We start from the raw sequence: 288,358 nt of genomic DNA, 5'->3' as shown, positions 1-288,358 counted from the left end.
GTGTATGGCAGTGATTGGGCGGGATTAGAGGCGTGGCGTAAAAGAAAAAAAAAATGCTGCATTGGTTGTCCCTCTTTGTGATACTTGAAAGTTGGGAGGTATGGCACTACGTGTGAACTTACCCTTACTTGTTTAGTATTGAAATGATTTATTGGAAAATTATAAACTAGAGTTGATAAAACATTGCATCAAATAGGAACCACAAATATGTCTTATTTGAAAAGAGATTGATAAATGTATTAGGTATCAAACGGGGTGTACTCATTTATGTAATGTACTGCACGTTTCTACTGGAAATGTCTGTAAGATATTATGTCCATGTTTTAAGCCCTTCACTGTCCCAAAATCAATATGAGGGTGAGCACTTCTTTGTTTAGTTTTAACAGTTTCCCCACTCCAATATAATCTAGAAAATCACAGTGTAGTGAATAGCATAACTTTCCAATGAAATAATAAATAATTTATATTAAAATGAGTGCACGCTATATATCCATTACCTGTCTTGTCTCTCCCTCTCAGAGACATGCTTGAGGCAGTTGAATGATTTTTCTGGTGGTTTCAGCCATAACAGTCCACTACGGCATCCTGTGCATCAAATACATGACCTTGTCTCAGCTTAGGGAATGCTCGGTGATATCACAATTATAACTAGTGTATTCCCCGTGAATACTTGTCTGAAATGTTCTATAACTCCTATGGGTTAAAAAACGATTACCCATCTGCAGAGGTCGCCTTGCTGTGGCAGGTGGGCTCACACAATTTTATCAAAATGTGCGTTAAGAACCTCACATTTAAAAGTATAGTAAATATAGTAATGCATTTTTAAATAATCCATATATATTCAATCTTTGCAAATATTTTAGCGCCCACAGTGTGGCTACATCTTTGTGTTTGTTTGCTTTTGCATGGCATTCACAGCAGATTTGCACCTGCCCATTTATTTTACGGTGTTCGGAGAAGCAGTTTTTTGCATCATATAAAGATATATATCCACAAACGATACATCCGTATATGCGTATTTTCAAAAAGTCACCACAAAATGATTTATTTATTATACTTTCCCACCTTCCAAGGCAGCTGAGAAGCAATACACAATTATAAGTGTAGCATTATCAGATTCTATAATATGCGCTATTTAACATGTGAGATAATATTCACTACATAGTCTACATTTTTTCCATAATTTAAATTACAAAATAATAAAATCTCTAGCATGTTAGAAGTAATGTGATAAACAGGGAGTGGGAAAGAAGGAAATGGGTAGTTATAACTGAATTTATCAGAAGTTTACAGAGTATGTGTGCTGTGAGCTTCAATTCCTTAAGGACGTGGCTCTTTTGGGCATAAGGACGCAGCAATTCTTTTTTTTTTTTTTTTTATTGTCGCAATCCGAAAGCCATCACTTTTTTTTTCTATTGATGTAGCTGTATCTGTATGATGGCTTGTTTTTTGTAGGAGGAGTTGTATTTTTCAACGGCACCATTTTGGAGTACTTATAACTTATTGATTAACTTTTATTCTGGGGATAAGTACAATTACAGCGATACTAAATGTATATAGTTTAAGTTTTGCTAATTTTGCACAATTAGTTTTGCTAGTTTGGTTTGGTGTAACCATATTTTGAGAACCATAACTTTTAATTTTTTTTGTCTGTCGAGCTGTGTGAGGGCTTTTTTATTTGCGGGGCAAACTTTAGTTTTCAGTGGTACCATTTTGGGGTACATATCACCTTTTTGATCACTTTTTTAATCAATTTTGTTGGGGTTTTATAGTACGGGTCATTACACATGCGGCGATACCAATTATGTATACTCTTTTACATAAAAAAAAACATTTATTAATGGGGAAAAAAGGGGTTCTTGTATTCTTTTCTTTCTAAATTTAATTTTATATGTTTAAACATCTTTTAACATATTTTATAAATTTTTTTAGTCCTAACCGGGGACTAGACTTATGAATTAAAGAGTATTATGTCTGTCTGCTTAACACTATCTGGATACCTAATAGGCCCGGCCTCTGACAGAGCCTAATAGGTGTACCAATATGGCAGACCTAGGTGCCTTCATTATGCCACAGGCTGCCATGACAACCCATAGGCTTTTCAGGGGTGCCGATGGGGTTAACAGTACCTTTGTCAAACCCCTTAGATGGCACGGTTGCTATTGACTGTGGCATCTAAGGGGTATCCGGGAACGGAGTACTCTCCGATTCCAGGCGTCATTGCAGCAGCGTATCAGCTGTATGTGTCATGAAGGGTCTGTGGACCCACTGGGCCATACCGCCTTGGCGGTAAGGCATCTGGCCAACAGGGAGCAGCTGATTGTCTATAGGTACCTATGGCAGCTCAGACAGCAGCAGGGCAGGCTCGGCTGGGAATTAGGTAGCAGGCGGACGTCAGGCGAGGTGAAGCAGGTCAGACGTGGATGTAGCACAGCACGACTTTGGCACAGTTCCGTGCTAGACCAGGAAGGTATGGATTGCTAGGAACAGGAACTGGAAACAAGTATATGTACAGGGACTGGGACAGGGACTGGAACAGGAAACACACTAGGAGGCCATCACATAGATAAACTATAGGGAACACATATAGCTCAGGCATAGAACTAGGGGGCTGGACCCATCTTATAGTCCAGGGTACTCACGGGTCAAAGTTCGTTCATGAGGTCCGGTGCGCGCGCTGCCCCTTTAAGAGCGGGCACGAGTGTGCGTGCGCAGCCTACGGGATCCGGCAGAGGTGAGTGGACGCGAGCGCTGGCGTCTCCTGAGGAGGAAGCTGGGGCCAGCACATGCCGACTCGTGGCTGCGGCTGTCAGGGGGAGGTTGGAGCGGACAGCCCGCAGCCACGGACATTACAGTATGTTACAACTGACCCCCACTGCTGATGCCGTGGGCTTTGCTCTTGAGCTTGCGCCATCACTATATCGTAAATGTACAGCAATCCCCGTTCAGGCCCAGCCGCCCATGACATAAATATACATCATGGGGTTGGAAAGGATTAAAGATAAAAGTTTGCAAAAATCCCTATTCTCTTTTCCTAATATGATAGCATTATTTTTGACCCACAGATGTGACAGGGATACACGGTCAGAATGGAATTCTCTTAAAAAGAAAAGATCGCTTTTATCACCTTCCTGCACTTTGGAATAGAAGATAAGGCAGTGGAACAACTCGAGGATCTTGGACTCCAAAGCATAATCCGTAACAGGCATCCCCACTGCCATGTGCCATTCAGAATTCTGGCGTCTACTTATGTGGCAGAGGGGCCTTTGGGCCCCCTCAGTCACCAGGGTGCCAGGTGCATCTGCTACCTTTGTACCCCCAATAGCTATGCCCCTAGACCTGCCTTTTCAGTCTGTGAAGCAGTGATTTGACAACCTTATTACTTGCCTCCATGCAAAGCATCTTTATTAGGCTAAAATTATTTTGTCATCACACTATTAAAGTAACAGCTCTTGTTGCTGCTATTTTCTGGGGAAGCCAGGTTGGGAAACAGTGGTCTAGAGGCTATAGCAATGTGTGAGAAACAACTTTGATCGCGTTGTTACTCACCCCTCCACGCTACAGTATTCTGGTCTTGCCACCATGCAGCAGTCGCGCCGTGGCGGTAGGCTGTGCGCTGCTGGTGTCACTGAAAGAACATAATTTAAAGGGGTTGTGCCATGAAACACATGTATCCCCTATACACAGGATCGCTGGGAGCCCAAGCGATAAGTAGACACCCAGCAAAAAGGAGAATGGGTGACCAAAAGTCACCAAGAGCGCTACATGTGAAGCTTGAACTTCCGGGTTCTATGTCCGGCTTATGTTTTCGGCAGCTCCATTAAAATGGGATTCTTCTGTGACCGGCTCTCCATTCATTTCTATGGAGCTGCTGGACACAGAACCCGGGAGTCCACGCTTCTCAAGTAGCGCTCTGGGTGACTTTTGGACCCCCGATCTCCTTATTGCTAGGGGATAGGGGATACATGTGTTTATGGCACAACTCCTTTAAACCTGCAGATATCCTTCTCTATTTTCCTTGGACATCTGACACCCACCCTGTTGCTAGTGTTGTATTAATTAACTCTTTATGGAGGCTCACAGGTGTTTAACCGCTGAGCCAGGGACTGTTGAATGTAAGGGGTTAAGGTATAGGTAGTCTCCCTCCCCCTCCCTTGTTGGGTGAGTCAGAGTTAGTTAGGGGTGTTAGGGCAGGGAATGGGTGTGGTTAGGGTAATGGGGTAGGGGTATATAGGGCCACTCAGCTTGGTGTGCGGCCTCTTTCCCGTTTTTTTTCCATGGATAGACAGGAGCTGCTTCAGGCGCTGCGTGCCACAATCACTGCTGAAGGGAGTGACTGGCTGCAGTCCTTACTGCAGGAGTCGGCTGTCCTGGCTCCCTCCCCTGTTGATGGTCGTCGGCGGCCTGCGAGGACTTCTCGTCCACCGTTCGGCTCTCTCCTACGACTTCCGGTAGGTTGCGGCCGCCGGTGATGGCTGCCAGCGCCGCACGCATTGCTGCCCCTCCCCCGCTGTCAGTGCTTTCTACTCCGGTGCTTCCGTTAGTGGGGGTGCCGGGGCCGTTGTGGGGGACATGGTTCCCCCGAAGCAGGGGACTAGGGGATCCACGGGTGTGGTGGGCCTTAGGCCCTGCCCACTCGATGGTCAGGGCTCCGTGGGGCAGGCCTTAGCCTCGGCCTCAGTTTTAGCAGTGGCGGCCGCTTCTCCAGCAGGGAGCGTTCCACTGCTCCTTGCATCAGAGGGCAGAGCAGTGGAGCTAGGAGGGGAGTCTGGGGGGGCTGGCGATGAGTGGCAGGACTATTCACACCATGAGGAGAAGGGCTCCCAAGACGGCTCGGAGCTGTTTTTCTCTGGCCGTTCGCCTAGGCGGGTGGCCCGTCATGCGGCGGCCCCTCTCGCTGATGTGGTGTCCGTCCTGCCCGGGCCTTCGGCGGTGGCCGCGGGCTCTTCTGTGCGGCCCTATTCACCTCGCATGCAGTGCTCCCATAGCAGGCATGGGGCTAGTAGGACTGGATCAGGTCGGCGCCAGGGGTCTGGTCGCAGTTGACCGCATCGGTGTCATCACTCTAGGAGATATAGGCGGTCTCCATCTGACTCGCGGTCGTCGGACATCTCCCGGGGTAGTTGGCGGGCGCACGGAGCAGTAGCAGGAGTTTTCGCGCTGCGTCCGACCAGGTGTACTCTGAGTCGCCGTTCCTCGGTCGAGGGGAGGACGCCAGTGCGCGTGCCCGCGATGCTCCCATGGTTAAACCGGTATTCCAAGATGGCGGTAGCCGCCCTACTTAGAGTTGTTTTTTGTTTTGATTTCTTTGTTCCATTTACGGAACAGGCGGATCCGGTTATGTCACGTAATTTGAGTTTCCAGATGCCATTACGGAGAAGTTGGAAAAGGAAGTGGAGCTAGGCCGGATGGCCAGCCCATTTCTGTTTTGCCCTTTCCTAATCTTAGCGTGTCGCCCCTGGGAGTGGTTCCCAAGAAGGAGGCTGGAAAGTTCTGTCTGATTCATCATCTATCCCATCCTAAGGGGCGATCGGTGAATGGCGGGATTGACAGCGAGCTGGCGACAGTCTCTTATGTGTCGTTTGATTGGGCAGTCGACTTGGTGTGTCGGGCGGGGGCGGGTGCCCTTATGGCCCAGTCCGATATTGCATCCGCTTTCCGTTTGTTGCCTGTTCATGCGGATTGTTTCATTTTTTGGGTTGTGCTTTGGAGGGGTTTTTCTATTATGATATGTGTTTGCCTATGGGCTGTTCGATTTCTTGTTATTATTTTGAGGTGTTTAGCTCATTTTTGGAATGGGCGGTGCTGGATCTTACTGGTTCTGGGTCTGTGACTCATTACCTGGAAGATTTTTTTTTTGTGCGGCCCGTTTCCTCTGGGCATTGTCAGTTTTTGTTGAGGTCCTTTCAATTTCTTGCTCAGCGTTTCGGGGTCCCCCTTTCTGAAGAGAATACTGTGGGATTTGGGGCGTTGCTGGGTTCGGCGTGGTGCGCTGAAGCTTGGCCTGCTTCTTGGCGGGACAAGGGTTGGTGTGCAAATATAACATTGTTGGAGCTCTTTCCCATAGTGGTCACCATTGAATTGTGGGGCGCACCACTCCGACAGGTCTGTGGTGTTTTGGTCTGATAATATGAGTGCTGTTTTTGCTGTTAACCAACTTACTTCTTCCTCAGGTCCGGTTTTGGCCGTGCTTCGTCATTTGGTGTTGCTGTAAAGGATCTGCCAGACACAGCTTCTGTGTCGACGCCCGTGGGTAATCAATCTGCACCTGCTCCTAAGTCTGAGAGAGTGACACGATCTTCTACCAGTCAGGCTGGGAGGCTGAGGAGTGGGAGAGCCTATCACAGCCTGGCCAGACGGAGCTAGCTCCCGCCCTCTGTCTATTTATACCTGCATTTCCTGCTCCTCCTTTGCCTGTGATTCTTTTCTGTTTCCTGGCTCTGCTGCTCCTGCTATGATTATTGACCTTGCTTCATTTTTGACCCTGGCTTTACTGACTATGCTCCTGCTCTGCGATTTGTACCTCGTTTACTCCTGCTTTGACTCGGCTCGTTCACTACTCTTGTTGCTCACTGTGTTGCCGTGGGCAACTGCCCCATTTCCCTTAGCTTCTGTGTACTCTTGTCTGTTTGTCTGTCGTGCACTTATTGAGCGTAGGGACCATCGCCCAGTTGTACGCCGTCACCTAGGACGGGCCATTGCAAGTAGGCAGGGATTGAGTGGCGGATAGATTAGGGCTCACCTGTCTGTCTCCCTACCCCGTCATTACATAATCACAGGCCCATATACCTTTTCTACCCTGGTCCCCGACACAACTATGGACCCCCTTGAGACCCTGGCTCAGCAAATGCAGGGCCTCTCCCTACAGGTCCAAGCCCTGGCTCAGAAGGGCAACCAGCATGATGCTACCCTGGTAGTGCCCCCACCTCACCTCTTGAACCCCACCTCAAGTTGCTTGACCGGTTCTCAGGGGACCGGAAGACTTTTTTCTCCTTTCGGGAGAGTTGTAGGCTCTATTTCCGTTTAAAGCCCCACTCCTCAGGTTCTGAGAGCCAGCGAGTGGGTATAATTATGTCCCGGCTCCAGGACGGGCCCCAAGAATGGGCCTCCTCTTTGGCTCCTGACGCCCCTGAACTTTCCTCTGTTGATCTTTTTTTTTCCGCTCTCGGGCTCATATATGACGAGACTGACAAGACTGCCTTTGCCGAGAGTCAGCTGATGACCTTACGTCAGGGTAAGAGACCCGTTGAGGAGTACTGTTCTGACTTTAGGAAGTGGTGTGTAGCTTCTCGGTGGAATGACCCTGCCTTGATGTGCCAGTTTAGATTGGGTCTGTCGAACGCCCTGAAAGACCTGCTAGTTAGCTATCCCTCTTCTGACTCCCTAGATCAGGTTATTGCTTTAGCGGTACGTCTTGACAGACGTCTCAGGGAACGACGACTGGAACGTTTTTGTTTGATCAAGTGAACAACTGTCCTAGGCGTAAGAATAAGCAACCGGAAAACTTCCGCGCCTAAGTGATCATCGGGGAGGTCACTTGGGCGCACAGGTATTTCCCGTAAATATGAAACCTAATAAAATCTTGCTTCCCTTTCAGGTCTCTTTTGGTGGTAGGTCTGCTACCGGCAGTGCCTTCGTGGATTCAGGGTCTTCTGCTAATATTATGTCTGTGGAATTTGCTATGTCTCTAGCTATTCCATTGATTGATTTGCATAAACCTGTCCCGGTAGTGGGTATCGACTCCACTCCTCTTGCTAATGGTTATTTTACACAGCATACCCCTGTTTTTGAACTCCTTGTTTGCTCCATGCATTTGGAGCAGTGCTCTGTACTGGTGATGCAGGGATTATCGTCCGATTTGGTTTTTAGGCCTTCCCTGGTTGCAGTTGCATAATCCCACGTTTAACTGGAATACTGGGGATCTTAGCAAATGGGGTATTGAATGCATGACATCATGTTTTTCTGTTAATTCTATTTCTCTCCCTGAGGAGGTGAACACACTACCTGAGTTTGTTCAGGACTTCGCTGATGTTTTCTCTAAAGAGGCCTCCGAAGTGTTACCTCCTCATAGAGAATATGATTGCGCAATCGATTTGGTACCAGGAGCTAAGCTCCCTAAGGGTAGGATATTTAAACTCTCTTGTCCCGAACGTGAAGCCATGAGAGAGTATATCCAGGAATGCCTGGCCAAGGGTTACATTCGTCCCTCTACTTCTCCGGTAAGTGCTGGCTTCTTCTTGGTAGGGAAGAAGGATGGTGTTCTTAGGCCATGCATTGACTACGGGAACTTGAATAAAGTCACTGTAAGGAACAGTACCCCCTTCCTTTGATTCCTGATCTCTTCAATCAGGTTCATGGGGGCCAATGGTTCTCCAAGTTTGATCTACGAGGGGCTTATAACCTTATCCGCATCAAAGAGGGGGATGAGTGGAAGACTGCATTTAACACGCCCGAAGGTCATTTCAAATACCTCGTCATGCCCTTTGGGTTGTGTAATGCTCCCGCGGTCTTCCAGAATTTCATAAATGAGATTTTGAGAGACTACCTTGGGGTATTTCTTGTAGTGTACCTTGATGACATACTTGTGTTTTCCAAGGACTGGTCCTCCCACATTGAGCATGTCAGGAAGGTGCTCCAGGCCCTTCGGGAAAACAAACTGTTTGCTAAGACCGAAAAATGTGTGTTTGGGGTGCAGGAAATACCATTTTTGGGTCAAATCCTGAATCCATGAATTCCGCATGGACCCCGCCAAGGTCCAGGCTGTGGCGGAATGGGTCCAACCTGCCTCCCTGAAGGCATTACAGTGCTTCCTGGGGTTCGCTAATTATTACAGGAGATTTATTGCTAACTTCTCGGTCATCGCTAAGCCTCTTACGGATCTCACTCGCAAAGGTGCTGATCTCCTCCACTGGCCTCCAGAGGCGGTCCAGGCTTTTGAGGTCCTTAAGAAGTGCTTTATCTCAGCCCCAGTGCTGGTTCAGCCCAACCAAATGGAGCCATTCATCGTGGAGATTGACGCCTCCGAGGTGGGAGTGGGTGCTGTCTTGTCCCAGGGTACCAGGTCCCTCATCCATCTCCGTCCCTGTGCCTACTTCTCCAGGAAGTTTTCGCCCACTGAGAGTAACTATGATATTGGCAACCGCGAACTCTTAGCCATTAAATGGGCATTTGAAGAGTGGCGCCACTTCCTGGAGGGGGCTAGGCACCAGGTAACGGTCCTTACCGACCACAAGAATCTGGTTTTCCTAGAATCTGCCCGGAGGCTAAACCCGAGACAAGCTCGATGGGCGTTATTTTTTACCAGATTCAACTTTTTGGTCACCTATAGGGCTGGGTCTAAAAATATTAAGGCTGATGCACTGTCGCGTAGCTTCATGGCCAGCCCTCCTTCGGAGGAGGATCCTGTTTGTGTTTTGCCTCCAGGTATAATAATTTCCTCTATTGATTCTGATTTAGTCTCCGAAATTGCGGCTGATCAAGGTTCAGCTCCCGGGAACCTTCCTGAGAACAAGCTGTTTGTTCCCCTGCAATTCCGGCTAAGGGTACTTAGGGAAAATCATGACTCTGCACTATCTGGCCATCCAGGCATCCTGGGTACCAAGCACCTCATTGCCATTAACTACTGGTGGCCTGGGTTGCTTAAAGACGTTAAGGCCTATGTCGCCGCTTGTGATGTTTCTGCTAGGTCTAAGAGTCCCAGGTCCCGACCAGCGGGCTTACTATGTTCGTTGCCCAATCCCCAGAGACCTTGGACCCATATCTCCATGGATTTTATCACCAATTTGCCTCCAAGTCAAGGCAAGTCGTTGGTGTGGGTTGTAGTAGACCGCTTCAGTAAGATGTGCCACTTTGTGCCCCTCAAGAAACTACCCAATGCTAAGACGTTAGCTACCTTGTTTGTCAAACACATCCTGCGTCTCCATGGGGTTCCTGTCAATATTGTTTCTGACAGAGGGGTACAATTTGTTTCTTTGTTTTGGAGAGCCTTCTGTAAAAAGTTGGAGATTGATCTGTCCTTCTCCTCGGCCTTCCATCCTGAAACTAATGGCCAAACTGAGAGGACTAATCAGTCTCTAGAACAATATTTAAGGTGTTTTATCCCTGACTGTCAATATGCTTTGGTCTATTTCATTCCCCTCGCTGAATTTTCCCTTAATAACCGGAGATTTTGTGGAGGCTGCTGGATCGGAGTTAGTGCCGTTGGTGAGGTCGTCCCTTGCGCCCTCTACCTTGGCTACTTACGGTAATGCGTGGAAGGAATGGTCGAGCGCTGCGGGGGATAGACTCGTTGGGGAGGATCCAGGGCTGCGCACGACTGTGATGCTTGAATATTTGTCAGCATTGCGCGAGCGTGGTGTCTCAGGGGTGGTGGCTCAGCGGTGTCTGGCCGGGGTTGCTTTCTTTTCGAAGTTACGGGGGTGGTCGGATGTTACTAAATCCTTTTTTATTTTGTAAGCCTTGAAGGGTTGGAAGAAGTTGGCCTCCAGGAGGGAGTCGCGTCGTCCTGTGTCCTTTTCTTTATTGCAGGAACTTATAGCGGCGCTGCCATCGGTTTGTTCTTCCCCTTATGAATCTCTTTTATTTTCGGTGGCGTTTTCGTTGTGTTTTTTCGGGGCGTTGCGTATTTCGGTGCTAGTTCCGATGGGGGCGGCTCAGCCGGGGGGCCTTCTTTTTAAGGATGTCGTGATTTTTTCGGTTAGGGTTCGTTTGCATATACGTCGCTCTAAAACGGATGTGTTTGGACGGGATTGTTGGGTTTCGCTTCGGCCAGTCCCGGGTGGGGCTTGTCCGGTGGCGGCTGTGTCGGCTTTCCTGGGGGTGCGTAGATCAGGGGTTAAATTTATGCGCATTTGGATGGGAGGCCGGTTGCGAGGTTTCAGTTTTCTTCTGTTTTCCGTAAGGCTTTGGTCCAGGTCGGTAAGCCTCCAGGGGAGTATGAGACTCATTCTTTCTGTATTGGGGCAGCCACTATGGCCAGTGAATTGGGGTTATCTGATGCGGCAGTGAGGCGCATCGGTAAGTGGAAGTTGGATTGTTTTGCTGGTTATGTTCGCCCTGATCGTCTTTTGCATTAATTATTTTTCGTTTTACGCTCAAGACCCTCGGTGTGGATTGCCGGGCACTCATATGTGTTCTGGGTGGAGCGTCGGGCTGGTGGAAGATCGTTGGGCTTTGGAAAGTCTACTGGAGTGGCCTCCGGGGCCTGCGCTGCTCGAAGTAGTCGACATCAGCCGGCATCGGCTGGTACCAACTGTTTTGGTTGTGCATTTGGGTGGAAATGATCTGTGTTTGGTTAGGTTGGGTGAGTTGATCTCGCTGATCCTGTCGGATATGGAACGGTTCGCTTCTTTTTTCCCCCGGTTGGTGTTGGTGTGGCATGGGGCTCGGAATGTGAATGCCATTGAGCGGGCAAGGCGCCTCTTAAATACCAGGGTGTGGTGGTTCGTCATCGGGAGTTGGAAGGTGACAACAGGGGATTGTTGCTGCCAGACAGGGTGCACCTGTCGGACATTGGCTTGGATATTTTCTTGTCGGGGTTGCAGGATGGGGTTGAGCAGGCTCTGTTTTTGTTGGGGTCGGTGAGCCGTGTAGTAAAGGAGTACACGGTCACCTTATGGCGGTAGTGGAAGGGGATTTACCTACATGTCCTTGGTATAGGCAGGCATATGGGTTGTTCATTGACCTTTGTTAAGGTCAGTTAGAGTTATATTTTTGTCAAATGTTGTTATTTAAATTTATATTGTGTTAATAAAGCTGTGGCCGACCCCCGGGTCAACGCCACATTCAAAGAAGTGTAAGTGTCGGTGTTTAATTTATTTGAAGTTAATTGGGGGAGACTAAAGGGGGGATATATGTTGCTATATGCATACAGTCATGGAGGCTCACAGGTGTTTAACCGCTGAGCTAGGGACTGTTGCGTGTAAGGGGTTAAGGTATGGGTAGTCTCCCTCCCCCTCCCTTTCCCTTGTTGGGTGACTTAGAGTTAGTTAGGGGCGTTAGGGCAGGGAAGGGGTGTGGTTAGGGTAATGGGGTAGAGGTATATAGGGCCACTCACCTCGGTGTGTGGCCTCTTTCCCGGTTTTTTCCCTCCCTCCCTCCCTTATATGATGTTGGTTATTTGTGTATCGTTTTGTTGGTTGTTTGTGCTCTGTACATTTTATAAAAAACAAAAATAAAAAAACAAATAAATTTTAAAAAAAAGGAAAATGTATGCTTTATCGACGGTTTTAAAAAAGAAATTAAAATCAAGTGAAGGAGAAGCTGTAATGGATAATGGAAAGGAACGTTTTTTTTTTTGTTTTTTTTTTTTTGTTTTTTTAAAAAAAGGAGAAAAAGAGAAACAAAAGACGGCGGAATGTATACTGTGTGGTTTTATGACACAATGCTGTATTGTTGATGTATTTTGTATTATGGTGTTTTATGTCACAGCGGGCGGTAGTGGAAGGGGATTTACCTACACGTCCTTGGTATAGGCAGGCATACGGGTTGTTCATTGACCTTTGTTAAGGTCATTTAGAGTTATATTTTTGTCAAATGTTATTTAAATTTATATTGTGTTAATAAAGCTGTGGCCAACCCCTGGGTCAACCCCACATTCAAAGAAGTGTAAGTGTCGGAGGTTAATTTATTTGAAGTTAATTGGGGGGATATATGTTGCTATATGCATACAGTCCTATGCTGTATTGCCTTTTAGCTGTTCCTTCCATCATGTGGCGATTCAGGTGTGCAACTTAAACCAGTATGAGCATTCACTCATTACCTGAGTGTAAGTGTCCAATCGCACACTGCACATGTGGAGTGGTTAGAACCACACAGCAAAAAAAACGAATGCGGTCTTCCTCTGATTTGGTGCATTTTTTTCATACGGTTATAACTGCACTTCAACGTGTGAATGTAGCCTAAGTTTTGTTTCTACAGCTTCTACGTCAGTTCCTGACTACTCCCTCGAGTCTTCTGATACCTCTGGTTCTTCTAGCCTGAGCCTGTATCCAGCAGCCATCTCATTTGTCGCTGCTGCGTCCGGGTGCCGCCACAAGGATCCACATCTCCAGCCTTGTGTTACTTTACACAATGACACCCATAAAACCTATTACTCGTTGAGTATTATATGCAGACATTTGAGTATTATGTGCAGACATTTGCATTACTTTGAGATTTTTCTTGAGCTATAGGAAAAATAAAAATCTTCAGGGATTGGCATTCATTTTTGTTTTCATTGAAGTACTGTTTTGAATGCCTTTTAGATCAAATAGCTATCTACGTACTTGTTGTTATACATCAGTTGTAACCAAGGCTTTTGGCACTTGAACTGTGGAAACGGTACACAACTGAAGTCAAGGAAGTCAACCTCTCCGGAGTCCACCTCACAGAGAATCTCATGACGCCTCTACAGTATACCACACCTACAGGAACAATTATACATGTTATAGTATTAACTGGACACTCTCAATAGAAACCAGTTCCAGACAAATAATGGGCTGTGTAAAAATGACAGTGTTTGCAGTCCTAGCATGGTATTTGTGACAGACGTATATAACAAACATGAAGAACTTGTGCCAATGAGAGATTCATGAATAGAGCGCACAGGCTACAGCAGGACAATTCTGTTACGCAGCCGCTGCACAACCTGCCTCTATGTCTTCTTGTCAAGGACTCAGGGGTTTAGGGATTCCCACACACTACAGAGATGCAGAAATCAATGGTGTTGCCAGGGAAAGGACGGTTTCTCTCAGAGATTCCTCCCTCAATATGCCACCAGAAGCTATTAAAAATGGCGACTCACCAACAGCCAGAGGCTCCTCAAACCTCCTCCCTGTATCTCTTCGCCTCCAGCACACCACTAATATTAAACACACACAGACGGGACAGATACACATTGAAAGACTGGGGAAATAGAAGGGTGGCACAAAAAACACACCACCACAGACAGCAGTCACGCAAGGGGACTTTTAGCATTAATATATGGCCTATCCCCCTTACACAGTTATACAAAATATATATATATACACACACACATATATATATATATATATATATACATACATATACACACACATATATATATACACATATACACAAACGCACACACAATATAGATACGTATATATACATATAGAAAAAATTTATTTCGCTATTATTCATAAAATTAAGAGATGTAAGAAATTAAAAGATGGTTTCTTCTGTGCAAAATTTGGCAAAAGGAAGAAATTTATTTCCACAGCACCAGATTGTTAAAGGTAATCCTTGTCTTTATTCCTTCAAAAGTTGCAGATACATTGAAGGCGAAGTTTTCGGCGATTAATTGGCCTTTCTCAAGCCCAGATAACCCCACCAAAAAGTATAGATACCCATGTGTAAGAAGGGAGTTGGCGCCCTGACAAGCCACCGTTAACCATTGTGCTATACACCATATCAACACTTAATACCAACAATACTTTTTATGTTTCAATAGGTTTTTATTGAACATTTTAAGAGTAACAGTAATTAGGCCTGAAAGGGCTAGTTCACACGGCGGATTTTGCATAGTGGGTCCCGCCGCAAAACCCATCGTGGAACTATTACTGCTGATGGCAGGAAGATTCATCCCTCCCATTTACATCAATGGGAGGTTCTGGCGGAATCCTCCTGAAGATCGAGCAGGATACTTCTTTTACCCGCTAGCTCAAATAATCAGCTTGCGGGAAAAATAAGCGTCCGACTCCCATTCAAATGAATGGGAGGTGTCATTTTGCTGCGGAATCCACCGCAAAATTCCTCCATGTGAACATACCCTAAGGCCACATATACAACAGAACAGAAAGGCCAACATGGCCCAGTATCTAGGATTATACCGCAAAGGGCATATGATGTCAATTATTGTGCATAGTAAGTAGAGACGTAAATAGGAGTCGATATCATATATAGGTAACTCAGGGAGACATCATATAAGGTGGTACTTAAAGTACCAAGAAAAGCTAAATAGAGCATATGAGAAAAAAAAGAGAACAAAAGTAGAAAAGAAGGCTTGAGAAGAAGAAGGAAAGACGGGGAGGGTAGGGGATCTCCATCCAGTCAGGTGAGTGTGCGATTCTTCCAAAGGCTCCAAATCTTCTCGAACTTATCTAGAGTATCAGACAAGATATGAGAGAGGTGGTCATTGACCATTATCCATGAAACCTTGGCTATCAGTCGTTCTATAGATAAAGTGGGAGCGCGTCAAGCCCTGGCTTTGGTGATTTTAGCGGCTAGAAATATGTACTAAATGAGTTTATGGGTGTGCTTTCTAAGGAATGGAATAGGACCACGTGTGGTAACATCCCTAGGAGGTGCGACCTGAGCAACAGTTCGTATGAGTTGGTATACCTGTCCCCAGAAATGGTTGGCTATTGGGCATTCCCACAAGGCATGTAGTAGTGTGCCTTTTGCTTCGCACTGCCGAAAGCAATGGGGATCTGCTGAAGGATAAATGTGAGAAATACGGGTTGGGACCATATACCAACGCAGTAGAACTTTGTATCCTGCATCCACTAGGCAAGCATTAATAGATAGTTTCGAGGTCAGATAGACCATTTCTCTCCACTGCGCTAAGTCAATGATATCACTTCCTATGAAGAAACCTTTAATCCTATAAAATCCCTTGTTAGTCCACCTTTGGGAGTAAGATCTGTCTAAACCTGGAGGAAAGGCAGGGTTGCAGGTACTAGTTATAAGGGAGGAGATTTAACACTAAATCTTCGTGCAAGAAAAACCCACAACTGTAGCATCTGAGAACGCACAAGGGAGAGGATAGTACCAACAAAACTTTTTAAAAACAGATTGATTATAGGACATTAAATATACATAATTTAAGACATAAAAATCATGTAACAGATGTAATCAACTATAATTTACTTGAAAACGGCACATTAATGGAATAATTAAACGGATTATGACTTACATTTGGCTGCACCAATCAGCAGCCCCCTAAGGGCAGGATAAAATTATGAGCGTAAAATCATTCCTTTCAAGCTCATTTATGTTTCCTATTTTATAACCAAAGGGAATAAAGTGTAAAGATACCTTTCCCCATCTAAATTCTATTATCGCCACTAGGTGGCAGCAAAAATGTTCATGTACTGTAGCTTTTACATGAACTTATTTCCAAATTTTTTCATTTATTTTATGAAAAACATTAAATAAATTTCTAAAAAACAACTAAGTAGTCACGATAAGAATATAAATAGTACTTACAACCATATTGTCTAGAATTCTTTGAACGGTCATCATTTACACATCTGCCAAACGTATATAGAACATACATTTTCTGTATCACAGTACTTACCCTGTAAGTTTTAGAAGAAACCTACACTAGACATGTTTCCTCACCAAGGCATGGATAAGTTAGGGCCTTTTGAGGTTATATCTACCCAAACCGTTCTGAAAGGGTTAACTGACCTCTAAACGGAAGTTAATTAACATATATTATTGTACATTATTAGCTCCTAATTGAATCTCTCCTATTACAAATGACTGAGGCAGTGGCAGTGTTATCACAAGGGAAAATACGCAATTATGTATAAAAAGAATAAATTGATTTCAGCGCTGGATTTGTACGGTTCTGCGGCGTAGGTCTCACCTGCTCATTAACACCCATACAGCAGTAGGATTATTTATAATACCTTACACTCAGGGCTTAGCAAGTATTATACAGAGCCACTGGCTGTTTAATAGTGTTTCTCCTTTCCTAAGTTACATAGATCGCACTAGATACCGTCAAAAAGTGCCAAACGGACTTTCAAAGCGGAATATTTATTCCCTTTACCTACAGACAAGAAATGCCTCTTACCTTCAACACATCTGATTTTAGACAAATTTCTAAAACTATTGCAGTTGTGACCAAAGACTAATAATCGATTTGAGTGTGTACAATAATCGCTAAAAATATAAATAGGTGAAGTGACTGAACGACTAACGATAATTCATTCATTGTGTGAAAAATCATTTATGCAGACGTAACAATTATTGCCGGTCGTAGGACACAGAGGTATGTAAACATGAATCGTTTGATCAATAGCCAATATGTAATATTATTAAAGAGAGATACACGAATACTAATTAAATTCTACACGAGTGAATGCCGTGAACGATGTTCCATTAAGCGATCAAACAATGAATGTAGACCATGTAAATGTGTGCATGTTTTGTTGCATTTTTAATGTGCGGTTTTTTGTTTTGTTTTTATGTTTTTCCCATGTGAACGACCTGGGAAAAAATAGGACATGTCCTATTTTTGCCAATTTTCCCAGATCCCTCAATAGCCTCAAGTCTATGAGGGATCCGTGAAAATGGGTCCGGCACGAGTGCAAATCGGCCGCGAAAAACATCAGTTTTTCACTGCCGATTTGACACTTGGTCATGAGAATAAACCCTTAGAGAAAAAACAAAAACGCACATTGTGAACCCGGTCTTATAGCTTTTCTTGTTTATAGCTATCCTATGATGGACACACAGATGCTGGGATCGTTGAAAGATACAGCTCTGATACCTGTGTGCCCATCACATGACCTTGGACAGACTGATTCACTGGAAGTAAACAATGAAGAATCCTATTGAAGAACAACAAGCAGAGATCTTAAAAACCGAGAGGAATTAATACAGAAAGTATATTAGAAAATTGTATAATTTTTTATTATACAAAAAATTATATTAATTTGCTGAAAGTGGGCAACCCTAATCATGAGCATGGGCGAAACTATAGCAATAGCAGCTGCTATGGGGAGTAGAGTTTGCGGGAGTTCACTCAGGTGAAAGAAAAGTCGACTCCGATATTGATTCAGTCGGAAAACCGGAAACCTGCCGGAATAGTGACGAACGGAAACCATTAGCGATGTTTCCGTCACCATTGATATCAATGGTGACTGAAACGGAAGCTGTGGTTTCATTTTCACTTTCCGTTGCGGGGTTCACCAGACGGAAACCTCCAACGGAACACTGGAACGGAAAGCGAACGGTGATGTGAACCCAGCCAGTTGTTTGATGCCGGAGTCGGACACATCTGACACATCTGACGTCAAAGTTGTGCACTTTATGCACTGGTTCGACATCCATGCTTTTCTGTTTGGCCGAGGGAGACATCCGTAGTGACAATTGATGCCACCGGACACAAACCTGGTCCCATAGGAAACTCTGGGATCAGTTTTGTCATCAGTTTCTCTTTGGCGTTTTTGCACTATGCTGGAGAGAATTATGACAAGAGGATGGGATATTTGTGGAGGCGGCCTTAGTAACATGGGGTTACCCAAGTGGTTCCCCTTTAAGAAAATCACACACTCACAAACCAAATGAAAGTTTAACAGGTTGGGGCAGATTTACTAATACTGTCTAGGTTTTATACAGCGTGAACCTAGGCAAAGCAGCCATAAAAATATATCAGTGATGCATGCTGTATGATAAATTTGGCACAACTTGCTAGACACTTTTCTCTTCCTTATACCACCTATTGGTTAGCTTAATTCACACCACTTTTTTGTAGCAAAATTTTGGCGCATGACGATACATGTTAAGCCACGCTTCCATTCAACTAAACCACACCCCTTTCCCACGCACCTTGTCGAGTGAGGCACAAAAAGTGTCTAAAACCTTTAATAAATGTGGCGCATAGCATTTATGTGAAAAATTTGGCTCCATTTACGCCAAATTTCTGACACAGTATGAATAGTAAATCTGCCCCTTTTGTTTTTACTGAACACAACGGATACTACAGTGCCACACAAAGAGTATGGTTACAGTAAGCTAAATGGCTAGAACACATAGAGTGGCTCAGTCTCTTAAACATTACGACATGCCTAACCAGTTGAACCCTTAACCAACCAGGAATATCTCCTTGTACAGGTCTCTGCTTGTCTCCCAGAGAACACACTTAGTCTTTGTGACTTCACACAATTTCACGCCTTTGTCACAGATTACCACCTTTTAGTCAGACGTCTGTCTCCCTTCACGATCCTGTTCTTAAGGCACTCTCGCTCTACTTCCCGTCCTGTCTCTCCCTTAGGCTTTGTCCCTGCGTCTTAAGAGTTTCAGTCTACAAGAGATAGTTTCCAAGTGATGGTCACCTGAATCATGAGGGCTTCCCCTTTTGCCACTATGAAGTGTGCCCAGTAGCACTGCTCCTTCACTCTCAACGGTTAGGTATTTTAAGGACACTGTATTCCACCGCCCCTCCACCAGTCACGCCAAACAGGCACTTCTACTAGTAGACCCCCAGATCCTGTCTCATATCTACTCCTATACTCTTATTCAACACAGGATCAAGTTAGACTTCTTTTTAGGACCCGGACTCTCAAGGGTTACCAAACGCTACCTGTCCCACTGACTACTCCAGCAGTCCAGACGTTCCCAGGTCTACAATCACTAGGCCACGTCTCAGCCCTATAGGGCAACCAGTCCTCACTGTAGCCTCCTCGAAGGCCCATCAATACAGGGATACCTCTATTTCCCACTACAGCCTCCCCCAGGTTTGGGCACAGTACCACCTATGCATGGTAATCCAACCAACTGCAAGCCGTAGCTAAATGAAATAACAGTTCTGCATAAAGTTGGGCAACATAATGAAAAAACTTAATTTGAGCTCTGGTGGCATCAACTAGCATTCAGACAAATACAGATACTTTTCACATTTTTTTTTCATAGGCTCGGAAAACCCGTCTTATTCTCATATCACCGTATAAAATCAAGCAAGGGATTTATATTATTTATATCCACTCTTAGTTGCTGTAGAACACTTCTTCTTTGCCTTTTTTCTTTTTTAGGGGTGGGTCCCGTTTTGAATTTTGCTATGGGACTCTATAACTATGATTTCTGCCTGGAAAGTCCAATCCGTTTCATGGTTGATTTCACGGTCTCATTTGAAAAATTCACAATTTAGAGGAAAGAAGAATGGTGTGTTCATCAGAATACTGGTCTTGTATGCAGAAAGATATAGCAGTATAGTATGTATCTTGTAATCTTGCTTAGCATAAATGACAAAAATAATATTGCCCCTTAAGCAATCAGAGCCCCAGATACCCACCTACCTAAATGCGTCACACAGTATAGCCTAACTTCCCTCTTTACAAAAGAATATGAGAACATCTGTCAGCCTCTTATTCACTGCAATCGTGCTAGCCAGGGGCGATATATTATCTTGTTACAGGTGCTCAGCTGCGGAAAGATGCTTCGAAACTGGAGAGTGCTCCACGGCATTCTGCTCTTCATTCTCTGTATTATAGTAATATCCCAGGTGTTTCCTGCTCTGGGTAAACAGACGTTTGAAGAGCCCTTCATTGTAATATCCTTGTTTATTTTTCTCTTTTAGGAATGATTAGCTGGATTTAGACCTAAATGTTTGAACTTTGTCACACTGCAACTGAGAGCTACGTACTTGGAAACGGACATCTGTCCACAGTGGAGAATAATCCTTACATGCATTTGGGACCTTCATTTCCAACAATAGCTCAGAGGGAAGAAGAACATCTCTTAATATAGTTGACACTATTATTTAGGGCAAATATAATGGTGGTTTCTCTTGGCTCAAATACCCACAAAATCTCTCTCAGACCGGAGCAGGCAAAACTAAATTGGGTATGATCCAACAAATACCCTAAATGGCATATATAAAGTACAGTGAAGTTTACCGCTCAGACGGCACTGGTAACAGTCCAATATCATTCAGTATGGGCTCTCTCCCAGAAAAATGCAGTGGACAGTCCGCAATCCAAAGGATTGTAATCATGATTACAGCACGGGACAGTAGTTCCACGCAGAGGCAGGGACTCCTAGCGTCGTACATCACTATGATGCTAGGAGCCCGGCCCCCTGCAGTGTGTTCGGTCCGGGTCTTCCGGCCGAAATACGTTCCGTACATTACGGAGGTAACATGGTCGTGTGAACCCAGCCTATAGAACCTATGTAATACCAGTTATGGACCCTATATAATGTCATACATACTGCCCAAATAATAATATCTAATGCCTAACATTTAATGAACACACATCCATTCCATCTGCAGCAAACTGATAGAATTTAATTGTAGTGCACTTGCTGGCTAAAGGACTGTGGGCACCTCTACTGCAATGGGTCATCAGGCCGGGGAAAAAAAGAACAAGGGAAAAGAAAAAAAATGTCATGGGAGAATCATGTATTATTAGTCAGTTTCAGATGTGTCAAGACCAGAAAACTATATAACTATATCAATATAAGGGCTCATTGAAATTTTGAGTACTGACAACCAAAGAAGATCATTTGTGTCACTTGCCTGGCAGGGAACAAGTAGATTTCCTCCTACCACCTAGAATTAGGGGCTGGCCTAAACTGAGGAGTAGAGTCTAACAGGTCCTCGTGTTTTCTCTAGTGACCATTCAAAAGGAAATGTTTTTTTCTGTGGCAGACTTGCAGCACTACTAGGCTCCTAGGGTAGTAAGTTGGCACTGGTTGGTACAGGAGATGGCCTCAAAATAAAAGTTCGGAAACAAGAGTTAGATGACTAAGTACGAGGAAAAAGAGTATGAGTAAAGAGTATATTCAGATGGTCTGGTTGAGAAAATCCGATGGTAATTGGTCAGTACACCAAAGACAGAATCAAGGTAGTACAAGGCAGCATCTTTTCTTAGATGTTGTACTCTGTTATTCCTACTAGACATTTATGAATAAATTGACAACTGGGTGTTACCAGGGTGTGTGTCCCTCAACAGACTGACAATGTCCAATCAGTGCTGACAGGGTGAGACTGTGTAGTGACACACCCTCTGACAAGTGAAATGGTAACATCCAGTTGTCAATTTAATTATAAGTTTCTAGGAGGAATAACAGAGGAATGGCACAACGTAGAGTTCTAAGAACAGGTGACAGGTCCTCTTTAAAGATTCCACTAAAATCCAAAATTCAAACTGCAGTGTCGGTCATCCCAGGTAAATGTCTACAACTGCAGTAACAACTGCTCTGGGTGCCAATTTTGGTGACTAATTTTCTAAAACAACAGAATACTGAAGGAATATAGAGACCTTCTGCAATTGATCAATAAAGTTTGTCTGTTTCAGAATCAACATCAGTTCTCTTATATAGAGGGATCTTTGGGTACCCTTCAGGCACTAGCGCCCTGGTGTAACTGCAACCTCTGCACCCCCAATAGTTTTGTCACTGGTTCACTAATTCCGCTTCTAGAGTAACCCTCTGAGCAAATTTTACGAGTTGACTCTACACCAGCAAATCCAGCAACTTACTCCACAGGTCACATTTTCTCTGTACTGGGACCAGAGGAAACTATTTTTCACTCCGCAGTCAACACTTCCTCTTAAAGCACCGGAGTTTGTATAAAAATGACAGTTTTCCATTTGTAATCTAGGTCATGCAAGCTGAGAAGTCTCCTGCTGGAAATCTTCACTACTCACACACTGCTGGAATACTGTATATTGTATTCAGTTACCTCACTATATTTATGACCTACTTGAGCTTCTGTCGCATGATATCTAACATTTGCCATAATGATGATTAGATTTCTTCTACACAAATGCATGCAAAGAAACTACATTCTAGGTTTCAAAATGAATATATTCACTACATTACAGAATGTCACATGCTGTGAAATAAAATGGTGGTATGAATTTCCATTCTCTTGACATTTTCCTATTGTATTCCTCATTGGCTTAAACAAGGAGTTTGAAAAACGTAAGGCTGGGTTCACACACTGCAGTAGTTTTACAGCGTATGGCCAAAGTTTTGCAATACGTTGGCCTTGTTATTTTTATTTCGGTGAAGCACGTTAAAAACACGGGCAAATACACAACACAGTCGGTAAATCTCCGCTAAGAGGTGGGGGGTGCACTCCCCTCATAAATACACTTGACTCATAACAAGAAGTCCAGAATATTCTTTGATGTCGACTATTAGCCAATCAACACAATGGGGGAAATTTAACAACATTTCAAAGCCAGTTTTCGGGCGTAGAAATGTTGCAAACAGCTCAAAAGTTGCAAAAATTTTTAAAGCACTTTTCTAAATAGCGGGCAGACTTTAGCGGCAGGGGCAACTCATTCACTACAATTTAACTATTGACCAGCAAATCGACACAACGCAAAAAGAGGCAAATTAACTTGCTCCCCCTGAATTCTGACCTAATGTGAGTGCAAGTTTCTACTTTACAATTCAGGTGCTCGATAGATCTCAGCCCCCACCCCTAACGCACAGATGGTATCTCCCAAGGAAGAGGAGAATCTCGTGAGATTTTGAATTAACTCTGCTGAAATAAAAACGAAAACCCTGTGTAATAGTGATGGAAATCTGATGTTCTGCTAGGAAATAATTATTATAATGTAATCTACTGTAAGTCCTCTTTAAAATAAAATATTACTGTTAATAAATGTTGTCTGAACAATATCAGGTTTGTAGACCTTGTTGCCCACATCTACCAATGTGCAGTCTTTGCCATTCCAGCTGGTTGACTCAGAGGCCATCAGAGAACGTATGATGATCCATGAGCCTAGATAGAAGATCCCAAAACGATAGTTTTTTTTTAGTGAAGCTCCACCTGTCTCACCAGTGGTGCTCTACATAGCCCAATATAGTAACACGCTCCAAAGCAATATGCAGGATTGAAGTGAAAATGTATCCCAGCCGGTCCTATGATGGTATATGGAAAGATGATACATAAATGTCAGTGGTTTCACCCAATAGGTCCAAATATTGAAAAAAATTATCCAAGTGTATTTGGGACAATTGCATTTAGAAAGTATCCTCAAACATAATCGTATTATTTGTTAGAGATTAGAATAGAATAACATTCAAAATAAATAAATAATTTTTCTAGGGAGTGTATGAGAGATATACACAAAATATAGCGAGACAGAATTGTTTTAAATGTAAAAAAAATAAAATAGTACCCATAAATAAAAAAAATTTAATTGATTTTCACATAATAGGCTATGGGTCTTCCGAGCTCAGTTCCTCATCCTATTATTTTAGAACAATGTTAACCCAGTAATACTCATTTAGTGAAACTTTTTGTTACCACCCCCTTTCTAAGAACATATCCTCCCGATTGCTAAGCAATTCCATACCTACTGAATTTACTTCAATGGAGCTAAGCTGCAATACCAGACACAACCTATGGATAGGTGTGGCGCTGTTTTTGTTGTTTGCGGTTTTCAGGATTTGTTGATGTTTCTCTATTTCTGGACAATCTCTTTAAGATTCCAATATTACAAGTAACTAACAAAAAGAGAAGATGCTCTACATCGTTGAAGTCAGAATGTTCTTCACATGTTCTTCAATAAAATGAAAGGCATGTAGTCTACTATAAACCGAAAATATGAAAGCTGATCTGAAAGCTGCAGCAAATTTGCATTTAGCAATTTCTATAATAACATGGAATTTCTAGTAATGCTATTCACTAAATTAATTCTTTAAAGTACCTCCAAGGTGGTGCTTCATTTTAACTTACATTTTAACTTACATCCCACAAGGCAATACAAGATTCAGGAAAAATGCATTTAACAATCAGTTTCCAGATTTTTCAATGATAATGATAATTAAATCTATTCGTAAAGTTGCTGGACACTTTTGTTACTCTCAACAAAGAATAGTTATTTTTCCAATTAGCTGGTTCTTGTCTTAAAATGTCCAAAATAAGACTATTTCAGCCCGGTCATAGTGTTTTGAGTGGAATCTGGTCAAGTATTTCTGTTTCCATCCACAGTATTCTCAAAGTATTCGCCAACATCTAAAGACAAATTGTTATTGTATGTTTACACGTGGTAGAAATTTTTTCCATCATCGGGCCCTGCATGGGCCCTGCATGGGCTCTGCAGAAACCCAAGCACATGCTGCAGAAACCACCCCATTCAGATGCATTGAATGGAGTGTTCAAATTTCTGAAACTAATATGTCCTGTGTAAACCCTTAGGGTATGTTCACACAGAGATTTTTTGCGCTGTTTTGACGCAATGGGAGGCGGAGGTGTTTTTTTGCCCATGGCGCTCAATGGCTGCGGGTGAAAAACACAGCAAAAATCGCGGCAAAGAGAGCGTAGGCAGGTCAAAATCTGCCTCATAATTAGGAATTTTGAGGCAGATTTTTCCGCCTGCAAAAAACTCCATGTGAACTAGGCCTTAGGGTAAAATTACACCAGAGTCAAAAACTGCATCAAAACTCTGTGTGTGGTCCTGGCCTTATACTTGAAAATCGTTTATAGTGCTTTCAACCTGCTTTATTAAGTGTAAGTCTACGTTTTATTTCTTGACTACTAGATACTTTGTTGGTAATAATTAATCCAACTAGGCAAAAGTTTTCTACTCTCATACGTCTTTATAATCGTTTGCAAAGTAAACTAACTTCTCTGATGACGTTACCGTTATTTTCTTCAAGAAGTGCTATCTTTATTAAGGTTCTTTATTCTAGGATAGGAGTATGGTGTCTTCAGCGTGTTATTGTGGCTGATGTTTCTTCCACCAATACAAGTTAAATAAGAACATCAAAATATGGAGATGAAAAAAAATCAACTATAAATCGGCCTTGGAATACGTTTTAAAGATTTCTAAGAACTGACAAACCTCTATAATAAACCGAGTACATAACAGGAGCACAGTCTTTTTATGATGGAACCTGTTTGAACAATCCTACAGAATGATTTAGTGGGTGCTTTTTACAATATCCTTGGCCTCCTGTTTAATTATTCACCATGTTCCTCTGTTACATGTGAGATTTATTGGGACATTTTTCTTAAAGGTCACCTTTTTCATGTAAAGTGCCAAGGGAGGTGTCTAGTTCTTTAGTAAAGGTATGTTAAAAGGAATTTTCTCCTAAATGACTCCTTCGGGATACAAAAGGGCATTAAGCTAGCATATTGATTATTAAATTACTATTTTGACTATGCTAATTATACAGACCATATCAATAATTACATTAATATAAAGTTACATATTCTATTTGACGTTTAACATTATTGGGGTATATGGTATTTAATAATTTAGTAGCAACATAGAGAATGTATGCAAAAATAAAAAAAAAAAACCTTATGTGAAAGGAACAGCAATTTCAGTGCCCCATACAAAATAGTGAAGCGTGCGATTCCCGAGCATGAAGAAGAAAACAGCGTAGCTTGCTGTGCTACGCTGTTTCCGTAACTCCCATAGTAGTGAATGCAGTTACAGAAGCGGTTTTCTTCTTCATGGTCGGGAATCACACGCAACAGACGGAACAGAGAGCGGTAGAACAGGGTTTAGGGGGCCCCGTTCCAGAGATAGGTGCAGGTCCCAGAGGCGGGACTCGAATCTGACATATGTCAGACATATGTCTATGTCTTGATGGTAAAGGGCTGCACACAATGGTTTCGCGGGCCGCAGTTTGTGCACCCCTGCCCCAGTGGTTGCTGTAGGCAGCTAGAATTGGGATTTAAATCAGTGTTTATTCAAGGTAGTTAAGTGTTCCATGGGCCCTGGGCTGGTGACACAATTTGGGCCCCCTCCTTCCCCCTCATACGCAATTCAACCCCCCCAACCCGCTGGCACTGTACCAGTCAGTGCCACTAACCTGACGGATACAGGTTTTAGCACTAGATACAGCTGCTTTATATCCTGTATCCTCAAAAAGTAAAAATAATTTTTAATAAAAAGTATTTAGAAAATTGCACCAAACACACTGATACAACTTTTAATTATTATTATTTTTTCTTTAATAAAATGGTGTAACACCTCTCTTTAAAGTGTAACTAAACTTTTAAAAAACTTCTGACATGTCATAGTGAAAGGTCAGAACTTTTAATCGGTGGGGGGTTTGAGTACTGATACCCCCACCAATCTCTAAAGTGAAGCTTCTGATCGGCATTCCTCGGAGACGGAGTAGTGTACGTCTGTACACCGCTTGCTCGGCTTTCAAAGCAGATCAGAAACGAAGCAGCGCAGCGGTCACCTAAGCGCTTCTGCCACTTTGTTTTAGCGATCCATGGGGGATCTCAGTGCTCGGACTGTCAGAAGTTTTTTAGAAGTTTAGTTACACTTTAAAGGGGTTTTCCCATGAGGAACATTTATGACATATACTGTGGATCCTGTCAGATAGATGCCAGTCCCACCTCTGGGACCAACACCTATCTCTGTGACTGGGCCACCTAAACCTCGTTCTAAACCTGGCCACCCGGCCACTTCCTGACTTCATGAACTTTCCGTAACTCTCCATAACTCTCATAGTAGTGAATGGCAGTTACGGAAGCAGCGTAGCATGCAAGCTACAATGTTTCCGTAACTACCATTCAGTTCTGTGGGACTTATGGAAACAGTGTAGCTCAGCGAGCTACGCTGTTTTGGTAACTCCCGACCATGAAATCAGGAAGTGGCTGAGAGGCAGCGAGAGCAGAAGGAGGTAGAACGGAGTTTAGGGGGCCCCGTTCTAGGGATAGGTGCGGGTCCCAGTGGTGGGACCCGCATCTATCTGACATTTATGACATATCCTGTGGATGTCATAAATGTCCCTAGTGGGAAAACCCTTTTAAGTAGTCAGACACCCCTCCCCTTGGAGCAGGGGCGTAACTACGAAAGACTGGGTCCCATAGCAAACTTTTGACTGGGGCACCTCTACCCTGGGTGTCACACAACCCCCCCCTTGTAGATAACGCCACACAGCCCCCCCCTGTAGATTACGCCATACAGCCCCCCTCTAGATAACGCCATACAGCCCCCCCTGTAGATAACGTCATACAGCCCCCCTGTAGATAACGCCATACAGCCCCGCTGTAGAGAACGCCATACAGAGTCCCGCTGTAGGTAACGCCATACAGCCCCCCCTGTAGATAACGCCATACAGAGTCTCCCCTGTAGATAACGCCATACAGAACCCCCCTGTAGATAACGCCATACAGCTCCCTGTAGGTAACGCCATACAGCCCCCCTGTAGGTAACGCCATACAGCCCCCCCTGTAGGTAATGCCATACAGCCGCCCCTGTAGGTAACGCCATACAGCCCCCCTGTAGGTTATGCCATACAGCCAGAACCCCCCAAAAAAATCTGACCTACAGTGTGTCCTACAAAAGACATGTATCCCCTATACATGTGTGACCGAAAATCCCCCGAAGTTCTCCATGACTAACCTCTGACTTCCGGAGTCTGCGCAGCTCAATAAAAATGAAAGGAGTGCTGGTCACGCATGCGCACAAGCACGATCGGCGATCCATTCATTTCTACGGAGCTGCCGGCACAGACCCCGGAAGTCCGAGGTTTGTGATGGAGAACTTCAGGGGACTTTCGGTCCCCCGTTCTCCCTATCGCTGCCAGCGATCACACATGTATCCCCTATCCTGTGGATAGGGGATACATGTCTTTTGTTTAATGGCAGAGTGGGGAGATACCTCCCTGCTCTGCCGTAGCGTTCAGTGGCGTCGCGCTGTAGCAGCCATAGCGGCTGCTAGCGTAGCCTCCGGCCATGGTGGAGGCCCGTGCCGGCGGGCGACACGGGCCCCCTCATGCCGCGGGCCCCGTAGCAGCCGCTACGGCGGTAGTTACGCCACTGCCTTGGAGTAAAATAACTACTGAGGGCTGCATGGGGGGATTATATTGCAAGGGGAGGTCAGATTGTCTGACTGACTGCTTAGGGCTCTATATGGGGTTTGAGTGTCTGACTCTGACGTCTGTGTGGCGAGGGGAGATCCCTCCCATAGAGACCTCAGCATTTAGTCGCTCAAACCCCCTATAGAGCCCTCAGCAGTCAGTCAGACAATCTGACCTCCCCTTGCAATATACTAGTAACTACTGAGGGCTCTATGGGAAGGGGGCAGGGATTATACTGAAAGGGGGGTCTAACCATATAAGTAACTGCAGAAGACTATGAAGGGGGAAATAATCCCCCCCAACTCCCATAGAGCCCTCGGTATTTATTATACAGCAGGGGGGGGTTGAGTGTCTGACTGCTAAGTGCTCTATGGGGGGATATTATTCCTCTGCAGTGAGTTAGATGGACCCCCCTTGCTATATAATTAATCCCTCCCTAGTGTCCGCCTATCAGTTTAAAGTTGGCTGGGGCAGGAGGCGAGTACCACACTAACCTCACAGCATGACCACCGCCCTGCATTTCTGTTCCTCTCCGGTGGTGCGTGCATCGTCAGAGAAGCGTGTTCTAACTTCTACCACTAGCAGACATGCCCATTGTGACGCACGTCTGCTAGCCCATTCCTGCCTCCTGCAAATGCTGTCCCTCCCCCAGGGACGATTCTAGCTTTTCTGCTGCCTGAGGCAAAAATTTAAATGGCGCCCCCCAGATTTTGATTGACATCCCCCTGGCTGTTCTACATCACTAGCAGCCTCCTCCAACTTTTGCAGATGTGCCATTGCCTTGTACTGGCATGCGCGGTGTGGCCAGGCAGAGTACATCTCGCTGCACAGTTCGTGCCCAAGTAGTACAAGGCAATGGCGCATCTGAGATGGGGACCAGCGCTCACGGATCCATGGCTCCCGACGCCCGCAGCCATGGATCCGTGAGCGCTGGTCCCCATCTCATTCCTAAGAGACGCCAGCACTCACTTCCACTCTGTTCTGCTGTGTCCCATAGGGTGCGTGCGAACGCTCGTGCCTGGCCTTAAAAGGCTAGCGTGCGCACATCAGGAAATCATCATCATCAACGGCTCATGATTTCCTGGTCCATAAGAAGGCCCCAGCCCTTCTGATTCTTGCCTGAGCGTTGTTAATTAACCCAAGTCTGTCTTGCAAATGGTCCCTTAGTGTTTCCCGTTCCAGTTGTTACCCGTGCCTTGTTACCTGTTCCTGTATGCCATGCTGTTCTTGTTCCTGTGCCTATTAGTGTCGGAGTCGTGTCACGTCCTGTGTCATGTGCCACGTCCAGAGGAATTCGCCACGTCTGGTGCACCCTGAGGCACCTGTGTCGTCTGCCACGTTTGGCGTTACCTGCTGCACCCATCTCCATCTGTACCAGAGCTGCGGCCACTGACTGGACTATCCAGGTACCCTTGTGCGGGACATTGTATTGCGGTGGTTCCCTGTATGGCCAGCTGCCTCCCCGCTACGGCGGTACGGCCTAGTGGGTCCACAAACCCGCTACGTGACAGCCCCTCTGCAGATAGCGCTCTACATATAGCCCCCTGTAGATAGCGCTCTACATATAGCGCCCCCTGTATATAGTTGCCTACATATAGTCCCCCTGTAGATTGTGCCCCACATATAGCTCCCCCTTCTTGTAGATAATGACACTCACACTTTTAAGTGAAAAAACCCAAACTTTACATACTCACCATGATCCCGTTCCCTCGCCGTCCTGTGTCAATTCAGGCCTGCTTTCTTCTGAGAAGGTCTGCTGGGGCAGACAACATCGCGCCGCTTGCGTCGTTGAAAGGCACTGATTGGCAGAGCAGAATGACTTGCCCCGTCAATCAGCGCCCTTCAACAATGGAAGCGGCTCGAAGACGTCATAACGCCGCTAGAATCATTGATTGGCAGGGCACAATGACTTGCACCGCCAATCAGGCCTTTCAACAAAGGAAGGCGTTGTTGAAAGGCGCTGATTGGCGGGATAACTCATTCTGCCCTGCTAATCAGCATCATTGTAAGGTGCTGAATGGTCAAGCATGGAACGTACACGGCCATTCAGCGCTTATGCATGTAATTGTACTTGTGTTCTATAGACGCAGGTACAATTAGCGCAGGAGGGGGTGGCGTCGGCTGGCTTCAGTTGCACTGCCAGCCCCTCAGAGAGGCAGCAGGCCGGACGGTGCGGCCCTGCCCTCCTTATTAGCAGCGGCCCTATTCGCTCCCCATTAGTAGTGCCCCTATTCCCTCCCAGCCCACCCCTCCTCCCCATTAGCGGTGCTAGCGTGCTGCAACGCTGTTTTTTTTTTTTAATTATGCGACGCCCAAATCGCCCATAGGATGATCCGCCACTGGTGGTTAGATCTCTGTATCTGAAAAACTGAGGATCCAGTACAGATCCAGTATAGAAATTAATTAGCACAGAATTTGTAAACTACAAAGGCAGACAACCAAACTTTAAGAAGATCCCCCCCATCATCACCGAATTTTTCTGCAATGGATTTTCCCCCACATTATAGTCTTTGGAAGCTGCCCCTATATTAACCGACCACCTCCTATTCCGACCAACCAACACTCTTTTCAGCACATTTTTCAATGAGATCCCCTTTGAAAAGGTCACAAATTGGACTTACATGAGCTGTGAAACATCTGGACACGGGTCTGCTCCACATCACAGACCGAAGTAAAAAGGAGGAGGATACTTGCATTACAAATCAGGGATGTGCTAAAAACCATGAATGAGAGGGGAGCCATGCTGGGGACAAAGAGGGGAACCATGCTAGGGAGCAAGACTTAGAGTGCCATGGTGGGGAGTGGGGACCAAGAATTAAAGGGATGCAATGCTGGGGACTAGGAATGAGAGGAGGAGCCATGAAGACAGGATTTTGGGCTCTTTCATCATTATTTGTGTGCTGTCCATGTTTGCTGATAGCATCCGAAATGTAAAAAATCAAATGTGTTCAAGGGTGAATATTCACCTTAAGAATCAGTTATAAAAGTAGAGGACATCTCAAGGGCATGCTTTCTTTGTCTTAACTGGGAACTACTGTGCAAACCTCATATGGTAAATGTTTACCTCAGTGCATAAAACAGTGATAGTAATATATTGGGTCCGTCTGAGCTACCTCTCCACACTAGTGCTTTAAATGAACTATGCTAGTATGTATTGTATTACTTCTATGTCCTGTTTTATGTTTATTTAATACAATAGCTTTTAGCTTGTTCCACTCCATATTCTGCACTATTAAATGTGATTTAACCAGAAGTGTATTGTAACGACGGGGGTAGGGAAACGAACAAGTGAGCCCTAATCTACCCGCCACTCTGTCCCTGCCTACTTGCAACGACCCGCCCTAGGCGACGGGGTACAACTGGGCGGCGGTCCCTACGCTCAGTAAGTGCACGAGACAAACATACAAGGGAATACAAAGCAAAGGGAAAGGGGCAGTTGCCCACGGCAACATCGTGAGCAACCAGAGTGGGGAACGAGCCAAGTCAAACCAGGAGAGCACGAGGTACCAAACGCAGAGCAGGAGAGTAGTCAGTAAGCCAGGGTCAGTATGGAGCAGGATCAAGATAGTAGGAGCTGTAGCTGGGCCAGGAAACCACACGGAAAGAATCACAAGCAAGGAGGAACAGGAAAGGCAGGTATAAATAGACAGAGGGCAGGAGCTAGCTGAGTCTGGCCAGGCTGCGATAGGTTCTCCCACTCCTAAGCCTGCCAGCCTGAGTGGTGGAAGCTGGAGTCAGTCTCAGAGACATAGACTCAGGTGAAGACTGATTATCTATGGGCGTTAACCCCGAAGCTGTGCCTGGCAGATCCTTTACATGTATAGCAAACTTCAATGTAAAGTATAATATTCCAAATCTAGGAGTATGTTTGAAGTGAAGCACTCCAAGAAATGCTTAGGCTTCGTTCACATCTGCGTCAGGGTCCCGTTCTGGCGTTCCATCGGAGCTTCCTGTCAGAACGGAACCCTGACTGAGACAAACGGAAACCATAGGTTTCCATTTGCATCACCATTGATTACCGTCGACTACGGTATTGATTCCATCAAAGCGACGGAACCCTTGCACAACTGAGACAAATGGAAACCATTTGCACCGGATCCGTCACCATTGAAATCAATGGTGATGCATAGGTTTCCGTTTGTCTCAGTCAGGGTTCCGTTATGACGGGAAGCTCCGACGGAACGCCAGATCGGGACCCTGACGCAGATGTCTACGAAGCCTTACTTGATTTTTATGTTTTAATCTTTAAACTGAAAACTATTTGTAATCTTGTAGTAAGAACCTTATCTGACGGCAGAATATTAATACCCATTCTGAGTATTAGTTCATCTCTTCCAGGGAAACCAATACAGCAATGTTTCTCAGTAACGAATGCTAGACCTAATATAAAGACAGAAACTCACATGAAGCTGACCAAAAAAGCATAAGGCTATGAGACATTATTTCCTGTGTCATACAACAGGCTGCCCTCAGCGACCTAACTCTAGGAATTATGGCACATTGGTGCTTACCACAAGCAGCAGAAGATTGTAATCATAACAACCCTTCATTTCCTTTCCTATGACAATACACAGAAACAATATTTACCATGACATACTCTTGTACCAGCTACTAATTTACATTATTTTGCAACAGGATGAAATTAAAAATGTTTAAACTCAGAGATTATCAGTAGACTGAAGCACCATATAAACAAAGATTTTAGGCTTGGGTCCAGTGGATTTCAGTAGGATCCTCCAGCAATCTAAGGTCTTAAAAGGCTGCCAAGCAAAATGTATACTTACCATAGGATGAGCCCATGGGGCCAATGAGTTTCATTTATTAGGAATTACATACTTCACAATAATAAAAACTGCAAAAAGTGGCATACGGCCAAAGTGTAATTCTACCCTTTTCTCCTAAAAGTGAAAGTAAGGGATGGGAGAGAGTAAGGGCTCATTCGGATGAGCGTGTAGCTCATCCGTGTGATGGCTGTTAAAACAACGGCCGCCACACGGACTCATTTGTTTCAATGGGGTCGTTCACACGAGCATTGTTTGAATGGAGCGCCTGAAGTGTCTGTGAAAGAATAGGACATGTCCTATTCTCCTGCGTGCCACGCATCCCTACATAGACTCTAGTCTATGGGGGATCCGTGACAATGCCTCCCACACGGGTGAACCTCGGGCGTGAAAAACTAGTTTTTCATGTCCGAATTTAGCTACGCTCGTCTGAATGTAGCCTAACAATTACATCCTGGCTTTTGATGGTGGGATGTGTTTGCAGGAAATACATTTATAAAGTGGATTTATAGGTCCCACCTAATTCTTGGAAATAAACGTGGTTTGGCCGCTGCATTGTTGAACAAGCATCTTGAATTGTATACTGAAAATCTTTCAGCTGACAGTTATAAAATGAGGAAAGATAAAAAAAAAAATGACCAGCCCAGCCACCTATTGTGTCGGAATGAAACTTCGATGACCGGAAGCTCTTGTGTCCAATAACAGGCTTCTTTATTGAAATACAGATTTTAAATCAGACTTTGCTTTTAATGCGTATATTCTAAGTATTGAATCATTTTGATCTGTATTAAAGTGGTATAGATAGGATTATTCAGGGGCTTAGCTAGGGGGGCTGGTGGGGCCCCAGATGCTAGTTGCCAAGGGGACCACCAACAAGCCCCTTTGCCTTGACTACTAGGTCATTTAAATACAGGGCAAGTACATCAAACTGAATCTTTTCCTCCGGGTGAAGGAAAGTTTAGCTATGACTATAACAATTGCTTGCTGAACAATGTTTCTTCTATTAAATAATTCATATTAAGTCCTATAAAGATTTAGGGTTGTTATGGAACGGATTAAGAATGGATCAAACAAGTCCAGTTTGGCATCAATTTGAGCCCAGTAAAAAGGACTAGAATCCATCAAAAGATCCATAATGACCAATTCCTTTAAAGCAGATCTGTCATATTTATGCTGCCCTGTCTGAGGGCTTTCCCTGCCCTCCAGTCGTTGATTGACACATTTCCCCTTATTACTGTGCATAGGGAGAAATGTGTCAGTCAGCGGCTGAAGGGCGGGGGAAGCATGCATATCATTGGACTCAAGTCCTGCATTGCCTGCCGCGCACCGCTACTATAAAGTGTAAGTTCTCCCAAACTACGGAACATTACTAAGTGACAGACCGCTGAGATCAGAGTGACTGTCGCTACTTAATGCTGCTCTCAAACACAGATCCGCTATAACAATTACCATACTGTCAAAGCAAAACGCAACCTACAAATACCAACCATATAACTAAGTACCTTAGATTTTTTCTGTCTTTTAAAAATTAGAATTTAGTGGTGTTTTGGTACCAGCAATAAATGCCCAACACCACCAAATAATAATAATAATAATAACTATAAAGGTGAAGATATGTAGTAACATATTCATCAAGCTATTATACTACAGTGGTGATCGAGGAAAACAAACATTAGGGTAAGTTCACACACAGCAGATTTATCGCGTTCATCTCAATGGGGATTGCAGACATCCATGCTGATGCTGCAGGAACAACCCCTTTCAGATGTATGTAATAGATTTTCCAGTTGTAGAAAAATCTGCTGTGTGTGAATATATTCACTTGGGAGGCAGTTTCTGAATAGTAGGAAAAAATTGCCTTATCTTCTCCTTTCTCCTATGACTCTTATTACTCAACATTATCTTGTTCCTTCTTTTAGTTTAGTTTTAATAGGTTAATCATGTTTATTATTAGAACAGTGAATAATCACAATATAAATGTATTTGCTATATCATTATCTAAGTGTTCCATTCCGTTACCAGAACCACCTACTACTCGATAGTAGAAGTGAAAACAATCTTCCTCAAGGTAAGTAAAGATTTAGGAAACAGTGCCAGGAACTGAAAGAGATAGTAAGAACATTTACACCTGCTAATCTTAGATCACAGATTTAAGTTCATCAAGATGCCATTATTGCTAATTTTGCTCAATTTCTGGAGCTTTCAATGTTTAAAGCAATTGTCCGACGAAAAGAAAAACTATTTATTATTACTTTGCTTTTGTAAAACAAAGAAACTTTGTAATATACTTTATTTTCCAAATCTGCACAAATTGCAGGTTTTCAGTCCGAGTCATATAGCCTTGGAAGTTCGGAGCGGCCTTTCTTGCGGTGATGCATCGACACAGGCTCTGGGGTAAGGAACTCAGTCTCCTCTCTGTGTGTTGATAATGGTGATGAAGGGGCTGGCTGCCTGGCTCATTTAATCAGCTAAGCCAGCCTCTCCACCATCATGGCTGATTCAGATACTGAGCTTAGCTGATGATTTGAGCCAGGCAGCCAGTCCCATCATCCGCGTCATCGACACACAGAGTGGAGGGGGGGAGCTCCTTCCCCTGGAGCCTGTATCGACGCGTCAACGCGAGAACAGCGGCTCCGAACTTCTGGGTCCACGCGACTTGGACTGAAAACCTGCAATTTGTGCAGGTTTGAAAATTAAAGTATATAACAAAGTTTCTTTATTTCAAAAAAGCAAAGTAATAAATAGTTGTTTTTTTTTGTCGGACAACTGCTTTAAGTTTATAAGATCCAAAGAAATGTAGTGAGTGAAAGGAAGAGGATAGGTGATTTTTACAGTCTACAAGCTTTAGCGCTTGGCGACCCTTCTCTGTGAGTTTGCAAATTCTACCGCTTCAATGTTGAGCTGTCGCTATTACTAGATGCTTCCCTTTCACAATTATCATACTTGCAGTTCACCGGGGAAGTAGCAGATCAGAAATTTCAAGAAATGCCTAATGGCAAAGGTGGCATTTTATAACAGTGCCATGCTTAATGTTTAGTGAGACTCATACTTCTATCAATGTTTATCTATGGAGATTGTATGGCTGTGTGTCTGATTTTATGTACCTGTTTGCAATGGTGTAGCTGAAACACCTGAACTCAATAATTAGAAGGGGTGTCTACAAATTTTTGGCCATATAGTGTAGCTTCATGAAAGACATCTAAACTTGTTCCCACTCAGGTCTTTAGATCTATTAGATATTTTAAAGAAGGATATTACGGGTCATGTTTCTATGGCTCGGTTAACACTAGTGTTAATGGGGTCCTTCGGGCTTTCTAGTACCTTTGGTGGCAAGAATAGTCTGCAGTCTCGCCAACAAATATATCAGAACCAAGACAGATCCCATTATCAATAGGGTCCATCAGGATTTACTCTTATCTGTTTAAAAATGGATCCAGTACAGCTCTGGTAAAAATGTAAGCCAAGACACTATTGTGAACAGAGTCTTACACAAATATATTTCTCTAGTCTTTATAAACAAAAGGATGGAGGCACAATTAGGCTGCGTTCCGACGTAGCATAAATGCTGCAGAGTTTCCGCAATGGAATTCTGTTCAGAAATTCCACAGCATTTACATTAGGAGCAAAGTGAATAAGATTTGGAAAATCTCATGCACCCAACGCGGGAAAAAAATGCAGAAAAGTAGTGCGTAAAGTGTTCTGCGGTGCGACTTTCAATATCGTATTTGGCCCATAGACTTCAATAGGGAGCATAAATTCCACAACAGATTTATTTTGTTGTGGGTTTACAGCGTTTACACAGCGGAAACTCAGTAAAAAAATCGATGGAAATCCGCAGGAGCCCGTATACTTTGCTATAGTCATGTTTAACACTAAATCCGCAGGTAAAACTGCTGTGGAAAAACCACAGCGTTTCCGCAGCAATATGCTCAGCAAAAACACATTCTTTTCTGTGGATTAATCTGCTGGGTTTTTTAGATTCTGTTGCAGATAATTCGCAGCGTATCCTGTGTGGGAACATACCCTTAGGCCTCCTGCACAGTGGACAGAAATGCTACAGAATTTCCATCTTGAATTTTGATTTGCAAATTGTGCAATGTATTTCAGTAGTAGCAAGGTCCATGACATTTCAACATATCTCATCCACATGCTGCAGAAAAAAATCTGTAGCAAACAAGTTAGTAAATTTACCTGTGGTGCAGATTCAAAATCTGCAGCACGTCAATTTATCTTGTGTAAGCGCTGCAGTATTTCTACACGGAAATTATGGACGGACATTCAGCATTTCCGACCTATGTGCAGGAGGCCTAAAAGTGAAATAATAATTACTTATATTATACTAATACAGGTTCTGCATTTAAATGAGAATAATAGTAAGTTTTTCTTAGTTTCTCAAAAACACAATAAATACAAATAAATATCTATTCCCCCTTCTGCCTACCATTATCTTCAGCCTGAGCTCTGGTAAGGTAGGGTGAATCCTTATATTGACTGGAGAAGTCTCAGAATAAGGCCAAATTCAGACGACCGTAGTATATGTCCGCGTGACGGCCGTTAAAACAACGGACGCATGTATTTCAATGGGGTCATTTCAAGTTGTTTTAACAGACCATGTGAAGATGGTAGGTATAGGTTCAGAGTGCACTAGACTAAAGGAGGTGCGCGAATAGGGTCCCACCCCAATCGTATATAAAGAAGTATTCGGCACACAAGCCGCCATTCTGACGACAGCGCTCAACGACAGGATATACCAACGCCAAGTGGGATCTAGTGCCTGACGAAGGTCTCTTGACCGAAACGTTGCACGCACTTTGCCCATGGCATCGAACACAATAAAACGAAAGAATTTATGAACCACAAATCTTGTGTGCCGAATACTTCTTTATAGACCATGTGAAGAGTCCGTTGAAAAATAGAACATGTCCTATTTTCGTCCGTTTTCACAAATCCCTCGATAGACTCACGTCTATGGGGATATGTGATAACAGGTCCCGCACGGGTGCAACTCAGACGTGAAAAACTGCTGTTTTTCACGTCCGAGTTTGCACTCGTTCATACCAATCTCGCCTAAAGGATAGACAATTATCTGTGTGCATAACTTTCCAAGTTACTCATCATGGGTCAAGGTGCTTTAGAAAATTTACGTATGAGTTAAGATACTTTTATTATTAAAATAAGTTTTCACCTTGAAATGTGAAATGCAGTTCTGAAATCCTCAGTTGACTAATATTCTTGACATTTCAACATTACATAAATTTCGTAATCAAAATTGTCATCAGTTTCTACAAATGGCAGCAAAAATGTCTCAAGAGCTTTTGAAGTGACTAAAATAATTTTTGTTTCCCCACCACATTTCCCTTCTACAAAGTGTGAAATAAAAACTTACATCTGAGTTTTTCTTATACTGTAGATTCATCAACCAAGCCCTTGATTCTATCTAACCATATGACATGTACGGTGTGTGGAAATACTTCAGATTTCCCCTTTTCTCCTGACTACTTCCCCTTTTATTTCATCTAGTGAGCTGGCTGAAGGCTGCGGGTTTGGCACAAGTTTGTATTACTGAAACGTGACAAATTGAGACAAGTTCAAACATATGAACATGACCTGTTTTTCTTGTCTGGCCCAGTAATTCCCATTAGAGATATAGCCTATCTGAATCACCCCAGGCAATAAAACCGACTGTTTGGCAATGGGTCCATTACATTCGTTCTGCATTTGCTCCACCAAATCTGCTTTAAATGGGAGTCTGTCACCAGGAATATGCCTATAAAAGCAGCAACACAGTAATATAGTGTAGCCTCATCTGAATATAACACTATTTTTCAGATGCGTGGCTCCGTTGCAGATATATGTTTATTCTTTATATGCAAATGAGCTGTTTGGAGCAACGAGGGTGCCACCGTTTCCAAACAGCTCTACCTTCTCTCCCTAGTATGTCCGTCCCTCCCTTTTCTGATTGACAGGGCCAGAACGCGCCTCGGCTTCTGAATCGGTGCATGCGCAGCATTGTACTGAAGTTTCACAGGTCGAATCGGCTCTACTGCCCATGCACCATTTACGTCACACTAATCCTGGTATGTGGTTTAGACATTTTATATACTTCACTCGACAGCTTTGAAAATGTTTGAAAATTGGGGATGTGGCTAAGAGGAATCTTAAACTAGCATGCAACATTCTTTTGGCACAAAATATTGGTGTAAACTACTTCAAAAATGTCTAACATGTCTAGGAAGATGCGCTAAATTTATCATACAGCGTGCGCTACTATGATTCAATTCTGCTGTAAAGGATCTGCCAGGCACTACGTCTGGGTATACTCCCAGGATTAATCAGTCGACACCTGAGGCCAGACCTCTGAGACTGACACCTGCTCCCACCAATCAGGGTGGCAGGCTCAGGAGTGGGAGAGCCTATCGCGGCCTGGTCAGTCAGAGTTAGCTCCGCCCCCTGTCCATTTATACCTGCCGTTTTCTCTTCCTCCTTGCTTGTTATTCTTCTTGGATTCCTGGCCCCACTGCTGCCTTGCTCCAGCCTGCTTCTGCCGTGCTTCTGCCTTGCTGCAGTTCCGTTTATCCTGCGTTGCTCTGCCCCTGGCTTGCTTCTGCTCCGTGCTCCCGTTTGTATACTCCACTACTTCCTGATCCTGACTGGCTCATTCACCGCTCCGTTTCCTCGCGGCGTTCCGTGGGCTACTGTATTCCCTTGCGTGTTCCCTGTTTGTACTCCCTTGCACTTAGACAGCGTAGGGACCGCCGCCAAGTTGTACCCCGTCGCCTAGGGCGGGTCGTTGCAAGTAGGCAGGGACAGGGCGGTTGGTAGATTAGGGCTCACTTGTTCCCTTCACCTCCTTCCTGCCATTACATCTGCAGTCTCTACCGGTCTTGCCTATTTTTATCCTGTCTAACTCTAAGGCCACATTCACACGAACGTGTTTTTGCGGCCGCAATTCCCCCGAAAATCCATGGGAGAATTGCGGCCCCATTCATTTCTATGGGGCTATGCACACGACCGTAGTTTTTGCGGTCTTTGCACGGCCCGGGAACTAGCACCGCAGAAAGAACGGGCATGTCCTATTACGGCCGTCTTCTGCGGTCCGGGCTCATTGAAAACAATGACGGCGGCCATGTGCATGTTCTACGATTTGCGGGCGGCCCGAGGCTGACAGTCCGCAGCCGGCCGACCCGAAAATCACGGCCGGGCACATGGCTACGGTCGTGTGCATGAGGCCTAAGACTGTATTAATAAATTTCCCCCATTTTATTCAACTATACAAGACCAAGTTGCATATGTAAGTATGAAATTCTATTGATTTCTGCTTTATGAGTAAAAGTTAGGGCTGGGCAATTAAAAAAATAAAAAAACGCAACCAAAGTTCAGCGCAATTAAATCGACGTCATCTTGCACATTTCAGTTTCTTAAAAAAAAAATCACGTTTCAACTGTATCAGCGTTCTCAGGATGCAGATTCAGTTGCAGTTGATTGCATTGGTAGAGCAGGGAGCCGTAAGGTCCCTGCTCTACCATTCACTATGTATTGACAGAAGCTCAAAGCTCGGCGCAGACAGGCGCAAAGCAGTGATGTCACCGTGCCTGTCTGCGCTGAGCAATACATACCGGAGGATCAGAGGGATCTTCTCCACACATCGTTGGACTGGGGTTAGGGGAGTATGTATTTTATTAGGCACTATTGGGGGGGTGTGGGGCATTCTACAGCGTGGGGGCAGCTGTGGGACCTTATACAGCGTGGGAGCAGCTATATGAACTTTATACTGTGTGGAGGGCAGTTATGGGGGCAATATACTGTGGGCTGGGCAGCTATAGAGGCATTATACTGAGTGGAGGGCAGTTATGGGCCATTATACTGTGTGGTGGGCAGCTATAGGGGCATTATACTGAGTGGAGGGAATTTGTAGGGGCATTATACTGTGTGGGGAGCACTATGGGGGCAATATACTCCGTGGGGGCAGTGTCAGGGGGTATATTATATACAGTAGTATACAGAAGGCTCAGGCGATATATATTCAATGGCGTAGCATGAAAATAGGGGTATGGTATGCAAAAAGGGGCATGGTCTAAATAATCGTTCACTAATCGTAATCGAGGTTGCATGTTCAATTAATCGCAATTAAGTTTTGATTTAGATCATAATCGCCCAGCTTTAGTAAAAGTGCAAAAATATTTTAAATAAAGCTTGGACAGAGGAGTATAATCTGTATATTTTTGATTACTATGATCTTTTTTATGGGTTAGGAGATATAGTTATCTAAAAAAAACACGTGCAAGAAAGCTCAACTGTAAAGGAAATATCCGAGGTTTATTATCATTTCTGAGAATTACATAATCTTATTAAAGAGGCTCTGTCACCAGATTATAAATTCCCTATCTCCTCCATAATCTGATCGGCGCTGTAATGTATATAACAACCGTGGTTTTTATTTTGAAAAACGATAATTTTTTAGCAAGTTATGAGCAATTTTAGATTTATGCTAATTAGTTTCTTAATAGACAACTGGTCGTTTTTTACCTTTTGACCAAGTGGGCATTGTAAAGAGAAGTGTATGACGCTGACCAATCAGTTATGGTTGTGTTCAGATAGCACCGGTTTCCTTGGGTGCTCGAGGTAGGGTCCCAACCCGGATGTAGGTTAAGAATTGTAGTCCGCACACCTTGCTTGTGTTTCAAAATTATATTTATTGGATTCTCAGGATGGATGCCAGAGGCACATGTAGCCTCTGGCATCCATCCTGAGAATCCAATAAATATAATTTTGAAACACAAGCAAGGTGTGCCGACTACAATTCTTAAGCTGACCAATCAGCGTCATACACTTCTCTCCATTCATGTTCATTTGTACTCAGTACAGCGTGATCAAGACAGATCATGCTATGCTGTCACTTACTCACACATTGACTTTACTGAAGTGTCTTGAGAGTTAATAGACATCACCTCCAGCCAGGACCCGATGTCTATTCACACTCCCGACACTTCAGTAAAGTTTGTGTGGGACTTAATCACAGCACAGCGTGATCTCGCGAGATCATGCTGTGAATGCCAGCACAACGTGATCTCGCGAGATCACGCTGTGCTGTGTAAGTCCCACAAAAACTTTACTTGTCGGGAGTGTGAATAGACATCGCATCCTGGCTGGAGGCAATGTCTAGTCACTCTCAAGACATGTGGGTGTATGTGACAGCAAAGCGTGCAGTGAATACAAATGGACATGAATAGAGAGAAGTGTATGACGCTGATTGGTCAGCATCATACACTCCTCTGTACAACACCCAGTTGGTCAAAAGGTAAAAAACGCCCAGTTGTCTATTATGAAACTAATTCGCATAAATCTATAATTGCTCATAACTTGCTCAAAAAGTATTGTTTTTAGAAATAAAAAACACTTATCTACATTACAGCGCCGATCAGGCAATTATAATCTGGTGACAGAGCCTCTTTAATTTTACATTTTCTAGAAAACTATTTTGCTTAAATGGGCTCTGATTAGTGTCCTAAAATCATGAGGGTATACCCAAGGTTAGACTGGTCTACCACTGACTATGGTATAATAATAAGGCTCAGCCCCAATACGGTCCATGACGTCCATAATGTGTTCCTTACTGCTGGGGATGATCACTTTTTTTGAGGGAGAATTTCACAAATAATCTATTATTCTTAATGATCTGGTCCGCATCGGCCTTATGTTGAACCTTCTGTTGCTGCCCCCTTATATGTTGCACGGTCATACACTGTACAAATAAACATACCATACAGTGTCTAAGTAAGGCTTCATTCACAACTGCATCTGAGGCTCCATTAGAGGCCTCCGTCGCAGATCCAGCAGGGTTTACCAGAGATTACCGGAGACAATAGAGCAGCATGCTGCGCTATTGTGTCCAGTAAAATTACAGACACACCGATGGAATTTTTTTAATTCAATGGGTTCCGTTGGCAACCGGCCTGTGTCCGTTGGTTAAGTAATTCCCTTGTTCTGCTCCTCTGACGGAGCAGAACAACGGAACAGCACAACTCAGTTGTGAAAATAGCCTAACAGTAACATATATACGTATAGTTGTACAAAAAACACTTCCATACAGTTGCCTAAATAACAATGCCATGTAAATACTTTCCTTATCAGCAACCACTATTCATGTATTAAATAAACTGTACCAAAACACACATCAAGCTACATGCACTATTGAGAATGAAATTACAGTAGATATGCAACTTAGCTTGAAAGGTTTGTCCCATGTAGAATATTGTTTTAATTGACATCAAGCACCACAATATGAACATATTTTGCATTTACGTTACTACATATTCAAACACTAAGCTCTGTATAGCGCCACTTGCTATTTCTGTTGAACTCTCTTTATTGTCTCCACCTTAGGAAGAGTACTGGGGTGGACACGCATGTGCCGTACTGATGCTCGCTCTGCTCAGCCGGGTCTTTGTTGAGGACAGCAGGCTGCCTCTGAAGCTACAGCTTCTTCTCCGATTTTCGGAGGATTTTCTGAGAAAGCACAATGGCATACTCCTCCCCTGACAGGCATAGAACAAACTGCATCAGCGCTGGATTTGGAACAGCTTAGTAATTTTTTTTTTAGAAGCTTGAAGGAGAGATGCAAGTATCAGTACAGGACAGGACTGGTGCTGCTAAGAGAGGCAGTACCATATAGTGCGGCGTTGCGACCCGCCCGCACTCCAGCAACAGGGCCTACAAACTGCTTGGCTCATAAGGCATGAAAAAGATAAGAAATACATCAATGTAAACCTTTCTTTATTGGTTACTACCATTAAGTCTATGTGTATGCCCGTGCTGTGCTTTGCAGACTAACACACTTCGTGGTATAACCCCTTTGAAAAAAATAAAAATAAATAATCACTCTAAGGAGCCCAAGGAGAAGATCCAAGGAAAACTAGACTTGTTATTTCTGGATTTAATCAGCAAGACCATGATTGAAAATGACACACAATTTTGACGTAAAATCTTTTGATTATCTGCATTGAGTTGCTTCTCCTGTTTTAATCTTGCCTTTATCTATGTGGTAGGGTAATTGGAAGAAATTTTAATAAAATGCAGTTTATGTCAACAATGCGTGACATATCCTTGGAAGACTATTTAGCTTATAATCTGTCTCCTGAATTAGTTTCTCCTGAATTGTAAAACTGGTGCTTAAAGAAATACTAAATATAGTAAATACAAACTTTTTACTTATGCAGCGGTCAAAACAATGAAAATTATGTTCCTATGTTCTATGCTCCTCATCACAATGTGTCTGGCTGTATAGGTGGATTTAAACTGGCTGGTTTTCAACTGGCAATGACCACCTATCGACTATAACAGCTTGTGGATCAGCACTTGTTTGCTCCATTTAAATCAGAGAAATGATCAGAATGTATGTGGACGTACGATCGTTAATACAATAATTCGCCCCCATACATTTTGCATCTTGTCGGCAGCGCATGCCGTTGTTTGTCGACTGATCACTGACATATTTACGCAGGGTAATGATCGGGGACGAGCATTCATATGAGCACTCATTTTCCCGATCATTGGCCTGTGTAGAAATGGCCTTTAGGCAACTGACTGCAGAAGGAGCCTATCCCCACTCCTAACACTAGGCCCCAGCACTTAGCTCAGGCCTGACCCCCTCAGCGGTGTGTCTTAAGAAAAAAATAAGTGATCTAGAGAAAATTTGACACCCCGCTTGCCATTATCATCAGAACCCTTACAACCTCCTCTCCCTCCCCCACCCTGGCTTACAGGAACATACAACCAATAGTGGCATAAGGAACATCATACACATTCCATAATGTACTCTCTAGTACCTTAGGTATAGTCACAATATATACATTGCCCATTGCACCCATAGGAGATATCCTCTTCTTTAGGCCTTGGTCTCAAGGAAGGGGGTAGCACTCTATCCTGCAGAAGCGCCCATGAGGATGATCCTTTCATCCAGTCTAGGTGTCCATATTTGAGCAAATGTAATACCAATTCTTCTCTAGGGGTATATTTCTCATACATAAGAAGAACATTGACCTTCTAGTTTCCGTGCAATGTATAACAATCGGGTCACAGCCAGTTAACCATAGATTCCTCTTGCCATGTTTAGGTAGTTTATCTCATAGTTTCAGCCCACATACTGTAATACCACTATGCTGCTGTCACGCCTGTGGGGTAGGTGGACCCACTAGGCCGCTCCGCCGTAGCATAGTAGCAGCTGGCCAAACAACAGTCAATAACAGTCACTGGGGTAAGAGTACCTGGGAGGATGATCTGGAAGATACTCGGAGTAGCAGACACTTGGCACAGATGATACTTGGCGTGGCAGATGATACTGGACGTGGCAGATGGAACAACACGACCAGGAGCAAACAGGAGCAAACACAGTTACCGGATACAGGGAGTAGGATACGGGAACACTGGGAGCAGGATACATCTAAGGGACCATTTGCTTAGACTAACATGATAATACAACAACAACGCTCAGGCAAGGGGTGGAATGGAAGGGCAGAGCCCTTTTTATAGTCCAGGGTGACCTTGGGATTAGTTAGGGAGAGCCTAGGAGGGGTAAGGCCATGTATTCTAGCATCTCCGGGGAGGGAGATGCCGGCATTAGCTCAGAGGTCTGCGGTCCCCGGGAGGTGAGAGAAGGTGGCGGTCCGCGACCGATACAACTGCTAAATAGTGGCAAGATACTGCTGCCATATACAGCCCACATATAATACAGACCACAATATGATATGCAATATCCAAATAATACTTCCTTAAAGATGACACATTATACTGCCATATGTTTCTCACATAATGTTACAATTAAACTCCCAGATTATACCACCAAACACCGCTAAATAATACTGGGTTGCTGGTTTGCTTCTGGGGAGTGTCCTGTATTCGGGGCAGGGCTATGAAATGGGTTCACTGGCAAATTGTAACATTTTCCACTCCTTAAATGCCTAATGCACACGACCGTGGTTATTTTTGCGGTCTGCAAAACCCTGGATTCAATGTCAACATTTGCGGTCTATTTGTCCGCATAAACGTAGTGCATCCGTGTGTCATCAGTACTCACGGATCCGCAAAAAAAGGAAGGCTGGAATTGATGTCACCCGTTTGTCTCAACCCCCAGAGTAGGTCACATTATCCGCAAATACGGACAGTAAAATGGCATGTACTGAGAAAAGCAGATTTAATTTTGAACATTTCATGTACTTTCTTGAGTCTTTTCTTTCCTTTGTTTGCAAATCTATTTATGATACTTAAAACATGAAAAAATGAATAGCCAATGTTTTCCCTTCAGTCACTTCGGTAATCCTTATTAGCATAATCCTCTCTGTTACTGTAATAATACTTCAAGATGAGCAACCAAGCAGCAGTCTGATTTGACATCCTCAGTATCCTGGAGTTTAACAAGTGATCGAACTAAGCAGATAAGTAAATCTCCTGCATCTGAAAATAATTTGGATAAAGCTTTATATTGGGAGTGTATTAGACAACTTTTTGGCTTATTTTAGGGTTAATCTGTTGCCTTGTTCCAAACATCTTTCTCTGTCGGATGTTGTTAGAATGGTGGTACCACCAATTGAATGAGGTTGAATGAACAGGTATAGTTTTCAAGTTAGGAATGTGAGGAAGAGAGGTGGGGATTCAGAAAGAAAGTAGACAGCCACACGGAACAACTTTTTGCAATATGACATATTCACACCTAAAGCAATAAGAAATATGCCCTCAGAGTAAGCCCTGTATGAATAGCTAGTGATGTTTCACCCACAGTTCGATCTTTAAGAAATCCTGCAACAGACCCAAGTTGTATGGTAGTAAACTATGTATAATGCCAGCAAAGTTTTTTGAAGAATTTTTGGATGGAAGGATGAGATGTGAAGGACTGTGACTTTATGGATATGTTGTGTTTGATTACTTGTTTCAGCTATTACAGCTTTTTCTTAAGATTTCCTGATTTAAGGTTGTACACCATCTCCCAACAGATCATCAAAACTATTTAGCCAAAAAACATGAGCAAACTTTTTATAGACAAATGAGAAAGGCAAAAACAATACAATAAATTATGCATAATATATCTATATATATCTAGTGTAGCAGTGCAGCTACTGGACAGTGCAGGTTTATGGCAGAAACGGTGAGGTTTTAAGCAACCAGGGAGCATGTACAGCAGAGAGGGTTTTCTCTGCTGTTGCTTGGGTGTAAAACCCGGAATAGGGCCTGGTTTGCTGGAGTGTGAAGAAGAAGGGCGGCTTCCACTCCATACAGACATTCAGTGTCCCTCACTAAGAGACCCTGAGCCTTGTGCCCAGTACCTCACCATATACACCTTTGGTGTGTATGGTGTCTGATGATCCTAGTTAGGCTTCACCTGAGGTGGCTCTGTAAATGAGGTGTGTGTTATTCACACAGGGCTCTCAGCCTGTGAGAGTCACCACCACGTATGGTAAAGCTGTGTATGGTGAGGTACTGGGCATAAGGCTCAGGGTCTCTTAGTGAGGGGCACTGAATGTGTTAGTTGGAGGCTGAACGGCCTAGGGTTTATTTTGCTGTGTTGAAGACAATAAAGCTGGCTGTGGCTGGTTTAACCCCTTATTTAACGTATTGTAGTGGACTTTCTATGTGTGCCAACCATCTCACCCTGGAGATGGCGATCCTGTGAGCTAAGTTGTTCCCTAAGTATATATATATATATATATATATATATATATATATATGTGTGTATTTTTATTTTTATTTTTTTTTATTTTATTTTTTTATTTTTTTATATATATACACAGTGAAGGAAATAAGTATTTGATCCCTTGCTGATTTTGTAAGTTTGCCCACTGTCAAAGACATGAACAGTCTAGAATTTTTAGGATAGGTTAATTTTACCAGTGAGAGATAGATTATATAAAAAAAAAAAAAAGCAAATCACATTGTCAAAATTATATATAATTTATTTGCATTGTGCACAGAGAAATAAGTATTTGATCCCCTACCAACCATTAAGAGTTCAGCCTCCTCCAGACCAGTTACACGCTCCATATCAACTTGGTGCCTGCATTAAAGACAGCTGTCTTAAATGGTCACCTGTATAAAAGACTCCTGTCCACAGACTCAATTAATCAGTCTGACTCTAACCTCTACAACATGGGCAAGACCAAAGAGCTTTCTAAGGATGTCAGGGACAAGATCATAGACCTGCACAAGGCTGGAATAGGCTACAAAACCATAAGTAAGACACTGGGTGAGAAGGAGACAACTGTTGGTGCAATAGTAAGAAAATGGAAGACATACAAAATGACTGTCAATCGACATCGGTCTGGGGCTCCATGCAAAATCTCACCTCGTGGGGGTATCCTTGATCCTGAGGAAGGTGAGAGCTCAGCCGAAAACTACACGGGGGAACTTGTTAATGATCTCAAGGCAGCTGGGACCACAGTCACCAAGAAAACCATTGGTAACACATTACGCCGTAATGGATTAAAATACTGCAGTGCCCGCAAGGTCCCCCTGCTCAAGAACGCACATGTACAGGCCCGTCTGAAGTTTGCAAATGAACATCTGGATGATTCTGAGAGTGATTGGGAGAAAGTGCTGTGGTCAGATGAGACTAAAATTGAGCTCTTTGGCATTAACTCAACTCGCCGTGTTTGGAGGAAGAGAAATGCTACCTATGACCCAAAGAACACCATCCCCACTGTCAAGCATGGAGGTGGAAACATTATGTTTTGGGGGTGTTTCTATGCTAAGGGCACAGGACTACTTCACCGCATCAATGGGAGAATGGATGGAGCCATGTACCGTCAAATCCTGAGTGACAACCTCCTTCCCTCCACCAGGACATTAAAAATGGCTCGTGGCTGGGTCTTCCAGCACGACAATGACCCGAAACATAAAAGCCAAGGCAACAAAGGAGTGGCTCAAAAAGAAGCACATTAAGGTCATGGAGTTGCCTAGCCAGTCTCCAGACCTTAATCCCATCGAAAACTTATGGAGGGAGCTGAAGATCCGAGTTGCCAAGCGACAGCCTCAAAATCTTAATGATTTACAGATGATCTGCAAAGAGGAGTGGGCCAAAATTCCATTTAACATGTGTGCAAACCTCATCATCAACTACAAAAAACATTGACTGCTGTGCTTGCCAAGGGTTTTGCCACCAAGTATTAAGTCTTGTTTGCCAAAGGGATCAAATACTTATTTCTCTGTGCACAATGCAAATAAATATATATAATTTTGACAATGTGACTTTCTTTTTTTTTTTATATATATAATCTATCTCTCACTGGTAAAATTAACCTATCCTAAAAATTCTAGACTGTTCATGTCTTTGACAGTGGGCAAACTTACAAAATCAGCAAGGGATCAAATACTTATTTCCTTCACTGTATATATATATATATATATATATATATATATATATATATATATATACATACACACACACACACACACACACATTAATCTAAACACATTAGCAGCAAGTACTGTGAATTTTCCAAAATTATAATTAAAAAAATCCTCGGCTTAAATAAAAATCACAGATGCATCCACTTTGTTTTGTGCAAACAACTATAAGGGCCTGTTCACACGGAGTATTTTGACGAGCTTTTTGGAGCGGAAACTGCTCCGCAAAACTCGTCAAAAACCGGCCGAAAATGCCTCCCAACGTTCGAATGTGTCTGGCGGCCTCCTGACCAACATGCCCGATCTTATTTTCCTGCAAAAGACAAACCACTGCCAGGGGGATCTGGCAGCAGATTATTTCCCCCTCCCTATTGAAATATACATGCATGCACAGTCAGATCGGGAGTTGGGAGAAACAGCTCTTTGGCAGACACCTATCTCATGTGTCTGGCTGGCTTTAGGCTGCGGCTACACAAAAACTTTTGTTGCGCAACAGTTTCAATTCTTACTGTCAATAGATGAAAGTCCTGAATGGGGGAACCCCCCCCCCCCCCCCATTCAACTTAGAATTTCCTGATACAGTATTTCAAAATGAGTTTTCTAAACCAGATAACCCTTTGAGTATGAAGAGATTGCTTCTACGGAAGAAGATCTCCATATGTACGAAGTCCGATGGAGCACGATATCTTTGTCAGATGCGTACGGGATTCGTATGAAATCGGAGGTATACCGAGTTACAGTAGAGCCCCCTATGCCCCTTTATAGGAGCCCCACAGTGTGAACACACAACAGCTCTGTCACATCTGCATACAGAAATATTATTTCATGTCTGGATATTGAATTGCCAATGTGAACTAAAATATATAATATACTGTATTAAATAACTATACTTCAGTGTTTCAGCCTCCTGTATAAATGAAAGTTTTTGTAGACAAAACATAAGAAAAAAAGTTTTCCATTTCATATGAAATAGATGTAGGCTTACATTGATAGACTTGTGTGTTCGAGCACATCTATGTCACAACTCCATAATCTTATCAGTTATCACTACCATTACCAGTAGGGTGGCTGTGCAGTCACATAACTATTTTTTACCAGCAGCAGAAATGTGCTGTACTGGAATTTATCAGTTATCGCAATCTTACATATCCTTTGTAATTTGACATCTGTACTGCTTTCTATTGATTTTGAAATACCTTTGAAATATTCAGTGTTTTATAATTGAATTGAATTAAGTGTAGCAATAAATGGTAATACATTAACACTGAAGTGATTCAATAATCAGTCATAGCTCTAAATTTTTCCAGGAAAATACATTGCTTAAATGTCCTTGAAGTTTGGCAATGTCAGGGACAGTTCCAATAACCAGGCATTAGTAGAAATACTGACTAACTACATGCGTGGCCGATTATCCACCAGTTTGCAAAATATTGCTTGTCAGACTTTAGTGGCTGAAAACAAGGTTGGCTCCTTGCTGATTTCCACTATTTTATGATGGTCAGAACAACACAAGCATCGACTCAACAAAAAGTTTTATCAGGTCTTTACAAACCCAAAAAGTCATCAGCTCCTACTCTAATGGTTGCCATACACATTCTTCTAACGTTAACCCCTTCCCGCCGCAGCCCTTTTTCAGATTTTCATTTTAGTTTTTTCCTCCCCACCTTCCAAAAGCCATAATGTCTTTATTTTTCCGTCTATATAGTACTATGAGGGCTTGATTTTTGCGGGACGAGTTGTAGTTTTTCGTAGCACCATTTATTTTGCAGTATAATGTACTAGGAAATGGGGAAAAAAATTATTTGTGGGGTAGAAAATGAAAAAAACAGCGATTCCTCCATGGTTTTTTGCACGCCGTTTTTTACGGAATTCATTGTGCAATTAAAACAACATGTTAATTTTATTCTCTGGGTCAATACGACTACGGCTATACCAAATACATATAGTTTTTTCTATATTTTACTACTTTTACAAGTAAAAACCTAAGTGTAAAAAAGAAAATTTATTTTGTGTCGCCAAATTCCGAGAGCCATAACTTTTTTATTTTTCCATCGAGTAAGTGGTATGTTTATATGTGTATATTTTTTGCGGGATAAGCTGTAGTTTTTAATAATTCCATTATGGTGTAAATGCAACGGTTTGATCACTTTTTTTATTTCATTTTTTGTGGGAGATGCGGTGACCCAAAAATAGACATTCTGGCGTTTACAAATTTTTTTATGGCGTTTATCGTGCGGGTTAAATAATGATATTTTGTAATAGTTCAGACTTTTATGGACGCGGCGATACCAATTATGTTTATTTATTTATTTATTTATTTTACTATGCTCTAGGGGGAAAATGGGAAAAGGGGGGTTTTTTGAACATTTAATATTTTTTCTTTTTTTTACACAAAAAAAACAAAACTTTATTTAACTCCTTTTTACTTTTTTTATTAGTCCCCCTAGGGGACTTCAAACAGCAATCGTTTGCACGATATACTGCAATACTGATGTATTGCTGTATATCGTGATTCTGACAGGCAACTATTAAGCCCTGCCAAGGCAGGGTTTAATAGGTGTACAAAGATGGAGGACCTGGGGGACTTCATTAGGCCCCCAGGCAGCCGTAGCAACCAAATCCATTATTTACTACTTAAAACATATCTAGATTGAATGTGACATTGTACAAAAAATATCTATAAGATAAATCTATGGATAAACAAATGATGATTAACCCCTTATGGACTGGCCTATTTTGGCCCATAAAGGACCAGGCAATTTCTTTTATTTTTTCATTGTCTCATTCCAGGAGCCATAACTTTATTTTTCTGTCGATGTAGCTATGTTTGGTTTTTTTCAATGCCCCATGTTTGAGTACACATAATTTCTTAATTAGCTACTTTTAATTTTTTGGGATGCAAAAGAAAAAAACAAACTGCATTTGGCTATTGTATTTGCATTTTTCTGTCGCCGTTTACCATGCAGTAAAAATAACAAGTTCACAGGGCATATTTTACACTCTGAAAACAGGAGACTGATTTCAAGGGAAAATCAGCCTCTGAAATGCAGGTGTTTACTAGCGTATTTTCAAAGCGTTTTTCTATTTTGCAAGCCTATTTGAAGATTTATTTTGATGTGTATTTTTGGAGTGTTTTTGGAAGCGTCAATGAGAAAGACTTCAATGGAAAAAATCTGCTCGTAAAACGTTTCAAGAAGTGTCATGATTTTTAATTCTACGTCGTAAAAATATGCCTGGGTTTTTCCCATCAATGGGAAGCTGATGGTAATCGTATTTCAAGTGTATTTCGACACTTAATGCGAGTGTTTTACCTAACTAAATACGCCTGGAAAAATGCTGTATGAACATAGCCTAATCGTTATTATGAATGCGGCTAGACTAGACTGTTTCCTTCAGCCTCTTAGACAGTGAATTGAACTGCAGGGTGCATGCGTGACTTCATCTTCATTCAAACTCCTCCTCAGTGTGGTCTTGGGAGCCTTCGTGATTATGGGGGTCCCATCGATCAGACATTTATCATCTATACTTATTAAAGGATAACGCCTTAAATAAAAATTCATATTGAATCCAAGGAAATCGGAACATTATGCAGACCTATGTGTTGCCATGGTAAAAGACTACAAAGAAACCCAATCTAGTCTGCTCTTGTAGTTATATTTCCTTCAATCTGTCCTCTACTTACTGATATCCTAATGAATGTAGGTAAGTAAGAAGCAGGAGCTAAATGTCAGGAGGTATCTATATCAAAATTGTAAGGATGCACTCCAATTCGTTGGTGCTGTTTAGATTCGGGTTAGAGTACCCACAATATATATTTACAAAATAAACCTAAAGCCAAAGCACTCCAGGAATACTTGAATTATTTGATTTTCAAGAAGAAATACTTTATTTTTCATTCCAAAATTGTATCATAGAATGATTTTTCAAAGTAAGCGATAACAAAATGTTTTGGCCCAACCAAGGCCTTTCTCACAATCGCTGCATATGGTTTTGGAGAAGGGGTGGTATGCAGGCGTCTTCCAGACGCTCCGGGTAAGTCAGTGTCACTGACTGGAATGAAAAATAAAGTATTTCTTCTTGAAAATCAAATAATTCAAGTATTCCTGGAGTGCTTTGGCTTTAGGTTTATTTTGTAAATATGAATGTCAGGAGGTATTACTGCAGTATCAGAATACATATGGTTTGTCTCTAGTCTATTAATGTACAATGTATACACAAAGGCCGCCATAGGAGCTGTAAACACAAAACAGCAGGATATTTTTTTATCAAAACTATTTGTAAAGTAGCATCATTTTTCATTTTAAAGAGTGCCTAACTTTTCAGGTGACTAGAATAAATAGTAATTTGTGTGTTCATAAGAAATAACACTTTCTGGCCATTACATGACTTGTATATGGCATTTTTTTAGCAGGTTTCCACTCTGCAGGTTCTATCCCTATTTCTCAGTTTTCTCTGAGCTAGTGGGCGGAGTCTAACTGCTATTATGTCTTCTATACACTGCACACATAGAAGAAGAGAATCCTGCTCTTCTACCTCTATCTCTCACACACACTATATATATATATATATATATATATATATATATATATATATATATATATATATATATATATATAAAAGCAGCATGGAGGAGATCATAGAGCAGTAATGAGCAGTGTAGCTGACAATCCAGCACTGGGTTGACATATAACACTTACCAGGAAGCTGCAGCAACCTCTGTGTGTATCGTTCTCATTTTTGTTCCTGCTCCCCTCCCATCTCCATAGACTTTTATGGGCAGCATGTCTGTCTCTGACTCACTTTGCTCCTGCTCCCCATCCCCTCTAAATAGACTTGTATGGGAAGCGTATCTATCTTTTTCTCTCTCTCTCTCTCTCTGCTTACTCCTCCAGCTCCCCCTCCCCTCTACATAGACTTGCATTGGCAGGCAGTGAAGAGACACACCCCAATCTTCTGCAGTCTGTCTGTAACTAGGGATGGATTTTGGCTGACAGCAGGGGGTGGATAGTAGATTACAGAAAGGGAGACACCTAGTGGCAGCATTTTCACACAGAATTTGCAAGGATAAAACAGAATTGTAGGTAAATTACAAAGTTGATCTATATTAGATATACTATTAGATTAGCATAAATTGTTTGAAAAGTTATTGTCTATTTAAATAAATTGAAGCAATAAATAAAATGGTTGCAAAGCTGGACCTAGGCAATAAAAGTTTTCTAAGGTTGTTCAATTAATAACAATACCAAAAAAGGAACATTCTCCTGAATACAGCAATACAATAATAGGTTTAACGTGAAATATACCTAGTCTTAATATTGCTGTTACTGTAACAGTTTTATGATTTCTCAGTATTTGGCAGGACCATACTCATGTGATACTCTCCACTGTGGTTTTTCTACAAATTACAAATTATTTTTATAGAGAATTAAAAAAGATGAGCTGAGAATAAGGGTTGTCCGACGAAAATAAAAATGATTGACTACTTTCGCTTTCTGAAGTGAATAGACTTTGTAATACACGTTCTCTTCCACTCCTGCACGGATCACAGATTTTCAGTCGGCATCGCGCAGACCCATAAGTTTGGAGAGACCGTTCTTGTGGTGACGTGCCGACACAGGTTTCGGAAGGATGGAGCTCCTTCTTCCTTTCTGTGTGTCGGTCACGTGTATGAACGGGCTGGCTGCCTGGCTTAATTCATCAACTAAGCCAACCCCTTTCTCTGTCTGAAGCAGCCGTGACGGAGGAGGGGTCTGGCTTAGCCAATGAATTGAGCGAAGCAGCCAGCCCCTTTATCCGCGTCATCGACACACAAAGAGGTGGGGGGAGCTTCTTCCTCCCAGACGCTGTGTCAGCGTGTCTGAGTATTTCAATCAGAGATGTAGCTTTAGGGGGTGCAGTGGTAGCCCTGGGGCCTGAGGGATCCCAAAAGCCCCTCTGCCACATAAAAAGAAACCAGTCAAATTGCATGTGGTGGGCACACAAAATGGCACCAATTTAAGTTCCGCGATAAGTTCCCAAGGTAGTCATGTAATTAAGATTTGCAAAGCAGGCCACTTCATTGGATCTGTACTATTTGTGGTGTAGACTGCACAGTGATTGTAGAGAGTTTCTGGTTGGAATGCCCCTTTAATTATTGTACAACTTCTGGAACATAGATAGAGTTTATTCTAATGCAATGTGCAGATTATTACTTAAATAAAAACGGGTTGATATTTTCAGCAGCTAGTGTATTTATTCATACATTCCAGACTGAATAGTCATCACAGGGTACATTTGTAGAGAGAGCCTGTATTTTTCATTTAACAAGGTACAAAAATATACAAGGAAGCAGAAGACTGTATCCTTCTGAAGCCAAAGTATGTAAAGTTTTCAACAAGTTGTTTAAACTTGTTTATAGAGAAGAAAACACAGGGGCGATATTCAATCCCCTGTGATAAATGGCTTTTTCAAGTTGTATGGGAATCCCAGTATGTGGATGTCATGCTGTGAGAGGCATTCCGCCACATCTGGTGCTCTGATGATATCTGCAAACAGCTGTGCTGGTCACATGATATCATGTATCCAAACTCTGCTTGCTTTATACCAGCTATGTACGACATTTATCACTGGCTCTTAAATTAATTTGGGGAAGCCTGGGACTTGGGCAGAGAAGAGTAAAATTAAGTTTAATTTTGAGAAATGTAAGTTTATGAATGAGAAAATAAATGTTACAATTGTGTATGAGATAGTAAAACACTGGTTAAAACTGCCACTGAAAGGAATTTCGGGATATTGATGGACGGTGAACTTAAAGGAGGGATATCCGATTTCTGAAAAAAAATTCTAAGGGGTGAAAATGAGATGAAGTAACAAAAGAACCAGTGCTCACTTATCCTTTCCCACGGCGATCCATCGATGATGTTTCAGCTGCACTCCCAGTAATTGTTTACATGTACATAGCTTGTGACCGCTGCAGCCAATCAGAGGGCTCAGCGGTCTCGTGTTGTATTTCTGATTTTACGCTACTTGCATGTAAACAATCACTGGGTGTACCGGTGGAGCATCAGTGTTGCGTTGCTGGGGAAAATATATTGCCTCTTTTGTTAATTTATCTAATTTTCACCCATTAGGAAATAAATTTCCATACTCATATAAGACCGTATGATGCAGTATAAAGTGTCCTGAAAATCAGAATTAGCTGTGGTTACCTACAGCAACTAGTATATGTTAACTTCTATTTGCTGAACCATAACCCCTTTAACCCATAACCCCTTTAACCCATAACCCCTTTAACTTTAGCAACCAGTGCCAGGCAGCTGTTGCCAAGGCAAATTAAATTATGGGAGGACTCAAAAGAGGCATAGATGCTCATGACAAGCACATAATTTCACCTCTATACAAATCACTTGTCAGACCACACATGGAATATTGTGTACAATTTTGGGCACTTGTGTATAAAAAGGACATAAGTGAACTGGAGCGGGTACAAAGTAGGGCAACCAACTCAATTAAGGGAATGGGTGGATTTCAGTACCAAGAAAGGTTATCAAACTTGGGGTTATTCCGTTTATAATAAAGAAGACTTAGGGGCGATGTAATTACATGGTACAAATATATGAATGGACAGGACAGAGATCTTTCTAATGATATTTTTTACCCAGGCCTGTAACTACGACAAGAGGGTATCCTTTATGTCTAGACGAAAAAAATATATCTATAGGACATCATCATAGACAGGGTTTCTTCACTGTAAGGGGGGATTCACACAAGCGTGATTTGCGTGCAGGCCGCGTTTTCTTCGCGCGCCACGCACAGCCCTATAGAAGTCAATGGGGCAGTTTAAACAGTGCGTGATTTTTGCGCAGCGTTTGTTCGCTGCATACAAAAAGCGACAGGTTCAATATTTCAGGTTCATTGAAGTCAATGGGTGCGTGAAAATCACACATGTCATACGGTGGCAGCAGCGCCTAACGCGCGTTTTTCACGCAGGACACGTTGTCTCTATGCTAAGGAGTTTGAACTAACGAGTTGAAACCAGCAGAAAAGCAGGAAGTAGCTTAGACAGCAGGTTTTCAGAAAGAGGCCAAACCGTTTACTACAGCACCACAAGCAGCTTGCAGCCATGCCTCGCCAGATGGATGTGGCTAAGCTCATCGCATTAGTTCAGGAGCGTCCGGAGGTCTGGAACACCCATGCCGAGTCATACCATGACCGCACAGTCAAGGAGGCAGCAAGGGAGCATATTGCCGAGGCGTTGTTCGAGCAGGAGTGGGCCGACAGCCGCACCCGTGACCGCCAACGCATTGGTGAGTGTATATATGTGTGTCGACATCTATGTGTATAATGACATCCATATTGCCTATTGCGTCCCTGGTGAATCAATGCCTGTCATTGGCAACGTTTCCGTTCAGTGGCATCTTTATAGTATCATCAAGTTAGGTGTGTTCTTGTGTGGACGTGTGGTACAGTAGTTTATATGCACTGTCTGTGTGCGCAGTAACATCTGGTGTGTTTGTTGAATGAAGTGTTCTTTATTAATCATACAGTGGACGATGTAAAGAGATGGTGGCGAAGCTCAAGGGACCAGTTCCGGAGAGAATATGGTTCCGGCGGGCGCAGCGGAGAAGGTGGCACCAGGAAACGCCGCTATATTTATTATGAGCAGCTGTTGTTCCTGCGGGAAATAATGGACATGCGACCGTAAGTACTCGTTGTTGTCCCTTTTTGCAAACGTGACCTACCAAAAATGTCAGATACGCCAAAGCAGCTTTGAGTTTGCACAGTAAATTGGGTTCCTCAACTGACGTCTCCCCTATATTCTAGAACTAGCGACACTCTTGATGCGTCTGAAGAGGAGGCACGGCCCGAGTGTAGCCAGGCGTCCGAATCCACCGCTCCCCTGGTCACCCTAACCCCGGAGCCCACCAGAGAGGATCCTGTCCCAGTCGCCTCAGCGCCTGAAGCTGGGCAACCGGACCAAGTGGCACCTAGCCATGCAGCACCCCACCGCAGACGCCCTGTCAACCCACCCGCAGGTGCACTTGTGGACGCGCGTGTTCTGGAATACCTGCGCCGTGCAGCTGATGAGGACAACCACGACTTTTTTTGTCGCAGCATGGCACCTTTAATGCGCCGGGTACCAGTGCATAGGCTGGTGCGGCTGCAATCGAATATGCTGTCGCTAATCGACAGTGCTACACCCCCGCTTAGTCCAGGGCGGTGCTTCACATCTATCGAGCAGTGGCGTAGTGTCTTTATGCCCTCTGCGGGGGTCCATTTGCCAGGGCCCTCCCAACCTGCCCCTGGGATATCGCAGATGCCGCAATATCCTCCAGGCCCAAGATACCTCTCCCCTGGCCCAATGGCTGTCCCTGTTCGTCACTTCCCTCCATACTCCCTACCTGCCCCAAGTTTACAGGCTCCCATGCAGCCTCACGGCTACCAGACGCAGTATCACCCCCACTATGCTGTGCAGGAACATCCTCATCAGGGCCGGGGACAGCATAGTGGTGCGGATATGTCTGCTTACACCTCGCCGCCCCATGCCTATCACAATCTGTAGGGGCGCGTGTGTTCTAAGGCTAAATGTTAAAAAGCCATGACAGCCTAGGAATCCTTCCATGTTTCTTTATGCTATGCATCATGTTGGTGCCAATTTTTGTTGGGCTATGTTCTCCCGCGTGTGTATTTTTGTGTTATGGAGTGTATGTGCAAAAAACATAAACGCCAAAGTTTTATATATTTCACTCCCGTGTGGACAATCCTTCTGTTACATAGCTCACCGATTTCTACAGCCTCTACCGCTATGAAGTGCCATGGCGTAAGAGGTTTGGACGGTATGACATTTCTCCAGCACATCGTTGAGGTCTTCGTTGGTCGGAAGGGGTTTGGAATACCAGGAACTGAGGTGTTATTAGTATAGTTATTGTTTGCCCATACCTACCTTTACTCACGCAGAAAGGGGCGCTGACATATAGGGCAGGAAATCCTTTGTCTACACAAGAGGATGTTATGTCCAGGAATTATTGGCTTAAAAAAAGGGTATTCCAGACGCCTCCCGAGCTTTGAGCTCGCAACCCACGTCAAGGGGCCTCAAGTTTTGCGAGTCCCTAACCCTCCCACCCCCCAAACCAAAAAAGGACTAGAGGGATAAACAGACGTTCGAGAAAAGAATACTAACTTCACCACACCTCAAATGGCTACGTTCTGGCAGGTTACATCTCAAGGCTGGCTGTCAAAATACTCAGCAAATTGGTGGCGCACTCGCAGGCCAGATGTCGGTGGCCGCACAGGCCGAGCAGCCTGGGCAAGGCTGGTGGTGGGTGCAGATGTTAACATATATTCCCCATCATGAGCGGCATCATGGATGCGGGTAAAGTTGTGCAGCACAACACAGGCTTTGATCACACATGTCACATTTGACGGCGACATTTGCATTGCTGTCATCAGGACCCTCCACTTGCTGGTCATGATGCCAAAGGCGCATTCCACCACTTTCCGTGCTCTGCCTAGGCGGTTATTGAAAATGCGCCTACGGTTATCCATGCCCCTCCACGCATATGGACGCATGACTTGTCTGCTGAGGGCAAAACCTTCATCTGCAACCATAACATAAGGAACGGGTGGACCGCTGGTGCCAGGGAGGATGCTAGGCTCGGGAACAGCAAGTTGGTTAGACATTAGACGCTGGCCCATTCTGGACGAGCGAAAAATGCGGGCATCCGCAGAGCTTCCATAGGACCCGATGTCCACGATGGTAAAGCACAATTTACAGTCCGACAAGGCCAGCAAGACTATGGAAAAAAACTGCTTGTAGTTGAAGTATCGAGACCCAGAGTGGGGGGGTTTCTGGACACGGATGTGCTTCCCATCGAGTGCACCAATACAGTGGGGAAATTGGGTGTCTGTTTCAAACTGCTGCGCTATTCGAAGCCAGTGTTGGGCCGTAGGCTGAGGGATCACGCTGCTCTTCAATCTCAGCCACAGGACCACACAGGTTGCTGAGACAATGCCGGAAATAGTGGACACTCCAAGAAGGAATTCGAAATGAAGGGAATGGTAGCTATTGCCGGTCGCCAAAAATCTACAGGAAATCATGAAAACAAACCACAAAGCCAACATGTTAGGTAGGACATGAAGCACCTAAAACAATGTGTAACCTTGATAACAAAACAGCACATACCGTAAGGTGACAAGGAGACGCTCCTCTGGGGAAATACAGCGCCGCATGTTGGTGTCCTGATAGGTTATTCCAGGCCGAACCAGCTCCAGCAGCATATCAAAGGCAGGCACAGACATGCGGCAAAAGGAGCGAAATTTTTCAGGGTGACGACGGAGGTCAGCAAAGAGGGTATGAAAATGCCCTTTAGAGGTGCGTTGGGCCACTATTGGGTGAACCCACATCCTACCTGATCTCCGCCGGTGTGGCTGTAGAATGCTACCGCGTTGCCCAAACCTCCGGGATAGCATCCATGCTAATAGGACACGGGCCAGAGAGCTAGGTGGCAACAATGCAGTGTGGCATACAAAGTAACCGCAAATACTGGTTGGAACACTGGGTTGCACCAAAAGCACACAAATGAATAAACACAAGTGCACACAACAAGCAGGGGTGTTGCATTCTTGGCCTTTTTAGATGCTGGCGTAAACAGAACAGCTGCGTGCGTTTTTTACACGCGCAGGAAAAACGCATGTCTTACGCGCGTAATACACACACACATGGTTAAAATACGCATGCCACACGCTGCTGACACGCGCGCAAAACGCTGCGTTTTTTGGGCGCGCAAAAAACGCAACGTTCGTCTGAATCTGCCCTAACAGCAGTAAGATGTTGTGATGGTTGATTCATTAAAGAAGTTCAAGAAGGGTCTGGATGTCGTTCTTGAAAGATGTAATATTACATGTTATAGTTATTAGATTTCTGGAGATAGGTAATTGATCTGGAGGAAGTTTTCCCCCTAATATCAGCCAATTACCTCATAGAGGTTTTTGCCTTCCTCTGGAACAACACTGTAGGATTATAGGTTGGACTTGATGGACCTGTGCCTTTTTTTTAACCTTATCAACTATATATAAGTATTCTGTGTATAATGAAACGTTATAGAATATTTGTATAAATTCCTCACAGTTTTTAAGATCTCTCCTTGCAAACATTCAAAACACTGACTATAATCTTCTGTTAAATGTTAAATCTTTGCATATCCCTGAAGAACCCTTTCAAGTTGTAATACATTGTCACGGCGGTGGTGTGGACCACTGGGCCGTAGCGCCGTAGCCGGATAGCAGCTGGCCAAACAGGGTACAAAGTCAATGTAGTTTGGATAAAGGTACCTGTGGCAATTCAGACAGTAGCGATGGTTTAGGCAGTTTGGATGGAACTCTGGCAGCAGGCAGACAACAGGTGTGGTGAAACACAGTGGGTGTAGCAGGCAACACAACACGACCCCAATACTGGACAGCACAGGAACACGGTAGCACGGGAAACAGTATACAGGTAGCAGGAATGGGAACACTGGGAACTGGAAAACACTCAAGGGACCATTTGCAAAGACTAACACGAGTATACAACAACAACAATGCTCAGGCAATGAAGGAAGGGGCAGAGCCCTTCTTATATTCCAGGGTGATTTAGGTTAATTGGAACATTACTCCAGGTCCGCACGCTGGCCCTTTAAGGCTAGGCACGAGCGTGCGCGCGCGCACCCTACGGGATGCTACAGAACGGGACGGAAGTGAGCGCTGGCGTCTTCTGAGGAGGAGATGGGGGAAGCGCTCGCAGATCCATGGCTGCGGCCATCGGGGAGGTGAGTAATCCCGACGGTCCTCGCCCATGGGTGTTACAATCATCATCTAACCTACCTCTGGTGGTATAACTATATTTTTTGAGATCGCTCCATTCCTGTACTGAATTTCCAATAAACTGGTCCTTGATTTTCCCAACCATCCTGTTAATGGGCTTGTGCAAATATAGGTGAAGTAACAAGAAACATTGGGAAAATCTGCAGACCCCAAATTTTTTTTTTTATATTATACTTAAAAAGGCTCTGTCACCAGATTTTGCAACCCCTATCTGCTATTGCAGCAGATCGGCGCTGCAATGTAGATAAGAGTAACGTTTTTATTTTTTAAAAACGAGCATTTTTGGCCAAGTTATGACCATTTTTGTATTTATGCAAATGAGGCTTGCTAAAGTCCAACTGGGCGTGTATTATGTGTGTTACATCTGGGCGTGTTTACTTCTTTTACTAGCTGGGCGTTCTGACGAGAAGTATCATCCACTTCTCTTCAGAACGCCCAGCTTCTGGCAGTGCAGACACACAGCGTGTTCTCGAGAGAACACGCTGTGTCGTCACTCACTTCCTGCCCCAGGTCCTGCATCGTGTCGGACGAGCGAGGACACATCGGCACCAGAGGCTACAGTTGATTCTGCAGCAGCATCGGCGTTTGCAGGTAAGTCGATGTAGCTACTTACCTGCAAACGCTGATGCTGCTGCAGAATCAACTGTAGCCTCTGGTGGCGATGTGGCCGACACGATGCAGGACCTGGGGCAGGAAGTGAGTGACGTCACAGCGTGATCTCTCGAGAACACGCTGTGTCTCTGCACTGCCAGAAGCTGGGTGTTAACGAACAGAAGTGGATGATGCTGATTCGTCAGCATCATACACTCCCATTCCTAATGCCCAGCTAGTAAAAGAAGTAAAAACGCCCCGATGTACACACATAATACACGCCCAGTTGTACTTTTACTGTAAACACGCCCAGTTGTACTTTTGCAAGCCTCATTTGCATAAATACAAAAATGGTCATAACTTGGCCAAAAATGCTCGTTTTTTAAAAATAAAAACGTTACTGTAATCTACATTGCAGCGCCTATCTGCTGCAATAGCAGATAGGGGTTGCAAAATCTGGTGACAGAGCCTCTTTAATAATATACTCTATGGCTGTGTTCACACAGAGTTTTTTGCAGGAGGAAGATTTTGACCTTCCTGCACGCTGTTTGCTGCGATTTCCACAGAGTTTTTCGCTGCGTTTTTCACTTGCGCCCATTGAGTGCTACGGGCAAAAAACTCAGCGAAATACGCTTTCTCAGCCTCCCATTGATGTCAATGGGAGGTCAGAGGCGTAACCACGCGAAGATAGGGCATGTCCCTTCTTTCTCCCGCAAGGCGGTTTTACCGCTCGCGGGAGAAAACCGCTTCCGCCTCCCATTGATATCAATGGGAGGCATTTTCGGCCGGTTTTTGCCGAGTTTTGCGGAGCGGTTTCCGCGCAAAAAAACTCGTCAAAATACATGGTTTTTGAAAACCTTTTAACAATAAATCGCATTTTAAAAATGCTTTCTGTGAAAGTTGCCGTAGTTTCTAGAGATTAAATAGTACTTTAACTGATTAAATGAAATGTGTAATATTCCTAATGTAATTAGATCTACTTAGTTAAGAGAAAGTCCATCAGTTTCATATTACTTTAATTTCTAGCTGCTGAATCAGAGAACAGTGAAACAAAATCCTGAAATGAGACAGCTGCCAATTTAACCTCATTGGATGAGAAAATACATTCTTTTTGACCCCACAAATTGCAATAAGGTTTATTCCCATGATCAGATGCCTAAAACATTATATGGCTTACTTATAGCTGCAAATACCACCGACATGAGAGAAAACAGTAACTCCTTATTAGACAGGTGGTTATGATACTTAATTGTATTTATTTACATAAAAGTAGGGTTCTGGGGTACAGATGGTCTAATACCTGAGGGAAACGTTGTGATGTAACTATTGGTATAATATTTAAAGTATAACTAAACATTCAACAAACTTCCGACATGTCATGTCTGAGCACTGATACCCCCACCAATCACTAAATGAAGCGGCAGAAGCGCTTTTGTGAGCGCTGACCCACTTAGTTTCTGACTGGCTTTTCTCGGAAAACCGATGTAGCGGTGTACTGACTCAATATAAAGTCTATGGGCCCGTACACTGTTACATCGGCTTTCCGAAAAATGCCGAACAGTAAAGAAGCTGCTCAGCTCTCCCACGAGCGATTCTGCCGCTTCGTTTTAGCGATTTGTGGTGGTCTCAGTGCTCGGACCCCCACCGATCAAAACTTCTGACATGTCACTATGACATCTCAGAAGTTTGTTGAACGTTTAGTTACCCTTTAATTTGCATTGTAGTTGAGACGTAACATTGTATGGAGACAGAAACCTTCACTCTATAAAACTGGCCATATAACCGTCTATCATCAGATGTCTATGGTGACTGGCAGAATGGCCATCAACGTCTGCCATACGGGGAAACAAGGTTCAGTCGGGCTGGATTTCAACATGCCAATCCTATTGTTTCCCCCCACAAACCCTCTTAACCTGGATGTGTCTCGACCACTGTTTCCACTCTCACCATAGAGAAATCATGTCAACCTGAATGAGTATGTTTATGGTCGTGATTATACAATATCTATGACCAGCTTTATGTTACCAGACAGGAGAACAATTTGAAATACACTATTGGTACTATATAAAATTACACAACCAGCGCGGATATTGAGGTAGTAAGCCTATTGTATCTGCCTGGTATATCCCTTCTTTATCTAATTATGCATTCACAGTGTATGTCAGAGGTATACGCCAGGATTACGCCAACGTACACCTCAGACAGAGGCCTCCGACAGATGCCAATGTATAGCCATGTTAAAAAAAAGTATAGCAGGCAATATAGGGTTTTTTGCGGGATGCCTTTGTATGGAAAAAAGGTACAGTTGAGAAAAGGTATACCAATGTATACCAGTCTGACTAAGGCCAAAAGAAAACTATTATAGTCTTTGTCGTGTGAATGGGGGCCTATGTATACGATTGACGTTTGCGCCGGGAGCTTTCAGTATGAATTCAGCATTAAAAAAAAGTCGTAAGTTTAGAGTACTGCCGAGTATCGTCCCTTCTCTTTGAGACAAACTGGTTGCTAGGGCTGCTCTGATTGACAAGTGGCAGTGTATCCCTAGCAACCAGACCATCTCTGTTTAGATCAAAGCTGGGTAAGCAATTTATTGATAAGGAAAAGCAGCTTTTCAGTAGTAGAGAACATAGTTACGTCATTTTGAAAGTAAAAATTAAGAAACATAAACACCTATCTGGAGTTTTGCTTTAAAACTTCTTTCAAAATAAGGCAAAATTTCAAGTCAGACGATAGAGTTGGGACTTGGCGTCCTGAGTGTTTATGCAGAGGCGTAGCTAGGTTCTTCAGCACCCGGGACAAAGTTTCAGTTTGGCGCCCCCCCCCCAACCTCTTTCCCGACGTCTCCTTCCCCTTCGCCGTGTTTGTTTTCTCTACCAATCGACGTGTCATTTCTTTTCCACATTTCTTTTTATGTAACTCGAGCATAAAAAAATTTGTACATTTTAGAACCGATAAAAACAAGGGTACATATACAAAACCACCGAAAAAGGCCATACTTACAAATGGACACAGCCAGGTCAGAAACGCTGATGAAGGAGTGAGCAGGTGCTTTAAATAATAATAGCCACTCCCACTGGTCTTGAGGGGAGTGGTGTGTGGTGCATGGAATGTGTAGTAAGAAATATTAAATGAATAGTGTGTGTGCAAGTGTAATACTATAAGTGAAATATAGGGGGCAGTAATGAGTGAAGTGCCTCAATAGAAATAAATGGATAATGGGGTGCAAGTGTGTGAAACATGGAGGGATAGTGTGTACGTCATGAGGCACAAAGTGTATAGACAGGTAGAAGCCTATTTGTGACGCCTTGATAGTTCATAGAGCGGGCTACCCTGCTTGCTATGCCAAACAACAACACACCATGCTCTCCCAGCATCAAAGACCCGGCTGTGTCCATGAGAAGCGAATATACGTAGTACTGAAAAATACCTGGGGTATTAGTAATCATTTTGGCCAAAAGGACGCAAGCTCGCAATCCACGACAAGGATCCCCAGACTTGCGAGTCCTTAACTCCTTAAATGGTCCCACACATACACTGTGCTTCCTTTAGATAGTGCCTGCCATAGAGCCCCCTGTAGATAGTGCCTGCCATAGAGCCCACCCCTGTATATAGTGTCCCACAAATAACTCCCCCTATAGTGCTCTACAGATAGCCCACCCCTGTATATAGCCCCCTATAGATATAGCCCAGCCCTGTATATAGCCCCCTGTAGATATAGCCCACCCCTGTATATAGTGCTCCACAGATAGCCCACCCCTGTATATAGCCCCCATGTAGATATAGCCCATCCCTGTATACAGGGCCGCCATCAGGAATTTCAGGGCCCCCTACAGCTAAATTCTCTGGGCCCCCCTACCGTGGCACCGCCTGTTAACGGTACTCCATCCAGCACTATATTATGGTACCCAGGGCCGCCATCAGGGGGGGTATTAGGGGTACTGATGTGAGAGGCCCGGCCAAACCTAATTGAAAGGGGGGCCCGGCAAACTGCCGCGACTTGCCTTTGGTAGAAAAAAAACAGGCCTCTGCAATGGGGCCCGTTTTTTTCACCAAAAGAATGTCGTGAGCTGCGGGCCCCCCTTTCAATTAGGTTTGGCCGGGCCTCTCACATCAGTACCCATAATACCCCCCCTGATGGCGGCCCTGGGTAGCATGGGGGCCGTCAAACACCGCTGCCCATGCGACCGATCGCGCGCACCCGCAAACTCCCGCGCATGCGCACACGCGACCGCCTGGAACCGCACACCGAATTTTGATGCAGATTTTGACCTGCCCACACTATCTTGCCGCGTTTTTTACACGTGGCGATTGAGGACAGCTGACAAAAAACGCAGGGAAAAATGCATTTTCTGCCTCCCATTGATTTCGATGGGAGGTCAGAGGCAGAACCGCGGCAAGAAAGGACGTGCTGCTTTTTCTTTTTTCCGCGACTGGCTCCCATTGTTTTCAGATTAAATCAATGGGAGGTGGTTTTGGAAGTTTTTTGGTGCTGATTCTGACGCAGCGTCCGAGTCAATATCAAGGCCCAAAAACTCTGTGAACTGGGCCTTATTGTTAGGGCTTATTCAGACGAACGTGTAATACATCCGTGCAACGTGCGTGATTTTCACACGCCTCACACGGACCTATGTTACTCTATGGGGCCGTGCACACTGTCCGTGAGTTTCACGCAGCGTGTGTCCGCTGCGTAAAACTCACGACATGTCCGATATTTGTGCATTGTTCGAGCATCACGCACCCATTGAAGTCAATGGGTGCGTGAAAATCACGCCCAGCACTTCCGCAGCAGTATAAACTATGAATGAAAACAGAAAAGCACCACGTGCTACAAACAGAGTGTCATAATGATGGCGGCTGCGCGAAAATCACTCAGCCGCGCATCATACGCTGCTGACACACGGAGCTGTTATGGACCTTTTGCATGCGCAAAACGCCACATTTTTGCGCGCGCAAAAAGCACACGCTCGTGTGAATCCGGCCTTAGGGTAGGAACACACTAGGCATGAACACTGCGGATTTTATGCAACACATTTTATTGTGGAAAATCCGCAGCGTATTACAGTCGCAGCAGAGTGGATGAGATTTGAACAAATCTCATCCACACGCTGAAAAAAAAATGGACCTGCAGTGTGGCTTTTTAAGCCGCAGCATGTCAATTTATTCTGTGGAATCGCTGCTCCTCTGTTGCGGAAATGCTGCGGTTCTGCCGCAAAAATCACACATGAGAAGAAAAAAAAGGCACTTTTTTAAATTTATAAAAAAGTTTAGACTTGCCCCGGCCGTAGTCCTGATGACGCGATCCTCTACTCTTAGCGCAGCTCGGCCTCCTGTCATGACGTTTCATCCCATGTGACCGCTGCAGCAGTCACATGGTCTACAGCGTCATCCCAGGAGGCGGGGCTACGTTCAGAAGAGAGAGACGCGTCACCTAAACTACGGCCAGGGCAAGTCTAAACTTTTTTTTCCCTGCAGGATTCCCGCAGCGGACATGCGGCACGAAACCTGCGCCACTATTTGGTGCGGTTTTGCTGTTGGAATTCCCTGCGGCTACCGGGGCGGATAAGCTGTGTAGTTTTACTCAGCATATCTGCCTAGTGTGTCCCTTATGATGTCGCTCCTGGAGCTGCTGCCGGTCTCTAAATAGGGAGGTGGTCCAGTAGAATTTGGAATTATTTTTTTTTGTCAACCAGCTTAAAAAAATACAAAACGTTTGTGTTAGGGCCTGTTCACATCACCGTTCACTTCCGCTCCGGGGTTCCGTCTGAGGTTTCCGTCGGGTGAACCCCGCAACGGAAAGTGAAAGTGACAGCACAGCTTCCGTTTCCGTCACCATTAGCGCAGTTGACTGCGCTATTGATTCCGTCCGAAAACCAGCCGGAATGTTGACGAACGGAAACCATTAGCGATGTTTCCGTCACCATTGAGATCAATGGTGACTGAAACGGAAGCTGTGCTGTCACTTTCCGTTGCGGGGTTCACCCGACAGAAACCTCAGACGGAACCCCGGAGCGGGAGCGAACGGTGATGTGAACAGGCCCTAACACAAAAGTTTTGTATTTTTTTAAGCTGGTTCACAAAAAAAAATAATTCCAAATTCTACTGGACCAACTGCCTATTTAGAGACCGGCAGCAGCTCCAGGAGCGACATCATAAGGGACACACTAGGCAGATATGCTGAGTAAAACTCCACAGCTTATCCGCCCCGGTAGCCGCAGGGAATTCCGACAGCAAAACCGCACCAAATAGTGGCGCAGGTTTCGTGAGGCATGTCCGTTGCGGGAATCCTGTAGGGAAAAAACGTTTAGACTTGCCCCGGCCGTAGTTTAGGTGACGCATCTCTCTCTTCTGAACGTAGCCCCGCCTCCTGGGATGACGCTGTAGACCATGTGACCGCTGCAGCAGTCACATGGGATGAAACGTCATGACAGGAGGCCGAGCTGCGCTAAGAATAGAGGATCGCGTCACCGGGACTACGGCCAGGGTAAGTCTAAACTTTTTTATTAATTTAAAAAAGTACCAATTTTTTTCTCATTTGTGATTTTTGCGGCAGAACCGCAGCATTTCCGCAACAGAGGAGCAGCGATTCCACAGCATAAATTGACATGCTGCGGCTTAAAAAGCCACACTGCAGGTCACTATTTTTTGCAGCGTGTGGATGAGATTTGTTAAAATCTCATCCACTCTGCTGCGACTGTAATACGCTGCGGATTTTCCACAATAAAATGTTACATAAAATCCGCAGTGTTCATGCCTAGTGTGTTCCTACCCTAAGGCCGGATTCACACGAGCGTGTGCTTTTTGCGCGCGCAAAAAACGTGGCGTTGTGCATGCAAAAGGTCCATAATAGCTCCGTGTGTCAGCTGCGTATGATGCGTGGCTGTGTGATTTTCGCGCAGCCGCCATCATTATGACACTCTGTTTGTAGCACGTGGTGCTTTTCTGTTTTCATTCATAGTTTATACTGCTGCGGAAGTGCTGGGCGTGATTTTCACGCACCCATTAACTTCAATGGGTGCGTGATGCGCGAAAAATGCACAAATATAGGACATGTCGTGAGTTTTACGCAGCGGACACACGCTGCATGAAACTCACGGACAGTCTGCACGGCCCCGTAGAGTAACATAAGTCCGTACGAGGCGCGTGAAAATCACGCGCGTTGCACGGATGTATTACACGTTCGTCTGAATAAGCCCTAACAATAAGGCCCAGTTCACAGAGTTTTTGGGCCTTGATATTGACTCGGACACTGCGTCAGAATCAGCACCAAACAACTTCCAAAACCGCCTCCCATTGATTTAATCTGAAATCAATGGGAGCCAGTCGTGGAAAAAAGGAAAAGCAGCACGTCCTTTCTTGCCGCGGTTCTGCCTCTGACCTCCCATCGAAATCAATGGGAGGCAGAAAATGCATTTTTCCCTGCGTTTTTTGTCTGCTGTCCTCAATTGCCGCGGGCAAAAAACGCAGCAAAAAAACGCGGCAAGATAGTGTGGGCAGGTCAAAATCTGCCTCAAAATTCTTTACGGAATTTTGAGGCAGATTTTTTTTCTGCCTGCAAAATACTCTGTGTGAACAGGGCCATACATAAACAGCACTTTGAGACATTTTACTCACTGTCAGAAGAACTGCTCCCACTCCAGTCCTCGTCAGGCGAGGTCTTCGGTCCAGATGTCGTCCTTCACCTCCAGGCTCCAGAAAATTGATCGATGAACTCCTGCCGCCGCGCAACAACTGGACTCCTCCCCCTCTCCTTACGTAGCTACGCTCTTGAGGGAGGCGGAGGTGGAGAAGGAGGAGGAGGCGGAGGCGGGCCAGCAGGTAAGTAGTCTGTGCGCCGGGGATATTCGGGGATGTTCTTGTGGTGCGGGCACGAGCAGGTTGCGCGCGGGCGCGCCTGCGGACCTTTGTGCGTGCGCGCTTGTGCGGTCGTGCGCGCGCGCTTGTGCGGTCCAGCGCGTGTGCTTGTGCGGTTCAGCAAGCGGGCGATGTTTACGAGAGGGGGGCGCGCAGCTCACGTCGGTGTTTTACGAGAGGGGGGCCCGCAGCTCACGACATTGTTTTGGTGAAAAGAACAGGCCCCATTGCAGGGGCCTGTTTTTTTCTACCAAAGGCAAGTCGCGGCAGTTGCCGGGCCCCCCTTTCAATTAAGTTTGGCCGGGCCCCCTACAGTAGTACCCCTAATACCCACCTGATGGCGGCCCTGCCTGTAGATATAGCCCACCCCTGTATATAGTGCTCCACATATAGTCCACCCCTGTATATAGTGCTCCACATATAGTCCACCCCTGTATATAGTGTTTCACAGATAGCCCACCCCTGTATATAGCCCCCCTGTACATATAGTCCACCCCTGTATATAGTGCTCCACAGATAGCCCACCCCTGTATATACTATATACAGGGGTGGGCGATCTGTGGAGCACTATAAACAGGGGTGTACTATATGTACAGGGGGCTATATACAGGGGTGGGCTTTCTGTGGAGCACTATAGGGGGAGCTATTTGTGGGCTATAGCTACAGGGGTGGGCTATATCTACAGGGGTGGGCTATATCTACAGGGTTGGGCTATATCTACAGGGGTGGGCTATATCTACAGGGGGGCTATATACTATATAGCCCCCCCTGTAGCTATAGCCCACCCCTGTATATGGTGCTCCATAGAAAGCCCATCCCAGTATATAGCCCCCCCTGTAGATAGACACCCCCCCCGTAGATAAAGCCCCCCCCCCCCGTGTAGACAAAGTCCCCCCTCCGTAGATAAAGCCCCCCCGTGTAGATAAAGACCCCCCGTAGATAAAGTCCCACTTGTAGATAGAGCCCCCCCCTTGTAGATAAAGCCCCCCCCCGTGTAGATGAAGCCCCCCCCGTGTAGATGAAGCCCCCTCCCCCTTGTAGACAAAGTCCCCCCCCCCGTAGATAAAGTCCTCCCTGAAGATACAGCCACACACTTTTATTACAATTTAAAAAAAAAAAACATATTCAAACTCACCTTAATCCCGCTCCCACGGAACGTGCCCGGTCATTCATTGCTTCTAATTGTACCTGTGTCCTTGCGACACAGGTACAATTATAATGCAGGAGGAGGTGGCGCTGGCCCCCCCTCTAAGTTGCGCCCGGGGCACATGCCCCGCCTGCCCCCCCCTAGCTACGCCCCTGTTTTATGTTTTGTAATATGCCTATATATCCCTTTGGTTTTTGTGTATAATAAAATATAAGTTAAAACTTCAGTAGCTGTTTTTTTTGCACAGAGCAGAGTTAATAAATTTTTTATATAAGACCGTATGATGCACTATGAAGTCAGCATTAGTTATTGTTACCCATAACAACAAGTATATTCAAGCTGCTATTTCCAGTTACTGGAATATTTTAACCCCCGCAACCTGGAGATCGAACTAGTAAAGTTCATACCTCCATAAGGTAGATAGTGGAGAACAATTAAAATTTTATATTAACCCCTTCCCGCTCCTTGACGTACTATTACGTCATGGCAGCTGTATCGTTCGCGCTCCATGACGTAATAGTACGTCACGGGAGTAACGGCCGTTTCGGCCGTCCTCCCGACACATACAGGAGCTGTGACGCTGCTGTCTTGTTCAGCAGCTGTCATAGCTCCTACAGCGGGGACCGATCGCTGTGTCCCCGCCGATTAACCCCTTAAAAGCCGCGTTCTATAGAGATCGCGGCTTTTTAGGGGTTAAGCTGCCATCGCCGGCCTGCTACGCGATAGCGGCCGGCGATGGTGACTATGGCAACCGGACACCAAACAATGGCGTCCGGCTATGCCATAGACGGAAGCCTAGTGGGACCTGACAACGTCAGGACCCACTATGCTTGCTGTCAGTGAGTAGCTGACAGTTCTAATACACTGCACTACGCATGTAGTGCAGTGTATTAGAATTGCGATCAGGGCCTCCTGCCCTCAAGTCCCCTAGTGGGACAAAGTAATAAAGTTAAAAAAAAGTTAAAAAAAGATGTGTAAAAATAAGAAAATAAAAGATTTAAAAGTAATAAAAGTAAAAATCCCCCCTTTTCCCTTATCAGTCCTTTATTATTAATAAAAATATATAAACAAACAAATAAACTATACATAATTGGTATCGCCGCGTCCGTAACGGCCTGAACTACAAAACTATTTCGTTATTTATCCCGCACGATGAACACCGTAAAATAAAATAATAATAAACCGTACCACAATCACAATTCTTTGGTCACTTCACCTCCCAAAAAATGGAATAAAAAGAGATCAAAAAGTCGCATGTACCTAAAAATGGTGCTGATCGAAACTACAGTTCGTTACGCAAAAAATAAGTCCTCGCACGGCTTTATTGTTTGAAAAATAAAAACGTTCTGGCTCTTAGAATAAGGTAACACAAAAAGTGAATGATTGTTTACAAAACGTATTTTATTGTGCAAACGCCATAAGACATAAAAAAAAACTATAAACATTTGGTATCGCCGTAATCGTATCGCCACGCAGAATAAAGTGAATGTGTCATTTATAGCGCAGGGTGAACGCTGTAAAAAAAATAGAATAAAAAAACAATAGTACAATTGCTGTTTTTTAGTCACCACGCCACCTAAAAATAGAATAAAAACTGATCAAAAAGCCGCATGCACCCCAAGAAAACTACAATGGATTCCTCAAGGGGTCTAGTTTCCAAATTGGGGTCACTTTTGGGGGGTTCCCAATGTTTTGGCACCACAAGACCTCTTCAAATCGGACATGGTGCCTAATAAAAAAGAGGCCTCAAAATCCACTAGGTGCTCCTTTGCTTCGGAGGCCGGTGCTTCAGTCCATTACCGCCCGAGGGCCACATGTGGGATATTTCTCAAAACTGCAGAATCTGGGCAATACGTATTAATTTGCGTTTCACTGATAAATCCTTTTGTGTTATAAAAAAAATGGTATAAAGAGGATTTTCTGACAAAAAAAAAAATGTAAATTTCACCTCTACTTTGCTCTAAATTTTTGTGAAACACCTAAAGGGTTCATAAACTTTCTAAATGCTCTTGTGAATACTTTGAGGGGTCTAGTTTCTAAAATGGGGTATTTCATAGGGGTTGCTAATATATGGGCCCCTCAAAGCAACTTCAGAACTGAACTGGAACCTAAAAAATAAATAAATGAGGCAATACTTCGCTTCTTACATTATACTGATAATGAGCCGTGCCCACCCTGAGATGACCCCAGTTTTGACCGTTTGTATAAACGGAGACCCCTATTAGACCGTTCCAGTGCCCGGTTTTCCCCAGCATACACCCCCGAGAAGTGTATTTCTATTGATGAGTCCCTGGTACATTGTAAAGGGAGGGTTCAATTCCGCCAGTACCTGCCGGGTAAGAGGGCAAGGTATGGCGTGAAGATGTATAAGCTGTGCGAGTGTATCAGGGTATACCTACAGGTTTAGGATATATGAAGGAAAGGCCACCCCCAAACCAGACTGCATCCTGGACTACAATAGGTACATGGGAGGGATGGACTTGTAAGATCAAGCCCTGAAGCCCTACAGCGCCATGCGGTGTGGTATAAGAAGCTGGCCGTGCACATCATACAGATGGCTTTGTACAATGCGTACGTGCTACGTCGATGTGCAGGCCAGACGGGAACTTTCCTGGAATTTCAAGAGGTGATTATCAAGAACCTAATCTTTAGGGACCAAGAAGGGGGGGCACCCAGTACTTCTGGAAGCGGGGCCACACGCATCGTACCAGGGCGGCAACATTTTCCAGGGGAAGTTCCCCAAACTGACAAGAAGGGAAAAAGTCAAAAGAGGTGCAAAGACTGCTATAAGAGGGCGATAAGGGATGACACAATATATCAATGTGACACGTGTCCCGAATAACCAGAGCTCTGTATTAAAGAGTGTTTTAAAATTTATCATACATCCCTTGGTTTATAATTTACCCCAATTTTACTTACCCTGATGCACTCCGCACAGCTTATCCCCCCTCGTCTTTCCCCTCTGAGCCCTGCTGTGTGCCCAGGCAGCTGATAACAGCCACATGTAGGGTATTGGCATACCCGGGAGAACCCACATTACAGTTTATGGGGTGTAGGTCTCCGGTCAAAATGCTCACTACACCTCTAGATGAATGCCTTAAGGGTGTAGTTTTTAAAACGGGGTCACTTCTTGCGGGTTTCAACTGTACTGGTACCTCAGGTGCTTCTGCATACATGACTTCGCACTAGAAAATCCCCAGTAGGCCAAATGGTGGCCCTTTCCTTCTGAGCCCTCCCATGGGCCCAAACGGCAGTTTATCACAACAAATGGGGTATTGCGGCCCTCAGAACAAATTGCGCAACAGAATGGGGTATTTTGTTTCTTGTGAAAATAAGAAATTTTCAGCCAAAACTACATATTATTTGAAAAAAATAATTTTGTTTTCATTCCCAGCCCAATTCAAATTAGTTCTGTGAAAAAACTATGGGGTTAAAATAGTCACAACACCCATAAATGAATTCCTTGAGGGGTGTAGTTTCCAAAATGGGGTCATTTGTGATTGGTTTCTATTGATTTGATACCTCTGGGGCTCTGCAAATGCGACATGACACCTGAAAACCAATCCAGCAAAATCTGGACTCCAAAGAACACACAGCGCTCCTTTCCTTCTGAGCCCTCCCATGGGCCCAAACGGCAGTTTATCACCACAAATGGGGTATTGCCGCACTCAGGACAAATTGGGCAACAAAATGGAGTATTTTATTTCTTGTGAAAATAAGAATTTTTGAGCTAAAATGACATATTATTGGAAAAAATATATATTTTTTTAATTCCCAGCCCAATTCAAATAAGTTCTGTGAAGAAACTATGGGGTCTAAATGGTCACATTACCCATAAATGAATTCCTTGAGGGGTGTAGTTTCCAAAATGGGGTCACTTCTGGTGGGTTTCCATTGCTTTGATACCTCTGGGGCTCTGCAAATGCGACATGGCAGCCGAAAACCAATCCAGCAAAATCTGGACTCCAAAGAACACACAGCGCTCCTTCCCTTCTGAGGCCTCCCATGGGCCCAAACGGCAGTTTATTGCCACAAATGGGGTATTGCTGCACTCAGGAGAAATTGGGCAACAAAATTGAGCATTTTGTTCCCTGTGAAAATAAGAAATTTTGCTAAAAAATTACATCTTATTGGAAAAAATGTCATTTTTTAAATGTCACAGCCCAATTGAAATAGGTGCTGTGAAAAAACTGTGTGCTCAAAATGCTAACAACAACCATAAATGAATTCCTTGAGGGGTGTAGTTTCCAAAATGGGGTCACTTTTGGTGGGTTTCCATTGCTTTGATACCCCTGAGGCTCTGCAAATGCGACATGGCACCCGAAAACCAATCCAGCAAAATCTGGACTCCAACAAACATATAGCGCTCCTTTCCTTCTGAGCCCTCCCATGGGCCCAAACGGCAGTTTATCACCACAAATGGGGTATTGCCACACTAAGGACAAATTGGGCAACCAAATGGGGTATTTTGTTCCCTGTGAAAATAAGAAATTTTGATCACAAATGACATTTTATTGGAAAAAATGAAATTTTTTTCATTTCACAGCCCAATTCAAATAGGTGCTGTGAAAAAACTGTGCGGTCAAAATAGTAACAACAACCATAAATGAATTCCTTGAGGGGTGTAGTTTCCAAAATGGGGTCACTATTGGGGGATTCCTACTGTTTTGGCACCTCAACACCTCTTCAAACCTGGCATGCTGCCTAAAATATATTCTAATAAAAAAGAGGACTCAAAATGCACTAGGTGCTTCTTTGCTTCTAGGGCTTGTGTTTTAGTCCACGAGCACAGTAGGGCCACATGTGGGACATTTATAAAAACTGCAGAATCTGGACAATACATATTTAGTAGTGTTTCTCTGGTAAAACCTTCTGTGTTACAGAAAAAAAAATGAATAAAATTGAAATTCCGCAAGAAAAATGAAATTTGCAAAGTTCACCTCCACTTTGCTTTAATTCCTGTGAAATGCCTGAAGGGTTAAAAAACTTTCTAAATGCTGTTTTGAATACTTTGAGGGGTCTAGTTTTTAAAATGGGGTGTTTTATCAGGGTTTCTAATACATAGGCCCCTCAAAGCCACTTCAGAACTGAACAGGTACCTTAAATAAAAGGCATTTGACATTTTCTTAAAAATATGAGAAATTGCTGTTTATGTTCTAAGCCTTGTAACGTCCAAGAAAAATAAAAGAATGTTCAAAAAACGATGCCAATCTAAAGTAGACATATGGGAAATGTGAACTAGTGACTATTGTGGGTGGTATAACCGTCTGTTTTACAAGCAGATGCATTTAAATTCTGAAAAATGCAATTTTTTCACAATTTTCTCTAAATTTTGCAATTTTTCACCAATAAACACTGAATATATCGACCAAATTTTACCACGAACATGAAGCCCAATGTGTCACGAGAAAACAATCTCAGAATCGCTTGGGTAGGTTTAAGCATTCCCACGTTATTACCACATAAAGTGAAATATGTCAGATTTGAAAAATGGGCTCTGAGCCTTAAGGCCAAAACTAGGCTGCGTCCTTAAGGGGTTAAGGGTTCTTATAATTTTTCAATCCCCTAATATGATCATCTAAGGAAAACCAGAAGAAGGACAAGCACTCAGTAACACATACCATATTCCAAAACACCACCCTATTGAAAACATTACAACTGAAGTATAGTGGACAACTACAACCGACACTTGATAATCAGGGAGTCTAGCGTTTCCCTTTAGGGTTCATTCATGTACCGTGATTTTTGCACCTGCTGTAAATTCTTATTTTTTAATACAAGCTCCCCATTTTCTTCCACCCCCATCCCCTCCACCTATGTGCAAGTCTCGAAACAGGGCCGCTCTACCACAAAGCTGTAGTAGGATATATATATATATAAGAGGTGCGCCCTAAAAGTAATGAGAATTATTTTTTACGTCCCCAACGGGGGCTGCGTGATGAAAGTGGGGATGGAGGTTGCTGCAAGGGTATCTCAAGTATACGGCTGAACCCTCCTCAGTTGAGCCCTGACCCTTTCCGAAGCATTGGTACGTTACAAAAGTGCACCCTTGTTTTTCCTCTGGTCACGGCAGAAAATGCAGAGGAGCATCGAGCAGCGTCACGCAATCAAATTTTGTATGAAACTTGGAAGAAGAGCTTCAGAAACCTTAGAGATGCTTAACACAGGATATGGGGAAGCTGCATTCCATTCAGCCCAAGATTTTAGATGGCAGAAGGCCTTCAAGGATGGAAGGGAAGCAGTTTTAGGATGAACAGCGCCCTTAACGTCAAGAACTGATGAAAATGTGGTTGTTATCAAGGCTGCTCTGGATTGGGGCCGACGTTTAAATGTGAGACTAATCGCACATGAGGCAGGAATGCCAAAAACGGTGGTTCATCGAATCATTACTGTAACTCTCAACATACGGAAAATTTGTGCAAAACTCATCCTAAAAAAACTGATGAGCAGAAGGAGAATCGTCAGGTAATTTTCCCAAGAACTGTTGAACTTTTTTTTCTCCCCAAAATAAAAAAGGACACCACCTGCATATTTTCCCTTTTGTTAGGATGTCCTGACCAACCTTTTTTGTGTTTCATGTTGTATATGTGGGGCTGGTGACTGCCCCCATTTTTGGTCGTGCACGCCTCCCATTTTGCCCAAGGGTGCAAAGCTGGTTCCTACCTACCGTGAGTATATTCTGCGGGCTTAGACCCAGAAGAGAGGTGCATATTCAGTGTAGGGACCCACCTTATAAGTGAGGTCGCCTTGTCGTGGCAGGTGGGCTCACACAATTTGATCAAAACGTGCACTAAGAACCTCACATTTATAAGTAAATGTAGCAGTAACGCAAATGTATTTACATATATTACATATACATATATGTATTAGGTAGTCTTAGCGTTCGCAGAGTGCTGTTGCGATGTTTTTTTCTTTACATACATATATATAATCCCTGTTCTAGGATCGCGAGCAAACAGCAGGCACTTTTCTGAACTTGCAACAAAATATACCATATTCTGTATTTACATGCAGTTTTTATCCGGGTTTTGTGGTGCTGATGTGGTGCAGGATCCAAACAGAAGCTTTGAACAAGACTTCTCCCGAACTCTGTAAGGGATACACCTCCCTGTGTGAATCCCACCCAAAAGTGAACTTGCAAATCTATAAACTTGATTTATACCAGTTGGCAGATCTTCAGTATGTGTCATGGACTGACGATGTAGCAACTTTTTGGCCCTGATGAGAGAATGAACCGTGTAAATATATTCATTTTCCTTCCATCAATATTTTTCCTTACATTGCAAACTATCTGGGGACTGTGCACCCCCTTTTTCTCTTAAAAAGCCATATGGGGAATAAATGATTGCACTACAATCTGCTTCTGTGTTTCACAGCTTGCGTCCCGATGGGAAGATGAGCTTTCAGGAAACACTTTGTTAGCCTTAAAGAGAAAGGGAAATTAAGCCTGTGTACTGTACACATATGGAAAAAAGTTGCATAATTTTTCTAAAAATCAGCATTTACTCAAAATGAGAGGAATGCAAAAATAATGGGCTTAGTTTATTAAGAGTAAGCAGATTTAGAAGATCCTTTCTATCATGCATATTTACAACACATCATTTTTACGTAGTGGAATTATAAAATATTTGAAAAGATATAAAAGTATTAGTAGACCAAATAAAGGAGCATTCTGGGGCAAATTTATCCAAACGGTCAAAGATAACTTGTATCCCCATATAATAACAAGTTCATTTGAATGAGGTCTGCACAATTAGGCTATTATTCACACGACAGTTAAAAAAGGCCACGCGACGGATGTTTATTGGGTTTTTTTTTAAAACGGCAGTCGGCCATTTTCTGAATAATTAATTCCATGGGTGTATTCACACGGCTGTCTTTTTTTTAACGGCCTGTGAATACTGGCTGTAAAAAAATAGATTTTTTTTAATTTTTCTCCGTTTTCACAGCCCCTATAAAAGTCAATGTATCAGTTTTTACAGCTGTTTTTCAGAAAGCCATCCGTGTGACAGTCGTTAAACTGATCCTGGCCCTCTCAAGGGGACTCAATTGTATCCGCATCCTTAGCACATAATTGGAGCAGACCTGGTCAGAAGAGACTGTGTGGAGCTAGCTACAGGTGGGGATGTAGCACTATCTACAGGGGAAACTGTGGGGCTATCTACAGGGGATATTGTGGCGCTATCTACAGGGGATATTGTGGCGCTATCTACAGGGGATATTGTGGCGCTATCTACATGAGCACTATGTGTGGCACTATCTACATGGGCATCGCCGTGCTATGTGAGCAATATCTACAGTGGGCACTATAGCACTATGTGGGTACAATCTACAGTGGGCATTGTGGCACTATGTGGGTACTATCTACAGAGGGAACTGTGGCACCATGTGGGCACTGTAGTGTTTTCAGGGAGCTGGGACAAAAAAGTCCTGACAATTGAAATTCATACGTTTGGTCGTGAAAAACTGTCAGACGGCCAGGAAATAGATGAGAATTTGGAGACACGCGGATACAAAAAGGCCATGAAAACCTGACAGTTGATCCGTTTTTAACGGCCGTTTTAAGTGTATTCCTATTTTTAGGTATCAGGATCACTTGCCAACAGTCTGCGCCCAACGTGAAAAATATAGACTGCTACACACAGCAATTTATATTTTTATGTGGATATTATGGCAACTAGCCTGAATTTTACTTCTAAACGGCAGTTCTTCTTGGTGCTCATATCACTGCGGGTTGACGCATGATCAATTTGAATAATAAAAGCATACTAGGGAACAACATAAAATATAATTCTCTTATATTTTAGCCCAGTTAACTCAAAATTATAGGTACCTGTAAGAAACCTAGCATATGTTTTTACTGTTTTGGAGGATTTTAGTCTATCTGTATAGTGATAAAAAAAACAAAAAAACTCCCATGTCTGGAGGTGATTAACTGTCATTTGATGCAGAGAAATCACAGCTGGAAAACGTAATATGGTGAATAATGGTGACCTGTAATCAGCATGTGAACGTTTCTATGCTTCAAATGTAGAAGGTTATTAAAATAGAATATACAAGTCCCATACACTATTTAGACTATGTAGACTAGGTTGCTTAAAACCTTGCCAGAACACAGCATCAACAAATATTGTCACTTTACAGTAGGGATGGCAAAATACTTTCAGCATGCTTAAAACTGCTTGGCATGGAAGCAGGCAAAGCAGAAACAGACTTGGCCAGAATACAGATTATATAATGCATTCCCCATCCCTATGCCAAGTTTAAGGGGGGAAATGGGAGTAGGGTTTCCCTAGGAGTGGAACATTTTCAAGGATTCTTCTATGATAATAAGGTTGGGAATCACTGGCCATGAAAGCACAAAGGAGCAAATGTTGTTTATTACAGAATATAGAGTCACGCATCGATATTATGATGTTTATATGACCATGCCCCTAATGCCACACGGCTGTATGACACGGATCCTGAATATGGTGCCTATATAATATTATAGGCTCATAGTGTACCACTGAATGCTATATTATGGAGCTAGTCACCCCTCAGAAGCAATAAGAATACAGAGTCTCATAGAAGCACCACAAGGCAGTGTCGGTATTGTGAACTCATAGTGCTGTCCATTTACCTACATATGGGTCCATGCAAATAGCATTATCATGAGCCGCTTAATTTGCCAATTATTTATGAAAATATCCCATTAATGCCTCAAAAGTCAAAGACAAGTAAAGGACTTTCATGGGAACTGCTGGATGCCCAAAGTTCACTTGCTGTTGAGTTTAAAATAAATGCTTGTACATGATAAATAAAACATGAACATTTGTGTACTGCTATGGTTGTTGGGGGGGGGGGGTTGACCCCTTTACAAAACATTCCCCGCATATGTGACGCACCCATCCCTGAGATATAGCATAGATGAGTTGGAGTAAATTTTCGATATAATTTACACCAGCTCCTGGCGTAAATTATAGTGAATACGTAGGTCCGGAGGTGGCCATGGACTCTCCCGTTGAGCCCTGCCCACTTTTTCGAAAGTGCAGGAGGCAACGAAAAAATGCAAAGATTATTGCACACAAATAAATTGTGATTTTTCTACGCCAGAAAATTGGCATAGAGTGCTTAATAAATCCCCCCCCCAAGTCTCCTCCCGAATGGACTACAGCATTGTGCTAGATTTAGATCTACCAGAATTGGACTTGCAGCCATTACAGCTTGTACAAAATGCTGCTGCTGGACTGCTAAGAAATGTTCCCTGCCATCCTCACATCATAGCCGTTCTTCAAAATCTTTATTGGCTTCCAATAATCTGGAGAATTCTACTGAAGTTTGGCCTCATACTTTTAAAATATTCAATAACCTATGCCCCTTATATCGCAAGGATCTACTGGTGCCACATTCCTGTCTTGTCCCCTCCACTCCTCTTACAAAAGAAACCTTGTTGTTTCCAGAATCCATGTGAAATCTTATGGTGCTCAAGTCTTCTCACTTTCCAACACTGTGAAACCCACTCCTCACCTCAGACCGTTCGGCTTCATCTGTGGATATATTTAAAAATGAACTGAAGACATATTTGTGTATGCAGGAACATGGAAATCATTAGGAACTGACTTCTAGCTACACTTTCTTTACTAGTTCCATGTTATAAACAATGCTTCAATTCCTAGTGGAGAAAAGGGCTCTAGACATATTGTATTGTGTTGTATTGTAAACCACTCCACACTCAAGGTGGAGCAAAATGTGTTTTGGGACATTTGCCCAATTTTATCCCATTAATTTTTTCCATATAAAATGTCCAGATTATGTACTGTATTATCCTCACATCTTTTTTTTTTAGTTTTGTTATTTTTATACTACATGAAATATATGTGGAACCCCCTTTTAGTTAATGGGTTACAGGAACATTCCAAAACAAATACACTGCATGAAGCCTAGTGCTTGACTGAGGGAGATAAAAAGGACTCAAAGAACACCTAAGATAGAAATTCCTGTGTGTACCACCCCCTGAGGCATAACACAGTATCAGTTGTGTCTGGAGTGTTCCTTTAAGCCTCACCCAATGCCTACTGTATGAAACAAACTTAGGCCATGTACACATTACGTTTTGGCTCGACATACAAGTAAGTGTGTCCGTTGCCAGACGAAGGCCGAAAGAGTGACCTTTTGGCCTCTGTCTGCCCGGTATACGTCAGTATAACGCCAAAAATGTGTATGGAATAGCGTCGTAGACTACTCTATTGCATCCCGCAAAGTCCAGTCACAAAAAAGTAGACGTAAAGCTTCGTTCACATTTGCGTCGGGACTCCATTCATGGGTTCCCTCAGAGCTTTCCGTCAGGGGAACTCATGAACGGAATTCAAACTGAAACAAACAAAAACATAGGTTTCTGTTTGCATCACCATTAATTTCAATGATGACGGATCCGGTGCAAATGGTTTCCGTTTGTCACCATTGTTTAAGGGTTCCATCATTAAGACGGAATCAATACCGTAGTCGACTGCGCTATTCATTCTGTCAAAACGACTAAACTCTTAAACAACAGTGACAAATGGAAACAATTTGTACTGGATCCGTCACCATTGAAATCAATGGTGATGCAAACGGAAACCTATGGTTTTCATTTGTTTTAATTTGGATTCCATTCATGGGTTCTCCTGATGTAAAGGTCTGACGGAACCCATGAACAGAGTCCCGACACGGACGTTAACGAAGCCTTAAAAGTATAAAAATAAATTAACATGGCTACCTATGGGTGACAGAAGCCACTGTATGTCATCCATCACAAGCATCCGTTAAATGGATATGTAATGAGCTTCTCATGACAAATCTGTTAAACGGATGCTATTATAGCCTTTGGTTGGCGGATGTGTTAGACAGATGCCTAGCACTGGTATCCGTCACCCATAGGCTATAATGGTATTTTTTTTAACAGACACATCATAATAAGAGTTATGGGGGTTCATGATGTATCCGTTAGATGGATACCATTATAGCTTATGGTGATGTGAACAGAGCCTCACGCTTACAATCTACAAAGATATTACTGAAAACGGTCAGAGATTTTGTGGCACGGTTTTAGATACTTACCTGTCCAATAAATCAGTTTGTCATATTTTTGCCAGCTGGAGATGCCCTAGTTCTCTGTGAGGGCTGTTACTGTGAAGCGGAAATATCTAGGAGCAACAGCAGCTAAAAAGTTGTAGGCCAAACAAGCTCTCCAAACAGAACCACTGCATTCTGAAATGAATAAAAAATTATTTGTCTTCAGTTATAACACTCACTATCAAGAACTGTATTACAATTCACTACATTACCCATTTAAGTTAACAGAACTGAGCTCTAATACCAGTCACAGCGGCCACTAAAAGTGCAGAGCATTGCTGTATGGAGCAGTGTAAACCATGAAGGGGACCTGTGTGGGCATTATATTGTATAGGTCAGCTATGTGGACATTATACTGTATGGGGCAGCTATGGGGACATTATACTATATGGGGCAGCTATGGGGACATTATGCTGTATAGGGCAGCTATAGGGCATTATACTATATGGGGGGAATTTGTGTGGGCATTATATTGTATGGGTCAGCTATGTGGACATTATACTGTATGGGGCAGCTATGGGGACATTATACTATATGGGGCAGCTATGGGGACATTATGCTGTATAGGGCAGCTATAGGGCATTATACTATATGGGGGGAATTTGTGTGGGCATTATACTGTAACGGGGCATCTGTGTGGGCATTAAACTTTATTGGGGCCTCTGTGTGGGCTTTATACTGTATGGGGGTATTATACTGTATGGAGCAGCTATGGAGGCATTATAAGGTGTGCGGGGTTGTATGGCGGCATTATACTGTGGGGAGGCACTATGGAAGCATGATACTGTATGGGCTGAATCGGTTGTGTAGGACGGGGATTGAAACAAAAAAATATTGTTCCTCTTTGCGTTACTTGAAAGTTGGGAGATATGCCTATCCTGTGGATAGGTGACAATTGTTGATTCTCAACCCTTTTAAGGCTATTTTCTTTGCTTTGGGATTTGGGTGGGTGTTGGACCCTACTAGCAAATGTGATTTTATCCGTAATGTACATTCTTAACAAGAATTCTAGATCTCTTACTTTTATAGACCAGTGTCAAAGAAGAGCCAAACAAGTGATCTTCAAGCATAATATATTTTTCAGTTAGGAAGTGGACAGATTATCAGTGCAAACATTCTACCAGCAGTCTAGATAACAGTATCCGGCTATTGGAATCTTCCACCTTCAGGAAACAGTCAGCATGTCTTAAAGAGATTATTTGTGTAAATATAATCTAATTATTTTTGCAACCCAATGCAAATCAGTTTATGTTTGTCATATTCCAGCCACAGCTGCAGTTTGCATGGCAGACTGCATATTCAGTCTAAAATGGTTCTGTGTTATGTTGGGATCCTGTTTTATTTATCGCAGGCAGATAACACGATTTCATTTGAAACCAGGTGGCCCTCTAATTTCCATCTGTTATTCCTGCCTCTGTGCCGGTAGCAGACCTTAGAAGTGAGCAGTAGCGAGCAGCATGTGTGATGCTGAGTAACATCTGTTCCTATCAGCATGTTACACAAACTTTTATTTTTTTTCTCTATATTTTCAATTTATTTTTAAAAGCTTGTATTTCCTTTTTAAGAACTTATGTGTCCAGCACCATTTACTGAACTCCTCCTAGAAGTAAACTCTCCAGACCTTTTTGTCTAGATTTTATTTCAAAATCTCTTCAAAAGGGTCTGTATCTATAACAATTTCTCAGTCTACATAATTCTTGTCTAGTGATGTCAGGAGCATTTTGTTGCACAGAAGGTGGTCTGCCCTACCTAATCTATTACTGGCAGTGTATACTACAATATCTCATATTATATTGAAACATTAAGAATTACTACCAGCCATACGAAAAAATACCTATTTGTATCCCATGGCACAAAAGTTTGTTCGGTTGCAAGTGGGTCTAGTAATTACAGAAACTAGAGAGCTATTCCATGAGATTCCATAGTTTGCTGCATCAGTTTGGGCTCTGTTACTCCCCTATCCACAGTCCCATTGGCGGCCTTCTGCCTCCAGTTGCCATGGCCTGTTGATGTTATTGTCCAGGTGACATTTTTAAAGTGATTGTTAGGAAACGTCCGTCCCTTTAAGATTGCCAGGACTACAAGTCTTTCTTCTGGGCGGCTCTGGTTTTAGTTGCAGTGCCTAGCCCACTCCTCTGTCTTTCTTCAATGACGTCACTGTCCATAAATGTACACAGACAACATGGGCTTCTCCTGGAGTGGAGTCACAGCGTCAGCAACACTGTGGGCGAAGGTTCCGCTTCAGGAGGTGCTCCTGATGTCACTTTCCATATATGGACAAAGACATCAAGCGGATCGCTCCAGGAACGGAATCTCCGGTCACACGGGGATTACGCTCCTTCAGGGAGCTACAGTGGCTCCTATCTACATGAAGGGGGGTGCTATCTACAAGGGGGCTGTGTGGTACTACCTACCAGGGAGCTGTGTGGCACTACCTACCAGGGGGCTGTGTGGTACTACCTAACAGGGGGCTGTGTGGCACTACCTAACAGGGGGCTGTGTGGCACTACCTACCAGGGGGCCGTGTGGCACTACCTACCAGGGGGCCGTGTGGCACTACCTACCTGGGGGCCGTGTGGCACTACCTACAAGGGGGCCGTGTGGCACTACCTACAAGGGGGCCGTGTGGCACTACCTACAAGGAGGCCGTGTGGCACTACCTACAAGGGGGCCGTGTGGCACTACCTACAAGGGGACCGTGTGGCACTACCTACAAGGGGACCGTGTGGCACTACCTACAGGGGGCCGTGTGGCACTACCTACAAGGGGGCCGTGTGGCACTACCTACAAGGGGGCCGTGTGGCACTACCTACAAGGGGGCCGTGTGGCACTACCTACAAGGGGGCCGTGTGGCACTACCTACAAGGGGGCCGTGTGGCACTACCTACAGGGGGCCGTGTGGCACTACCTACAGGGGGCCGTGTGGCACTACCTAAAAGGGGCCGTGTGGCACTACCTACAAGGGGGCCGTGTGGCACTACCTACAAGGGGGCCGTGTGGCACTACCTACAAGGGGGCCGTGTGGCACTACCTACAAGGGGGCCGTGTGGCACTACCTACAAGGGGCAGTGTGGCACTACCTACAAGGGGGCCGTGTGGCACTACCTACAAGGGGGCCGTGTGGCACTACCTACAAGGGGGCCGTGTGGCACTACCTACAAGGGGGCCGTGTGGCACTACCTACAAGGGGGCCGTGTGGCACTATCTACAGGGGAATCTGTGAGTAGTGTACCGATTGTCATTTTAGTGAGAGCGTCGGGCTGATGGTCATTTTACTGTGAGTGGGGGGCTGATGGTCATTTTACTGTGAGTGGTGGGCTGATGGCCTTCAAGTGGTTTCCACCTCTGAGCTCCAATTGAAATTAATAGGAGGCAGAAAATACCTGTGGCGCCTGGTTGGAGTGCTTTTTTGCAATAGTTTCAAAGGTTTAAAAAAAAAAAACGCAAAAAAAGGAAGGCATTTTAAAGGCAAATTTTTTTGCCTTACAAACGCTGTGTGAACATACCCTATGAGTGTAGTGCTTGTTTTTAGCCATTTTCTGTCTCACAACAATTTTTGGTAGGGGTGCCCTGAAGAAAGTTTATTTTTCCAGTGGTGAATCGAGTCTGAACAGGTTGGGAAACTCTGTACTAGGCTACAGGATCATGCCGGCCTACGCAAGGATCCCGTAGTGGAGCAGCTCAGTTAGTCGTGGGAAAGGGGCCTAGGGGAGTACAATTTTTGTTTTGTTTGGGGACACTGTCACTGTACAAGGGGGAGGTGGGGGATTATGGCACTGTATACAGGAAGGCTGTATGGCACAATCTACAGGGGCGCTATCTACAAGGGGGGAGAGATGCGCGTGGAAGCCAAGGGAGGGGGATATTATACTGTGTGGGGGCCACTAAGCGGACATTATGCTGTGTAGGGGTACTACAGGGGGCATAATACTGTGTGGGCACAATTAGAGGACACAATACTGTGTTCTTGAAGGGGTTGTAATATATGATATTATTAAATATTATTATACTGTATGGGATGGCGCTATATAGGGCATTATACTGTGGGGGGCATTATATTTTTTTTATGGGGCATTTATTTTTATGATGGGGTGGGGCGCCAAATGATAATTTTGCATGGGGCGCCATCTATCCTAAGGCTGTCCCTGGGTGGAGTATTTAAACCTGGTTTGGTTCTGCTTTCTTTGCTTGTGATTCCCCTTGTTTGCATGTGTTTGATCAAGCTCCTGACTATACCTGTAACTTTGACTATTTGAACTTTTGGAACTTGACCTCGGCTTGTCTCTGGATTTACCTTTTGCCTACCGATTTGGCCATTCTGCTCCCGACTGGTTTTGACCTCTGCACTTCCTGACATCCTCCAGCTTTGTGATATGGACTTGCTGTGTTCCCTCGGGCTGTCTTATCTGCTCTGGTATTGCCTGATTTGCACCTCTTGTCCAACACCGAATTCTGTTAAAGCAACCTGGGTTTTACGCAGCCAAATCCAACCTGCCTTGCGGTGGGCTCTGGTGAAGAACATGGAGTAGCCTTAGACTCTGCTGATCAAAGTTGTGATAGATTTGAGGTAGCGGATTTACTTGCACGCTTGTTCCAGACAGTCTCCAGCTGCCTTTGGGGATCTCTCACGTAGCAATTCCATTAACTTTCACTCTGGAAATTGCTCAACTAGTGATTCCATAACAGTGATATTGCCCTCAGGCCTTGCCTAGTGATTTCAGTCTGTGTATATTTACCTTTCTGATCCTGATTACGAACTTTGCTATGTCCTGACCTCCCTCCTGCATTGCCATTTTGAATATACGTCTGGTACCTTTGCCGTAGAGCTCCCTGCTTTCAACCGTGACTGTGTCTTCTCACAATATTTCTGCCCGGTATTGACTCTTGGCTATCCTGACCTACGTCTCTGCATTCATCGTCACATCTCTTGTCTACCTGACAACTTCAGCAGTGCAGTTACCACCAATTGGTGACAACTCTAACATGGAATTTCAAATTCCATGTATAGAAATGGAGTAAAATAATAAAACCCTGTCTGCATTACTTAAAGAGTTTGTCTCAAGATTAAAAGTTATCTCCTAACCACAGGATAGGTGATAACATGCTGATCGTTGGGGGTCTGACTGCTGGGACCCCCACCGATCACGAGAACGGAGGTCCCGTTTCTCCAAATGAACTGAGCGGCATGTCGTGCACGGGCACTGCTGCTCTATTCACTGTGTATGAGAATGCCGGAGATAGCCGAGTGCAACAAGTGCGACCTGCGGCTCAATTCATTCGGAGGAACGGGACCCAGGTTTTCGTGATTGGTGGGGGTCCCAGCAGTCGGACCTCCACCGATCAGCATGTAATCAACAATCCTGTGGTTAGGAGAGAACTTTTATTCTTGAGACAACCCCTTTTACGCCCTGATTTCAAATGGTTCTAAAAAACAGCATAGACTGTTGACTTATTTTCTCTCCACTGCAAGGTGGATTATTGCTATAAATTGAAAGTCTTCTTCAATCCTCTTTTTAAAAAACTATCCTAAAATTTTAAGATATCCGGGGCCTGGAACATATTGTATATTAGGCATTAGAAGATAAAGTCTGCAGATATGAGATTATTTCATCACAACTGCATGACTTCTCCTAAAGTGGATTACCCTGAGCGAGATGGTTTCAGCTGACATGGGGATTCTCTGGCTTCCGGCTATTTTCTTTCAGACACTTCTCTGGCTTCCGGCTATTTTCTTTCAGGCACCCATGACCAGTTTAGATTTCTTTTAAGAGGAAACTTGTTATCCTTCCTGCTTTTTGTCATCCCTGCATTTGATGTTAATATGATTGGGTACAGCGCTGCCCGTTTTGTAATATATATATATATATATATATATATAGCCTTTTCTTTGTTCTCTGGTGCTTTGTCATCATCTAAATCGGATACATTAAAAAAATGTCATTAAAATATAGAAGTTTAAAATAAATAATAAAACACTGGCTGGCTGCAGTCGCCTCTAGGGCTGAATGGGCCAGGTCCTCCAGAGTGAGAGTTGCTTTTCATGGATGTTCTATTGCTCTGGCTAATAAATAAGGGTCCTGACAACACCTTTATTAAGGCCGCTTTCAGGCGAGCACAATGGCACGGCCATAAATTTCCGATTTGGCCCACACCTATCTCTAGTACATGGTCCCGTAACACCTTTCCTACCTTTTAGTGCTGTCGCTGGGCTTCGGCAACTGTCTGGCTGTGCTTTTCTGGAAACAGCCGAGCGCATATTGCTACGTTATTTTCGGATCTTCCATATAAACGAATAGGAGTTACAGAAACAGAATAGCATGGCAAGCTATGCTGTTTCTGTAGTTATCGAGTTACGGAAACAGTGTAGCTCGCTGTGCTATGCAGTTTCCTTCCATTCACTTCTATGGGAGTTCCTGGAATAGCGTAGCAAAACACGCTCACTTGTTTTCAGAAAACCCGGCCAGCTTGTTAGAGCAGGGTCCAGAGGTGTGGCCCGCATCTATCTGACATTTTTTACCTATCCTGTGAATATGCCATAAATCTCCGAGAAGGGAATACTGCTGGAGGCCTAGATAAGGAAAGATAGTAACACTATACACACAACTATGGTAAGGCTCCCAGTACATTAGTACAGTGATAAATGCTTATAATCTCTGTATGGTCTATATTTTAAAGGGGTTTTCCCATATTCAGTACGCTATCTCTGTCAGCCCCATTCAAAGTGAATGGTGGAGCGTTGGCCAAGCATTTATATGGGGATGGCCAGGTAAGCCCATTCTAGGTCAGACCCCCACCAATCAGGTATTTATCACCTATCCTATGGATAGGTCATAAATGTCAATTATAGGAATACCCCTTTAGGTGGAAAGGAAAAGTCTTTCCTAGCACAGTCATTGAGGACTTGAGAGCCTATATTAGCTGGAGGCTCTAACTTCATGTTTAATATGGGTGTCCATTCTTCTGAATCGCTACCACCATGTAATACTACATTTAATTCATTGCTGGCCAGTCGGACGCACGACGATCAACTGATCTCTGAAACTGTTCTAATATTAAAGGGGTTGTCTGCGATAAGGTAAACCTCTGTAATGAATACCTCTGGTTTGGTGGTATTTTAGCTAAAACGGTAGATCTCTAGAAATTAATTCTGTTAGCAGTAGAATAAGGTGAAAATAAAGCAGCCTTTCAAAAAAATGGTTGACGACATCTATAACTTTTTGACTAAAGTTTGAAATTCAACCAGTTCCTTCTCCATTTTTGGATGATTCATGCTGCTAATAGGAACAAGTTAGGTGATATAAATATATGGGGAATTATTTCGAGAATTTCTTATATTTTATGCTAAATACACCGAAACCGGAGGCACTTTTAACCCCTACCCGCACAAGGAAGTAACTGTACGTCGTGCGGGAGGTTACTTCCCGCACGACGACGTACAGTTACTGAGTTTTTCCCAGTGCACACTGTCGGCGACAGTGTGCACGGGGAACCGGGAGGTCAGCTGTCGCCGACAGCTGACACTCCACTCTTGCCGACCAGCGGTCCTTTGCCGCTGATTTCGGCAAATTAACCCCCGGTTGCAATCGCCGAATTTTGGGGGTTTCTAACATATCGGAAGACCCCGGTCCGAAATCGTGGGGTTTGCCGATAGTTAGTATGGCAAACGGAAGCCAAACAATGTCTGCCATGGACGGAAGCCTATCAGGACCAACCTTCGGTCACTGTGTCGTTCCCGATGCACACGGTCGGTGACAGTGTGCATCGGGAACTTGGAGATCAGCTGTCCCCGACAGCTGACACTCCAGTGTTGCCGATCAGTGGCTCATCGCCGCTGATTTAGGCAATTAACCCGTTACATGCGGAGCTCGATTGCGATCTCCGCATGTAGGGGGTTTGTAGCACATCAGCAGCCCCCATGCAATTGTGGGGGCTGCTGATGCTTGTGATGGCATCCGGAGGCCAGGCAACGGCCTCCGGGAATGCCATGTATGGAAGCCTATGAGGATCAGCCTCTGCTGATCCTCGTAGACCAACTGTCAGAGTGACTGTAACGTCACACGGACAGTTGGAATACATTACACTACCTAGGTAGTGTAATGTATTCTAGCAGGGATCAGAGCTGCAGGTAAAAAAAATAAAGTGTAAAAACTAAAAAAAAAAAGTTCATAAACAAAAAAATAAAGTGTAAAAAGTTAAAAAGTGTTAATAAAAATGTTTTATATAAGTGTAAAAATAAAAGGTTTTGTTTTCCTATAAGAAGTCATTTATTATAGGGAAAAAATGAAAACGTAAAAAAAAAGTGCACATATTTGGTATTGCCGCGTTCATAACGACCCAAACTATGAAACTATAATGTTAATTTTTCCGCACGGTGAACGCCGCAAGCAAAATAAACGGAAAACTGTGAGCATTGCTATTTTTTGGTCACCACCCCTCCCAAGATATAAAATAAAAAGTGATTAAAAAGTCGTATTTACCCCAAAATGGTACCAGTAAAAACTACAACCCGTCCCGCAAAAAACAAGACCTCCCACAGCTTTTTTGACGAAAAAATAAAAAAGTTACGGCTCAGAATAGCGTGTCTCAGAAAATAAATTATTTTATAGAAACTTAATTTTATTGTGCAAACGCTGCAAAACTTTAAAAAAAACTATACACATATGGTATCGGCGTAATCGTACCGACCGGCAGAATAAAGTAAAACGTTATTTATTGCACACGGTGAACGCTGTAAGAAATAAAGAATTGAAAGCGCCAAAATCGCTGTTTTTTGGTCACCTTAGCTCTAAAAAAGATCCTGTGGGGTCAAAATGCTCACTATACCGCTAGAAAAATTCCTTGAGGGGTATAAATTGCAAAATATGGTCACTATTGGGGGGTTTCCATTGTTTTGGTCCCTTCGGGGTAGTTGCAAACCCGACATGACACTGAAAACCAATCCAGCAAAATCCACGCTCCAAAATCCAAAAGGCGCTCCTTCCCTCCTGAGCCTTGCTGTGGGTCCAAACATCAGTTTATGACCACATATTGGGTATTGCCGTAATCTGGAAAAATTGCTTTACAAATGTTGGGGTGCTTTTTTTCCTTTATTCCTTGTAAAAATGAAAAAATTCTATGTTTCCACAGAAAAATAGGTGATTTTCATCTTCACAGACTAATTCCACTAAATTCTGCCAAAAAACTGTGGGGTCAAAATGCTAACTATACCCCTAGAAAAATGCCTTGAGGGGTGTAGTTTCCAAAATGGGGTCACTTTTTGGGTATTTCGACTGTTTAGGTACCACAAGACCTCTTCAAACCTGACATGGTGCCTAAAATATATTCCTAAGAAAAGGAGGCCCCAAAATCCTCTAGGTGCTCCTTTGCTTCTGAGGCCTGTGTTTCAGTCCATTAGGACACTAGGGCCACATGTTGGATATTTCTAAAATCTGCAGAATCTGGGCAATAAATATTGAGTTGTGTTTCTCTGGTAAAACCTTCTGTGTTACAGATTTTTTTTATTAGAAATGAATTTTGGAAAAAAAAATGAAATTTGTAAATGTCACCTCTACTTTGCCTTAATTCCGGTGAAACGCCTAAAGGGTTAAAATACTTTCTGAATGTGGTTTTGAATACCTTGAGGGGTGCAGTTTTCAAAATGGGGTGATTTATGGGGGCTTTCTAATATAGAAGCCCTCAAAGCCACTTCAGAACTGAACTGGTCCCTGAAAAAATGGCCTATTGAAATTTTCTTGAAAATATGAGAAATTGCTGCTAAAGTTCTAAGCCTTGTAACGTCCTAGAAAAATAAAAGTGAAAAAAAATGATGCAAACATAAAGTAGACATATGGGGAATGTTAACTAGTAACTATTTTGGGTGGTATTACTATCTGTTTTACAAGCAAATACATTTAAATTTAAAAAATTCAAATTTTTGCACATTTTTGCTAAAATTTGAAGTTTTTCACAAATAAATATTGAATATATCGACCACATTTTTTCACTATCATAAAGTACAATATGTCTCGAGAAAGCAATCCCAGAATCGCTTGGATAGGTAAAAGCATTCCGGAGTTATTACCACATAAAGTGACACATGTCAGATTTGAAAAAATCATCTGTGTTCACAAGGCCAAAACAGGCTGCGTCCTAAAGAGGTTAAAGACTGAAGATAAAAATAAAAACATAAGCTATAATAAGCGGCCAAAGATATTCTGTATTCTCCCCTCCCAGCATTCTTTGTAACATCATTAATTGATATACATTTTGTATCTGTGACTACTTTGTCACTACTCACATCACAGTGCTAAGAGGAGTTGGACTGACATGATCGGTTGTTTCCTTCCTGAAACCACACAGGATATGGTAGATTTGTATAAATGTAAAGAGATTATAAATATAAAAAGTACAAAGAAAAGGTACTATTTATAGGTACCTATTAAATATTTTTTTTCCATTTCGGATTGCACCATCTACGATTTGAACAATTGTACTGAACCCTTGTATTGCCTTGGTGCAGTCATCATGGTCAAAAACGGCCAACCTTGGTATCCAAACTACAGTCTCTAATACTTTTCTGTTTCAATATGTCTTTATTAAACAGTTGAGACATCAGAAAATATATGTGTATAACAGTTCTACTCGCAGGTAGAAGTAAATAGTTAGTCTCAAATAATAATTAACCTATAAGTTTTAAGTTTTAACATTTTGAGAAAATGGGATTCAAAATAATATCTAATACTTTTCTTTATGACAGTAGATGCCTTTAAAAATCCTGTGTATGCCATAAATGTCTAAGAACGAAGTACCCCTTTAGGCTACGCTCACACAGGGTGTATAGGCTGCGTAAAGGTACAAAGCATATCCGCCCCTGCGGCCACAGGGAATTCCGGACGAAAAACCGCACCAAATTGTGGTGCAGTTTTTCGGCTAGAATGTCCGCTGCAGACAACTGCTCGTAAAAAAACAAAACACATACTGACGTTTTATCCCATGTGACTGCTGCAGCCTGTGATTGGCACCAGCAGTCACATGGGATGAAAAGTCATCCCAGGAGGCCAGCCTGGACGAAGAAGCACAGAATTCTTGAGTAAGTATAAGATTATTTTTGTTTTCTAAGTTGCATTTTTTCCGCCGCAATTGAATGGGGAATATCCACAACAAAAAGCAGCAATTACGCAAATACCATTGACATCCTGCGAAGTAAAAAAAACGCACCGCAGGTCAATTTTTGAGTGTTCTTTCCGCTTATCATTTATGCAGCGTGTGGATAAGATTTGATCAATTCTCACCCACTCTGCTGCTACTGTATTATGCTGCGGATAATCCGCAGTATTAACGCTACATGTGAACTAACTCTTAAGGTGATTTTAAACGGGCAGATTTTTTTGACTAGTAACGAGCGCCGATCGACAATAACAGCATGTCCACCATGGTTAAGAGGACGAACTATCATTGATACGATGGTTCGTCATCCTACAGTTTGCGTATTGTCGGGAGTACAGCCCTTGTTTACATGGGAAAATGTGCCGCCAACAAACTATCATTTTTAAGGCGGAGTTCACACAGAGGGGATATGCTGCATAAAAGCACGCAGCATATTCGCCCTGTGCGCCGGAGTAAATTCCGGGCGAAAAAAATGCACCAAACTGTGGTGCAGTTTTTCGCCCGGAATGTCCACTGCAGAAAACTAGAGCACTTCGCCGGCCGGCCTCCTGGGATGACGTTTGATCCCATGTGACCGCCGCTACAGCCTGTGATTGGCTGCAGTGGTCACATGGGATGAAATGTCATCCTAGGAGGACGTCCTGGAGGAAGAAACACAGACTCCTGGGTAAGCATAAGATTATTTTTTTACGGAGTTGCATTTTTTTCCGACGGAATCGCTGTGAACCCGCTGCAAAAAAATGCAACAACTGCTATTTGTTGCAGGTTTTACCTCCCCATTGAAATCAATGGGGAAAAAGTGCAACAAATAAGCAGCGTTTAACCCCAAGGCAACATAAAAGATGCGATCAACTGATGATCAAGCATTTGTTTGTTCATCGGCTGATTGATGCCATGTTTCACAGGCCAATGATCGGGAAAGAACATTCGTGTGAGCATTTGTTCGCCCAATCATTGGCCCGTGTAAAAGGGACTTTAGGTTGTGTTCACACATTCAGAATCTGCCTATGGCAAATCCTGATGTGTATTCAATGGAGAATCCGCAACAGAAATCTGTGGCTGACACTTGGATTTCGGCTACAGGTATGCCAGTGGATCTGCACGAAAATGATCCCTAGTCATTCAATGTGGATAATCCGCGAGAATAATGAACTTGCTCATTATTCTCACATATTTGCTTTTTTTCCCGATGGATTCCACACCTAAATCCACATCAAATCTTGGACATCTGAACATAGCCATAGAAATATAAAAATACAAAATTCCTAAGGGATCTACACATTAAAGGTTAACTGAACGTTCAACAAACTTCTGACATGTCATAGCAACACGTGAGAAGCTTTGAATGGTGGGGGTCCGAGCACTGAGACCCCCCACCAATCGTTAAAACGAAGCTGTAGAAGTGCTCGTGTAAGCGCTCTGCTGCTTCATTTCTGGTCGGCTTTTTCCGGAAAGCCGATTTAGAGGAGTATCATAGACTTTCTATTGAGTCTGTACTCCGATACATTGGTTTCTAGAAAAAGCCGAACAGAAACAAAGCGGCTCAGCACTCACACGACCCGCTTCTGCTGCTTTATTTTAGCGATTGGTGGGGGCAGGGGCGTAACTAGGAAAGACTGGGCCCCATAGCAAACTTTTGACTGGGGCCCACCTCCGCTGGGTATCACACAACCCCCCCTTGTAGATAGTGCCTCCCTATAGATTCTACCACACAGCGCCCTCCTATAGATAGCCCCATACACAGCCCCTGGTAGATAACGTCTTACAGCCCCAATCCCCCCTGTAGATAACGCCACACAGCCCCCCTGTAGATAAACGCCTTACAGACCCCCCTGTAGAAAACGCCATACAGCCCCCCCTGTAGATAACACCATACAAACCCCCCCTGTAGATAACGCCATACAGACCCCCTGTAGATAACGCCATACAGACCCCCCTGTAGATAACGCCATACAGAATCCCCCTGTAGATAACACCATACAGAACCCCCCCCCCCCCAAAAAAAAAACGGCCTATAGTTTGTCCTACAAAAGAGATGTATCCCCTATCCACAGGATATTTTCTGTATGATTTTCACGCACCCATTGACTTCAATGGGTGCGTGATGCGCGAAAAACGCAGAAATATAGAACATGTTGCGAGTTTTACGCAGCGGACTCACGCTGCGCAAAACTCACGAACAGTCTGCACTGCCCCATAGACTTGCATAGGTCCGTGCGACCCGCGTGAAAACCATACGGGCTGCACGTACGCAAATCACGTTCGTGTGAATCCGCCCTTATGGGCGCATCTGCAGCTGGCACACTTATGGAGTCATCTGGGGCTGGCATACTGTTATGGGCACATCTGCGGCTGGCACACTGTTATGGGCACATCTGCGGCTGGCACACTTATGGAGTCATCCGGGGTTGGCATACTGTTATGGAGTCATCTGTAGTTGGTAGACTGTTAGTGAACACCTTTAAACTTCCCCCTGAACAGGAGTTTGGAGCTGGTTTATTGGGTGCAGTAGTACTCACTGGTACCATTCAAGTAAAGACTATCCCCTGACAGATCTTGTTCATTGTGTCTGGCACTGATTATTGGGACACTATGCCTATTATTATAGGGGCTACGCCAGTGTTTTAGGGTGTGTATGATGTGCAAAAAATATTCTGCGTAGCATCTAAAATCTCCAAGTTTGGAGAACTATGTGAACTCTGAGCATGCACATGCTGGAAATGGGATGACCCCTGATCCTGCCGTGGTGTGAGCAGTACAACTAACTGGGATGGAGTAATAGTGAGGAGTACCTGGAGAAGAAGTGAGGAGTACCTGGCGTAGGAGTGAGGAGCACCTGGTGTAACAATGAGGAGGAGTAGTGAGGAGCACCTGGAGTAACAGAGAGGAGGAGCAGTGAGGGGCACCTGGAGTAACAGTGAGGAGGAGCAGTGAGGGGCACCTGGAGTAACAGTGAGGAGGAGTAGTGAGGGGCACCTGGAGTAACAGTGAGGAGGAGCAGTGAGGGGCACCTGGAGTAACAGTGAGGAGGAGCAGTGAGGGGCACCTGCAGTAACAGTGAGGAGTAGCAGTGAGGGGCACCTGGAGAAACAGTGAGGATGAGTAGTGAGAGGCACCTGGAGTAACAGTGAGGAGGAACAGTGAGGGGCACCTGGAGTAACAGTGAGGAGGAGTAGTGAGGAGCACCTGGAGTAACAGAGAGGAGGAGCAGTGAGGGGCACCTGGAGTAACAGTGAGGAGGAGCAGTGAGGGGCACCTGGAGTAACAGTGAGGAGTAGTAGTGAGTGGCACCTGGAGTAACAGTGAGGCGGAGTAGTGAGGGGCACCTGGAGTAACAGTGAGGAGGAGTAGTGAGGGGCACCTGGAGTAACAGTGAGGAGGAGTAGTGAGGGGCACCTGCAGTAACAGTGAGGAGGAGCAGTGAGGGGCACCTGGAGAAACAGTGAGGAGTAGTAGTGAGGAGCACCTGGAGAAACAGTGAGTAGTAGTGAGGAGCACCTGGAGTAGCAGTGAGGAGTACTATGAGTAGCAGTGAGGAGCACCTGGAGTAGTAGTGAGGAGTAGCAGGGAGGAGCACTATGAGTAGCAGTGAGGAGCACCTGGAGTAGTAGTGAGGAGTAGCAGGGAGGAGCACCTGGAGTAGTAATGAGGAGTAGCAGGGAGGAGCACCTGGAGTAGTAGTGAGGAGTAGCAGTAAGGCGCACCTGGAGTAATAGTGAGGAGTACCTGGAGTAGCAGTGAGGCGCACCTGGAGTAATAGTGAGTAGTAGTGAGGAGCACCTGGAGTAATAGTGAGGAGTAGTAGTGAAGAGCACCTGGAGTAATAGTGTGGAGTACTTGGAGTAATAGTGTGGAGTAGCAGTGAGGAGTAGTAGTGAGGAGTACCTGGGGTAGAAGTGAGGAGTAATAGTGAGGAGCACCTGGAGTAGCATTGAGGAGTAATAGTGAGGAGTAGTGAGCACCTGGAGTAGCAGTAAGGAGTAATAGTGAGGGCTACCTGTAGTAGCAGTGAGGAGTAATAGTGAGGGCTATGTGTAGTAGCAGTGAGGAGTAATAGTGAGGGCTACCTGGAGTAGCAGTGAAGAGTAAAAGTGAGGGCTAGCTGGAGTAGCAGTGAGGGCTAGCTGGAGTAGCAGTGAGGGCTAGCTGGAGTAGCAGTGAGGGCTAACTGGAGTAGCAGTGAGGAGTAATAGTGAGGGCTAGCTGGAGTAGCAGTGAGGGCTACCTGGAGTAATAGTGAGGGTTACCTGGAGTAGCAGTGAAGAGTAATAGTGAGGGCTAGCTGGAGTAGCAGTGAGGGCTACCTGGAGTAGCAGTGAGGGCTACCTGGAGTAGCAGTGAGGGCTACCTGGAGTAGCAGTGAGGGGTAATAGTGAGGCTACCTGTAGTAGCGGTGAGGGCTACCTGTGGTAGCAGTGAGGAGTAATAGTGAGGGCTACCTGGGGTAGCAGTGAGGAGTAATAGTGAGGGCTACCTGGAGTAGCAGTGAGGGTTACCTGGAGTAGCAGTGAGGAGTAATAGTGAGGCTACCTGTAGTAGCGGTGAGGGCTACCTGTGGTAGCAGTGAGGAGTAATAGTGAGGGCTACCTGGGGTAGCAGTGAGGAGTAATAGTGAAGGCTACCTGGGGTAGCAGTGAGGAGTAATAGTGAGGGCTACCTGTAGTAGCGGTGAGGAGTAATAGTGAGGGCTAGCTGGAGTAGCAGTGAGGGCTACATGGAGTAGCAGTGAGGGCTACCTGGAGTAGCAGTGAGGGCTACCTGGAGTAATAGTGAGGGTTACCTGGAGTAACAGTGAAGAGTAATAGTGAGGGCTACCTGGAGTAGCAGTGAGGGCTACCTGGAGTAAAAGTGAGGGCTACCTGGAGTAACAGTGAAGAGTAATAGTGAGGGCTAGCTGGAGTAGCAGTGAGGGCTACCTGTAGTAGCAGTGAGGGGTAATAGTGAGGGCTACCTGTAGTAGCAGTGAGGAGTAATAGTGAGGGCTACCTGGAGTAGCAGTGAGGAGTAATAGTGAGGGCTACCTATAGTAGCGGTGAGGGCTACCTGTGGTAGCAGTGAGGAGTAATAGTGAGGGCTACCTGGTGTAGCAGTGAGGAGTAATAGTGAAGGCTACCTGTGGTAGCGGTGAGGAGTAATAGTGAGGGCTACCTGTAGTAGCGGTGAGGGCTACCTGTGGTAGCAGTGAGGAGTAATAGTGAGGGCTACCTGGTGTAGCAGTGAGGAGTAATAGTGAAGGCTACCTGTAGTAGCGGTGAGGAGTAATAGTGAGGGCTACCTATAGTAGCGGTGAGGGCTACCAGGGGTAGCAATGAGGAGTAATAGTGAGGGCTACCTGGGGTAGCAGTGAGGAGTAATAGTGAGGGCTACCTGGGGTAGCAGTGAGGAGTAATAGTGAGGGCTACCTGTAGTAGCGGTTAGGAGTAATAGTGAGGGCTACCTGTAGTAGCGGTGAGGGCTACCTGGGGTAGCAGTGAGGAGTAATAGTGAGGGCTACCTGTAGTAGCGGTGAGGGCTACCTGGGGTAGCAGTGAGGAGTAATAGTGAGGGCTACCTGGGGTAGCAGTGAGGAGTAATAGTGAGGGCTACCTGTAGTAGCGGTGAGGGCTACCAAGGGTAGCAGTGAGGAGTAAGAGTGAGGGCTACCTGGGGTAGCAGTGAGGAGTAATAGTGAGGGCTACCTGGGGTAGCAGTGAGGAGTAATAGTGAGGGCTACCTGGGGTAGCAGTGAGGAGTAATAGTGAGGGCTACCTGTAGTAGCGGTGAGGGCTACCAAGGGTAGCAGTGAGGAGTAAGAGTGAGGGCTACCTGGGGTAGCAGTGAGGAGTAATAGTGAGGGCTACCTGGGGTAGCAGTGAGGAGTAATAGTGAGGGCTACCTATAGTAGCGGTGAGGGCTACCTGTGGTAGCAGTGAGGAGTAATAGTGAGGGCTACCTGGTGTAGCAGTGAGGAGTAATAGTGAAGGCTACCTGTGGTAGCGGTGAGGAGTAATAGTGAGGGCTACCTGTAGTAGCGGTGAGGGCTACCTGTGGTAGCAGTGAGGAGTAATAGTGAGGGCTACCTGGTGTAGCAGTGAGGAGTAATAGTGAAGGCTACCTGTAGTAGCGGTGAGGAGTAATAGTGAGGGCTACCTATAGTAGCGGTGAGGGCTACCAGGGGTAGCAATGAGGAGTAATAGTGAGGGCTACCTGGGGTAGCAGTGAGGAGTAATAGTGAGGGCTACCTGGGGTAGCAGTGAGGAGTAATAGTGAGGGCTACCTGTAGTAGCGGTTAGGAGTAATAGTGAGGGCTACCTGTAGTAGCGGTGAGGGCTACCTGGGGTAGCAGTGAGGAGTAATAGTGAGGGCTACCTGTAGTAGCGGTGAGGGCTACCTGGGGTAGCAGTGAGGAGTAATAGTGAGGGCTACCTGGGGTAGCAGTGAGGAGTAATAGTGAGGGCTACCTGTAGTAGCGGTGAGGGCTACCAAGGGTAGCAGTGAGGAGTAAGAGTGAGGGCTACCTGGGGTAGCAGTGAGGAGTAATAGTGAGGGCTACCTGGGGTAGCAGTGAGGAGTAATAGTGAGGGCTACCTGGGGTAGCAGTGAGGAGTAATAGTGAGGGCTACCTGTAGTAGCGGTGAGGGCTACCAAGGGTAGCAGTGAGGAGTAAGAGTGAGGGCTACCTGGGGTAGCAGTGAGGAGTAATAGTGAGGGCTACCTGGGGTAGCAGTGAGGAGTAATAGTGAGGGCTACCTGTAGTAGCGGTGAGGGCTACCTGGGGTAGCAGTGAGGAGTAATAGTGAGGGCTACCTGTAGTAGCGGTGAGGAGTAATGGTGAGGGCTACCTGGGGTAGCAGTGAGGAGTAATAGTGAGGGCTACCTGTAGTAGCGGTGAGGGCTACCTGGGGTAGCAGTGAGGAGTAATAGTGAGGGCTACCTGGGGTAGCAGTGAGGAGTGCGCTCACGTACGGTTCCTCCCCTGCTGCCTGCTCTCCGGAGCGCGTACAGGAAGTCTGGCGGGAACGCGCGTTCTGGATCTGTCTCTTCGTAAACTGTGGAGAAGTGCGGGGAGCGGGCTGAGAAACGGGGAACACTCACAGGAGCTGAGGCGGCGCCGCGGAAGCACGGAGAAAGTAGGATATCATCCACCATGACAGAAAGTTACTATAAATGCTGATGTACTAACTTTTCCCTGTGGCGACACTAACGCGGTGTACACAAGTGAGTGCTGAGCCGGGCTGACTTGTAGCGCTAACGAGTGCACGTCATGGAGTGTGAGAGCAGCTGTGAGTGTGTACGTGGTCAGTGAGGTGAGTGCAGGGCTCGCAGCTCTATGCCCTATACACAAAAGGCGCATATATGTGGAAAGAATATGTCGCACACGTTTGCTATGACATTGCCCATGCTTTTGTGTACCCCAGATATTGCCAAATGTTTTATGTATGTGTCGCACAATGACCAATCCTCCTTTGGTGACCCTTTACTTATATATAAGGTAATTGCACTTCTAGCAATTCCCTAATAAAGACTTATTGTCCAGCCAGTTTCTTTACAAGCAGGGAGCGTGTACTAGTGAGGAGCAGGCACAGGGAAATCTCATTCCCCACAGCTGCTCCTCTTGGCGCTGCCATCACCACTTAAATTTTACCAATTGATGGCATCCGCACCCCGCAATGACCGTCTCTTCTCGCCAGTAAAGCAGGAGCCTTCTGGAAATTTCTAAGAAGAAGCGCAATTTTCTGCCAACCGCGCACCATTGATTTAGCTTTTTATTTAATTTTTTTAAAAACATTTTTTGCAGAATTACATTTTTATTTTATGAAATTTTTTTGTCATATGTGGCAGATTTGTTGCATGAAGTAGAAAAAAAACTTTTTTGTGAACTGTTACAAACTGCAAAAAAAAAAGTTTGAAAAGTTTTACCAATAATAAATGTAGCCATGCTTGTCATTAATGCCAATGAACCGCTGCTTGCATGCCTAATACACACAAAACGCCGTCCCATGTTCCCCTGGCCGGAGACACTTGTGATACCATCCGTGTAATTCTGCTTCGTATGTAAATCATGCCGTGTTTTTATTGCGTTGTATCTCTTATGTATCTCCGCAATCGTTTAGTCTGACCGTTAACGCCTCAAAGGGTCATAGTAGTTTTAAATATTTTCTGACATGTCATTGAGACACGTGAGAAGTTTTGTTCGGTGGGATCCAGGTGCTAAAACCCCCACCGATCACTAGAACGAAGGGACTGGGCTGAATGCTGTACGTTTTTTTTCCCACCTCTCTTGGGATACAAGGGCTTTATTAGGCCACACACAGCGGGTGAAAACTATGCCGATGTAAATCTGCACATCGGTGTTGTTTTGGTCTGTGTTGCTCTACCCTTAAAGAGGACCTGTCACTAGGTCATATAAGTTGAACTGGTTTACTGATCTGAATAGCGATGTCTCCCTGATTCCAGCGCTGTTTTTATTTTTTTTCCTTTTTAGGACCGCCCACTGGACTCCAGCTTATAATAAGCAGAGGCTTAGGTCAATAAATTACAAGTTATACGAAACCTTTCGCTACAAAAATATATATTAATCTGCTCAGCTGCCACTGGTCTATAATATGCTTCTCACGGATCAGGCAGCATACACCACGTGACAGGTTCCCTATAAAGAAACATATTGCATATATATTACTGTGCTAATTACACCGTAATACAGTTGTGTGGCCATTCCTAGACGTGCTCTTTAATTTGCCATTCTGCGCAGACTGCCTGCAACACCCAACTGACTTAAAGGAATATTTTTACCTTGGACATTTATGGATATGGATTCACCTCTGGGACCCACACCTATCTCTAGAACGGGGGTCCTTGACCCCCATTCTACCTTTTCTTACTCGCTGCTGTAACTCCTATTCACTTCAATGTGCGAAGGTTGCAAGGCTGTGAACCGCTGCTACTGCTGTGTTGGTTATTCATAGTACGAGCAGTGACCGGAATGAAGGGGAAGGAGCGCTCGCACGAGAGCTGCGGCCCCTTCAAAACAGCTAATCGGCGGGGGTCCTGGAAGTCGGACCCCGAGCAATCAGCTATTGATGGCCTATCCTGAGGATAGGTCATCAATTTTTAGGGACTGGAAAAACCCTTTAAATATTGGATGTTAGAATGTGGTCTAACTTCTTTAGTATGTTGTTATTTGCAATACTGAGGTATAGTGTTTATTCTGGAAATATAATATATTGCTACATTTTAATATACATTGTTTTTGTTGATGTGTTTACAGGCTATTTGTAAATAGTCTATTGATGATGTGACACTGAAAAAACCCAAAACTATTTCAAAGGTGTACATAGCCTTAATGTGTGGCACATAAACTAATATCAAGTTCCCATGGTGGGTCAACATGAGGAGTAAAACCTTCCGGCAGGAGCTGTACGGTAATAGGGTCATGCAATGTAATAAAGCATGAGGAGTTGCTTACTGGATGTTAGCTTTGTACAGAAGAAGTTTTGAAAGCTAAAAAAGTTTGAGGTGGCAGGAAGTTTGCAGAACAAGGCTCAGCTTGTGGTCTACAATCATTTTATGGTTAAGAGATTCACACATTCTACTGACGTCAGATGGCTCATTTGCCTGTGCCCGGATCTCCCATTCATTTTAAAGTAGAGTGGCCGTACATGCATAGGCACCTCTCCAGGGATTAGAACCTATAATATCTTCTGGGCACCAATAAATAAGTAGGACAAAATTCAAACACAAACCCATATTGTCACAACTTAGGCTTCGTTCACATCTGCGTGGGGACTTCGTTCATGGGTTCCGTCGGACCTCTCTGTCAGAGGAACCCATGAATGGAATCCAAACCGAAACAAACGGAATCCATGGATTTCTGTTTGAATCACCATTGATTTCAATGGTGACAGAACCGGTGCAAATGGTTTCTGTTTGTCATCGTTGTGTAAGGGTTCCGTCGTTTTGACGGAATCGATACCGTAGTCGACTGCGCTATTCCGTCAAAACGACAGAGCCCTTACACAGCGGTGACAAACGGAAACCATTTGTATCGGATCCGTCACCATTGAAATCAATGGTGATGCAAACGGAAACCTATGGATTCCATTTGTTTCAGTTTGGATTGCATTCATGGGTTCCCCTGACGGAAAGGTCAGACTAAACCCATGAATAGAGTCTCGATGCAGACGTAATGTAATATAGTCAGAAAAGCATACTTTATCAGTCCATAGACATGGACACCTATCCCACACAAATATATACAAAAATGAAAACATAGAAAACCTAATTCCTCCAACGAGACCATCACCTACCCAGCTATACAATTGTAGAGTGATTTGTTGCATAATATGATTCACATATGTCCGAGAAAAGTGTCTAGATCACAGTCCCATCAAAAGTGCAAGACCAAAAAGTATGCAAAATTGCATCAGAACAAACCCCCAGGGTATGTTCACACGCTTAATAAAAAACTTCTGAAAATATGGAGCTGTTTTCAAGGGAAAACAGCTCCTGATTTTTAGCCGTTTTTTAATTAAACTCGCGTTTTTCGCTGGGTTTTTTACGGCCAGTTTTGGAGCTGTTTTTCTATAGAGTTAATGAAAAACTGCACCAAAAATGGCTCAAGAAGTGACATGTGCTTCTTTTCCGCAGGCGTTTTTAAAAAAAAAAAAAAAAGCTCCCCGATTTTTTTGGAGCCGTTTACGGCCAGAATAACGGCTAAAAATAAGCCGTGTGAACATACCCTAAGATTGAGGACAATGTAGAATATGATGCAGATATATATCAGGATCTTCTATTCCGCAGCTGGTGACCGTTTATTCTTTTATGGATATTCTTGTTTTATGGTGAATTCTCAGTTTCATCTTGACAGAAAAGTAGTTGCGGTAGTTGTGTTGCTCATTTGTACGCACCTCCTTTATGTGAATTTCTCGATCTTTAACATGCCTGGCACAGTTGTGTGCAGTATTTTGGTATGCCTGCTCCTCATTATTGCCCCACCTTGAATAGTTGGGGGATTCTGCCACTGTAGGCATCAAGCAGTAGGAAGGAGTTTGCATTCTTCATCCTATAACATTGGATGTTTCTGCATCAGTTGCTGCCCCCCTCTCCCTCTGTATTTCAGTTCTAACACTTCAGGTTCACACTTTGGCAGAGGTTTATCTGTTTCATCAGCTGTGTCAACACATCTCATGACTAAAAAAGAAACACACACACGTACGCGCACTCTTTATTTAACACATTGCAACTTTTAGAGTTAAGGGACTATGGCAAATATTTGCTTGTCCGTTTATGTATGGCTTTATTCATATTAGGCCTGTTTTGGAATATTTTTTATATTTTTTTATATTCACCAATATCATCAGGAAAGCTGGCTCAAGTGTAAGACCTCTCTCATTCCCAGACTGCACGGACACCGTTGTAGACCATGTTATAAACTGGAACTTCCTATTGATCTGCTGGACTACATTGCCCAATGGAGTGCCCCTCTTGTCTATGTGGCTGTATCTGGTACTGCAGCTTGGACATATTCACTTAAAGCGTACCTAACTTTTCAGCATAAGCTGTCATACGTGTGTACAATAACACATACATTTAGATTTTTTTTGAGTGATGAGTGGTAGGTTGCGACTGAAATCGATGACCCCTTTAGGTTGGGTACCTATGTAGCTGCAGAATTTCCACAATGGAATTCTGTACGTAAATTCCGCAGCATTTACAGTAGCAGCAAAGTCAATGAGATTTTAATTAAACTCATGCACACGCTGCAGAAAAAATGTGCAACGAAAAAGCTCATAAAGTGACCTGCGGTGCGGTTTTTAAATCCGCAGCATATCAATTTATGCTGTGGATTCCTTGCTCCTTTTGTTGTGGGTTTTTCTCATTGAATTTAATGGGGAGGTAAAATATGGGCTGCAGCGTCACTCCAGGCTTCTTTTTGTACACAGCCATAATTGGGCTCCCATACACACATGGCGCTCTCTACTATACCTCCCTGTGTTTCTGATTTCAGGCGGAGGCTTTTAAAGTTTTTTTCCTTTTCTCTAATATCCATATAACCGTAATCGGGCATATGGAAAGGGATGGGCAAGATGACAAAACCCAATATCTGCCCATAGCCCAGGATTCTGTTGCAGTGCACCGTGTGACATGATTTGCAGAGGGCCCCAGCTCGTACGCCCTCACCAGCAATAATGAAGTTCACACTTAGGCTATGTTCAGATCTGCGTCAGGGCTCTGTTCCAACGTTACGTCGGAGCTTTCCGTCGGAGCGAAGCCCTGACTGACACAAACTAAAACCATAGGTTTCCGTTTCCATCACCATTGATAGTCGACTACGGTATTCATCTCGTCAAAATGACGGAACCCTTGCACAACGGAGCCAAACTGAAACCATTGGCACCGGATCCGTCACCATTGAAATCAATGGTGATGGAAACAGAAACCTATGATTTCAGTTTGTGTCGGTCAGGGCTCCGTTCCGACAGAAAACTCAGTCGGAACGGAGCCCTGACGCAGATCTGAACGAAGCCTTAAACAGCCATAAGCTCCATTGTTTCCAGCAGAAGAAGGGAAACTTTTCTCAATTCCCTCTTGATGGGATACATTCATTATTTGTACAAAAAATGAAGTGTTGTGAAAAACGCTTTCTCTGGTGGAACCGCTGCAAGAAAGAGCATGAGGGGTTTTTTTTCATTGCGAGCGGCTAAAAACTGCTGCAGAAAAAAAAGCCTCCCATTGAAATCAATGGGAGGCGGTTTCGGATGTTTTTTGCCGTTGATTCCGATGCGGTTTCCACGTCAAAATCAGCGTAAAAAAACCTATATATATATATATATATATATATATATATATATATACACACATTTTTCTGATTGCTTTATATGTGGGGTTTTCGTATTTTTCTGGTTTTACCTTTTCGTTCAGCAACTCTTTGGTTAAGGTGGTGACTTTAACAGTCTTAAGAATTTCTGGTGTTTTTCCTTTTTTTGGAGTTGAGAAATGTGGCAACTGTCCACTGGTTTTGGAAATAGTTGAAATTCCCTTGCAACTTTTTTTCTTTCAGTTCTCGGAAATCCTGCCATAGGATGAAAAGAGAGAGCTCTTTTGAGGGTCTAGATAACTTTACTTTTTTATTTCGTGGTTTGGCCAAATAATGTACAGTAAATGGTTTTCACATTAGTTTGAAAATAAAATCTTCCTTTTCCATCCGTCCAGTCCCACTCAGAAACAATTAAAAATACACATTCTTCAAAGTCTAGGCTCCCCTGTGTGTGTGTGTGTGTGTGTGTGTGTGTGTGTGTGTGTGTGTATATGTATATGTGTGTGTGTATATATATATATATATATATATATATACACACACACACACACGTGTGTGTACACGCACACGCGCGCACACACACTATTTGAGCTCGCATGGCAGAATCTGTTGCAGAAATTTTCAGCGACTTAAATTCAGTTCCATTTATCTGAATGGGATTTGTAGAGATCCCGACACCTGCTGCAGAAATAACACTATTCAGATGAATGGAACTGATTTTAAGTCATAGAAAATTTCTGCAACAAAATCTGCCATGTGTGACTGCATCGTAACGGGTACGCTCACCTGTGCCATGCTTGCAATTTATTTTCGTGGCGTAAAAATGTATGCTGCAACACGGACATATTTCTATAGATCTTGCATTGCTGAATATTTTTACCCTTATTTTAGCCTTGTATATGAGGCCCTATGGCCCTTTTTTATAGGAACGCTCGTCCCTCATCATTGGCCCGCATAAACATGGCAGCAATCGGCCAACAAATGAGCAAACGCTTGTTCGTTGGCTGATCGGATCTTTTACGGTTTCAGAAAAATGATAGATTGGCAGCAGCACCCGTGTAAACCGAGAATGTGCTGCTGACAATATGCAAATTATATGGGGACGACCATTGCTCCATGTAAGGGAACAGTTCCACCTAGTGGTGTCTGCATGAGGCCAAGACCCTGCTTATTTGCAGTGGCCACACAATTTTACCGAGTATTACTAGCACAATTATACGGAAATTGTCCACCGCGTGCGGGCGTGGTTTTGGATGCATGTGAGATTTCCAGCAAGGCAAGCATAATCTCGCGAGATTACATTGTAAACTGTCATTTAAAACAAGATTACGCTTGCCTTGCTGGAAATCTCACAGAAAAGATTCAGACGTGTCAGGATTCTGAATACACATCACGTCCTGCCTTCAGGTAATGTATATTCATTGTCAGGACACTGCAGTAACGTTAGTCTTTGTGTATGAGGCTGCACATAGCGATATATCTATATCGCTATGTGCAGTGTAAATCAATGGAGAGAAGTGCATGACGCCGATTGGTCAGCGTCATACACTCCTCTGTACAACACCCACTTGGTCTAAAGTAAAAACACGCCCACTTGGGCATTAAGAAACTAATTAGCTAAAAATCGCTCATAAAGTGGTAAAAATAGATTGTTTTTCTAAATAAAAAGCACTGCTGTCACCTACATTACAGCGCTGATCTCCTTATGTAGGAGACAAGGCACTTATAATGTGGTGACAGAGCCTCTTTAAAGAATGGTACTATGTTTTAGCTAACCTTTGATGCGCAAGATCCTACCTGGTAACTGGATGACGGCTCTGTACTTACCACAGCAGACAGTATCACACATGATAGGCTTAGATACAGGGCCCCAGCAGACATATACTTATTCTTCTCACTCCGTAGTCGGGTCCTTTTCACCTCCGAGCGCAATAATGGGTTCTGATGCCATTCAGCGGAGTTGAAGCTTCCCTGACTGGGAGGGTAAGTAGGGAAGCTTCAACTCCGCTGAATATATATATATATATATATATATATATATATATATATATATAATTTTGTATCATCCCTAAAATCCCTGAGTACGCTGCATCTGTGGCGAAACATGTTTTTCTATACATTTTTGTGATATGTCGCCTTTCCAGATATTAGTATCAATGCCCCTTACCTTCAATTTAGTCGGATCACATGAATGATGAATCTTAAAATGCCGGGCAACAGGTTTTAAATTTTCCAAAATTTCTACCTCTACTGCTCCCACAATGTCTCATGTATGTTCTCTAACCTGCACTTTAAACTCTCTAGAGGTAAGGCACACATATATTTTGGGGCAAGGGCATGTAGCGTAATAAACAACTGCCTTCGTGGAACAAGTAATAAAATGCGTAATGGCAAAGGTTTTCTTACCCGCCGAATCAGCAAAGGAAGTTGCAATTTCAGTTTCAATATGTCTTTATTAAACAGTTGAAACATCAGAAAATATATATACAGGTCATCCTAAAAAAAAAAAAAAAAAAGCATACAATAGACCACGTATGAGCTCCCACTAGAGAGGGAGTGGTACAGCGTATATAGAGTTATTCCAACACATCCAATCTTTACAGAACTGGTCATGTCTCTGTATGCTACAGGCATATATATATTCATATTGATAGTTTGTATTGACTTTTTTAATGATGTCTGTAATGGTCGGGATGCTACATGTTTTGCATCTGAACGCTACAGCTGATGTGGCAGATATTAAAATATGACATATTACAATTTGGAATTGTTTGGGAATGGAAGTTGCAATTTCAATGTTGGGACACGCAACACATCGTCCACAAGGTTTACAGCCCCACTTGGGGCCCTTAGTGCCAAAAGAAAATTTCACACTGTTGCGTTGGTAATAGTTCCTAACAAGATGATCTTTGACGTTTCGCGAACGTCGAGCAGAAATGCTTGGATATTTGGTGATATATTTTTCAATGGGTTGGATCTGTACGTAAAATCGGCCGAAATGTTCTCCTAATTGCTCTCATCTGAAACCAACGTGAATGGTAGTTAATTATAAATCTCACCTGCGTTTCGTTCTTCTTTTTTGGCTTTGGAAAGAGAAGATTTTCTCTCAAAGTATTTTTGTCACGATGATACGCTGTTTTTATAGATCTTTTGCTATATCGGCGGGCTAAGAAACTATTTATGAGGTCGTATGCTTGCTTTTCAAACACCTCAGTTGAAGAACAGATCCTCCTAATCCTCAGAAATTGGCCCGTCCAGTACTTCTCGTATGGTCTGTATAGGGTGTGTGGCGTACATGGCCTTGGGCCGTCAGGTTCACTCACCTCCCGTCGACCCCAGCCATGGATCTGTGAGCGCTGGTCCCCATCTCCTTCATAGGAGACGCCAGCGCTCACTTCCGCTTCGGTCCGCTGTGTCCCGTAGAAAATCATCATAATCAACCCACAAGATTTCCTGGACTATAAGAAGGCCCTAGCCCTTCTGATCCTTGCCTGAGCGTTGTTCATTTATCCAAAGTCTCTTTCAAATGGTCCCTTAGTGTTTCCCGTTCCAGTTGTTACCCGTTACCTGTTCCTGTATCCCGTGCTGTGTCCATGTTCCTGTGCCTACTAGTGTTGGAGTCGTGTCCTACTGCACCTGCTGTCTTTTGCCACGTCCAGTGTCTTTTGCCACGTCCAGTGTCGTTTGCCAAGTCTTGTACTGCCCGCCACATCTGGCGCAACCTGCTGCACCGACCTCATCCGTGCTGAAGCCACAGCTACTGTCTGGACTAGTTCAGGTACCCGAGTGTTATGAACTGCTGTAGACTTTCGTATAGACTGAGACCTGGTCAGCTGCCTCTCCGCTACGGCGGAGTGGCCTAGTGGGTCCACATACCCTGTGACTGTGACAGTACGCTCAAACCATGGAACCCGCTGGCCAGCCCAAGACCGCAGTCCAGAAGATGCAGTCGGAGATGCATAACCTTCGCACACGTCAGGATCAACTCCTTGAGGCTGTAAATTCTATCATGGTCCGTCTGGATCTACTTACTGTTCTTCCGCCTGAGGCTGTTGCTGTACCACTGCCCGTTGCTTCTCCTGTTTGTTCTGGATCCACAGTTCGTCTGCCTCTTCCTCCCCGCTATAATAGTGATCCCTGAGCATGTAGAGGATTTATTAACCAATGCACGGTTCATTTTAGGCTACGGGCTCATCTCTTCCCTTCCGAGGAGGCCAAAAGTAGCATTTATCATCTTCCTTCTTGCTGGCAAGGCCCTCGCATGGGCGAACCCAATCTTGGAGCAACAAGGACCTGTATCCTCGGACCTAGCCTTGTTCCTGTAGTCCTTTCGTGCCGTGTTCGAGGAGCCGGGTCGAACATCCTCTGCCACAGCCGCTCTGTTGACCCTCAAGCAAGAGGGTTCCACAGTAGGAGAGAATGCTATTTCCTTCGATTCCCTAGCAGCCGAGCTGGCATGAAACAATGAGGCACTCGTGGCGACCTTCTGGCAGGGACTGTCTTCTCACATCAAGAACGAACTGGCGCCCTGCGACCTTCCTTCTACCTTGGATGCCTTCATCCTGTTAGCCACTCGGGTTGACATGAGAATCCGGGAGCGCACTCAAGAGGTTCAACAGGAGAGCCGGGTCCACAGACCAGCACCCTAGGTCCAGAGACCACTATTCCCTTCTCCTAGTGTGCTACCTAAAGAACCCATGCAGTTAGAGTCCGGTTGTCTGAACAAGAGAAGCAGCGCAGACGCTCCTCTGGACTATGTATGTATTTTGGCCTTATGGGTAATTTTGTGCGCCAATGCCCACAGAAACCGGGAAACTCCAGTACCTACGGTTGGTTGGAGAGGCAACTCTAGATGGGACGTCTCCAAACGTTAAAACCTCTTTCAAATGATCGATTGCTGTGGCCATCATCTCCTAATTTCATCCAGCAGGATCTAGTGGATCGTTTACATCTACCCACAGTTCTTCTGGAGAGACCCCTGGCTATTGCCTCTCTGAATGGTCTACCATTGCCCGATCCGATTGTGTTCATCACGGAGCCGTTGACACTACGGGTCAGAGCTCTTCACTCGAGCAGATCGCCTTCCTTGTACCACCTAAGGCTATCAATCCTATCCTGCTGGGTCTGCCATGGCTTCGCCTACACGCCCCGATTCTTGACTGAAGTTCCGGAGATGGGGTACCAGATGCCATAGCCATTGCCTGTCACAAGTTCGTCCTGTTATGCCCCCTCTACCTCACTGTCTGGACTAGTTCAGGTACCCGAGTGTTACGAACTGCTGTAGACTTTCGTATAGACTGAGACCTGGTCAGCTGCCTCTCCGCTACGGCGGAGCGGCCTAGTGGGTTCACATACCCTGTGACCGTGACCAGGTGAGAGGAAGAAGCATGGAGAAACTAATTTACTGTGGTAGTTTTCCAGAAAACGTCAGTTTGAAGAAAACCCTGTTCATCCTTGTATAGTTTAACATCCAAGAACTCAGCCTGACATTTATCGTAGTGATACGTCCATTTGATATTGTGGTTGTTCTTATTCAAATTGTTCATAAATGTGTCTGTTGACGTACCTTTCCGGATGTCATCGATGTACATGGCCCAAAAATGACCTGGTCCATCGAGACATCCTGACCAACCTGAAACAGATTCCTCTCCCACAGCCCCAGGAAAAGATTTGCATATGAGGGTGCACATGCATCCCCCATTGCGTTCCCTTTAGCTGTAGGTAGAAGGATCCGTTAAAAACAAAAAAATGATGTGTGAGAACGAACTCCAGTAAGGTGAGTATGAATTTAGAGAATGATGTTTCCGTATTCCCTGTGGCTAGAAAAAAGGCAGCCGCCTTAAGTCCATCCATATGATGGATACTAATGTACAGCGACTAGCAGCATGTCTTCCTCCATGCTATTCCCATATATATATATATATATATATATATATATATATATATTAATAGCATTAGCGAATAAAATAAACTTTGTATTGTATCTTATTAATGAAAAATACCTCTTCCTCCACTTATCAGCCCCCCCTCCTAACTGTTCACTCACTTCGAATGTACTGCTTTCTCCATTTCCTCTTGAGAGATCTGAGAGAGCAGCTTACAGCTGCCCATAGAAGTCTACAGAGAGGGGAGGGGGAGGAGAAGAGCAGTAGCATGGTGTGAGCAAGACAAAGAGATGCAGACAGGTTGCACCTTTCTAGTTAATGTATCTTACCCCAGTGATGGATTCACTGCTTCTTGCTGTTTTGTAATGTCCTCCATGTTGCTGCTGTTTCTATGTACTATATGTTATAGAGATATTAGGGCAGCATTCTCCTCTCCTCTGTGTGCTTTGTATAGAAGACATGATAGCACTTAGGCTTCACCCACTAGCTCAAAGAAAATTGAGAAACGGGGAGAGCCTACAGAGGGGAAAACTGCTAAAAAAAACCATATACAAGTCATCTAATGGCTAGAAAGTGTTATACCTCATGTACACACATATGACAGCTTATTCTAAAAAACGATGTAAAAAAAAAAATAGAAAAAAGATAATTGGTATCGCCACATTCGTAAAAGTCCAAACGATTACAATATGATATATTTTAACCTGCAGGAGGAACACCATAAAAAAAAAAAACAAAAAAAAAACAGGTGTTTATTGGTCACCTTAGCGTACCCCAAAAAATAGAATAACAAGTTGTTTGTACCCCATTGTACCAATAAAAACGACCGGTTTCCCCGCAAAAAAAAAAAAGAGCTTACATTGACGGAAAAATAAATTTTTTTTAGCTCTCAGAATATGGCGATGCAAAACAAATAGTTTTTTCTTTTGTAAAAGCAGTACACCATAAAAAAAACTATATAAATTTGGTATCGCCATAATAGTGTTGAACCACAGAATAAATTCAACATGTAGTTTTTACCACAAAGTTATGCCTTTTGGAAGGTGAAGAGGAAAAAATGTAAATTCAAAACCGAAAAATGGCTGCACCGGGACGAGGTTAATGTTCTCAGTACTGCTGATCAAGTTCTTTTGTGGCTTTGCAACTAATATAGACAGGAGACATCTAGAAGGAAGTCTTTTGCTGCTTTTTTTTATTATTTTACATTTTCATGGGACTGCTGCTTTCACTGTGATTAACGGTTTGTCAACGCCCTGCAGTCACAGTCAGGATCTTCTGGAGTTGATGCAATATTTCAGTATGTTTACACGTTTAGTAGTCACACCCTTGCCCCTACACTTACACAACAAATCACTGAGTTCCAATTTACCTACATTACACTATATTAATTGTTTAAGCATGTTACGAAACAAAGTATAAATGTATTTGTGTGATGGGTTCATGGTTATTTTAGTCAGTGGCTATTTAAAACCGCGCTGAAGCTTATAGAAGTCAAATTTTACTTTGAAAGGTTAGTGCTGCCTAATTTGAGATAAAATGCTATTTGGACGTCATCATAGATATTATGAAATTGAGACCTCAAATTGTCACCTATGAAATCCTGTTCAGAGACCTTTGTTATCTATTTCAGGATAGGCTTGGTGACTGCCATTACAATTTTCTCAAGCGTTGGCTTTCCCGGAAGCCTAAATGTCAAATTTAACTCATTCTGCAGCACTATAGGAGAGGCGGATGTATCCCTGCGTATCTAGGGAGATCAGAACGCAGACCTGCTACAAAGATCTTGATGCTTCTGTGCATTACTTTGGCTGCCCAGTGGTGCTGCAGTGATACTGAACAGTGGTCGCCAGGTTCTTCCAACCAATAATATCTGATCAGCTCGTCAGTAGTGATTTTCCAAACTAAGAACCCTTTAATGACCAGCAATTTCCCCATTGTCTTCTGGGTTTTGTTTCTGCAGGTCAATACGATTATGACAATACCGAATTTATAAAGTTTATATATTTTTACAAAATAGAAACATTTTCTTAAAAAAAAATAGTTTTGTCTCCATATTCTGATTTATATTTTTTGTCGATTCTGAGCGGTGTGAGGGTTGGTTTTTTTTCGGGGCGAGCTGTCGTTTTTATTCAATTTTGGGGTACATATGATCTCCTTTAACCCCTTAATACCGAAGGTATTTTAAACTTTAATGACCGAGCCATTTTTTACGTTTTTCCATCGTCTCATTCAAAGAGCTATAACTTTTTTTTTATTTTTCCATCGACATAGCTTTATAAGGAGTTGTATTTTATAATAGCACCATTTTGGGGTACATATAATTTATTTATTAACTTTTTTTAGTGGGGTACTGGAAAAAAACCTGAAATGTCACAATTTTTTTTGCGTCTTAATTTTACGCCGTTTACCGTGTGGTATAAATAGCATAACTTCTTTGTTCAGCAGGTCATTACGATTGCGGCGATACAATTTTTTTTGTGTTTTCCTACTTTTACACCGTAAAAACAATTTTTTTCAAAATTATTGACCGATGCAGCTGTATGAGGGCTTTTTTTTGGCGGGACGACTTGTAGTTTTTATTGGTACTATTTTGGAGTACATGCGACAGGTTTGATCACTTATCAATTTTTTTTTAAGGAAGGATGAACATAAAACAGCAATTCTGGCGTCATTTTTTAATTTTTTTACGGCGTTCACCGTGCGGGTTAATGATGTAATCGTTTTATAGCTGGGTTAGTTAAAGAGGCTCTGTCACCAGATTCTTAAACCCCTATCTCCTATTGCATGTGATCGGCGCTGCAATCTAGATTACAGTAACGTTTTTTTGTTTTTTTTTAAAAACGTTAATTTTTGGCCAAGTTATGAGCTATTTTATATTTATGCAAATGAGCTTTGAAATGGACAACTGGGCGTTTTTTTTTTCGTTATGTCCAACTGGGCGTGTATTGTGTTTTTAACTGGGCGTGTTTATGTGTATGACGCTGACCAATCCGTGACCAGTCAGCATCATACACTCCTCAACATCTGCACACTCCTTTCCTGAAATATTCTGTGCTGCTGTGAACTCTGCTCTTACCATTACGTAGCTCTCAGTCTGTTACCTCTCCTCCACTCCTGTCCTCAATAACACCTTCACATGATTGGCAAGTCACCACCCCGCACAAGATCCTACTGCACGGCTGACATCCGTCAGCTGTATAGCTAACAGCACGGTTGTGTTGGAAGCGCACCCTGCTTTGTCTCACTTAGCAGCTGGCTGTGTTCCCCTCATCTAGCTGCTACGTTCTATCCTGACCGCCGGTGAATTCTACTTGCGGTCTTCGCAGTGCTGCTACCCCGTTTACCTACAGGAGCACAACGCGGCTCCTGAAATACTCTGTGCTGCCTTAAACTCTGTGGACAGGTCAGGATTCTGTTTTTTTTAAATGCTGCTGGGGAACCCGCTCGATCCACTATATAAGGCTGAGCCTCCATCCTCTTCTGCCCCAGTCACTTATTCCCAAGCACTGTAAACTTTCAGATTGGTTGCGCTGTGAATATTCGGTGAACGTGATTGGTTTATGTGCAGGGTAATGAACATACAGACTAGCAGTAGAAGACTGAATTCAATGAAGTTCTATTTTTGGGTCACCGCATCTCCCACAAAAAATGAAATAAAAAGTGATCAAAACGTCGCATGTACCCCAAAATTGTATCATTAAAAACTACAGCTTATCCCGCAAAAAATAAACCCTCATAGTACTTAATTGACGGAAAAATAAAAAAGTTATGGCTCTCGGAATTTGGCGATACAAAATAAATTTTATTTTTTACACTTAGGTTTTTACTTGTAAAAGTTGTAAAATATAGAAAAAACTTTATATTTGGTATCACCGTAATCGTATTGACCCACAGAATAAAGTTAACGTGTTGTTTTGATTGCACAGTGAATTCCGTAAAAATGTTGCGCAAAAAACAATGGAGGAATCTCTGTTTTGTTCATTTCCTACCCCACAAATCATCATTTTTTTTCCCCCGTTTCCTAGTACATTATATGGCACAATAATTGGTGCTACAAAAAACTATGACTCGTCTCGCAAAAATCAAGCCCTCATAGTACTATATCGACGGAAAAATTAAAAAGTTATGGCTTTTGGAATGTGGGGAGGAAAAAAACAAAATGAAAATCTGAAAAAGAGCTGCGGCGGGAAGGGGTTAAAGAGGAAATTAGTATGGAGTCTGGAGAGAGTGAATGAAGGAAGAGCCTCTGATTTCTGAAAATTTATTTTAAAGTTCGACATATCCATAGATGTGTAACTCTTTAATGAGGTTAGAGGGGGGGGGGGGTAAATATGGGGATTGTTAAGAAAGAAGAGGTTGTCTGCGTACGTTCTTACCTTATGTTGATGTGGTCCGACGGATGGTCCAGAGATATCAGAGTTATTCCGTACAGTGTGAAGGAAAGGTTCCAGAGAAAGGACAAAGAGGAGGGTAGAGAGGGGGCATCCCTGGTGTGTACCATTTTGCATAGGGAAAGGGTCAGAGTAGAAACCATTAAATTTAACCGAAGCAGTGGGGTTAGAATAAAGAGATAAGATTGGCGAGTGTGTAGAGTGACCCGGTCTAACATGTTTCAGGGATTGAGCAAGAAATTCACAATCCACCCTATCAAGCGCCTTCTCGGCTTTAGTAGAGAAAAGTAACGTGGGTATACTTCGTGAGCACGTGTGGAAAATCATGTCCAGTGGTTTCCCTCACCTCCCATGAAGGAAGGAAACCTGCTTGATCCACGTTTATGAGAGAGTGAAGATGGGGTGTACGTCTGGAGGCCAATATCTTCGCAAACAATTTTGCATCTACGTTCAGTAGGATGGTAACCGGCACGAGTCAGGTCTTTGGGAATCACTGTGACATGGGCAAAAATCGTATGTCTTGGCATGTCATAGTCTTAAATCAGGGCATTAAAGGCACCTAGGAAACTATCTGAAAGGATAGAGAGGAAGAGTTTATAATGGGAAAGTGTCAAACTGTTGGGTCCTGGGGCCTTGCCGGTGGCGGTCTCCTTGATGACCCAGGATAATTCCAAAGCAGTCACCCGCAGCATATGGAGCGGGCTCATCCCATAAGCCCGCTTCATACAACCCCCCCTCCGCCTATGACGTACATACCCGATTGGTGGTCGCAATGGGGTTAATAGAAAGCCACATAAGGACTTTTGTTTGAAGAGAAACATGGTATGCTATGCTATTTAGCATATAGTCATTGATTTAAAGTAGGGCGAACAGGATGTTTGTACTAGAATGTCCATTTATTGTAGCTGAATTCTTCAATGAAATATTGAAAGTGAAGTCTTCTATACCAACGTTGTTATTATAACCAATATGAGATTTGATCTGAATAGCACATACCAAGAACACCTTCGCTTGCTATGACTCATCTGTGCGCCATATGTCTTCTGCAATTAACTGCTTCGCATTGTCTTGTGAGGCTTTAGTGGCTGTTTGATGTACATAATCAGAGACATGAGCTAGCCATTCTGCATTATAATAACTATATGAAAATCTGCATGTGTGATTCCAGCCTAAGGGCCCTATTACACCGGCCAATTTTGTCTGGTTTAGCAAGCACCGATCAACGAGGCAACTCGATCAACGAGGCAACTCGTTGATCGGCGCTCGTTTGCTCCTGTCACAAGAAGCTACGGATGGGGACGGGCAGTCGTTAATCCGATCGCTCTTCCCCATACATTATGATCATGTCAGAGCTCTTCTCCCTGTGTACACAGGGAGATGTGCTGCCGACAACGGTTATATTTCAGTTTTTTTAAATGATACGATCAGCAGATGAACGAGTGTTTACTAGTCTATCAGCTGATTGCTGCCCTATTTACACAGGGCAATTATCGGCAACAAGCGTTCTATGAACAATTTCCTGGCCGATAATCACACAGTGTAAAACTGCCATAAAGTGACTCTGTCACCACATTATAAGTGCCCTATCTCCTACATAAGGAGATCGGCGCTATAATGTAGGTGACAGCAGTGCTTTTTATTTAATAAAACGATCTGTTTTCACCACTTTATTAGCGATTTTAGATTTATGCAAATGAGTTGCTTAATACCCAAGTGGGCGTGTTTTTACTTTAGACCAAGTGGGCGTTGTACAGAGGAGTGTATGACGCTGACCAATCAGCGTCATGCACTCCTCTCCATTCATTTAGACAGCGCATAGGGATCCTGCTAGATCCTTATGTGCTGTCTTAGGCCTGATTTACACGAGCGTGTGCGTTTTGCGCGCGCAAAAAACGCTGCGTTTTGCGCGCGCAAAAGGCATTTGACAGCTCCATGTGTCATCCGTGTATGATGCGCAGCTGCGTGATTTTCGCGCAGCCGCCATCATAGAGATGAGGCTAGTCGACGCCCGTCACTGTCCAAGGTGCTGAAAGAGCTAACTGATCGGCAGTAACTCTTTCAGCACCCTCGACAGTGAATGCCGATCACAATATACAGCAACCTGTGAATAAAAAAAGACGTTCAAACTTACAAGGAACTGCCTGCTTCCTCCAGTCCGGTCTCCCGGCCGTTGCCTTGGTGACGCGTCCCTCTCTTGTCATCCGGCCCCACCTCCCAGGATGACGCGGCAGTCCATGAGACCGCTGCAGCCTGTGCTTGGCCTGTGATTGGCTGCAGCCTGTGCTTGGCCTGTGATTGGCTGCAGCTGTCACTTGGCCTGAATTGTCATCCCGGGAGGTCGGACTGGAGGAAGGAGCCGGGACTTATCGGTAAGTCCGAACTTCTGTTTTTTTTTACACGTATATGTATATGGCGATCGAAAGTCACTGTCCATGGTGCTGAAACAGTTTAAGTCTTTCAGCACCGTGGGCAGTGACTGTCTCCTGACGTCGCGTACCCGAACATTTTTTGCCGGGTTCGGTCAAAACGAGTTCGGCCGAACCCGGTGAAGTTCGGTGCGCTCATCTCTAATTTGACACTCCGTTTGGATGTTTGTAAACAGAAAAGCACGTGGTGCTTTTCTGTTTACATTCATCCTTTTGACAGCTCTTGCGTGATTTTCGCGCATGCAACGCAGTATCGTCCGTGTGGCATGCGTTGTTTTCACGCACCCATTACTTCAATGGGTGCGTGTTGCGTGAAAAACGCACGATTATAGAACATGTCGTGAGTTTTACGCAACGCACTCACGCTGCGCAAAATTCACGCATCGTCTAAACTGCCCCATAGAGTAATATAGGTGCGTACGACACGCGTGAAAAGCACGCGCTTCGCACGCGCGTATATTACGCTCGTGTAAATGAGGCCTTATACTAACACAGTAACGATACTGAAGTGCTTAGACAGTGAATAGACATTCCACGGGATGTCTATTCACAATCTCTGCACTTCGTTACTTTTTCTATGGTTGTTACAGCAGAGGAGGCGTAATCTCGTTGTAACCTGTCATTTACTGCGTAATCTCTCGAGATCACGCTTCCTCTGCTGTAACTACAACAGACAGAGTAACGAAGTGCACAGATTGTGAATAGACATCCCATGGAATGTCTATTCACAGTCTAAACACTTCAGTATTGTTAATGTGTTAATTCCTTATACCAATTCTTGGTTGGATGATTATTACGACAGTTTTTTGCAGCAAAATGTGGCGGTCCATGGGACGTTTGAGCCAAACCCCCTTTCTGGTAAGTCACGTCCTCTACTTAAAACACTTTTGAGAAGGCTCTAATGGGGTGCAGACATTATTTTTTTTTTTTTTTGGCGCATTCTTGTAATAAATATGTTTGAAACTAAATGTGACATTGTGCGCCAAATATGTACCACATTCGACAGCATTCGTTTGCAAATAATCTTGTAACACTGGCCCGAGAAATTTTTCTTACAAAACTATAAATTGCATTAATGGAAACCTCTTTCTGGGAAAACAGGTCAGTGTGTTTGACATTCCGTTTTCCAGTTCAGGTGTTGAATAATTTGTGGAAAACATAGTTTTGTATAAATTATTTGACAGAAGTTTACATTTTCCAGTTTCCCCACTTGTAGATGGAGGGCTGGTGTCTGGGTGGAATGTGTTAGCCATTAATAATTGTATTTGTCTCAGAGAATTATATATACGACTGCACTGTGAACTATATTTATAAAGTATCATTTGTCTTCACTGTTCTAGTGAGTTATCCCTGTGTAAGTTAATAAATCGCATTCCATCTATTACATTAATATCTTTGTGCTCTGGTATTTCTATGTGAAAGGATTTTCAATGTGTATATGTTCGTGTCTATTTTTTTCTTAGTATTCCAGGAATTCCAGTGATCCAGCAGGAAGAATTTGTATGGTAGCCATTTCTATAGCCATCCTTTAGACAGCAAGTGTTCATTTACCGCTGCAGTACACCCCACAGGGCAAATTAAAGACTATGTAAATCTTTGTGGTTCCCATGAAATTATGTGTTTTTTAGTTTTTAAACATTTTTCAAATTGACATTTATTAAAATGTGTATTTACCTTTTTGCAATGCAGCTGCTATGTATACATTATACATAGAAGCTGCATAGCGCCGCTGAAAGCTGAATACAACTCGCCCAGAGACAAAGCATCCGAAATTTTAGAGGCTATGTAAACCTTTGTAATAGATTATTTATTTATTTTTTATATCTTACTCTGAATCCTGTACCTGTCAGGTTTGCGGGTTCATAACCTAGATGTGATCGATTACAGGTGGATCCTGTGTGTCAGAGACAAGCAGAACCCGCTGACACTGAACCCGTCAGTGATTGATTTCCTTAGTGACTGATGGCTATAATGATTATTTCCTAGATCTATGAACATTAAAGGGTTGGCTAGTTTCCACTAAATGCCTCCCATATGTAAAAAACTAAAAAGTTATGCCATTAACTAACGCAAAGTCTATTCTTACTTTTGAAGATGTGGCAGCAGTAATGGAGTCGGCGGTTATATTATAAGGTATGATGTGATCGCTGGGTCCATAGGTTTCCCCGCGTGCACATGTGCATCTATTAGGGTATGTTCACACGTACACGTCCGTAACGGCGGAAATCACGAAGCTGTTATTAGGAGAAAACAGCTCCGCAATTTCAGACGTAATGGCAAGTGCAGGTGCTTTTAGCTGCGTTCATTACGGACGTAATTGGAGCTGTTTTTCCATGGAGTCAAGGGAAAACGGCTCCAATTACGTCTCAAGAAGTGACAGGCACTTCTTTGACGCTGGCGCGTAAAAAAAATGACCGGCGGAACAGAACATTGTAAAGCCCATTCAAATGAATGGGCAGATGTTTGCTGCCGCTAAAACGCCCGAATTACGTCCGTAAATAGGGTGTGTGAACCCAGCCTTACTCAACTGCTCTACACAAGTCCTTCTAGATGTTTGTGCATGTGCAAGCAGGGGAGGCAATGAGGCAGAGGTCAGCGATACATCATGTGACCGTCACATCCATTACTTCTGCCAAAACTGCTTGCGTGCAGAGGTTTCCACATCTTAAAAATGAAGAATTAGAGCAGACCGTACATTTTATTTATTGTATGTTGATGTGTGTTTTTAACTCCAGAATTTTGACTATACTTCTATTGGTCGAGGTAAACTTTAACTCTAAGCAATGCACTATTTAGGAATGTGAATGTCACTCCAGGGGTCTGTTCACACAGTATTAAGTTGAGGCTCAAAAATCAGACTATTAATCTCCTTCCAAAATCAGTGCGCTTTCCACACTGATTTTGACAATTTTTTTCAGCTGGTTTTTGAAAAACGTCCCACTGGAGGTTTTGATTTAAAAACAGCGCACTTTTTTGGCGCTTTTCAGCACTCAAAACCGCGCCGAAAGTATTCGGTACTGTTTTTCTTCCTGATTTTCATTGATTTCAATGGTAACTTTTGGGCGGATTGGCTGCCAATTTAGGTCAGGACACTATTTAAAATTTAGTTTTTTATTTCAGTGCTACTGGTTTTGATTCAGCGTTGTATGAACTACAGCGCTGATTCATATTGAAAGCAATGGGAGGCAAAATGAAGTCCTACTCCACACTGATTCCGACCCGTAAAAAGCACCAAAATCTGTGTGCAAAAAACGCATTGTGAACATACCCCAAAACAACTTCCCTATAATACAGTATTAGAATTATATTCAGTGAGATTGGACACTGCATTACACTGCTTCCTAAACTTCCCATCTCACAGCCAAAGCGTGTTCCTGCAGCCACCGTTGGGCTATGTTCACACGGAGTATTTTGGGGGAGGAATATCTGCCTCAAAATTCCGTTTGGAACTTTGAGGCAGATTTTCCTCTCCCTGCACGCCGATTATCGCGGTGATTTTCGTGCCGTTTTTCGCCCGCGGCCATTGAGCGCCGCGGGCATAAAACAGCGCGAAATACACTTTCTCTGCCTCCCATTGAAGTCAATGGGAGGTCAAAGGCGGAAGCGCCCGAAGATAGGGCATGTCGCTTCTTTTTCCCGCGAGGCAGTTTTACTGCTCGCGGGAAAAAGACGCCGACGCCTCCCATTGAAATCAATGGGAGGCGTTCTCGGGCCGTTTTTGCCGAGTTTTGCGACGCGGTTTCCGCGTCAAAAAACTCGGCAAAATACCCCGTGTGAACATAGCCTTAGGCTGGTTTACCTTACATTGTATCGACATGTATTTGGTGGCGTTTTATGCTTCTTTTTTTTTTTTTTTAAATGCTGCGGCCTGATGTTAAAGTCTATAGTAAAATGTGAGAATTGCTACATGACCAGCAATTTGAAGACATCCGCAATTTTTTTTTACATGCATCATGCTCTATGTATGACGCTTTGTTGTTTTACTCCATATGCTTGTCTGTAGAACTTCAAATATGCCAAAAAATGCATGTACAAAATTACAGTAAAAAAAATACCACTCAAAACGCGTGCAACAACCACAAAAAACCTGCATGCTACACTAAAGAGTTTTTATATGCGGTTTTTGTTAATGCCGTTTTAAAAGCCAGACAAAACCCTGTGTGAATAAGGATTTAGGCGGAGCTTACTGTATACACATTTTTACTATATGTATACACCCCTAATGGTGGCTGATTTTTATCATGTAACTTCAATCACTCTCGCAAAAACTTTTGATATGTAATAGAAACATATCAGAAGTTTTGATTTACAGGATAGGCGATGATCATTTTCTGATCTCTGTGGGTCCGACTACTGGGAACTGCGTCACCCGCAGTGAGGAGGAGCTTGAATGGCGTGGCGGTCTCTATAGCAAGGAATGGGGCAGAGCTGCAATACTAGCTACAACCTGTGGACATGGGTAAAATTGATTTTGTAAAAAAAGCAGCCACGTTTTTCTAATCCTTGACGACCCCTTTAATGAGCAGGTCTATGAATGGGTGGTTAGTCTAAGCATTAGGTATGTGCGAAGGTAATAAAACACTAATGGGAAATCTAATTAAGCATCTATAATGCAAAGTGCTGTAAAGTGAAACAATTATTATAAACAAAACTAGTTTGTAGGTAAAGGTATACTTTAAAATTTAGTTTTGTAGGAATGGATATTGGGATGTCTCGGTTCCCATCTAGAACTGTCTACATCTGTCACAAAATTGATGTTATAAATAAAGATTTTTGTTTTGATGACACACTGTATAGATGATTCCCAAATTCTGGATTTTTTCCATCTTTGATTGGCAATTTGACCTGGCTAATTGTGAATATCACTATTTGCTGCAAAGCTGTGGACTAATATAATAGGAGAACATTAATGCTTTGTTGCCATCCTGTGTTCTGCTTTACAGAGGAAATCTACCGAGTTTTGGTGTGCTTTTATCTTTGTCTGAGAGCCCTAAAGGGCTCAATTTTTAGTTTTTCCAACTAGTTTCAAACTATGATAGAGTATGTACTTCCAGGAAGCTGGTCACATGGGTCTAGCTCCTTGGGGAATATTGGTCCTCTGTTTGTGGCAAGGATCAACAATGTTCATGTTGATTTTACCTGTAGAACAAGGCATCCATTGTAATTAATCAGTTTTCATGCTATTCTTTGTTCTTCGGGTAGGCAGCCACCTAGCACCAATTCTAATGGATGCTTGTGGCAGCCTCCCTCTATTGTAGGAAGAGTGCGATCGTGAGACTGCCAAAGGTGGCAGCTATCATGTGGGGGGAGTTTTCACAAGAACGCGAGTGCTCCCCTCAGAATTTTCCAGCAGCAGTGGATGAAGCGGTCTGCTCAACATCCGTGTCTGTTTCGGTGATAATGTCCCCACAAAGTATCAGAAAATGCCCTTTGGAATCCCCATCTTCTTCTAATTACTCCTCAGTTGAGAAGATGATAACCTGAAAAAGTAGAGCGCTGTGGAACGCTGTGCTCTGGACTCCCCTCAGTATGTCTGTAACAATGAGGAGGTATCTTTGCTCAATATGGGCAATAGCGAATGCCTCTGATGTGAGGGAATTTGCTGAGCTTGATTTCCGTGCAACATTAGTGAGGGAGGACTACTTGGTTCTCAGAAGTTTTATTGGAATTCCTGATGTTCATGCCCTTATTGCCCCAGTAATGGACCCGGCTCTACTTTCGCTGGGACAATGCTTCCCAATGACGCTATGGACCAAACACTTAAGCAAGTGCAGTTCAAGATAGCAGATGCATTTGGTCCCCTGCTTTTAATGTTGTCTTTAAACCAAGCAAACTGGCCTTGCTGAAGGCAATGAGCAGGTCGATGTGGATTGTTGGATAGACCTTTAGTTACATATGTAATGTTAGAAAAGCCCGGGGGCTTACCTATTCCGGAATGGCGGAGCTCGCTCCGAAATGTTATGAATTCACAAATTTAGAAATCAGTCATTTGTTTGGCCCAGATTTTATCCATAGAGTGAAGGGCAGACACAGCACGCAAGTCATTTGTTGAGCTAAAAAAACCAAAAAAAAAACTGGGCAGTCCAAGCTGCCCTTTGGCTCTGAAGGCTGCCTTTACAAAACCCAGAGACAGATCCACGAATCTCAGGGACACACTAAGAAGATGTTCTCCATATCGTCCGCTCAAGCAAGAGGGACCTACTTTAGACCTGGCACATCAAATAAACTACAGCCAGATGAGAACACACTCCTATCCCTGGACCAGCCATAGAATTATGGGAATGAATTTCCACAGAACTTTGGGTCACAAATGTAATGAAACATGTCCTTACAACTACCACTACAAACGCACTCCTTCCAGAGGAAGGCTTCAAAATTTGTCACCAAGGAGTCACTCGATGTAGTATTGGAGTCCACCCTTGCGAAGGGAAGATCTCTCCGGTGAATATAGGAGAAAAAGGTTGAATTAGGCTAGATTCACACGAGCGTAAAGAAACTCAGACGTGAAAAACGTGACATTTTTCACGTCCAAGGTGCCTCCGTGCGGGTCCCATTTTCACGGATCCCCATAGACTTGAGCTTATTGAAGGATCCGTGAAAACGGAAGATAATAGGAGTTGTTCTATTTTTCAACGGACCCTTCACACGGTCCATTGAAACTACGGCCATGTGAACAGCCCCATTGAAAAACCTGCATCCTTGTGATGGCTGTTGTTTTAACGGCCACCACATAGACTTATCCAACGCTCGTGTGAGTAAGGCCTTAGCCACATTTTTCCTGTCCTGAAAGCAGATTAATCAGTAAGACCAGTGTTGGATATGAAGCCACTAAACAAGTTTCTAAAGCCCAAGCAATTCCACATGGAAATCATGTCAGACTTAAAGTTCTTGTTCGAGAAAGACCTATATTGGCTGAAGATAGATTTCAAAGACTCTTTCCATACTATATTAATAGCTACAAAACACTCTTACAATTCAGGTTGCGAGGCAGAATTTACCGTTTGATAATTTGCCTCTCCAATGCTCCTTACACCTTCACAGTCATGAAGATGTTAGTCACACACCTATGGTCATCAGGGATTACATGTTTGATATACCTAGACGACCTTCTAGCGTTCTATACAATGCAAAGATACTCGTTACCCAAAGGGACGCTACTGTGTCGTTGCTGACGGAGGCAGGATTCTGTGTCAATGTGGAAAAATCAGCTCTGCTTCCCACACAATGTCTCACGTTTTCTAGTCTTTCAATTAAAAACGACCACATTCACCATCGGGGTCCCAAATGAAAAGTGGGCAAAGATAGTATATCACCACTCAAAACTTCTGTATGAAGAAAGTGCGTCTGTAAGAGGACTAACCAGCCAAATAGTGGAGTTGGTAGCAATGCAGCCAGGATTCTGCACAGCCCCCACATAGTGTCGTCACATGCAGTTTTACCTAGGCACACTACTCAGACAGGGCAAGAAGTGGAACACAGTAGTCTATCTCACTCAGGAGGTCAGAAAAGAAATGTCAATAATCTTAACACTAACATTACCCTAACCCTGCCCGTTTAGACAGGAGACACCAGACTTAACAATAACCGTGGATGCCTCTGGGATGGCAGAGGACATTTTCTCACAATTTGGCAGTCTGGCAGAAATGAAAATGCACATCGACATGTTTGAGCTCCGAGTAGCAAAGCTAAGACTTCAGAAGTTGGTCTCCCTGTCGCCCTCCTCATACCAGTGCAGCTTCCCCTTCATTCCTTACCTGCTCATACTGTGAATGGCCAACACACACGTAGCGGCGGTTCAGTGTTACAGCCTTCTCCCATTCACTTGAATGTGAGAATGCTGTAATACTGTCACCCGCTGCTACAAGTGTGTCGGCGATTCACAGTACGAGCAGATTGAAATAAAGGGGAAGCAGCGCTCATACGAACGCCACAGCCCTTTCAAAACAGCTGATTGGCGAGGGTGTCGGGTGTTGAACACCCACCTATCAGGTATTGATGGCGTATCTCGAGGATAGGTCATCGATCTCTGAGGACTGGTAAACTCCTTTAAACTTGCATGCCTACTTTTTCTTGCGATTGCAGCAAGGACTGCAAAACTGACTAATTTCTACATCAATGAACCTTGGCTTTAAGCAAAGCCAGGCAGTTTTCACCTCATACTTAACGGCAGAACCACAACGGCTCAGCTGAGCGAGACTCTGATAAAGTTGGATTTGATCGGAGACCCAGGTGAACCTGCCCTCTGTTTGGTCCAAACGTTGCAGGAATATAATGTGCTGTCTGTTGCACATAGAGGAGAAATAACAAATCTTTTCTTAACCTCCAGACATCTTTTTCGGAGGGCCTCAGCAAGCACCATTAGGGGCTGGATCCTGTTTGCAATGAGAGTGCTGACATAGATACCATGACCTTCAAGGACCACTCTATTAGAGAATCTGCTTTCACTTGGGAAGCAGCAAAAGGTGTTCCTGTAATGACGGGGTAGGGAGACAGACAGGTGAGCCCTAATCTACCCGCCACTCAGTCCCTGCCTACTTGCACGGCCCATCCTAGGCGACGGAGTACAACTGGGCGACGGTCCCTACGCTCAATATGTGCACGACAGACTAGGGTACACAGATGCTAAGGGAAATGGGGCAGTTGCCCACAGCAAGACCGTGAGCAACAAGAGTAGTGAACGAGCCGAGTCAAACCAGGAGTGTACGAGGTACCAAACGCAGAGCAGGAGCGTAGTCCGTAAAGCCAGGGTCAAAATGAAGCAAGGTCAATAATGATAGCAGGAGCAGCAGAGCCAGGAAACAGGAAAGAATCACAGGCAGAGACAAGCCGGAAATGAAGGTATAAATAGACCGAGGGCGGGAGCTAGAACCGCCTGGCCAGGCTGTGATAGGTTCTCCCACTCCTGAGCCTACAAGCCTGAGTGGTAGCAGATCGAGTCACTCTATCAGACTTAGGAGCAGGTGCAGAATGATTAACCACGGGCGTCGACACAGAAGCTGTGTCTGGCAGATCCTTTACAGTTCCCCTTACAACAATCCTCAGGGTGGGAGACTGGTCATCAAAGAGAACCTTTGTTAAATTGTATTGGCACCCTTCTGAAAAAGAATGCCTAGAGTTTGGTAACTACCACAAGGTGTGTGCTACTCTACCCATCAGCTGGTGCTAGGTGGCTGCCTCCCCAAAGAACAAAGGTTCAGTTTGCAGGAATTTATGATCTGCAAACTGTATTATTTCTAGGGGAAAGGACAGCCATCTAGCAAAAGCAACCCTCTCAATTCACTCCCCAACAATGGTGTTTCCCATTGGTAGCTTGGGCTGCTTATTCTTATCTCAATAGCTTCTTCACCAGCCAAGGAGGCAAAGGCACCAGCCACAGGCAGAATCCAAGAAATAGAGACTTGGTTTAAGTCTAGACCGTAGGAAATTCCAGTTGTTCATGACTAGACTCCAGAATACCAACGAGACTTACAACAGCTGTAAGAAGGCTTAGATCTTTCATCACTTGTTTTCATTCTGCAAGGAAGTTGCGGCAGTTGATCTGTTCATTAGTTCTTAAGCCATTAACGGCACCGATTGATCTTCTTGTGTCATGTGTCACTAACTTCAGGTTGGTTCGACAGGGAGAAGAATTGGCCATCAAGCCTCCTCGAAAAAACCAGAATAGAGTACTCGTTGCTGCCTCTCGCAGTGTCGCATTCGCATTCTTCTGACCGCAAAGGGAGGTTTCCGCCAACACCCATCAGCTGTTGCTAGGTGGCTGTCCTTTCCCTTAGAACACATGCCGTTTTGGAGGTCATAGATTCATGCAAACTGAACTTTGTTTACAGTACGTGGTAATACAGTCCTCCTATGCAAAGATGTATCTTGAAAAACAACTCAATTTTTCCAATATAAAAGGCCTTTAAATAGACCCTGCTAACTCCCCTGACATGTCTGTTTTCAATAAATAGTTAAATTTCCCATAATATAACAATTCTGGAGCATCTTTTCTTCGAACTTTGCCATGTGCAGTTACTCTGTTATTCCTCCTCGAAATATATGAATTAGTTGACAACTGGGTGTTAGCATTTTCTTCGTCAGTAGGGTGTGTACTTCCACACCACAGATTGGACATTGTCAATGTGTGCAGGAACAGGCCCCATCGACAAGGGAAATGGTAACACCCTGTTGCCAAATAATTCATACATTTCCAGGAGGAATAACAGAAGAATGGCATTTGCTAAAACAACCATTTCAGGGTAACTGCCAGGGTCCCCTACCAATTTTTTTAAAAAAAAGTCTGTGTCATATCTGTTCTATCCATTCTCCCTGCTATTTCATAATTACCATTGGGAGCATTTGTCAATGGGAAACTGACCGCTTCTGATTACTGGACTTAAACTTTATTCAGACTAACATATAAATTGGCCGTGTGACAGAGCTTTTTTTTGTTTTTAACGGCCGTCACACAGCTGTGTGTATTTCTATGGGGCTATTCACACGGCCGTTGCTTTAACGAACCGTGGGAAGGGCCCATGAAAAAATAGGACGCCCTTTTTTTCTTTTTTTTTTTTGTCCAGTTTCACGGATCCCTCAATAGACTCAAGTCTATGAGGGATCCATGAAAACGGGTCCCGAACATGTGAAAAATGCCAGTTTTTCACGGCCGATTTCACACTCATTCGTCTGAATAAAGCTTTAGAATTAGAGGGATGAATAGATATTGTCGGCAATGAGGGGAGTTCTACTTTAACAATTTTTTCATATTCTCTGCATACAAGCTATTTAGTCAAACAAATGTGTTGTATGTGCACATTGCTTCCTCTTTTATAAACCGGAATCGACATTACATTAATTATTTCCTCCTTCACAAGCAAATATAACAATGGTCCAGCAAAATGCCCATTTATTTGTGCCTTGTTTTCTTTTTAGCATTACTATGTTTACTGTATAGAGATGAGATTTTGCAGAGCATGTGTTAGTTAAATATAGAAATTACTATTCTGTCATCTTATGTCTTGTATTTCTTTGAAAGTGTTAAATACATTTTGAAAATATCAGCTATTTTATTTTCCATTTGTATATTTTCAACTAAATTTATGAACGTTGACGACTTTGACAGAGATTTTCCTGCCTTCTGGAACTTGATAGCATGTAGTATTGACTATAGAATTGAAAGGGATTAATAATGATTATTTTAGATAAAAGGCTTCTGGATATAATGTGAGCTAAAATATTCATACACGTCAACATTTAAAGCTCTGCTGTTATTAGAGGACATTTGTAAGATGACTATAAAGTTATAACCATTAGAGCACTGTTATGAGGATAGACACTGGTTGACTCATCTCCTGAACCGTGACATGTGCATCCATTACAGAAGGACATACAGGGGTACAAGCCCCATACGTACCTCTATGGATGACCTATACAGCCGTGTTCATGAAGCCTAACTCCCTTTAACCCCTTATCGCACTGTTTAACCCCTATCGTGCTGAACATTTAAGGTGCTGTGATGATTTAGGCAAGGGAGTTGTGCCCATATCACACTTGGGAGGACAGCTGTGATTGATAGCGGCCCTCCTGAAACAACAGCTAGGATCGGAGTGACCTCAGCTGTATGATCCCTTAGGCTACGTTCACATCTGCGTCGAGGTTCCGTTCAAGGGTTCCGTCGGACCTATCCGTCAGTGGAACCCATGAACGAAAACCACAGCTTTCTGTTTGCATTATAATTTCAATGGTAATGCTTCCGTTGCTAATGGTTTCCGTTTGTCGCTGTTCTGTAAGGTTTCCGGTTTTCCGGCAGAATAAATAGCGTAGTCGACTATGGAATTGCTTTTCTTATTATATTACATTAAACAACTTAAACTTGTACAAAATAAGACCTTTTATATAGATGGCTATGTAAAAGTGAAAAACGTAATGGCTGTTGGAATGGGGTGAGGCAAAAATGTAAAAATTAAAAAATTTGCTCTATCTTTAACTTCCTCAAAGTCCCATTAAAAAAATAGAACAAAAAAACTTCCTGAAAATATCACTTTTTTTTTTTTTTTTTATTGTCAATTTTTAATTTGTCTTAAGGTGTTATCCGCTAACTATGTTTGCTTAAGTGCATTTTCACCTTTTAGTGTTGTAACTAATTTTAGCATAAGTGTACATTCAGAAAACTTTTGATATGTCATAGAGATTAGGGCCAGCCTTAGGATAGATGGTGCCACGTGCAAAAAAATTATTTTGGTGCCCCACTCCATCACAAAAAAATGCCCCATAAAAAAGTATAATGCAATTTATAGTGCAGCCACACAGTATAATGTCCCCATAGCTGCCCCATACAGTATAATAATATTTAATATAATATATTCTAACCCCTATTAAGGATACAGTATTTTGTCCCCTTAGTGGCCCCCACACAGTATAATGCCCCTTTAGTGACTCCCACAGTATGTACACCCTCCCCAGGGTGCTACACACAGGCCCCCCTTGTAGATAGTGCCCCTTGTAGATTGTGCTATACAGCCCCCCCACCTCCCCCTTGTAGACAGTGCCAGCGTAACAAAACAAAAACGTTCTACTCACCTGAGCCCCGTTCCCGCGATGTACGGAGCTGCTTTACAACGCCGACAGGATCCTTGCGCAGGCCGGTGTGATCCAGTGACTTCATCACGCCCACCTGTGCAGGGATGCTGGCCCTGCGCTTGATAGGCTGCAGGCCGAACAGCCTGTAGCCTAGTAAATGGCAGAGCAGGGAGATGCCTCCATGCGCTGCCATAATGTTAAATAGTATCCGCGTCCTAAGGCTGCAGATACTATTGAATGTGTCATCGCCACCGCTGCAGCAGCCATTGCTGCTGCTAGCGGCACCACCACCGAGCATGGGGGAGCCCCGTCCCGGCGTGGGTCCCCTCATGCCGTGGGCCCCGTAGCACCCACTATGGCTGCTACAGCGGTAGTAACGCCGAGAGTAGAGAAGGACCGCCCGGGCTGAAAGGCAGCTACAGAGTTGTTGGCACTTCAGAAACGCAAGCAAGGGAAGTGAGCCATTGCAGCGCCCCTTTCCATCTGCTAGAGTGATGCGCCCAGTGCGATGTCTGGTGGGGGGATGCGCCCTGTGCGATGGCACAGGTCGCACACCCCAAAGGCTGGCTCGGATAGCGACATATCAGATGTTTTGATTGGTGGTAGTTCAGGTGCTGAGACCCCCGCTATCGGTGAAACAAAGGGACCGAAGTACTCAGCGCACCTTCGGCTATAATCGGCGCTCCTCATTGGGCTCTTAAAGAGGCTCTGTCACCAGATTTTGCAACCCCTATCTGCTATTGCAGCAGATAGGCGCTGCAATGTAGATTACAGTAACGTTTTTATTTTTAAAAAACGAGCATTTTTGGCCAAGTTATGACCATTTTCGTATTTATGCAAATGAGGCTTGCAAAAGTACAACTGGGCGTGTTGAAAAGTAAAAGTACAACTGGGCGTGTATTATGTGCGTACATCGGGGCGTGTTTACTACTTTTACTAGCTGGGCGTTGTGTATAGAAGTGTCATCCACTTCTCTTCACAACGCCCAGCTTCTGGCAGTGCAGACACAGCCGTGTTCTCCAGAGATCACGCTGTGACGTCACTCACAGGTCCTGCATCGTGTCGGCACCAGAGGCTACAGATGATTCTGCAGCAGCATCGGCGTTTGCAGGTAAGTCGATGTAGCTACTTACCTGCAAATGCTGATGCTGCTGCAGAATCAACTGTAGCCTCTGGTGCCGACACGATGCAGGACCTGTGAGTGACGTCACAGATCTGCACTGCCAGAAGCTGGGCGTTGTGAAGAGAAGTGGATGACACTTCTATACACAACGCCCAGCTAGTAAAAGTAGTAAACACGCCCCGATGTACGCACATAATACACGCCCAGTTGTACTTTTACTTTTCAACACGCCCAGTTGTACTTTTGCAAGCCTCATTTGCATAAATACGAAAATGGTCATAACTTTGCCAAAAATGCTCGTTTTTAAAAAATAAAAACGTTACTGTAATCTACATTGCAGCGCCTATCTGCTGCAATAGCAGATAGGGGTTGCAAAATCTGGTGACAGAGCCTCTTTAAATTACCTATTCATATTAAAGTACAGGTTTGTTACGGATGCGGTAATACCAATTAGGTGTAGTGTTTTATTTTATTTCAATAATAACACACTGTAATGGCAAAAAGTAAATTTTTTGTATTTTTACATTTTTGGTAAAACCACTTAGGTGCCTGTGGTATCTAAGGGGTTAAACAGTTCGGTCTTGGCTGAAATAAAATAGCCTTGCACCTCCTTTAAAAAAACAAAACAAGAAACTCAACTAAGTATGCTCTCTTATTGATTAAAGGGGGGGGGGGGGGGGGGGGGTTAAATCATAAACGAATGTCCATGTTGCCCTTCTGCTGGAGTCACCTGAAACCACAAAGGGACAGGAGAAGGATTACAAATCCTTCTCCGCTACCTGCATGCTGCCAGCAACTCGCAAGTTCCCCTATGCCCCCTCCTCCTGCACACAGGTTGAAGTTAGAGCTGCAATACAGAATATGCAGCTCCCACTTCATCGCCACCCAGTTCTAAAAACTGTAAGGACCTTTTTCTGAAAGCCGAGCACAGCTTGGCATAAATGATTAGTTAGTAAAAGGGGTTTTTCGTGTGTTTTTTTTTTTTTTGTATTTTGCTTTATTTAAAGAATAAGAGGGCATACAATCTCCTTCCTACCTACAGCACCCACAAAACGTAGCCCCACTACCTGTAAAAATTACAGTGGCCAGTCACCCTTACAATACACAGGTTATCCCTGATGCAGCTGTGACTCATACTGACGTAGAAGGACACGGCCCCTCTTAGGGCAAAATTGGCTGCGTACTTTACTGCTTAAGGGTTTCTACAAAACAATCTATGATTATGGAACCAGTTAGTTAATGCTAGAAATTGACTATGCTTATCCAGTGACCTCATTGCATAATATCTATTGTTCAGGAAACGTTAGTGTGGCTTTTGACAGGGTTCCTTCCCATTGCATGAGAACATAGAATTTGACAGATATCTCTTTTCCTGATATTGTCCGATTTTGTGTGTCTTTCATTTAGTATTGTAGATTGAAAAGGAAAACGTAAATGTATCAGAATAAACACAGTTGTTTTTCCATATTAAACTTTCAAGGAGGATTCTGCAGATTCATGAGATTTGTACTTTGGGGAAAAATGATTAAGGAAAGGTTTGCATTATTTTATGGGTAAATGAATTTATAATTTTGGTTCTATTTATTTTAAATAATCCCTAATATAGCAAGACATATTGACATGCAGAAGTTTTGATCGGTGGGGGTCCGAGCAAGAGACCCCCATCGATCGCTGAAACAAAGTGGCAGAAACGCATGGGTGAGCGGCTTAGCCATTTGGTTTCTGACTGGCTTTTCTCGGAAAGCCGAGCAGTTGGTGTATGGACTCAATAGAGTGTCTTTGAGCCCATACACCAACTGCTTGGCTTTCCGAGAAAAGCCGGTCAGAAACTAAGCGGCACAGCGCCCATCTGAGCTCTTCTGCGACTACGTTTTATCAATCAGTGAGCATCTCAGTTCTCAGACCCCCACTGATCAAAACTTCTGACATGTCACTATGGCATGAATTCACTATGTGTGTATGTTAATATCTTTTAAAAAAAATAATATGAAAATACAGTAAAAGTTATATTTTATATATACTCCGATCTTCCCTTTTTTCATGTCACTATGGCATCTCAGAAGTTTTCTGAAAGTTTAGAATTACATACTTCAACAAAATTCATGCGCACATATGATACACAAGGAAGAGACAATCCTGCCCAAATGAATGAGCTTACTGTGTAAGCTACGGTCCTCAGTTGTCCTCCCATGTGATGTCTTTTCTTTATTCCATCATAGTGCAATGTAACCAAAATCGCATTTACGACAACTGTAACTTTGTCAATTTCCATCTAATTCACAAACCGCTGTTCAGAGGGTCTGTTACAAGATTTTACGATACAAATTGCATATGTAATTAAATAGATTTCTTAGACCTGATGAAGCTGGTGTACTTAATCTGTGTCAGAATAGCAGTATAATCCTTTCTCGGTTTTCCCATCTGATATTAAAATGAGCAAAGATCTATTTAATAATAAATGCAGCTTGTACTGTGCAATCTGGGAACAGATCCTCTTTAAAGGGGTTGTTCAGTTTAGAAAACCCATTTTCTTACACCCCATTAGCGATTCTGAGTTCTTCTCTACAACCTCTTAGGCTGGGTTCATACAGAGTTTTTTGCAGGAGGAAAATTTGAGGCAGATTTTCCTCTGCCTGCACGACGATTTTCGCGGCGTTAAGCGCTGCGAGCATAAAACGCCACGAAATACGCTTTCTCTGCCTCCCATTGATGTCAATGGGAGGTCAGAGGCATAAATGCCCGAAGATACGGCTCGCAGGAAAAACCGCCTCCCATTGAAATCAATGGGAGGCATTTTCGACCATTTTTTGTCGCGTTTTGCGGCGCGGTTTCCGCGTCAAACTCGTCCAAATTTTTTTTTTTAGCTCTTTAATATTTAAATCAACCCATGGAGTTAATTTAAGGGAATGGCTCATGTCTGTACTCGGCTGATTATTGCATTGCATCGGGTCAGGACAGTTGACCCATCACATCCTGAATATCACTTCCAGGGACTAGGCAGGAAGTCAGTTGTACAGACAGCCAAGGATCTCGTCCAGATTGGTGTCATGTTAGATGTCAGGAAGTAGCACGGTCACATTGGACCACAACAAGACAAAGTTATCACTCAAGCTTTGGCATCGAGTGTCAGTGTTTCTTGTGTCATTGCAGAATCCGAGACTGAGCCCATCTGTGGATAAACTTATGTTGGCTTCTTTATGAAGGATGTCTGGAGGGGGCTGCGTTTGTATACAGCTTGCCAAAAGATAAGAGACAAGTTCAATTCAGTTACACAAACAGATTGCATATTGTAGTAGTCAGATTCTTAACTAGTCAGTACATTGCTGGTTGTAATGGAGAATACACAGGGCAAGCAGTAATTATTTTATATGGACAAGTTATTATGCATTCTGCTTCTTTGGAAATTTATTTTTGTATTGTATAGATAAAGAATAGCACATACTCTTTATCGTCCAGAAGTCACTCTTTTATATTTGGTACAGTTAAGAAATTAAAGGTGAACCTAAATTTGTATATTAAAGTGGTTGTCTGAGCGTTCAAGAAATTAAACTAACTGCACAAAATTTTTAAAAAAATATAAAAATTTGTCCTGTAAAAAGCTAGTCCTCAAGAAGCTCAGTTGATAGCCATAACATTTCTTTATTTTACTCTTCGGCCCTGTTCACACCTGGGTCGGACTATTCTGTTGTTCTGCTCCGTCAGAGGAGCAGAACAAGGGAATAATGGAAGCAATGGTTAAGTTGCACCACGGACCCCACATGCTGCCGACGGAACCAGTTGACTTTAATAGGTTCCATCGCCTTTTCCGTTGAGTTGTCGATCGTTTTACTGGAGACAATAGCGCAGAATGCTGTGCTATTGTCTTCTTTAAACTCGGCCGGATCTGCGGCGGAGGCCCCTAACGGAGCCTTCAACGTAGATGTGAACAAAGCCTTAGAATGTGGTGATCTAAAAACAAATGTTTAAAATATATGTAAATTTGGTATTTCTGTCATTGTAACGACCCAGAGAATAAAAGTAACATGTCATTTATAGCACATAGGGGTGCTGCCATAACAAATCGCATTGGGTTTTGATTTTACAGCGATTAAAATGACATGTTGAAGGGGTTTTCCAGCTTCTGATGACCTATCCACCGGATAGGTCATAAGTACAATTATCTGTGGGGGTCCGGCACCCGGGCCCCGCACAGATCAGCTAGTCCGGTGCGTCCGTGCACCGGACGTACAAGCCAGAAGCAGTTAGCTCCGGCCACGGAATAGCGGCCCAGCTGCAGTACTGCAGCTCTGCTCCCATTCAAGTGAATATGAGCAGACCTGCAGTTGTTATGCAGCACGGCCGCTGTGCTACGTACAAGCCGACTACTACCGGGCTTCGTACATAGCATTATGTGCCGCAACATCTGTTGCCCGCAGGCCACCGAAGCAGCTTATCGGTGCGGGGTCCGGGTGTCGGACCTGCACCGATGACATACTGATGACCTATCCGGTGGATAGATCATCAGTTGTCAGAAGTTGGACAACCCCTTTAACTTTATTCTGCTGGTCAGTACAATGCCAAATTTATATAGTAGTTTTTTGTTTTGTTTTTTTACTACTTTATACAAAATTAAAAGTTTGTTTAAAAAATAATAATAATCATTGTCTCGCCATAACTTATTTTTCTGTCAATTTAAATCGGTCCAAAGGTTTGTTTTTTGCAGGATGAGCTTTGATTTTTATTGTTGCCATTTTGGGGTACATATGACTTTTTGATCACTTTTTATTCCTTTTTTATTTCCTTTTTTGGGAGAAGACAAGGTGTTCAGGTCGAATAGAAAACCTAAGTGGTAAACATGCTGGAGTAAGATTATACAAATTTGTTTGACTTTTCTACACCACAAATCTTACGTGGAAATGTTGTTAAAATCCCCCTAAGGGTATGTTCACACGCTTAGCAAAATACGTCTGAAAATACGGAGCTGTTTTCAAGCGAAAACAACTCCTGATTTTCAGATGTTTTTGTAGCAACTCGCGTTTTTCACAGCGTATTATGCGGCCGTTTTTGGAGCTGTTTTTCAATGGCGTCAATGAAAAACGTCCCAAGAAATTACCTGCACTTCTTTTGACGCGGCGATATTTTACGTGCCGTATTTTGACAACGATGCGTAAAATTTCGCCTCGTGGGAACAGAACACTGTAAATCCCATTGCAACCAATGGGCAGATGTTTGGAGACGTAATGGTGCCGTTTTTTCAGGCGTAATTCGAGGTGTAAACGGTCCGAATTACGTCTGAAACCACTGCGTGTGAACATACTCTAATACATAAAGACATGTAGAAGCATCAAGGGCTTTGTAAGTTCTGCATGCTGTGGTGCTAACTCTGCCTGTTCAAACACAGAATGAGCCCTTACTAGTAAGGCTATGTTCACACAGAGTATTTTGGGGGAGGAATATCTGCCTCAAAATTCCGTTTGGAACTTTGAGGCAGATATTCCTCTACCTGCACGCCGATTTTCGCGGCAATCATCGCGCCGTTTTTCGCCCGCGGCCATTGAGCGCCGCGGGCATAAAACAGCGAGAAATACGCTTTCTCCTGCCTCCCATTGAAGTCAGTTTTACTGCTCGCGGGAAAAAGACGCCGACGCCTCCCATTGAAATCAATGGGAGGCGTTCTCGGGCCGTTTCTGCCGAGTTTTGCGACGCGGTTTCCGCGTCAAAAAACTCGGCAAAATACCCCGTGTGAACATAGCCTAAGGCTGGGTTTCCACTGGGCGTTTTTCTTGTGGGTTTTTTTCAGAGTTTTAATTGCAGTTTTGTTGTGCTTCTTAATTGATTTGAAAAACGCATCTTATAAAACTGTGTTTTACCGCCATCAAAACTGCAACTCCGGCAGCTAGGACCCACACCGATCAGACCTTTATCACCTGTCCTGTGGATAGGTAATAAATGATCATTATGAAAAAAAAACTTTAGGAATTTTCAACCGTATTTTTAGTACCAGCATAGTGAAATGAGTTTTAAACAAATCTCATCCACCTAGTCGTGGAAAAAATCATCAAAAAAAAAAGTACGGAAATGCTATAGAAAATTGGGTCGGAAATTCTGCAGTGTTTACGCTACGTGTGACCATACTCTATGGGAGTTACAAATTCTATTTTCCTGATAGGTAGGGTAGGGTGGGGTGGAGATCTACTGGATGTATTTACCATAGATATTTATTTTTTGCTTTTTATTCCAACAGGTTCCACACACAAAAAATAATTTATTAAAAATATATTTTAAGTGAATAAAACCCCTAATGCCTCATACACAAGTCCGTGTTCGCCGACCGTGTCCCGTCAGTGATCCGTGGAAAGATAAGACACGTCCTATCTTTTCACGGATCGGAGTATCGGGCCTGTTTTCACGGACCTGATTCACCCGCTCAAATGAATGGGTCTGTGAAAACCGGCCCGAGTGGCACTCGGTCGCGTGCAACTGCTAGTTTCTAATTACTAATTTCACACGGATTCCGTGTCGAAATCCGCATTAAAACGGTCTCCGGGACTTCAATGGAATGTCTGCGTCTCTGTGCAGACGTGGTGAAACTTTTTCTTGCAGATTTAAATTGCTTGTGAATAAGTGATGGCGGGTTTCCATGCTCAGATTAGCCACATTGAATTGCCCATAACAAATCCGACATGTCTAAACATAGGTACGTTTTTTTCTGTCTATCGACTATTATCTCATTTTTTTGTGTAGTTCTTGTCCAGCTACAGTAGAACTTCTTTTGTGTATAGGAATATCAATGCCCTGGATATCGGACTGCGAGTCACAGAATGAGTTAACTCTCTCGCTATGTCAAAGGCCTAGAAAACCTGTGAATGAGGGGAATTCAGAGACCCCTACCAGTAATGCATTCATTTAGTCTTCTATCCTACCTGTGGTTAGACTGGTATTCTCGATTTCCTCTCAACTCAGACAATCTCATATTACATTAGAGGTTGTGAATGTTTTTTTTTATTTTTAACTGTTTTATTAAGTAGGACAGATGTTTTGTGAGTTATATACAAGACATTCAGCCGAGTTTGGTGCTTGCTGTGTCTGGTGTCATCTCAGTGTCGTCCCAGTGCAGCTGCCGGTCACGCTGGGGAGTGATAATTCCTGCAGCCTATGGTTTTCCGAGAGGATTTCACAGCATATAACCAGTAGTAAATTACAACAAGCAGCCAGATGGAAGTTTGTCCATGGGTTTTAAAGTTGTGTGGCATGTGAAAATCTTTTGGATCGTTGTTAGGCCATAGGACTGAGAGCAATAAAACATTGGTATTCCAGTGGAGAAGGGTCCACCTCGGAGCAAGACTAGCTAAATTTCTATTGCCAGTAATCGTTGCTGTTTGATTGCTCCCCTTTCCATTCTTTGCGCAGTGTGAGGCTGGTTGTTATTTTTTTTTGCGGTTTTAATGTGCATTTTTTGTTTTGGTTGATGAATTGCGACAAAATTGCACCGTGTAAACCCAGCCTGACAGGTCACATTGATTTTGTTTTTAATTTTTTTTGCATCCTGAATATTAGTGGAGAGCAGCTGCACTGAGGTCTATAATAACCTAACATTGAGAAGCCTATTTGCTGGGTAAGCACGTCGCAGTCGTCAATAATTATTATATTTTTTATTTTTTTATTTTTTTTTAAAGTGGTTCTCCCCTTTATAAAACACTCCACTTTTTATGAGTGTAGCACATATTATGAAGAGCCTGGTATGGATGGCCACATGATTTCTTGTATATGGTAGTAACCAGGTATGACTAGTCTTGGAATATTTCTTCATTCATTACGGGGGTAATCCAATCAAACTGATCTTGTAATATGTCAATTATGTAATAATACACTCAAAGGGGTTGTCCCGACTGGACAGTACCTTCTCTGAAGGTAGCAGCCCCAGTATACCTCCAGTTATACTGAAGTTAGCTAGAAAAACTGTATAGTCCGTGCTGACCTGCTCTGTCTCCATAGCTCCCACCTCCAGAATGGCCGCCAGCGCTGTAGAATGTAAAATGAATGTAGAATGATCATACAGCGCTGGCGGCTGTTATGGATACAGGAGCCATGGAGGCAAGCAAGACACTCTGTCTACTAATACAGAGTTATGAGCCGCCGTCGGCATGGACTATACACAGTCCGTGCTGAAGTTAGAAGCAGAAACGGCAATACAAGTCATTTAGAAAAACTGTTGGAGTTTGTTCACACGCTAAACAAAAAACTGCTGTAAAATACGGAGCTGGTTTCAAGGGCAAACCGCCTCTGATTTTCAGCCGTTTTTTAAGCATCAAACTATTTTTGATGCGTTTTTTTCAGCTGTTTTTCTATTGAGTCAATGAAAAATGGCTCAAGAAGTGACATGCACTTCTTCTTTTTTTAACGCCCCGTGGGAAAGAAACGCCACTATTCCATTGAATGGGAATGGGCAGATGTTTGGAGGTGTCCAGCCTCCGCATTTTTAGCAGTTTTTTCGGGGCGTTTACAGTTTGAAAATAGGCTGTGTGAACATACCCTAACATTGCACTTCTTATGGGTTTTTGTTTCTTTTACTGTTTTACTTTTACTGTTTTTATAATATGTGTGATTTTTATTAGAACCAGATTGTTATTGTCTTAGTGGTATGGAGTCCAAAGTACAGTATACTTCAGAGCATCGCTAATAGAGTAGACCCCTTTGGAAAGCCCCTATGTTGACTAAACTTTGCTGCAGAATCAACATGGGGAAGAAATCGTAGACAGCACTCATGTTTTGATGCAAATATATTCTAAATTGAATCCAGTTGTGCAACATTTCAGCTCGGCAGACTTTCTCCAGTAATGAGACTGCTGAGCAGAAATGTCGCACAGCCGGATTACATTTATAATCTATTTGCACCAAGACATGCATCCTGCCTACTATTTCTTTCTTTTAATACTGCGATGGGAGCCAGTTTGAAGTAGCCTTTGTGAAGACCTGCACCACGCACACTACTAATTCTTTGCCTTTGGGTACTGTCTATCCCTTACTTGTAATCTTTGCAGCAGGGGAAATGAAAGCTCACCCATTGAGATCAATAGGACTTCCATGCACTTCATATTCTTGCCCTATTAACTCCATATGCTCTTAAAGGGAATCTGTCACCAGGTTCATGCTGTCCTATCTGGCTTTGGACCCTGATTCCAATGCTGTATTACTTGTCAATGATCATTAGTTTTTATAAAGAAACTCATGCATCCCGTATATTTGGGCTGTTGCTAGCCCGGCCCATCGGCCGCTGATTGTCAGGTTTCTCCCCATACTGTGCATAGGGAAAAAGCTGGCAATCAGCAGCAGGTAGACCGGGCTAGCCGCAGCTCATGAATATTGAGAACTCTGTATGTGCACGACTTTATGCTGCCCTCAGGATAGGGCAGCATAAACATGGTGACAGATTCCCTTGAAATGGCATATGGAAAAGGATTGTCCTAAAAAGACATCCTTTTTAAAACCATTAATGGGCATTTAAACTTTTTGATAACACGAGCAGCAGAAATTATTTTCTACAATGGGCATTTTTTTCTTCTGAACCTTTTTTTTTTTCCACTACAGGTAAGATCTATGCTTATATGTCAGGTTGTTAGTGACTGTATTTGTGGTCACCCAGCTTTCTACCCAGGTTATACATCTGCATTGTTATACAGACACATCCCTCCTTGAGATGTCCTCGCTCCTACTGCAACAGTTAGGGTCAGTTCACACGTTGCGTAAATACTGCAGATTTTCCGCGACAGAATTCGTTGCGGAAATTCCACAGCTAATACAGTAGCAGCAAAGTGGATGAGATAAAACAAATCTCATCCACACACTGCGTAAATACTGAGCAGAAAAAACGCCCAGTAATTGACCCGCGGTGCAGAATTTTATTCCGCAGCATGTCAACTGTATTTGCATAAACGCTGCTTATTTGTTGCAGGTTTTCCCCATTGTATTTAACGGGGAGGTAAAACCCACAACAAATAGCAGTTATGGCGTCTTTTCCGGTGGGTAGGCAGCGATTCCGCTGCAAAAACCGCAACTCTGCAAAAAAAATAAAAAATCTATTTATGCAGGAGCTTATGTTTCTTCCTCAAGGCCGGCCTCCTGGGATGACGTTTCATCCCATGTGACCGCTGCAGCCAATCACAGGCTGTAGCGGCGGTCACATGGGATGAAACCGCATCCCAGGAGGCCGGCCGGGATGACGTCAGAGGTCTGGCCTCCTGGGATGACGCTTCATCCCATGTGACCGCCGCTATAGTCTATGATTGGCTGCAGCGGCCACATGGGATGAAACGTCATCCCAGGAGGCTGGCCAGCTAAGTGCTACAGTTTTTTGCAGCGGATGTTCCGGATGAAAAACTGCAGCACCGTTTGGTGCAGTTTCTTCGCACAGAATTCCCTGCGGCGCACAGGGCGGATACGCTGCGTGCTTTTACGCAGCGTATCAGGCACGTGTGAACTCAGCCTTACAGGAGGTTTATATTGGTCTCTCACACACAGCCTTTTTTTGAAAACTACCACTGCAGTTTTTGATGCAGTTTTTTTGAGCCAAAGCCATTGGATTAAAAAATTATTATGAATTAAAAGCACTGACTTAGACTTTTTCCTGCTGGATCTATTTCTGGCTTTGGCTCAAAAGACTGCATCAATAACTGCTATTTTATTTCCCAAAAAACGCTGTTTGTGTGTGTGTGTGTGTGTGTGTGTGTGTGTGTGTATAACCACCCTTAGGGCTTATTCACACAGTGCAGTTTTGCTGCAGAGTTTGCTAGTATTTTTTAATCTAAAACCAGAAAAGGAATCTAAACAGAAGAAATATATAAAGGAAGGCCTTAAAGCGGTTTTCCCATAATCAATATTTATCACCTATCAACAGGATAGGTGATAAATATCTGATCGATGGTGGTTCGCCCGCTGGGACCCCCACCGATCATCGGAACAGGCTTACCTTGCTGTTCCTGGGAGCCCCATGGGAATGGAGCGGTAGTGTGCATGCTCGGCCACCGCTCCATTAATTTCTGTGAGACTGCCGAAGATCGCTTGGCAGTCCTATAGAAATAAATGGAATGGTAGACAAGCGTTCACACTATCGCTCGCAGGAACGGCAATGTAAGCGCATTCTCTCGATCGGTGGATAGGTGATAAATAAAGATTATGGGAAAACCCATTTAAATTGAATCCAGTTGGATCGAATTCTCGTTTTAACTTAAATTCAGGCAAAATCTGCAGCAAATCCGCACTGTTACCGCATTACGCTAATGTGGAAGCAGCCTTACTCTGCGAAATTTTCTTTTTCTGGATTGGCTATTCTTCCATACCAGGTACACGAAAAGTATGTTCAAGGCTAAGTACACATCGACGTTATTCATTTCCATTGTTCTGTTCCGCCACCGGCTGGTTCAATCACATTACTGACACCACTGGCGCGCAACGGAATCCATTGACTTTATGGGTTCTGTTGGGTTTCCGTAGCATTTTCCAGCATTTTTGACGGAATCTTTAACAGAGCCTCCAACATAGATGTGAACTAAAGGGGGTTTTACACTGGGTGATTATCGGGCTGACAAGCTTTCATAGAATGCTCATTGCCAATAATTGCCCGGTGTAAACAGGGCAGCGATCAGCAGATGAACGAGAAAGCCCTCGATCATCTGCTGATCGTATCGTTTTAAATAAGTACAAAATTATCGTTGTCGGCAGCCCACCTCCCTATGTAAACAGGGAGATAGGCTGCCAACATGATCATAACTTATGTAGACGAGCGATCGGAGTAACGACCGCTAGACTCCATGCATAGCTCCTGGTGACAGGAGCAAATGAGCACCGATCAACAATGTCTCCTTCATCTGTGCTCGCTGCATCGGCCGATTTATCGGCCAGTGTAATAGGGCCTTTAGCCATATATGACAACATATATGACAACTTTGTGTGACAAACTGAGGCAACTGAGTAACTTGCTAAACTTTGTCCTAGATAGTTCATGTGTCGTAAAGCTTTTGTCATTGTCATCAGATTAAATCTGTAACTCTCTTCTTTGGTGTAATTGCTAGGGTGATGTGTTATGTATGACAGAACAGAATAATAAAGCAGGGAGGTCTGAACACGTTTCTGTAGCCGCAGGTGTGTTGTATTCAGATCTTGGGCAAGCCTGTATTCATAGTGTGTCACATATATTTTACACTATGACTTGGCAATTCAGCTCAGCGCAAACATGCTGAAATAGACTAGGGAAAAACTTCTTATGTGGGTAGGGAAAGCTGTACGTACAGGAAATGTAATAAAGATCAAGTCCATAAACAGGACAAGCACCTGTAGATAACCCCCCCCCCCCCCCGTTCAGCTCCCCTGTATTATACTGTTAAGTGCCTGATAGAATATTTGTCATCACTTTATATGACTTTTGAGCTTGCTGAAAATGCACCCAGATCTTGCTGTGATATTTTGATATATTTAAAGCAATGGCCTTAAAGGGGTTCTCTCCTAGACAGAGCGGCACTCCATTCTTGCACATATAGGGGGATTCCAAGCGGGCAACTCGCCCCCCCCGTATGTTGTCCTAATACCCTAATAGGGCTTATTGACAGAGGAGGCTGTGGTGAGACCACCTCTTTAAAGAGGCTCTGTCACCACATTATAAGTGCCCTATCTCCTATATAAGGAAATCGGCGCTATAATGTAGGTGACAGCAGTGCTTTTTATTTAAAAAAAAACTATCTGTTTTCACCACTTTATTAGCGATTTTAGATTTCATGCTAATGAGTTGCTTAATGCCCAAGTGGGCGTGTTTTTACTTTAGACCATGTGGGCGTTGTACAGAGGAGTGTATGACGCTGACCAATCAGCGTCATACACTTCTCTCCATTCATTTAATCAGCGCATAGGGATCCTTTTAGATCTCTATGTGCTGTCTTATACTAACACATTAACGATACTAAAGTGTTTAGACAGTGAATAGACATTCCACGGGATGTCTATTCACAATCTCTGCACTTCGTTCTCATTGTAACCTGTCATCTACAGCGTAATCTCGCGAGATTACGCTTGCTCTGCTGTAACTACCACAGAAACCTTAACGAAGTGCAGAGATTGTGAATAGACATCCCGTGGAATGTCTATTCACTGTCTAAACACTTCAGTATCGTTAATGTGTTAGTATAAGACAGCACATAGAGATCTAAAAGGATCCCTATGCGCTGATTAAATGAATGGAGAGAAGTGTATGACGCTGATTGGTCAGCGTCATACACTCCTCTGTACAACGCCCACTTGGTCAATAGTAAAACACGCCCAGTTGTCCATTGAGAATCTCATTAGCATAAATCTAGAATCGCTAATAAAGTGGTGAAAACAATCGTTTTTTTTTAAATAAAAAGCACTGCTGTCACCTACATTATAGCGCCGATCTCCTTATGTAGGAGATAGGGCACTTATAATGTGGTGACAGAGCCTCTTTAAAGTGACCTGTAGATAATAGTTAGTTGGGTTTGTTCTAACTTGGTGACCTGCAGCTATTACCAGATTGGAGTGCTCATAGATTCATAGTATTATAATGTGTGTAAACTGCTACAACCTTCCTGCACTACGCTATATTGACTAATTAGGAAAGGATGTAAAATAAAAGTTGTAGGACAGTCACGTCTTTGATTTTGATACATTGTGTGCAGGGGCCAAAACAAATCATTTCTGATGGCAGCACTATTCCTGTAGGGCCTCATCTTAAATGATTCCCACAAGGACCTGTCTAACCTCATATTTACTGTCTGTTGCATCATTTTAGCTTTTCACTGGTAGGCCTATTGAACTCTGTGTGCCATGTCCACGACTAGATTATTCCCATAGCTCGTATTTGGTCAGGCTCCACACCCTTGTGTCCCAAGCACTGTACTTTTCTCTTCACTGCTCTCTTGTCAGTCATGTTGCATTGACCAATCCTGACCTGACCTATGGGTTTTACATCCAGCTTCTCCCAGACCGAGCTTCGTTCACCCATTAGAGTGGTTATAAATCCTTGTATTAATAATGTAGCACAGTGAGTGATGAGATCCTGTATATGCTTCATTACATGTTATACAGGGTTAGAAATAAGTAGACAAGCAGCTGACCCTCCTGAGACTGAGCAAAGCAGCTGCAGTTTCTATCATGAACAGATTTTTATAACCTAATATAATGAATAAATTCTATTAGGCTATGTTCACACACAGTTCTTGGATGAGGAAACTGGCTCGTGGGAGAAAGAAGCGACATGCCCTGTCTTCGGGCGTTTACGCCTCTGACCTCCCATTGACAACAATGGGAGGCAGAGAAAGCGTATTTCGCGGCGTTTTATGCCCGTGGTGCTCAATTGCCGCGGGCGAAAAACACCGCGAAAATCAGCGTGCAGGGAGAGGAAAATCTGCCTCAAACTTCCTAACGGAATTTTGATGCAGAATTTCTGCCTGAAAAAAACTGCAGTAATTTATATATTATTGGCAATAAGAGGCATAATTGATTTTAAATAATCAAAGTTATTTCTTATGCTCAAAGTGTCTGGCGTTTTTCTAGCCTTTTTAACAATCTCATAGTGTAGTATTGGATTCCATTTTTCATGTCTTGTCTCTTTTTTTTTTTTTTTTTCCTTTCTTTTGTTTTAATATAAAGTGTTCTGTTCTAAACCTTTCTTCACCTCTCTGAACATTCCCTATTTTATCAGTCTGTATGCTTGAATTAACCTGTTTGGAGGGTAATCTGCAGATATTAAATTGTTGTGGCAGCGTCCCAGCCAGTGGTTTTAACATGTGCTGAACGTCAAGTGTGTGTATTATGTGATGAATATTTAGTAGTAAAATAGTAGAATAAATATTAGGTACAATGTATATATTCTGCAATACTTTAATCTTAAAGGTGTTTAAAATTAAGGAAAACTAGAACTTCATGCATTAGTTACTGAAATTGTATCTGTACATTGAATATTCTCTTTTTAAGAAGGAATGATATTTCTCTGCGTTTTCTCAGTGAAATAACTAGCACAAGAAGGGACACTGTCTTGTAATGAGCAATTATATAACCAGTGCCTATTCAGTGGATTCATGGCATTTGCACAATCAAGCCATTTTAGTCAATGGTAAAATGAATTTCTTGTTCTTACCAGCAAACATTCATGACGTACTAAAAATGAGTTGTCATTGTATCTCACTGCAAAGGACTTCCATGAAATCAGTTTCACAACGAAAGTGTTTTTTTTATGAGGTCTCTTGGAATTCTGCCATAATGTAGCCTGATTGATGGGTTAACCGTCTGCATTAGCAGAAGAGACAGAGTTACATTTCAAGTACACAGACGTCATATCCCCTTCCTCACCGAAGCTGTCCAGCTCAGGTTACTACCCAAGCAAAGTCTCAACGAAAACATATCAGCAAGCATATGCTCTTCCATGGGTTGCCTAGACCTAGCAGAGGGCATCTCTAACTAGATATTAAAGTCATGTTGTGAAGTGTAGGAAAGAATTTTAAAATTTGCTTTTTTTTGTCCCCCCTAACCTTTTAGGTGCTATTGAGACTTGTGTAAACAAAATAAATCAAGAAAAACAATCTTGTGTTTGGACTGCCTAGAGGATTGTGCTCCTGAACCCGAAGAGGTTCAACCTGGCCTACAACATCAGCTGAAGAACCTTCACTTAAAAGCATCAAGAGGAAGACAATGTGGCCATTGGGATAAACACACGTGCTGACCTTACCCTGCTGCTCCAGGCATAAGTGGGTAAGTGTCATGTTTCTTTACTACGTAGCAGAACAGTTCATACATGGTGCATATTTATGCATGGTCTTTTATGTTGAATATATCTTCACATTTGATGGCAGTAAGAATTGAGAAATGATCAAGGTATAGCGCTTCATTAGGATAAACATAGTATTTAGAAAAGTAGAATAGAATACTTTTTGCTGTTTACACAGACTTCTCAATGTTTGTATTTTTTTAATTTTGTTTGTATTGCTTGTTTTCATTTGCTTGTGTAATGTCTGCCATGTTTATAAACAATCCCATACATTATATAGAATATGTCTATATGGTATCTCACACCCTCTACACATATAAAAAGGTTGTAAACTGGGAATAGATCACATTCTAAAGCAGCTGACAAGGCCATATTTAGGCCCGGGACAACCTTCGAGTTGCACTGATCTATAATAAATCACCCACAAAAGTGTATGGGGTTCTACTGTATAGCTCAAGAAATTTGCATCTAATTTCTAAGGGATTGCTGTGCTTTATTAATAATTAGGACAAAAGATCTAAGCGTATATAGGGGTTCTCCAAGACTGTAGAAACCCGATGAAGTGCTCCTACTTCAATACCCATGACCATACTCCCTGTAAATAGATACCACAGTTCCTATAGTCCTGAACCTCAAGATAGGAAGTGACTGAATTGGATCACATAAACTATCACAGTTCTAGCATGCCTTATTCTATATAAAATAAGTTTTATTCTCATAATCCTGAAGATCTTTAGATTTGTATTGATCTAATGTTTTTTTTAATGGGCACCAAGAGGGCAGGACTGGAAGTTAAATTACACTTCATTCATAAGAGTAGGCAGTTCTGTTACCTCTGTTATGTCATTGACCATATAAATTCAGTTTGGATGTGCCAAGTTGTTTTTATGCTATATAAAATGTTATTAAAACTTTGGTGAAATGGCAAAAGCCTGAAACACAGCTGCGTTTCCATTTTCTAAGTCCAGAAATTAGCTGGAAGGTACAGCTATTAAGTTTTACTTACTATAGTTTGTCTCCAGGAGTCAAGTTTCCAGAGAAGTACCCTACTCATTAGGAAAGGGAGAAGCATTTTTTTTCCCAGGCATTGACAGCCCAGACTTATGGTACTTCTAGTCACTTCTCCAAGAATAAAAATGTATATAATAAAAATAACAATATTGTATAATATATTTAGGCCATGTACCCAATAAAGTAAAAACTCCATGCATGGGTCATTACTGGACAGAATAATTAAATATACAGTAAAGTTGATTTACATGTATGTGACAAACACTAGATTTCAATATTTTGGAAGCATAAAACGAAGCTCCTTCTATCTACCCTGAATGAAAGGCCTGCGGTATATACTGAATTTGTCTATTGTAGTCACCATCATTTCTTATGCTAAAAGGGTTTTCCCAATATTAGAAGTGAGAGCACATAGTTGGGTTATGCCAGAAATTCCTGATCTGTGGGGGGGGGGGGTCTGACTGCCCCCTCCCCTTCCTTTCTTCAGAGTGAAGGGGTTGTATCTCTAGTTGAGCACTATGGCTCCTGCACAAATTTTCCCTTCACAGCAGCGCTCCTGTCTGCCCTGTTTGCAGGGAAATGTAACATAGTCCCATTCACTTGAATGCAGCTGAACGGTCTTGGCAGCAGTTTATCTCTCTTGGGAACAAGTGATTGGGCATGTTGAAATCAAGTATGCCTGATTCCTCTCTACAGTGACATCTGCCGTCAGGGAAAAGTTGGCAAGCCCCCTCCAGTCTCTTCGATGTTGGCAAGTTCAGGCGACTTCTCCTTAGTGTATGGCCAGCTTTAGGGAAGTCCACTGAAAGTCTTATTCTAAAATGTTTCATAGATCTGTTCGAAGGGGACATTTATTGGGATCAGTGTTGGAGCCTTAGTGCCCTAACTTTTATGGTCAGAGATACTGCATGTCATCTCTTAAAATTTGTATATTACATGTCAGAAGATGACTTTGAATGAGATTTTCCAACAACAATATCATAACCAGTTCTATGAAATTAGCACTTGACCTTTATTTTCATTCTGTAAAGACTAGCGGAGTGTTATATCTGTCAGCAAAACACACCTTAAAATTCTGATAGTGATTATTGATACTTACCTTACCACTTCAAACTCTGGTGTACATTGCAATAATAGGGTTAAATAAGGACATTTTCAGACAAGAAGTAACCAGCATTCTCTAGATTATAGCTTTTTTTTCTATACATGGTATAGAAAGTATTTACCCAACCTGATCCTGTTATATCCTGTTTTCTCTTTGAAGCTAAAGTTTGGAACAACAACTTAAGTGTTTAAAGGCTATGTAAATCGTTGAAGACACGCAAGACCCACCATCACCGAAGTCGTCAGTGCCGCTGACCCGACGGATTCGGGTTTCAGTGCAAGATACAGTTTCTATGTACCCTAGAAGCTGTATCTCAAAAATTGAATAAAAAACAATTACAAAGTTGCATTAAACACTACATACATTTTAAACTATTTTAGTAAGGAAAAAAAAAAAAAGTCTTCAAATTTACATCGCCTTTAAGCAAGTGTTTAATTCCTCTGCAGTGTTACCGCACTGTAATCATTGGGTTGTCTATGTAATGCATGGTCGTGATGGGTCCTCCAGAGAGACAATGTTTGTTGAATCTTTGTGCTCCAGACAAATGAGGGAGATCCTAACCATCCTCCTATTAACTCAGAATGCCGTGTCAGGTTGTTTCAAAATGTGTTTCTCTAAATATGAGAGATGTAAATGTGGTAATTACCTTGGCAGATTTTATTGCCTAGTATGGCATTTTTGTTTTTCTGTTTTGTTTTTTTTTGGCTCAACAGCAGTGTGCCTGTGACATGAACTGTCCATTAAATTAAAAAAACAAAAACATAACAAAATCCTCATAACGTAACATAACATTCCTGGCATTGGTTAGGCATCATTGAATACTTTATGATAGTTACCCTTAGTTTTAATTTGTAATACATTTTATTGAAATGCTATAATACAATAAAGAAGAATGGATTTTTGTATAGAGTGCATGTGCTGACTTCAAGTTTGGCTTGGTTTGCAGTAAGTCCTTACAGCTCTGGTAGGGAAGACTTGATCTTTCTAGCATATAGGGTATATATATCCTGAGTAATGTCTTGAGAAGATACAGAATTGATGAAAATGTTTAAGTGGAAATATAATTAATATCTTATTAGCATCTCCTTTTTGTATGAATTAACGAATGGTCTTTTTTTTAATAACCGTACCTGTCTCTCCTAGACAGCACCTTTCTATATGTCCCATTAGGACACATGGACGTCTTAAAAGGGGTCCCCACACAGGGGCCGCTAACAAAGCATGACCAGCATGTAATATAACATTTCACCTGCAGCTGTTGTTGCCAAGGGTTTGTGAGGCCGGACCTGCAATGGTTAGATAAAGTCTAAAACCGGGTTCTCTTCATTTGAAGTCTTAACTATTATTTTCACCTGCTATTTATTTTTTAGTATTGTTGGCTTTTTTTTTTTTATTATCGGCTCTATTAGATCCGAGCTGTCACGATCCGTGGGTATGTGGACCCACTAGGCCGCACCGCCGTAGCGGAATAGCAGCTGGCCAAACCGTCTACAAAGTCTCTATGCAAAGTCCTAGCACAAGAGTACCTGTAATAGTCCAGACAGTAGCAGAGGCTTAGGCACGGATGGAACTTGAAGGTAAATGACGCCACACGTGGCAGATGACACCAGACCTGGTGTATGACAACAGACGTGACTCCAACACTACAAAAGGCACAGGAACAAGCGGGATACAGGTAGCAGGGCACGGGAACACTGGGAACAGGATACGACTAAGGGACCATTTGTTAAGGCTTACATGGAAATACACAACAACGCTCAGGCAAGGAGTGAAAAGGCATAGCCCTTTTTATAGTCCAGGGTGAACTTGGGATAATTTGTAATTATTTTCATGTGTGCATGCTGGCCCTTTAAGGCCGGGAACATGGAGGGACATGCTGTCCAGAACACAGAGGTCTGCGGTCGCGGCCGTCAAGTGGTGAGTGAGGACAACGGACCGCGACTGGGGAAGTTACAAGAGCTATGATTATTGGCTCTAGCTCCCCTACACTTGTCACTGTATGAGTTGGAGTGGTCAATTCTTATTACAGAGCTGGACAAATCCCATAAGCCAGGTAGCCATTTCTTGTGGAAACTTGTTGCTGACACTTTGGCCTTTTTTCTGTTGGTGTCCTGTGAGTTTCTATTTCCTTGCTTCTTTCATAAACTGACTCTTAAATCTACTGTCATTTTGTCTGTCTTATTGAACACGATGCTCAGGTTGCTGCATATTTCCTGCCCTTCACTTCGTCTCCCCCCATGCTTTACACTGCAGTTATGTTTTTCTGCTTTGTATAAGCGCTAGCTTGCCAGGTAATTGGCACATAGGGAGTTGATTTAGATTACAGCAAGGATAGAATATTTATATACAATAACTGATAAAATAAATCTGGTCAGGCAATAGTCACACACATAAAGATCCAGTTAACCCTCAATAAGGTGGCTGCTGGAAATATTTAAATTACAAGCCCTGTGTTTGCTGAGAATCAAAGTGTAATCCCCACAGTTCTGGGTAACATTTATAGGAGTTTAAAGCATTTTGTAATAATTGTGATATCCGTGTGGATACAGTCAGTCAGTGCAACTATTGAGCTGCTGATCACCAGTATTGAATTGGTTGATCACTACTTGGTCCTTGAACATATACGAGATCACTGAGCGCGTGTGGCGTGCTAGAAGAATTAGTTACATACAGACAACCTTGAACTACAGGTTGTGTCTTGTGACAAAAGCAATTCAAACTGATTTTTCTCCTTGAAGTAGGAGTGGTCACAAAATAGAACCGTACAAGTTTTTAATTTGTTTTCACTACTGCTTAATAAAATAAATATATATATATATATATATATATATATATATATACAACAAAAAAAACGGCACCTGTTTTCCAACCAGAGCCCTTATCCCTCTGCCAATTCTACTCCTAGTAGCCATGGTCAGGATAAGGGCACATAGCCGGTATGGTGCTGTAGTACAGAGCCGTATGCTAGCATATTGTGACTCCCTCCGTATGGCACCATGTTATGTAGATAGAAGCAATGTTAATAAATGAAAGATGTATGATTGCTTCTGTATTATAGTCGAGCTGCACACTTGGGTTTCGTGACTTCTATGTTACGACATGTAACACTTTCATACTTTTTATTGATATATTGGTCATGTAACAGTCACACATACAAAATCTCATAACTGTTGAGACTCTGACACAATTCTATGTTTTCCTATGGCCTGCAGCTGTTGGTATCTCAGCTCTATATCTCCCGCTTAAAGACATTATCCAGAATATTTTCACGTGAATCAATTTGAGTAATAAGATGCTAAAAATATCCAAAATTCATTATATAAAACATGAATTGGTTTTGTCTCCTGAGTTTATTACTAAAATAAGTCTCTACAGCTTTGAATGCTGACCAGAAAAGCAGTTGAAGCCTCCGGACTGTCGGTTTCCATCTGAAAATGGATTGAAGTTTTGTAAGTTGAGTAAGAAGTATCCAGTAGTTCATTACAAAATCCACCCTTCACTTGAATCTACGGAGTGCTGCCTATTTTTTGGCTTTCCACTCTTCTCAGTAGTTTTATACAGTTTTCCTCATGTGCAAATGGCATTAACAAGCAAACAGGGATTTGTTTTTTACATTTACAATTGGCTTTACCATATCATGTAGACAATTTGGCAAATCAAAACATTTGACTCATTCACTTGCCCTTTCCTTTTGGTGATATCAGGCTTTTTTCTCTCCGTTTTATATTTAGAACAGCAGTAAATTTGCCCCTATCGGCTTTGCTCCATTGATGCAAAACCTCCACTGGGATTGCAATCCACTATTCTTCCATTACTTCATAAAGTTGAGAACTTCACAGGGTTGGCTGCTTGTTCTAACACTTGTGGTTCAATGTAAACTTTGTTTTTTCACAGGTACATGTCTATTCTTTTACATTGCAAGCATTGTGCAAGTATTTCACTTTCTTCTGGCAGGCAAACAATGACTTTACTGGCATCTCGAGGCACCACAAAGTCTGAATCAACAAGGAAGGGCATTCCATTGATATGCAGGACAATGAGACTCTGCCAGGTCATATTAATTGTTCGGTGCGGAGCGGACAAGGTCTTGCTGTTTTTTCAAGTGATTTTTTTTCATCTGCTTTGTGAGGCTGTGCATGATATGTGTTTGAAATAGAGATATAAAAAATTATGCTTAAATTTGGGGTTCCATTTTAACCGTTCCTTCCATGCACGGACATGTCAGGTCCTTCTGAGAGAGAGGCCCTTGGAAGCCGCTTTCCACTTTGGCTATTTGATGGAGGTTACAAACAATGTTCCCTCTAATTCTTGGCATCTCCTGAGTGGGGCAGTTAGGGAGCAGGGCAAGTCTCCATCAATGGTGGGCAATCTGATGACCAAAAGTAATACCCCCAGTAAACGCTAACATAACGTACTAATAAATAAGGGCATAAGAAAACTTATTTTAAATTCGTTTTAATTACTTTTTTAAATACTTCAATATTACAAGTCCACCAGTAAAATAGACCGTTCTAAACACCAATTATAGGTATCAATGAAAGAATCCATCTCTTACACCACTGTCCCTGTAGACAGAGCCACACAGCCCCCTGTAGATAGCGCCACACGGCCCCCCTGTAGATAGCGCCACACGGCCCCCCTGTAGATAGCGCCACACGTCCCCCCCTGTAGATAGCGCCACACGTCCCCCCCTGTAGATAGCGCCACACGTCCCCCCCTGTAGATAGCGCCACACGGCCCCCCCTGTAGATAGCGCCACACGGACGCACAGGTACAGTTTGGGCTTGTAGCAGGCCATGAATGCCACATTACAATAGAGTTGAAAGTAGGAAAACCCTAGGAAATTTTTCATTACGTTATATTATAAAAATGTAGTGAAAAAGTGAGTCCATAAGGAGCTAGATGAGATCTCCGTAATGTCACTCCAAAATCAATGGTGGTTCCAGTCTGTTTGTTATGGTTGCGCTATTAGCTTTATATCTTTTTGTGTAAGTATGCAGTATTTTTTATATGTCACAGTGGATAAAGCATAAGATATGTTCCACATGTAAAGCTTGTGTGGGTATATACTCCTACCGATTGTTTTTGTGAACAATCACTCATGGTGCCCACACACTGACCTCAACTTTACATACTGCAGCTGCTCCCCAGACCACTCCATTCGCTTATTTGACCTATATAGCATGAGCATATTGAATCATCTTTTTTTTTTTTATACATCTTTATACAGAAATAATAATTGATATATTGAGAAATAATTGATATATTGTTCATTGTTGAATGGGGGATTCAACCCCTCCCCTTAAAAGGAGACAAAACCCACGCCCAAACAAATATAAAAAAAATAAAAATAAGTCCCATTTAATGTGACCAAGCCCAAAGGCTTAATATGTATTTATTAGAAGAACTTGAGAATTGTAAATTTACATGATAGTTATACTGTTAATTTTGCTTGCACAGCAAGAACAATAATTATTCAAGTTATACGACTGCTCTCAGCTGGAGAATGTCAGAGATCACATAAGGCTAAATATTATACAGCAGGTAGGTTAAGGAGCAGGTTAGTCTGGGGGGGGGGGGGGGGTGTTTGGTCCACAGTTACATCAAGGTAGGGGAAAATGAGCCTACAGGCAGTATAAGGGTTACGGCATTGTGCTGGGAATGCGGTAATATAATACAGTGCAAATGTAGTGTTGCTGCTACATGTTTTCAGTTCTGTTAACTAACTTGGCAAGAAGCCATGAATTAAAAAAAAAAAATGTATATTCTATATGGTGGTTGGATCAGTAATTCTGGCTTGTGAATTTTTGAGGAATTCAGGCAGTCAGCCTAGAAGAGGGGAGAGTTTCCTGGCTCTGCGAAATCCAGCTTTTTATCCCGTGGGAGCAGCTGTAAAGAAAGAGCCTTTGCGCAGAGCATTTGGAGAGATGGCAATATAAAGCATTGTTTTATTACCAGTATGCTGTATTATTTTGACAGACTGCTTTGACACTTATTTTAATTTTTTTTCCATTTTATCAATGTTGCAGCCTTTTTTTTAACTGTATAAACGAGGTGCCAAATATACAGCTAGCATAAGGTTGAAAGTTTTGTTACTATTCTTATAATTTTCATAATTTTTCTACATCAAACTGAATTAATGTTGTTGCTGCAAATTAGGATTTATATATATATATATATATATATATATATATATATATATATTATCCTGAAAAAAATAGTGAGAACAAATGCACCTTTGCATTATAAAATTTGCTAGATCTACAGACAAGAAGCAGAAAAGCAGTTTGCAAAGGAGAATTGAAAAATATTGGGACATTACAAAACGTGAAAACCATTTGGGTCCAAGAAAAGATAAAGAAAGGGCAAAGGTTGGATTCAATGAATCCTCCATCGTCCTGCCTTTCAACCACAAAACTCTCTAAGGCCTAGTTCACACTGCGTTTGTTGTAGGCAGAAAATCTGCCTCAAAATGCCTTCCGGGATTTTGAGGCACATTTTGACCTGCCTGCACTTTTTTGCTGCTGTTTTTCGCTGCGTTTTTTCCCACCACCGGCCATTGAGGACCGCGAGCAAAAATCGCAACGAAAAATGCTTATTTCAATGGGAGGTCAGAGTCGGAACCGCGGCAAGAAAAGACATGCCGTGTGTTTCCCCTGCGAGCGACGAAAAAAAAAACAACCGCCTCTCCCTCCCATTGAATTCGATAGGGGGCTGATTCCGATGTAGATTCAGCGTCAAAAGCAGCGTAAAAAAACTCAGTGTGAATTGGGCCTAAATCCTAATGTGACCATACACATGCTCGCTATTGTCCCACAGGTATCTCTCATTAATGCCCCATTAACATGCACTCTCGGATCCTTTTTTCCACTACAGAAGAAGTCAGGGGATAGTTGGCTGAACCCCTTACACATTAGATCATCAGCTGATCTGCCAACATTTATCCAAGTAGTGGATCCAAGGCAACCACATTTCTGTTTTTCCTTATCCTTTAATACTTGTTAATTTCTCATGCAGGTGTTTTGTGTTTCTAGGTAGAACTATCCTAAACTGTAATTTTAAGGCCAGATTCACACAAGCGTAAAATCGCAGCATTTCATTGGCTGTGGCCATAGAGATTAGATTATCAGAAGATATTGATGAACTTGGTGGGTTTCACTTGCAGAAATCGAATGACTCTGACCAGTTTCCAATCGTGTTCCTGAAAATAACATTGTACTAAGAACTTTTTTTTCCGTTGTAATGACCGCACTATAACCCAAATTAAAATGATTAAAAGGTTCAAGTGGCATGCTAAACATTTACTGTAGACTGCAGGGCCCTGCCTTATGCTCTTGTTTTCCAGAAGTGAGCTGTTTGTGGAGCTGCCAGACACAGGAATTATGTTTCCTCTTTTAGAGTAATAGATTACATTGTGTATCCTTACATTTGTCAGGAACACCTGTGGCAGCTTGGGACTAGGAAATGCAATGTAATAATTCAGATACGTGTGTGTCCGATAGTATAATACCAAGCAGACAAGGCTTTCCTGGGAAGACGAATGACCTTGTGCTTAAAAAGCTGACGCATGCACAATCCAGTCCACCAAGATTACCCGGTTATTGAATGTTTGCTCTAATCGCACCTGAATTAGCTTATCTAGTCAAAATACTCCCATCGTTTCAGAGGAAAAAGGAACGCTTCCATTGTAGGAGAGTCCCTTCATCTTTCAAGTTGCGTATTAACAAACCTCCCAGGGCACCTTTTTTGAGATTTTTAGAATATACGCTAGCCATTCTTGTGTATATTGTTTTTTAGTTGCTGGTTAAAGTGAATGGTGAACATATTCAACAACACATATTGAGTGCGAGAAAATATGAAAATATTGTCAGGCTAGTAGTCAAAGTGTAGGTGGTTCTGCAATTCATCTACTGCAGTAATGTTGTATGATTAATCACACCATCTCCTTTTCTGAGTTTTGTTCATAGGATTTTTTAACAGGACATAAATTAAGCTCAAATAATAGTCCTGTGTATGAAATAACTTAATGGGCACTTAAACAGGTTGTCTGAGATTTGTAACATGTTCTCTTCTTTTACCAAGAAACAGCGCCACTCTTGTTCATGGCCTGGTCTAGTATTGCATCTTTGCCTTATTCTAGCAAATGGGGCAGAGCTTCCAATAGCAGTCACAGGATGGACAAGAGTGGAGCTGTTTGTTAAAAAGAGGAGAAACCTGTTTTCTAATCTTGGAAAACCCTTGAACAGATAGATGCATGGGAGATGTTTTTGATTATTATTTTTTTTTTTCCTATTTTCTCACTAGCGCTCTTTGTAGACATATTCCATCCATATAGACGAGCTTATGTAATAAAACTCCAACCTGCCCTCTGTACCCATGGTCCCTGACATCGGAGCTCGAATACTATGTTGTATTAGAGCAGGGGTGGGGAACCTTTTTTTCTGCCAAGGGCCAATTTGATATTTATAACATCATTCCCGGGCCATACAAAACTATCAACTTAAAAATGAGCCCGCTATTTTTGGTCAAACATTTAAAGAGGCTCTGTCACCAGATTAAAAATGCCCTATCTCCTACATCATTTTTATCAGCGCTGGAATGTAGTTCACAGCAGTGTCTTTTATTTTGAGAAACTATCTTTTTTCAGCAAGTTATGACCTTTATTACATTTATTCAAATTCGTTTCTTAATGTTCAGTGAAACAAGCTTCGGTGTAATGGAGAGAAGTGTATGATGCTGATTGGTGAGCGTCATACACTTCTTTGTAATACGCCCACTTGGTTAAAAGTTAAAAAACACCCACTTGGGCATTAAGAAACTAATTTGCATAAATGTAATAAAGGTTTTTCAAAATAAAAAACACTGCTGTTAACTACATATCAGCGCCGATAAAATGATGTAGGAGATAGGGCATTTTTAATCTGGTGACAGAGCCTCTTTAACTTACCCCTAATAAGAAGGCTAGAACTGCTTCTCTTTGGTGAGGAGTGTGATGTTAGCCAATATTGATGTTGCTACTGTGTCGGTCAATCTGGAGTTGTCGACTCTTTGGTAAGTTTTGCACAGATCTGCTCGCGGCAGTAGGTTGTTCCGACTTACTTAAAGGGGTTTTCCCATCAGGGACATATATGACATATCCACAGGATATGTCATAAATGTCAGATAGATGCGGGTCCCACCTCTGGGACCCGCACCTATTTCTAGAATGGGGCCCCCTAAACCACGTGTGTTCCTGCTGATTTCCGACCATGAAGAAGAAAACAGCGTAGCTCGCTGAGCTGCGCTGTTTCCGAAACACCCATAGTAGTGAATGGCAGTTATGGAACCAGTGTAGCATGCGAGTAACGTTGTTTTCGTAACTACTGTTCAGTTCTATGGGACTTGCGGAAACCGCGTAGCTCAGCAAGCTACGCTGTTTTCTTCTTCATGGTGGGAAATCACAAGCTCCAGCCACAACACAGAGGTAGAACCGGGTTTAGGGGGCCCCGTTCTAGAGATAGATTTGGGACCCACATCTATCTGACATGGATATATCATAAATGCCATTGATGAAGAAAAAAAACCAAAAACCTTTAAGTCACCTGACCTCACTTCAAGTGATTAGGGCGGGTGGACAGAGCCAAGGAGGGAATGACACGGCGGCGGTCAGAGTAATGTCGGGGCGTGCTGTGACAGACGTGAGGTCAGATGACTGGACTGTGCCGGCCCAATAGTGGACCAGTCCAGTCACTGACTCAGGCCAGGTCCACTCTTGGGCCGGCATTCACCGACCACCCTCAGATCACCGCCTCTGCCATACTTGGCTCCGTCCGCCCTTCTCCTGCTCCTAAATGCGAATGAGTAGGGCAGACAGAGACAAGTAGCGAAAAGTGCGGCGGCGGTCAGAGTGAAGTCGGGCCAGACCAAATGATCTTGCGGGCCTTATACGGCCCGCGGGCCGGTCGTTCCCCATCCCTGTATTAGAGACTATATGGGTATGTTTAGACGAGAAAGATGTGTTGTGGATTTTCAGTGCGGATTCGGATTTAAACCCCATTCTTACGCCAGATTCAGACGAACGTGTGCGTTTTGCGCGCGCAAAATACGCTGCGTTTTGCGCGCGCAAAAGGCACTTGACAGCTCCGTGTGCCCTGTTCATATGGATACGCGGCTGCGTGCTTTTCGTCAGCTGCCATCATTATGACACTCCGTTTGGATGTTTGTAAACAGAAAAGCACGTGGTGCTTTTCTGTTTACATTCATTCTTTTACTGCTGTTGCGCGAATAACGCTTGTCCCACGGAAGTGCTTCCGTGGGGCATGCGTATTTTCACCCACCCATTGACTTCAATGGGTGCGTGATGCGTGAAAAACGCAGAAATATAGAACATGTCGCAAGTTTTATGCAGCGGATTCACGCTGCGCAAAACTCACGGACAGTCTCCACTGCCCCATAGACTTGCATAGGACCGTGCGACCCGCGTGAAAACCATGCCAGCTGCACGGACGCAAATCACGTTCGTGTGAATCCGCCCTAAAGCAGCAGAAAAAATTCATAAATTTCCTCAGCATGCCCTATATGTTGCGGTTTGCCACACATTTCTGCTACGAATTACACTCTTTGCAATGGTTATCTGCGCAAAATATGTATGTAACAAAACTGCCTGTCTAATATTCAATACGTCGTCCTCATCCCACCAAAACCGCTCTGATCTCTAAAGGTGTCCTGTGGTATCTGGCACTAAGACGTGTGGTGCGGCCTCCATGGTATCAGACTTGTTTTTCCCAGCACATTCCATAGTTGGTCGATTGGATTGAGATCTGGGGAATTTGGATGTCAAGTCAACACCTTGAACTCTTTCATGTTCCTCCAAACCATTCCTGAATAATTTTTTAACATGGCACCAGTCCCATCCAATTGATTAAAGCAATTTTACTGTATAAAGCTGGGTTCTAGAAATAAGATGTACTATGCTTTTCAATGCTGTTGAAACAAAGGGATACCAGCCAAAGGTATTTTGGCATTTATCTAGCTATTGGCCCATTAGACATACACCGATTAGCCATAACATCATCCTGTCAGGATTTCACGCACCGAAAATCTGCCTCATTGTTTTAAATGAGAAATAAATGTGCATGCACGAACGTCACAAAAATTTTCCGTGTGGATTTAAAAAAATCTGCGTCAATATGTGACATGTCACTTTAATTGTTGCGGAAAAAATGTTGGATTTCCTTATGCGGATCAGCCACACATCAAACTGCAAATCTGCAGCAGAAGTCTGAGAAGCCTCCGAGTTCTGCCTATGGCACGCCTGACCCATGTGAACATAGCCTAAACTAACCTGCCTAATATTATGTAAGTTCACAATGTAGAAATCTTTTTTGCTCTCATCGTTTTTTTGTCGGTCAAGTCAGTAACATATTTATTTTAGCAAGAATTTCCTGGAAAAAACCCCCCCAAAAACAATAAAAGCCTACTTCTGATGTTGTTTTTTTAAAACGTATAGGCTATTCAACGCAATGAATACCAGATAATCCAGCTAGATCTTGACACACAATGGTGCCTGTTTGTTTAGCAGCTCAAGCAGAACATGTTTTTCCCTGTTTCTGTCTTAAACTGATGTTTGAACCTATTACTGAACCATCAAAACCCTAGGAGTGTTTTTGCAGGTTATATTTCTGAGACTGTCAGTTAATATTTTTTGGTAGAACACTGTGGATTTTAGTAAAATGTAAAATCCACATTCCAGAATCGTAAACCACTGACAGATGTTATTCTAAGGGGCTTAAACCTGTAATTTACAATAAAATTCCTCTTGTCCGGTATCGGATAATCTAGAACTTGTTGTGATCACAGAACCCGAACGTGATGTAGAATTTTACAAGATCAGTAGAAGAGGATTGAGCAGTGATGATAAACAGCAAATTTCTCTGATTAAAAATTAAGGGCATATTAGCATATTGTTTGACATTTTATTTTGGGGCTTTCTTCCTGCATCCAGCGCTTGTCCTATCCGACGGATACCGTATTAAAGAAATTTACCTGTAATAAACTGGGTTCTAGAAATTAGATCTGCTACGCATTTCACTACAGTTGAAACAAAGATATACTAGCCAAACAAACGCTCTTCGCATTTGTCCGGGTAATAGAAGTTTATAGGCACGTTCGACATACACCGATCAGCCATAACATTAAGGCCCATGGATTCAATGCCGAAATACACCTCCCATTCTTTTAAATGGGAAATCAACTTGTATGTACAGATGTCGGAAAAAAATTCTGCACGTATTTAAAATTCACGTCAATAAGTGACGTCAATTATTGTTGCGGAAAAGCCATCTGATTTCCAAACGCGGATAATCACTATACATGTGTCAGGTGTCTCCGGCTAGATCGCTTCCAATGCTCTGGCCCAGAATCTGAATTTGCAGCTACTGACATCACTGCCCATAGATAAGCCTCCGATTTCTGCCTATGCCAAATCTGACCCATTTGAACATAGCCACATCACACAAACATACACACAAACTTCAAGAACTGTCTGTTCACTTTCTGCCTAATATATCCCAACCCTTGACAGGTGACTTTGTAACAAGATAATCAATGTTATTTCCTTCACCTGTCGCTGGTTTTACTGTTTTGGCTGATTTGGTGTGTATGATGGGTAGCATACCCTGGTGTATACACCAAATGTTGTGCCCCAATGCAGTAGGTATTTGGCCCTAAAGTGCCCTACACACCACGTTTATGCCCTAAATTTAGCGTGTACGTCCGAAAAGCTTAACAAGTCCAAAGAGCTTCATTATCCCGACGGAGGCCAAAAAAGTGTCCTTTTGGACTCTGTCGGGCCGGTATATGAATTTATACCTTTTTTTTGAAGGATGGAATAGCGAAGTAAACTACAGTATTTGATCCTGAGTAATCTCTCAATAAAAAGTATCCCACATGGTATACGGTTTGTTTTGTAACGTGGGAGCCTATGTGGGAAGGATGCTACTTTATGGCATCTGTCACAGGTATAAGTTAAATGTATACGTCAGGGGACTTTTCCAGGGTCAGAACCCCGGTGAAGAGCATCAGGTAACGCTCTGCCCAGGGATTCCGGCCCTGGGAAAGCTCCTGACGTCACTGTCCATATATAGATCATAATATCAGGAGCTTCCCCAGGGCCGCAGTCACCGGCCAGAGCGCTTCTGGTGCTCTGGCCTGCAAATCTGGCATTGTAAAGCTCCTAGACAGTGACCTCAAAAGCTTCCCCGGGCACAGAGCTTCAGGTAGCAGTGTGCCAGAGGGTTTTGTGCAGCATAACCCAATGTATGCCTATACAGTAGAATAGGTTGCATCATTCCGTGGGAGGTATACGGCAGGAGTCTTCCCGAAGTATACCTTCGACTGAAGGCAGAACGCTGATGTGAAGGGGGCCTTAGCCGAATGATTTGATAATTACAACCTATTGCTGTAAGCCCAATGATAGAATTGACCATGCCAATTATGGGTCTGAAGTTCTAGCACAAGAAATTTCAATTACCCTGAAGGTTATCATCAGAATTTTATCGAGCTCCAGGTAGTGATTCAGAACAATTAAATCACAGAAAAATAACAATTTAAATTAAAAATCACTGAACAGGCCATATTTACTCACAAGGGCAGGTACACACACCACTTCCCAGCAGGACGCAGACAAACCACAATGCTACATAGAGGGAGACTTCCCAGGTGCAATATACTGATGAACAGACACTCTCACGTCTACTATTCATGAGGGGGGGGGGGGGGGGTGGCTGCTTAGTATTATCATTGCACACATAAATAGCTTATATAAGTGTGCCAATTACATGTAGTGCACCATGCTGGCACTATGTAGCATTGTGGTTTGTCTTCGTCCTGCTGGGAAGTGGTGTTTGTGCCTGTTTGGCCTGTTCAGTGATTTTATAGTCATTCAGACCCTAACATTTTCTTTGGGAACTGCTGTTTATGCAATTTGCTAATATTGTTTCATGTGGCTGCAAATTGGAGTTTCATTTATAAATCCAGGCCTTTCATTTGTCTAGAAAGGAGTATAGTAAAAATTAACAATGGTGTGTTTAGTGTGATGAGAGCGCACATTTATCTTCCCACCACATTGATTACACAAGCCATAAATATAAATCATCTTCTGTTCTTGGCGCTTGTCCTAGGTGCACTTAATAAGTCTAGGGCTTATCTGGCATAGTACCATCCCTATGAATGGATTCACACTTTACTCATTAGGGTCAGAGAGGTCGTGAAGCAATACATAGCTGAGGTTGCAGTCTGTTACATTCATTTTTATCACTTTAACTGATATATATGTTTTTATGTGTTCTGTGTGTCATTTGTGTCAAACAAAATGCTGACAAATTTAGACCGATTGTTACTAATATATTTCTAAAAATTGTTTGCTTGCAACGGGACAGAACTAGTCACAGATCATCACAATCTAACAATAACACACATAATGTTGCACTGCTTGTGTTACTCTATTTTCCCATGTGATGCCCAGGCTTTAAAAAATAGATTAAAAAAATTCAAAGCAAAAAAGCATGTCTTCACACCTTCTAAAAATTAAAAGACCAATATGGATCAAAAAATATTCCCCAGTCTGAGAAATAATAATTCTGTTTGGGGAGGTTACAGGTTTGGCAAATGAAACCTAAATCCTTAGATCCACCCTGCCTGTTTTAGTGGTACAGACTGGTTACATCAGGATACATCTTCTCATACATGGATGAAAGTTCAAAAAAACTATTTGCATGGTTTCATGCTGCTAGGGTAGCAAAGAAGAAACTAAATAAGCAAATTACACGTGTCCTGTGCCACACCACTGCATCCAGGCAGAACATTTTTTGGTGAGGTGCCATTTCAATGTGCATGACTCATTCCAATTTAGGTCTATTTGCATTGCAGAAACACAGTGGGGAAAGTAGGTCCCCTAATCCCCCCCTTACCACCAATTTAGATGGTTGGCGCATCCAAACGGAGACTGAATGGAAATGTGCCGGTGTGTGTGGTTTTCACTGTCCAAGTCTATGGGATTTAGATAGAGCCTACAAGCGGCCAGGCTGAGCTCCTTTGGATTTGCCATAAATGTTTGTGATGGGAAAAACCCTTAAATTCAAAACTGTTAAAGAGAATCCATAAGAAGCTAAACCTTACACACATCTGAGTGACTCGTATTTATAATGGAAATGCTCTCCTCTCGGTCACGTTTTTTTGTGATTTACAAGCATGTGCTCCTTACTGGCCGTGACACTTAAAAGTTTATACACTTCTATAGAGATTCCTTAGTTCACATTAGGACTCATGCATAAAAAAACAACTCCTCTGTTTGTCCATGCTACGCCACTCTGGGCTGCATGTTCAAAACAAATGCTGGCAAAATGTGGACCAGTTGCCAATATCAGGCAATCAGATTAGAGGTTAGATTTCACACTGGTAAGGCTTCGTTCGCATCTGCGTAAGGGCTCCGTTCCGTCATAGGTTTCCATTTCCATCACCATTGATTTCAATGGTGACGGATCCAGTGCCAATGGTTTCAGTTTGTCTCCATTGTGCAAGGGTTCCGTCGTTTTGACAGAATCAATACCGTAGTTTACTACATTATTGCTTCCGTCAAAACGATGGAACCCTTGCATAACGAAGACAAACGAAAACCATTGGCACCGGATCCGTCACCATTGAAATCAATGGTGATGGAAATGGAAATGTATGGTTTGTGTCAGTCCGCTCCGTTCCAATGGAACAGAACCCTGACACAGATGTGAACGAAGCCTAAGCTCCTATGTCCTTTTGTAATAAAATGTGAAAATTTAAAACTAGCATGTAGCAAATTTTAAAATCCATGTGGCAAACAATCTCCGAACGCCCGACTCGAGGAGTGCCTAGAACAGCATGCCCTGGAAGAAGCCGGTATAGGCGAAACTCAAGTTGGGCGTTCTGGTGATGGTTTGCCACGTCTATTTTTTTAAAAATTTCGTATCACAGATTTCATTGACTGTCATCTAGCTCTGGAGCCAGTGAGGAGGCGCTCATCTAGAACACTTTTTCCTTTCCTGGGACTGGTAGAGCGCAACTGTTAGGCCCAGTTCAGACTGAGTTTTTTTTACGCAGAAACCGCGTCAGTGATTTCAACGGGAGGCAGAGGCGTTTTTTTTCCCGAGCAGCTTTCAGTTGCTCGCGGGAAAAAAAAACTGCATGTTCTTCCTTGCCATGGTTCTGCCTCTTACCTCCCATTGAAATCAATGGGAGGCAGAAAAAGTGTGTTTTTTTCCCCCCCACGGTGCTCATTGGCCGCCTGTGAAAAATGCAGTGAAGAACATGGCAAGAAAGTGATTCCTGAAGGAATTTTGAGGCAGATTTTTTTCTGCCTGCAAAATACTCTGTGGGAACTAGGCCTTAGGCGCTGTTCACATGGAATTTTTTTGCAGGAAGAAACCTCTGCAGATTTTGACCTGCTTACTCTTTCTTGTTTTTCACCTGCGGCCATTGAGCGCAGAGGCGGAACCGTGGCAAGAAAGTTGCGAGTTGCATAAAAAAAAAAATCCCTCCGCCTCCCATAGAAGTCAATGAGAAGCGGTTTCGGACATTTTTCGCGCGCTGATACCAATGTGGTTTCTGAGTCAAAATTTTATGCACATTGCTGCATTCGGGATCTGTAATACAGATCCCGAATACTGCACCCATTGCCCGCTGTAGGCTCAAATACTGTACCTACTTGCACCTTAAATTTAAATTGAGTTTGAATTACCTTCTTGTGGATTATTTGTCCTTTTTAACAAACTATTATGTTTTTCTATATAATCATCACTGGAGAAAGTAGACCTATAAAACAAAATTTTATTTGAATAGTTAAAATAGCATCCCAAACCACATGCCATTATAGTCCAAAATGTTGTGTCAATCACTAGTATGCCATTTGGATTCAAATTGTGTCTTGCCCTGAGGCCTCCTTCACGCACAGACATTTTCTGGCAATTTAAACTGCATCTAAAATCACTTCTAAAAATGCTAGTTTTATAAAAAAATTTACATGCATTTTTTTTTTTAGGTATTTTAAGTGGCATTTTTCAGTGGCGTCATTTTGTATATGCTTTTTGTCTGGTGTTTTTGAAGTGCTATAGAGAAGACTGGGGAATAAAAACACCTTAAAAAAGCCATATTGTATTTGGGAAAAAAACAAAAAACACCGACCACAAAATTGCCTCAAAAACGCAATATGTTTTAAGTTTAATGTAACAACTGGCCGCACTAAAAAAAGGCAGCAAAAAAGCCATGAAAAACGCACCAAAATTCTGTGTGTGAATCCAGCCTAATAACTGAAATGAACAGTGATGAAACAAGTAACGTTATCAAAGATATGTAAACACTCTTCATGACAGTCCTAGCTAAACTAGCTAAGAACAAATGGAAAAAGTAACTGGTCCTAACTGCAGACAAAATCTGAGCACGTCTCTAAAAATTTACCCGTAGTATCGCCTATGGGCACATCAGGTCACTGGAGTCTGGTGGGTGTAATCAGTCAGCCACGATTATTGGTACGTGGTATTTGATGCTATTTTGAATTTTTATTGTTTTATCAAATGTAGTTTTATACCCTTTGAGTGACATCTATAAAATAGTGGATGTTATATCTAGTTATGGCTGATATAATCTTTGAGAATGACAATTCAGAGGGGATTTTTAGAGACTTATATAAAGGGGGACATGTAAACTCACTTATTTCCTACTACAATTGTAGAATTGTTGCACAATGATCCCTTAATTTCTCTGCCAACCACTAATACTTTTCTTGGTTGTGTTAACGTCCTCTTGACATTTTCCACATCCGCAGTTAGAAAATGAGAAGCAATCACTTTTGTTCCAAGCAAAACAGGCGGTGATACATTGATGGCAAGTCATGTTAACGCAGGGGAGCGTTTTCCTCTTTTCCTCCTGACTAATATCTATTTCCTGCTGAGATTACTTTTTTGTCCCTTCTTCCCCATAGACTTTGCAAAACTGCACCTTGAAAAAGTTTTGATAAGAAAATGTTCATAGGGAATGTACTTTTTTGCAGACACACTTTTCTCCAACTTTCATTATTTAAGTGCACTTTACAGAATGGAAGAAAATGGCAATTGGTTGCTATGGGCAAATGCTCCCAATACTCCCAGTGGGTCCAATTTGTCAAAAGAAAACCTTATAGTGAATCAGTGTTTCTACACTTATTGTCACCATATTAAATCTTCCCGTTCATATTTATCTACCTATGTTATATGTACAAAGCGTTCAAACCATATTGATCTATATCCATCTTACCATCCCCACTTTTTTTTTTTGTATACCAGTAAACTGGCATAGAAAGTTTGATGGATTCCCTCCATGATTTCTAAGGGTGTATTCACGTGGTGCGGTTCTGCCTAAATTTTTGCCACGCTGTTGAAAGCCGCACTGCAAAACCAAAAGTGGTCTTACCACAATTTCTGTGCTAAATGCAAAACTGGAGAAATCGCAGTAAAAATGTATTCGTTATTGCAGTGCAGATTTTGACCGGGCAGCAAATCCGCACTGTGTGAATACACCCCAAAAACCGTTTATGCGAGAATGTTTGAACATGCAATTCATTTCTATGTTCAAGCACTGTATTATGTGACCTGCGTTTAGGAAACATTGTACAGACACTTTAATTTCAAACACTTTTTTTAAACTAACCCATTCAATATTGATGCACTTCACAGTAATCATATTATTCCCCCTTCCCCCATCCATAATCTGTATTTTATTCAGCAACATTTTCTGTACTATAGCTGATGTCTAAGGGCCTGTTCACATCAGCGTTGGGATTCCGTTCATCGGTTCCGTTCGACATTTCCATCGGAGGAACCGATGAACGGAAACCATAGCTTCTGTTTGCATTACATTTTAATTCAATGCTAATGCTTCCATTGCAGTTGGTTTCCTTTTTTTTCCGCTCTGTAATTTTTTTGGTGGAAACAATAGTGTAGTCAATTACGCTATTCCGATGAAGGGAAGCCATCCTTTTTACATGGGCATTAAAAAAATGGATGGGTTTCATTTGTCAGGTTTTTTTTTATCCAAACCCCCTGAAAGCACCGCAGTGCCCATGCCGATAGTGCCGCAATGCCTCTGTAGATAGTGCCCACATAAAGGTCTGACAGCAAACAAAGTCTGCGATCCTACAGGCAGTGAATCGCATGAAGAAATATGCTTATAGGAAAAGGAGGCTTCCTCCTCAATTTCTTCCCGGAGTTAAAGTCTGGTTGTCTTCTAAAAATATTGTCGTCTAAAAATTCCCGCCTACAAATTCGCTCCCAGATTTCTTGTCCCTTTGAAATCCTGCAACAAATCTACCCTGTGTCTAACAAATTGTGTCTGCCCCCTACTCTCAGAATTCCCAGTTCCTTCCATGTGTCCCTCCTGAAGCATGTGGTCCTCAACCGATACAGTAAAACTCCAGGCTCTGCAATTGCTCCCAGTGGTTCTTCTGATGGTAGGAGGGAAGACCATTTACCTGGTGGATTGGAAGGGTTTTGGTCCTGAGAAGAGGTCTTGAGAGCCTGAAGAAAATGTGTATTCTACAGCTCTCATCAAAAAAGTTCCTCCTATGCTTTGTACCTAAGAAGAAATTGTGTAAGGTGGGGGGTACAGCAATGCCCGCAGTCGCGGACCACCAGCCTTTCCCACTTACCGGCAAGCACGACCGCAGGACTCTGAAACCTGGCCGGCGTCTCCTTCCCCTGAGACGCTGGAGGCACACTGCTTTCTCCTCCTGCTGATGCCCGTAGGGTTCGCACTCGTCCCCGGGTTTAAGGGGCTTCCAACTATCCAGCACCAGCCAGCTTCCGATTGTCCAGCACCAGACAGTTATCCAGGTACTCTTGCCCTAGGTACTGTCACTGAAATTTTGTTTGACCAGCTGCTACTCCGTTAGGGCGAAGTGGCCCAGTGGGTCCACATTCCCCACAGCCGTGACAACAGTATAGTCAGGGGCTACTCCTCGAGCAAAATCCCTGGCCAGAGCGTTGCTAGGGACTCCATAGTCAGTGACGTCAGGGGATTCCCCTGGCTCAGTGCTTAAAGTAGCGATGTGCCCTGGGAGTCTTCTTTGCTAGGATCAGTTTTTAACGGCCATCAGAAGGATTTGTTCCTGAAAAACAGCCATTGCAAACGGATCTATTGACTTCTATGGGACAGTCGGGCTGTGAAAACGGCCAAAAATAGGACATGTCCCATTTTTTTACGCCCAGTATTCACGGGCCGTTAAAAAAACAAAAACGACCGTGTGAATACATCCATAGAACTCCATTGTTCTGAAAATGGCCGTGTGACGGGTGTTAAAAAAAACAAAAAACTCCCATCCGACTGACGTTTTTCCACAGTTGTGTGAATGTAGCCAAAGAGGTTTTTAGAACAAAGGGTCTAATTATATGACCCGACAAGGGCCGTGTATACGAGCGCTGATCAACGAGACAGCTCATTGATAGATGCTCGTTTGCTCCTTTCACAAGGATCTTTTATCAGTAATGTATGGGGTCAAGCTCTCATTACTCCGATCGCTCGTCCCCATACATTTCTATCAGGTCGGCAAAGCATCTCCCTCTTTACACAAGGAGATGTGCTGCCGACAACGATAATGTTTTAGACTGCGTAAGGGCCCTTTTACACCGGCCAATTATCTGGCAAATGAGCGTTCATAGAGTTCTCGTTCCCTATAATTGCCATGTGTAAGCAGGGCAATGACCAGCCGATAAACAAGCTATCGTTTTAAGTGCTTTAAATATTATCGTTGTCGGCAGCACATCTCCTTGTGTAAACGAAGACGTGATAGACATGATGGAAATGTATAGGGACGAGCGATCGTAGTAACGAGCGCTCGTCCCCATACATAGCTCCTTGTGAAAGGAGCAAACGAGCGCCGATCAACGAATTGTCTCGTTGATCAGTGCTTGTAAAAGTACCCGAAATAATACATCAACCAATGAACGAGTGTTTGCTCGCTCATCGGCTGATCGTTGCCCTTTTTACACGTTTCCTTTTTTACACGTTGCCCTTTTTATCGGGAACAAGCGTTCTGTAAATGCTCGTTTGCCTGATAATTGGCCAGTGTAAAAGGGCCCTTAGAAATGAATTCTATCAAGGTACTGATGGTTAACTACAACTTTGTTATCTGGAAACTAGAAAAGGATGGTTGGGCCTTATGTGCTGTGACATGCGTGACCACAATAGTATTTGTGCCTGCAGGTGTTCTTATAATCTGAACAGTAAATAGTTTAGTAATGCATTTGTTTCCTTTTCTCCAGTTAATAGGCCGGGAACTAGACATGACGAAAAAACTTGCTGATATGAGTTATCAGAGCTGTGCTCAGATATAAGAGCCAGATCTGTAGTAGTATTGTGTCCTCCTGACATTGTGCATTGATCAGCTTGGCTGAAGTCCTTCTGGGTGGCCTAGCAAAAGTGCATCCCATATTATTGTCGTGTAAATTAACACCTGTAAAAACAAATGTAGGTTTTGGCCAGTTAGTAGGTGAAAATGTGCTGAGCATTGGAGAATCTGACTAACCTACACCTACGATGAAAGAGTCCCACTGCCCAGGGATAGTAAATGTATCCAGAGCGAGCAGGTGGTGTTCGTGGAAAGATTTCTTTTGCAATGTGTAGCTGCTGAACGGAGGACAGATGTGGACAACTACCGGATTCCTTCCCCTAATACATGTACAGTACTAGTATTTCCTGTAAATTAACTGTTACGCCGATCGCTCGTCCCCATACATTTCTATCATGTTGGCAGCACGTCTCCCAGTTTACACAGGAGATGTGCTGCCGATAACGATGATAATTAAGGCATTTAAAACCATACAATCAGCCGATGAATGCGTTTGCTCATTGTAAAACTTGAAAAACGCAAACCTTATACTATTGCTGGGGTATTTATTTCTTGGGTGAATGGGTTTCTGCTTTAGACAGAGCCTTTTCATGTTCCCTATTAGAGCATATTTGAGCATAAATTCAAAGGGCTCCATATGTATAATGTTCTCTTTGATTAACATAACAAATGGGTATTTTCCGTCTACGATAAGGTCTGACTGCTTAGACCTAAGCTAAGTTCACACTCAAGACTTCAGTCTATGGATCCTATTCATCTTTATGGAACTTTATGCCGAGGTGGATCAGTTTGTATAGATCACATCATGATTTTCAATAGGTGTTCAGTAGGCTAATGTAGTCTGATCCCAAATGATCTTAGTATAAAAATACTGTTACATGCAAGACACCAAACTCTTCTAGTGTGGGTAAGGCCCAGAGTCCTGTACATAGCGAATCTGGGCTTTGCCCACAGTGGGTAAAGGAGCTTTTGAGTTATACGCTTCCTTCGTTTTTTGTGGTGTTCTTTAAACTTGAATTCGGAGCAACACAATGATTTTTCCCAGTGCTTTAACTCTACACCAGTATCTTTTTTTTTTTTTTTTTTCTTTTTTCATATCCTTTACATACAGGACATACTTTTGCAGTCCAAAGCATTTTTGAATAGCTGAATATAAGTGTGCTTCCTGAGTGCCCACACAAGCCTGCCAATCTGAAATGCCACACATCTTAAATTGCAGAAGAGAGGAAGACTGGTCTGCTGACTCACAGTGCAGGCATGTGCTCTGGGGCATTCATACATCACTGAAAACCAAACCTCAGCCACAGCTATTTTTTCATCAGTAGAGCAGAAAAAATATTGTCAGAAAAGCTCTTTCAGGTAAACATTTTAAAAATTATATATATATATATAATCTGATTGTGTTGTAAGTCAGCTCTTTAACCAGAAAAGCAACTTCATCTAGAATAGGATTGACACTGAGGTGCAGAAAATTTGCAAGATGGGATGTCCTGCTTATTTTTCTGGGATTTTTTTTCCTTATGAAATAGAAAACATTTCTTTCTTCTATTTATTATATTTAATCATAAGTAAATTGTTATTGGTTTATATGAAATCCTGCAAAGAAATTGTGTGTTAAAGGGGTTGTCCACTACCGGACAACTGATAACCTACCAACCAGATAGGTCATCAGTACATGATCTGTGGGGGTTCGGCACCATTAAGCCGCTCCGGCTGCCTCCGAGCACTGCACGTGCATGCTGGAAGCAGTTGGCTCTGGCCACTGAATAGCGGCCAAGCTGCAGTACCTCCGCTCTGCTCCTATTCAAGTGAATAGGAGCAGAGCTGTAGTTCGGCAGCACGGCCGATATGCAGTGTACGGAGCCAACTGGTTCCTGCTCTGTAGATCGCATAATGGGCCATAACATCCGGTGCCCGGAGGCAGCCGGAGCTGCTTGATGGTGCGGGGTCCGGGTGTCGGACCCACACCGATGATATACTGATGACCTATCCGGTGGACAGGTCATCAGTTGTCCAGTAGTGGGCAACCCCTTTAATTTAGTTTTTTTCTTACTGAAGTTTTAATTAAAAAAAAAAATTTAGCTTACAATTTACATTTCCTTTCTCCCACAAATCTATGTACTGAAGCGGTCACCTATTTTGGAGATTACCTCTATTACCATATTCATGAATATAATTTTATATTATATATCATAAACTTAATCATGAAATGATTAATAATTCACAAATGTAATGCCAGAAACTCAAATTGGAGCAGTAGAAGAGAAAGCAAGGCTCTGTTCACATCTGCACTATGACTTCCGATTATAACCTTCGCAATGACGCTGTGTTGGATTGGTTATATAACATATCCAAACATTGCCCGATAGACCCCAAGAAATACTCAAACCGTATCCTTCCAGCAACCCATAGTCTTGTTGCCAAGTTTTGTGAAGAGTAAAGCTCTGCTCACACCTGCGTTACGAGACTCCGTAGGGGGGTCTGTCGAAGTGCTGCATGCTGGACTATTCTTATTGTCAAAAGTAACAGAAATCTTAACAAAACACCTGGCAGAGGCTCGTAGCACATGTGTGAACCTACCGTTATTCTCCACGATACCATGGGTTGCTGGGAGGATGCAAGTTTATTGCATTCCCCTATATACATAATGGAGGAGATGTACTAAGATCCACCAGTTTTAAAATAAAATATATATAAAAAATGAAACAAGCTGAAGTAGGATGCGACAAATTTATTAAGAGGCGGACACAAAATTGATTCCTTTTTGGCTCTTCGCGTATTTTTCCGCTATACTTTACGCCAGTTTCTAACATAAATTATAGTACATGCGTCGGAACATGCTGTAGAAAACCGCGTAATAATAGCTATAATACTGAGCTTTTGAAAATAATTATGACAATCCTGAACAAATGTCTGCTCTTCTGGAGAATATTTGAATAGTTTACCCCTTTAATTTATTTTTGTTCTTTCTGTTTTTTTTTTGGTCTGGCGTCAATCATTTGTTCATTAGAAGAAATACATATTATAGAAATACAAGGGAAAAAACAAGGAAAGTTCATGCAGTCTTTAGGTGGCGGCACCAGGCAAGTAGGAACAATTGCAATGTATAGAGGTTTATCTTTCTTCGCGTGGACTATGGGTTTAAGGACCGTACTGGTACCTGACTAAGGGACCGGTGCGGTCCTGAAATGCGTAGTCCGCACAAATAAAGAAAGATAAACCTTTATACATTGCAATTGTTCCTACTTGCCTGGTGCCCTCACCTAAAGACTGCATGAATTTTCCTTGATTTTTTCCCCTGTATTCTATCTCATCCCCTCGATAAGGATTAGTTCTTTCAAGGGATCACAGTAGGAGGCTGCCGGCACACACTGCTACCGTACAAATCCACAACCGCTGATTCCTCTAATGTCATGCCCACTACCAGGAAATTAGCCGACTGCTGGGTCTTGTGGTACTAGACAAAAGCGATCAAGGTACAGATTGCACTTTGAACGACATCACCTCTGAGGTGCACCACGGTCTCCTTTTTTTCTTTTATTCTCGTATTCATATTATAGAAATAACACTGACATATTTTTATATAATAGTGCACATGCTATTATTAATATAAAAACAAGGTCCAGTTTAAGACTAGAGCTACACAACGACTTTGGCTGTGACACAGATCGTGCGGCCAAAGATTGATGTGTGCCCTTGAGCGTAATTAAAGTGATGCTGGATTGCAACACGGCCAATGTTGCCTTGTAGCCCTAGGCTAATTCTTTAATTTAGTCTATGTATGCAATTTTTCCCAAAAAAGAGAAGTATTAAGATTCTTTGGGGCAAAAGTATGCAGTCTGCAAGATATGCAAATAAGGTGACACCAGTGATTGATTGATTGATTGATAGCCTCCTGTGTATCCAGGGTCGGAGTGACCTATCCGAGTACCAGAAGATCCTCTCGTGGGTCCAGGCTAAGAAACCGTAATGGGACTCAAAGGTCCAGCAGAAAACAACCCCATTTGGAGTTTATTTTGGAGCCGATCATTTGCCTCTAGTGTCTAGTTTTTATGAGTTAATTCCAAAATAGCTTAGACCTTATTGATAAGTCTAGTAATCTACAATGATTAGAAGTAGACATGCACGTTTTCAATATAGATGTAGGGTGGTCTCTGGGTGTGATTTTCCCTTGGTGGGCCCAAGATTTGTCAGTCTGACTATGGCCACGAACGTGTTTTTGCGGCCGCAATTCCCCCGAAAATCCACTGTAGTTTTTACGGTCCGTGCATGGCCCGGGAACCCGCACCGCAGAAAGAACGGGCATGTCCTATTACGGCCGTCTTCTGCGGTCCGGGCTCATTGAAAACAATGACGGCGGCCATGTGCATGTCCTACGATTTGCGGGCGGCCCGCGGCTGACAGTCCGCAGCCGTCCGACCCGATAATCACGGCCGTGCACATGGCTACGGTAACCATTCTATTCCAGAGTAGTCTGTCAATCACTGCCTAGGACCATGTGAAAGCCGGACACGTAACTCACTACTGGTTAATTAGTATAGGTTATATGAGTATGTAAACTATAATAAAAAACTAATAATAAACTATAATAAAACCGCGTCTATGACTCAACAGGTCCGTTTTCAAATGCCACTCCATGCCAGGGACTTATTTTCTGTAGAATGGGTGAAGTCACATTAATTTTTTTTGTACACTATTCAGTCTGTCGTGTGAATACATTTTGCAGGTGTCAAGAAGAAGTGTTGGTACAACGGGTGAAAAGTTTACACTAGGGAGTTCTAGAAGTGAGGATTTGCATGTGCAGAAAGAGGCAATAGGAAACTACGGAGTATAAAAAAATTTTTTATTTTATTAACAACCCCCTAAAAGTGAATCTAAGAAAATTCGAACGTGATTTCTACTCAATGAAATTGTGATAAAGTGTTGCTGAGGAACATGGCATTTATTTTAACTAGTTAGTAAGCCTAGAATTTATTGACCTATGCTACATGTGTGCGTCAATGTCTTTTCCAGAAAAAACAGGTGGAAAACCATTTATTTTGCCGGTTATATAATCAGACAGTTCATGGGTTTTTGTATACATTTTGTGGTTTGTTACAAGCATGCAAAATGGAGCTAAAACCCCACTGTAATCTCTTAATAGAATACCGCAAGGCCTGTTTTGGTTGAAAATTCCTCCTTGCACAGCTACTCTGCACATTAATTCATGAACATCTGGATCACACACACCCAATGTATGCTAGATGTTTAGATTTCGGAGGACAAGAACTTCTTACACTTATACTATGTTTTGGGTTGAAATCTGGGAATGTTGCATGAAAAAGAGCATATCTGATTTATTTGCTAGCATTACATATACAGTATGACAGCAGATAATATCCATGTGGTCCTCCCATCTCTTCTTTTCCTGCATTAGTCTTTGTGCTATTTAACACTGATGGGCAAATGTGTAAAAAATGTAGTTTGCTGCCAGATTTGTGTCCGGAAAAATGAAGCCGGATTTATCAGACCGTATTCTCTGGAATGAAATGAGGTATAGGACATGTACAATAAAGGGTGGCAGTTATATGGAAAGCTACAAGTACGATGGACATATGTGAAAGTTTTTTTCCATATATACCTTTCATAGCAAAATGCAGCTAATGTACAATATTTTCCCTTTGGAAAATACCTTCAATGTACAACGATTAGTTATGAAAAGTGTCTAGGACAAAGGACATGGCTAAGAGGAGTTGTAAAATGAGCCAAATTTACTAAAGACTTGACACTTTGGTGCAAAATATTGGTGTAAACCTTCACCTCCTGCAAGGTACGAGAAAGGTGTCCAATGTATGCCACGTTCAGCATTTTGATACATTTCACCCAACTTATGCAAATTTCAGCACATCATAAATTAATGTATCCTACAACACTATTAACAAATCCTACCCAATGTTTTCTGCCAGGCAGAATTCCTCTTAATTTCCTTGTGCTTGTAAAGGGAGCTATTATGACTTTTATTTATATATATATATATATATATATATATATATATATATAATTATTAGATCTCAGTTCGGAATTTTCTGTTTACGCAGTTCTCTAAAGTATTAGTGTGGCTAACCTACCTCTACTAGGAATCTACAATATACCATCTACGGCTCTCTTCGTAAGATATAGTTTGACTTCTTCAGTCCACATTGCCTCCTCACATTAGTCGGTTTGTATCCTAGTAACACTTTTCTTGCATGGTACTTTCATATGTTTGATATGTTAAGGCAAATCTCCGGTCCCACCTCAACTTTATTTATGTGCCTTTTATCTTTTATGAGTGTACGCGAATTGTTACTTGCAAGGGGAAACACATTCATAGATAAGTCTGTAGCTGATTCATAGTAATGTGTAGTTATAATAATTGCCCAGATATATTCCAGCTAATGTAATCTAGATATGAGTGTTCGAGTATTTCCATGCAGCATCTATCGTTTCATCATTTAAATTCATCTGTAGGTTTTTTTTTCTCCAACATTTTGAAAAAAGGCAGATTCTAAAGGGCAAGAAAACAAAGCAGAATTTTTCAACAAGCCAAGTTACAATCATTATCAACATGAAGTAAAAATGTGCAGTTCCTGTTATTCTTTAGACCTTGGAAACCAATGTAGTTGGGGGGTGTAAAAGTCCAAAAATTAAACATCATTACCATGCAGTGTGGTATAGTGAAGTAATCTGAACCTTTGTATTCAAGGCATTTATTGGTTATAATCAACAAAGTTATCTGTCTAAAGTGGTTTCTGGGGAAAACGCAAGGATGTCCTGACCTTATGATAGGCCATCACTGTGTGATCGCTGAGGGTCTAAGTCCCCGATCACTTGCTGATCAGCAGAACAAAGGAGACCCCTTTAACATTTATACATAAACAGCTGTACATATGCAGATGTGCCGTTGCCTTTTCATTCTGCTGATTGGTGAGGGTCCTGAGGATGTGACCTCCACTTATTCTAACTCGATGGCCTACCCGAAGGATAGCCAATGCATGTGTTTTCCCAGAAAACCGTTTAATAACCAAGTTCGGTTCAATCACTATTACCATATATGGAACTAAAACGTTAAAAATTATGTGGTTTTCTTTCGGCTTTCTGTTTTTGCATTATAGTGTTGTGGATGGCTCTGGAGCGGAACCCAGGGCACTCGTTGAAATTCATAGATGGGCACCCATTCATTTTAAAACAAAGCATTTGCATTTAACCTCTCCCTGGTTCTTGTGACCAAAATATCGGAGGGAAGCCCAACGAAGCCCAACATAGAAGTAGACCAGACAGCTCTATTAGCAGAAAAGTTTTTACTTCCATTCCTTGTTAAAGAGATTGAATCTCTCCTAGCCCAGTCAGAAGACCATACTGGGAGAAGTTTGAATGTCCTACTTAGTTGCAATGTGTCATGGTCCTGAAATTTGGGACCACGTAGAAAGACTTGTGAAGTGATTTACTTTTAATGCTGTATTTATACATTAGTGCTAATTGCTTCAGTGTGTGTATATACTGTGTGGGTGAAAATGCACTTTTTTATTTAATGATCTCTATTGCAGTCTTGCCATTCATGTCTTGTAGTGTTCTATATGAGGATTAGTGTCAAGGTTAAATGTCAGACTATATGGAGATTTTGACATCACTTCATTAGGAATGACACCACTTCATTTTAGAACAATCTTCTCTTCTAGAGCAGAACTTCTGACGAGTGATTACTGAAGGAGTGGAATCCACTCTCCGATAAGAGAGACATCATTGTATTCTTTGTAGACAAAGGCCATCTCTTTACTGCTCAGACACTCTACAAGGGACAGGCAAAATGCCCTTTATACAAAGCAGTAGTTTTATTCTCTCAAGTGCTTACAATAATCTAGTTGAGGTAATTGGTTTATTGACGATGAGAATATCTAGTGAGTCATCTTCTATAACTATTCCACCTACACAAGTCCATTTCTTGTCCACTCCTCAATCATGTCAAAAATATCAACGTGTTCCATGTAACCTATAGTTATGTATAAATTAATAATTTGTGCTATTGGCGTGTACATATCATATTTTTATTGACCGTCAAGGATTACAGTTCATTGATTCATTATTCACACGAACGGCATAATCGGCCGTGTGACGGTCGTTTTTTTTTACGTTAGTCACACTGCTGCATTAAAATCAATGTACGTCTATGAGGTTATTCACACTGCTGTTCTTTTTTACTGGCCCGTGTGAACAGCCCGTGAAAAAATAGGACATGTCCTATTTTTGCCGGTTTTCCCGGATCGCTCAGTAGACTCAAGTCAATGAGGGATCTGTGAAATTGGCTGCACAAATCCGTGAAGAAATGGCTGTTTTTGAATAAGTCCTTACTTTTGCATGAGGCAACTCATGTACCCATTAGTAACCATCAGCAGGGTTTTTACTGCAGGGCAGCAGTATTACATTGTGAAACACTATGTTCGCCCTCTCCCCTTCTTGTAGGAAGCTGTGGTGAAACGCGCGTCAGGTCTGTGGTGGTGTGTCCTGGACTTAATGCTCTGTGGTTTGGTCATTCCTGTGGTAATTTTGTAAGTATTTATGTACTCCGGGGGGTTGTTTACTACACATAGTTAATATTGCTTCACAGTTATGTGTCTTATTTGTGACTATTTACCATTACTATTAGGTCCTATCCCCCCATTTGCTTTCCCTTTTGGATTTTTTTTAATCTACTTTTTCTCTGTATACCATTTTTGAGGCCTTGACAAAGTCTGTACATCCAGGTTACCCACCATATGTCTTTTTCTCTTTCTTAGAGAAGATTTTGGTTTTATTACAATATTCATTTAAGTTTTTTTTAAAACCTATTATGTATGGACGATTAAATAAACGTAAAAAAAAATTGGAGGGACGCTCATGCTCGATAGGCGAGTTTGTGCCGCAAATACTGATCTAAAATTAATTGTACTGAGTATTTGCAGCCCGGACTGGCAGTCCCCACACAGACCCGTAAACATCACGGTCGTGTGCATAGGGCCATATAAATAAATGGGGCCGTGTGCTATCCACCCTAATTGTGAAAGGGGGCATCCTTTTCGTGATCTAACTGGAGTAGGAGACCTGTATAGTGTAGAAAAAAAACATTCATCCTTCTTTTCCCCAACGGTAGAGATGGGGGGGCCGTCCAACTTCATTTTTACACGTTTGACTGTCGGCTGAAATCGGCAATTCCAGAAGACGTTTTAGGGCCTGTTCATATCACCGTTGCCCTTCCGTTGAAGGTTCCGTCTGAGGTTTCCTTCGGATTAACCCCTCAACGGAAAGGCAAATGGAAACCTAACCTTCAGTTTCCCTCACCATTGATGTCAATGGTGATGGAAACCTAGCTAATGGGTTCCGTCTGTCACCGTTGTGACATGGTTCCGTTGATCTTGACGGAACCAATAGCCCAGTCGACTGTGCTATTGATTCCGTCAAAATGACAGAACCCTGTCGTTTTGACGGAATCAATAGCGCAGCCGACTGGGCTATTGGTTCCATCAAGAACAAAAGAACCATGTCACAACGGTGACAGACGGAAACCATTAGCTAGGTTTCCGTCACCATTGAGTTCAGTGGTGAGGGAAACGGAAGCTGAGGTTTCCGTTTGCTTTCCGCTGAGGGGTTAGCTCGACGGAAACCTCCGACGGAACCCCTCAACGGAACACAGACGGTGATGTGAACACAGTCTTAGTCGAATGTATATGGCCAGGAATTTGTTTTGATTAGTTTTCTTTTGCAATCTCTCTGCAATCTAAAGCGTGGTAATGGTTTTGTCAGAAGTATTGGCTCCTGGCAGTATGCTGTCGTCTCCTAGAGTTGAGCATAGAGCAGAGTCCCTCCTGTTGTGTCTGTGTTCTAGCTCCAGCTCATAAAGGAAGAGATATTACATTCAGCGTGTAATGTTGTTTATATTTAAGTAATGCTGTATCACATGTCTGTCTGGAACGGTTTAGAAACATCTAGCCACAAGGTGCTCTGTGGATGTTGTAGTTAGAAGTGCATCCTCTGCCAGACCAGTTAAAACCGAACAAGCTTTAGATGATATTCAGTATATGTTTTTTTTTTTTTCTTTCAACGCTATTAGTGGTTGTTCTTTCACATCTATAGAAAGCAGAAGCCATGCTACAAAGGAACATGCAACTTTTCTCTGCTGCAAAATAGCTTTTAAACAAATCAGTAGATTAACAAGATATTTACAATATAGATGTCAATCTAAAGATCAATGACCTTGTAGCAGTCCGTTTTACAAAAGGTTAGAAGAAAGCATATTTCTTGTGTAAAATAAAAAAAAAGAAATGCCACTCTTTTGTGACAACAGCTGCAGTGCAGATCTATGTATCTCCATAGTAACAGCCCTTCAAAGAAACTGTGTGTAGTCTGATTGTCCAGTCGTGTTTTACTCCCTTTGATTTGCCCCCTCTCCTACCATCCGTAAGCTAGCAAGCAGAGGGGTGGATGAAAGGGAGTAAAGACCCTTTCATATGGCCAATTATCGGGCAAATGAGCATTCACACTTGTTCCCGATAATTTCCCTGTGTAAACGGCAATGATCAGCCAATGAGTTGTTTAAAAGTTTTAAATAACGATACTATTATTGTTGTCGGCAGCGCATCTCCTTGTGTACGCATGGAGATCCGCTACCGCCATTATAAAAATGTATGGAGACGAGCAATCGTAGTAACGAGTGCTCGTTCCCGTACTAGCTCCTTGTGAAAGGAGCAAACGTACGCCGATCAACCAGCTGTCTCGTTGATTGGCTCTTGTTTACATGGCCCATGTCAGGCCGTGTAATACCCTAAGGCCACTGTCACACGGCAATATTTTGCTCCGTATTTGTAAGCCAAAGCCCGGAGTGGAACCTACACAGAGAAATTGAGTTTGATGGAAAGATTTGCACCTCATCTGATTTTGGCTTACAAATGCTGATGCAAAATACTCATCTTAATGCTGTAAAAGTGGGATAACGCAGGACTTTTTGACCATGCAACACACAGGTTTTTTTTTCAGCTCTGTATCCATGTTGAAACATTGTTCAACATAGACCCAAAGAGAAGGAATTATTTAAATTAAGTTCTTAAATTATTTTTTTTAATTTCTTAAAGGGGTTTTCCGAGTTAAGTCTTTAAAAAAAAAAAAAAATCCCTTGTGTCCCTGCCGGGAGCCATGATGTTGGCTGGGGTGGGGGTTCAGTTTATGGGTGAATTGTACTCTGCAGTTAGTGGTTTTGTATCCTTTTCTGAGCTTGAGGAGCGGTTTGGGGTCTCGAGAAAGGCTTTCTTTCACTATCTCCCATTAAGACATGCCTGCGTGGCCCAGTTTGGCTCTGTTTCACCTACTCTGGGCTTCTCTAAAGTGGAGGACCTGCTTGGCACCCCAGACCTTCCCAAGACTCTTACTCAAACTTATGCCTTGTTGCTATCTGCTGTAAAAAGGCCATTTGCAGGGTGGAGGAGAGATATTCCTGACTTGGCGGAAGAGGAGTGGAGTGAAGTGGAACTCTCATTCCTTGACTCCGTTATCAGTGCAAGGGATTTCCTAATACAGTCACGATTCATATGTCGGATATAATATACACCGGTTAGACTCCAAAGAATTGGGGCCTCCGTATCGGATTGATGCTTTAGGTGTCAATCTGACATCGGCACATACCTCTATTGTATATGGTTATTTTGCCATTTTGGTCTGAAGTGGTGGAGTTCATTCATGATGAATTATGAATGGGATTGTACAAGGCTATTATGATAAAATAGATTTTTGCTTTGTTGTGTGCTAGGAAGGTTCTGATTATGGCATGGAAAGCCACGACGTGTCCGAGTCTGGAACACTGGATACAGTTAGTAAATAAATATGTACCTATGTAACAAAATTGTACCTCCACAGGAGATGTCCTGACAGATTTGGTCTAGGTGGTTGGAGACCTTGGACACTGCAATCTAATTTATGTTGGTCTTACTGGCTGGGATGGGAGCAATGCGGGATGAATGGAGCGCTTGGTTGAATGGTGTATGAATGTGTGTTCTCTTAGTTGTTGTTAGGCAATGACTGTGGTCACCTTTATCTTCCTAATTAACCGCAAAGTCTATACCATGTTGTGAAACTCCTTCTTTTGACTACTTTCTCTGAAATGTTACTGTATTATATGCCATAGTGCCTTGTTGTTGCCAACTAGTTTTGGTTGTGTTTTATGTTGTGCTTCTATTTACTTGTACTACCGAAATTGTAAAAATAATTTAAAAAAATAATCATTTTTTTTATATCGTAATACATAAGATGCATTGAAGCAATAAAACAAAATTGTTTCAAGTGTATATATCATAGGAAATTGCACAAATTGAGCTCCTTAGCATCCATGGTGAGTTTTGAGAACATGGTTATATATGCAATTCCGATATATTAGGTGAAGGTAAGCCTATGCTTTAAAGAGGAAATCTGCACTAAATCAGCTTCTGATGTGTCACAGTGACCGATTGATCTGATTCGTTATGGAAGTTGGTTCATTCTTTGCACTAGTTTTTCTACATGGAGATTGTGCCTTGGCTAAGGGCAGGTATTTTAAAACCAAACAGCCAAGAATAGTATGTCTGGCTTCTCTGAGCAGGACATAATGTCCCTAATGTGTCAGCTGAATTCTACTGGGTATCGTATAAAGGGAGATCCTTGATCAAGGTACACAGACTTATTATACAGTGCAATGTGGTCACAAGCAACAGCTTGTACACAGTGTGGGTCTGTTCACACTGTTGCCAATAAATGCTAAAAATGTGTGTAACCGGGATTCACCAGTTAGGAAACAATTACAGGATCAGGAACCTGCCGCGTCTAAACAACAAAACCTGATCCTGTCACCCAAGGTAGCAGTGTGAGGGCATCATGGTAAAGGGAATACCAGTGCTGCCAGTGGTTGTGGCGCTTGGAAATAAGCCAAAGATGAAGCTGTTTAAGAATGTGCCAGAGAGATAAGTACAAGTTATTGTCACAGCTTCTTGCTGTGCTGAAGATGTTGCAAGCCACGGAAATTGCATATATAAAAAAAAAAACTGTGCCTCACCCAGCAGGTGCGTCCGTATGTAAATTCAAGTTTCTAATTTAGAATAAAAAATTCTAAATTCTCTTTGCGGGTTATTAGCACCATCTACTTACAGGCTGCGGGCTCCATTTATTTCAATATGGGGTAGAGTAGGAAGGAACTTGAATGACTGCAGGCCTTCACTTCCATCAGTGCGAGGGCAAAGCCCTTCTGAACAAGCTGCTGTGTGACCAGATAGAAAGAAGCTGCTATTGGCGAGGGCGGCAAGAGCTAAGAGCCAGAGTCTGTGTGGTGCAGAAGCCACTTTAGTCATAAGTGCCGCTGTATCCAGAGTAGGTGATGGGCAGGAGTTTACCCACGTGTGCTCGGTGAATCGCTCTGGTCGATGGGTGACCAGCAGGAGACGCTCCACCTGAGACAATGCAAGTGGGGCACAGCAGCAATTAACTAGCCCGTTTTAGAGAGGAATGCCCTTGACTCTGTCCGACAAAGGTGAGTCAACCTGCCATCATCAGCCTGCCTGAACCGCAACTTGAACTTGAATACTTCTCAAGTCTGAGAAGTATTATTCCTGTTTCTGTGGTCGGGTGTGACGCAACATCGGCTAGAGTAAAGATCTATTTTGCCATCACTTCTGGTCACCATACCATCTCTTCCGCAACAACCCTCCCAGGGGCCGTACACCACGTAGGCCTACCTTACGGTTGCATTACAAGTGTTGTCTTACTTTTCGTTACTATGATTGGCCAAAAGGAAAAAAAAAAAAGTATAAGTAAAAGTATAGCAAAAAAAAATAATAGTCTATGGTGGATGAATTTTTATTACTATTGAAACACTGCACTGTTGTAGTGGTTGTATGAACAGAGGCTTAGTGGAGTTATTTTGTTTGTTTTTCACAGTAAAAAGTGTGATTCAATTAGGGTGGATTCATACGTGGCATATTTTTAAGCCACAGATTTGCCTTCAGCAAATCTGCTGCAAAATTCTCATGTTTTACAAGCAGACATTGTTGTGGATTTTCTGCGGAATTGCTGTGAATTTCACTTTATGCATTGCAAAGGGTAAAATCTGCAGCAGTCCGTGGCAAATTTGCATCCAAATCTGCAACAAAATTGTTTTACATGCAGAATTTGCTGCAGATTTGTTGAGGCCAAATTTGTGGCATTAACAATAGGCCATATGTGGCACACTTAAAGAGGACCCCTCATGTCCTCCAAAAAGTTAAATTCCTGCCATACCTGGATTCTTACCTTCCCCCTGATGCCAGCGCAGGTTTTTTTTATTTCTCTTTTTTTATGCCTCAGTTTCTCCGCAATTAGCAGTGTTCGTTTCGGCAGCTAATATGCTAGTACATGAATAAATTTACAATTGGACGGTCTTCACCACCCAGTGTGAATGGTGCATGAACCTAAACCAGTGACAGAGGAGCTTAGGGTTCACTTGTAGTTGATGCTTGGTGGTGGAGACCCCCAGATGTCAATTTATTAATGTATTCACATATTAGCCGCCAAAACGAACACGGATGATTTCTGAGAAATGGAGGCACGTAGGGAGGTAAAAAAAACAAACCGCAATGGATTCGGGGGATGGCTGAAATCCATGTATGGTGGAAATTAAACTTTTTTGGGGACATAACCGGTCCTCTTCAAGCCTCCGCTTTGCCTTTAGTATTTAGGGTGAATTACTATTCTGTGGATTGAAGGCTTTCATTGGTTTCCAGCAGTATGTTAGTATATACAGGTGGCTAAAGAAATTATTTTGAAAAGTGCACTTTATTTTCTCTCTTTTTGTACCAATTCGATGCAAAAAGGTTGTTTTTTTTATTGGTATTTTTGCTCTTTAAAGTTCAAAGTAAAGGCTTTCGGAGTAAAGATAAGAGTGACATTTTCATGAATGTTTACTATAGTATGAAAAAATTAAATTCCACTATCTAGCTTCCACAATTGAAGGTTCTTTTGTGGTTGTTTTTTTTAACTTAAAAACTTAGTGATTTTGGATTATTAAATTATTTATTTCTGTTGCTTATATAGCGCCAACATATACTGTAGCGCTGTTCAGAAGAGCACACAAACTCGAAATACGTGTGACCTCTGTTGATAGGGCTAAGGGTATGGAACGCTTTGGACAGGGCATTTTTCTGAGCTTTAGACCTAGAGGGGGTTGTGGCAGACATAGAATCAGTGAAAGGATCCATTGTAAAATTAAAATTACCGCACAGTATGATTGTTCTATATATGGAATGAGAAGCTCAGATTTAAAGAGAAAAAATGCAATAGGGGAATCATTTGGTGCATAGATGTTACTAATACACACGCTTGGTGGTGGAGGCACGTAGGGAGATAAAAAAAAACAAAAAACACCGATCGATTCTGGGGATGGCAGAAATCCAGGTATGGTGGCAACTTTTTTGGGGACATGACAGGTATTCTTCAGGCCTCCGCTTTGCCTTTAATATTTAGGGTAAATTACTATTCTGTGCATTTTTATTGGTTGTCAGCAGTATGTTAGTATATACAGGTGGCTAAAGAAATGCTTTTAAAAAGTAAGTTTTATTTTGTCTTTTTTTTGTACCAATGGTATTTTTGCTCTTTGAAGTGCAAAGGAAAGACTTCGAAGTAAAGATGAGTGACATTTTCATGAATGTTTACTATAGTGTGAAAAAAAAAATTACCTTTATCCAGCTTCCACAATTTGTTTTTCGTTGTTGTTTTTTTTTTTTAAATAAAAAAACTTAAAAAAGTGATTTTGGATTATTAAATAATTTTTTTTCTATTGATACAATTCTCCCAACAATATTAAATAGTGCCCATGCGGATCCGTGATACACTTCGAGATTTGAAGGGATAGGGAATTACTGATTAAAATTGATTCCTGCCTGCTTTCCGTGCAAAACATAGAATAACTAATCTGGAAACACGGGTGAAAAAATGGGGAGTGGGAGTGAAGTCGGACTCTTGGATGCAAGTGATATCCGGCTTATGTTTCTACTATGCCGTAAACACCTTTCTGCTCTCGGACCATTAATTCCCCTTACATTATGACTCAGAATTTTACACCTAATTGGAGTAAAGAATGAGCTGCAACACTGGTATAGGAAAAGTAAACAAACATTATGAAATGTAAAAAAGGCAAAGTCATCCGCTTCATAATAGAAAAAAAAAAAGTAGCAAGACTATATATGGAAAAAAAAGTGCATAATTAATACGAACAAACTCCAAAAATAGAAAAACCCATGAAAATGACAGGAGTCTTAGGGGGTCGCTCAAGACCAATGAAGTGATGGTGGTCCAACAATGTGGCTATACTGAATCGCATGGAGGTAGAAGGCAGCAGGAGAGATCCTGCAGCGGCAGTAATGCAAAGAGTAAACAAACTTAACATCCCTTCAGATCAGAAAAAGTAACATAACGGATCAGTATAATAGTCAGGTATATAATGGTGAACTATACATTTCCTAAAATAAATGGGGTAATCTCATGAATTAATAGTATCTTTCAAATCCTAACACCCTTTGATCCCAGAATAGGTCTTTTGGAAGATATAACATTTACTAGAACCATCTAGTAAGTATTGCAATACCGTTGGTTGTATCCTCTTTATAGCTAGCCTTGAAATAGCTGCAAAGTGGGCTCTCTGTTCAAATTCCAGCTGCAAAAACATGGCAACAAAATACAAGGCGTATATTCAATCAGGAATATAAAATACATTGCCGTAAGGGTTAAGGCCGATCTTTAAAAGTTTATGGGATCCTTGGATAAATCATTTTTCTGATACTCCACCATAGGTAGAGAATTTTTTATTGTCCTCTCGCAGGGATTAAGGAGTTGTGGGGCTGTTTCTTTTTGGTATACTTGACTATCAATGTAGTACTGATATATAGGCACTGTGCGATACGGTTATGTAGATACTGTATGATACTGTTGTGTAGGCACTTTATGATACTGCTATGTAGGCTCTGTATCATTGTCGTATAGGTACTGTGTGTTAGTTATGTAGCCACTGTGTGATGGTGTCGTGTGGACACTATACGATACTGTCATGTAGGTACCACACTACTATGTAGACACTATATCACACTGTCATGTAGACACTATATGATACAGTTACATAGGTACTATTGGATACTGTCATGTAGGTATGATACAGTACTGCTATGTAGGCATTGTGATTATTGTTATGTAGACAGTTTGATATTGTTATGTAGACGCTGTGTGACATTGCTATATGCCACTGCTATTTGCTTTTGTGTAGTTGTTTTATTAGTACTGTATTGCAGCATTATGGCAAAAAAAGAAAGATAATAAAAAATGTATAATAATAATTAAAAAAAATCCCAAAACAATATAGGAGAGGATCATACTTCATAAGATATTGATGTTTACTTCAGACTATATAACCGCACATATTGGCTAGCTAGGGTGATTCAGAATCGGAAAAAGGCAACACACATCTGAATCATATTAGAGTGTAACCTGGATAGCATTCCTTACTGAAAATAAAGGTATTGGGAAACCGTGGCAAGGCAAAATGTCCAGAAGGGCAAATAATACTCATCTGTCCAAGAGTCCTCAAGGAGCAAGCGGTGAAGAGTAAAGATGTGATGTCTGACGACGTCTATACCAGAGCCTCGCAGGTCACTGTGGAAGATGAGCTAGCAAACTTGTAGCAGGCGACTGCTCCATCGGTATGTTAGCAGTTCGTAGTATGTCTTGTTTCTTTGATAGTGAGCGGATGGTGCAGCCTCGGCCATCAAGCTGGAATGGCAAACCCCAGCAGTAGCGAATCTGTGCTCGCTGTAGTGCCATTTGTGATTGGATTCAATTGTCCCCTGTGTTCCAATGTGGAGGGTACCAGATAAATGTAAATTTGAACACGTGTGTCTAGTCCAGGGGAAATGTTCCTTGTCCCAGTGAATATCATGTCTCAGGCTTCTGGTCGGTAACCTTGAGAATTACACCTCGCGGTAGAGTCCACATGGTTTTGTCAATGCTCCATGAATGTGGTCTATTTGTGGCAAAATGGCTTGATACTTATTATCAGAGCTCCTCCAGCAGCACAGATTAGCAGCAACACCAGCGGGATACATCAAAGCCCAAAAAAATGATAAATAAGGAAGTTTTTTTTAATGCTAAAAAAACTGTTAATTTCTTTTAAAACTGCTATTGACAGCATTTCAGGACTTTTGGTAAGGAGCATCTTTGTGATTATTCTAGGTAGACTTGAGTCTAAAAGTTTGTGTTAACACTGGGACAAATCTTTAGGATATCCTCATTGTGCAATACATGAGAATGTTGAGAAACCAGTTTACCAAAGGACTATACTGTGATGCCAGGTGATACTACATTGAAAATGCTTCAATTTATGACAACTGAGGTCTTTGAGGTTTTTTATATTAGAGCCAAATCTGCTAGAAATTCCCATTGACATAATGTGGCTTTCATATGTACTTCATACGAATTATACAGCGATTTAAGATTTCAAAAAGCTAAGGCTGTGTCTTGTCTTTCAGTCACATCAAACTGTATGTGTTAACTGGAATGTTGCCATGGACGGAACTCACTGCCTAGAAGATCAGAACAGTCCCCTCTGCAAAGTCCAAGGACAAGACTATCAACACGATGGCCAAGTAAGTTCAATATCTTTGTTCAGTGTCTTTCAATCATGCCCACGCTTTTTCTTTTTTCTTTTTTTATATATATATATATATATATATATTTTAAAAAAATAATATATGTTGTTAAAATCTTTAGAATCTGACAATAAAATCACTTGATATGTGCCCAATTATATTTGTTCTGGATTATTAGATGGTCATTTTTTTGCCTTTGGGTAAAATTCTTATTGGAGTTCTGTGCAGCAAGCAAGTGCTGGATTAATGGAATTTCTCGATTTTAGGTGTACCTGATTAAGGGTGAGAGAAATACAGTCATTCTTTTAGTTGACAATATTAGGGAGTTGCAGGCAATGCATTTGCCTAATATATAAGCCCATATATCTCCAAATAGGAGTATGTTCACATGGCATATGTTTGAGGCAGAAAAGTACAAGGCTGATTTCAAGAAAAAACAGCCTTTGAATCCAGGCGTTTTTGGAGCTGACTTTAAAAGCGTTTTTATTTTTGTAAGTGTATTTTGAAGTGTTTTTTTTTAAGTGCCAATGGAAAATCACCTTGTAAAACACTTCAAGACGTGACTTGTCACTACTTTTTTTATGAGGCGTATTTTTTTAATTCAGCAGCGTAAAAATACGCCTCAAGTAAACTACAGTATATTTCGCATTAAAATCAAAGGGAAACTGTTTGCAGGCGTATTTCAATTGTTTTTTTGGAGTATAATGCAAATGAACATACCCTTAGAGATTCCTTGTGCCCACCTATGTAATATATTGCATAAACCAGTTTCTATCACTTATCTTTAATACCTAAAGGACTAGATAAAAGGGGTTTTCCCATCAGAGACATTTATGACATTTCCACAGTATATCCAAAGATTAGAAGGGAAAAAGCAGCACAGGTCCCGAGTTTAAGGGATGGTGACATGCTGTCAAATCGAACGAGCCCAATCCGATGTTATAAATGGCAAAAAATTAAAAGTATGGACAGCAGCACACATCTCCAGAAGTAGCAGCAAAAAGTTTACTGTACATGCAACAGCAACATTTTGACCTGTGTTATATGAAGGGTCTTTCTCAAGCTTTGAGAAAGACCCTTCATATAACACGTGTCGAAACACGTGTGCTTCCCGACCATGGATTACAGAAACGGCGTAGCTCGTTTCAGCCACAAAACAGAGCAGTAGAATGGGGTTTAGGGGACCCCGTTATAGTATTAGGTGCGGGTCCCACAGGTGGGACCCGCATCTATCTCACATTTATAACATATCCTGTGGATATGTCACAAATTTTTTTTCGATTGGAAAACCCTTTTAAAATGCCAGTTTCCCGTAATGATAATTTTTTTACAATGTAAACTGTTTAGTTGAAAATCAAAAAGTTATTTAAAAGCATCAAGGATAAACCTTTATATTTTTGCACATCAGACTTAAAAGTCCCGGCCAGCTGATTTTCCCTTTCCCTAAATTTTCCCTAAAACTGCAATAGAAAGTACTATGTGTTCGGAAAGTCTTCAGACCCTTTCAATTTTTTCACATTTTGCTATGTTGAGGCCTTGTGCTGAAATAAAAAAAAGTTTCTCATCGTTCTGCACTCATAATGACAAAGTGAAAACAGAATGTTCGTAATCTTTGCTAATTTATTGAAAAAGAAAACATAAAATATTGCACTGACATAAGTATTCAGACCCTTTACTCAGGACTTAGTTGAATTACCTATGGCAGTGATAACAGCCTCCAGTCTTCTTGGGTATGGTACCACAAGGTTTGCACACCTGGATTTGGGGATTTTCTGCCATTGTTCTCTGCAGATCCTCTCAAGCTCGGTCAGGTTGGATGGGGACAGTCGGTGGACAGACATTTTCAGGTCTCTCCAGAGATGTTCGATTGGATTCAAATAAGAATTCTGGCTGAGCCACTCAAGGACATTCACAGAGCCACTCCTGTGTTGTCTTGGCTGTGTGCTTAGGGTTATTGTCTTGTTGGAAGGTGAACCTTCGACATAACCTCATCCAGAGTGCTCTGGACGTCAGACTTTCATTAAAGGGAATGTGTTGCCAGCAAAACATGTTTTTTTTAATTAAACATTTAGTGTGTAGGTGATTAAACATTGTTCAATTTTTTTTCATTTTTTTCACGAGTCAGGAAATATTATAAATTAGATTCTAATTTATAATATTTCCCATTGCTGGTCACTAGATGGAGCTATTCCCAAAATTGCAGCATTGCATGTGGTAAAGCAACCACATTGCTTTTTGCTGCAAAATTGGGAAAAAAGCACTCGCTCTAGTGAGCTCTGAGAATCCCCCCTCCTTTATCGTGGCTAGTGCCGGGATAAACGAGGGGATTGAATGGTCTAACCTCCTACACTGTGTGTCGCCATTTTTTGAGCTAACACACAGTGTAGTAGGTTTACATACAGTAGTAAACACACACACACACGAACATACATAGAAATCCCTTACCTGCTCCTCCCGCCGCGGCTCCCTCCGGCCCGTCCGCTCCGTTTGCTGCCGCTGGTCCAAGTGCACAAGTCCGGAAGCCGCGACCGGAAGTAGCAATCTTACTGTCCGGCCGCGACTTCCGGTCCACAGGGAAATGGCGCCGGACGGCGCGCATTTCAAATTGGACTGTGTGGGAGCGGCGCATGCGCAGTTCCCACACAGAGACGGCGTACACAGAAGTGGATGGGACGGGACCCGTTCGCAGTCCCTATGGGACTGTGGCTGCCGTATTCCATGTCTGTATTTGTCGTTAATCGACACATACAGAAATGGAAAAAAAAATGGCAGCCCCCATAGGGAAGAAAAATTGAAAAAATAGAAAAAAGTAACACACACAAACACACAAATAAATAAAAACGTTTTTAATAAAACACTAACATTAAACTGACATGAAATTTTTTTTTGTGGTGACACTGTTCCTTTAAGACTATCTTCATTAATCTTTCCCTGGCCAGTCGCCCTGTCCATGCCGCTGAAAAACACCCCCACAGCATGATGCTGCCACCCCCATACTTCACTGTAGGGATGGCATTGTGCAGGTGATGGAGCAGTGCCTGGTTTCCTCCAGACATGACGCTTAGGATTGAGGCCAAAATGTTCAACCTTGGTTTCATCAGACCACATAATCTTGTTTCTCACAGTCTGAGAGTCTTTTAGGCGCTTTTTTTTGCAAACTCCAGGCGGACTTTCATGTGCCTGTTACTGAGAAGAAGCTTCTTTCTGGCCGTAAAGCCCAGATTGGTGGAGTGCTGCAGTGACGGTTGACCTTCTGGAAGTGTCTCCCATCTGCACACAGGATCATTGGAGCTCAGCCAGAGTGACCATTGGGTATTTGGTCACCTCTCTTACCAAGGCCCTTCTCCCCCGATTACTCAGTTTGGTGGGGCGGCTAGCTCCAGGAAGAGTCCTGGTTGTTTCAAACTTCTTTCATTTAGGAATTATGACCGTATACAGGGCCCACTGTGCTCTTGGCAACTTTTAGTGCTGTAGATCTTTTTTTTTTTTTCTTTGTGCCCGTCCCCAGATCTTTGCCCCCACACAATCCTGTCTCTGAGCTCTATAGACAGTTCATTCCTCCTCATGGCTTGGTTTTTGCTCATATATGCATTGTCAGCTGTTAGACCATATATAGACAGGGGTGTGTCTTTTCAAATCATATCTAATTAAATTAATTTACCACAGGAGACTCCAATCAAGGTATTTCCAGTTCAAAAATTATCTAGAGAAATGGGAGGCCCCCAGAGCTAAATTTCACGTGGGATAGCAAAAGGTCTGAATACTTATGTTCACGCAAAATTAGAGTTTTGAATTTGTAATAAATTTGCAAAAATTTCTAAAATTCGGTTTTCACTTTGTCAGAGGGAAAAGCTTGATTTTTTCTTTAATTTTATTTTAGCACAAGGCCTCAACATAACAAAATATGAAAAAAGTGAAAGGTACTTTTGGAATGCACTGTATGTAAAGCTTTTCGCTAAAGCCATAGTAATGGCCCACAGCCCCCCGCACCACGTCTTTTCACAGTTACTATAGTAACTGAGGCCTATGTAATAAAGTGTGATACATGGTGTAATACTGTCTGCTGGGCATGTGGTAGGCTTAGATACAGGGTCCAGCAGACCGCATCACACAGGACTTTTGCATCGGGGACAATGAGCCTTTAGCTACGCCCCTGAGTTTGAAACCTGCAGGTCAACAATCACTAACCTTTGAAATTTGACAGAAAGTTAGGATCTGTTCACATTAGAATCATGACATCAGTTTATAATGGATCGGTGATTGCTATGTCACATTTGTGTTTGATCAGATTCCGACAAATCCTGACATATAATGGAGTTCATCAGGTTTCCATCCTGGGTTCCGGTAATACATGGACAGATAGTCAGCCAATATGACATCCATGTGTCTTCATAATATATATGGATAGGGTTTTTCCTGATGTAGGCTGGGTTCCTTTGGTTGGCCAGGATACTGTATTTGATAACTTCATATTGTAGCATTAATTATGTATATTAGTTCTTAATGAGTGGCTTTAAAACATTTTCATACCCGATATCTCTATTGCAACAGCGATTTAACAGTGATTGTAATGGACAATTTGTTATAGGAAATAGCAGGGCTTCATTTCATTTAGTTAGGCCTCATGCACACGACCGTATTTTTTCACACCCGTAAATACTGGCGTAAATACGGGTCCGGTGTCACACGTATTCCACCCGTTTTGCACCAGTATTTACGAACCCGTGCTCGTAAATATGGGTCCGGTGTCACACGTATTCCACCCGTATTTACGAGCACGTTTTTGGCAGCAAAATAGCACTGCACTAATCGGCAGCCCCTTCTCTCTATCAGTGCAGGATAGAGAGAAGGGACAGCCTTTTCTGTAATAAAAGTTAAAGAAATTCATACTTACCCGGCCGTTGTCTTGGTGACGCGTCCCTCTCTTCACATCCAGCCCGACATCCCTGGATGACGCGGCAGTCCATGTGACCGCTGCAGCCTGTGATTGACCTGTGATTGGCTGCAGCGGTCACATGGCCTGAAACGTCATCCAGGACGTCGGCCCGGATGTCGAGAGGGACGCGTCACCAAGGCAACGGGCGGGAGACCGGACTGGAGAAGCAGGAAGTTGTCGGTAAGTATGAACGTCTTTTATTTTTATTTTTTACAGGATAGGGGATACATGTCTTTTGTTTATGGCAGAGCGGGGAGATACCTCCCCGCTCTGCCATAGTTTTCATTGTAGTCCCGGCGGTAGTTACGCCACTGGGCTGTGGCCTGCAGACCGGGTAGTCCCCTGACCTCGCCTCACCTCGCAACGCTCCCGTAATCACGGGTGAACACACGGAGCCACCCATGATTACGGGAGCCCCATAGACTTCTATGGGATGCCGGTGCCGTTATTACGGCATGAAATAGGGCATGTTCTATCTTTTTTAACGGCACGGGTACCTTCCCGTGAGCAAACGGGAAGGTACCCGTGGCTAACAGAAGCCTATGAGCCCGTTATTGCGGGTCGTAATAACGACCCGCAATAACGGGTGTTTTTACGGTCGTGTGCATGAGGCCTTAGAAACCAATTTCTACTGTTCCCAGAAATATCTGGGCTTGTAAAAAAATAATCTGGATATTCATTTGAGCCTTTAGGTTATCCCCACACACTGGATTGGGTCCGTATTCTTTGCGTATAAAATTTCCCCACTGAAATTACCTACCTTTTTAGAGAATTAGATTTTTCCAAATCGGTGTCGATTTTAGGGCGGTCTTTGTATTTTCAAGCCCGTAACATACCCGGCATTATGCAGATTTATTGTGGATTTCATCCATTTAAATTAAATGTATCAATTTGCATTAAAAATATTGCAGATATTCTGTAGAGGTCTGATGGAACTTTTTCATAGATATCAGCAGTCCTGTGTATCCATAGTTATTTTATATTAGAAGCCCATGAATATATAAACTTTGTCATGTTTCAGGTTATACTGTAAATAGTGGTCAGTAGACGTGTAATTTATGTTGTGGACATATAAAGTTATAGTTAAATTTGTCAGTGGTTCCGTTGCATTTTAGAATAATTTTGCTGTATATGTATTTTCACCTTCAGTGGTTGGTCTTTGTGCACTTGTTTTAATTCTTCTAAGAACATTTGTCTGTATTTTTCTGCTGTTTAGGTTCTTCTGTTGGGGGAAGGGAAATTATACGCGCAGAATATATTGTTTTAATCAAGTAGAAGGACGCTTGTTATATCCTGACAAGCCATGAGCATGCATGGGCCCTGTCTACGGCTCTACATCCCCTTTCCCACTTAAGGCTGTATGAAAGCTCCATTACTTTAATTAGGTCTGATGGGTTGTGATAGGGAATGCTAATCTAGGTCATTGCATATGTAAATGTGCAGCTGTACTCTTGGAGCATGCCAAAGCATATCAGCCGAGGTGTCCAGTCATCACCAGGCATCAAGCCCAGCATAGCGAGGATAACTACACTGAGCAGCCCATCCTCAGGTCAGCGGGCTCTCTAATACAATCAGCGGTTTATATTATTCCAATTATTACGTGAAAAGTTTTAATACACGAGTACTATTGAGCTATTTGTAATCTACATATACCTGCCATGTATGAACTTTATAGTTCACCCGCTGAACTTTCCTAAATTTACCAGATAAATATATGAAGAATAGCTAAAGAATATAAATTAATTCCCTACCATGCCCAGTCCAGGAGTCTATTATAGCTCAAGTTATAATAATAATAATAATAATTTATTTTCATTTCAAACAATTCTAACTTATTAGTAGGACAGGGCTACATGCCGACTTTCTTCATGCTGCAAGCTTCCATAGAAAAGTATTAGGGCAGATACAGACGGACGTTGCGTTTTTGCGCGCAAAAAACATTTGACAGCTGCGTGTGTCATCCGTGTATGATGCGCGGCTGCGTGATTTTCGCTCAGCCGCCATCATAGAGATGAGGCTAGTCGACGCCCGTCACTGTCCAAGGTGCTGAAAGAGCTAACTCTTTCAGCACCCTCGACAGTGAATGGCGAACACAATATCGAAAAACCTGTTGAAAAAAAAGAAAAAGTTCGTACTTACCGAGAACTTCCCGGCCGTTGCCTTGGTGACGCGTCCTTGGTGACACGCCTCTCGACATCGGGCCCCACCTCCCTGGATGACGCGCCAGTCCATGTGACCGCTGCAGCCTGTGCTTGGCCTGTGATTGGCTGGAGCTGTCACTTGGACTGAATTGTCATCCCGGGAGGTCAGACTGGAGGAAGAAGTCGGGAGTTATCGGTAAGTCAGAACTTCGTTTTTTTTTCTACAGGTTCATGTATATTGGGATCGGAAGTCACTGTCCATGGTGCTGAAACAGTTTAACTCTTTCAGCACCATGGACAGTGACTATCTCCTGACGTCGCGTACCGATAATTTTTTTGCCGGGTTCGGTTTGCTTGTCCGGCTTCGCTCATCGCAAAGACACTCCGTTTGGATGTTCGGAAACAGAAAAGCACGTGGTGCTTTTCTGTTTACATTCATCCTTTTGACAGCTGGTGCGCTGTTTCAGTCGGTTCGCACGGAAGTGCTTCCGTGCAACCTGCGTGGTTTTCACGCACCCATTGACTTCAATGGGTGCGTGATGCGCGAAATATGCAGAGTTATTGAACCTGTCGCGCTTTTTGCGCAGCAGACAAACGCTGCGCAAAAAGCACGGACTGTCTGTACTGCCCCATAGACTTGTATTGGTCCATGCGTGCCGCGTGAAAACCACGCGGCCCGCACGGACCGGATACACGCTTGTGTGAATCCCCCCTTAGGTCAATTTTTTTTTTTGCGATTTAAAGAGACTCTGTCATCTGTCACTCATGTGTACTCAGAATCCTGACACTTCTGACTCTTTTTTTGTGAGATTCCAGCAACGTATACGAAATCTCGCGAGATCTCGGAGCTAAACGAGATTTGGTTTCACTTGCCGGAATCTCACAAAAAAAGATTCAGAAGTGTCAGGATTCTGAGTACACATGACGTCCAGGCTGGATTTCATGTGTATTAATTATCAGGACACTGTAGTAATGTTAGGGTTTGTGTATGAGGCTGCACTAGCGATATATCTATATCGCTAGTGCAGTGTAAATGAATGGAGAGGAGTGCATGATGCCGATTGGTCAGCGTCATGCACTCCTCTGTACAACGCCCACTTGGTCGAAAGTAAAAGTACGCCCACTTGGGCATTAAGAAAGCTCATTAGCATAAACTTAAATCGCTCCTAACTTTGTGAAAAAAGATCGTTTTTTTTTTAAATAAAAAGCATTACTGTCACCTACATTACAGCGCCGATCTCCTTATGTAGGAGATAGGGCACTTATAATGTGGTGACAGAGTCTCTTTAATGCTTCTGCAGGATCTGATTTCACCAAAGTATCTGCTGATAGATTTAGTTTAGTGTTACGTGGCAGAGACCACCAATTTCGCTATACTTATCCCATTAAAATAAAGTTTGGCCCAACTTGGTAATGCATTTTTTCTCAAAGTTCCCAGATTGGAAATTGTGTCAAAAGTCCATGTGTAAGTCCTAACCACTTATGAGATGAATACATAGTATGAATACATCTTTGTGGGTCACCTTTGTAAATACATGTGCCTTCAATTTCACTCATTGAAAGTGTAGAGGGCAATCTAAAAGGGGTTCTCCAGTCGCGGGAAATTGATGGCCTATTCTCAGGATAGGCCATCGATATCTTATCGGTCAGGGTCCAACTCCCGGCACCCCCACCGATCAGCTGTTTTGAAGGGGCCGCAGCGCTCATACGAGCGCTGCTTCCCCTTTATTTCCTTTACTGCTCATGCTGTTAATCGCAAACACACTTGTAGCGGCGGTTCACAGTATCACAGCCATCTCCGATTCACTTCAATGGGAAAAAGCTGTAATATGAATCGCCGCTAAGGGTGTGTCGACGATTAACAGTGTGAACAGTAAAGGAAATGATGGAGAAGCAGCGCTCGTACGATCAGTGCAAGGTGGAGGTGCCGGAAGTCAGGCACCGACCGATAAGATATTGATGGCCTATCCTGAGGATAGGCCATCAATCTTTTAGGACAGGACAACCCCTTTAAACAGTTCTTTGTATTTTGGCTAGTGAGGAATTTAATGACCTTTATTATCTTCTGATCTAAATAATTTCAGTTGTATATTTCTCCTCCTATGAGTTTCTTTTTTTATGGAGAGAAAACAGTAGTAGATACATTGAATCTATTGCCAAAAATAATTTGTGTGTGTGTGTATGCTGTGAATAAGATTTTGCACCTTCCAAATTTTTTCTATTTTTGTCTATTTGTCACACTTCAATGTTTTAGATCATCAAATTACTTGTAAAATTAGACAAAGATAAAGTAAACACAAAATGCTATTTTTAAATGCAAAAATGCAGTTCAGGTCTACCTGGCCTCATGTGAAAAAGTAATTGCCTCCCTAGTTACTAAATAAACCAGTTAACCAAATTCAATTGAAAATTGGGTTCAATTTCACGAGGTCACGCCCGAACATGATTGCTGCCAGACCTGTTGAATCTAAACATCACTTAAATAGAACCTGGGCTACCAAAATTTCACCAAAAGTGGAGAAACTGCTCATCCAAGAGGTCACAAAGAACCCAGACGAACATCTAAAAGATTGTATTCCTCACTTGCCTCTTTATGATCATTGTATACAGTAAGAAAGACATTAGGCAATAAAGGCATCCATGGGAAATTTGCAAGGGGCAAACCACTGCTGACCAAAAAAAACACAAAGGCTCTCCTCACATTTGGAAAAAAAAGGTGTCAAAGGTGGAACTTGTTTGAAGACATGGGTCTTGTTATATCTGGCATAAAGCGAACACCAAAAGTACATCATAAATACAGAAACTACAATATGATGTAACTAGTAACCATGGGACACCACAAAAAAGCAAAATGGAACTCGAGGTTCAAAGACAAAGCCCAAAAAAATCCACCTGCAACTCCAGCTTGTAGTAAAGGTGTAAGTGATCTTACTCTCGCAGTGCAGAGAATTTATTTTTTTTTAGGCCAAAACTCCTTCCAGTGATTGCTCTGTTTAGATTTAAAAAAAGTACATCATACCAACAGTCAAAAATGGAGGTGGTAGTGTGATGGTCTGGGGTTGTTTATCTTCCCCAGGATCTGGACGACTTATAATTGATTGAACCATGAATTCTGCCCTGTATCAGAAAATCCTGAAAGGGAATGTTCGCCCGTCCGTTCGTGACCTAAAGCCCAAACGCAGTTGGGTTATGCGGCAGGACAATGATCTGAAGCATTCAAGCTAGTCCAATTCTGAATGGCTCAGAAGAAACAAAATTAAGATTTTGGAGTGGGCAAATCACCCTTGGGCAAGAGTCCAGGGCCTGATGGATTTAACAACAAATTTTATAAAACATTTAAGGCTCAACTGGTTCCCTTTTTGACGAAAGTCTTTAACTCAGTATCTTCCTTGTGTCCCTTTGCACCCCAGTCCCTCGAGGCTCACATTACTCTGTTACCAAAGCCTGGCAAGGACCCAACCTCTTGCGCTAACTACAGACCCATCTCATTAATTAATGTAGATGTAAAATTTTTCGCGAAGTTGCTTGCATCTCGTTTGTCACCGTTGTTACCTGGATTGATACGGGATGATCAGGTGGGGTTTGTATGTGGTCGGGAGGCACGGGATAACACCAACAAAACTCTCCTTTTAACTTCATTTTGCCAATCCCGTAAGATACCGATGTGCTTGCTGTCAGTTGATGCCGAGAAGGCTTTTGACAGAGTGCATTGGGTGTTCCTCCGCAGTGTCCTAAAACAGGTAGGCCTTGGCACTACTATGGTGGATAGGATAATGGCATTATAGCATAGGCCTACGACTCGGGTTCGTGTTAATGGACTCCTATCTGATTCCTTGTCTATTGCTAATGGCACGAGACAGGGGTGCCCACTATCGCCTCTATTGTATGTTCTGGTTATGGAACACCTGGCAGTGGCACTGCGGGGCAACCCTGATGTTAATGGGGTACGGGTAGGATCACCGCATCATAAATTAGCGCTTTATGCAGACGATCTCCTGGTATTTATGACAACTCCCATGATCTCTTTGCCATCTCTGACTGAGGAATTTGAGCGTTTTGGTCATCTAAGCAATTTTAAAGTTAATTACTCCAAATCGGAGGCCTTGAATATATCTCTGGATGCTTCTATGGCTGCCCATCTCGCTCGGGTTTTCCCATTCAAATGGCAATCTACATCCTTAAAATACTTGGGGGTGCAGGTGCCCACGCAACAGGCAGATTTGTTCGCGTTGAATTACACACCTATTCTTCAACGTACTTTGAAGGAGTTGGCAGAATATGGAGGGAACCGCATGTCATGGTTTGGGCGAATTAATGCGGTCAAAATGGATATTTTGCCCAAATTCTTATACCTTTTCCAGACTGTCCCTATTGTAATACCAGCGGGTTTTTTCAAGACCTTACATAGGGCTATAACCAAATTTGTGTGGGGTTCCTCTAAGCCTCGCATTCGTTTTGCTGTCCTTAGTCGCCCAAAAATTGACGGGGGCGCGGGTCTTCCAGACTTTAAAAGATACCATCAAGCCGCACTGATTATGAGGGTAGTGGATTGGTTCCGCTCGGAAACAGGTAAGCAATGGGTGCGTATCGAAAGAGATATGTCTCCTCTTGCATTGTCCTCTTTGCCGTGGTTGACTGTCCTACAGCGCCATAGTCTATCTCTGCCTTTCCTCACACGTCAGTTTCTTGTGGTATGGGAGCGGATCATGGGTGCTGCGTGCCTGGTGAATCGGCCGGGTCCTATGACTCCTCTTTTCGACAACCCCTCGTTCCCTCCGGCGTTGGGTATGGATACATTCCTCTGCTGGGAGAGAAGAGAAGGTTCATATCTGTCTGAGACCCTTACTCCTGAAGGTGTCATGTTGTCAATGAATGCAGTCTCTGAGGCTTGCCCGGGGAGAAGGTCAACCTGGTGGTCATACTTACAGCTGCGTTCTTATCTCTCTTCTCTGGAGGACTGTCTGGTGTTATTACAGGATAAGACTCCTTTAGAAAAGTATTTATCTTTATCAACGGCCCCTTCGCATGTATTGTCATACTTGCATGGAGTTCTTCTGCCCAGCTGTTCCTTTTCTCAACTGTCTTTCACCAATGCATGGGACGAAGAGTTGGGGGTTCAACATACTGAAGAGGAATGGGGTACTGCCTTCCTGTTAGCCCATAAATTGCCAATGTCTTGTTTTGCCCAGGAAAAAAACTACAAAATACTCACTAGGTGGTATCGTTGCCCTGCTTTGCTGCATAAGATATTTCCGGATGTGTCTGCTGATTGTTGGAGGTGTGGGGAAGCTCCTGGAACCATGTTGCATATTTGGTGGGACTGTCCCAGGATACGTACTTTTTGGGGGAAGATTTTTGATTTGGGCAAGAAGCTCTTGCACATTGAAGTTCCGACCTCGGCATCTATTGGGTTACTCTCCATGGTTCCTGGATCTCTCACACACCTCAAAAGGGGTATCTTTCGACATTTTCTGACTGCGGCGAGAACGGTGATACCTAGGCACTGGAAATCTCATACGGTTCCCTCTTTGACGGAATGGGTGACAGAGGTGAACGGGATAATGAGAATGGAGGAATTACTGTCAGCAGACAGGGGCAAGTCTGTGCTCTTTGTCCAAACTTGGGCAGTATGGTCTGGATTCCGGGGTGGTACTGATCTACCTCTATGGCTTGATGGTAGGTTCTGAGCAAATTATGTGATCTTTTTCTCTATGCGCTATGTGTGTTTGTGTTTCCCTTTGTTGTCTGGTGTCTTGTGTTGTTGTTATAATTTTTCTGTGGCACTTATATATACCAATGTTTACTTTATTGAGGCCTGGTCCTCTTGGCTATGGTATTATATTACTGTATATGGGGTACAGTTAGTTCTACTGTACTTTAATTCATACGCTCTTTAGATGAGTGGGAGGCTACCACCTATTTGGGTTTATGCATCTTCATAATGTTTATAAACTGTTATAATCTGTATTTTATACATGATACAAATTTTTCTGCCAAAACTGTGTAATGTATATATGCTGTAATTTTGTTGCTACAAAATAAAAATCTTGATAATGAAAAAAAAAAACAATTCTGCAATGAAAAGTGGTCAAAATTCCTCCACAGCGATGTAAAAGACTCATCGCAAGCTGGTGTGTGAGTGCAGTTGTTACTGCCCAGGGTGGCTGCAACCAGTTATTAGATTTAGGGGGGCAATTACATTTTCACATGGGTAATATAGATTTTGAATTCATTTGTATCCTCAATGAAAGGAATAATAATTCTAAAAGCTGCATTTTGTGTTTACTTGTGTTGTTTTTATCTTATATTAAAATTAATTGAAGATTATGTGATACATTTAAATGTGATAAATTAGCAAAAATAGATTAAATCGGGTGAGGGGAAATTCCTTATTATTTGATGAGCCATAATGAATTCAAGGAATCATCCACCCAAAATCTGGGAATTCAGTTCGAGGTTGAAGAGATGTCTTATTAGCCACAAGTTAAAAGACCCATAACTGTGTCTGTCTATAGTCCGCCAGCCCCAAAGCTTTATCACATTAACATAAATTGCAGGGCCCTAGGGGTATTTGGCAGCCATGCGCCAAGTAAATTTTGGCCAGATCAACGAGACTGCACAGGGAGATGTGCTGCCGACAAAGATAATATTTTACTTTTTTAAAACTATACGAACAGCAGATGATCGATCGTTTCCTCGTTCATCTGCTGATCGCTGCCCTGTTTACACAGGGAAATTATTGGCAACGAGCGTTCTATGACTGCTTATTTGCCCGACAATTAGCCAGTGTAAAAGGGCCTTGACCTGGTGTCCCCTTTATGGCTAAACTAGGTAGTGGTCTCTCTTCCTTCTTAGCTTTGCAAATGTTATCATCTTTGGGGTTTTTAAAAAAAAAAAAAAAATTATTGTTGTAAAGGCAGTAACCGGTAGTGGGCTAAAATCTTAATGTAATTCCCTGTAATTTTTGGTAAGGAAAATAGGGCAGCCTTCCTTTTGAAACTCTCTGGGGTCATGAAGTAGACACTGCATGCCAAGCTTTTTATCCAAGATTGTCTTTTTACTTTTTTTTTCAAAAAGGGGATGTCCAGGATTAGAAGAAAAAAAAAAGATTCTGCTTCGATCCCCAGAAATGATGCCTCCTGTGTCTGTGGACTGTGTATGGTATTGCAGCTCATCCCCTGTGAACTGCAATACCAGACACAGCCCATGGACAAGAGTAGCGCTGTTTCTAGATAAAAAGCAGGCTTTTTTCCTTTCTAATTCTGGATCACTTCTTTAAAACCTCCAATGGACCACATTTATTGAAGTTATGATCCCCACTGCATTGCATCCATTGCAGAAGAGAAAATTGGCCCTTTTTCTCTTTCTGTTGTATCTAAATCCTATACTTACACAATTATTATCGTTCTGATCCAGAGATAATTATCATCCAAGTAAAATGTTGTGAAAGAAAGAGCTGCACTACAATGTTTTATTTCCCTACACTACTTTTCAGTTACAAACAGACAAATAAAGGAGTCCACTTCTACTGCAAGTCGGATTCCTCTGGTAAAATACAAGATATCATAGACAGCCCCCTAGTGATCAGACGTCACATGAACTGTACAGCACAGCAGGACTTTTCTTTTATTAATGTACCAGATACACCGGTGTAGTAATGGTATCAAGCTGAGCAGTGTTAACCACTTCACTGCTACAAGTTCAACCGCTTCGCCTATGGCAACATCTTTGTTTTTAAGTATAATATAGTTTTCTGACAGATATTGATCCGGTTACTGAATCCAAGCCTCGTAAAATGCATTTACCTTTTAGCAATGTGTCAGTCTACAAGTTTCTACTTTTTGGAGATCAAATAAATAATAGAACCTCAAAGTGACTGTCCAGTCCCATCATTGTACTTATTCTGGATCCTGTATAGCTTTAAAAAAAAGTAAAAAATCAGTGGGTGTGTTTTGAACAAACAACATAAATAAAAAGAAAAAAATTATTGTGTGTGTGTATATATATATATATATATATATATATATATATGTGTGTGTGTGTGTGTGTATGTATATATATATATATATATATATATATATATATATATATATATATGAAAGCAGCACTGCTCCAGCGAGTGGGTGACAAAGTAAATCCTCCCAGGCTCATGCTATGAGACCATAGGTGCAAAAAGTAGAGGCTGCACTCCAAATTGTGAATAAATAAAGTGGTGTGCTTTGTTAACCCAACAAAGTTTCAATCCAACTCAATAATAAATATATGTATACTTACATACTAGTCCTTCTCAATGAATTAGAATATCATGAAAAGGTTAATTTCTTTCAGTAATTCAATTCAAAAAGTGAAACTCCTATATTCTATAGAATCATTACACACCGAGTGATCTATTTCCAGCATTTTTTTATTTTAATTTTGAAGATTAAGGTAACATTTAATGAAAACTCAAAATTTAGTCTTTCAGAAAATTAGAATATTGGTTAAAAGTTGAAGATTGTAGACAAATGGTGTCACACTCTAATCAGCGAATCAACACAAAACACCCGCAAAGTTTTCCTAAGTCTTTACAAGGACTGGTCTGTTGCTCAGTGTCCAAAGTCCTGTTTTCAGATGAAAGTAAATTTTGCATTTCATTTGGAAATCCACGTCCCAGAGTCTGGAGGGAGAGTGGAGAGGCATCAATCCAAGTTGCTTGCGGTCCAGTGTGAAGTTTCCACAGTCAGTGATGGTTTGAGGGCCATGTCATCTGCTGGTGTTGGTCCACTGTGTTATATCAAGTCCAGAGTCAGCGCATCGTCTAGCAGGAAATTTTCGAGCACTTCATGCTTCCCTCTGCTGACAGCTTTATGGAGATGCGGATTTCATTTTCCAACAGTACTTGGCACCTGCCCACACTGCCAAAAGTACCAATACCTGGTGTAATAACTATCACTGCGCATGATTGACCCGCAAACTCGCCTGACCTAAACCCCATAGAGAATCTATAGGGTATTGTCAAGAGGAAGATGAGAGACACCAGACCCAACAATGCAGACGAGCTGAAGGCCACTATCAAAGCAACCTGAGCTTCCATAACACCTCAGCAGTGCCACAGGCTGATCGCCTCCATGCTACGCCGCATTGATAACACCTCAGCAGTGCCACAGGCTGATCGCCTCCATGCTACGCCGCATTGATAACACCTCAGCAGTGCCACAGGCTGATCGCCTCCATGCCACGCCGCATTGATAACACCTCAGCAGTGCCACAGGCTGATCGCCTCCATGCTACGCCGCATTGATAACACCTCAGCAGTGCCACAGGCTGATCGCCTCCATGCCACGCCGCATTGATAACACCTCAGCAGTGCCACAGGCTGATCGCCTCCATGCTACGCCGCATTGATAACACCTCAGCAGTGCCACAGGCTGATCGCCTCCATGCCACGCCGCATTGATAACACCTCAGCAGTGCCACAGGCTGATCGCCTCCATGCTACGCCGCATTGATAACACCTCAGCAGTGCCACAGGCTGATCGCCTCCATGCCACGCCGCATTGATAACACCTCAGCAGTGCCACAGGCTGATCGCCTCCATGCCACGCCGCATTGATAACACCTCAGCAGTGCCACAGGCTGATCGCCTCCATGCCACGCCGCATTGATAACACCTCAGCAGTGCCACAGGCTGATCGCCTCCATGCCTCCGTGCATTTTTGTTGAGTTTTTTAGCATGCGTTTTTTTTTTTTTTTGGTAGATAAACTCCTATGCCTCTCAATGGGAGTTCATCAACCAAATAAAAAAAAAAATACACGCTAAAAACGCAACAAAAACGTGCAGTGTGAACCCAGCCTGACTGTACTGTAAAGAGCTTGTACCTGTGTGATCATCACATGACCAGGACGTGAATTATGAAGGTTCCTGTTGAATGACTGCAAGCCGAGATCTACACAAAGATTACTAGAAAATGGTATCTTTTCATTGTACACTGAATGCACTTTATTGGCTGAGACGATTATACTCCTTTTATAGACTGTCATGATTGGCACGCTTGTGTTTTTATGTCCTGTGAGAACAAGGTCCTGGAACTATATTCATCTTTTATTTTAAATACCGTGAAGGTTTTTCATATTAATTTATTCTTACTCTTCCAAACCCTTATGTACATGATAAAAATGGAATAGGAGTAAGTGTTAATTTTTGCTGTTGGTACCAGAGTGTACAGTCTGGTTATTAGTGGTGTGGGGTGGTGGTGCCAAATGGGCAAGTATCAAGTGGTGTGAAGTTTTTCTCGGCAGTGAGTGAGCTGTATCCCCCTGCGACTGCCCTGGTTGGTCACTTGCAACAGGCTTGTGAAGAGGAGGAAAGCCTGGAGATATGTGACTGCATTCATTAGCGGACTGTGACAGATCTGTGTGACATTGTGACATTTTATTCTTGGCTGGAGCTGCTAATTATCCATATTTATAATTGCGTGTGCCACTTTCAAAGATTGCTCTAGACTTTAATGGCCGTTTAACCCTTTCGCTTTCCTTAAGGGACTTGAAATGCAATGAACGCTCCTATGATGAAATGTAACTTAGAAAATCATTATTTTCCCTCTTTTGCTTAAAAATGTTTAACCCCTTGTTAGAGCGCACTTAATGCGTTCTTTTATCACATTCGTGCGCATACAAAAATACAAAATTCTTCTATGTCAAATTTTTTTTTTTTTATTTAATGAAAAATGCACATTATCATGTTTTTACGATTTGCTACAGGTATACTTGTGTAGCGCCTATGATTTGGAGTAACTTAGACCAGGAAACACATTTCATATCTTTTGTGACTTCCGATCAACAACAGTCTGTAAATGAGACATACAGTATTGGCTGTTGTAAAACTATAAGTAGCCTACAGGCAGGGAAGCTCAATGGTAATTTGAAGTTGCTTGTAGTAAAAGCAATTATTCTACTAACAACGAAACCTAATATTTTATGTAAAATCCCTTCTTAAAGAGGCTCTGTCACCAGATTCTCAAATCCCTATCTCCTATTGCATGTGATCGGTGCTGCAATGTAGATAACAGTAACGTTTTTTTTTTTTTGTTTTTTTTTTTAAAACGATCATTTTTGGCTAAGTTATGAGCAATTTTATATTTATGCAAATGAGCCTTTCTAATGGACAACTGGGCGTGTATTCTCTTATTTCCAACTGGGCGTGTATTGTGTTTTTAGCAACTGGGCGTGTTTAATTCTTTCACTGCACAATCACACTGTGCTGTGGATCATGCTGGGCTGGAACAATGAGAAGTGTATGACGCTGATTGGTCGCTGATTGGTCAGCCTCATACACTTCTCTTTACAACGCCCAGTTGGTAAAAGGTAAAAACACGCCCAGTTGTCCATTGGGAAACTCATTAGCATAAATCTAAACTAGCTCATAACTTGCTCAAAAATGATCATTTTTCAAAATAAAAACCACTGCTGTTACCTACATTACAGCGCCAATCAGATTATGTAGGAGATAGTCAAGTTATAATCTGGTGACAGAGCCTCTTTAAGGGGGTTGTTCGCTCTGGTCATTCCTTTTTGTTAGGTGTCCCTCAAATATAAGCTGATCACAGGATGTCCTGCTGCTGGTACCTCCAGCAATCCTCTATTATTTATAGGGAACCGGGCAGCATGCGTTTAATTCACCTACAGCACCACCACAGGAGAAATTATGGATTACATGGTGTCCAGTAAAATGAATTACATAGTTTGTACGGTTGAAAAAAGACACATGTCCATCCAGTTCAACCAAGGGATGGGAAAGGGGAAGTGGGATAGGAAAGGTTCTTATTGAGGTTCTAAATAAATAAGTCCCTTAGGTTAACTAAGAGTGCCCTAATGCAGTATTTCAAAAAGGCTTTTTATGGTCTAAGCCAGACAACACCTTCGAGTTGCTCTATAGGTTATGTTCACGTCTCAGTCAAATTTAATTTTTTTCCGCTTTTTTCGCAAAATCGTTGCAAAATAAAAACCAAATTGGCTTTGGCATATTTGGAAAAATGACATAAGCGGCTGAGCTTTACCGGGTGTGGGCAAGACCTACAACTTTTAGACAGATTTATTAATACTAAAGCCATAAAAAGACGTCGATTTCTGACTTTAGGAGAGTTCAAATGTGGCAAATTTATTTAGATGTGCGCCTTTCAATAAATTTGTCGGAACTCACTTAAATGGACTTTCCTTTCAGACTGGTGTATGAAACGACAGTCTTAATAAATCTGCCCCTATATCCCTTATCTGCCAGTTCAGTCAGGCAAGTTGATGTTCGGATCATTCGTACGAACAGTCTGATGTACGATTAATCGGCCGCATTCTAGCTGAGCCTAATCTTAGGTGTATGGCCACCTCTAAAGAAGCAGTTAGGGTAATAATTTCAAGATTATGGCAAGTACAAAAATGATTGAATACATGAATCAATCTTTGCAACATTAGATCGAACTCTAGGAATAAGTGGTTAAAACGGGAGAAATTCTGCTAACTTCTGTGAATAGACTACAAACAAACCCTGTGTAGTCTGGTCCTGCAGTTATTCTCCCTTACATCTATCTCACAATTCCTACTAACATGCATTTGGTAGGTGGGTTAAAGTAGGGGCAGATGGAAGGGAGTTTGACTGCAGGACCGGACTACGCAGGATTTGTTTTTATAGTCTGTAACCATGGAGACACATATCACTGCATTGAAGCAGCATACCAAAAGTAGTGGGAGATTTTTAATCCAGGCTATTAGCAAAACATGCCCTTTAAGGCTTTATTCAGACGAACGGGTATTACGTCCGTGCAACGCGCGTGATTTTCACGCGTGTCGCACGGACCTATATAAGTCTATGGGGCCGTGCGGACATGTGCGGACATGTGCGGACAGTCACGACATGTTCGTTCTTTCGGCGTTTTGCGCGAATCACGCACCCATTGAAGTCAATGGGTGCGTGAAAACCACGCATGACGCACGGAAGCACTTCCGTGGGATGCGCGTGATTCGCGCAACAGCTGTCAAAAGGATGAATGTAAACAGAAAAGCACCACGTGCTTTTCTGTTTACAAACATCCAAATGGAGTGTCATAATGATGGCGGCTGCGCGAAAATCACGCAGCCGCGCATCATATGCTGCTGCCACACGGAGCTGGTAAGTGTTTTTTGCGTGCGAAAAAACGCCACGCTCGTGTGAATCCAGCCTAAGGCTGAGTTCACACAGAGTTTTTTGCAGGCAGAAAATTCTGCCTCAAAATTCCGTTTGGAATATTGAAGCAGATTTTCATCTGCCTGCACGCCGTTTGCCGCGTTTTTCGCTGCGTTTTTCACTCGCGCTTATTAGTGCCACGGGCAAAAACGCAGCGAAATACGCTTTCTCTGCCTCCCATTGATGTCAATGGGAGGTCAGAGGCGTAAACGGCTAGAGATAGGGCATGTCGCTTGCTTTTACCGCTAGCGTTTTTTACCACTCACGGTAAAAAAAACGCATCCACCTTCCATTGATATTCATGGGAGGCATTTTCGGCCGTTTTTTGGCTTCTTTTCCGCGTCAAAAATTGTGTAAAAAAACTCTGTGTGAACAGGGCCTAAAGACTAAAATCCCACTCTATAAACCTATTCATATATATTAAACACCGTATTTGATTTGTCTTTTATGAATGTAATCTAAAGCTATAGATAACAGCCAAATTTGTTTTTCCAATTTTTTTCCCTTTTAACTGCTACACTATATTGCTATACTGTATATGGGCAGAAATTACACTGTGTATATTGATTACATAAAGTGATTTTTCTTCTATTATTGTATTCATATGCTCATATGTTGACAAAAATAACATCGACATGCCAATCAAACAAACATTTTGACCAAATGTTATAGCTAGTGTAGATTATGATTTGATTATGGTAAACTGTTAATGCAAATGTTAATGTTTTTGTTGTTTATACAGAAACACACAACCTCCTATCCTTACCGCTGCAACCTGGCAGACTTCAAAATAGAGAAGAAGATAGGACGGGGGCAATTCAGTGAAGTGTACCGAGCTAGCTGCCATCTGGACAGAACGCCCCTGGCTCTCAAAAAAGTTCAGGTAAATTTTGCATGCATAGCAATATTTACTCTCGAACTTCAAAAAACCTTTTTTGTTTTTTTCCTTGGAACAACGCCACACCTCTGAAGGGGCTGTGCCTGGTATTACAGCTCAAGCAAATTGTGGCTGGTTCAATAGTGGTCGCCTAGTGACTGCACAGCCAATCATCTGGGTTGGTCCAAAACTACCTCATGCCCTGGGTTCTCGTGTCGCGGTCAAAATGCGTTTTTGATGCGTTTTGCAGCAAATAGCACCATTTTGACCGTGACGTGTGAACCCAGCTGTAGAGTCTTCTATTAAAACAAGACATGGCTATCATTAAAATAGCGAACGCAGGTGTGAATTATTAGTTATGTGACCCAAGTCATCTTCATATCCAGTCCAGTTAAGAGACATACAGAACAATACTGTAAGTGAAAACGTTATAGCGGTGTCGGTGTATTTATTAAAAATGTCCATCAGTTTAGAAAATATAAACAGATCATATAGCCGAGCATTATATCTCGGCCACTGGCGTCCTCATAAAGCACGTGTGTTCATTTAGAAAATAAAATGGGCAGGTAAAGTATTTAACTACTGCATCCAATTATGTGCCTCTAAATGCCCCCAATTTTTTGAAAATCGCTTTTCGTTAAATAGGAATCACACTGGTAGGAAGAAGTCGCTACCCTGTTTCCAGGGAGGATCACCCCCCTTTTGGTTTTTTTGTACAAACCTTCATCTGGTTTCTTAGTGACGGAGGGAAGCCCGCACATGTGCGTTATGTGTCCGAATGGCCAGGATATAATGTATAATGCTTGGTGATATGATCTCTTCATGTTTTGTGTTTGAATTGATGGGCATTTTCTATATATACACCGACACTTATATAGTTTTACTTTGTGGGTTGATTTTCATATTGTGATTCCAATGTAATGATATCGTTATGTAATTCTCTTTTAATGGACTGGATGTGCAGATGACTTGGGTCACGAGTAATTATTCACACCGGTTCTGCTATTTTAACGACTGCGATTGTATGTCCTGTTGTATAATTTCTGGAATTTTAAACCTATGAATGTTGGATTTTATCATGCCCGATCCTTTGTTCCCGCAAGAGATAAGCCGCTGCCACAGGTTTCTGGCAGTATCTTAGTCCCTTCGCCTCATTAAAGACACATGCATGGTCGGCTGAGCATTCATGTGTATAGGGGAGTTGGGAGAAATAGCTATCGGCCGAACGGTCCAACAGCAGCTTTAGTGTTTCGAAATTTATATGTTTGTCTATAGCAGGAAAGCATTTCAGATTACTCTAGGCCTTTGTTCACACAGTACCCATTTACTGCAGATTTTGCATGGATTTTTTTTTTTCATAACCAGGAACAGTACCTAAACAGAAGAAATATATATAACGGGAGGCCTTTATAAATCTGCTCTCCCCTGGTTTTGGCTTAAAAATTGCATGCAAAATCTGCACTGTATGAACAAGGACTTAGGGTGACATTTTGAGCTATAATTTGTTATACATTAAAAGAATGTAATGACATTGTATTTACAGTGAACAGGATTTTTATTCATGAGTAATAAAAGTTAAGGTATAAGGCCGGGGATTGAATTCCACGGTTACCAAAATGCACTGCAAACAAATTGGGCTCTTGCTAGAGAAGACCTTGGTTCGACTGCTAATCCCTTATGCAGAGTTTACAAGCTGTTTTCACCTCTAGTAATGCTTATAAATTCAGCCACATTTATGCAGACTTCCTTTAAACCAGATCTCCCCTCAACTTTTAATAAAGTGGACTTTAAATGTTAAATGGTTTTAAAAGGAGCCATAGAGATTTTATAAAGTGAGGATGCCTTTACGGAAAGCTTTGTTGGAAAAAGTTAAAGTTACTGTGTTATGCCCCTGCCAAATCGTTTAAGGTACTGAAAATGTTTAGATTTATTTTATATTATTTTTTATCTCCGTTCAATTTTTCAAAAATATGGCATTTTGGCTAATCGTCATACTTATGAAGCGCCTGCGCCACTATTTGCAACATGTACGAACATCTTGGAAAAAAATAGTCACGTTGAGCACGACTCATTTATGTGGCGGAAAACAACAACAAGTCTAAGGTTGTCAACCTGATTGATTTATGTTTTTACAAGATTTCCAAAAATCACAGATAAGCAAAAAATTTTATGTACAAATTTCAAAACCAAAGCGAATGATAAAGATTAAAAGTAATTTATGTCTATAGCCTAGAATAGTGATATAAACACGTTAGCAGTGTGCACTGTGACTTCTAAAATGATCAATAGAGTCATGGGATAGTAATGAAGTTCCTTTAACGCCCAAAAGATCATGGACACATCATTTTTTATTTTTACGGACACTCTAAAAAAAATATCCTATTTTTATTTTTTTACCGTCCAGAAATATAAGTACGGTTGGCAACCCTGAACCGTTCCGACTTTGAATTGTTTTTAGCCTTCACCAGATTAACCGCGCCAATGTTTTGGGTTGTGGAGTACCTTTACTAATGGCCTTGATTAAAAACACTGTACAGTTTTGTTTTTGCATCTCCTATGCAGACCTGTGTGTCTCCATGGTTTCATACTATAAACAAACCCCATGTAGTCTGTACAGTCAGTCTTGTGTTACTCCCATCTGTCACATTGTCTAAAGAATTATTGAGGCAGCCATTGTTTTGACCATACCGTATCGGTGCTCTAAATTCTGAATGAGCCTGATCCTTTGTCCATCCAGAATTTTTTTTGAAACCAAGTTCTGATGCTATGCCGTTATATTGAAAAAAAATAACAAATACATAGACATGGTGCCAGAATATCTACTTGTTTCCACCTTGAATAGTTGATTCCTCTTCATTATTGAACTCTCTGTTTGATACTTCATTTAGTTGAACCACTTTGTCATCTACAGATATTTGAAATGATGGATGCCAAAGCCAGGCAAGACTGTATTAAAGAAATCGATCTTCTAAAGGTTAGAATGACAAATACTTATCTTTATATAGTTTTTATTTTTCATTTATTGATCTATATGTATACAATTTGTGATGTCGAACAGTAGTGTCTAATCCAGATATTTTATAATGATGTGTCTAATGTAGAAATTAATAACACTTTGTTGTTCTCTATTTAAAGCGTGTATCTCTAAAAGTTTTTTTTCAGCTTATAAATTATTAGTATTGTATTTAGTTTGTAGTCTCATGTGCTTAAATAAGCTGCACAAACCATTTTTGCTTTTCTTCAGGGAAACCCCTGTGGCAACTGACCTGTTCTGTTTGTGTTGGCATGTTTTCCCTGAAGCAGCATTGCAGGGAATCCGCCTATAGACAAGCAATAGAGCTGTTTTCTAGAGTTTTATATTCTGACCCAGCGCTGAGCTTCAGCTAAAGGGTGAGAAAATCCAAAAGAATCCAAGAAATCAACTTAAAAACATTTATAACAAATATGTAAATATTTAATCTTAAAGTTTATTGGCCAAATAAAGGACAAACTCGTCACTATATGGAAGATAAAGCACAACAAAATCATGTGATCTCATGTTGGTCACACGTCCACTATGCGTGGACAAGTTGTTTTTTTTTTGTTTTTTTTTTAAATCAAATAGTTTTTATTAACATTTTAAAGAAAAAGAAACACAGATACACAAGTGTACAGACAAGAATGTACAGCATACAGACATTGTTACACAATGTAAACTTACGGATCCCTCTTCCCCCAACACCCATGGAGCACCATGCACACCAATCCCTTAGAAAAAGTATATATAAGGAGTAAAGACTTCTATATTTGTAGTCATTCTATGTAAAATGTATAGTCCTGCAATCAAGCAGAGCCTAGCATTAGAAGAGAAAAATCTCGAAGAAGGTCCGTGGCAGGTAAATCAGGCGTCTCCAACCATACCGTCCATTGGCCTTCATATTTCTTCTCGCCCCTCATTTTAAATAAATGTGCTTTTCCAATCGAATAACTCCATTTATCCCATTAAGTTCCCCATAACTTAGTGGGTTAGTATCTAACCAGTGTACAACAAGCAACTTACGTGATTTATATAATATCTTCTGAGCAGTTAATTTCAAAGGAGCAGATAAAGGTAAGTCATCAACATAGCCCAGTATGCCCACTAAAGGAGTACGAGGGAATGTAACCAACATCAGTGTATGTAAAAGGCTAAATACTTGTTCCCAATAAGATTGAATAGCTGAGCATTCCCACGTCATGTGCATAGAGTCCGCATGCTCATCCGAGCACCTCTGAGAGGTAGCATCTTTCCGAATACCCATCCGTTGCAGTAATACCCTATGGACCAGAATAGCTGTGATCTACAGTGAGCTACGTTTAGTTATATGGTAGGGATCACAGCCAAAATATTACACCACATTTTAACAGTAATGTCACCCACATCTTGTGACCACCTTTCCCATAATCGATCCAGTGGTGAGGGAATCAAATATCCCAGAATTTGATTATACAAAAAGGAGATGAGTCCTCTTGTGGAAACCGTGTTCTCAAGTGCATTTAAGATGACCGAGGAACGTAATTCCAGTGAAGAGACCAGAGCCTGAGCTCCTAGAGCATGTCTCAATTGCAAATACTGATAAAAGCTCGATTTAGGCATTACAAACTCCTCCTCAAGCTGTTGAAATGATTTAAGGATGGAATCACGGTAAAGGTGAATCACAAATATAGCACCACGGCTCTCCCATTGGTCAAAGCCCTGTAATTGATGGATTTCCCACAAACGGGCATTATGTCACAGTGGTGTCATTTTAGTGATCCCGGTAATACCTTGCAATTTCAGACCTTTCATCCATAGCTTATGCATAAGTGTGACCGTAGGCGTGGTGTTAGGCAAAAGTTGAAATTTATGCTATTCTAACAGAGAAAATAGGGGCCCCTCACCCAGTAAATGAACCAGAAATTTACCATTGGAATCCCCAAGTTGGTTCTCTCCCCATCCCTTAAAATGCTGTAACTGCGAGGCTAAGAAGTACGCCCTTGGATTAGGGACTGCCAGTCCACCTTCATCTATTGGGAGTTGTAACGTTTCTAGTTTAAATCTTGGTATTCCTCCTCCCCAGATGAACCCCCGAAACACTTTATCTACTCTCTGAAATAGCAAGTTAGCGATACATACCTGTGAATTATGTACAATCTACAACCGTTGGGGTATAAGTATCATCTTTATTAGATTAACCTTTCCTACCATTCCCAAGGATAGTCTACGCCATGCCTCAGTCTTCATTTTGAATTTACCAAGTAAGGCTAAGAGATTCAACGGGATAAAATCCATAACTCTGCGAGTAATCTGTACTCTGAGATAGCGAAATTGCATAGCCACGAGTCACTAGGGGGTCTACAGGAAGGTTCATCGATTTGTCCCAATTAAAAGAAATACCGGAGTATTGTCCAAATTCAGTTATAAGTCTAACAGCACAAGACAGCGGAGATCCTGTGTCACCCAAAAACAGTAGCATATGGTCCGTATAGAACGCCACTTTCTCTTCCAATGTACCACACTTCAGCCCCACCACATCAGATGAGGATCTCAACTTCGTCGCTAATGGTTCCACCGAAATAGAGAAAAGAAGAAGAGACAGGGGACAACACTGCCGTGTGCCCCTGCCCAGCACTATCTGGTCAGACACCATACCATTAACCCCCAAACGAGCTGTCGGATCTTTGTACATAAGCTTGATCCAGCCAATAAACCGCGGTCCATATCCCATCCTCTCCAGGACGGCCCACAAATAAATCCACTCCAGGTTGTCAAACGCTTTAACAAAAATTCCTCTTGAGGACCCTTTATTGCTTCTAATTTAGCCCTGATGTACACCACCAAATTGAATTAAACAAATAGAAAGGGAAAGGAAAGAAATGGGAAAGAGAAGGGCAAGAAGCGCTTCTTGCCCTTCTTTTTCCCATTTCTTTCCCTTCCCTTTCTATTTGTCAAACGCTTTAGCTGCATCTAATGAGAAGACCGCACGAGTAACGGGATTATCTGGGACCGCCTGAAGATTTAGATACAAGCGGCGGATGTTAATAGCCGTGGATTTGGATGGCATAAAGCCGACTTGGTCAGGATGAACCACTGATTCTATAACTTCCTAAACGGATCGCCAAAAGCTTTGCCAGTATTTCAGATCTGTGGGGAGCAATGATATGGGACGGTACGCATCTGGAGACTCCGATTTTTTTTATCAGGTTTAAATAGCACAATAATCAAAGCTTCCATCATGGAAGCTGGTAGCCTCCCTCCTTCCTCAGCCTCCTGTAATGTAGTCAATAATTTAGGCAGCAAAATTTCTCCATATGTTTTAGAAATTTCTACTGGGAGCCCATCTGTACCTGGTGCTACGTGGACAATTTGTTAAAAGCAAAATAGGCTGACAATACTATGGGTTGAGTGTGTATAGCTGTGCCTGTCTGTGTGAAATGCTAGGTATATACAATACAATTGTATTAAAAATCCTATAATCTTGCTTCACACTAAAAATGGAATAGGGCATCCTGCAACTAATTTTTTTTTAAAAATTTTTTTAACAGCGGATGGTTGTACAAGCCCCTCTCCTTTTTTATAGATCTGAACTAGTATCCGTGATTTTCCAAGTACTATCTCTGCTTTAGTATGAAATTAACTTTTGAAGGTTGCATCCACCTTGCAGTACACATAACAAAAAGTAAATGGGATAACAATCACTGTTTTATCTGTTTTCCTTGACAAAAATATTACAAATCCTCAAAGATTTTTGCTAAAATTACATTTTATCCCATACTAAAAACCTATGTGAAGATTATTCCAGGTATTTTGTGGCATATGTTGGGGAATGGCATTTTCCGGGGGCTTCCAAATAATTTCGTAAAAGAGTTGGTTTATTGAAGCACGAAAGGGGCGCAGGGCCCTCGTAAGGGGGCTGGCCGCAGCACCCTCCGTGATCATATGATGGACACACAGGTGCTGGGATCGTTACAGTTACAGTATGTGTATCAGAGCTGTGTTTTCTAACAATCCCGGGTCCTGTATGTCAATCACATGACCATGGACAAAATTCTATCCACTGGAACTAAAGAAATGAATGTTCCAACTGAATAACAAAGAGATCTTAACAACCGTGAGGAATTAATACAGAAAGTATGTTGGAAAATTTGAAATTCCTATAATTATACTAAAAATAAAATAAATTTGCTGAAACCAGACAACCCCTTAAGTAATTTCCTGTAGGTAAAAGAAAAACTCTCCTCATGCACAACATACTGACGTTTTGTCGTAGATCAGCATGTCCAGTATTTTAACTCTCATGACTCGGGATGAATACAGGCTCTATGTGCACTTGTAAATTCCAGCTGGTTTAAGATATATTTGACATAACACGACGGAATTTCCCAAATCTTCCTAATATTTTATAGGCAATAATCTCTCAGAAAGACATTTAGTGGCCTGTGGGCATTGCTTTGCTGAATATATATATTTTTGAAACATTTCACACTTGAAAATTTGCAAGTATGCTCAAAGCCAGGATCCCTGCGGAGAGAAAAAATGCCGTTTAAACACTCAAATCACAGCATCAAACAGCTCAAAATCTGGTGAGTCAGTCTGAGCAGTCACATTGCGTTGCGAATGAGCAGCGAGTGTATCTGTTTTACTGCCTGTAGGGCATTCCTTTCTAATGTGTACGCATTTATAAATTATGTCTGATACAAACCCTGAACGCACAGAAGTCAGCTTACAAGCAGCTCAACAAATCAAAAGTAACAATAATGTAAGTTTTAAGTAGGTTCCCGAGAAACCGTTTAATACAATACAAGGTCAGCAGTTTGTGGGCATATGGAGCAGGTGGAGAGCCCCTTGTCTACTGCTTTAACACATAATAGTCCAAGGTTACAATCTATAAAATGGAAGGGGGAGAACCAGTTATTCTTGTCTGTCCGCATCCCCAGTTAGTGCTTTAAAAGTAACTTGTCAAGTAAAGTGCTTAGTCCCTCTTCTGTTCATTGACCGATCCCATTTTGGAGGTATTTTTATTTTTTGTCAGTGTGGATTTAAAGCGATATATATATACTTGAAGTATATTTTCCCTGTAGAGGAGTTCAATCTACTGTACCTTGCTATCCGCAATTTCAGGCAGTGAAAATGATGCTAACTATATCGTTCTTTAATACCCATACTCATTAGACAGAACTCGGTCGAACCCACCAATTTCAGAAGGATCGGTCAACTATCTAATGTGCATAGGGGACTCTCGCTTTCCCCTGTCTGCAAGTTTTAGAGGAAATAAGGATCGGGCTGCTTAGTTTTCAACATGCATGATCGATTGTTCCCGTGGCAGAGGGGTCTATTGGCATCTTATTTTCCCCCTCTCCACTGAAAAAACATGCACGCTCGGCCGAGCGTGTATATTTATGGCGGCGTTGGGAGGAATAGCTACTGGTCGAACAATCTATCTTATGTGCGTTTTTACACACAGTTTTCCCGTACATTCTGCATTGTTGTCTGTGTAAATGGCCAATTGACATGATTGAAATCTGTCTCATCTGCAAGGAAACTGATCTGACCTGCTTAAAAATCTTTGTCTACCAATCACCATTGTTAACATGTATCGTGTAAACGGTATCCGAAAGATATCTCAAAGACCTCTCTATTATAGGGAATAGGAATATTTTGTTTAACCAATCGTTACCAACCAACCACAGATATCGAAGACGAAAATGTATTCTATCCTAATAAAATATCTGTGTGAGTTAACGTCCTACGCAAGTCGATCTAGCAGATATTGAAATTGGTCTGAAATCTTTGTGTATAAAATCCAGCTTATATGTAGTGCCACCTTAAGATTCTTCATATATCTTTTTATAGTTAACCTTGTTGCATCCCATTTTTCTATTTGCTTTTTTATGTTTTTTAAATCTGCATAGTAAAAAAAAAAAAAAAGACAGAAGCGCAGGCATGTACTGGCACATTGGATACCAAACATAGTAAACAAACAAACAAATGATTACAGAAGGACCACGGAATATCAAATTAAAATGTAGCATTATTGTAAAGTCCAAGTACCAATTGTTATACAAAATGCATGACAAACACACAATATACACAGTCTAGTCATTACATTAAAACAACCTGTCTAATATTATGTAGTTCCCACTCGTGCTGCCCAAATATCTCTGACCCGTAGAGGCTTACATTCCATGTGACCTTTGAAGTCCTGTGGTATCTGAACACTTTCCGGACGTTGGAAGCAGATCCTTTAAATCCTGGAAGTTGTGAGGTGTGGCATCCATGGATCGGACTTATTTTTCCAGAACATCTCACAGCTGCTCAATTGGATTGAGATCTATAGAATTTGGAGGCCATGTCAACACAATGAGCTTTTTGTCATGTTCCTCAAATCATTGCAATTTTTGAAGTGTGGCAGGGGCATTATTCTAGTGAAAGTGGCCTCTGCCATTAGTTAATATTGTTGATATAAAGGGCCGTACTTGGTCTGCAAAAATCTTTAGGTACGGGGTACATATTAAATTAACATGCACATGAATGCCAGGACCCACGGTTTCCCACAGAACATTGAAGAGAGCATCACACTGCCTCCACCGGCGGCTTGCCTTCAACCCATAGTACATCCTGGTGCCATCTCTTTCCTAGATAAGCGACGCCCACACCAGGTCCGTCTGCATGATGTAAAAAAAAACGTTGATTCATCAGACCAGGTTGTATTTTTTCATATGGGTCAAGTTCTGATGCTCACTTACCCATTATAGGCGCTTTCGGTGATGGACAAGGGTCAGCATGGGCACTCTGACTGGTCTGCGGCTACTCTGCCCTAAACGCAGCAAGCTGCTTTTTTATCATAACCAGCATGATAACCTTTTCAAAAATTTGTGCTACAGTAGCTATTTTGTAGGAGCGAAACAGACAGGCTAGCCTTGCCTTACCACTCGTATCAATGAGACTTTGGTGCCCAAGACCCTGTTGCCGGTTCACCGGTTGTCCTTCCCCAGACCACTGTTGGTAGGTAGCTAGCACTGCATATCAGAAAGCACCCTACAAGACCTGCCATTTTGGTGATTGCTAGACAACTGGGTGAAAGCATCACAATTTGGTACTTGCCAAAGTCACCCAAATCCTTACGCTTACCCATTTTTTCCTGCTTCCAGCACATCCGCTTCAGGAACTGACCTCTTAGCTTATATATCCAAATCCTTTGCCAGGGGTAATTGTAATGAGCTAATCAATGTTGTTCACTTCACCTTTCAGTGGTTTTAATGTTATGGCTGAACAGTGTAGGAACAATATAGGTCCATTTAATATTACAGATTACACAATAGTGTCCCTAGACGACTCTAGTAAACTGGGTACACATACAGTGGCGGATTATCATTAGGGCGTTTCGGGCGGTCGCCCGGGGCCCAAGACTGCCAGGGGGCCCAAGGAGCCTATGACCGCCCGCACCCCCTCATGCCCAGTGGCGTCGCTAGCACCGGAGGGAGCCCCGGTGCCAGGACCGCACCTGTCAGGCGAGGGGAGCTTTGCTTCTACTTAGCAGCCGTGGTCTGTGCTGCTTTAGAAGCTCCCCCTCCAGCCCCCCTTCCCTGCTCTAAACATCTCTGCTGCTAGCTGTCGGGACATGGGGGAGGGGAGACTGTCGGCGGGCTCTGTGCTGTGAGCAGGAGAAGAGCTGCAGTGAAGACATAAAAGGTAAGTGCATGTGTGTTTAATATCCATATTCATGTGTGTTTAATGTCCATATTCATGTATGTTTAATGTCCATATTCATGTATGTTTAATGTCCATATTCATGTATGTTTAATGTCCATATTCATGTATGTTTAATGTCCATATTCATGTATGTTTAATGTCCATATTCATGTGTTTACAAGGTGTACTTTGTGTATAATGTGCATACTCGTGTATAATGTGCCTACTTAGTGTATAATGTGCATACTCGTGTGTACTTTGTGTACTATGCATACTTTGTGTATAATGTGCCTACTTTGTGTACTTTGTGTACTGTGCGTACTTTGTGCATAATGTGCGTACTTTGTACTGTGCGTACTTTGTGCATAATGTGCGTACTTTGTGCGTACTTTGTGCATAATGTGCGTACTTTGTGCATAATGTGCGTACTTTGTGCATAATGTGCGTACTTTGTGCATAATGTGGTACTTTGTGTACTGTGCATACTTTGTGCATAATGTGCCTACTTTGTGCATAATGTGCGTACTTTGTGCATAATGTGCGTACTTTGTGCATAATGTGCCTACTTTGTGCATAATGTGCGTACTTTGTGCATAATGTGGTACTTTGTGTACTGTGCATACTTTGTGCATAATGTGCCTACTTTGTGCATAATGTGCGTACTTTGTGCATAATGTGCGTACTTTGTGCGTACTTTGTGCATAATGTGCGTACTTTGTGCATAATGTGCGTACTTTGTGCATAATGTGGTACTTTGTGTACTGTGCATACTTTGTGCATAATGTGCATACTTTGTGCATAATGTGCGTACTTTGTGCATAATGTGCGTACTTTGTGCATAATGTGCGTACTTTGTGCATAATGTGCCTACTTTGTGCATAATGTGCGTACTTTGTGTACTTTGTGCATAATGTGGGTACTTTGTGCATAATGTGCGTACTTTGTGTACTTTGTGCATAATGTGTGTACTTTGTGCATAATGTGCGTACTTTGTGCATAATGTGGTACTTTGTGTACTGTGCATACTTTGTGCATAATGTGCGTACTTTGTGCATAATGTGGTACTTTGTGTACTGTGCATACTTTGTGCATAATGTGCATACTTTGTGCATAATGTGCGTACTTTGTGCATAATGTGCGTACTTTGTGCATAATGTGGTACTTTGTGTACTGTGCATACTTTGTGCATAATGTGCGTACTTTGTGTACTTTGTGCATAATGTGCGTACTTTGTGCATAATGTGCCTACTTTGTGCATAATGTGCGTACTTTGTGTACTTTGTGCATAATGTGCGTACTTTGTGCATAATGTGCATACTTTGTGTACTTTGTGCATAATGTGCGTACTTTGTGCATAATGTCCTTACTTTGTGCATAATGTGCGTACTTTGTGCATAATATGGTACTTTGTGTACTGTGCGTACTTTGTGCATAATGTGCCTACTTTGTGTACTTTGTGCATAATGTGGTACTTTGTGTACTTTGTGCATAATGTGCGTACTTTGTGCATAATGTGCCTACTTTGTGTACTTTGTGCATAATGTGCGTACTTTGTGCATAATGTGCGTACTTTGTGCATAATGTGCGTACTTTGTGCATAATGTGCGTACTTTGTGCATAATTTGCGTACTTTGTGCATAATGTGGTACTTTGTGTACTGTGCGTACTTTGTGCATAATGTGCGTACTTTGTGCATAATGTGCCTACTTTGTGTACTGTGTGTACTTTGTGCATAATGTGCGTACTTTGTGCATAATGTGCGTACTTTGTGCATAATGTGCGTACTGTGTGTACTTTGTGCATAATGTGCCTACTTTGTGTACTAGTGTTTAGGTAGTGTTAGCAATAGTTACGGCGCGGCAGGGTGGTGGTGGAGAAGGGGGGCCCAAGTTTGGGTAACAGCCCAGGGCCCATGGTCTTCTTAATCCGCCACTGTACACATATCATATATGCAGTTCACAGTCCGGAATGTGTTGTGTTTTTTTTTCTTTTAAAACGTGTTCAGAAATATGTTCTCGGATAGACAATCCTGAGGATTTCTATTATAGCCTGAGTTATAGTGAAGCACTGTGGCGAGCAGCCCAGGTTAGTAAGTAGAGATATGGAAGCAAAGTTTCAAAGTCATATCAGAAGGGGAGAAGAAGAGTCCATAAAGGCCTTGGAAATAAAATGGAGTCTAGAGGAGAAATGTCATTAGTGAGCCAATGGGCTCTTAGAAAAGGGGACCCAGCCAGCCCCAGTATCAGCCATGGATGTAAGTAAATATTCTGGATCAAACAGGAGACTTGTTTAATGCTGCAATTAGTTACAAATTGTTGAGTCACAAGCCTTCATGTGGACCCTGAGCTGCTCCGTGTAAGGGGGAAGCCAGGGGTGGTAAGGAGCACTAAGATGGGGACAGGTGGGAATGACGGTACTCTCAGCTGCAGAGAGGCATTAAGGGCTGAATCCATGGGTGCCCCGTAACACCACTCCCCAAAAAAAAGATCAAGTAGGTCCCCTGTCTGTTACTCAGTACCTGAGAAGCATGAAGAGGGCTCTCTAGTAACGTTGTAGGATAGAGCAAGAAAATTCACGCCTGTAAGAAGCATGGTGCAGGGGCAGTACAAAGCCGCCATTTCTCCTGTGTTGTTCAATCTCCATTTTAACATATTCATGATGTGTACACTGCAATATTATCAATGTATAAAATGACTTTTTATATTTTTAAGGTGATTATTGCATAGATTACTATGTTATGTAAACCACCTTTTCTGTGATTGGAGTTTAAACTGACAAAAAGTTTTCCTAAAACTTTAGACATGTAATGGAAACTCTACATGCAAAAAATATGGACAAGGTAGTACGAGAAATTACATTTCTTAATAAGAGCTCATTTTTCTTAAAATGTTTTCTTTTTCTACAAATTCAGATGCTGCTGTTCATCCATTCTCTCTTTGTCTTTTGTAACGCAGCAATTGAACCACCCAAACATTATCAAGTATCTGGACTCATTTATTGAAGACAATGAGTTGAACATCGTTTTGGAGTTGGCAGATGCTGGAGATCTTTCTCAAATGATTAAAGTAAGGACCAAAGGTCTTTATTTTGCAGATGCGGAATGTCTTTTTAAGTATCATACATATGTTTAGTGAGTACTTTAGTAATAATGTGCATAGAAAAATAAGATTGCTTTATTACTATTTTTGTGAAATAGCTGATGGAAACGGTTGTAATTTCTAAGAAAATGCAGTCCTGGAATTGCGCTGTTTAGGTTTCAATTCACATGAATATTCACAGCAGATTCTTGCTCAGCGCAGTATGTAATTTTAGGTATGGCCATTCTGTTTTCAAGTACCAATTTTAAGGAACAGCGATTGGTCACATATTCCTTATGTATTTTACAATGAGTAATGACAAACCTGAGGCACAGTAGGATTATCACAGAGCTCTATCATTTAACACCACTTATTCCAATATGAAATAAATGACTGATTTTGTAATATTTCAGAAGGATTCACGGTCATTTTTTTAATTTATTATAGTATAATGAAAGTTTATTTTGTTCAGCCGTTTATGTATCATGTGCATATGTACATTTGTATCACAATCAAAACAGTGGCCTGTAAATGCTGATCCATAATAAATGATTATCTCCAAGGTTGTATATCTGTCACTTCAGGATGTCTGCCATCGCCATGTATTTATCCGAGTCATATTACAGCTTTTACCCTTGCCCTGAACGTTAAGCAGTATCTTTACAGTAGACAAGGCAATGAAGTAGCATTAGCCATATTATGGCACACACTGTAGACACATACTAGTACACATTTTAGGGACCTTGCATACCCTCCACATTGGTAGCACTCAAACTTCCCGTGCCGTAGTCCCTGTCACTAACCCGCTCTGTTCCTTTGGTGGTCCCTTCTCCACAGTCAAGAAGATACATGCGAGCTAAGAATCACAGACAGTATCATGTGGCTCTGTAATAATACATCAAGTTCTGCTACCTTCAAAGATTAATGTAGGGTTAAAAGAGAACACAACGGCTGTCATTTATCAAGCGCTGTGTGTTTTCTTTGCCCAGCAGGAGTGGTCTGTGACCTTTTTTGCCAAGACAAGTGAAACTGGCCTTCTGCAATATGGTCGTAGGTACTCAGCTGCCAAACATAGACAACTCTGGCAGGAAGGCATCTTGGCCAGGGCAGATTTGTTCATTATAATGGCGACCTCAATATTAAGATTGGTCGAGGCTTGGTTTTAGATGCCAGATTCCGTACTCCTGTGAAGACCTCTTTAGCTTTTCCGAATTACTATTATAGTGAAGAATATTTTATAGTAACAGAGTTTGCTTTGGGCAATTATTCCATTTGCCTCAGTTTAGTGTTCTGAGGCTCTAAATATGTTGTTCAAGGTAATTAAGACCAAACCTGCTCATTACATGAAGACCGCATCTCCACCTGTCAGGTTTTATTGTGTTCCACAACGTTGATTTGATGATTGTGGGAAATGGGTTATGATACCTCCAAAGGCTAAGAAGGTCATGAGATTGGTTCTGAAATGGTTCATTTACAGTCTGTCCTCTGTTACAATCATTTTCTTGTATTTTTTCATATATATTTTTTATTTTTCTTTGTGATCTTTCAACTTTAATGTTAACGCTTTATAACATAGATTGTCCTGTTGTTCTCATTATAGTATTTTAAGAAACAGAAGAGATTAATACCAGAGAGGACAGTATGGAAGTACTTTGTGCAGCTGTGCAGTGCTGTGGAACATATGCATTCCCGCCGGATCATGCACAGAGGTAATCTCGACATCCATCCATGGTCTGTTCATTCTACACAGTAAACACCTAATCCTGGACTCCTATATGGGAATCCAGCTGTCTTTTCATGATGACTACTGTATAAAGCTCTATATCAAATTGTAAAAAGTCTGTGAGCACAAATCTTTGCGTACGTTGTTGCTGAAAAGTAAAAGTAAATGACACACAACATACAATCGTAGCATAGATATACATATAATGAGTATTTGTACTCAGGTGATTATCTTGCGCTGTTCTCCCGTCTTTGCATGGGGTTCCTCGGGGTGCTCTGGTTTCCGACCACACTTCAAAAATATACTAATTTGCCTCCTGTGAAAAAAGGCCGTAGTGTACATGTGCCGACCTAGGAAAATTAGTGATCCCCATTGGGGGTTAGGGACTGATATTAATGTTGATAATCTTTGTCCAGTGCTGCATAATTTTTTTTAAGCTGGATAAGCAACAGGTAATAAATAAGGTTCTGTTCACATCATGTTTCAGTCTTTTATTGGAGATATAAGTCAGGAAAATTTCCCAACATATACATCCGATGGGAGCCTCTGACCTATGTCACTGTATAGGCAAACGGTGCATACATCACCCATAGTCCCTCAAAAAATATACTGCGTGGCATACTTTATTTGCAGGATGCCTCAGTATAAGGGAGTGCAGCAAACTACGCTTTCCTATACAATTAAAAAAATAAAAAGGTATGCCGATGCATACCGGCCTGGCAGCTGCTGAAAGGACAGTTTTGGCATCCATCTGTAAATAGGGCCAAATGGATATGTTTGGCATATGTGGCGTAAATTTTCACAGTTACACGGATCGTACAGTAGATGAGAAACCTAATGTAAACCGAGACCCCACATAAGAAAAAAAAAATCAATCATTAAACCATCTCATACCAAAAATCTATAGACTCTCTTTGGATTTTAAGGCTGTAAAAACAAAGAAAAAGAAGTTGAAATGAAGTAGTTTCCAAACAAACGGGACCCAAAATCTGCTTCTTGGTGAGGCGGCCTCAGTCCAGGCTTTGAGGGGTAAAATAATGTATCGCATAACTCTTCTCTAGCACTGATCCGGTTAAGAGAAATCTTTCTCCAGATTTCTGTCTCTTACATCTCGTCCCGTTACCTCTGTGAACGTTTTATTTCATCCAGCCTTTGAAGCCCTGCTCTGATTGGACCCGATGAAACTGTCAGAGGGTGATATGTTTTGATTCTTTTATGAAAGTGTTGTCACATCACAGCTGTGAAATGTTGAATACAAAGGCTTCGATCAGAGTTTTGGATTTGTGTTGTGTTTAGGGCATTGGGACACATGGCTTCATAGTCGTACGTGTTCTCTGTGAAAGTTATCTGAACACGTTTGTAGTGCACCGAAGTATAAGAAAAGCCTAATATTTTATTAAACGTTTCATCTCTGCTCTGTATTGCTAGTACATAGCAGACAGTCTTCCTGATCACTTTGATTCCTACCTGTTAATGGTTACCTCACTGTGTACTCATTACTATAACTAGTTTGTTCATCATTTTATCTATAGACAGCCATGTTAAAGAACGTTTCCCTTTTAAAATTAAAAAAAAATGTTTCTTAAAGGCTGTATCCATCACATGGCTAGGACAGATTTTTATCCGCTATAAGGCCTCCAGAACACATCCGTTGCCAAATATACGGTCGTAAATCACGGATCCGCGAAACACGGACCGCACTCGGATGGCTTCCGTGTGCGGGTCCGTTGTTTTAACGGACCAAATGAATAGAAAGGCCGAGACTGATCCGCAAAAAACAGACCGGAGTAGGACCTGTTCTATTTTTCACGGAACGGACGTACAGAACCGTTAAAATAACGGAAGTGTGCATGGCCCCATAGAAATGAATGGTTCAGTGTGCTATCTGTAAAAAAAACAGAGAGCACACTGAAGCATTTCACTGAAGTGTGCCTGAGACCTATGTAAACAACGAAGATTTCTATTAACCCCTTAATGACCAGCCTATTTTAAACCTAATATGACCAAGCCATTTTTTATGTTTTTCCATAGTCTCATTCCAAGAGCTATAACCTTTTTATTTTTGCGTCGACATAGCTGTATAAGGTCTTGTTTTTTGCGGGACAAGTTGTATTTTTTAATACCACCATTTTGGGGGACATATTTATTGATTAACTTTTTTTGGGGGGGGGAATAGAAAAAACCCTTAAATTTTGCCACTCTTTTTCGCATCTTAAATCTACGCCGTTTACCGTGTGATATAAATAACACAATAACTTTATTCAGCGGGTTGTTACGATTGCAACGATACCAAATTTGTATAGTTTTTGTATGTTTTACTACTTTTACACAGTAAAAACGCATTTTTTTCAAAATTATTTGTATTTGTGTCTCCATATTTGAAGAGCCGTAAAGTTTTAATTTTTTCGCCGATGCGGTTGTATGAGGGCTTTTTGCGGGAAGACTTGTAGTTTTTATTGGTACCATTTTGGAGTAGATGCGACTTTTTGATCACTTTTTAATCACATTTTTTTTAAGTCAGTATTCACAGAAAACAGCAATTTTTCCATAGTTTTTTATTACATTTTTTACGGCGTTCACCGTGCGGGTTAAATAATGTAATAGGTTTATAGTCGGGTCGTTACGGACGCGGCGATACCAAATATGTGTAACTTTTTTACTTTATTTTGTTTTTTTAATAGTAAAGCATTTTGTAAGGGGAAAAGCTGGGTTTTTTATTTTTTTTCAAATTTTTTTTTTACTTTTTTACTAGTCCCATTAGGGGACTTTAATATGCGATTCTCCGATCGCTATTATAATACACTGCAATACTTTTGTATTGCAGTGTATTACTGCCTGTCCGTTTAAAACGGACAGGCATCTGCTAGGTCATGCCTCCGGCATGATCTAGCAGGCATTCGCTCCAGGCAGACCTGGGGGCCTTTATTAGGCCCCCGGCTGCCATTGGAGACACAGACACTCGGCGATCGTATCGCCGGTTGTCGGTGGGAGAGAGAGGGAGCTCCCTCCCGCTCTCCAAAACCACTCAGATGCTGTGCACGCTATTGTGCACCGCATCTGAGGGGTTAAACGGGTGAGATCGATACTTATAGAGAGCAGGGAGATTTGACGCTTCCTGCTCTGTTTACTTTATCCTGATGCAGTGCCGTAAAAAGGCATATGCATCAGAATAAAGCCCGTTAGTTGCCGCCGTTAAAAGGCGTATTGGCGGTCACTAACGGGTTAATGACCTGACCAATTTTAGTTGTTTTCATTTTTATATATATAACTTTTATTTTATTTTTTCCTCGACAGCCTTTTAAAGGCTTGTTTTTTGCAGGAAAAGTTGTAGTCTCTCATGACATAATTTAAATACTGTATAATGTACTCGGAAACAGAAAAAAAAATTTGCATGGTGAAATGGGCAAAAAACAGCGATTGCGCCATTTTTGGGGGGTTTTTTTTTTTTTTTTTTTTTGAAATATCCTTTTTATTATCAGTTTTCACATTTTCTTACAAACATTTCACGTAAAAGTTACATCATGAGTGCGCAGCACTCTACTGTCATGGAATTAACTTTGAATTAAATTCAACATAACACATAAACATATGAACATGGCATAATTGTCTATCTTCAGATGGACCGAAAGCATGACTTCCCCCAACCCCGACACGACCTAGGTCATCAATAAATTTCTACTCATCCTTTTTCCCCCAGCTGATTCAGAGTTGCAACCCCCCTAAAGTGCCTGCCAAGAGCTGTGTACAATACCACTTTGTGTACTGGAAGGGCCTAACAATTTCCGCTATTTCGGCTGCTGTACATTGCGATTCTATGAATGTTTGCCACTTATCAAATAGCTTCTTGGTTCCCGTTTCCTTCCGCCTTTCCACCTCCACCCTCTCAAGAACCAATAACTGTTTCAGCCGCGACACAATCATTTCTAATCCCGGCATGTCTGCCTCTAGCCATTTACTCAGGAGGCATCTCAAGGCTACCAGTAGAATCGTGTGCACCAGCACGAGAGGTGATCTCAATCCTCGAGCACCCTCTTCCTCCGGCGGCCACGCCTGATGGAATAGTAGCGCTTGCGGCGTCATTGGGAGATTCGTTTTCCAATGGTCCTCAATATATTTCTGTACCATCCCCCAAAATCGTTTCGTATGTACACACCCCCACACTCCATGCCACAAATTCGTCAGTGGTGTATTGCACTTGGGACAACTTGTAATGCGGTCAGGGAAAGATTGTGAAGGCAGAATATTAAAGCCATATATAGCTGCATGCATCAACTTAAAATAGGTTTCCCTCCAGCTCTCATTTATCACACTCTTCCGTACCGTCTCCCAACCCCCCAGTATGATTTCTCCTATACCTGGATCCTGAGTCCACCGTTCCCAGCTTTTAAAACTAATCCTTGATTGCGGCCGAACAAAACCATCTCTCAATGCTCCATACAGCCCCGAAATAGTCGCCCGCCCAGTTGTTGGACCCATTACCTCATCCAGAGTGTGCGAGGTAGCTTCCTTACTCAAATCCCTGAGCCTGGAGGTGCAAAATGCTCGTACCTGAAGTACTTGCAAAAAATTGACCCTCCCTGCTATGTATCTGAGTTTAGTGGTGATTTCCTCCCCAGTTAACCACCTCTTTTCCTCTGTGTGCATAAGATCCCCTGCATTGCCCATGCCTACCCTCCCCCATGAGGCAATTCCGTCCCCCTTGTCTATTCCCGGTAAAAACTCTGGATGTCCGCTTAACGGCATATATTTCGAGACCAGGTGAGGTAGCCCAAACTGTTTACGTACCACTTTCCAAGCTAGAACTGTATCTCTCAATACAATGGAGGTTTTGAGCCGGCACGGAAGAGAAGCAACTCTACAATGTAACAAAGCTTTTAGGTTCCAGGGTGAGGCATACTCCCCTTCCAGATCTAAGTTGGAATAATTGCTTGTCTCATGAAGCCAATCTATTACATGGCGAAAAAGACAGACCACGTTATAACCCCTGACATTCGGAAAGTTCACACCCCCTTCTTGTTTACCCATCATGAGCTTGGTAAGTGCTATGCGCGGCCTTTTTCCTGCCCATATAAATTTAGTGAATGAAGCCGTCAGTTTCGAGACATCCACATGCTTCAATAATAGAGGAAGTGTTTGAAAGGGGTACAGCAATCTGGGGAAACTAACCATCTTAATCAGATGGCATCTTCCCAGGAGGGACAACGGCAATTGGCCCCATCTAGTGAGTTCCGCTTGTATTTTTTTAATTAACGGGGGATAATTTAGGCCATACAGAGTGTCTGGTACCCTCCCTATTTTGATACCCAGATAAGTAATGCAGTGCTCAACCGGTGATATCCCGCAACCCAAGGATTGCCAAAAGGTCTTAAGCAATGGCCTGCCCAACTCCAGCAGTTCGCTCTTAGCTATGTTGACTTTATATCCCGAGCATTGCCCAAATTCCTGTAAAAATTGAAAAACCTTCCCTAAATGCTCTTGAGGATTCGACATAAAAAGTATGACATCATCAGCGAACAGGGCTAATTTCACTGCACAGGACCCTACTTGAATGCCTCTATGTAGCCCATTAAATATATTTATTTTATCTCACCACCTTCACTGTATTTATTTTAACATATTTGTCACTTTTATTAACGAGTAATTAATAATTTGTTTCATTGTTATTTGTGTGGCACTAGACACCATCACAGATGATGCAAATGTGATCCCATAATATCTTTGCACTTTGCTCTCATCATATTTTTCACTTTCATTTTTCTTTGCATCATAATAATATATATTTATTTTTTAATTTTAATTTTAATTTATTTTTATTTTTATTTTTTCTTTTCCCCTTTTTCAATTTTTTTAATTTTTCATTTTTATTTTAGTTTTTTATTATTTTTTTATTTTCTCATCTTTTATTTTCCATTTTTCATTTCATTTCATTATTTCTTTTTTTATTTTTCATTATTTATGATTCATTATTCAATATAATTCTTTATTACCCACACCACCCCAATTACACCTATATTCTCCAAACAAGATCAACACTATTTATTCATTTATTTATTTGTATTGCACTTTTCTTCTTCATTATTCTACATGTATTCACTTGCTATACATAGCACTATCTTTAGTTATTCATTTTTTGACTCGTTTGCTCTATATCCAATGAGCACCAACACTCATTTTTTATTTCCCCCCCCCCCCTCTTTTTTTCAGTCACGTAGTTATCATTTTTTACACATGTTTTACCTATTACAAAGCCTTAGTCACACTGGCAGTGTTGCGTTATTCACCTACACTGTGTCTTAGTTTTATACACCTTAACAAATGTTGATTTACACATCACATTATATATACATCTCTATTGCACCTATTCGCAGCATTTTTATTATGAACTTTTTGTTCTTAACTATATATCTATTGTCCTTGTTTTAATTTATACTCACGATTTTTTGTTGCTATTCCACATCTTCTATCTGGCGTTATTTTGCATACAAATTTCGCCTTTTGTTTACATTCTCCCATTCATAATGTCGTTTTTCCTGTGTCGTTCTCTCATTGGTGGTTGTGGTACGGCCCCCGTCTCTGTCATCTACGGCAGGCCTTCGCTTGATCCACGTGACCGAGCCTTGTTGACTCGGTCGCGTGCTTCCGGCCTGGACCTTCCGTCGCTGACACTGACGTGTGTGCCCTATCCCGGCCACGATAAGACAGCGACCTATAATCACACAGGAAACATAATACAACTGGCACGTATATGCCACAGCTGATTCTTACACAGCTCATTGGCCCTAGTCCGAATAAAAGACCTCTGACCTCTACCCTACACCACCCCCAGACGAAGGCATTAGCGCCGAAACGCGCGTTGGGGTGGACTTTGGCTGCACTTACCTCGTCCAACTACCATGGGTATGTGAGACTTTATTTGACTTTGCATATAATATTCCATTTACTTTTCCATTTACTGTGTCCTGCATGTTTTCGTTCCTATGTACCTCATATGTCATGTAGCACTTGTGCTGCTTTATCCGTTGTCTTGCTATTTTTAATCATTTGATCCATTTCTATGCAGTCTATCATATTGTATATTTATACATGTATTTCATTGAACTACTTTTTGCATAGACTGCCATTTAACGGACACATATACACATTCATTACCCTCTTTCAAGACGCACATGCACTTTTTGTACCAGTCTCTTGCATAGTCACATGGTATTGATTACATGCATCAGCCAAAGATCCCTGTTTTTACTGTGGTTTTTTGGATTCTTTTTATAGTGTGTTATTATTGTCAATAAAGTATTCTTTTTGTATAAACATTTTACTTCTCAGTTCTTCAGCGTCAACTCTTCTTTTTTGGTTTTCTTTTGAATGCCTCTGAACATATCCGATTCCTCCAGGTATCTAGCCATAGGTTCCAATGCCAGATTGAATAACAGGGGTGATAGGGGGCAACCCTGTCGTGTTCCTTTATGTAATTGGAAGGGATCTGATAGGAACCCTGAGGAGTGAACACGTGCTTGCGGGCTATTGTAGACTCCCTTCAGGAAGACCCGGAAGTCTCCCTGAATGTTCATTTTGTCTAGCACCATCCCCAGCCATTCCCATTGTATGTTATCAAAGGCTTTCTCTGCGTCTAGCGCTAAAAGTGCCGGCCTGGTACCTGGCTGAGGATCATGCCTGACTGTTTCTAGCACCGTCAACACCTTGCGTAGATTTGTCACTGCTGCCCTGCCCTTTACAAAGCCTACTTGGGACTTTCCCACCAGTATGGGTAGATACATAGCCAGCCGATTGGCCAGAATTTTTGTGAGCAATTTCTGATCTTGGTCTATCAGCGAAATGGGACGATACGCCCCCGGGTCAAGAGGATTCTTCCCCTTTTTGGGTAGCACCTTTATATGCGCTACTTTAGCCTCTGCTGGTAAAGCCCTCGTGCCTAGTAAAATATTATAGTATGCCACCAAGGTAGGGCTGATCTCCTCTCTGAGATTTAAAAAACTCCCCTGTGAATCCATCCGGACCCGGGGCCTTTTCGTTAGATAAGGTCTTAATGGCGCGCCAGACTTCCTCTAATGTAATCTCTGCACTCAAGTGACCATTTTGCTCCTGGGTGAGCCCTGGCAGCTTCACCTTCTGGGGGGTTTTGTTTTTACGGCGTTCATTGTACAGTAAAAACTACATGTTCACTTGATTCTACTGGTTGATATGATTATTGCAATACCAAAAATATGTTGTTTTTTTTTTATGTTTTACCATTAAAAAAAATAATTTGTTTTGTGTTGCCACATTCTGAGAGCCATAACTATTAACTTTTTGTTAATTTAACAGTGTGATGGCTTATTTTTTGCGGGATGAGCTGTAGTTTTATTGGTACCATTTTTGGGCTACATGCGACTTTTTGATCACTTTTTATTCAAATTTGTTTGGGAGCTAAGGTGGCCAATAAACAGCAATTTGTTTTTGTTTTTTTTACGGCATTCACCAAGCGGGTAAAATAACATTAGATTGTAATAGTTCTAACTTTTACAGATGCAGCGATGCCAGTTATGTTAACTCTTATTTTTTTTAAACATTACTTTAGGAAAAAAAGGGAAAATGTGTTTTTTTTAAACTTTTAATATATATAGAGATAGATATTGAGATAGATAGATATATATTAGTCCTTCTCAATGAATTTGAATATCATCAAAAGTAAATTTATTACAGTAATTCAATTAAAAAAGTGAAACATATATGCCTCATGGTGTCACACTCTAATCAGCTAATCAACACAAAACACCTGCAAAGGTTTCCTAAGGCTTTACAAGAAGGGTATGTTCCTCAGTGTCCAAAGTCCTGTTTTAAGATGAAAGTAAATTTTGCATTTCATTTGGAAATCAAGGTCCCAGAGTCTGGAGGAAGAGTGGAGAGGCATCAATCCAAGTGTCTTGCGGTCCAGTGTGAAGTTTCCACAGTCAGTGATGGTTTGGGGAGCCATGTCATCTGCTGGTGTTGGTCCACTGTGTTATAGCAGGTCCAGAGTCAGCGCAGCGTCTACCAGGACATTTTAGAGCACTTTGTGCTTCCCTCTGCTGACAAGCTTTATGGAGATGCTGATTTCATTTTCCAGCAGGACTTGGCACCTGCCCACACTGCCAAAAATACCAATACCTGGTGTAATAACAGTATCACTGTGCTTGATTGGCCAGCAAACTCGCCTGAGCTAAACCCCATAGAGAATCTATGGGGTATTGTCAAGCGGAAGATGAGACCCCAGACCCAACAATGCAGATGAGCTTAAGGCCGCTATAAAAGCAACCTGGGCTTCCATAACACCTCAGCAGTTCCACAGGCTGATCGCCTCCATGCCACGCCACATTGATGCAATAATTCATGCAAAAGGAGCCCCGACTAAGTATTGAGGGCATATACTGGACATACTTTTCAGTAGGCCAACATTTCGGTATTAAAAGTAATTTTTTAAATTGGGCTTATATAATATTCAAATTTTCTGAGATACTAAATTTTGCGTTTTCTTTAACTGTTATCATACTCCTCAACATTAAAAGAAGAAAATGCTGGAAATAGATCACTCTGTGTGTAATTAATCTTTATATTATGAGTTTCACTTTTTTAATTGAATTACTGAAATAGATTAACTTTTTTCTTCTTTTTTTTTTTTTTAGAAGTCAACCTAGGGGACTTTAAACAGTGGTCATCGGATCACTTACATGATATACTGCAATACTAATGTATTGCAGTATATCGTAATTCTTGGGGTATGTTCACACGGCAAACTAAAAACGTTGGTAAAAGACAGAGCTGTTTTTAAGGGAAAACGGCCTCTGATTTTCAGACATTTTTTATGCATCAAGCGTTTTTTCCTGCATTTATTACATCCATTTTTGGATCATTTTTTCTATTGAGACTGAAAAACTGCTTCTTTGGCTTCTTTTTACGAGGCGCTTTTTTTGCTTCTTTTGCTTCTTTGGCTTCTTTTTACGAGGCGTTTTTACAAACTGCTGCGTAAAAAAACGCCCCATGGGAATGAAATGCCGTTTTTCCCATTGAAATCAAAGGGCAGATGTTTGGAGGCGTTCAGCCCCTGTACCTTTACATGTACAGCCCGAAAAATTCCAGAAAATAAGCCTTGTGAATATACCCTTCGAGTCTTCCATGCAGGGCTTCATAGGACTACAAAGATGGCAGACCTGAGGGCCTTCATTGTGATTGACCGTGGACTTTTAATAGGTTAAACAGGCGTAATCAAAGTTATTCCGCCCGTTGCAGTGGGGTGTCGGCTCGATTACACAGCCGTCACCAGCTAAGTATGGAGCAAGGTCTTCCCGTGAGACTCCTCCATACTGGTACATTGCATGTAATTAAGGTGTTAAATGTCAACAAACAGATATTGAAAACCGTGAGGAATTAATACAGAAAATGTAGTAGGAAAAAAAAGAAAATCCCATATATTAGAGCTCTTATCTCATCAACAATATAAACATAGTTGGGGCACGTTGCATTTCTTCCAGGTGTTTTTATTGTCAACCCAACCTTGGATGTACAGAAACAGGATGTATAGTTGTCGTTAAAATGATTGTGTGGCTGACAGACTCATCTATTGCCACCTTTTAAAAGGGTTGTCTCCTAAAGATATCCCCTCTTAGTTGATGCAGCGGCTTCAGTTGTGACTGCCGCGGGTGTGGCTACAGAAACCCTTGGTGATCAGCTGTTCTCGTTGGCGGCCATACATTTATAGGATTGGGAGGGAAAATGTAGCCCTTTAAATAATTCAAATAAAAAAATTGAATGTAAACAAAGGCAAAGTTTGTCCACACGCTACGTTTGCAGAATGGACACCTCCGCCGGTGCACGGCAGTGTGAGTTGCTGGTTCTAACAAGTCTATGGAAGAGTCCCGCACTCGAGTTTGAATGAAGTCTTACGGCTTTATTGTAGACAAACAATAAAACCCTTTACTAGTCACTTATGCGTTTCAAAGTTCATAGCATGTTAAAAACCGATAGCAGTTTTGTTAAATGTCGGGCCAAATAAACATTAGAAATTAAGTTATCCAGTTTTTAAAACTTGTGCAACTGCAGTAAGATTAGTCACTAATGTACTGTCTGTAGCTGGGATGTCTCTAAGGCGGAGTTCATACTACAGTTACATGACCATACTCCTGGTGTTTATCTCCTGCTGAAGAACAAAACTTTGCACATTATATGCCTCTTATCTCTACTGCTCCATGCTCCGCCCCCCCCTTCCTCCCGGTCTCTGGAGGGATTGTGCTTCACATGATGGGCAGCAGATAGTGCAAAGTCTAGCAGCAGAACTGCAGAGCTATGTTTTAGTAACGGATAGTAATTACAATACTGCATTACAACTTGTAATAGAGGGGCATGCAGGTAACTGTAAATAGAGGCAATGTCTGTGAGAGTAGAGCGGAATCATGGGAACTCTCGTCATCCACATGATAATCCTTGTCTTGCCAGCATCAAAACAACAGTACTGCACAGAGCTGGGTAACATTATGAAAATTAAAAATAATTACTTCTGAGATATTGTGCCATCTCCGACACAGTCAGACATATATAGCTGCTTTTCTATATTTTTTATACTCTCGCATAATCCCTTTTAAGACAGTCAAGGAAAATAGTTCATACTGTTTTAAACCACAAGATCTATTCTAATGTAACATATATATGTGTGTGTATGTATATGTATATGTATATATATATATATATATATATATATATATATATATATATATATATATAACATTGATACAAATAAATGTCCTTTTAGCCCCTCGATGACCAGGCCTGTTTGGGCCTGAATGACCAGCTAAAGTTTTAGTTTTTGCCTCTCTGCATTTCAGCAGCCATTACTTTTTTTTCATTGATGTGATTTTTTTTTGTACTGTTTACGTTTCACACTAAATAACCTGTTAAATCACTGTGATTACGGTTTTGTGGTTACCTAATTAGTGTAATTTTTTTCTTTTTTATGGAACGCATTCGCAATAAAATATTTTTTTATTAATCGGGTTTATTTTATTTTTTGTTAAATGTTTTTACATTACGATATTACTATTTTACATCTTTTTTTTTTTTTTTTTAACTTATAATGTATTCGTATCCTCCTCTATGCTAGTACATTATATATGAATATTTTATATATTCACTATGACACAGGCTGTTAGGGCAACACTTAGTGTGCCCTAACAGTAGGCTTACTGAACAGACATACCTGGGGTCCTTTCTACGTCCCTAGGGCTGACTTCAGAGGGGTTCCCCAGCCTCTGTTTCCCGGTGACCCGATCAGATAGAAGAGGGAGTCCCTTATGATAATGCCACGGACCATGGCCATCAAAAGATTAAACGGCCAGTTGGAGCATGGTCTAGCACAAAGAGAACAGGAAGCACATTGTAAGAGCTATGTTTCAGAAAGATAATATCCTGCTTCATCCTAACTGCTACATCGTTCCTGCAACAAACAAAGCCTATATCCGATATCGATATACACAATCTGAGCTGACTACATCCTGCAGCGGCCAAGATTTACGCTGGGGCCTAGTCAACCTGAACTGGGGCCTCCATTTCTGGACATAGAGCCATTGAGGATTTGGCAGCTTGACTCCATCGGAACGATTCAGCTATTTCACGGGACCCAGCACTGTATCTATTGTCTACAGCTCCTTAACTGAGAAACTCCAAACAGGCCTAGTTGTTCACTTCCTGAGGTCCCCTTAGTGTGGCGTACCGCTCTCCAACCTAATAGGCCTCAGGACTGCGGCCTCATTTGTCCCACGTCCGGTACACGGCTCCATTATCTGCACTTGTCGAGTGCAGTGCATCCTATGGCTTCTCCCTAACAACCTTAGTTAATCCTTGCCGGACCAGCTATTATTTCTGCGTGTGCTGCCTTATTTCCATCACTGTACATTGCATGCTGCTCCTTTTTAGTAAATCTTGTTAGCAAATGCAGGTCCTCCGGGTAAAAAGCTAGCATTATGGTATTAGGCACGCTCATTGTAGATACATCATCTGGTTCCGCAGTCCCAGATATCATCAATTCAGTCTCACGCTCTCCAGCTGCACCCACCATAACGGCACACTCTACACCTGACTAAACTGCTCTCTTAGGTCAATTTCAAGCTACCTTGCATATTGAACTCTCAAAAATGACCGCCAAACTCCCTCAAGTTTTAACCAAAAAAAGTATAGAGCTGGGTACCCGTACCTCATTCCTAAAAGACCGAATCAATAGTGCGGCGTTAGCTCTTGACTCCAATGAAAAGGAAATGGAACTATTGCAAGATGAAATTCATGCACTTAATAACAAACTAGAGGACTTTGCTTGTAGAAGCAACCTCTGCATTAGAGGTCTCTCTGAATATATTGTGGACCTGCAATCCACAGCCCTTTTCCAAGAGCTCCTGCCCGGATCTCCATAGAATGACGAGCTGTATGGTATTCATCGAGCCCTAACAATGTACAAAAATAACAGTCCACCCCAGGACATTGTCATCAGGTTTTACTTCTACCAAACTAAAGAGCAGCTCCTAGCGGCGGTCTGCAATGCCTCAGCCCAAAACTTTCAGGGTCACAACTACCAATTGTTTCATGTTCTTGCTTCATCCACCGTTGCCAAGCGCAGGGCCATGAAGCTGGACCTGGAAGTCCTCCACTCCAATGATATTAATTAACTCTGGGGTTTTCCCTTCAAGCTAGTCTTCACCTATTTGAATGTGGTGCACACAGTCCTCTGCCCTGAAGGCCACCAACGTTGCTTTGCCAAACTACGACTGACTGTCAAGACCTCCCTGGCTTTCTCTCCTCGCTTCTCACCTTTGCACACAAGCGGAGCCAAGTTATCACACAAGGCACCCTCGGAACAAGACCTCACCTTGCCTTCAGTCACCTGATTGGACTGTTGTCCCTTTTGTCTTTTATTCCTATGATGGCAATAAATATCTATGAGTACCCATCCCCGCAGCTCGCTATTTTGTTTGTACTGCCGTATATCCTGGCAGACCAGACCGATACAGCCCTGAAATCTTGTTGTACTCTCTCATGGGCCTATGTGCTAACTAATCGCCTTAGTTTTCCACGTTTATTTACTGTTAATACTTTTTATCCTGCCATGACTGATTAGAATGCTTCACATCCTATTTTGCCTCTGCTATTTAGGTATCATCCGTTCATAAGGCCGGGTTTGTTATATCGGGTTGTGCCCCTGGAAAATATATTTTTATACACTACCTAGAAGCCTTCCACACATTCCTTTGGAGAGGTCATTAAAACAGTACTAACGGGTCTGCCTCACCTGCCTTCCTGGGTGATTTTGGTTATACCTACTGAATTCTCTGGTTTTACCACTCACTATTCTAGCTGCAAGGATTACAATCGTTGACTGTGGCAGGACACTGGTTTACTCGACAATACTTGGTTCTTGACATATGTAATTTGCTGTCAATTTATTGTTACCTTGTTCTTGATGCTATATTGCCATGGAAGCCTATCTGGCTCCTACCTCCTTTCCACCTAGTCTGCTTTTAAACAATTTTGTGTTTTACTTATTGACTTATAGTTACCTTTTTTTTCGCTCCTAATATTCCACTAACAATCAAATCTCATAATGTATGTGGGTTAAACTCCCCGCACAAAATGCCTTTCGGTATTTTAAAATTCTCCATGCAGATCTAGTATCTCTCCAAGAGACTAATTTTTCCACTACCTCTGCCCCTCGATTCCTAGCCTCACCCTACCCAAATTTTTATACAGCCAGTGCCCCTGACAAGACCAGGGGTGTTGCTGTTTTAAAAAAAATCTACCCCACTTGTTTTCAAAGCATCAGTTGACGACCTTAAAGGTTGCTTCCTTTTAGTGACGAGCACTGTTTCTGACGAATTTGTTACTATTATTTCATACTATGCCCCAAACGTGAGAAAGCCAGCCTTCCTATTACGTGTAGTTAAAATTGTAGCTGAACATGCCCAAGGTACTACATTTTTATGTGGAGACTCTAACTGCGTACTTGAGTCGAGCGTAGACCGATCCTCTAGCCACATACTGGGAGGGCTTTTTCATAATTTTTCATTGTCTTCAGCTGTTTGCTCCCAGATCTCTCAACATCATTGGTTAAATGCTTGGAGAGAATGTCCCCCCACATCACGGGGTTACACTTACTCCTCACCACATCATCTGTTAAACACCAGAATTGATTATATTTTGGTTCAAGCCACGTTTTTACCAAACATCCTTGGTGTCTATCCTTCCGCTTGGTCTGGCTATTGTCCAGTAGTGCTTACATGCTCTTCCTTACATCCACGCCACAGAACCTTGGTTTGATCCCCAAACCAAATACAGACCACCGCTGCTGGTCTAATTATCTCCCCATTTCTTTAATCAATATTGATCTTGAACTCCTGGCAAAATATTAGGGTGCCTAAGCCAGTGTTAAGACGAAACACTAATATTTAAGGATCAAGTCGTTTTTGTCCCATCCGCCAAGCCTGACAATTTGCGACGGATATCCCATCTGCTATACCACTGCAAACATTGCAAGTTGGAGGCTATGTTTCTTTCACTTGACATAAAAAAAAGCATTTGGCTCGGTCTCTTGGACCTATCTGTCTGCAGTGCTGTGCATTTCCTCACGTAGATGTATGCCCTCTATAGTGCTCTGATGGCCCAAGTACGTTATAATGGTTTTACATCTGACTCATTTTCCATTTATAGAGAAAAAAGACAAGGATGCCCCCTTTTCCCACTACTTTTTGTGTTAGCCCTGAAGCCCCTGGCCATAAGCCTTCGCCTTAACTTTGCATGTTCACGAATGACATTCTAGTCATGCTCACTTCACCCCACATCTGCTTACCAAACTTAATTAAAACTCTGTCCACCTTTGGGTTAATCTTTGGCTTAGTAGTTAATCATTCCCAGACCATGATTGTCTCTCTTCCGGAGTCATTGGTTAACTATATACAACTTCACTTCCCCTTTCATTGGTCTTTACCTCAGAGCTGTAATCCAGTTAGTCTAAACATCATATTACCTGGCTAGTCCAAATTCACGCTTTGAAAATGGTCTTTCTTTCTAAACTCCTTTATTTTATTTAACGAATAACCAATCCCAGTCCCTGCTCATTACCTTCGTATGGGCCAACATGCGATCAACACGCTTGTCTGGCGGGGTGGTGTTCCCTGGGTCAACAGGGCCATTCTATATCGTCATGAAAGGAGGACTGGGAGTCCCAAACCTTGCTAACTAATATCAAGCGGCTTAATTGGCACACGTGATCCACCACTTTAGCTCTACCTGGAAGCCCCTGGATTGTCACCTGCTTTCCATAGATACAGTGCTATGGCTACCCCCAACGCAACGTAAACATTGTTAACCCCATCTTGTCTCACTCCCTGAAGATTTGGGACTATTGCAACTTGTATATTCTGCAATGCTCATTTTGACCTTTCTGCCCTGACTCCTCTTTGTGATCATGCACTGTTTCCACCGGACAAGGAGGCTCTTCATGCGTTTTGTGCTTGGACCTTCTTTGGTCTTACAAGGTTTCATCATTTACTCTCCACTGGTGAGTTAAAACCTTTTTCTGTCCTACGGGAGAGGTTTAATCTCCCACCTGGAAAAATATTCAGTTATCTAAAACAGTTCTTATCCACCCTACTCAAATCAGTCTAGCCGCCTTTCTCTCTCTCTGAACAAAGGTGCTGCCAAAACCCTCACTCACTCCCCTGGGACTATTTTATTGCTATGTACTCATCCAATGTATGCAACCTATAGACGACACCTTACTTATGTCACCTGTTGAGAATCAGATTTTGGTACTTTACTGATTCATGATGACTGAGCTGAAATTCGGTCTTCTACCTCCCGGGGTCTACTAAATACCCTGATGCTTGAAACTAATTATAAGGTTCCCACACGATGATGTTTTTAAGAATTGCAAAGACGGCTTCCAACTACCCTCCTACTTGCTTTAGAGGATGCCTGGCCTCAGGTGATATGCTCCATATTTGGTGCCACTTTCCTTCAGTTTGTAGTCTGTGGATTAAGGTATACTCCTTTAGTTTTCTTGTTGAAAGTCTCTGGAAAACTCTACCTAACAAACGTATCCAGCGTATCCACAGGCACGCTCAAACACTTTATATTCTTGGCTACCAAACAAAAAACATGTCTGAAATGCTCTTGAGGTCAAGAGACTCCTTTCATGGTACATGTTTAATGAGAAATTTACATGCCTGTTGAACAACAAGATGAATGGGTTTGAGCAGGTCTGGGCCCCTTGGGCGGAATATAGCAGTCACACTCCCTTCGCACACCTCACATCCGTCTTTCAGATAGGGATTTAAAGAGGCTCTGTCACCAGATTATAAGTGCCCTATCTCCTATATAATCTGATCGGCGCTGTAATGTCGATAACAGCAGTGTTTTTTATTTTGAAAAACGATCATTTTTGAGCAAGTTATGAGCAATTTTAGATTTATGCTAATTCGTTTCTTAATGACCAACTGGGCGTGTTTTTACTTTTTACCAACTGGGCGTTGTACAGAGGAGTGTGTGACGCTGACCAATCAGTGTCATACACTTCTCATTGTTCCAGCCCAGCTTCTTTCACTGCACACACAGTGCAGCAATGGGCTGGAACAATGAGAAGTGTATGACGCTGATTAGTCAGCGTCATACACTCCTCTGTACAACGCCCAGTTGGTAAAAAGTAAAAACACGCCCAGTTGGTCATTAAGAAACTAATTAGCATAAATTGAAAATTGCTCATAACTTGCTAAAAAATGATAGTTTTTCAAAATAAAAACCACTGTTATCTACATTACAGCGCCGATCAGATTATGTAGGAGATCGGGCACTTATAATCTTGTGACAGAGCCTCTTTAACAGAGGTGCCTCCTTTATCCATTTTAGTGGATCTCCCTTCGACCCTCTATTGGAACCCCTCCCATTTCCCTCTTGTGTGTCCTACCCTCTACTTTTTCTTCGTTTTTGTTGGGGTTTTTTGGGACACTCTCTGCCGAGCTTTGGTTCTCCCTCAGCAGGTTAACACCAATTTGACTAATTTCACAGGTTCTTACTACTACTTGGATTAACCTTCAAATTTAAAATTCTAATTCCAAGCCTGGCTTATTTTTCGTCAAAGTTTGTACTCCATGACTGCCCTTGTTCTGGATTTGTACTGTTGAGTCTTTTTGCTCTTGAAGGACTTCCTATATTTGTTCTAGTATCAATTTGTCTGTAATCCTTTCTTTCAAAATAACAATGAAAATTTACAGACGTTCCTCTGTTCCCGGCCATAGGGCAGGAGGCTCTAAGATCAGGAGCTTTTAGAAACCGCTCGTTCTTGGAGAAGGAGTACTCACTATAGCGCTCATCAGCCTCTGCTGCAGCAGCGTGAAAAGACGTCGCTGTGCACTAAGCTATTGCACCGCCCACCTTTAAGACACTATGCAGTTGTTCAGGTGTTAAATGTAACTGCAAATTTTAACTTCACAAATCTCTACCAAACAGTGTCAATAGGGTGGCAATCAATGGGCCTCAATTATAGGCCTGACTTGATATATCATTATTACTCTGCAAGTTTATTTTTCGTGGGATATTTATTTGTATCAATGCCATAGGTTACTGTTTCCCTTGGATAAACTATTTCTTATGTGTGGTCGTGGTGAAGGGGATGGTATTTAACAGGTATGTTCTCTGGCTTAACCTGCTAGGATTAAGAGCTTCAGTTTGAAATGTGTAAGTGACTGGTAAAGGATTTTATCATTAGTCTACAATAAAGCTGCAAGGTTTTCATTCAGATTCGAGGGTCGGACTCTTCTATACAAACCAAATAAAGTGACTCAAACACATGGACAAGACTGTTGAAGAGGGAACCCCCTCTATGACTTCCTAATAGGGCATATGGACAGGGGTTGCTTTAGTTAGGCTTCGTTCACATCTGCGTTGGGGTCCCGTTCTGACGTTCCGTCGAGATTTCCGTCAGAACGGGACCCTGAACAGACACAAATGGAAACCAGAGTTTTCCGTTTCCATCACCATTCATTTCAATCGGAAAGACAAACAGAAACCATGGGCACCGGATACGTCACCATTGAAATCAATGGTGATGGAGACGGAAACCTCTGGTTTCCATTTTTCTGTTCAGGGTCCCGTTCTGACGGAAAGCTCTGATGGAACATCAGAACGGGACCCCAATGCAGATGTGAGCGAAGCCTAAGACAACCTCTGTGTCAGGGAGAGTTGCGTAATAATCTATAAGGCTGTTGTTTCAGCCCATGTGGACGTTTTCACCCAGCTTTCTCAGACCTTAGGGTCTCCTGCATAGCCTGCCAATTTCTTTCTTTTAGAAATATAACAACCCCTGTTATCGTCATAGTGATTTTCATTCTGCTTTCCTAGAAAAATATAGCTGAGAAATTACTATACAGAGTTTTGACAAAATTGACGGAAGTGAACACATAAGAGATGGGATTTTATTTTCCTCTCGAAAACAGATTTAATTGAAACCCACATCTTCTTATAATTGGTGTATATATTGACATGTACGTTATGTCATTACACCTACATTTACCGAATGTTTGAGGCTTCTCTTTCTGTTATTTTTGCACTTCTACATCTAGCAGTTTGTGTGGGCATTTTGTAAGAAATAAGAAAGCAAAGTTGGTGTGAAAGTTTTACTGAGAAATTAGGCATACTGAACATATGTTTCATGGGTCAAACAGAATGAAGTTTTAGATTTCCATTTTTATATTTAAAAATTTAAAGAAACGTTTAGTTATCTTGTCTGGAACAGAGCTTGTACAGTGCACGAGAGACTTATACATACATACATACATACATACATACATACATACATACATACATACATAGCCCCATAGGCTAACTGGTGGTATGGTAGTAATCTATTTATTTTCTAGAAATGCTTATTTAAGGGGAGGGGGAGCCTTGGCTGCGGGATTAACATGTATTTTTTTGTTGTTTGGTAGTGGTATTTCAAAGCTATATGTGGTCTAGGCCAATCAACAGACCCGTATACGTTGTAGAACAGTGGATGTAGTTTCATACATTACATACATATAAGAAACAATATGATTAATATATTATTCCTCCTCCACAGATATAAAGCCTGCTAATGTTTTTATTACGGCTACTGGAGTTGTGAAATTAGGAGACCTTGGTCTTGGTCGGTTCTTCAGCTCCAAAACCACCGCGGCACATTCCTTGGGTACAGTATCTTCTTCCGTTTTCAACATCTTTTAATGTATTGCAATACAAGAGTAATATTGTACACTTGTGTGGATGTATGATGGCAATTATTTAAATTGAGAATTTGCTTTGACCCCCCCCCCCCCCTCCTGTGACATGGTAAACCAATCAAGTATGGAAGTATTTTTATCCAGAAACAATGCCACTCTTGTCTATGGGATTTGTTAGGTATGTCACCTCAGCACTGTACACTGGAATAAGGATGAGCTGCAACACCAGACACCCCACAAATAATTTTTTTTCAGATTCTCAGTACATTATGTGGTACAATAAATGGTACCATGAAAAACTACAACTTGTACCGCACAAAACAAGCCCTCATACGGCTATGTCGACGAAGAAATAGAAAAGTTATGGCTTTTGGAAGGCGAAGATGAAAAAACAAAAAACTCAAATTGTCCTGGTCTTTAAGGGGTTAAAAACTTTATTTATCTGGCTTTTACCCGAAAAAAATTTTTTATTATAGGAAGGCAAAACCCCCATGAGGAAAAGCCAATTTTCCTTATCAGAGGGAAAAATTCCATCCCGACTCTAAAATGGCAATCAGAATAAATCCCTGGATTAACTATCCATCTACAATAATCTAGTAATCATAACCTGTAATATTATTATACACAAGAAAGGCATCAAGTCCTCTCTTTAACTCCTTCAGTGAATTCACCATAACAACTTCCTCTGGTAGAGATTTCCACTGCTCTTACAGTAAAGAATTCCCTACTATGTTTATGTAGAAACTTTCTTTCCTCTTTACATAGAAGATGCCCCCATGATATAGCTACAGTCCTGGGTATAAATAGATCATGAGAGAGATCTCTGTATTGACCTTTGATATATTTATACATAGTTATTAGGTCACACCTGACCTAAATAACCTTAATTTTGATAGTCTGTCTGGGTACTGTAGTTCACCCACTCAATTTATTACTTTAGTTGCCCGCCTTTGAACCTCTTTAAGCTCTATTATGTCTTACTTGTGCTCTGAAGCACGAAACTGTACATAATACCCATGTATAGAATGAACTATGTTCTTATCATGTCCATCTATATCCTTTTTTGATACACACATGATATTATTTGCCTTGGCAGCAGCTGCCTGACACTGGTTGCTACAGTTAAACTTTTTTAAAAAAAATCACATGTCATAGTGACATGTCAGAAATTCTGATCGGTGGGGGTCCCCCACCGATCAATAAGACAAGGCAGCAGGGCTGTGTAACCGATCCGATTATTGTAGAATCTTTAAATAACAGAAATAATGGTCTGTCTATCACTATACTTAATTCTTTTAGAACTCGTGGGGTGTATGCCATCTGCAGCGGGTGATAGGTCTATTTTAATCCTTTTTAAGGCGGCTCTTCTCTTCTTCCTGGGTTAGACTGGTGACATTTAATGGAGAATTTACTCTTATTCCTCTGCATTTCACCTGATATTTCATTCTTCTCTGTGAAAACAGTAGCTATTTTTATTTTTATTACAAATTAGCTTTTTCCTCATCAACTTCAACAATTTCTCTCTCATTAATTTTTTAAGGGCCAACACTTTGTTTAAAACTTTTTATTATTTATGTAATTAAAAAACATTTTAGGGTTAGTTTTACTTTCTTTGGCAATGAGTCTCTCGGTCTCCAGCTTTGCTGCCTTTATCTGGTTTTTACATAATTTACTTTTTGCTCTCTAATTTTTTTAGCGCTACTTTTACTTCAGATTCTATTTATCATTTATATTTTTATTTATCCACATGAGGTTTCTCCTGTTCCTAACCTTTTTTTCCCCATAAGGTATTTACCTCTCACGATAAAAAATTAAGATGCATTTAAAAATTTCCCATTTAGTTTATGTACTCCTATTGCTGAGGACATTGTCCCAAGGTTAAGGGCATCTCTAAGCGGATCAAACGTTCTACTTCCTGAAGTCCAGTGTTTTAGTGGCTCCTCGACTAAACATCCTGTTGAAAGACAAGTGGAAGTTAATTATTTTATCGTCCCTATTTCCTAGGTGCCCCCCAACCTCCACTTTTGCTATTCTGTCATTTATATTGGTTAATATTACATCCAAAAGGGCGCTCCCTCTAGTTTGATCGCTGGTTCGATACACTGCAGTAAGGAGCAGAAAGTTGCAGACCCAAAAGCCTTTATTAGGCCCCAGGCTGCCATGGCAATCCTCTGCAACCCGTGGTCGCAAGAAGGGCCAAGGGCATGATGGAGGGAGCCCCTTCCACTTTCTAATGGCTTAGTTGCCACAGTCATTATTGACCAGGGCATCTAAGTGGTTAAACTATCGTGATTGGAGTTATATCTGATTACCAGCCATTACAGTCAAGTGTCGGGTGTAAGTGCCTCAGCATGTGAGCCCGGTCCATACTTCCCCCTTCCCGGCTATGATGTATAGTTACGTCCAATGTTGGGGAGTGGTTAATATATTCAGCCAGTGAAACCTTTTATTTAAATGTTGTTCATACCTTGGAAAACAAGCAGTGAGTTCCTATGTATATGTTTCAGTTAACAGCAGCCTTGAAATATCGAACATTTAGTTTATTAGAATATAAAACATTTCACCATTGTTAACAACTTTTGACAGTATAAACCTTCCCACCGCCATCACTGCCTTCCTAATGTTCAGTAACTTTGAAAGTCAAGGTTTTCTTTAAAAGGGCTGTCCCAACTTCACAACCCATGTTTATTTGCCCTATATACACAAGCATGTATTACATAGTAGCCCATTCATTTGAATTATGTTGCTGTCCCTGGATGATCACCAGATGTTACAGCAAAAACTGATTGGAAGGATTGTTCACTTGAGAAAATCCTGGTGTTTAGCTCTTTAAGCAAGTTCTTAAGGCACATTGACATATTTTACTTTGATTTTTACTCAATGTGTAAGCAAACCAGCACAAAGATACAGCAGCATATTACTATCATACATTTGGGAGGGGACAGACTGCAGGATTAGACTACACCAGGGGTCTCAAGCACGCAGGCCGCATGCGGCCCCTGGGGCTGTCATCTGCGGCCCGCGGGACACAGAGCCGCTAGTATCGGCTCTGCACTGAGACTCTGGAATTCCCTGACATCGCTGTCCACATATGAACAGCGATGTCTGGGGCTTCCCCAGAGCAGGAGTCCTGAGCAGAGTGCTGGTGTCTGCTCTGCTCCAGGACTCTGTGGAATTCCCTGACATCGCTGCCCATATATGGACAGTGTGTCAGGGTCTTGCCCAGAGCGGAGCAGAGCGCTGGTGTCGGCTCTGCTCCTGGACTCTGTGGAATTCCCTGACATCGCTGCCCATATATGGACAGTGTGTCAGGGTCTTCCCCAGAGCGGAGTCCCGGGCAGTGCGCTATTATCGGCTCTGCTCCGGGACTCTGGGGAAGCCTCTGACATCGCTGTCCATACATCGACAATGATGTCAGGGGCTTCCCCAGAGCTGGAGTCCCAGTGATGTCAGGAACACAGCTGGAGTCCCAGGAAGAACCTACTAGCGCTCTGCCTGGGACTCCAGCTCTGGGGCAGCCTCTACAGAGGGCACTGGGGCAGCCTCTACAGAGGGCACTGTGGCAGCCTCTACAGAGGGCACTGTGGCAGCCTCTACAGAGGGCACTGTGGCAGCCTCTACAGAGGGCACTGTGGCAGCCTCTACAGAGGGCACTGTGGCAGCCTCTACAGAGGGCACTGTGGCAGCCTCTACAGAGGGCACTGTGGCAGCCTCTACAGAGGGCACTGTGGCAGCCTCTACAGAGGGCACTGTGGCAGCCTCTACAGAGGGCACTGTGGCAGCCTCTACAGAGGGCACTGTGGCAGCCTCTACAGAGGGCACTGTGGCAGCCTCTACAGAGGGCACTGTGGCGTTATCTACAAGTGGGTGTGTGACAGCCTCTGAAGAGGACACTGGCATTATCTACAGAGGGCACTGTGTTGCATTATCTACAGAGGGCACTGTGGCCTTATCTACAGAGGGCACTGTGGCCTTATCTACAGAGGGCACTGTGGCCTTATCTACAGAGGGCACTGTGGCCTTATCTACAGAGGGCACTGTGGCCTTATCTAGGGGTGTGTTGCATTATCCAGAGGGCACTGCGGCAGCATCCACAGAGGGCACTGCGGCACTATCTAAAAAGGGGCTGCCCAATCTTGACATGTGTGCTAACTGAGCCGCCGGACTGCATTTAGCGACACAAACTGAAAAGCTGGATTGTTGAAATAAGCACGTGGAGAAATATCTCAAATTTTAAACCTAGCGGTATTATTATAGTAATATAGTGTTATAGTAGTTCAAATAACTAATTGATTAACAATAATTTTGTATTGTATCAAATTTGAAAGTAATGCGGCCCGTCAACTTCCCATTTTTTCTATATGCGGCCCACTTACCCGGCCGAGTTTGAGACCCTTGGACTACACTGTATTTGTTTGTAGTCTGTTACCATGGGGACACATAGGTTTGCATAGCAGCTCTGGGCACAAAATAATATATGTTTGTCTATTTACAAAGTTGCTTCATTCATTGTTTTAGATACAATGGAGCAATTGGTCGCGAAGTTGGATCTTCCTTTTAAGCTTTTAAAATGGTATCCGAGCAGAAAACCTTTATTACAGGAGACCCTAGCCAATTTGCCCCACCCACATTACGATAGTGTGCGTTGGTATGGAACAACCGTCCAGCATGCCCACTGCCGCTCCATACAACTTTATGGGAGTTATGAAAACTGCAGAGTGCTCCCAACAGTCTGAGCCCTACAGATACAGCACTAGATATTGAATACTTTCTGCTGAAATCTCCTCTGTCACTTTAAACAAAAACCAGGGCTGTTTTTATAGAAAATGGGACACTGGACAACAAGCAAAGTAGTTTTTTTACACATTTTTTTTCATATGTTTAGCACACATAATATGCTGTCTAGTGTCCAAATAATATGCAGTATCCAAATAATAGTCCTGTAAAGAATCCACTTAATACTGCCTTATATTTCCCACACAAATCAATAATTCAGTTCCCAAGTAATACCACTGTAAACCGCTAAATGATACTGGGTGATTTTAGTTTGCCCCTGGGGTTCCTATCCTCAGGAGTACGCTAGGAAACAAGGCATTCCCTGGGCAATTGCCTAGTTTGCCACCGCCTAAAATTGCCCCTGGCAAGAACCATTCCTGTTTTTCAAAATGACTTTCCCCTTGGCTTACATACCCAAGATCTTTTAGTTTTACTACGTTTTGAAAAAAATCCTTCTCCACCTTTTTTACTTGTGTATGAATATAGGAAAGGAGCAGAAGGGACCACTGATGGTCACCGGTTCTGGGTAACGAGAGTGCATTTAAGCACTGATTCATTTTATTTATTAGTTTTTTACTGCACACAAAACAACCAATAAATTCAGTCATTAACAAACTGATCAATAAATGGTGGTTACTTTATCCTATTACAAAGCAGTTATTAAAACCACTTTACATAATGTCTAAGTTGATCGCTTTTGAGTTTAATCTTAAAGTTGTAGTGTTGTCATGTAATAGTACATTTATTCTAACCGTGTCCTAGTATTTGAAATGTGCAGATCTAGATCTCTCACATACCACTTCACGCGGGGCATTGCTGTCCCGGTATGTATACATGTCTATCTGCACACTTGGATAAATATTTTTACAAAATAATAATAAAAAAAAAAGCAAAAAATCACATCAAGCCCTATTAAGATCATGTCAGGCGGAATGAGCCCAAAATATGATAGTGTCCACTTAATGATGAGATGTCCTGCGACAGCTGCACTTATTATATTAATGAGAAAGAACTGGGATTCCACAAGTCATAGTCCCTATATCCCAAGCACATCAGTCAGAGCAGTAATCCAGACAGATATGTAAGGGTAACTCCTTGATGACTGCGCAGCTATGCAAAGCTCTACAGTAATACATTCATACATTTATTTACATGCTTCATATTCTAGAGCCTTGTATAGATAGAAGACACTGTATGGTACATATAAGAATCAAGTATCACAGATGTAAACCATGTATGACCAGAATTAATAATGACAATGTAACGCATGCATTGGCATGTCCGTTATTTTATCAACAAGGGTCCATAATAATTCATAATCGTACAATAGATTTAGCTGCCGAACCATGTTAACCTCCCCTACTTCATGCAGGTAAGAAACCTGCCTTCTGCTGCCTGTTTTTGCTGCATGTAGTGATCACGGGGCAGTACATTTCCTGGCTCTCATGGTTAGGGGATTACTTGATACTGATCGTATTTGTAGGACAAATAGACATCTGACGTTCTGAAAGTAAGTAGCAAATACCTGTGCAGCCGCTCTAAGAAATAATACCTGCATCAATACTCCAATAAACACTTCCAGTACAAAATAAATAACGATTGTGATTGTGTATTCAGAATCTTTGTAGCTTAGGGAATGCAAGCTACGGTAATGCTATTGGCACACTAATATAATCACTTTGCTGGATCGGCTTTTAAACAGATCTCGACAAATCCTAATGGATCCCATTTTTATCATGCAGCCCAATAGATTTCTGTCGGGGGTTACTGTATTTTTGTCAGCAGTAATACACTGCAGACTGAACAGACCCCTGGCGAAAAGTGCAAGACGGTAATGTGAGCAAAGTCTAGCACTGTGTGGTGCAACGTCACAGTATTCAGGGGAAAAAATCATTAATATAAAGAGGAAAAATCCAGAGATGTCCTTTAAATATACATTTGTATTAAAAAATAATAATTATAAATATACACATACACACACACACACACACACACACACACAATAAGTCTAGTGTTATGTTTATTGGTATTTTGAGATCTATTTCAGAGAGCCCATGGGATGCAGAACACGATTATATGAATAAGAGAATTTTGTCACAACACCACCGTTAACATATTTTGTAGCGGATTTTTCTTTTGCAGAGGTTGTGGATGTTAGATGCAAAAGTACCGCTCAACCAATAACTGCATCTGATGGAAACAAATTAATCATTTTGTAATGGCAATATGGCACCTAGAACCGTGGCTTACAGTCATTTAATTACCCAGAAAAGACCATAATGCCCCACAGGGAGTAATTATGTGCCAGTAGCTGTGAACCACTCTTGGAGAACATGGGGATACATGTGTTGTTTCGGGCTTATCGGTCGTCAGTTTGGTGTCGCGTGCCCCTCTGGTTACATGCTGAACATTGGTAGCATGCAGACATTTGTCCATCATGTGTGCTAATCCCCCTCATAAATATGGATGTTATTGGACTAATGAGCGTCAGTCTTGTCAAGCAGTTCTTTCTTTCTTCGCTGATCTCACACACATTCCAAGAAGCTCAGTCTCCCCCAGACTTGGATCAGTGAGCTTGGATTCCCCCCAATAAATCCAACTCCCATGGGCTCTCTTATCTACCTTGTTTTTTTTTTTCTGAAAATGTTGCATTTGTTTTGATACAGCAGTATTATGTTTTGACCACTATTATTTGGCTGGTTGAATCTGACATTTGTTTTTCCATACATAACATGGTCAGTTTGCTCTTGTATATAATGATGTTGTAGAAGGCAGAATAATGGCAATTCTTAGGGACACAATTGAGAGAGGACAAATGTTTATTCTACTATGCGAGGAAAATGTAGGATTCGAACTATAGGAGATTTAATAATACAAGGCTTTTCCTTTATTTCTCTCTTCTACTCAAACACGATTCATGGGAATTTGACCATGTAAGTTCACGGGTTAAGTATTCATTATCTTAGCCGACTTTCTTAAAAAAACCAAAAACTGGGGCACCACTATGATTACCCCCTCCAATACAAAATGTCAGCTAAATGTTTGAGACATAATAGATGTATTATGAGAAATAATGTTGTTTTTTTTGCAGTGGGAACACCTTATTACATGTCCCCAGAGAGGATACATGAAAACGGCTACAATTTCAAGTCCGATATTTGGTCCCTAGGGTGCCTGTTATACGAAGTGAGTATGTTTAAAACGTAAATAAAACAAATTACTCATATATGTGTATGTGTGTGTGTGTGTGTGTGTGTGTGTGTGTATATATATATATATATATATATATATATATATATATATATATATATATAGCGTGTGTGTGTGTGTATAATACATATATATATATACACGTATACACAGCACACAAGAAAATGGCGACCGCACATGCCACCTAAACACTATAAATAAATAAATATGCATTGCTGCTGAATCTACTCACAATAGTGAGGTTCTTAGTGCACATTTTGATTAAATTGTGTTAGCCCACCTGCCACGACAAGGCAACCTCTATAAGGTGGGAACCTATGCTGCACATACACCCAGAACTGGGACTAAGCCTACATATTCTTGGGGATGGTAGCATTAAACTAATTTAAAATGTCTGTGTGTTTATAATTGTCAGCAATGGTACCAAAACATTATTTTTATATTGGAAGGGGAGGAAGGAATGGGCAGAAATAAATAAAGTTTAGGCTAAAATCAAATCTTCTCCTACTCGTGCCTTTAAATAAACTAAATTTGTTTTCCAACAAAGTTATATTAACATAGAAGAAATATTTATTTTGAATTCTAGGTTTAAAGGCAGGGACGACAAGGGAATTCTTGAGTGGATTTGGGGTAACATTAATGTTTTATTACAAGGACCATTGATGCCCTGAAATATTTATCTCTTTTACAGCAGATGTCATGGCATTGAGGGCTGGCTTGTTTTACTTTAATCTTCTACAGCCCGTGTAGTGCAACCAATACTATAAGTGTAATGTGATGACCTGTAAATTGCATCAGACGCCCAGGAAGTTTAAGTTACACCTCGGTGTATACTTGTATGCAGGTGGGTTACTTAGACTCCGCTAACAAAAATTGCAATTTCCTGGGAAATTAATCTCTAGAGTAAAAACTGCAGGTCTAAGTGAAATACTGCGCAGAGCGGAGGAACATTCGTTCTACTGCCCCTCTCTTAGTAGCAATAACAATAACTCGCTGAGAGGCTTCTTAAAATGGCTTGTGTTACCCCAGCTCCTCTCACACAACAGGAGGCCATCCAACTCTAACATAGACACAATGTTTATTCCCCTTTATTGGTGCGGAGATCTTATAATAGGCTGATGTTTGCATGTTAAATGCTACATGGCTGTAAGTCAAATCCAGATGGTGGTGTACAAGCCATGCAGCTGTTACACTTAATTGCACCTAACACATTTCATGACTAATCTGTTTGTACAACACTCAGCTTCCACCCATAAAGAACTCTCTTCTGTTACAGATGGGGAATAAAAATAAATGCCTTCAGTGGACTCCTATTCAGCAATTTTAAGTTGGATTTGTTTGCATTAGATTGAATGTGTAATTGTCAAGGAGCTGACTTTCACTCCAAATTTCAGTCATATCCAGAGGTCAAACTGGCTTCCGAGCCAATCCCTGTGTAGGAATCTAATTGCCTAAAGTTATAGTACTTCTTAAAAGGTGGGACAGGACAGCAGTTCCTGCACCGAAATGGTGAAAAAAACAACAACATGAAACCCTGCGAAAGCTTAATATCCAAAATAAAGACCCCCATATCCAAGGTCTATTAAATATGAAATACACCAAAATGCAATAAATCTAATACCCTTCGAGGGGACTTTAACATTGATGACCTATGCTTAGGGTAGCCCATCAATGTTTGATCGTGATCAGCACAGTGAAGGGGCCGCTTCACTCCTGCAAGTGGCGCGTCCCCTTTCCTATTTACATAGGCACAGCCCCTTTACTTGAAGACAAGCGGCACTACCCCTTCATTGTGCTGACTGGCAGGGGTCCCAGAGGTTGGACCACCATTAATTAACATTGATTGGTAGACCATCGATGTTTGAAACCCCGGAGAACCTACAGATCACAATTTATGGACAATCCCTTATCTCCCCCCATTTTCTCACAAAACACTCCCCAGTGTTAGGAACTGGTGGTCATCTTTCCCTGCTAACTGGTAGTGGCAGAACTGCTGGTGTAAGCATTATGTGCGAATAGCACTTCTAGAGAATAGACGCTACCCATAATGGTTTTCACAAGAGCCTGGAGATCCAGCGTGGTCATCTCTGGCTGCCAGACCTGTTGCTAAGCAGCTGGATGCGCTCTTTTGCATGCTGCGTGTATTCCTCATGATAACATGAATAATTATAATAATGAATAATTTCCAAAGAATTATGGGAATCTTGTTTTTTCGTCAGTTTCCCTTTAAGCTAGAATGTTTATACATAAGATACATTTAACGTGAGATTAGACTTTAACGAGATCCAGAAGAACATTTTCCCGAACCAAAATTACACGGCCAATGGGAAAAATATTTGAAATCTTATTATGAAGAAGTGTGGTTATCTCATGTGTATTTTCCAATACTCCCCTCGTAATCCATGGAAATGACGTTCTAAAGTTCCCCTTGCTCCCTGCCCTTGTGCATTCCCGAAATTCTGGGCAGTACAGGGTTTGATGGACCGTTCGTTTTACACTACCGACTATGAAGCAATGGGAACCTGGACAATTTTTCTGATGAAGAGGGGAGGACGTCTTTGTTTTAGCTCTGTAATAGATACCTGTGTATCATTTTGTCTTTGCAGGTAGGGGCATACAGTCGTACTTTTCAACCTTGTTATATTTATATAGGAGCATCTTTTGGAGTTTTGTACAGTAAAATCTCTGGACCTAAAACTAGAGCACACATAAACTTTACCTAAATGCATTTTACAGAAATTTACGAAATTGTTAGTTTGAATATTCTAGTATTATATTCCTATGGATTCTTTTAAAACGCTGTGTGTACTGTGTGGGGGATGCAGTAAAAGGGTTACTCTGCCTCATTGTGCCGCATTAGACTTATAATTTGCATTGATAGTAATGGTGGCATTTGCTGGGTTAATCATCTTTAGTGTCTGAATCGAGCAATGTTTCCTTTTTTTACTCGACTTACTTTAATAGACATTATAACATTTCCCTGTCATTTCCACAAGCTCCACAGCCAGTCGTAAAAAAATTTATATCCCCCCCCCCCCGCGCTCCTTAGCATGTCATTTTATCCCAGATTTGGGGGAGTCTGTCATCTAGATAAATCAACTGAGATAAAAATAAGTTTCCCCTTGTCTTGCTACAAGCGATTCCTTTATTGGCCTTAACAAGACGGGCAATGTACGCCAAAAACACAGCAATCCCTAATTTCCTTTAACCAGCCGCGTGAGTGGTGGGCCCATTTATGTTTGGGTATCTGGCCGTTCAGCTGTAATTGTTCTAATCAAAATGTCAAAATGTAGCCCCAATCCTGCATCACAAACACTTATTAGGGAACTACACAGAATGCCTGAAGTCTCTCTCCTCCACTCTAAATACTTCGTTATTTAAGTCAGAATTTATGAGGCTTTCTTTTTTGAGGTTTAGGTCAGTACGTTCAGCTGGATCAAAGTAAATGTAAGACCGACTATTTGTGACTTGAGTTTGTCTTTCAGCTTGGGCAAATTTCGTTTTTTTGTTTTTTTTTCTAATGTGAAAGTGCAACTGCTGATGATGGTGCCACTGAGTGATGTAATATTATTTAACCCATTCACTCCCAGCTAATTCGGATATTTTAAAATCTCATCGGTTAGAAAGCTAAACTGAACACACATCCATTGGGGATTTTATAGTGACCTAAACGGCTTGTTGCTTGAACATAGAATAGTTATAAAATCAAGACGGATTACAGTCCAGTCCTTGAACACGCTTTGTGTCTTAATTTCCCACATCAGTGAGCACACAGACATATATAAATGGAAAATGAGATGGCATGTGAAAAACCACATGGTTCACCCGGTCTGCCCTTCCTACGTCTTGTAATACTCCAGACTCCCAATGTGACCCTGGCCTTTTTAAATCCTATGTGGCACTATTAAAATTTGGCACAACCTATTCCAGTCTGCAGCCAAAGCTTTTCAAGATTAGGATAATATGCAGAGTATACACTGGGATTCATCTGGTCTAGTCATTTAATCTGCCACTCATTCAGCACCTTCTGCAATTATGTATATGATTCTAGAGGATAATATGAGGGTATTCCCATGTCTCAGAGGTTCAGATGTAGCAGAGCTGTTGTTTTACCTGTTTTACACAGGACTGCAGGTCGTTTGGCACAAGATTTTATAGGAAAATTGTACTTTAAAACAAAACAGAATAGAAACCGCATTAAAGCTTTACGCTATTGGTGTCAGAAATGTTCACAACTTCACAAAATGTGATTGCAGTGCAACGTTCAGATATATTTTGTCTTTTTTTTTTGTGTACATACATTATAGTTGGAGTTAATTTAGGGCACATTGGCAGCATCAAAAATGGTGGATTACTGCAATGATAAAAGCATGGCAAACACTTTTTCAAATGCCTATGTTACCATTCAGTATGAGTCGTGAGTGGTGCTGTGTATGAAAAAAATCCAAAGGGGCCACTGTGCTTTACTAGTGCTGTTCCTATTTTGTTCTTTTGATTCCCGATCAGTAATTTATGAAATATCTTCGCAATATACCATCAATTTTATTGGTGGGAAGACCCCTTTAAAGGGAAACTCGATTAAAATAATTTCCAGATCAAGGTCGCATTGGAGAATAAGGCAACTGTATAGAGCGCTCAAACCCCTTCGGCACTGCTCAGAGATTTCTAGTATTGGAAATCTGACACAACTTTCTGAGCAAAGGGACATTCAAATCAAGTTTGCTTACAATTTTGAGTGAGATTTTCGGAAATTTCTGATCATGCTCTGTACAGCCCTCACAGAACTGTGAAGTGATCTCACAAGTGTCTTAAACAATTGATTGCAATTAATAATGATCTACAAGTTTCTGGTAAAATTCTATTTCCAACGACTATTTTCTCTTTCTTCATTATATTTGTTAATGAAAAAGCTGAGCGACAACCCACCTGGTTGCTACTACAGCTTCCAATGGTGGTTTTCCCTCCCCTGTACAATATTACATATCTGCCTTGTAACGTTGTAATGCAGTTCATGACATATCCGTTAAACAGGTGCCATTATAGTCCTATGCGGGACGTATCCGTCACCCATAGACTATAATCGTGTCCTTTTAACGTATACTTCATGAAAAGCTATTAAAAAAAGCCCATGACGTATATGTTTAACGTACAGTGACATACATCACCCGTAGGCTCCCACGGTAAAAAAAAATAAATTATACTGTGTGGTATGTGTGTTTTTTTTTTCACGGATTTTTGTTGCGTGAAATAGCGTAGTCAAGGACGCTATTCTATAAAAGAAAAAGGTATACCGACAAATACCAGCCTGGCGGAGGCCAAAAGGACACTCTTTTGGACTCCGTCGGACTAATAGGGCCCTATGTTAATATTTGGCTTTCCCGACATACACGCTAAATGTAGTTAATTAACGTGATGTGAAGGAGGCCCTAGTACATATACTACACCTCAATACAGAAGTCTAGTTCCCTAGGGGGACTGAAGAAAAATGGCACAAAAAGTGAAATAAAATGTTCAAAAATATGAGCAGAAAAAAAAACCTGTTTCCACTATAAAAAAAAAAATGCTGTGATGTGTAAAAAAATATATATAGAAAACCTGTCGTATGGTACCAATGAAAACTTCAACTCCACCAGCTAGAAATAAGACCGCACATCGTTCTGTCAATGGAAAAATAGAAAAGTTATGGCTCTTAGAATATGGTGACAGAAAAAAAAATGATTTTGTTACAAAAAAAGTTTTCATTATTGGCATTTCCATCATTGTACTGATCCACAGAATAAATTTATCATATCATTTCTACCGCATGGTCCACATCATTAAAACAATACACAATAATCATTGGGGGAATTGCCATTCCCGCTTCTTAAAAAAAATAAAAATATATATATTTATATATAAAAGTTACACAATACATTTCTATGCACCCCAAAATCGTGCCATCAAAAAATACAACTTGTCCCAAAAAAACAAGCTGCTATGGTGATAGAAAATAAAAATGTTATATCTCTTGGAATGCGACAACAAAAAAACAAACACACAGTTGTGGCCCGAAGGCCAAAATAGGCTACTTCCTTAGGCCCCATGCACACGACCGTAAAAATGCCCGTAATTACGGGCCCATAGACTTCTGTTGGCCACGGGTACCTTCCCAATTGCTTACGGGAACATGTCCTATTTTAGGTCGTAATTATGGCACAGGCAGGCCCATAGAAGTCTATGGGGCTCCCGTTATTATGGGTGGCTACGTGTCTGTACCCGTAATTATGGGAGTGTTGGTAGGCGACTTCAGGGGATTCCCCTGTCTGCATCACTTCCAGCCCCCTTTTTTTTACGGGTCCGTAAATACGGGTGGAATACGGATGACAGCGAACCAGTATTTACGGGCACGGGTCTGTAAATATGGGTTAAAAACGTGTGACAAAGGACCCGTATTTACGGGGGGTGGGGAGAAATACAGTCGTTTGCATGGGGCCTTATGTGGTTAACATACATTCAAAACGTCCTACTATAAATTACGGGTGGTGTGTGCGTGCGTGCGTGCGCGCGTGTGTTCGTGTGTGTGTGTGTTCGTTCGTTCCGAGTGAAGAAATAGAAACGGTAATGCTGAAGGACACTATACCACCCTCTAGTGTTCAAAAGTGAATCTGCAGCAGCTATAACATTTGCTGTGTACACAGCCTTCGGATTGATTTCACTTGGAATGCTGAGGTAGAATTAGGGTAATAATATTTGTTGGCCACCTGACAGGTTAAAAATTTGGGGCCTATGATATGTTTTAACATTATTTGCTCTCTAAAGAATGAGTTGTATAGCAACACAATAGCCAGCATTGTATACTTCTCCAAATGTTCTGTGTATGTATTGTACATTGTTAATAATTCAATGGAGTTTTTGTTGTAAAGCGAGATTTATAGTGTGTCACTAATGGTGTTTGTGGACGTGAAATGATTTTTTTCCGTCTCTTGTCACAATAGGGGTTTAATGTCTGTCATGGAAGGACACTCATTCTGCATTGTATCCATGTCACAATGCATAGTAATGAACAGAATATCTAACCTAAGGACGGAAGGGCAGAATAATTATCAAATAATCCCTTATTAAAATCCTAACGAGAGGCATTAAACATCAGCCAAGAAAGGCCCCGAAACAAGCTGAGCAGCGCACGCTGCTCACAGCAAAACAGGATAATATCAACAATTACCCAGTATAAGCTCATTAGGATGGGCCGCAGAATGGCTCGGTGCTGGGGGGTGACAGTGAAGGACAGTGACAAGGAGCTCTCCAATCACATAATGGTTTAATAAGCAGCTGGGACACAGTGAGAGGTCGTACACAGTGGGAACATGCTGCTGCTTGCTTACTGAACCTGGAGGCAAGATTAACCCTTTCAGCGCTACCAAAACTCAGGACATACATGGCAGAAGGGAAAATAAATATATATATATATTATTATTATTTTTTCCCTCTCATAACATAATTGATTTGCTGCCTTGATCATAGTAAGCTTATTCTGAAATGTAGTAAGGTTCCCCGTAGTAAAGCGCCCTTTCTTCCACAATTATACAGCTTTCTGTCTGGGTTTTCCGCTACGCTTATTGGAAAATCATACCGAGACTCCTGACGGAAATCATGTATCGCAAATGTGAACAGAATCTCAAATATGCTAATATTTCGTATGTGTGTATATATATATATATATATATATATATAACATTTTATTTTTTTTAAATAAAATATTCTTCATAGTTTTAGCAGCAGGTAGATGTCAGCGGATAGTCTGCCGTAAGTGGCATGGAAGAGACAACCCTACAACTGATGTTGCAATACATGTGCCGGATGCCTGGTTTAAAGGAGTTCTCCATCAATATATAAGTAAAGCTTAGCAGAGAGATTGTCATGTGCAGCAATTTTTCCCCCCAAAGCAGACTTTAGGGGACAAAGCTACATCCACAAATGTACAATATGCATATAGATCCATATGAACATATTCTTCAACCAGGGTCACAGTCCTGCTTTTGTAACCATTGTCCCTGAGATGTGTCCTGGTAGACTGAATTGTTGCATACAATACAGTATATTAATGGGGACTGTCCAGGATTTAAAAAAAATAAAATAAAAAGGGCATTTTATTTTTCAAGAAATAGCACCACCCTTGTCCATGGTAGGTGTCTGGTATTACAGCTCATTTAAGAAATTGGAGATGAGCTGAAATGCCAGACACCGCCAATGAGAAAGAGTGGCATTATTTCTAGAAAAATATCGGACCCATTTAAGAGGTGTGATCGTCGTGGCTTGGCTTACAAGGGGTACAGAGTTTTGTGTGGCACCCAAGCTCTGCTGCTTGAAGGAGCCCAAAGACCCCAGTAATAAAAATGACACATGATGGCTGTGGGACTGCAGCACAGATTTTGCATCAGATGCTTCACCTCTGTGTGGACATGTCCTGACCGCTATAATAAAGCTTTTGTTCTGCAGTCCCAGAGAAACTATGTAAGTTATAAATCATGGAGTCACTGGGGATTTACTAAAGACCTCAGACGGTGGTTTAATGTATTTATTATGAGTGTCTATATATACATGTATTGAATATTCACAGTCTGGTATCTCAACTAAATCCACAGTGTGTCTGATTTCTAACTTCCATCCATTCATCCAATCTGTAATATGTTGTAAGTTTTAGAAGACTTTTCTATTTGAACATCCCAATATGGTCCAGGAAGACCGCCAGCATTGAACATGGCGGCACTAGTGCACATCCTTGTGTCTTCATTGCCTCTTTGATCTATTCCCTTTTTGTGAATTGCAGGTAATGCTGTTCTATGTTTCTTTTTGCGTTCTTAATTACCTCTCCGATGTCTGATTAGATGTTTAATTAGAGTTTGCCCTTCTACTGTGCAGATGGCAGCACTACAGAGTCCTTTCTATGGCGACAAAATGAACTTGTTTTCTCTGTGTCAGAAGATAGAACAGTGTGAATATCCTCCCCTGCCCACAGAACACTACTCCGAAAAAGTAAGTAAGGATTCCTTTTATCCTCGTCCTCTCCGCCTGACAGGGAGATCACCTGGCATCTGTCAGCTGGGTGTCAGTCTGTCTGCCTCTGGTATCCACTGCCTATAATTGTTATTGATGTATTGTCTCTAGGTATTGTAGTGCTGTCTATGTGTAGACGGTTTGCTTTGAAACAAAAGCTTAAAATGACCTGAAAGACATGTGTCAGCGATATTAGAAGCGTTTAGCAGCAAAAGGAAATTGCTTTCCACACACTGACGTTGCGTGCTCTACTAGGAGAAGCCTCTCACTACCCATATTAGTGCCTACATGTACCCGGTTGCACCGTTAAGTTTGTGACCATAGTCTTATCACGGTCCTCTAGTTATGTACACTTATTAGACATCAATATATATATATATATATATATATATATATATATATATATATATATATATATATATATATATATGAAAGTATAATCGTTCAGAAACTGGACGTTGAAAATAAATGTATTTTTCCAAAATGCGAACATTTGAAACTTCCATAAGCTCCATGATGCCCAGCATGTGTGCACGCAGCCTTTCTGCCCTCTGCGTATTTCACGCTCCTGTGACACAGCTCAGTATTTGCCTGTTGGCTTCTGGAATTAGTGTAAGTCGACAGATGTGTTTCCTGTCTGTACAATTACTGTCTGTCCACCTCCCTCTGGCAGTGCTAAAGAGCACATGTAAGTACAGTGATACAGCTGAGGGTGCGAAGGAGTGTTTAAGTCTCCAAAGCACCAGCTCAGTCAGAGTTAGGCTCCAGATGGTGTGCGTGCACTATTAGCACAGCGCCAGAGTGAGAGTGCGTAGGGCGAGCCCTTTGGCTCTGGTTTAGCTGTCTGTACATGCTGCTTCTGCCAGTAAAAGTAGCACGTCTTCTCTTTGTCAGAGATTTGGTTCGGCGTGAGATAATCTCTTCCATAAAGAACACAGAGCGGCACATAGATTAAAAATGAATGGCCAGACCCTAGCTGACCCTTTCTACCTGCTGATCCTTGGCCTTGATTTATATTCTGGATTGTGCGATGTCTATCCAAAGCGCTCCCCCTGGGGTCTCTTCTTGTATCCACAATGGTTCCTGAAAAAGAATCCTTCCTAAAACTACCCCAGAGTGCTACAATCCAGCTTTAAAACATCACCTCTGGCACCACATTGTATTGTGCGGTTTGGGGATTCTTTAGTAGACACACTGCTACATATTTTACTTTTTAGTACAAATTAAATATATCTTTGTTTACCGTATATGTTTTATTCCTTCCACTGACCAAATGGAACATCCTGGAGCTTTAGGCTATGTTCACACAGAGTTTTTTTGACGCGGAAACCGCGCCGCGTCAAAAACGCCTTCCATTGATTTCAATGGGAGGCAGGGGTGCTTCTCTACCGCGAGCGGTAAAACGGTAGAAAGAAGGGACATGCCCTATCTTCGGGCGTCTACGCCTCTGACCTCCCATTGACTTCAATGGGAGGCATAGAAAGCGTATTTCGCGGCCTTTTATGCCTGCGGCGCTCAATGACCGCGGGCGAAAAACGCAGCGAAAATCTGCGTGCAGGGAGAGGAAAATCTGCCTCAAACTTCCAAACGGAAATTTGAGGCAGAAATTCCGCCTGCTAAAAACTCTGCGTGAACATAGCCTTACTTTGTAAGGCCTCATGCACACCGCATGATCCGGATCCGTAATTGCGGATCAAAATACTGATCCATTCAATTCTATGGGCCACTGACACCTTCCCATATATTTACGGGTAAGTGTCCAAGCCATATAAATGACCCGCAAAAAAATAGGACATTCGCTTTAATGGGAGGAAGCTGTAATACTGTGAACCGCCACTACAAGTGTGACAGCATTTGGCAGCATAAGCAGCGCTCACCGGAGCCCCTTCAAACAGCTGGTCGGCATGGATGTCGAGAGTCGGACCGCCACCGATTGGATACTGATGGCCTATCCTGTGGATGGGCCATCAGTATTATCTCACTGGATAAAATGGGGGATGTATTTATTTGCAGTAGGTCCGGCCTCTACGAGTTTTGTTTAGCCATACATTTCCCCTGCATACATTTCCCCTGTAATGCATGCCTTCCATTTAAATGCCTATCTCTCATGGACTGAATGGCCAGGTCCGCCATATCGTGAACCGTTCTTACTTCGCAGCTCTGCGCTCTGACCCTGAGCAGTTAATTCCCTTCTGTGATTTCCATGTACCCTAAAAGACCACGTCTTTTAAAAATATGTAATAATGGCAATGGAAGTCAAGTCTGAAAATATAGAGCTACAGTCTTTTTTTTTTTTATTGATTTTGCTTATTATTGATTCGAATGATAAATCAAAAACATAATCAAGTGGCCTCTGGCATAATTCTTTGCTTTCTGTAAAGTGATTTGCTCTCTAAATGGTCACAAAAAAGCAAAGAATGAACATACACACTATATTAATATAGACTTATTACAATCATATTCTGTGTACGGACCTCGGTGTTTCCTTTTATTAGTAAGATTCTGAGCGTAAATTCGTAGTAACAAAGATATATTGATCATAATAAGATCATTGACAAGTGACTGAACTCTGGCCCCCTTGTATGCCCCCGGCCACCGCCATGCTGCTTTGGCAACCTTTTATAAGCCAGAAACACGTTCGGCAGTAATTGACAGGGTTATTAAATGTCACTGAAACCTGTCCACATAAAGTCTGCCCTACTATTCATCTCCATGTATATTCCAGCCATGAACATCTCTGAGCTGTGAATCAATACCACAATCAATTATCAAACCACCACTATCATGTGGCTCAATGGACATTGTTTGGCCTGTAACAGACATCAATGATCCAGGGAAATATCAGCTATCCGGACTCGCTTTTTTTTTTTTCTTCTTTTTTTCCAAGCTCAGTGTGAATATTTTCAATTGATCACGTTTGAATGTTGTGTTTTTTCCCCTCGTCTCTCTATGTACCCCTGAGAGAGCAGAGCGAAGCGCAGTGTGTTGCTGATCAACTCAGTCATTCCCAAGAGCCCTGATCCTGTGCAACCTCATAAAGAGCCTGACTAAAGCGGCATCTTTCCTCCTGGCTTACTCCACCAGTAATTCTGTTTTCATGCACACCAATCGTGTTCATTACGTGTGATAAAATATTAAATGCGTCCAGTGTTACAAACCAGGGTAAAACCAAGAAAATTGCTCTTTTAGCTGTAATACCATTGATTTGCCATTATTGGGCCACAGTCCTGAGCCAGCCAATTAAATAATGAAACGGTAGTAGTGATCTTGAGGGAGTGCGATATGTCAGAGGTTCTTTTTTTTTTTCCCACCACACTACCTCTCCAAACATTTTTTAATAAAGTGTGTGACGAGTAAGCTAAATATAAAAGATGCAATATATTTGCTCGCAAAAATATTTGCTTATAATTCTCTGGTGCCTGCAAATAGTAAAAGCAAGTAATACTGCTATCTATCTATCTATCTATCTATCTATCTATCTATCTATCTATCTATCTATCTATCTATCTATCTATCTATCTATCTATCTATCCATATCTCTCTCTCATATATATCCATCTCTCGTGTTCTCTCTCTCTTATATCTATCCATCTCATAGATATAAGATATGAGAGACATATCATATCTACCTATCTATCTCATGCTCTCATATCTACCCATCTCTCTCTCTCATATCTATCTCTCTCATATCTATCCATCTCTCGCTCTCATATCTATCCATCTTATAGATATGAGATGGATAGATATTAGATGAATAGATTATCTCTCATATCGCATATCTATCTAAATCTATCTATATCTCTATCTTTCTCATCTCTCTCTCATATCTATCCATCTCCTGCGCTCTCTCTCTCTCATATCTATCCATCTTATAGATATGAGATTGATAGACAGATATTAGATGAAAAGATATGAGGGATATCAGCTATCTATCTAAATCTATCAATCTATGTCTCTATCTTTCTCATATCTATATCTCTCTCCTCTTTCTCTCTCTCATATCTCTCTCTCTCATATCTATCCATATCTCTCATATCTATCCATCTCTCTCTCACATCTATCCATCTCATATCCATCTCTCTCTGATATCCATCTGTCTCTGATATCCATCTCTCTCTCATATCCATCTCTCTCTCATATCCATCTCCCTCTCATATCCATCTCTCTAATATCCATCTCTCTCTAATATCCATCTCTCTCTAATATCCATCTCTCTCTAATATCCATCTCTCTCTCATATCCATATCTCTCTCGCTCATATCTCTCTCTCATGTCTCCCATCTTTCTCTCATATCTCCCATCTTTCTCTCATATCTCTCTCATATCTATATCTCTCTCTCTCTCTCATATCTATCTATATCTCTCTCTCATATCTATCTATATCTCTATCTATATCTCTCTCATATCTATCTATATCTCTCTCTCATATCTATCTATATCTCTATCTATATCTCTCTCATATCTATCTATATCTCTCTCTCATATCTATCTATCTAGTAATCAAAAAAACAGGCAGCACACCGTAGTTGAAGTGTAAAAAATGAGGGTACTTTATTGCCCCATGTGCGACGTTTCAGCTCTATCCTCTAGAGCCTTTCTCAGGCTTGAGAAAGGCTCTAGACAGGATAGAGCTGAAATGTCGCACATGGGGCAATAAAATACCCTCATTTTTTACACTTCAACTACGGTGTGCTGCCTGGTTTTTGGATAACTGTATAGCTGGGATCTTGGTCTGCTCCCCAGGGCTTGCACCCACATCTCTCTCATATCTATCTATCTCTCTCATATCTATCTATCTCTCTCATATCTATCTATCTCTCTCTCTCATATCTACCTATCTCTCTCATATCTATCTCTCTCTCATATCTATCTCTCTAATATCTATCTATCTCTCTCTCTCTCTCATATGTATCTATATCTCTCATATCTATCTATCTCTCTCATATCTACCTATCTCTCTCATATCTATCTCTCTCTCTCATATCTATCTCTCTTTCTCATATCTATCTATCTCTCATATCTATCTCTCTCATATGTATCTATATCTCTCATATCTATCTCTCTCATATCTATCTCTCTCTCTCATATCTATCAATTCAATTCAAAGAAGCTTTATTGGCAGGACCAAATACACATTAGCATTGCCAAAGCAAGTAAGAAGTAAGGGAATGAGGGATACGGACTGAGGGATTGGAGAATAGGGACACATCTAGGGTCGGGGTTATACAAGTCCATGGCATATCATGTCTCTCTCAGTCTATGGCATGCAGTGACATATTGTGCCGCTATGCCCACTGTGTTTTCCTCTTCACCCAGCAGGATGTACAGTTTCTCTTCCTCTTCCATGGAGCTGAAGTCCGGTAAGAGATCAGAGAGTCTCCTGAAGTGAGTGTCCCTCACTGCTGAGTATTTGGAGCAGTGTAGCAGGAAGTGGGCCTCATCCTCCACGGCCTCCTGGTCGCACTGTTGGCACAGTCGGCTCTCCCTGGGCTTGTAGTTTTGTCTGTGGCGCCCGGATTCGATGAGCAGGTTGTGGGCGCTCAGTCTGTAGCGGCTCAGGATCTGTCTTTCTCTGGTTTTGGCAGTTTCTCCAGATATGGCGCCAGTTTATATTGTCTCTGTAGACTCCGGTATATTGTCAGTTTCTGGGATGTCTTTATGTCGTTCCTCCAGTCACTGATATACTCCTCTTGGCCCTCGTTTATTGTCTTCTTGATTTCGGCTTTTGTGAGGCCGCGCTGAGTGACATTTTCTTCAGGCCGGGTCAGGTTGAGATGTTCTGGGGGGCCTGGTTTACCTGGGATCCCTTGGTATAGCAAGGCTTTATGGTGATAGGAACTTTGCCTGCTGCTATGTAGATGGGCCCAGAATGATAGCGCCCTTATTTGGATTGTGAGGTGTAGTGGGAATCTGCCCAGTTCGGCTTGACAGGCGCTATTTGTGGTACTCCGATTGACTTGGAGAAGGTGTTTGCAGAATTCTAGGTGGAAAATTTCTGTTGGGCTGGAATCCCACCTTGACCAGTCTGGGTATGTGTCCGGACCCCAGACTTCACTGGCATACAGGAGGATTGGGGAGATGATGGAGTCAAAGATCTTAAGCCAGACCGTTACTGGTGGTTTGAGGTGATAGTTTTCTTCTGATGGCATAGAAGGTTTTGCACGCCTTGTCTTTCAGCATCTCGGTGGCTTGTTTAAAGCTTCCTGATTGGTTGATTTCTAGGCCCAGGTAGGTGTACCTGTCGGTCGCTGTGAGTGTGGCGTTATTTAGTGTGAAGGTCGGGTTCCTGGGGGATTTTGAGTTTCTCCTCTGGAACACCATGATGTTGGTTTTCTTTGCATTGATGGGTAGTGCCCACGTGGAGCTGAATTTTTCTAGGATTTGCAGGTTGTCTTGGAGACCTTTCTCGGTTGGTGATAGCAGCAGAAGGTCATCTGCATACAACAGAAATTTCACCTGGGTGTCATGGAGGGTGAGACCTGGTGCTGAGGAGGATTCCAGAGCTGTGGCCAGTTCATTGATGTAGAAGAGCGTTGGACTGAGGCTGCAGCCTTGTCTGACTCCTCGGCTCTGCTGGAAATCAGCCGTTCTTCTCCCGTTCACCTTCACGCTGCATCTTCTGATGACGTCATAGGTTTTACCTCCTATTCCGCTCTCCAGCAGTTTGAGGAATAGGCCCGGTTGCCACACTGAGTCGAATGCCTTCTTAAAGTCCACAAAACAGGCGTAAATCTTCCCATGCTTTGTATTGTGGACGTGGCTCTTGATGAGGCTGCGCAGGGTGTAGATGTGGTCAGTGGTGCGGTGGTTTGGCATGAACCCAGCTTGGCTTTGGTTGAGGACATTGTGCTGGGTGAGGAAGCTGAGGATTCTCTTATTTAGGATGCTGTTGAACAGTTTCCCCAGGTTGCTGCTGACACATATCCCTCGGTAGTTGGCTGGGTCATACCTGTCCCCACTCTTGTGGATTGGTGTTATAAGGCCTTGGTTCCAGATTTGAGGGAAGTAGCCGGCACTTGGCACCATATTAAATAGTTTTACTATTGCGGCCTGTATTTCTGGTTGGCTGTGTTTTATCATTTCTGGTGAGATTCCGTCTAGGCCGCTGGATCTTTTACACCTTATGTCTGAGGTTCTCTCTGTTACTTCTTGCAGTGTTATTGGTGTATCCAGGGGGTTTTGAGAATCTTTAAGTGTTTCCTCCATCGCCTTCAATTTTGATATTATTTGTTTTTGTTCTTGGCTTTGTCCGTCTTTTGGGATATCTTTGTAGAGGTCCCTGAAATATTGGAGCCAGATGTTGCCATTTTGGATATGAAGGTTGTTTTTCTTGCAATTTTTGCCCATGTGTTTCCATAATTCCCAGAACGAGATGTCATGGAGGGCATCTTGGAGTTGGGTAAGTTTCGTGGAGATGTGACTTTGTTTTTTCTTTCGGATGGTCTTGTATTGCCTCTGTATGTTGCTGTAGGCCTCCTTCAGACCGGTGTTGTTTGGATCTCGGTGCTTCTTATTTGAGGCAGTTCTTAGGGTCTTCCGTACTTCTTTGCACTCACGGTCAAACCAACCGTTAGAATGTATTTCTTGTGGCCTCTTGTAGTCACATCTTTTCAGGTCAGACCTCTCTGCCATGGTATAAAATATATTATTGAGGTCATTTACGGCCTGATTTACCCCTCCTGGGCTTGTCTCATACACCTTGTTGTAGAGGTTGTAAAGCATCTCTTGCACTTCTAGTCTGTTGATTGTCTCTTTATATTTTATAGTTGACGTTTTGGACCATTTAAAAGATGGCGGCAGGTTGAAGAGGCTGGTTTGATGTGGTTTTTGTGCAGATGGTTTGTTTGTGGATTTGATGTATAGAAGTAATTGGTTGTGATCTGACAGGTGCATTTGTGGAGTGACTAGGAGTGTGCCAATGTTTGCGGGGTCCATGTCCGTGATGGCTTAGTCTACTACACTGCTGCCTACATGGGAGTTTAGTGTATACCTTCCTAAAGAGTCTCCCTTGGTGCGGCCATTCAGTATGTGTTGTCCTAAGCTTCGACATAGATTCAGTAGTTTTTTTGCCACTTTTGTTGACGGTGCTGTCATAGCTGTTTCTCTCTTTCTGTAGGGAGTTATGACAGCCGGCCTCTGCTCCAAAGATGAAGATGTTTCCATCATTGGTCAGGTAGTCTTTATCTCTCCCCGTTCTTGCATTGAGGTCTCCGTAGAAGAGAACGCTGCACAGGGTCTGGAAATTGGCGGCTTCCCTTTGTATAATCTCAAAGCTGTCTGGGTTGGAGTACGGGGACTCTGGCGGTGCGATGTACATTGCACAGAGGTACATGTCAGACTGGGAGGTGAGGATGGAGCTGCCTATTCTTATCCAGATGTGGCTGTCTCCTCGCTTCACGGCTTTGATCTGCTCATGGAGCTCCTCTTTGTACCAGACTAATATTCCTCCTGAACACCGGCCCTGCTTGATGTTTTTATTTTCAGGGCGGGGACAGAGATTTCCCTGTATCCAGTGGGCACCAGGGATTCATTCTCTGTCCTAGTCCATGTTTCCAGGAGGATTTGTATATCAATATTTTTCAGTCTTTGGTTGAAGTCTGGATCGTTAATTTTGCATCCAAAGGCTGAGGTGTTGAGGCCTTGAATATTCCAGCTGCTGATTATAAAGGACGTCATTGTGTGTGCATCTATCTATCTATCTATCTCTCATATCTCTCTCTCATATCTCTCTCTCTCTCTCATATCTCTCTCTCTCTCATATCTATCTATCTCTCTCATGTCTATCACTCATAGCTCTCTCATATCTTTCTCTCGTCTTTCTCTCATATCTCTCTCATATATATATATATATATATATATATCTCATATCTATATATCTCTCTCATATCTATATATCTCTCTCATATCTATATATCTCTCATATCTATATATCTCTCTCATATCTGTATATCTCTCTCATATCTGTATATCTCTCTCATATCTGTATATCTCTCTCATAACTTATCTCTCTCATATCTTATCTATCTCTCTCATATCTTATCTATCTCTCTCATATCTTATCTATCTCTCTCATATCTTATCTATCTCTCTCATATCTTATCTATTTCTCTCATATCCTATCTTATCTCTCTCATATCCTATCTATCTATCTCTCTCTCTCATATCTTATCTCTCTCTTATCTATGTCTCTTTCCTCTATATCACAAGAACACCGTACTAACCATTGACCCACCAAGCTGCCAATAATGTCATGGATGAGGAACAACTTTTTGCAGAAGATATTCAAACAATCTGACCATTTCAAAATATTAGTGTGTGTAAATGGCCACATTGGGCACTATATAAAAAAATTGAAATAAAAAAAAATATGAGCATGCCAGGAAATACTGATACATTGGGTCCGATTTACTAATACTGTTTAATACCAATGCTTTAGACAAGACATGGACTGCGTATACACATTAATATATAGCTGATAAGCAAAAATTATTATGAGAGTGAGGTTCTTTGTTAACATTTTGATCAAATTGTATAAGCCCACTTGCCACTTCACGACGACCTCTTTAAAGTGGATCCCTACTCTATTAGTTGCAGCACCTCATGGCGGCCACTCCAACACCGCTCCCACAGAGGGAGCAATCCAGAGGCCCAAAGGCGCCCTTGCTGTCAAGCCATCTTGGCTCTGGCCAACGTCCCCCGACAGGTGCAGCACCAAAGAAACCGATACCACAACATGTGAACAGATAAAGAGCTCACCTTTGCATGTGCTCCCAGTGGCAGTGTTTAAGATAATGTAAACTTACACCAGAAAAGCGGAAGATGCGCCAAATGTATGACTGGTGCATGCTGTATAAATGTGGTGCATCTTGCTTGACACTTTTCGTTTCCTTGTACCAACTTTTGGCTGACTTCTCAACTGATGCAATTTGGTGAATCTTAAGCCACACCTCCTTTCCCACTAAGTCACACCTAATTTTCTAGACACTTTTAAGAAACATCCATTTGCACACAAATTTGGAGCACTTTTTGACAAATTCCAGACAGAGTAAGTCTGCCCAAATGTGTTATGCATAGTTCAGGGACTGAGGGAGGTGGTTCAAGACTGAGATTAAAAAAAACCACCAAAAGTAGAAGTCATGCATTGCCCCTTCAGGCCCTGCACTATGTATAATACGGCATGCGTCTTTATCGGAGGGTTTCTTTAATACCCTTGGGTTCTCTTGTTTTCCGCCATCCGTTGATTGGTCAGCATAATCCATGTTCCTTTACCTATTCATATAAGAACAGGTGAGGTAAAGTTCAGGGAGAATTATCAGTGACGCCGCACAGGGAAAAACACTTTGTAATATTGTATAATGGGTGCAATAAGCAGTTTAACACAAAAGCAGATTATGGAAGGCAGTAGATCAATCATCTGCCTGTCGGATAAGAACGGCATCCAAAGAAACTGCATCTAATTCCTTTTCAAACAATGGGATCTTTTTTTTGTGGTGATAAATATATTGACGTCGGTAAATGAGTGATGGATTAACCTTCTTATATTTGACACTTTCTCTTCTGCAGGTTTTAGCTCTGCCTGCATTATTAACAAGCACATTGCCAAGTAAACTAATCATTTAAAGGAGGCCACAGAGTTTTTTTTTTTTTTTTTACCGTCTGCCGGCATTATTGGTACAGCACGGTGTTATTTCTGTTTAGAGTATATGGCAGAATTGTGCACAATGAGGGCACGGACTGTGTCTAGCAAGTGCATTTATAACATTAAAAACATCCTTATAAGAAACAGCACGCAACTCTTGTCCATTGGTTGTTGTCTGGTTTTGCAGCTCAGCACCTTTCAATTGTGAACAGGGCTGAGCTGATCTAACTTGGTTTAAGATTTAACTTGCTGCAGCATGACCTTTCCTCAACTGCTCTCTGTCTGTCTAGCAGGGGTCTAAGAGGGTTTAAAGGAACACGAAACCTAGAAGTGAATGATAAAACAGATTAATGTGCTCACACTGTGTGTCAGTCTGCATGTTCCTGAAACAGTCTTGTATTTTTGGCTGGTGAACGGCTGAGGGGGCGGAGTATAATGATCTTTGTGTCCTACTGAGAGGGCAGAGGTGGGAGGCTCCTGCTGCAGCCAGTTGTCTTACAGCCAGACATAGGATTGCAAGGAGAGAGGACATGGCTGAGCTTTTTCTATGCTAAGTTTTCCTTTTGACATGGAAAAATGATCTTTAGATATGTATCAAGTTGCACAATGCTGTTAACGGATTTCTTTATTTTTTTTTTTTAAGACCTGATTTCTCTGCCATGCCTGCGTGTGAAGCTACACACTCTCCTATCAATGCTCTGTAAAAGTGACAGCTGTTGCAGTCTTGTGGTGAACCACTTATGCTACATTCAGACGAGCAATGTAAACTTTTGTCTGTTTCACCAGGGAAAAAGTGATTATTTTACATCAAAGTGCAATCAGTATAGTGTCAGAGTGCGTGTGTACGTTTTTAATGTAGCATCAATGGTCATCAGTTTTTCACAGATTTTATTTTTCGTCTGTCAAAACAAAAACAACTTTCTGCATTCTCTTTAGCATCTCCTAGAAGGCCATCTGTGAAAAACTGAAGGTGTCCATGTGCTGTACGAATTTTTTCCAAGAGTTATTGACTTGAATGGGCGAGTCAAGTGCGAGAATCGGACCAAAGTAGTTCAATTTAAGGTTTTTGCTGGAGGTTTCCTCCAGCGAAAATCTTGGATTGCACTACTTTGGTACGATTCTTGCACTTGACTCGCCCATTCAATTCAATAGCGCTTGAAAAAAAATTGTACAACACGTGGACCCCTTCCTACTGTTGGTCCACCAGTTCTTGCAGGAAAATCGGACATGTGAATTAGCCCAATGACTTTAATGTGTCAGTGTTCAGTCAGTTCTGCACTCTGACAGCACACAGATGTGAAAAACTGGTCTGAATGGCCCTATTCATAGCAGTAGATTTGTAATGTATCGATAGGCCCACCTTCACCCGACATGTCTTTTTGGCATATGCCTGGCCAATATACCTTCTTTGTTTTTTGTATAGAGCAGTGTAGTAGACTACGCTATTCCTTACAGAGGGCTGTAGTTTTTAAAAAAAATAATAATCTATATATATATATATATATTTTATTTTTTTTGCTATGAGCGAAGTATGCCACTGTATGCCTATATGGATCTCCTCAGGGATATAAAACAGTGTCCGAGACGTATCTTGTAGCACCTGGGCCCCAATGCAAAATCTGTAACAGGGCCTGAACTACCACGAGCCATTTATTATACACTGGTGTCTTATGTGACAGACAAGTAGGGCTGGCCAAATATGATCAAAATCAAGATTAATTAAACATGTAACCTCGATTACAATTATTGTACAATTATTTTCGGAGACACCCCTATTTGCAGGCTACGCCATTGAATTAATATTTATCCTGAGCCTGCGGTATATAATATACCCCTGGACACTGCCCCCCCATGCAGTATATTGCGCCCAGACTGCTCCCCACACCGTATAATGCCCCCATAACTGACTTCCACTCTGTATAATGCCCCCAATAGTGCCTGATAAAAATAATAATAAACATATTCCCCTAACCCCGCTTCAATGACGAGTGGAGGAGATCCTTCTCCTCCTCTGGTCTGTGCAGCTCGGCGAGACAGGTGTGTTGACACCACTGCCTCCCGTCCAGCGATACGTAGTGAATGGTAGAGCAGGGACAATACGGTCCCCTGCTCTACCATTGGATTCAACTGTATTTGCATCCTGAAGATGCAGATACAATTTAAACCGGGAGAAAATTTATAAAACCCCAAATTCGCAAGACGACTTCTATTAATTGCGCTGAATATAGATTGATTATTTTTCGATTAATGGCCCAGCCCTACAAACAAGCCTAACATCCCCTATGGGCAGATATGACGACCTTGCTTTAAAAAGAACCACATACTGTGGGGTTTTTGTTTCCCACTAAATATTGTTCAGTGCCATACAATGTCTCAAAAGGGCTTTGTCATAATCATGACTTCTCATCTATTATCCACAGGGTAGATTATAAAGGTCTGATCATTGGGGGAGGGGGGACCATCACCAATCCTGAGAACGGGGGATACCGGGTGCGCTATGTGAATGGATTGCATGGCACATGCTCGGTCACCACTCTATTCACTGCCTATGGAGCTGCCGGAGAGAGCGTTTGGCTGTCTCCGGCAGCCCGATAGAAAGGGAATTTAATAGTGACCGAGCATGTGCTGTACTGCTCCATTCACATAGCACATCCTTGGGGATCCACGTATCCAGGATTAGCGGGGTTCCTAGCTGTCGGACCTCCACAGAACAGACATTCATCACCTAGCCTGGGGATAAGTGATAAAGGTTTTTTTTATCTTATAATAATTCAAGGAAACAAAATACTTTATATATAACAATGACATTCCGTGAACATTTTAGGGGGAATTTATCAACCTTTCTACGTGTAGAAAAATTTTACTTTTTGGCTTCACAAAAGTGGGCAGGGCTACAGTGACCCAGTTATGACAAATACAACAGGGAATAGTAGTGGATCCACAGCATTGACATCAGAAAGTGGTGTTGAAATACTAAACACTATAGGTCCTTGTCAATGAATTAGAGTATCATCAAAAAGTTAATTAATTTCAGTAATTAAATTCAGAAAGTGAAACTCATATTATATAGATTTATTACACACAGAGTGATCTATTTCCAGCATTTTTTTCTTTTAACGTTGATGATTAACAGTTAATGAAAACCCCAAATTTAATCTCTCAGAATATTATATAAACCCAATTTCAAAAATGATTTTTAATACCAAAATGTTGATTTACTGAAAAGTATGTACATTATATGCCCTCAATACTTGGTCGGGGCTCCTTTTGCATGAATTACTGCATCAATGCCGCGTGGCATGGAGGCGATCAGCCTGTGGCACTGCTGAGGTGTTATGGAAGCCCAGGTTGCTTTGATATTGGCCTTCAGCTGGTCTGCATTGTTGGGTCTGGTGTCTTCCTCTTGACAATACCCTATAGATTCTCTATGGGGTTTAGGTCAGGCGAGTTTGCTGGCCAATCAAGCACACCAAGTATTGGTACTTTTGGCAGTGTCGGCAGGTGCCAAGTCCTGCTGGAAAATGAAATCACCATAAAGCTGGTCAGCAGAGGGAAGAACGAAGTGCTCGAAAATTTCCTGCTAGATGCTGCGATGACTCTGGACTTGATATAACACAGTGGACCAACACCAGCAGATGACCTGGCCCCCAAACCATCACTGACTGTGGAAACTTCACACTGGACCGCAAGAAACTTGGATTGATGTCTCTCCGCTCTTCCTCCAGGATCTTGTTTTCCAAATGAAATGCAAAATTTACTTTCATCTGAAAACAGGACTTTAGACACTGAGCAACAGACCAGTCTCTGTTCTCCTCCTTAGCCCAGGTAAGACGCTTCTGACGTGGTCAAGGAATGCGACAGTTGTAGCCAATGTCCTGGATACGTCTGTGTGTAGTGTCTTTTGAAGCACTGACTCCAGCCGCAGTCCACTCCTTGTGAATCTCCCCCAGATTCTTGAATGGCATTTTCTTGACAATCCTTTCAAGGCTGCGGTTATCCCTGTTGCTTGTGCACCTATTTCTACAACACTTTTTCCTTCCTCTCAACTTTCCATTAATATGCTTGGATATAGTACTCTGTGAACAGCCACCTTTTATAGCAATGTCCTTTTGTGGCTCACCCTCCCTGTGGAGGGTGTCAATGACTGTCTTCTGGACACCTGTCCAGTCTGCAGTCTTCCCCATGTTTGTGTAGCCTCCTGAAGCAGACTGTTGGACCATGTAAAGGCTTAGGAAACCTTTGCAGGTGTTTTGTGTTGATTATCTGATTAGAGTGACACCATGAGTCTACAATCTTCAACTTTTACCCAATATTCTAACTTTGAGAAACTAAATTTTGGGTTTTCATCAACTGTTAGCCATAATCAGCATTAAAAGGAAAAATGCTGGAAATACATCACTCTGTGTGTAATGAATCTATATAATGTTCTACTTTTTGAATTACTGAAATAAATTAACTTTTTGATGATATTCTAATGCATTGAGAAGGACTAGTAGCTGAGTTGTAAGGTAACTGGGTGACCCTTATGTGGAAACTTGACAGAAGACTGGTCCATTCATCCTGTGACCTTAGAGTTTTAACCCTTCATGATACAATTAGGATTTTCTTCAGTCACGCTTCACGGAGAATGGTAGTAAACTTTTTTTTAATCTGGCAGTATTGGGGTTGCTGCTGTATGCACACCTTTACCAATTTTCTTTCCCTTGCTGTAGCCTGACCTACTGAGAAATGACCTCCATATTTTGTCTTCCTATCAGCGTTCTGTCTTTATTCCTTTTTTTTTTTTCCAGCCTTATCACTATCTTACTACAGAGACACATCCAGAAGAGCTCCTGTGCTTTCCTGTCATTAGGATCCCATATCAAAGCTTATTGTGGGAGCTATTTTACATGCAAGATGGTGTTTTGGTTTAAAGTTTGGAGGGAAAAACAAGAATTCTACTGTTCTTTGCTCTCTTAACCCCTTAACGACCAAGGATGAAAATGAACGTCATGGTCGGCTGCTAGTTCCCGCACCATGACGTTAATTTTCGTCCGCATTTCAAACTGTCACTCTGTGTAAACACAGAGTGATAGACCCGCGCTGACAGTTGTCCCCGACAGCTGAGACATCAGTCTCGCCGGACAGCGGACCATCGCCGCTGATTTCGGCAGTTAACCCCTTAAGTGCGGCGACGGATTGCCGTCGCCGCATTTAAGTGGTTTGAAGCACATCAGCAGCCCCCACGAAGTGATCGTGGGGGCTACCGATGCTTGTCACGGCAATCGGAGGTCAGATAATGACCTGCGGGTTGCCATGCACGGAAGCCTCGGAGCAACAGCCTCCGGCCGTTCCTCCTCTGCTTCCTGTCAGTGTGACAGTTACGTCACAATGACAGTTAGAGTACATTACACTACGTGTGTAGTGTAATGTACTCTAGCAGCGATCAAAGCTGCAAGACTAAGTGTCCCCTAGTGGGACAAGTTAAAAAAGTAAAAAAAAGTAATAAAAATGTTTTAAAAAAAGTGTAAAAATAAAAGTTATAAGTTCTATAAACACTAAATGCTTTTTTTCCTATAATAAGACTTTTATTATAGAAAAAAAAATGAACACGTTAAAAAAGTACACATATTTGGTATCACCGCGTTCGTAACGACCCAAACTATAAAACTATAATGTTATTTTTCCCGCACGATGAACACCCCAAAAAAAAAATCAATAAAAAAACTACGACAGAATCGCAATTTTTTGGGTCACCACCGCTCCCTAAATAAAGAATAAAAAGTGATCAAAAAGTCGCATGTACCCGAAAATAGTACCAATAAAAACTTCTATCCGCCCCGCAAAAAACAAGCCCTTACACAGCTTTTTTGACTAAAAAATGATGGCTCTCAGAATATGGCGACACAGAATTTTTTTTTTTTTATAAATAAGTCATTTTATTGCGCAAACGCTAAAAAAAAGGACCAAACCTATATACATCTAGTATCGCCGTAATCGTACCAACCCGCAGAATAAAGTAAAAATGTCATTTATAGCGTACGGTGAGCGCCGCAAAAAAAAAAACTAAAAAACGGTGTCACAATTCCTGTTTTTTGCTCAGGATTGCAAAAAAATTGAATAAAAAGTGATCAAAAAAATTCGCATGTACCCCAAAATGGTATCAATGAAAACTACAGATTGTCCCACAACAAATAAGCCTTCACACCACTCTATTGATGGAAAAATAAAAAAGTTATGGCTCTTGGAAAGCGGGGAGTGAAAATCTAAAATATGAAAGCAAAAAATGGATCAGTCCTGAAAGGGTTACTTCATTTCTAATGAAAAAACGTATGACCACATGTTGGGTATTTCCGTACTCGGGAGAAATTGCTTTATAAAAAAATGGTTGTTTTTTTCCTCCTTTATCCCTTGTGAAAATGAGAAAATGCAACATTTTAGTGGAAAAAATGTTTATTAATTTTCGCGCCCTAATTCTAATAAACTCTGCAAAAGACCCGTGAAAAATTCCTTGAAGGTTTTTCCAAAATGGGGGCACTTTTGGTGAGTTTCCACTGTTTTGGTCCCTCCAGTGCATTGCAAATGCGACATGGCACCGAAAACCATTCCAGCAAAATCATAAATCCAAATGGCGCTCCTTCCCTTCTGAGCCCTGCTGTGGGTCCAAACAGCAGTTTATTACCACATATGGGGTATTGTCGTAATCGGGAGACATTGCTTTACAAATGTTGGGGTGCATTTTCTTCGTTATTCCTTGTAAATAATAAAAATTTCTATGTTGTTTCAGAAAAAAAGTACATTTTAATTCTTAGACTAATTTCAATATATTTAGCGAAAAACCTGTGTGGTCAAAATGCTAACTATACCCCTAGATAAATACCTTAAGGAGTCTAGTTTTCGAAATGGGGTAGTTTATGGGGAGTTTCTATCGTTCTGGCAGCTCAAAGCCTCTCCAAATGTACAGTGGGGCCTAAAACATTTTCAAGCAAAATATGAGTCCTGAAAGCCTCCGGGTGCTCCCTTCCTTTTGGGTCCTGCCGTGTGTCCAGGCAGCGCATTAGGGCCACAATGTTGGTATTTTTGAAAACAGGAGAAACAGGGTGATAGATTTTGTGGTGTGTTTCTTCATTCTCATGGTCGCTTTACAAAGAAATTGGTCTTCAAACTGATACTTTTATGAAAAAAAGTGAAATTATTTTTTTTTCACCTGCTATGTATTCAATTTAGCAAAAAACTGTGGGGTCAAAATACTTACTATACCCTTAGGTAAATACCTTAAGGGGTCTAGTTTTCTAAATGGGGTCATTTGTGGGCGTTTCCACCATTCTGACACCTATGAGCCTCTGAAAACCTGGCTTGGTGCAGGAAAACAAAATGTACTTCAAAATTTATAAAATTATTATTCAATTTGTAAGTCCTCTAAATTGCTGAAAATTTATTTTATTTTTTCAAAAGTGCTGCCAAAATGGAGTAAAGAGATAGAAATATATATTTAATTAAAAAAATTGTACAGTATGTGTGTACATATGTGACATATTGCAGTTAAAAATAGGGGAAAATGGTAATTTTTACAAAATTTCTTCCATTTTTCTATTTTTTAATTAATTTCCGCAAATCGTATCAGTCTACTTTTACCACTAAAATAAAGTACAACATGTGACGAAAAAACAATGTCAGAATTACTTGGATATTCAAAACTTTCACAGAGTTATTCTCTGATAAAGTCAGACATACCAGATTTGACAAATCTGGCTTGGTCATTAAGGTACAAACATGCCCGGTCATTAAGGGGTTAAACCCTCAGTTATACACTTTACACAATTATTTATTTCTTTTTAGAAATATGATCAACCACCTAAACAAAGATCTGCCCAATATCTGGTTCCAACAATCCCAAGCAGTCCACTATATTTATTAAACTTTAATAACAAAACATTTGTGTGTGCTAAAAAATTTTTGTCTGGACCAGAACTTTCTATCGTAGCAAATTAGTGGTTTATTCAGTTTGGACAATGGGCATCACCTTTGAAATAATTGGCAATGTAGTTGTCTTTAAATGAGAGATGATTACTTGCTTGAGGCTGTGCCTTAAGACTTGACTGTCATACAAAAGAGCATCCACACAGAGAACCAAATTAGAGCAGCATCGAAAAGAACCAGGCTGAGCATTTTGGCTTAATTTGCTTGCAGATGTGCGATAAGTATGTATAAATCTGAGGCGCCTCCGCTGGAAAAACTTAGTATTACATGGCAGCCATTCAAATGTAAAACATGGATGGCCAGGGCCGAGCTCACTAAGTTTTATATGCCCTAATGGGGTATGTAGAAGAACTGTAGTTACCTGTATCTGGTGATTGGCTCTGATTAATATTTTAGGCACAGGCTTCTTGTAAAAAATATGGGAAAAAGACTTTTGGGTTTCATTACGGTTCAGGATTATTGCCAAACACTAAGCAAGTTTATGAAATGTAGTACAACTAATGTTCTCGCTTACTTTTTTTTTTTTATATTCCTTTGCAGTTACGAGAATTGGTCAGCATGTGCATTTACCCAGATCCAGACCAAAGGCCGGATATTGGCTACGTCCATCAAATCGCAAAACAGATGCATGTGTGGACTTCAAGCACATGAAACAAACAGGGTTCACCTTGTCAAGGAAGACCCCCATATGCCGTACTTATAAAAAGAGAGAAAAACAAAAACTTCTTACAAGAAGCAGAGGCCCCAGAAGATGCTGCAGAAGCACTCTTCAATGGTGTGGGCAGCCTGGCTATGACGGATTTTGTAGACCAGGATACAGGTGACAATTCCGGGCGAAAAACGCATATAATGGAATTGTAGATGTAATATTGCAGAGTTTTGCGTGATTTAAGTTAGGGTAGAATGAACGAGGTGAATTTAAGGAAGCACCCGAATATAAAATTAAAAATGTGAACATTAAAATAATTCCTCCAGTGAACTACTTGTAGTGTTTATACAGACTTTTTTTTTTTAAGTTGTGTAGTTTGATGAACATTTGTTGTAGCTCACTTAGCTCTGGCTTCATAGTAAGTAGATTATGTATTTTGCAAATTATTACTGAATAATGTTTTAGATGTAAGTTGAATTTGTGAATTCTCAAATTTGCTTTTTATATGTGTGTGTGTATATATTTTTTTTTTCTTGCAGGGGTAGTTAGATGAAATAAGAACAGTGCTTATCTAATAACTGTGCCATTGATTTTCCATTGCATACCTGTACACTCTAGATGTTACAATAGTTTTGGATGTAACTTTTTTTACTGCAATGACAAAAAGCTAGTCAAGACCTCACTGCAGGGTTAACACTGCTTTCTTAGGTCCCCTGCACACGGCCGTAGCCGTGATCACGGCTGCAGTCACCCGCATTTGTGTTCCCATTATAAAGTCTGTAAAATAAAAAAAAATAGGACGTCCTATTTTGAACGGAGCCATTCTACTATATATTTATGGGAAGGTGTCCGTGCGCAATTGAAATTAATCGGTCCATAATTGCAGATCAAAATTAGGGCTGTGTGCATGAGGCCTTAGTGAACACTCCAGAATGGGGTAAAAGCAAGTCAAGAATTTTCTGTTAACTGTGAATGGATCATTTGGCAATGTGAACTCTGCTAGAAAAGTTCTGCTTATTGAAGGAATCCCTCAAACTGCTGATGATGTATTGCAACTCCCAGCAGGTTTTGACAAACTAGAGTGTCAGAGGTAATACTGCCCTGCTGAGGAACGCATTTCGCCATACAGGCTTGTAAAGACTCGCTGTTACAGTATCTGCTCCAATGTTTAGAACATATGGCTTACTCAAGGTGTTATTTTTAGGCTGCAAAAAAACAAACCTTTGCTAATAAATAAATCCTTCATACTTTGTATTTTTCCTGAGTAATATCCACACATTCTATCTAATGCAATGTATCATATAGTCCTGCTAAGAGATTTCTAAATATGGAGCTGCAATTAACATTTCTCACACACTAAAATATTAGATGCAGAACTTCTACAAAATGTTTCATCATTCCATAAGATTGCGACAGAGGCAATGGATGCCATGAGCTGAAAATGGAGAAATACAGCAACTAAGCTGGATCCGCCACTGAGGTTCTCTATACAACAGCGGACAGAGTCTGAAGGTCTTCTACATAATTCTTATGCTACTATGGGTTCAGTTCGGGTATGTTCACACAGCATCTGTCCAGGCCGAAAATCTAAATGCTGCTCTCAAGAGAAAGCAGCCTCTAAATCCATGTGACTTTGTAAATATGCCTCAAAAAACATTTCAAAGTGCTTTTTGAAGTGTCAATGGGAAATAGTTTAAAAACAAAAACATGTCACTTGAAGCTATTTTCCCTAAGGCTGGGTTCACACTACCTATTTTCAGACGTAAACAAGGCGTATTATGCCTCGTTTTACGTCTGAAAATAGGGCTACAATACGTCGGCAAACATCTGCCCATTCATTTGAATGGGTTTGCCGACGTACTGTGCAGACGACCTGTCATTTACGCGTCGTCGTTTGACAGCTGTCAAACGACGACGCGTAAAAATACAGCCTAGTCAAAAGAAGTGCAGGACACTTCTTTCAGACGTAATTTAAGCCGTTCTTCATTGAACTCAATTAAGCACAGCTCAAACTTTACGGCTGTCAGAGAAGCCTCGCAAAATGCGAGGAGGAGCATTTACGTCTGAAACGAGGCAGCTGTTTTCTCCTGAAAACAGTCTGTCTTTTCAGACGTAAAAGCCAGCTAGCGTGTGCACATACCCTAAGGCGGGATTCACACGACCGGGTCGTTCCCGAGCCCGAGTGTCGGCCGGTAAAAATCGGCCATTTTGCCCGGCCGGTTTGCATAAAGTTATGCATCCGTGCCGGGCCGGGCAGATCCGGACAGTGACATCAGCGGCAGCTCCTGAAGGGGAATCCCCATGTGTTCGGGGATTCCGCTTCAGGAGTTTCCCCTGATGTCACTGCCCAGATATGGACAGAGACATCAAGCGCTCTGTCCAGGAGCGGAATCCCCGAAAACACGGGGATTCCGCTCCTTCAAGGAGCTAAAGTGCGGCTAGCACATAGCAGAGCGGGGAGATACCTCCCCGCTCTGCTATAGTGGCGTCGCTACAGTAGTAGCAGCCGCAGCAGCTGCTGCTACTACTACTAGCGGCGCCATCGAAGGTGTCGCCGAGCCAGGGTGCTTTTAACAAGCAGGGGAAGGGAGCCAGCGCAGCGCTCCCTCCACCTGCTGTACACCCCGGCCCTGCAACACAGTGTACAGCGATGCCATTCGTCAGAATGGCATCAACTCCTCCTCCTCACATGCACTCTGCGCTGTGAGGAGGAGGAGATAGAGCGCAAGCGC

At 42.2% G+C, this 288,358-nt stretch overlaps 1 protein-coding gene across 2 annotated transcripts; it reads left to right on the top strand.

The window, feature by feature from the left end:
* Positions 1 to 102,353: 102,353 nt before the first annotated feature.
* Positions 102,354 to 286,876, top strand: NEK6 (NIMA related kinase 6). Of its 2 annotated transcripts, none has more exons than XM_075834220.1 (11): positions 102,354 to 102,470; positions 150,060 to 150,272; positions 192,344 to 192,460; positions 213,475 to 213,615; positions 216,521 to 216,583; positions 227,254 to 227,364; positions 228,977 to 229,085; positions 249,222 to 249,329; positions 257,228 to 257,322; positions 266,245 to 266,358; positions 285,518 to 286,876. In XM_075834220.1, the coding sequence occupies exons 3-11, from the start codon at positions 192,380 to 192,382 to the stop codon at positions 285,626 to 285,628; spliced, it is 933 nt and encodes a 310-aa protein (XP_075690335.1). In that variant the 5' UTR covers positions 102,354 to 102,470; positions 150,060 to 150,272; positions 192,344 to 192,379; the 3' UTR covers positions 285,629 to 286,876. The 2 variants fall into 2 exon arrangements, with proteins under 2 accessions (XP_075690335.1, XP_075690336.1); XM_075834221.1 differs by lacking the exon at positions 102,354 to 102,470 and adding an exon at positions 102,479 to 102,647.
* Positions 286,877 to 288,358: the final 1,482 nt, after the last annotated feature.

This window comes from Rhinoderma darwinii, chromosome 8 (genome assembly GCF_050947455.1).
Source record: "Rhinoderma darwinii isolate aRhiDar2 chromosome 8, aRhiDar2.hap1, whole genome shotgun sequence".
Lineage (NCBI taxonomy): Eukaryota > Metazoa > Chordata > Amphibia > Anura > Rhinodermatidae > Rhinoderma > Rhinoderma darwinii.
The sequence above is the reverse complement of the archived record's forward strand: the minus strand, read 5'-3'. Positions and strand labels throughout refer to the sequence as shown.

Excerpts from the sequence above, each read along its gene's own strand:
- NEK6 (XM_075834220.1), top strand. The coding sequence starts at position 192,380 with ATGGACGGAACTCACTGCCTAGAAGATCAGAACAGTCCCCTCTGCAAA. Across the intron at positions 192,461-213,474 it reads ACTATCAACACGATGGCCAA|AAACACACAACCTCCTATCC; the intron begins GTAAGTTCAATA and ends TTGTTTATACAG. Across the intron at positions 229,086-249,221 it reads CCGCCGGATCATGCACAGAG|ATATAAAGCCTGCTAATGTT; the intron begins GTAATCTCGACA and ends CCTCCTCCACAG.